Source organism: Perca flavescens, chromosome 5, assembly GCF_004354835.1.
Source record: "Perca flavescens isolate YP-PL-M2 chromosome 5, PFLA_1.0, whole genome shotgun sequence".
Taxonomy (NCBI): domain Eukaryota; kingdom Metazoa; phylum Chordata; class Actinopteri; order Perciformes; family Percidae; genus Perca; species Perca flavescens.
The window spans coordinates 27,005,134-27,220,144 of NC_041335.1; the positions used below are offsets into that span (position 1 = coordinate 27,005,134).

The 215,011-nt window shown below is 39.6% G+C and overlaps 16 protein-coding genes and 1 long non-coding RNA gene across 28 annotated transcripts; 12 read left to right on the forward strand and 5 right to left on the reverse strand.

The window, feature by feature from the left end:
• Positions 1-5,208: 5,208 nt before the first annotated feature.
• On the forward strand, positions 5,209-35,641 carry jak2b (Janus kinase 2b). Of its 2 annotated transcripts, none has more exons than XM_028577693.1 (24): positions 5,209-5,448; positions 14,651-14,887; positions 15,418-15,541; positions 15,649-15,766; positions 18,116-18,261; positions 18,821-19,112; positions 22,165-22,284; positions 22,521-22,678; positions 23,210-23,321; positions 23,561-23,747; positions 23,843-23,967; positions 24,185-24,319; positions 24,827-24,914; positions 26,596-26,723; positions 26,894-27,032; positions 27,412-27,563; positions 28,975-29,125; positions 29,506-29,642; positions 30,410-30,599; positions 31,316-31,440; positions 31,538-31,710; positions 31,999-32,116; positions 33,081-33,194; positions 34,465-35,641. In XM_028577693.1, exons 2-24 carry the CDS (start codon positions 14,665-14,667, stop codon positions 34,570-34,572), a joined length of 3,363 nt encoding a protein of 1,120 aa, XP_028433494.1. In that variant the 5' UTR covers positions 5,209-5,448; positions 14,651-14,664; the 3' UTR covers positions 34,573-35,641. The 2 variants fall into 2 exon arrangements, with proteins under 2 accessions (XP_028433494.1, XP_028433493.1); XM_028577692.1 differs by lacking the exon at positions 5,209-5,448 and adding an exon at positions 11,897-12,439.
• A 7,478-nt stretch (positions 35,642-43,119) lies between these two features.
• On the forward strand, positions 43,120-47,074 carry zgc:114041 (monocarboxylate transporter 13). Its single transcript, XM_028579161.1, has 4 exons — positions 43,120-43,318; positions 43,403-43,546; positions 45,540-46,322; positions 46,827-47,074. Exons 1-4 carry the CDS (start codon positions 43,120-43,122, stop codon positions 47,006-47,008), a joined length of 1,308 nt encoding a protein of 435 aa, XP_028434962.1. The 3' UTR covers positions 47,009-47,074.
• Positions 47,075-56,127: 9,053 nt separating this feature from the next.
• Positions 56,128-76,728, reverse strand: gldc (glycine dehydrogenase (decarboxylating)). The gene is made up of 25 exons (XM_028577694.1): positions 76,251-76,728; positions 75,995-76,073; positions 71,930-72,065; positions 71,341-71,505; positions 71,036-71,113; positions 70,653-70,800; positions 69,987-70,183; positions 69,735-69,831; positions 69,442-69,547; positions 68,945-69,084; positions 68,275-68,355; positions 67,769-67,866; positions 66,868-66,952; positions 66,717-66,758; positions 66,284-66,426; positions 65,370-65,445; positions 63,022-63,147; positions 62,256-62,405; positions 61,307-61,419; positions 61,067-61,208; positions 60,242-60,353; positions 59,152-59,247; positions 58,400-58,572; positions 58,096-58,176; positions 56,128-56,647 (listed from the first exon to the last, which is right to left on the reverse strand). The coding sequence occupies exons 1-25, from the start codon at positions 76,536-76,538 to the stop codon at positions 56,507-56,509; spliced, it is 3,093 nt and encodes a 1,030-aa protein (XP_028433495.1). The 5' UTR covers positions 76,539-76,728; the 3' UTR covers positions 56,128-56,506.
• Positions 76,729-79,536: 2,808 nt separating this feature from the next.
• On the forward strand, positions 79,537-84,147 carry mboat4 (membrane bound O-acyltransferase domain containing 4). The gene is made up of 3 exons (XM_028579163.1): positions 79,537-79,616; positions 82,289-82,513; positions 82,934-84,147. Exons 1-3 carry the CDS (start codon positions 79,537-79,539, stop codon positions 83,850-83,852), a joined length of 1,224 nt encoding a protein of 407 aa, XP_028434964.1. The 3' UTR covers positions 83,853-84,147.
• Positions 84,148-84,860: 713 nt separating this feature from the next.
• coq2 (coenzyme Q2 4-hydroxybenzoate polyprenyltransferase) lies at positions 84,861-90,515 on the reverse strand. 6 transcript variants are annotated; one of them, XM_028577725.1, is made up of 9 exons: positions 90,498-90,515; positions 89,813-89,855; positions 89,150-89,501; positions 88,303-88,469; positions 87,926-88,047; positions 86,178-86,263; positions 85,951-86,084; positions 85,541-85,729; positions 84,861-85,289 (listed from the first exon to the last, which is right to left on the reverse strand). In XM_028577725.1, the coding sequence occupies exons 3-9, from the start codon at positions 89,475-89,477 to the stop codon at positions 85,134-85,136; spliced, it is 1,182 nt and encodes a 393-aa protein (XP_028433526.1). In that variant the 5' UTR covers positions 89,478-89,501; positions 89,813-89,855; positions 90,498-90,515; the 3' UTR covers positions 84,861-85,133. The 6 variants fall into 6 exon arrangements, with proteins under 6 accessions (XP_028433526.1, XP_028433521.1, XP_028433523.1 ...); XM_028577720.1 differs by lacking the exon at positions 90,498-90,515 and adding an exon at positions 90,134-90,307 and having other exon boundaries at positions 89,150-89,379; XM_028577722.1 differs by lacking the exon at positions 90,498-90,515 and adding an exon at positions 90,134-90,306.
• A 1,226-nt stretch (positions 90,516-91,741) lies between these two features.
• Positions 91,742-103,015, forward strand: LOC114555356 (zinc finger protein 462). The gene is made up of 9 exons (XM_028577685.1): positions 91,742-96,856; positions 96,947-97,236; positions 97,625-97,743; positions 98,463-98,597; positions 98,739-98,982; positions 99,188-99,330; positions 99,432-99,655; positions 100,372-101,551; positions 102,787-103,015. Exons 1-9 carry the CDS (start codon positions 91,742-91,744, stop codon positions 102,927-102,929), a joined length of 7,593 nt encoding a protein of 2,530 aa, XP_028433486.1. The 3' UTR covers positions 102,930-103,015.
• Positions 103,016-103,811: 796 nt separating this feature from the next.
• Positions 103,812-110,101, forward strand: LOC114555366 (major facilitator superfamily domain-containing protein 10). Of its 3 annotated transcripts, none has more exons than XM_028577707.1 (13): positions 103,812-103,943; positions 105,010-105,194; positions 105,514-105,610; positions 105,742-105,845; positions 106,033-106,191; positions 106,465-106,656; positions 107,647-107,749; positions 107,860-107,971; positions 108,051-108,159; positions 108,258-108,348; positions 109,158-109,205; positions 109,304-109,393; positions 109,526-110,101. In XM_028577707.1, exons 1-13 carry the CDS (start codon positions 103,907-103,909, stop codon positions 109,627-109,629), a joined length of 1,431 nt encoding a protein of 476 aa, XP_028433508.1. In that variant the 5' UTR covers positions 103,812-103,906; the 3' UTR covers positions 109,630-110,101. The 3 variants fall into 3 exon arrangements, with proteins under 3 accessions (XP_028433508.1, XP_028433509.1, XP_028433507.1); XM_028577708.1 differs by lacking the exon at positions 103,812-103,943 and adding an exon at positions 103,951-104,073; XM_028577706.1 differs by lacking the exon at positions 103,812-103,943 and adding an exon at positions 104,081-104,294.
• A 2,033-nt stretch (positions 110,102-112,134) lies between these two features.
• Positions 112,135-113,632, forward strand: LOC114555384 (uncharacterized). Its single transcript, XR_003692563.1, has 3 exons — positions 112,135-112,553; positions 112,758-112,833; positions 113,442-113,632. It is a non-coding gene; the product is annotated as an uncharacterized LOC114555384 (long non-coding RNA).
• Positions 113,633-113,761: 129 nt separating this feature from the next.
• Positions 113,762-120,454, forward strand: LOC114556252 (selenocysteine insertion sequence-binding protein 2). Its single transcript, XM_028579164.1, has 13 exons — positions 113,762-113,842; positions 113,937-114,031; positions 114,250-114,390; positions 114,510-114,599; positions 114,799-114,891; positions 114,981-115,110; positions 116,225-116,391; positions 116,587-116,719; positions 116,833-117,016; positions 117,163-117,383; positions 119,087-119,241; positions 119,383-119,584; positions 119,735-120,454. Exons 2-13 carry the CDS (start codon positions 114,026-114,028, stop codon positions 119,860-119,862), a joined length of 1,650 nt encoding a protein of 549 aa, XP_028434965.1. The 5' UTR covers positions 113,762-113,842; positions 113,937-114,025; the 3' UTR covers positions 119,863-120,454.
• Positions 120,455-123,372: 2,918 nt separating this feature from the next.
• On the reverse strand, positions 123,373-131,094 carry prlrb (prolactin receptor b). The gene is made up of 9 exons (XM_028577705.1): positions 130,973-131,094; positions 128,953-129,117; positions 128,345-128,477; positions 127,544-127,713; positions 125,902-126,068; positions 124,969-125,110; positions 124,742-124,838; positions 124,337-124,406; positions 123,373-124,234 (listed from the first exon to the last, which is right to left on the reverse strand). The coding sequence occupies exons 1-9, from the start codon at positions 130,974-130,976 to the stop codon at positions 123,572-123,574; spliced, it is 1,611 nt and encodes a 536-aa protein (XP_028433506.1). The 5' UTR covers positions 130,977-131,094; the 3' UTR covers positions 123,373-123,571.
• A 932-nt stretch (positions 131,095-132,026) lies between these two features.
• On the forward strand, positions 132,027-145,857 carry malt1 (MALT paracaspase 1). 2 transcript variants are annotated; one of them, XM_028577695.1, is made up of 17 exons: positions 132,027-132,329; positions 133,491-133,657; positions 134,069-134,190; positions 135,037-135,184; positions 135,434-135,612; positions 135,793-135,889; positions 135,995-136,042; positions 137,525-137,548; positions 137,658-137,702; positions 139,820-140,023; positions 140,149-140,326; positions 141,045-141,116; positions 141,217-141,344; positions 141,790-141,939; positions 143,545-143,702; positions 143,968-144,093; positions 144,861-145,857. In XM_028577695.1, exons 1-17 carry the CDS (start codon positions 132,181-132,183, stop codon positions 145,347-145,349), a joined length of 2,484 nt encoding a protein of 827 aa, XP_028433496.1. In that variant the 5' UTR covers positions 132,027-132,180; the 3' UTR covers positions 145,350-145,857. The 2 variants fall into 2 exon arrangements, with proteins under 2 accessions (XP_028433496.1, XP_028433497.1); XM_028577696.1 differs by lacking the exon at positions 135,995-136,042.
• Positions 145,858-147,381: 1,524 nt separating this feature from the next.
• On the forward strand, positions 147,382-159,853 carry emb (embigin). Of its 2 annotated transcripts, none has more exons than XM_028577729.1 (9): positions 147,382-147,474; positions 154,045-154,125; positions 156,551-156,734; positions 157,174-157,256; positions 157,447-157,583; positions 157,731-157,892; positions 158,556-158,673; positions 158,758-158,788; positions 158,898-159,853. In XM_028577729.1, exons 1-9 carry the CDS (start codon positions 147,405-147,407, stop codon positions 158,956-158,958), a joined length of 927 nt encoding a protein of 308 aa, XP_028433530.1. In that variant the 5' UTR covers positions 147,382-147,404; the 3' UTR covers positions 158,959-159,853. The 2 variants fall into 2 exon arrangements, with proteins under 2 accessions (XP_028433530.1, XP_028433531.1); XM_028577730.1 differs by having other exon boundaries at positions 157,737-157,892.
• Positions 159,854-160,005: 152 nt separating this feature from the next.
• On the reverse strand, positions 160,006-164,586 carry mrps30 (mitochondrial ribosomal protein S30). The gene is made up of 5 exons (XM_028577717.1): positions 163,896-164,586; positions 162,949-163,094; positions 162,562-162,667; positions 161,470-161,646; positions 160,006-160,524 (listed from the first exon to the last, which is right to left on the reverse strand). The coding sequence occupies exons 1-5, from the start codon at positions 164,512-164,514 to the stop codon at positions 160,265-160,267; spliced, it is 1,308 nt and encodes a 435-aa protein (XP_028433518.1). The 5' UTR covers positions 164,515-164,586; the 3' UTR covers positions 160,006-160,264.
• Positions 164,587-165,260: 674 nt separating this feature from the next.
• On the forward strand, positions 165,261-168,293 carry hint2 (histidine triad nucleotide binding protein 2). Its single transcript, XM_028577737.1, has 5 exons — positions 165,261-165,529; positions 165,733-165,870; positions 165,982-166,086; positions 167,812-167,884; positions 167,984-168,293. The coding sequence occupies exons 1-5, from the start codon at positions 165,443-165,445 to the stop codon at positions 168,073-168,075; spliced, it is 495 nt and encodes a 164-aa protein (XP_028433538.1). The 5' UTR covers positions 165,261-165,442; the 3' UTR covers positions 168,076-168,293.
• A 5,660-nt stretch (positions 168,294-173,953) lies between these two features.
• LOC114555382 (long-chain-fatty-acid--CoA ligase ACSBG2) lies at positions 173,954-184,712 on the forward strand. The gene is made up of 12 exons (XM_028577739.1): positions 173,954-174,477; positions 175,660-175,748; positions 176,353-176,473; positions 176,577-176,657; positions 176,886-177,035; positions 179,000-179,167; positions 179,249-179,430; positions 180,540-180,773; positions 181,544-181,761; positions 182,587-182,726; positions 182,809-183,052; positions 183,865-184,712. Exons 1-12 carry the CDS (start codon positions 174,154-174,156, stop codon positions 183,954-183,956), a joined length of 2,043 nt encoding a protein of 680 aa, XP_028433540.1. The 5' UTR covers positions 173,954-174,153; the 3' UTR covers positions 183,957-184,712.
• Positions 184,713-186,178: 1,466 nt separating this feature from the next.
• LOC114555378 (flavin reductase (NADPH)) lies at positions 186,179-210,713 on the reverse strand. 2 transcript variants are annotated; one of them, XM_028577734.1, is made up of 6 exons: positions 210,642-210,713; positions 210,145-210,224; positions 190,279-190,422; positions 188,678-188,879; positions 187,725-187,889; positions 186,179-186,635 (listed from the first exon to the last, which is right to left on the reverse strand). In XM_028577734.1, the coding sequence occupies exons 3-6, from the start codon at positions 190,411-190,413 to the stop codon at positions 186,490-186,492; spliced, it is 648 nt and encodes a 215-aa protein (XP_028433535.1). In that variant the 5' UTR covers positions 190,414-190,422; positions 210,145-210,224; positions 210,642-210,713; the 3' UTR covers positions 186,179-186,489. The 2 variants fall into 2 exon arrangements, with proteins under 2 accessions (XP_028433535.1, XP_028433534.1); XM_028577733.1 differs by lacking the exons at positions 210,145-210,224; positions 210,642-210,713 and adding an exon at positions 192,824-192,920.
• Positions 194,995-207,443, forward strand: ppef2a (protein phosphatase with EF-hand domain 2a). Its single transcript, XM_028579165.1, has 16 exons — positions 194,995-195,046; positions 196,085-196,212; positions 196,312-196,366; positions 196,457-196,632; positions 197,399-197,513; positions 197,675-197,721; positions 198,660-198,826; positions 198,917-198,953; positions 200,247-200,396; positions 200,490-200,819; positions 203,507-203,692; positions 203,780-203,922; positions 204,738-204,844; positions 205,370-205,536; positions 205,696-205,783; positions 206,292-207,443. Exons 1-16 carry the CDS (start codon positions 194,995-194,997, stop codon positions 206,543-206,545), a joined length of 2,202 nt encoding a protein of 733 aa, XP_028434966.1. The 3' UTR covers positions 206,546-207,443.
• Positions 210,714-215,011: the final 4,298 nt, after the last annotated feature.

Sequence of the window (215,011 nt, forward strand, 5' to 3'; positions counted from 1 at the left end):
GCACCAACGGTCTAATACAGCCCATACAATGATATATTAAAGGAATACAATTAACGGCATAGTTTGACATTTTGCAAAATATCTTGCTGTGAGTGAAATGAGAAGATCAATACTACGCTTGTGTTTGTGCATTAAGCAGATTGCATTAGGCAATTAGCTTGTTTAGCATAAAGACTGGAAGCAGGGTGGAAAAGCTAAAAACCACAACTTGTTGGCAAGGAAATGACCAAGTGTATTTCCCAAAATGTTAAACAATCAAATCAAAGGCATTAGTTCTGACTGTCCAACAACAGATCCATAGAGGATAAGATATGATCAACAAAGGGGTACACACAAATTAAACCCAGCAACTTTATGAAAAAAGGGAGGAAATATGCAGCTTAAGACAGCAAGCCATATTGTCATTTTTCAGATAACACTATCAGAATATGATTTGATTGAGTTATTGAAGTATTAATCTTGTTATTGAAATATAAATTCTTAAATTATCAGATAATGATGCAAAACACAACATTAACAATCAAAAGTTAAAAGCGAAATTGAATAATAATCTAAATGAGTGACAACTTTTCTGCTGCTCTCTCTCCAAACTCTTCTCCCCTTCCTCCTAACTTCCCTTTCTGCCACAGCCCCACCCTTGTTTTGTCTATTTACTATTTTTCTCAGTTCCCAACTTGTTCTTCTTCCTCTATCTGCCTCTCTTGCTTTCGTTTCCTTCTTCCCCTGCCTGCCTTCCGCCCCCTATGTCTCATTTTTCTACCTCCATCTCCTATCTCTGCCGAGGGCAACCCATCTGGGTTGCTGTTTTAGATGCACTAGAGGTACAGACTCTCCTGTTCCTGCATGTGTGTGTGTGTGTGTGTGTGTGTGTGTGTGTGTGTGTGTAGGCATGCATAAGTGCTGTCACCTAATCACCTGAGGACATCCTAAAGACATCCCGGGTGTGTTTGTGTGTGTGTGTGTGTGTGTGTGTGTGTGTGTGTGCGTGCGTGCGTGCATGCGTGCGTGCGTGCGTGCATGTGTGCGTGCGTGCGTGCGTGTGTCTGTGACACCTGAATGCCCCAGGACTCTCCTAATGCCTTTATTCACCAAGGGATACAACTGTTTGCCTTGCAGCAGCTATTAATCTATCTTTCAATCCAGCTGTCTATCTAGCTATTAAGGGAAATATTGATGTTACAAACAATGCTGTAACATATGTATATTGGCTGTGACCGATTCAATCTCATTTAATTTGTTACAGACATTTATGCCCTTCTCAGGATGAATTGAAATGTACTCTTGTGATCCCCTGACTTTCAATCTAGCACAATTATCTGGTCACAATTTTGAATCTGTACAATACTTTGGTTTATGACCAAAGCCTGCATATATCTAAAATATATATATATATATATATATATATATATATATATATATATATATATATATATATATATATATATATATATAGTACAGGCCAAAAGTTTGGACACACCTTCTCATTCAATCCATTTCCTTTATTTTCCTGACTATTTACATTGTAGATTCTCACTGAAGGCATAAAAACTATGAATGAACACGTGGAATTATGTACTTAACAAAAAAGTGTGAAATAATTGAAATCATGTCTTATATTCTAGTTTCTTCAAAGTAGCCACCCTTTGCTCTGATTACTACTTTGCACACTCTTGTCATTCTCTTGATGAGCTTCAAGAGGTAGTCACCTGAAATGGTTTTCCAACAGTCTTGAAGGAGTTCCCAGAGATGCTCGGCACTTGTTGGCCCTTTTGCCTTCACTCTGCGGTCAAGCTCACCCCAAACCATCTCGATTGGGTTCAGGTCCGGTGACTGTGGAGGCCAGGTCATCTGGCGCAGCACTCCATCACTCTCCTTTTTGGTCAAATAGCCCTTACACAACCTGGAGGTGTGTTTGGGGGCATTGTCCTGTGGAAATATAAATGATGGTCCAACTAAATGCAAACCGGATGGGATGGGATGGCATGTCGCTGCAGGATGCTGTGGTAGCCATGATGATCAGTATGCCTTCAATTTTGAATAAATCCTCAACAGTGTTACCAGCAAAGCACCCCCACACCATCACACCTCCTCCTCCATGCTTCACGGTGGGAACCAGGCATGTAGAATCCATCCGTTCATGTTTTCTGCGTCGCACAAAGACACAGCTGGAACCAAAGATCTCAAATTTGTCTAATGTCCATTCCTTGTGTTTCTTGGCCCCAACAAATCTCTTCTGCTTGTTGCCTCTCCTTAGCAGTGGTTTCCTAGCAGCTATTTGACCATGAAGGCCTGATTCGCGCAGTCTCCTCTTAACAGTTGTTCTAGAGATGTGTCTGCTGCTAGAACTCTGTGTGGCATTCATCTGGTCTCTAATCTGAGCTGCTGTTAACTTGCGATTTCTGAGGCTGGTGACTTGGATGAACTTATCCTCAGCAGCAGAGGTGACTCTTGGTCTTCCTTTCCTCCTCATGTGAGCCAGTTTCGTTGTAGCGCTTGATAGTTTTTGCAACTGCACTTGGTGAAACATTCAAAGTTTTCGCAATTTTCCGGACTGACTGACCTTCATCTGTTAAAGTAATGATGGCCACTCGTTTCTCTTTACTTAGCCGATTGGTTCTTGCCATAATATGAATTCTGACAGTTGTCCAATAGGGCTGCCAGCTGTGTATCAACCTGACTTCTGCACAACACAACTGATGGTCCCAACCCCATTAATTCCACTAATTAACCCTGACAAGGCACAACTGTGAAGTGAAAACCATTTTAGCTGACTACCTCAAGCTCATTGAGAGAACACCAAGGGTTTGCAGCGCTATCAAAAAAATTACTTTGAGGAATCTAAAATATAAGACATGTTTTCAGTTATTTCACACTTTTTTGTTAAGTACATAATTTCACGTGTTCATTCATAGTTTTGATGCCTTTAGTGAGAATCTACAATGTAAATAGTCATGAAAATAAAGAAAACGCATTGAATGAGAAGGTGTGTCCAAACTTTTGGCCTGTACTGTATATATATATATTTTTTTTCTATCCTAGGTGCAGTCGGAAGAGATGTGTTTTTAGCCTTTGTCGGAAGATGTGTAGGGTTTCGGCCATCCTGTTGTCGATAGGGAGCTCATTAAACCATTTAGGAGCCAGGACAGCAAACAGTTTGGTTTTCGTTGAGTGATTAGTTGTCCCGCGCTGTGAGGGGGCAGCAAGCAGGTTGACTGATGCAGAGCGGAGTATGCGGGTTGGGGTATAGGGTTTGACCATATCTTGGATGTAAGCTGGGGCTGATCTTTGTGGCCCTGTATGCAAGTACTAGTGTCTTGAAGTGGATGCAGGCAGCAATTGGTAACCAGTGAAGAGAGTAGAAGAGCGGTGTAGTGTGAGAGGTTGAAGACAAGTTGAGCTGATGCGTTCTGAATGAGCTGCAGGGGCCGGATGTCACATGCATGCAGGCTAGCCAGGAGGGAGTTGCAGTAGTCTAGACGTGAGAGGACTAGAGCCTGAACCAGAACCTGAGTTGCCGTCTGCGTTAAGGGGACGTATCCTTCTGATGTTATGCAGCATGTATCTACACGATCGGGTAGTTGCAGCAACGTTGGCAGTGAAGGAGTTGGTCGTCAAGTGTCACACCCAGGTTTCTACCAGTCTGGGTGGGGACTACCACAGAGTTGTTAATTGTTATAGTCAGGTCCTAGAAGAGCCCTTCCCTGGAAGGAAAAGGACCTCAGTCTTGTCAAGGTTGAGTTTCTGATGGTGTGTGGACATCCAAGAAGATATGTCAGTCAGACAGGCTGAGATACGTGCTGCTACTTGCATTTCAGACTACGGAAAGGAAATAATTAGTTGAGTGTCATCTGCGTAGCTGTGATAAGAAAAGCCGGGCGAGTGAATGACGAGAGTTGGTGTGCAGAGAAAAGAGGAGGGGACCCAGGACTGATCCCTGAGGAACCCCAGTTTTGAGTGGGCAAGGTTCTGAGATAGATCCTATCCAAGTTATCCGGTAGGTTCGGTCTGCCAGGTAAGCTATGAGCAAAGAGAGCGCAGAGCCTGAGACACCCAGATCGTTGAGTGTCGAAATGAGGATCTGGTGGTTCACCGTGTCAAAGGCAGAAAGTTCCAGAAGGATGACAACAGAAGAGAAAGAGGCTGCTCTAACGATGTGAAGCTGCTCAGTGACAGCAAGGATGGAAGTTTCTGTTGAGTGGCCAGCCTTGAAGCCAGACTGGTGGGGATGGCACGCTCAATAGTTTTGGATAGAAATAGAAGAAGGGGAAAGGGGTCTGTAGTTAGTTACTTCAGACAAGTTGAGTGTTGGTTTTTTGAGTAGTGGGGTCACTCTTGCCTCTTTGAGGGCATCGGGGAAACGAGAGAGATGAGATGGGTGAGGAAAGGAAGAGGGTTAGGAGCCCTTTTCCTGACCCTGGACCGGTACAGGTCCTGGATGGAGGGAAGGTCAGTTCCAATGATCCTCTCTGCTTCCCTAATTGTCCGTTGCAGTCCGGCCCTGTCCCGTTTGGTGGCTGACCCAAACCAGACAATGATGGAGGTGCAGATGACAGACTGAATGATGGCTGAGTAGAAAGTGGTCAGATTAAAATTACTTAGCTGTTGCGGGAAGTATAACCTCTGCTGGGCCTTTTTCTGGACAGAGTCAATGTGGGGAGACCATTTTAGGTCCTGTGAGATGCTGGATCCCAGGAACCTAAAGGAATCCACAGTGGCCACTGTGTTGTTCTGGATGGTGGGGGAGGGGGACTTCTCCTGAAGTCCTCTGTCATCTCCACAGTCTTCATGGGGTTTAACTTCAGGTGATTCTGACTGCATCATTGGACCAGCTGTTCCACTTCCTGTCTGTAAGCAGACTCATCACCATCCTGGATCAAACCAATGACAGTTTCCTAAGATTAGGAGTGAATGAAGGTTTGCTGTTGTTGTATGTGCAGAAGGCAGTGGCGGTTTTTGGCACGGGCGAACCGGGCAGCCGCGGCAACTTACACGAAAAAAGAAAAAATCCTCTGCGCCGCAAAGCGGTTTTCTGTTAGCCTATGTACCATTTCACTGTGTGGGGAATTGGCAAATCGGCGCCCCCCTTGCAGCTGCAGGCGCCCTGCTTTCACCCCCTACTTTCACAATGAAATGGACTAGTCCGTAATGGTGCGGGCGCGAAAGATAAACACACGGTGACAGGAGAAGAACTGGGAAGTACACAGAGACGGAGCTAGACGAGTCTAAACCTTTCTTTAAATGTCAATGGTCTAAATGCGAAAATGAAACAAAGTTACCCAAGCGGCTCAAATAAAAGAAAAAAAAGCGAAAAGACATTATTTCGGCAATAGCAGGACCTTCATCAGCTCCCGTGGCTGATGGTAGTGGTGCTGGTGTTAGCGGCAGTGGCAGTGAGGAGAGACTCAGGAGGAGAGGGACAGAGATGAGGGAGTGAGAGTAGAACCTGTGGTAAGCACAACTTCCCTTAAAACACTTAACCCCTTGATAAAACTGAGCCAAAAACTGAGTGGTGGACAAACTGTTGATGACAACACTACAACAATAAAAGACGTAGGCATGCTTTACTGTATGATTGCATTAGTAGCCTATAAACGTCGCACATCATGCAAACATTCTTAACGAGAACTGTAGCTTTTCTATCTGCATTGGCATACAAAAACTCATTATAGACCTCTTCAAATTAAAGCACAGGGCCTCTTGAAATGATAAATAAAAAATAAAAAAAAAAAAATATATATATATATATAATACTTTTTTGAAGTATTTAATATGTCACTCTCACTGATTCTTGCTTACTCGTTACATGGCGTTGGTAGTTTTAAGGAGTAGGAGTTGCTATTGAGAATGAGGACATACGTCACGATTTGGGAGGTGTCCGAGCCGGTCTGAGCGGTCTGAGCCTTTTATATATGTCAATGGTCTGAGCCAAGGGGGTAAGCTTCGCTTCAGAACTCGAAACTCCGATGGCGCCATTTTGTTGCTACAAAGGTATCACCTCTTGTTAGCATTCCACTGACCGCCATTTTTTTTTTTACATCACTTGACTGCGAATAACTTTACATCTGAAGCGTTTAAAGACTCTATTTGTCCATTGTTTATTTCTAAAGAAACACGACAATGTATAAAAGGTTCCATTACGTCGTACCTCACATTATGGTTCCGTAGCAGACGTTTTTGTAAAAATAAGCTAACGATTGTGTCATAACCAAGTGACTTATTGTCGCACAGTAGAGGAATTACCGTATAGTACAGGAGAAGCTTGCAGGCAGTTTCGACTTACATTAGCTGTTTAGGTTTAATTACTAATGTTAACTAGCATGTTAGTTAGCAATAATTAGCCTGTGCTTATGTTATCTCCTTACATATACCTACACTCTCCGTCTCTGTAAGAATGGAAATGATTGAGATTTCTCTTGGCACAGCTACCAGAAGACTTACAACTTTCAGACACGTTACTCACGTCACATTTACGTTGTCTCTGTCATTTGGAGGCTGCGCAGTAAAGCAAGAGATCACCGGAAAAGTGCTTCTAATAGCCTTCACTGGTCTCCGTCCAGAGCAACGGGGTCTATTGGTCCATTATATATATGTCAATGGTCTGAGCCCGTCCACCATTTTGGGATCCTACACTATTGGTTGCCAGGAGCAACAGTGTCAGAGCGACACAGACACGGAGCAGGAAAGACGGCTCAAGGAATTATCATTAAGGCGTTTTGTTCTCTTAATACATCCATGGTTTGAACAGAGAAATTACAGGAAAATTAAGAAGGCAGCAAAAGAAAAGGGCCCTTACAGAGACAAACTGATAGAAACAACAATCTCTGAAACTGGTCCAGTATATTAGCTAGCTAGCTAATCAGTTAGTGTCCACTAAAAGTTCAGTTTTTGCCGCTGACAGACTCAGATTATTATTCTAAGTGTCTGACAACATTATGGAAAGGATCCCTACAGAGAGCCATTTTAATTAAAGAGTACGATCCTTTTAGTTTAACATGAAACAGCCCCGAAATCACCATCACCAAACCACCAGACTCCATGTAAATAATCAAGACTTTTATCAACGTAAAACACACTTCATTCAAAGTGGACAGAAACTAAATAAAACTATCAAAAGCCGTCTTGGTTCATCTTTCCACTGTTCCAACAATCACCACTCTGGTTTGGTTGAAATAAATCCTTAATTCACCCATTTACATGTGGAGATATGCTGGCTCTATACACGCTGGCTCTATACACGCTAAAAGTCCTGATTATTTACATGGAGTCTGGTGGAAATATGCTTGCTCTATACATGCTAAAAGTACTGACTATTTACATGGAGTCCGGTGGAGTTTGGTGATGGTGATTTCAGGGCTGTTTCATGTTAAACTAAAAGGATCTTACTCTTTAACTAAAGGGTCTATCTCTGTAGGGATCCTTTCCAGTCAGTGTGGTGTCTCTGTGCTGGACCAGAGAAAGGTCCTTTCTTCTAATTGCAACCACCCAAGAAATCTGACGTCTCCTTGTCACATCGGAGACATGCTACTCCTTCATGCTTTTTCCATTCTCGTTTGGCTCTCTGTGAAGGCAGTCGCATTTTCTCCATCTCCTCCCGTTGCCCACCCTGCTTTGCTCTCTCTCTTTGACTCTGTGTACTTCTAGAGTCTCTCTCCCGGCACTGCTCCTAAACTACGAATTATGAATTTGATCAACAGGTCTCTCAGCGCAATTGACACCATCTTCTCAATGAGAAGCTCGGGTTCGGGAGAACCTGACTGCCCTGCCGGAACGTTCGCAGCTGGCTACACGATGGACGCATGGGAGAGGTGGCGGGTCGTGTGTCTGGCGGTTCTTTCCGTGGAGGACATTGAAGATATCTACCTATTTGGAACCATGATAACAGGTCTTTTGCTGATTGGCTCAGGCACTGCCCTGGTTTATTGAGAAATTAAGAAGAAGACGGGAACCGAGCAAAATACCAGGCTGCCCGTCATGGTTGAAGCTGTGGGTAGAGCTGTCGGAACTCAAATTGTGACTTTGACCACCATGAGCCACACACCATGGGCCAAAAATTGGATACCATCTTGGAGAGACTGTCAGCTCTGGATAGACCGGACAACATCTTGGGGAAACTCACGGTTTTGGCAAGGAAATTTGATCGATACGGAGACCAGAGGGGACATTTCAGAGAAGTCGAGAGTGACTAACTGCGGCTCCTGGCCCTAAGACAAAACAAATTCCAATCTTATCTTTTTCGGCTCCCTGAACCAGCGCTGGCCTTGGCCGAGGCCGGTGTTGAATAATCACCTCCTCCTGGAGCACTGCAGCGAGGCACACTCTTGCGTTCCCTACCCGATTCCCACAGACACCTGTTGATTGTTGACTCGGACTGGGTCCTGTTTCAAGGCTGACTCCATGGCAACCGGCTGTGTATCGCAATGACAATCGTGCGGACTGAGAAAACCAGATTACGGGGGCTAGACGTAGCTTGACCACTCAGGCCTACATACACACAAACTCTTACATATTATATATATTATATACACTTATATACAGATATGCAATCACCCCCCACCCCCAATCCAGCGCCTTCACCGCTTCTACCCCCAGTGAGGCGGGCGGGTCTGTGACCAGCGCCTTTGTTTGGCTGCAGGACCAGATGTCTGCTTGCCTGTGCTGGACTACCTACCTTTGTATGTACCTTGTAAAGCGCTTTGTTGGTTTCTTATCTGTGAAATGCGCTCTATAAATAAAATTGGATTGGATTGGATGTTGGGAAACAAAAAAAATGTAACACATGGTTCCTATGGTTTCCACGACAATCGTGTGAGACACTGGAGCATTTCTTTTTTTTTTACAAAGCAGTGTTTTCCAGGCATTTAATAATAGTGAGGAATTGCAACAACCTCCCCTGCTACCAACACAAACAATGAACGGTTCTGGCGGGTAGCCTCCCAAAATGGCGGAAGGGGGCGGGGCACTGTGTAGTGACATCATCTCCACATTCTCAATACACATTCAGGGGAGAGCAAAGACGGGTGATCTTATGTGGTGGGCCGGTCTGGGCCAAAATGCCATGTGAGATTTTTGGTCCCAGTTCGTCCCTGTCAGTCACTGTGGCTCAAGCAGAGAGGAGCTTTTCCAAACTAAAGTTGATCAAGTCATACCTGAGGTCACCATGTCCCAGGAACGGATCACTGGCCTTGCCGCCATCAATATCAATCACTCAATAGGGGAGCCCTGGGTGTAATTCAATGTAGAACCGCCCCTGGCAGAAGGTCTTGGTTTGCACACAGTTGTCCTCACAAAAATTGATGTAAGATGTTACAGTGTCAGTGAGGTCATTGAGGTCTGTAGCTGCAGCTTCAAAAACGCTCCAGTCGGTGCAGTCAAAGCAAGCCTGCAACTCCAGCTTTGATTCCCTTGTCCATTTCAATGAAAAGCGTATGTCATGTATCATTTTTACAAAGTAGTTGAGAAAGAGGGTTGCTATAGGGAGGAGGGAAGAAGTGGACTGGGGGAATCTAGGAGGTTAGAGAAGATAGAAAAAAGTTTTTTGGGGTTGGAGAAAGAGGATTCAATTTTGGTTTTATAAAAGAACTTTTGCTGCAGAAACAGAGGCAGTGAAGGAGGAAAGAAGAGACTGATAAGTAAGCAGATCATCTGGGTGTTTAGATTTCCGCCATTTCCTTTCCGCTGCCCGTATAGTTGATCTTTTAGCATGCACTGAGTCAGACAACCACGGGGCTGAAGAGGACTTGCGAGCCTGCCATGAAGTAAGAGGACAGAGAGAGAGAGTAGGATAGAGTAGAGAGGAGAGTGTCTGTGGCGAAGTTGGGATGCATGAGTAAGAAAGAGTCAGATGTAGGGAGGGTTGATAAAGTAGATGACGCCAGAGAAGAAGGAGAGAGTGATCGAATGTTACAGCAGACAAGTATAGTGTCTCTTGAGATATGGTTGGGATATGAGCTTGGGATAGTGGGAGCGAGTAAGAGATGAAGAAATGGTCTGAGGTAGGCCTATGGAGTGGAGTAACAGTGATGTTGGATGTAGAGCAGTTTCTGGTAAATATCAGATCTAGGCGGTTGCCAGCTTTGTGAGTGGGTGATGAATATTGCAAAAAAGGAATCCAGAATCTACTCACAGGCCCGAGAATTTCAAAATGAAATCAATAAACTGAAACAATGAACTGCCATCACTGTTAAAAATGCAAAGTGACAAATTTAAGGAAACACAAGCAATATCACAATCTACAGCCCAAACGTATTATAATAAAGTTGAATCAATACCCCTCTGACAAATGTAACATCATTAGCTTCACTAAAGTAGCCTATCTGTTCCAAAGCTATTGCACTACATTGCATTTCACATTAAAGGTGTTTATCATGTTGTGTTATGGCTGCTTCCTTTTAAAACTGTGCTGTAATATGTGCAACTAGTGGTTAATTTTAGTTTCGGTGGATGTTTATTAGGTTGTGTAGGTTGCGGTTTGTCGATTCATAAGCCAAGGTAGTGATTTAGATGCTGCCTTCATGGACTCCTCATAACCTCCAAATTCCTAGACTCAATGTTGTATAATAATGCACAAACACAATAAATCAAACTGCGTGCAAATTTATACCATATGTGAGAGCCAGAAAAAGTACTCTGAAGTGGGAAAAACAACTCATGGCTATTCTGATAACTTCTGACAACCTCAAACTAGGCAGTTCTTGGGTATAAATTTAGTGTTTAGAGAATTTGCTTCCAAGTAACAGGTTATAAAATCATAACCCATTTTGTGGCCTACTTTTATAGAAATCAGAATCAGTTTTGTTGGCTATGTGTAGCCTACACGGACCAGGAACAACAGTTCAGAACAGGAAAGATAGACACGGACATAGCCTACAGTTAAAAATAAGGACAACAAAGATGACATATAACTAGGCTATAAACAAGCATAAACATAAATATTATGTATGTAGAGTCTTCTAACCAGACCTACATTAGGCCAATGCGGCGCAACAAAGGGAGAACTGGCTCGGACGTGTGTTCTGGGCTGCCAATAATGTCCATACTTTAAAAAAATGTCAGTGCGGTGACCCATTTATTTAATGATGGTGCATGCTCACCATAGCACAGGTATATTTCAGTTCATTCAGTTTTATTTCAGATAAGTTTTGTTCTGCTTTCCAACTAAACACTAATAAAACAATACCACTGACAAGCCATGCTGACAAGTAAAAAACTGTTTGCTTTCCCCTTTGCCACACACCTATGTACCTCTGGCTGTTGATTACCTATATGCTTTCCAGGAACAATGCTCCACCCAGTGATCAAACACAAAACTGCATATATATTCATGTCACCAACATAAATAAACAAAAAACACAGTTTAATTATGGCTCCAACAATGTTCTAAATACATACACTGTCCATATGCACGTTAAACTGTTAATGTAAACTGTAAAAAAGAATACAATAGTGCAAAGAGTGCTGGAATAAATAATGAATGGCCATGTATTAGATAGATAGATAGATAGATAGATAGATAGATAGATAGATAGAAAAAGAAAACAAATGCTTACAGTGAAGCCAGGGATAAGGGTTTGGGACCATGGGACAAAAAGCACTATCACCAGAAGCATCAGGTCTTATGGGAAATGTGGTTTGAATTTTGAGAAGCACTATCACCAGCAATGATAGATTAGAGTACTTGTTACAGCAGCTTAGAGAAAAAAGACAAAGATAAAAAGAAAAATATACAACATACAATACTTCACATAATAATAATAAGGAAATAAACCTATACAATACGTATCGACAATATACTATTAATTTGTTGTTGATTTTGGAACACTCATTGGCATTTTGTCTGTCGGTAATTCTGATATTTCAGACAGCACCTGAAGGCAGCATTAGTATGGTGGGAGAGGCTGGTTTGTTGACTGACTTGGGGTTTTGGCTGCGCACGCAGTAGCTGCCACTGATAAATTAGCTAGCTTGTCAGAGTTAAAGGCATTCAGTAAAAGATGTCAATAATGTAACTATCGCTGTAGCCACAGTTTCTGGCTCAAGAAGATGATTGCCTGCAGACGAATTCCGTGTTATCGGACCAATTTGTAACCTAGCACGACGTGGTTTTAGCTAGCATTAGCTTAAGTTATTAGATTGACAAGATAAATTACACGTCTAAAGTTCCTCCGGAGTACGATGGGTAACGCTAGGCTGACCAGAGGTAGTTTATGTAGCAGGTTAGCCAGCTGAGTGTGACATGGAAATAAGAATATTTCCAGATGGATTTCTGCCATAAAATAAATTGCTTATTTTGGCCTGTAGTCTGAGTACTGCTTTTAAAGAACCAGCAGTGAAGCAGCAGTGTCTGGCCGTAGCTGTCAAACTCTTGCTCGTCCTGGCTGCAGCGCTGGCCTAGGAAGCTAGCAGCAAGCTAACTAGCTGTACGCCTGGCTCATCTACCAAAGTAAGTGTTTACACTTATTAATAATTCGTTGGTATCTTATGTCTGGTTTATTTAAGGACACAAACATAAACCTCTAACATCAGTTGGTTAAGTTGCTAAAAAACATTTGCATAACGTTACTTGCTTGTTTGTATGGTAGCTAACTCATACAGAGGCAACGTTAGCTAGGTCTGTAAGGCGCCTAGCATTAGCTAAGTTAATCTGTTGAAGCTGACGGCAGCACGCAAGATCACGGCCTTGATAAGTTTGTTCTTCAGCTAAGTTTCAGATATTTGACTGCATATGTAGAGTTTAACTGTCAGTTTGGGATTTGCAATTTTACATAGCAACCTTTTAAGTGAGAACTGAATTTCCCATAACAACAAACAGCGTCCAGAAACTATTGCATGTTCCCCTTTAGTTACATTATTCAGTCTTGTAATTGCCCAGGACTAAAATGCACTATATATATTTTGTGGTCATGAAAGTCAAAATAATATGCATTGTGGAGCTTCATTAGAGACATATTGTGTAAAAAGTTAAGAGAATACCAAACACGCTACACAGTCATAGATGCTATATCCTTTTTTTCAATTTCTGTAGAAAATGTCATTATGTCAAATAGACAGCTGAATATTTAAGTGTAACTCTAATTTGTTACAGTATAAGTGCTGAATCGATTAGACCATTCAAGGAGTAACGTTAGTCGATTGGCAGAACATTTACAGACAACAATTTTGATCTGAATTTATATATATATATAATTTATATAGTTTAAGTCACTTAACTACAATGCTGACTTTTCAGTATTTTCAGTTCCTCAAATGCAGGGATTTGCTGCGTTTCTCTGTTTTATTTTGTTGTGAATTCAAGCTCTCTTTTTGGATTGTTGCACTGTCCTTGGGCTCCTTGGGATTTAGGGAAATTGTGATGGATATTTGTCACTGTTTTTCTGATATTTTATAGACCACCATTAAGGCTGAATCAAGTAAATATTTGATCATGAAAATAATCATATTTATCACCCGTGGCTTTTTTTTGCTTTAAGTTGTTTTACAACTTTGAATCAAGATGGATGCAATTTTAAAATGAAAAAATCCACAAATTGATCTAAATTTAGCCTAGTATGAACATTAAACACAGCGTAATTAATGTTTTGAGTTTCACCACCCTTTTTAAGTCAATATTTGGAGGCACCTTTGGCAGCGATTATAGCCGCAGCTTTGCACAGCTGGACACTGCAATTTGTTTTTGTTTTACCAGTCTGTCATAAGGGTGTAACTGATCAAGTACCTGGACAACAATTGTTTTACAAAGTTTCTCACATCACAGCCATAGAAACATGTACTCCTTCAGAGTTGCCATAGACCTGTTGGGGTCATTTTTGCACAAGTACTCAATTTTTTAGTTCTCCCTCTCTTGATTTGTACTTTTCAGTAACATTGTCACAGAATGGTTGTGAATATTCCTTTTTATAATTGATGTAATTTTTACTTTCACATGCGTGAAGTATTTTCTTTTTTTTTGTGGAAAAAAAGAGTAGGTAAATTGCCTCCAGTGTGATTAAGTGGTGTATAACATCCTTCCTGAGGCAAAATAGCCTTGGGAAGGAACTTGTTTTGGTGGAACGTGTACATTCAAAGGTTGTTTTAGTCATGCATTAGAAACTCAGATTTGACAGATAGTTTAGCTAGCTGTCTGGATTTACCCGGCGGAGATCGGAGGAGCATTTAACTATAGTCCTCAAAAATCGACCTAAGTTAAGAATGCCAACGCAAAGAAAGCGGAAGGTGAGGGACATCTGGCCGAAAATGAGGGACATCTGGCGGATCCTCCGGTGGCACCGGAACAATCCTGTAAATGAAACATCGTTGATATAGACTAATTTAAACCAAAGTAGTTGATGAAAAATATTATAAATTTTAAACTAGATAAACTCGTTTAAAAAATGTGATGCAAAAAAATCTCAGTACTCCATTTACAATGAAACATCTTTGTATTTCATAAATCACTGAGAGTCACCCTATGTTTGAATTAGATTTACATAGTTTTTTGCCAGACAATGGTTCCTCTGCCCTGCAGCTTTATGTAATGCTGGAATTTTAAGTTTATGCAACAATTGAGATCATGTAACCTAGCTAATCACGATGATAAATACATCACACTTTACTAGAAAAACAAAAGATGCCATTATTCTTTTGCTGCTGACATTTTGCATTCATCTGATTGAAGGTCAGGTGTTGTTGATGGCCTCCCTGCCAGCCATGGATACTGTGACTGACACATGCCCTGCAGTGCACCAAAATGGGAACGCCCATCGGGAATCTCCAGACACAAGGCCAGCCGCTGCTGTTATGAAGCTTCATTTCTACCACAGCAGCCAAGGAGCGGCCGACTGCAGCTTCCTCAGCTACCCACCTGGGGACTATGTGGCTGAGGAGCTTTGTATAGATGCAGCTAAGGCATGCAGTGAGTAGCCATGCATTCCTGCAAAATACAGCCCCATTCATTTGTTTTTGCTGTAACCTAGGGCATAGGTCACTGAGATAAGGTCATCAAGAGGCTATAGTGAAACCCATCAGCTAAACAATTGTTTGTTAGTTCAATAGTCAATAAACTGAGTAAAGTACTTGAGGCAAAAAAAGTATGATGCAACTAATACACAGAGCAGGGCTATGCAGGGGGAGGCTAGACTAACCTGCATGTTGTTGGAATCGCATGTTGTGTTTGATGATAAACACAACTGACATTTTAGACAATCTCTATTGACCTTTTGGTCACCTGTGTTGGTACTAGAAACAGAAAGTTTTCTAGTGTTTGTCCTAAAGCAAAATCTATTATGTACTCTGAATTTCCCCTTAATTTACAGTTTCTACATTTATATAAATAAACAAAGAACATTGATTTGGATAAAGCTAGTAACATACAATAAAGCTAACCTGTACTGGAGTGCAAGTTTACAGAACATAATGTAGTTTCTCATTCTTTGACTGCGTTAGGTATATCACCTCTGTACTGCAACCTTTTTGCTCTCTTTCGAGAGCGAGACCGCTTGTGGTTTTCACCCAACCACATCTTCCAGATTGACGAACTGGCTTCTGAAGATGTGTTCTTCAGAATAAGGTAGCATACGTTATGTTGTGTCTGTTTGCCTCTTAAGTATGTCTTCCAGATTGAAATTTTAAAATCCTTGTGACTTAATGCATTTTCTTTACAACCGTTTACAACAGGTACTACTTCCCTGGCTGGTACAGTGGTGGGGCATCCCGAGCATATCGATTTGGGGCCGCCAAGGGGTCAGAAAGCCCTGTCCTTGATGACTTTGTAATGTCTTACCTCTTTTCTCAGGTGAGCACTTCAGCATACAGCCATCCTCTTAATTACATAAACTAGTTTAAAATTAGTTCTTTGTGTGGATCAGTTTAAAGTTTTGTCCGTAAGATTTGAGTTAGGTTTTTTCTAGCAGCATCTAGCTGATTTAGGAAAATAATCTTAATTGTGTTTTTTTTTTTTTTTTTTTTTTTTAAACCAATCTTGCGATTTGAAAAGCAATATTTTCTTTATCTGCTGTATTATTTAATAAAGACAAAAAATAAATCCTTGTATTGTATGACCAACACAATATTTGATAGATTAAGCAAACTGTTTATTCCTGTAGGCCAGGCCTGTATGTTATCATATTGATGAAATTAGGTGATATATTATTTATTTATAAACTACTTCAATCACAGTGACTGACTTGTTAAATGTCCAGCCTTGTAAACCTGACATTATTACCATGATAACATAAAGCACTGACAAATAAGCCTGATGTAAACACTAATATCAAAGTCCGTAACAAATCACACAAACTAAAGTGCAGATTGCAGAAATGCACTTTTTAAACACTGTCTGTGAACTTTACTGGACAGTTTTTAAATATGTGTATGTGCACATTGAGTATGGCACTGCCAGCCATAGTGATCCTACGGCTTGATCACGTCAGTTGTAGCAGCGGAAAAATGCCTTTTTTCAGCTCCGTCACGTTGTATCGCTTATCCTTGTCACTGTACTGAGGTGCATCATATCATCATTTCATATTTTTCTTTGAACTCAAAGTTGAACGGTCTTCTTTCTCTGTCTGTTGGTCTGCTATTATAAGTCAGCAAGAATGAAATATAGGTGCCCGTTTAACATACCGTTTCCTTGCATCTTTCCTTGTAGAAAGTTCCCAATTTCCAAGTACAATGGAACGCAGCATAATCGGCAGTGACAAGCTCCACCTGGGCAGACGGGGAGACCAACCCGTGCTGACTGACTTAAAAAGCGTCACTAACTAATTAGGAAGGGAAAGTCGCCACAGACACTGAGATTCTATTACTTGGCAAAGCAGCAAATCCAAGTGCTTTCATCAGTCTGTATGCTTAATCACCATTGTTTTAAGTCACTCGTTGATCGATAGGAACTTAACAGACAATTAACTAGATGGGAATCGTATGGACTACAACATTAACAATAAAATTAAAAAGCAGCAGCCCAGTATTTTACATTAGGCGTCAGAAAACAAGCAGCTCATATCCTTAACAAGTGCAGGGACATCAGTTTGTTAGATTGCTAGTTAGGTCACATCTTCAAATGTTAGTTTTTTTTCAAAAGCATTGCCCAAGGATCCTAATAAAGATAGAGAGGTAACAAACTATGAAAACCTCATGTTTGTCCATGGATGTCTTTGGTGAGAAGGTGCTTAAAAACAAGGCTGCACATGCAAGCATGTGGCACAAACAAGAGAACTGACATGTTTAGCGTGTACAGTTATAGCCCTCATGTGAGAGTGAACTCAGGTAACTCTTTGGGAGCAATTTTGCAACTTGCATGCAAAGATACGCACCTCAGTGTGCACAAAACCTGAATGAGAGAACAAAATTAAATTCCCACTCACTGTTTTTTGTTTGTGCTTCAAGGCTTTTTTCGAGCTTGACAGATCACAGCAGGCTCAGAGCGGAGAAATTGTCCAAAGTTAGTGGGGTTAGTTGGGGCCCGTTACGCATTTTTGCCTCAGGGCAACCAACAGCTTAATCGGGTGGGTGCCACATTGGTTCACAGTACTACTACTTTAGTGGGACATTTGAGTGGAGTACATTTTCAATGTTGCCGTCTCTCTGCTGTTTTCCTTTTGACCAGAAAAGAGTTGTAATCACAGTCAAGTCAAAGTATTTTTCCACTCAGCATTAGCTATACAGTAGGAGAAATGTGCATTAGAGACTTTATCAGATGGATCATCAGAGCCCTGCATTCCCTCAGCCAAGAAATGACATGTATAAACCACATTGCAGTAGAAACAATGTGTGTAGTATAGGTGAGTCCAGGTATCTTGAGCCAGTATGGAGCTGAACCCTGAGTTAACTGAAGGATTATGTGGAATGCCTGTGGAAATCTGCTCTTGTGGCTCGGGACAAGCCTGATTAGAAAAGGAGAAGGGAAACACTACTGCAGGGGTCATTTTGAGGGTGTAGTGCATTGTGTCTTTGCAGCTATTAAGCCATTACACATGCTTGCATTCACTCCGGACTGATGATGTGTTTTGCTTGCAAAGGAAAGTTTGTTTCTGCATTCACCAGTTGGAGGTTAAATAATAGAACAACAAATGCAAATCCAAAGCCAGGAGAATGCAAGTACAATGATAAATGATAGAATTTTACTCTGTGTGTGTGTGCGCAGTGGAGGAATGACTTTGTCAATGGCTTAGTGAAGATCCCCAACTCCCATGAGACTCAGGAAGAGTGCCTCGGTATGGCTGTACTCGATATGACAAGGACAGCCAAGGAGAGACAGATATCACCGCTGGATATCTACCACACAATAAGGTACTATTGAAAAACAAAGACTGCTTTTGATCTGACACCTGCTCAGATATTAAAAAAATTCCTTTACAAAATAAGCCAAACTTCTTGAACATATTGGTTTCTCTTTTCTTAACAAAAACAGCTTTACATGAACTTAAAATAGTCTGAAATTAGCAAAGTTATGCTTCAAAGCAGGAAAAATCTGTCAGAGAATAAGTAAACAAAACTAAGAATCTGACGACCACATTCAATGACAAATTTTGGAGAAATGTTTTGATTCTCTGTGATACAAACATTTTCTTTTATTACAGTACTTTTTAAGCTAAAAAAAATTTAGATTTGGGGATCAAATCCTAGACTTGCGTAGTGTTAGTCGAAGCCTAAAGGTATTTTTATTTGACACGAAAATGTCTTGTTGAATGTTTCAGACAACACCTTATTATGAGCACAAGACAGCATCAAAATTATAAGAACTACATTTTTCATTAATAACTTTTTTAAATGCATGAGATACAGAATTTTGTTTAAATAGGATTTATGCTGATACATAAAAAAATGTTTCTCTCATGCTTACTTTTAGCTACAAGTCCTTCTTGCCAAAGGACATGAGAGCTTGGATCCAGGACTGCAACTTCTTGACACGCAAACGAATCCGATTTCGCTTTAAGCGCTTCATCCAACAGTTCAGTCAGTGTCGGACCACAGCGCGCGACCTCAAGCTCAAGTACCTCATCAGCATGGAGTCCCTGGAGAAGGCCTTCTACACAGAGACATTCCAGGTCAGGGAACTGTCCAGCGGACAGCTCATTATCCTGGTGGCAGCGGACAGTGGCATCCAGTGGTGTCGAGAGAAACTGAAAGATTCTGACCAGGTTGGTATCATGAGTGCTGTCAGTAAGCGTTGTTCTTTTATGCGATATGTTGGACATGCAGCTGACTTTTAAATGAGTGGCGGCCTTCCCAGATCACCAACGTAAAAGGTAACAAATGGATGTCACTGCACAGGTCCTCAAGACACTAAAATGTCAGCCAAAACAATATGAAATTAAAAACATGATACAAAAGCAAATAGCAAAGTAAGAGCTAAAGGGAGGTGGAGACAATAAAGAGAAATACAGAATTGTGTGACCAAGTTTTGGCAGTATTTCAGAATTAATAATAATTTATTTGATATAGCACCTTTTACAGACAGTCACAAAGTGCTTCACACAATGAACAAGCAAAAACAAATACAATACCAATGAAGGTAAAGATTAAAAGAATTAAAAAAACCAAATTACAAACATGAGACAAAAGCGAGTTGAAACAAGTGTCTTCAGATGCTTTTTAAGGGCGTCAACCAAGACTGCAGAACGCAAGTTATTAGGATAGAATCGGAGCCAGCAATCAAGCTGTGATGATATATAACCATGAATGATCATCTCAAGTTCTGATTGCGAAACAACGGCTCTTTTGAGCAGTACTGACACTTAGTTAGTCTCTTCCGGATTAAAAGAAATATTCAGCTGGATGTCATCAGCATAAAAATGATACCAGATATTTTCAAATTTCCTAATTATATGGCCTAGGGGAAGCATGTATACAACGTAAATCAAATCAGACCTAACACAGAGCCCTGATGCACCCCAAAAGAAAGGACAGTAGTTTCAGAGAAATAGGGACCAAGTGACACAAAAAAACTTCTATCTGAAAGCGAAGAGGAGAACCAGTCCAGATACCAACCCAGTTGGGTACTGCCCACAGTATCGAAAGCTGCGCTAAGGTCCAGCGGCACCAAAACAGAACATTTCCCGCATCCAAAGACATCATTAACTCATTGGACGCTCTAAGAAGAGCGGTTTCTGTAGAGTGTTTCTGACAGAAGCCAGATTGAAATTTGTCTAGGATGTTGTGTGTGGCCAAGACAGCAGAGAGCTGCTTGGCATCAACTTGTTCTAAAATTTGGGAAATAAAAGGTATCTTGGAAATAGGCCTATAGTTTGCGAGAGTTGATGGATCCAGATTGGTTTTCTTCAATAATGGTTGAACAACTGCATGTTTAAAATATGATGGGACACAACCAGTTTGTAGAGAGCTATTGATTATAGAGCGCAGACAAGTACATACAAAGAAAAATAGAAAGTCACTGCAGTCCTTATTTGAAAACACGGCACTTCAGGAGGAGGATTGACAATGTTGTTGACAGTGTCAAAAAGAATTTTGGGGTTACACTTGCTGGAAGAAATTAGGTTAGAAAAGTCCTCGCCTCCTTAACCATATTATAATTTTCAGATAATATTTCTTTGTTATAGATTCTGTGAACATGAAGCTTGGTGGCTTTCCACTGTCGTTCAGCCCTCCAAACCTATACGCCAAAAACAGCGAGTGGAGTCATTTAACCATGGGGATGAGTTGACAGAGGGAACAAGTCTCATTTTACTTGGAGCCACTTTATCCAAAACTGATGAGCAATATGTGTTGAAGGAGTGGACCAGACAATTAATGTCAGCATGAGGAGAAAACCCTGCACTAGTCAAAAGCTACAGAAAACCTTTCAGCTGAGAAGTGATTTAAGACGCGAGAACGGCTTATACGTTTACTGGGCCGTAAATCTAAATTAAAAGAAAAAATGAAAATGCAGTCATGGTCAGTAACATGCAGCTCCTAGCAAATAGAGTCAAGATTAAGACCAAGTGTAAAAACAAGGTCCAAAGTATGACCCCTAACATGTGTAGGACCAGACACATGTTGGATAAAGTTAAAAGACTCCGTGACATTAAGAAAATCCGCAACAAAGGTGCAAGATATGTCATCGATGTGAATATTAAAATCACCAACCATAACCACTTTTTCCCAATATTGGAGGACAAAAGCTCTCTGAATTCAGACATAAAAGATTTAAGATTTATTTATTTTGATTAGGACAATGCACATTAATCAACATTTCTGTAAATGTGCCAGTGTTAGCCAGTCAGCTAATTTTCAACTGTAGTCCTAGTTGCATGCTGAACTGCTGAACTGTTTGAACCAGGGGGCCGGTAAATTAAAACACAATAAAACGGATTTGAACTACCAACTTTGGTCACCTGTAGTTCAAATTATGAAAAGGGAAAAAAAAAAGTACACAGGCTATGTAAATTGTAATTCAGGAATATGTTATCCAATTCAACAGTATGTTTATCTTAGTGTGTATTTAAAAGCGTTGTGGCAATACAGACAATACTTGTTAGTAGGCAAAACTTTGCGTTGCTTTTGTGTAAACAAATAACATACAGTAAAGAACGTGGGCTCCAACTAAACTGACGCACCAGATGGTTTGTTATACTGAACCATCTGAGAAGCCGTCATTGGAAACTCTTTGGGAAAGGGCGGGCACTTTCAAAAAAATACCTGACAGGTGATTGGATAAACCATCTGTCTATTCATTTGCCGTTGTTGTTTTGAACAAACGTTCGTGGTAGTCACACACACCTAAACCACACCCGTATCTGCCAGTACCTCCTCACCGGACGCTGATTGGTTCGGTTCACTGCTGTCCAGACGCAAACGTATAACTTGAAGCCTGGCAAGATGGATTTTTGTGTGATAGGTGATCTTGTGATTCTCGCATGATCTTGTGATATAGCGAGAATCCAGCTGCCATTCAAGGTAAGGCTTCATGGTGCATTCAGGTGCTGCTCGTTAACTCATGGTGCATTCAGGGGCCCCTGGTAAAATCATGGTGCGTTCCGGTGCACCTCGTAATGATGTTGTCTTATACAAAAGGAATGATCCCAGTCACTTTCACACACAGGCATAAACCTTTTTAATTAAACACTGGTGTTGGATTGTTACTTTGTATCTCCTGATACCCAAACCCCAGGTATTGGTATCATGACTTAAAAAAGTTGGATTAGTGCATCCCTAATATAACTAAAAAAATTGTTTGTTATGTTGTTCATCCAGGAGCTGCAGACCTTGTGTGACTTCCCTGATGTCACCGACATCAGCATCAAACAGGCCAGCAGGGAGGGTGCTACAGAGAGTCGGGTGGTCACCATCAACAAACAAGATGGCAAGAATCTGGTAATTTCTCTTTAGTCTGTTGTAAACAGGTAAAGACACGTTTTGACCACAGCCAGTTTCAGTGACCATAATTTGCTATCTCAGAAAGGGCTGTAAAAGTAGAAAAAATGTAGCAGTTATAGGCAGAGATTTAGAAGCTTTGGTTTGCTACCTGCTTTCAATGCAACATGAAATATAACCTGGAAAATGGTGGAAGTTTAAACATCATGTCTAAAAGTGTTTTTGTACATTTTCAGGAGCTGGAGTTCCCCAGCCTGTCTGAAGCCCTCTCCTTTGTGTCCCTCATTGATGGCTACTATCGACTGACATCAGATGCACATCACTACCTTTGTAAAGAAGTGGCTCCTCCTAGGCTTGTGGAGGCTATTGCTTCCCATTGCCATGGCCCCATCTCGTAAGTGAACAATAAGAAAGCTTAATTTTAGAAACCGCATTAGCAGGGCTGTCCCTTTTTTTTTTTTTTTTTTTTTATTTTGAACACCACCTAATCCAATAATTAACTATGGATAGGAATGACTTGTTATGCTAATTTGTGGTGCTTTCACTGCCTCATTTATCTGACAAGCTAGCAGATAACTCCTCATCTGCATCTGGGCTAGACACAAAAATAAGTGTAAATTTGCACAGCTGCAAATAATATTTATATTTTACATTATTCACACTCCTGCTCCTACTTTCCATGTTTACAGTTGAACTGCACTGGACCTGTCTCTGTTGGCTGCAGTGAAAATTGCCCCTTTATGATGCAAAATTCTTAACCGACAGAATATTGTACATCATCTATATATTTCAAACTTCCTAACAAAATGTACATGCATTCCTCAGGTGTTTGGTATTTACTGTATGACATAAGGTAATACTGTTTTTCTTTGCAGAGATGAAGGTCAGCCTGCTGTGACTGTTCTGCATCTTGTTTTTGTTGCAGAATGGAGTTTGCCATTAACCGGCTTCAGAGGTGTGGGAACAAGCGAGGGTTGTACATTTTGAGATGTAGCCCTAAAGACTTCAACAAGTATTTTCTGACTTTCCCTGTTGAGGTAGGTAACACTCACCTGTGGTAGTAATAACTTGTACACAGTACAGTAATGCGTTTTTTAAAAAGCTACTTGTTTTACTCCCCAACCCAAGTGTTTTCATTGTAGAATTGAATCCACCTGAATTGGTGTCTCACTCAAAATCAGACTAGGAAATGGTTGTTTTATTGCTGTCGATTCCATGACTGAAACACAATTATATTATTTCCACCATCTGCCCTCCTCTGTGTCTGCTACTGTAGGTGTATGCTGCTGTAGAATACAAGCACTGCCAGATAACCAGGTCTGCCAGCGGGGAGTTTAACCTTAGTGGAACCAAAAGAAACTTCAGCAGCTTGCAGGAGCTTCTCAGCTGCTACCAAAAGGAAACCGTGCGCTCTGACAGCGTTCTTTTCCAATTCAGCAAGTGCTGTCCACCTAAATCCAAAGGTAAAACTAACAGACTCTGGATTTATCAAACTATAAATCTCATTCTTGAAAGTTTGGTTGTCTACAAGATTGTTTTCTTTGCTCTCCACCAACAGAAAAGTCCTGCCTCCTCGTGTGCAGGAGCAACAAGGGCTCTGAAGTGCCTCTATCTCCATCTCTACATCGACACAACATCAGTCAGATGGTGTTTCACAAGATCAGGAAAGAAGATCTGGAATTTGTAAGCTTAGTTTGCATGTCCAGGACTGTCATATGCCTGTATTTACTCATCTGTCCAACGATTCATTACATAAAAATGTATAAGAATTCCCCATTATTGTGTTGTAGCACTAAATTACTATTCCACTATCCTATTCTGTGCTTTTTACTAACTCATCATGCTCTGATTTTGATTACGACAATCGCCTGTTAAGGGTCATTAATGGTCTTCCTTTCAGATGGAGAGTCTAGGCCAAGGGACATTTACCAAGATCTTCAAAGGGGTCCGCAAGGAGCTGGGAGATTATGGACTTGTGCACCAAACCGAAGTTGTCATGAAAGTTCTGGACGAAGCCCACAGGAACTACTCTGAGGTTTGTGGCTTTTAAAGCTGTGTAAATCGTTTTGTTTGCAGGGACATATGGTTTTTACAGCCATAAATTGGTAATTGGTAAAAAAAAAAAAAAAACTGCAAAAAGTAAAATATATTTACTGTTGGAGCAAATTTACTTACAGTGCTTTTAGGCTGAGAAATAACCAACTGCCAACAATTCCAACAATTCAGGCAGTGGCTGACAATTTATTGTACTTTGGCAGGTTTCTAGCCCTTTTTCTGGATGTTCGGCAGCTTTCTTGTAGTTTTAATACAAATTCTCTCTCCTGTAATTAAAAATGAAAATGATTGTTAATTGTTGGTGGTGGTGGTGTACCTTTTTGTCTATTGTGGAAACAAGTTATTTGGTTTTCTATATTCTGTTCAGTTCAATTTTATTTGTATATCACGTTTAAAAACAACCATAGTTGAGCAAAGTGCTTAACAAGCTCAAAAACCCAAAATAATAATATGCACAAACAATACACTGTCTTCTCTTGTCCGACAGTCTTTCTTTGAAGCTGCCAGCATGATGAGCCAGTTGTCCCATAAGCACCTGATCCTTAACTATGGTGTGTGTGTCTGCGGAGAAGAAAGTAAGTCCGTCTCTAAGACCCACTCTCAACTTGTCCTGCTATGAGCAATACTGTATGTCTTTAATTCTTCTTACAGTGAGAAGAAAAAAGAGAATGTTCTAATACCAATTTGTTAGACAGAAGTTATGAGTTTGTCATTATCGCTTTATAATGTCTACCATTCTGCCCTATAGTCTTGACCAGAGTCTATTAGGTCGAGGCTCATAGCAGTGATTAAACCTTAAAACATTTTCTGCTGCTACTGTAGGCATCTATTTAGGCTGTCACGCTTGTGGTGGTTTTGCTTTCTGACTTTATTATCAGAATTGGCATGGATTCTTGGAAATTTCTATATTGTTTGTAGAGAAAGGTCCAGAAATGCAAGTTTTGAGATTTCCTTTCTCTACAAACAATATAGATTTCCAAGAATCCATGCCAATAGTGTATTATCTGTACTTGACCCGTAGAGATTCACTAAAGTTTCAGTTAAATTACAATACAACATTTTAGAGCTGTGTAGCCTTCAGAGTAAACGCCATAGTGTTAATTTTACAGTGAGAAATGCATTGTAGAGGATTCAAAGGTGTCCTCTTGGCTGACAATAGACAAATGTAAATATAATCAACCAAGCATACCACAACATTTTTCTATCCTTTCTCACAAGTGAAACAATGTTGCTAAAAGTCACTGAAACAAAAAACCCAATAATTGAGGTATGTTAAGTGATGGTAGGTACACCAAATTTAATAAATACTTAAAAAGAAAGTGATGCTTAATATTAGTGATGGATTGTGCAATAATGATATTCTTGTCATTTTGAGAAAGACGTCTAATTACTACTCTCTCACATAACATTATGTAGGTATACATGAAATTGATATGCTTTACCTCTTAGCATTCTGTCCCTTTTTTTTTTTTTTAAAGGGATGGGGGACAGGGGATGTTCAGGAATGTACATCAGCAGTCCCTATATCATCTAAAAAGTTGGGACCTGAAGGTTAATTTGAGATGCAGCTCAGTTACGCTTCATTTTTAGAAATAAATTGTAAAAGTGTATAAGGGCTTAGCACAGTATGATGAAAGTATATGATGGCCATTCCCATGCTCGCTTAGGTCTCATAAGTTGTTCCAACCAATTCTGACCACTCGACAAGAGATGAAAATGGTAAAAAAAAATGCTGTGATTTGGTATCAAAAACTATTTGGAGATGTCTGTAAGAATTGCATTTTTGCGGGGATTGGATGGCGAGCACTTCTGCTCAGAAAACCCTCTTATTTTCATTATACATAGGAAAGCCATACATCCTCTAAATGCCCTGTATATCTAGTTTCTGGTTGTAAAGTGTCATGGGGCTTTGATTATCCCAGAGGTCACAGTAGGTCATTTTGAACTGTGATGTCATGTTTCAAAACATGGTCTCACTACAATGAAATGGCTACTTTGGGACTAACACATTAATATTACACAAAATAAATACAAATTGGGTTCATTCATTATCCTTCAGATATCTTGAGGTGAGAGTTCAAAGGATGTTTTTGAAAATGGCCATGCAAGGTTTTTTTGTTATTTAAGTTTTTTTTGTTTTTTTTGTTTGAACTGTTATTTAGCCCCCTTCACAAAGTATTTTAAGAGGTTAAGAATTCTGTTTTAATCGCTTAAATTACCTTTTAACATCAGCTGGGAAAAAAAATTCTTTCTCAGATATCATGGTGCAGGAGTATGTGAAGTTTGGTTCGCTGGACACCTACTTGAAGAAGAACAAGAACTCAATAAATATCCTATGGAAGCTGGAGGTGGCTAAGCAGCTTGCCTGGGCCATGAACTTCCTGGTAGGAATCTGTGTGTAGTGCCTAGTAATTTAAAGTATTGATGAATATCCATTTATGTGCTGCTTGCATTTAATTTGGGACACAAATCGTAATACAAAACGGAAACTGTAAGAAGAGTGATAGGAAAAAATAAAATAAAAAAATGAATCCCTCTATTTCTGAACCTGCAGGAGGAAAAGCATCTTGTCCACGGGAATGTATGTGCGAAAAATGTTCTTCTTATCAGAGAGGACGACCGGCGGGCTGGGAACCCCCCCTTCATCAAACTGAGTGACCCTGGCATCAGCATCACGGTCTTACCCAAAGAAAGTAAGTTATGTCTATACACGTCTTGACTGTAATACACCTCTTTAATCAGCAGGGGTCGGCTGTATAACAAGGTTATGATTGCAATGAGATGGTCCCTTCTTAAATCCATGTTGCATCGGGTTACTTCATTTTGTGTTTAATTATAGAAAACGCTGATAAAATAAGGTAATGCCACTGGGATGCTATTAAAATAAAGAAAAGAGTTGTTACACAGGAATGGATTCTTTTTTTTTTTTTTTTTTATTATTATTATTGCTAGCTGCAAAATGATGCAATTAGATCATAAAATCCAACTGTTTTGCCTGACATTGTTGGTGGTTTAATTGAAAATCAAGAATTTACTAACAGTGGTGGGTTAAATGTTTTTGTTTGTGATCAGTCCTGATTGAGAGGATCCCTTGGGTGTCCCCTGAGTGTGTTGAGGACCCTGACAACCTGAGCATGGCTGCAGACAAGTGGAGCTTTGGCACCACACTGTGGGAGATCTGCAGTGGTGGGGAGAAACCTTTAGCAACACTGGACAACTCTAAGGTAGGGCTGGGTGGTGTGACCTAAAATATACACTGGACCAAGCCGGTATACGTTTAACAAATAATGGTTACAATTAGGGATGCACCAAACCCAGATTTTTGGGGTTCTGCCGAATACCGAACCTACTGGTTAAGATTCTGCTGAATACCGAACCTACTGGTTAAGATTCTGCCGAATACCGAACCTACTGGTTAAGATTCTGCTGAATACCGAACCCTACTCCCATTCTTAACACAGTAAACACATTAATGAAGTAAACAACGTCCACAGCAGTGCATTTTTCATTGTATTTTAAGTGTAAAAAATAAAAAAGAATAGGCAACATTATGCCTGGCACACAAGTGGGAAAAACTATTTTTGACAAGGCCTATGTTTACCCTATCTCAAGATCCAACCAATATCCAAAATATTAGCCTTTTAGATTTACAATCCCATAAAGTAGGCTGCCCCCACGCTCTATTGACATTGTAGGAAAGTACATCGCTATCGCCAGATGAGTGACAATTGCAAACTTTCGCTAACCAGTGTATGATGAAGGCATGTTGGGTGGGTGGAATTAGAAAGCTACCGTTGGCTAACGAGCAGCAGCCGGCTGTTCGGTCGCTCCACTCCCGCTGTAGGAAGACTCATTTCCAGAGAGAACGCTGACAGCACGGGAGAGGCACGGTCTGGTTAACACAAGTTTTTAGCTGTGACTGTCCTTCCTTTGCCGTACCTGAAGTTGCTGCATTTTGGCTGCTGTCTGGAGATTCCTTCATGCACAACTCGTATTCTTTCGGATGTTTCATACGCAAATGTCTTAACAGCAGCAATGTTGTGTATAGTTTAGGATCCTCGTCACCACGAGACAAATCGGCATTGCAAATTGAACATGTAGCTTGACTTGAATCGCCTTCTTTTGACTGAAAGTACTACCAAACAACACTTTTTCTGCTCACAAGTTCCATTTTCACTTTCCCACAGCTTACTGCCGTTGCTAGGTTGCTACAGCATTCCGTCTAGCTCCAACTACGTCATTACGTCAACCACGTAACTCTACAAAGAGTAGTGAAGTAACAAGAGAGTTCAGTCCAAGATAGCGGAGCTGCAGCTCTGTCATGGGTGCGTGTCAGTTTTGTTTGCAATGGAACGTTCTATTGAGTTTCGCCTCTTGTTTCTTCTATACTCTTTGGCAAGAGCAGAAACTCAACACAACGTTCGTCTCTTTTTTTTTTCGAGTTACGCCTCTCGTTACTTCTCTTTGGTACCGTTCGGTTCGGTTGAAAAAAATTCTGACATTCGGCAGTACCCAAACTCTGTCAAAAAGCCCAAAGTTCGGCCGAATTCCGAACCGAACTCTGGGTTTGGTGCATCCCTAGTTACAATACTGTATATACTGTGCATATCATGGTATAATAATTTTGTCTCGCAGAAAACCCTGTTCTACAATGACCACCACCAGCTTCCTGCACCAAAGTGGACCGAACTAGCTAATCTGATTACCAGCTGCATGGACTACGAGCCCACATTCAGGCCCACATTTCGTGCCGTTATCCGTGACCTCCACAGCCTCTTCACACCAGGTTGGTGTGTTCGCCCCTACTGGTGTCAGGACAGAGAATCTAGGTCACTCCACGGTAGAATTTCAAATGTCTTCAGACACACACCCCCCTGCCCAAACACATTTATTAGAGTATCTTCAGAAATAAAAAAATAAAAATAAAAAGGGAGTCGCAGCTCCAGTCTTTATTAGGTTGTCATTAGCTGCTTATTGTAATGAGGTGTAGGGATAGTGTTCAAGGAGTTCTTTAGCATTTCATCTCTGGGTGATTAGTGCAGAGATTGGTCCAAGACACGATTAGCCTAGACACGATTAGCCTAGCTTGTAGATGTTGATTCACTTAATTTCTAAATTGTCCATTTGGCTCTTGAGTGTACATGATTTTTGTCTTTGTGTCCCCAGACTACGAGTTGATCGTGGACAGTGACATCCTGCCAAACAGGACCGTGGGCTCCGGTTGGTCCACTGGGGGCTTTGAGATGCAGGAGCCGGCTCAGTTTGAAGAGAGACACCTCATATTCCTACAACAGCTAGGGAAGGTATGAAGAAGTGTGGAAACTCTGCTTTTAAGAGCAAATCAACCCATGTTAATACACTTAGACTTGTGACTCCTTTATCTCCTCTTGCAACAAGTCTTTGTTAGGGATTTGTTGTCATTACTTTTATTCTTGAATGAGGGCTACATGATTCTGGGAGAACTGAGAATAATGATTCATCACTCTGAATTGGGATTTTCTAACAGAAAAAAAGAACCTGATATGGTGCTTCCATTGCTAGCTCATTTTCATTTGATATTATAGGTCTTAATACATTTTTAGCGTGCATTTCCTCAGAAGGGATTGAACCCTAAACCCAGGCAGAGTTTGTGCCATGTTGAATTTATTAATTTTTTTTAAGGCAAATGTTGGTTTTCAGTTACGTTAGGTTAATCATATTCTTCATACAAGGGGTATTATGGCTGTTATATCTATCTTTTGAGTGGATTACCATACGATTAGTTTATAGTAAACAATTACCTTAGATGCTAACATTTTCTTTGTCTGTTCCTCATGTCACATCATTTTTTGGCTAGTTATGTAGCTAGCAATTTGTCAGCCATTTACTAATTTTCAATTTAAGTAACCTAAGCCCATAAGTACACGTATCACAACTTCACTTCACGACTGGTGTGCTTTAATTTCAATGTACTTGCATTGAACTGGTACCTCGCTGTGTGTGCATTTCACAAAGTAAGAAACGGAGTGAAATATAAAATCGAACTATGAGTAAAAAATGATGGTTAATTTAAGTCGGTTTTCTCTTTAAGGGAAACTTTGGCAGTGTGGAGATGTGTCGATATGACCCGCTTCAGGACAACACTGGAGAGGTCGTGGCTGTGAAGAAACTCCAGCACAGCACTGCAGAGCACATACGAGACTTTGAGCGAGAAATTGAGATCCTGAAATCTCTGCAGCATGAGAACATCGTCAAGTACAAAGGCGTTTGCTACAGTGCAGGTACAGTTGACTTGTAATTAGAACCTTCATTCTTCTAATATTCCAGAGCTGAAAACTGTTTTTGGGAGGACAATTTGAAAATTAGCTGCTCACATCCTAATCACTTTTTATCCTTACACTTACAATACACTACATTAGCATGCCTATATACTGTATATGTTTTGTTTGTTTTTTGTTTTGTTTTTCACCAGTTTCACTGACTAGCAAAACTTTAGTTGACCAATTCTCACCAAACTCTGTTATAACGTCAGTGCATTTACTGTAACTCTACTTACTATAAACCAACCTTATTGAACAATGAATGCAGTTGGCCTTATCTATGAGCCACTGACTAGGATTCTTAGTGTCTATCACATAAATAGAATTCATATATGAAACCCCAAATATAGTTAGTACGTTCTACACAGGTCCTCACCAAATAGATATTGCTTTTGTTGTAGTATTACCAATTTGCATAACATGATTTAGATTCTTTCTTTTTTTTGGTTGTTAATGGACATCTATGAAATATAGCCATTGTATCCATCCCAACTTAATGATAAACAAGCTATATCAAACAACTATTATTTTGTTAATACTCGGTATCAGCCTTATTATTGGTAAATGAGGACAGTACACTTTGAGTTGTCAATCAATCAGTGACATTTTTTGCAAGTTCAAGCCTTTGTGGCTGCTAGGTCCTCTGGATGACACAGTTTCTTTTTGGCTTCTCACAGGAAGACGAAATCTCTGTCTCGTCATGGAGTATCTGCCCTTTGGAAGTCTGCGAGATTACCTCATGAAAAACAAGGAGAGGATCGACCACAAGAAGCTTGCGCATTACATGTCACAGATTTGCAAGGTACTTCCATTTGTTCAGTTTTGTCCCAATGCTCCGTAGAGCTGCTGACCTCTGTAGCTACAGATACAAAAATATGTTGTTTTCTCTGTGTTCACAGGGTATGGAGTACCTGTCAAGTAAGCGTTATATCCACAGAGACCTGGCAACACGAAATATCCTCGTGGAGAGTGAGCTGAGAGTTAAGATTGGAGATTTTGGCCTCACCAAAGTTCTGCCTCAGGATAAAGAGTACTACATGGTCAAAGAGCCAGGGGAGAGTCCCATATTCTGGTCAGACTCTACACTTTTTTTTTTTTTTTTTTTTTTTTGCACCCTCCTCATGATGCTGTACAGAGTGCTTCTACTGAAGCGATTTTTACTTCTAAATCAGCTTTTTGTAAGGGTTTTCGTTGTCGCTAACACATAATTCATATGGTTTAATCCAAGTTAGTTTGTGATAATCGTTTTGGAATCAAAACGATGCTCTTTGTCCTAGTGTTGAAGTCAACTTGTAAATTCACAACCTTCTCTAGATGAGCAGAACAGGGACAGACAATCACACAGTGTGCTATTTTGTAGGTATGCCCCTGAGTCGTTGACTGAGAGCAAGTTCTCTGTGGCGTCAGATGTCTGGAGCTTTGGAGTGGTCCTTTATGAGCTCTTCACCCACAGCGACAAGAACTCCAGCCCTCCTGCAGTAAGTGCTAACACTCACACGCATGCACTGGCTTTTTCACTTCCTGTTCAACCTGATTTGTGGTCTCTGCTTTATTAACTAACTGAAGAAAAGGTGTGCAGATATACAAGACTTTCCCAGTCATTTACTGTGCAAAGATTGTTTTAATAGCAAAAAAATAGGATTGACAAATGCAGCAGCTAATTCTTCAGAAGGACCTAATGATAATATGGTTCTCTCTATTTTTAATTGTTACAATAAACAACACAAAAAAACTACTGATTCAAGCAAGTGCCTCACTGTTAGCGATGTATACTGTGTGCTTATTAGAAAATAGTCTAACTGATGCGGTACAGTGGCCTAAGGGCTAAGATGCATACCATATAAAATGCAATGTCTGTATCCAGCCAGCCAGGTTTGATTTTTGTTGAATGTCATGCCCTTTTTTCCCCTCCTTTCCTGTCTGCCTCTCAACTTGTACTATGAATTAAAGCTTACAAATGAATTGAATAGGAATATAGTGTAACTGAGTGGAATGGCTCACTAAAGACAGATACATGGAAGCTGCTTCTCTGTCTGATTCAGTTCCTCAAGGTGGTTACATGACCACATTCAAATGAGTCCAGTGTGATTTGTGCATAGTGTTGACACAATTAAACAGAATTTCATTTTTGGGAAATTAATTAAATGTACACGCTTTTCCACGCTACACCTGACAAAGTAGAGACCGTGACTCCCTTACTGAGGTCATACTGTAGTTTGCCAAGTTGACACTAATACAATTTTTCCTCCCCTGGTTGCTCCACGTTTTGCTTTGTGTTTGTCTCAATAATAACTTAATAATAGTTTATTGCTCAAGTTGTTAGGACATCAATTGGTCTACATTTACCCGTATAATTTGTATTCTCTGTAAAGATCTTATTTTCTGTAAATCAAATAAATCTTTAAATCTGTTTTTGTCCCGGCTGTCACCATTCTCCTCCAGGTTTTTATGTCCATGATGGGAAATGACAAGCAGGGACAGCTGATCGTCTATCACCTCATTGAGCTCCTCAAATCGGGCAGCAGGCTGCCTCAACCTCTGGGGTGTCCCACAGAGGTAGGAACATGTACTGCTGTTTTCTCTCTGACTGGATCAACTTGTCACATACATGTACTAGTACTAGTACTACTACTACTACTACTACTACTACTACTACTACATGCATATATTTACTTACACAAACACACTTTCACCTGTATGTCAATGCATACTCAGTCATGTACAGTACATGGACACATGCGTAAACATTTAAAAGCCTAAACCAGGATGGGGGCTGCCAGTTAGCTTTAGTTAGATGCCCTGTGTACATTACATTTGTTGCATTGCTTTTCCCTATGTAAAAATGGTTATCTTTAAACTGACACATAGATGTATAAACGTGATAGGCAAATCTTATGCAAACAATTAGTATTTTACGATTGGCAATGGCCAATGCAGCGCCTTGCCGGATGACTGTGTGCAAAACTTGAATCAGGTTCAACGTCTTTGCCAAATTTATTTGACTGTAAAGCAGCTGCAGCTCAACCTATTTGGCGAACATTACCATTTTGCCAGAAATTCTCAAGATTTTTAAACTATTACCGGTCGTTGGAGCAGCCCAATAGCTGAATGTTTAAGGCGCCAAATAACCACAAGGTCCACAATTCAACTCCCAACCAGGAGACCTTTGTCGCATGTTAGTACTTCTCTTTCCCCACATTCCCTGTCTCTTTCACACTGTCTTGTCAAAAAATCTAGGGCTAGGTATCTTTCGATCCGGTGCCAATTTCGATACCTCAGTTTCAATACAGATTCCTAACGATACTTTTTTCGATACCATGTGTTTTAAAATCCATTTCAACATCAACAAAAATACATTAAACACAAAGCTTTTTTTTTCCAACTTAATTGTGAATCAAAACAGTTACCAGAATTTTTACATTTTGATAACACTGCTCACTCAGAGTAACATTAATAAAGTTGCCTTGCCTTACAAGCTCAGCCTGTCAGTCATTCATCAGGGCAGAGAAACCACCGTTGTGCCTGCTTGCTTAAAGGAAGTGTAACGTCAACAGCACCGCGACCGCTTTCGGCTCGCCATTAATATCACATCGCAGCAAACGCTGTCTGTGTGAAGGTTAGAAAAACTGTAAAAACACTTGAAACCCCTTTATCGGCATTGCTGTGACTTCAACAAAACTACAGAGCCGACGACGTAGTTTACTCGGTCCGCACCTCTCCATGTAGGTGTGTATGTGTCTGCTCTCTGTCAGTATGCAGAGAGGACGGAGCTCATCTCAGAAATTCATCCACAAATAATAATCTTTCTTCCTGTTCGTTCTCTCAGATACATGAGATCATGGAGGAGTGCTGGGACGACGACCCCGGCTTGCGTCCTTCTTTCAAGGAGCTCGCCCTGCGCATCGACCTGTTCAGGGACAGTAAGGAGTTTTAGACAGAAACATTACCCAAAGTGGTCCTTCTCCTGCTGAGCGCCAGTGTGTGGCAAAGCAACTTGTGACTGGAAGAGTGGTGTTTGGAAACAAGGACCAGCATAAAGTGAAGGTGCCTTTAGGCAAGGCACTAAACTCCCATTTATATAGTGGAGTGGCATAGTGGCTAGCAGCAGAATGGAAATGGAGACTTTGATGCAAAGAACTGTTTAGGTGATGTTGGTTCTGTCCAAAATGCGTGCGAGAGAGTGTGCGTGCGTGCCTCAGTGAGAGAGTGTGTGTTGTGTCTATATAAACGGCTAGCAGGGCTAGCTCTCGCCATCCCCTTTTCCCTTCACCTGAAGATAAATTATCTAATATAGCTGATTGTTTTCTATGTAAATGTGTATATACTTACAGTATATTTGTGTACATATGTCCAGAATTCTTTTTATAATTTTATAAAAAAGAAAATATGGTAAAATACTATATTTGAACTGCTACATGATGTCCGTATAAATGAAGTACATACTAAGGTGATTTTAAAAACCTGTTATTGTTTTATGTTTTCATTGTGAGTGGTGGTGTGAAAATTAAAGAACAATTTAATTAGTGCCAGAGCCCCGACAATGTCGGTCAGCAAAGGTCCTATTGAAATTGGAAGGCATTCCGCATATGTATCACCTCTAGACTTCAACAAAAACCTCTTGGAGCCATCTCCTAAACCCAACAGGAAGTCAGCCATATTGAATTTGCTGTGCAATGTTTGGACATTTTTGACAATTTCCAGGGGTTGCACATAACGTCCTTCTCTTACAGATTTAACAGGACTGATTTCAAAATTGTTCAGTACAATCTAAAGACCTTGGCAACACTGCAAAGATTGAGTTTTCAATTTATATCTGTTAAGCAAATTCTTGTTTTTGCTTTGAAACTCATTTGAGCTCATTATTATATTATCATTATTATACAGTATAAATAAATGTGCTATTGAAACAGCACACTGTGTACTGTGTGACACCAAAACCTAACTAAGTACATTTTATCAAGTACTGTACTCAAGTACAAATTTGAGGTATTGAGAATTTCCATTTTCTGCTACTTTATAGTTCTACTCCACTACATCTCAGAGCAAAATATTGTACGTTTTACTCCACTACATTATCTGACTGCTTTAGTTACTTTACAGATTACAGTTTTTCATCCCCTTTCCTGTCCAGTGAAAACCATGTATCTCCAGGTGTGTTGATTTTGAATGTTTGTGATAAACTGAGGCATGAGGTGTTCATTTATGCGTTGAGAAAATTCTCATACTTCTGAAGTATTTGAAAAAACCCTGGGGGCTGTTTTTCTGACATGGATAGTCGACTTTTAAGAAATACGTGGTTTTCACAGGATGGCAACGCCACAAATATATGATTATCTCAAACAATAGGATGCATTTATGTAGATTAACTACCCAACAGTATAAAGGAGTTAAATTGGCAGAACTTTCAACATCTACAGCGGTAAAATACAACCTACACAATATAAGTGCATTTTGCTGATAATACTTAAATACTTTTGCTTAACTTGGGTTGTGAATGCAGGACTTTTACTTTCACAGGATGGTATTAGTATTTCACTTCAGTAAAGGATGTGAATACTTCCACCACTTCCAAAACTCAAAAACAAAATACTGTTGAAATTACATAAATCACAAAGAACAAAATATACAGAATTTGTCTTAATTAGAAGCCCATTTTCTTCAATTCTGAAGCAGGATGATGATAAAGACTAGAGAATGTAGTGTGTATAGATAAGTATGTCTATCAGTGCCTTGCAAAAGTATTCACCCTCCTTGGCTTTTTACCTATTTTGTTACATTACAACCTTTAGTTCAATGTTTCTTTAATCTGAATTGTATGTGATGGATCAGAACACAATAATCTAAGCTGGTGAAGTGAAATGAGAAAAATATATACATAAAACTATTTTTTAGTAATAAAAAACTGAGAATTGGCATGTGTTTGTATTCACCCCCTTTGTTGTGAAGCCCATAAAACCTCCAGAAGTCACATAACTAGTGAAATGATGTCCACCTGTGTGCAATCTAAGTGTCACGTGATCTGTCATTACATATACACACCTTTTTTGAAAGGCCCCAAAGGCTGCAACACCTAAGCAAGAGCATGAAGACCAAGGAACTCTCCAAACAAGTAAGGGACAATGTTGTTGAGAAGTACAAGTCAGGGTTCGGTTAGAAAAAAATATCCAAATCTTTGATGTTCCCCAGGAGCACCATCGAATCTATCATAACCAAATGGAAAGAACATGGCACAACAGCAAACCTGCCAAGAGACAGCCGCCCACCAAAACTCACAGACCGGGAAAGGGGGGCATTAATCAGAGATGCAGCACAGAGACCTAAAGTAGCCCTGGAGGAGCTGCAGAGTTCCACAGCAGAGACTGGATTACCTGTACATAGGACGACAATAAGCCGTACGCTCCATAGAGATGGGCTTTATGGCAGAGTGGCCAGAAGAAAGCCATTCTTTTCAGCAAAAACAAAATGGCACGTTTTGAGTTTGCGAAAAGGCATGTGGGAGACTCCCAAAATGTATGGCGGAGGGTGCTCTGGTCTGATGAGACTAAAGTTGAACTGTTAAGTCATCAAAGAAAACGCTATGTCTGGCGCAAACCCAACCCAACACATCACATCACCCAAAGAACACCATCCACACAGTGAAAAGTGGTGGTGGCAGCATCATGCTGTGGGGATGATTTTCAGCAGCGGGGACTGGGAAACTGGTCAGAGTTGAGGGAAAGCTGGACGGAGCCAAATACAGGGAGAAAAACATGAGGGCCCTGGGTAAAAAAAAGTAACCCACCGTAATAATTCAAAATTAATTAAATGTGCAGTAAACAATGCTGCGCGAAGATTGAACTCAACTGCCAAACAAATACAAACTTATGGAACTATTTTTGTGTCTTTAATTCTAAGCAAAACTTCTTAGAACAGAAACCGAAATCACTAACTCAAACAAAAAAGTGTCACCTCAAAAGGTAAAACTTGCAAACAAAACATTTGTGTAGTCGTAAACTATTGGTCTTTTTTTTGTTTGATAGTATGTCCATTTGTTTAAATGAAAATTGATTTTTCTCCTTACCACTGCCGACGCTTCCCTCTGGGCTCCCGTAGCTCAGAACGGGCTCAGCCCTCCCCCGCGCATTTGCCATAGAGATACACAAACATCATGGCAGGGACTAACATTAATTATAATACATAAGTATTTGATACCTCAATTTTAATACCTCTAGCTCTGAGTGGTGATGACTTCATGAGCTTCTTTAATGATAAAATTACAACAATTAGAGATAAAATTCATCACCTTTTGCCCTCAACTTCTAATGGTTCACCTTTCAACGCAGGACTGCTAGAAAGAACGACTAGACCTGACATTTACTTAGACCGTTTTTATCCTATAGACCTTCAACAACTAATGGTAAAGGTATCTTCAGCAAAGCCATCTACCTGTCTCTTAGACCCCATCCCAACGAGATTACTCAAAGAAGCATTACCCGTGGTTAACACCTCTCTATTAGATATGATCAATATGTCTCTATTAACAGGTTATGTACCGCAGTCATTTAAAGTAGCTGTGATAAGACCTCTTCTGAAAAAACCCACCCTCGATCCTGAGGTCTTAGCAAACTATAGACCTATATCTAACCTTCCCTTTCTCTCCAAGATCCTTGAGAAAGTAGTTGCTAATCAGTTATGTGATTTTCTCCATAGCAACAGCTTATTTGAAGACTTTCAATCAGGATTTAGAAAGCATCATAGCACAGAGACGGCACTGGTGAAAATAACTAACAACGTTCTAACTGCTGCAGACAAAGGACTTGTCTCCATACTTGTTTTATTAGATCTTAGTGCTGCATTTGACACTATTGACCATACAATCCTGTTACAGAGATTGGAACACTTAGTCGGAATTAAAGGAATTGCACTAAGCTGGTTTAAGTCTTATTTTTCTGATCAATCTCAATTTGTTAATGTTAATGATAAATCCTCTAAGTACGCGAGGGTTATGCATGGCGTTCCACAGGGCTCGGTGCTTGGACCAGTTTTGTTCTCCTTGTATATGCTTCCTCTTGGTAATATCATTAGGAAACACTCAATTAACATCACTGCTATGCGGACAACACCCAATTATACTTGTCAATCAAACCAGACGAAACAAGTCAGTTAGCTACACTTCAAGCATGTATTAAAGATATAAAATCCTGGATGACCTATAATTTTCTGATGTTAAACTGTAACAAAACTGAAGCTATTGTGCTGGGCCCTAAACACCTCTGAACTTCATTATCTACAGATATAGCTACTCTGGATGGTGTTGTCCTGGCCTCCAGCACTACTGTCAGAAATCTAGGGAGTTATTTTTGATCAGGATATATCCTTTAACGGCCATCTAAAACAATCATCGAGAACAGCCTTTTTTCATCTTCGTAACATTGCCAAAATTAGGAATATCCTGTCTCAAAACGATGCAGAAAAACTGGTCCATGCATTCGTTACTTCCAGGCTGAACTATTGTAACTCTCTACTGTCAGGTTGTTCAAATAAGTCCCTTAAGACTCTCCAGCTGATCCAGAATGCTGCAGCACGTGTTCTGATGAGAACTAAGAAAAGAGATCATATTTCTCCTGTTTTAGCTTCTCTGCATTGGCTTCCTGTAAAATACAGGATTGACTTTACAGTCCTTCTCCTGACCTACAAAGCCCTAAATGGTCAAGCACCATCCTATCTAGAACAGCTCTTAGTACCTTATTGTCCCACTAGAGCCCTCCGCTCCCAGAATGCAGAGTTACTTGTGGTTCCTAGAGTCTCCAAAAGTAGAATGGGAGCCAGAGCCTTCAGAAGATTTAATAATAATGTAATAACTTATTTCACCAGTAAATTGCTGTTGAACGACAAACAACCACCAGATGAGAGGAGTATTTTACAATTACTGTGAATGCACCACGAGGCTACCAGTTTTAAGTGAACGCACCGTCTGTTTAATTCCGACAACTATCGCTACAGCTTCTGCGCTGCAGAGCAGACTGTTACGTCCGGTGTTGGAATCCTCTACAGTGAAATACAGTCACACTTTACACTGTTTGACGTTAGCTGTCAGCATTTTAACGTGTTTAATCCAGCTGCTAGCTAAAGGTAGGCTAAAGTTACCTGCTGTCAAGTGTAGTGTAAAGTGAGGCACCAAAATTTTCGTTCTTATTCGGTCTCGTTACTACCGTTTAGGTCGGCACGTTTCGTTACCCCACCCTACTTCCCAGAGTCAATATAGTGTGCAGTAACTTCTAAATAATTTTGATTGACTCCCTGACGTCCAGTGATCACCGGTTGATGAGACGGCGTTTGCATGTGCACTTTGCTTTCAATAACAGGTCGGCGAGTAGCCCTCTCCAAAATAGTGCTTTGCCTGAGCCCACTAGCATCAACCTGAGTCACGTTAACGTACTATGCTTAGCTCGTAGGTGGTAGCTCAAGCTTGACGCGCTTCGGTGATATTTTAATTCGGCTTTACACAATGTGCATATGGCTTTCGACTTGTCTACGAGCCGTCCTTTTTTTAAATCGGGGATTTGTTTTTAGGCCATATCGCCCAGCCCGAGTTTAAGGTTAAAAAACACTATGAACGTTTCCCTACTGCTGACCTGCTTGCAAATGCAACAGAAGACATGTTATTAGTTATTAGGACAGCCAGTCTTTGTCATAACTAGGAAAGATGAACAGATGGAACATTCTTGTCTAATGTATATATGCAAAATACAATAGGGTTATCGCACCTGGCTCTACTTTACAGGTACTCTCCCCTGCACCATCTCTAGGCCTTCAGCGTCACTCTCCTTTCTCTCTCTCCTATGAGGCACCTCTCCTAGGGCATGGGTCTGAGGTGAGTGGTTTCTACGTGTTATATTCTTGGCTGTAAATGTAGCTATCATTACTGAGTTTGTTTTTATGCTATGCTATAATAAAGCACATAACTATAAAGATGAACCATAATCATTGTATATTTACGTGTTCACCTCTAGATAGAATACATTATATGCACAGCTTCTACATTGTACAATTTGACCAATAACCTAGCATTGTGTATGATCTATTGTATTATCAGACTAATAGCAACCACAACAATTTGTAGTTGGCTGAATCCTAATTTGTCGTAATAGACCATATACTGACCTACCTGGGACAGCATCATAAGCCGCTTTCCGACCGGAGGGATTTTTGCAGTTCTTAGAACATAACATTCCTAGAACCCTTTTTTTTTTTTTTCTCATGTTCCGACTGGACCAATTTGGGGATTTTTAAGTTCCTCTGACCGCAGTTCCACTAATTCTTTTGGCTCCTACTTCAGGGCAGAGACTTTTCGCTGTTCCCTTTTCCGCATAGGAACCTAGGTCAACGAGGGTCGGGTTTCCGGTACAGGCAGACCAACAACGGGACAATTTTAACAATTTTTGCCATCTTATTCATCACAAAATTAACTTCTGACAGCGTTTTAGGCAAGAAATGAACTGTTTAGATTTCAAATATAGGCAGTCTTGCAAAAATCAATGCCAGCCAGCAGGCGCCTGCCGGGGCCGCTAACAATTTCATAACCGGATTACCCGGGAACCGCTTGTTGTACCGATGCATATGGTGAGTTTGTGAGATATTTAGAGTGTAATGGGTGTGCAGAGATTTATGCAGAATGCAAATATGATAACATTTCATGTAAGTTCAATGTTAATTTTCTCGCAAACCATTTGTTACAGCAACTGGCGCTAATATCATTGGAAAGCTTAGATTCTGGTTGAGGTGGTTGTGCCAGACTCACGCCTTTGGCTGAGTCTCTATCTGTCAGAGGGAGAACAGGAGTGCGGTTGTGAAGAAGTCGGTAATTTCATGGCGCAGATTAACACTTGCATGCATATATCTATGTCACATTCTCATTAGGGGCTGAGCCCCCCCCCCCCCTAAAGGTCTGAACCTAGAATTGCCCCTGCTGCTACTTCATACTTGTACTGCACTACACCTCTTGAGGGAAATGTTGTAATGTTTACTGCACTACATTTACTGTCTGGTCTGGTCACCCTAAACAAACGTGTAGTGACCATGCTTGCAACGTGCATCAAAGACAATATAATCACTTTATGATGATTACTTACACTTTATTAATCTTGTAGGAATCCGCTGTTAAGAGTGGTTTGTGTGTCCTCCAAAGTCTCTTAACGTTAGCTGCAGTGAACGTCAGGGTAAGCAGGCACTGAGCTGTCAGTAAAACTACTCCAATAACTAATTAGCCAATGGGGACAAACGACGCACCCCTGTGAGACCCGCCCACGCGAGAGGTTTGAGTTGGAAATGCAAACGAGAAAGCTGGGAGCGCAAATGGAAACGTGATAGAGAGAGAGAACAAAAGACTGATCATATTGAGAAAGAAGCAGGGGGAACTGTAAACAAAAGGAAATGCATACTATCAAACAAATAAAAGACCAATAGTTTACGGCAAGTTTTAAGTTTTACCTTTTTGAGATGACAATTTCTTTAGTTTTGAGTTCTTGGTTTTGGTTCAATACTTAATTAATTAATGACACAAAAATAATCTCTAAGCTGTAGCCTACTGTAGCTGCAACGCCAATGTTGAGGACGCGAGTTGGATCGTGGCAGAAACAAAGGTGAGCTTGAAATTTCATTTTTCTATTTTGTTTTAAACTTGCTGAGTAATATAAGAGGCTACATTGTCATTAATACGTTTGTGTTTAGTTAACTGTTTGTTTTTTGATTAAACTGCTAAAAAGCCTTGTACAACAATATAGGCCACAGAAACATCAGTAATTCAGTCAGTTACCCTACTTAAATTGTTCCCTTGTGTTTTCTTGTTAGCCAAGGTTTTGAGGCTGTACTTTGTGATGCTGTTGTACTGGTGTTTGAACTATCTTATACAATTTTTTGTATAAGAAACAAAAGCATTAGAAAATTCCACAAAAATTGGAGTTATTATTGCTGAACTTGTTTGTTTGATTGCACGGCCAGTGTTAGATTTTCCAGTGGGGGAGTTACTAAGTACAATTTTGAGGACATTATTTAACTACTTCCTTTTTATGATACATCTTTAGAGGGAAATCTTGCACTTTTTACCAGTTCCTCTACCCTGGTATTACGGAGTTATTTGCTGATAATTCTTTACATTTTTTACATTGTGCTATTGGTACCTTTTTTTCTTTTTTTTTTTTTTTTTTTTAAGTAAAAATATCTGAGTACTTCTTTTGTCACTGGCATTCCAATTTCACAAAATGCTACAGAAATTAAATCCAATTTAAAGATGGACAACACAACTTTTTTTTTTTTTTTTATTAAATTCAGATCCAATTTTTTATTCTGTTTGACACAGTTACTTACAGCTGCTAGTTCAGGTATCTATGTGAATTTTGCATGGTCATTTTCATGAGCCTTGCCTACCCTGGAGCTTTATCACTTTGTTGCATGACAACCATTCAGTGCAGGCAGGGGAGCAGCCTGCAGAGTAGCAGTGAAGATGAAGTCCAGCAGGACACCTCCGGACGGGGGGTACGGCTGGGTGGTGGTCATGTCGGCCTTTTTCATCATGGGTCTCACTGCTGCCGTCCTCAAGAACTTTGGCCTCTTCTTCCTGGACATCCAGAGTCATTTTGGAGTTCTGACCAGCACCACCTCATTGGTCACCTCTACTACAATCGCCATTTTTCACCTGGGAGGTAAATATATGGTTTTCAGCTTGAAGTTCTTAGTTGTTTTTAACTCAAGATTGTTTTATTTAGTGTTTTCATTATCTCTTTCAGCTCCAGTGGCCAGTGTGCTGACCTTACAGTTTTCTCAGCGAGTGGTCATCATAGTCGGAGGTCTGCTGTCTGCCTCCGGGATGTTGCTGGCGTCTCTGGACCTCAGTCTGCCCTGGCTCTACCTCACCATGGGCATCCTGCAAGGTAACACTCTCGGGACATTGTGTAAACCCCAGGAAGCATCGATGCTCTTTTCACTGACTTGTTTACTTGTAAAATACCCTTTTCTCATCTGGTGGTTGTTTGTCGTTCAGCAGGAATTTACTGGTGAAATAAGTTATTATTACATTATGAAATCTTTAATTTTGACCATGGCCTTTACTTGTTTGGTCAGATTTAGTCTGAGGAATACCACATTAAAATGGCCGCCTAATTAGACACTTGTGGTGCTTTAAAGGGATAGTTCAGATTTGTGGGGTTGTATGAGGTACTTAGGTACTATCCATAGTCTGTGTATCCATAGTCTGTGTATAACCTTCTTTAGATGGTGGTCGACATGCCCCCAGTTTGAAGAAACAGAGAGGACAGGCACGGAAGCTAAGAAATGTACTGCTGTGGATGGTGGCAGCAGCTTAATGAATTTTAGTCACCTAAAAAAACATTTTTAGTTTAATTGAACACTGTATTTAGAATATATTTATCGCTTTACCTTGCTGTCAGACAGTCCTGTTTGAGTTTATGTGGGGAGGAACTGAAATCTTTTATTTATATTCTCGTCAAAGCCACCAGACTCCATTGACGAAGAAAGCAATTTTACCTCACAAGACACCAAAACAGAGCTGTCTGACGGTAAGCTAAAGTTGTAAAAATATTCTAAATATAGCATACACTTTAACTGATATTGATTTCTTCAGGTGGGCCTTCTTAGGTGGAAAAAAAATTTTTTTTGCTTCATTCACAGTAGTACATTGGGTAACTTCCATGTGGGGGCTCCTGCCTCCTTCTCCAAACTGGGGGCGTGCCGACCGACAGCTATTTATGAATAAGTACCTCATACAACCCCTCTTCAAAAAATCCGAACTATCCTTTTAACCTTTAACTGCAATAGTATGCAACTTTGGGGTCAGGACCCCTCAAAAGGGGTTTCAGGAGTGCTCAGAAGTTCAAATAAATCATTAAGGTGCTTTTTGGAAAGGAAAACAATAGAAAAAAAAGGTCCAAGGCCATCTTCTTGCAAACACATTAAGAAGCCTTTATTTAAATGGCTGTGCCATATCGAAATCTCAGTACATTGAAAATAGAACTGGGTAGCAACCCAAGCATAGCGGCACAAACTGCCTTCTCCAGAGTGTGAAGAAGGCCACTTGTGCCGCTATACGCGTAAAGGTATTTGGTGTATTTTTGCAAACTTGTAAATAAAGGAAGGGGTATTGTATGGTCTGTAGGGGGCAAAATAAACCATATTGAGTGATTCAGGTATTTTCCCTCTAATAGTCAGGACAGTGAGCTAGAAGGCAGTGATCAGTGAATCATTTTTCAGAGGCAGTTGTATAGCTTTCACCAGCCAAGACACAGAAAACCATATATCGTTGGCACTAATACAGTAGATGATTTATTACAGAAGGAGAGGAAAGAAAATTTTGGTTCAATAAATGTTTTGTTTTTTAGTTGTTTTTTTTTAAATGCAGAAATATTTCATAAGGAGACAAGGGACTATATGCATGGCTAATACAGCTCCTCTAATGCATATCAGAAAATTAATCAGCAACTATTTTATGAATTGTTAGTTTCATTTCTTTTTTAGCATAAATGCTTAGATTGCGTTGCTTCCAGCCTCGTGAAATGATATATCAATTGAACTGAAAATATTTAGGGTTTGGACTGTTGGACTGATACAATAAGAAATTTGATGACGACTTGGTCTCTGGGAAAGGTGTGACAGGAATTCTTTTCTGAGAGTTTATAGACAAAACAATTAAGCGATTTTAATTGAGAAAATAATAACTGACAATGAAAATAATTGTTAGTTGCAGCCCTAATGCATATGTTGCTTGTTCACACTAAATATTAATTCTTCTACAGAAATGGTGGGTAGGTGGTTTGAAGGTGACGACTTGTTTGGTTAATACATTATCAGAGGACCTCAATCATCCAAAAAGAAATTAGATGGTTAAAGGTTTCCATCTTCTGTTTCCAGGAACAGGCATTTGCCTCTCGTGGATCCCTGCCAACAGCATACTGAGCCACTACTTTGTACGGTGGCGTCCCATCGCCTACGCCATTGCCAGCTCTGGGGAGTGTGTCTTCGCCATCTTGTTCAGCCCCTTTTTCCAGTGGCTAATTGAGTTGTACGGCTGGCAGGGTGCCTTGCTTATCATCGGAGGCCTTCAGCTCAACCTGTGCGTCTGCGGTGCTCTCATGAGACCCCTGGAGGCAAACCAGAGCCCGTTACAAAATACCAAATACAATCTAGAAGGCAATGCTGCTGTGCTCCCACCAAAGAGGAAGGTTATCTTCCAGTTCTCCCTGATGAGAAAACCTGAACTACTCCTCTACATCCTGTTTGCCATCTTCGCAGCGGCAGGGTTTTTCATCCCACCTCTCTTTCTAGTGCCCTTCGCAAACAGTTTAGGGACGGATAAGTACTGGCCAGCTTTCACCCTATCTATCCTGGCATTAGCAGACCTGGTGGGGAGGCTGCTCTGCGGGTGGATGGCCAATATGAAGCTGGTGAGGAACCTGCAGCTGCTTACCATCATGGTCACTCTGCTCGGGGTAGTGCTCCTGCTGCTGCCCATAAGTAACAACTACTGGACCCTCCTGGCCTTTGCCTCGCTCTACGGCTTCCTGTTTGGCTGCGTGGTGGCCATTCACGTCACCTCCATCGTGGACATTGTGACCCTGGATGGATTCGACAGCGGACTGGGCCTTTTTATGCTTTTCAGGAGCATCAGTGGTTTCATCGGTCCACCTGCTGCAGGTGAACAGTCCGTGTTTAGATTGTCAGGTAGAAAAGAAAATGTGGCAGACAGAATATGCAGCTACAGCTGAATGAGTTAATGTTGTCATGCAAGCTAGACCTGCCAGTGTTCATTGTAAGTAGTCTTTTTAGCTCCAAGGGCAATGAGAAAAACGGACCTTATTCTTCATTGAGTGACTGTGATTTGTCACCTGTATATCTTATAGCATTGCTAGCGGTGTGAAATTATGATGGGCGGTGTCGCTCTGGAATATCGCACCATAAGAAATTCATTAAAAAGAAGTCGGGAGTATAGTGTGCCATAATAAATCATAGCATGGTATGCCATTAAAAAAATATATATATAAAATTCATAGTTCAGTATGCCATAACAATTCGATAAAAGTAGTTATAGTATGTCAGATTTTATAATAAATTGATAAAGTATGTCATACTGTTCATTTATTCATCATCCCTGGCACACTGTGATCTTCTTTTTTTTGTTCTTTTGTGTTTCTTGTGCAGGCTGGCTGATGGACCAGACAAACGACTACAGCGCTGCCTTCTACCTCTCAGGCGTCTGCTTCATATTAGCAGCAGTGTTTGTTGCCCTGGTCGACCACCTTGTTCAGAGGAGAACACTAATGGAGGCTGAAGTTCATCAGGCGATCATCCATGACGACTCAGAAGCAGGACGAGTCAAGTGAGACTCTGTTTCATGAGGATGTTTACCTTTTTATGAGCCTGGTTTATGTCATTAACTGTGTCAGTCCCATCAGAATCTCAACAATCAGTAGCACTGGTCCTTTTATATAATCCATCATAAATCTTGAAGACCACTATTCAAATCAGATAAATCTTTATTATCAAAAAATTAGTGTGATACATCCTTATATGAAGCTAATAAGAGACTTCGAGGGGATGATAAATGGAAGTAGCCTAGGACTGAAAGGGTGCAGAATTTTTTATTTTTTTTTTAATACCTTGAAACAGCGTTTAGGTATTTTTATTTTTTTTTAAATTGTGATTCTATGTAAAAACAAACAGAGAAATTGAGTTGACACGTATTAGTGTTAAAAGGAAAATGCTGGTGATATTCTTTATTTTACTGTCAGTAAATCCCATTAAAAAGACATGAGAAACTAACAATGTGTTAGTTCGTCTCGCAATACTGACCCACTTTCTTACTGTTACTCAAACAGGAGTAAAAGGACAGTGTGGCTTATTGATGTTTTTTAACAATTTTAACAATGGAGCTCTTTGACAGAAAATTAAGATGCATCAGGTAATATTTGTTTTATGATTGTTTGTTTTGGTCTTTCATGTGATGTGTTGACAATAAGAAATGTATAGAATATCTTAGGAGATTCTTTTAACTGCATTGCCATGTGACGGGGCGAATAGCTACCGTCATGGTAGCGATGCGCTACCTATTTCATCTCTCAAAGACTGAGTGCAAAGGTTGCCTGTATATGTTTGTCTAGTATGTCAATATGTTCTGTTAATTATCACACTGTTTTCAAATCATCTGTTAGCCTAGCCATTCATCAGATCCCCCACAGCACATGTGTCAAACTCAAGGCCCACGGGCCAAATCCGGCCCCTCGTAGATTTTGATCCGGCCCGCATATCAATTTAGGTTTACAAAACGTTTCAGCCCACCTACCTTTTTTTTCTTCTTCACTTTTTTCGAGCTTTTTTTTGTTACTTTATGCGACGATTTTGGCCCTTGTGGCCCGGGTGGGAGGGATCAGCCACAATCTTTCCAGCACGCTTCAGAGTCCTGGTGGAATACAGGTCTACGGACCTATTAGCTCTGTAGGCAAACTGCAGTGGGTCCAGGAGGGGGTTGGTGATGTCTTTTGGTGCTTTTCCATTACATGGTACCTACTCGCCTCGCCTCGCCTCGACTCGCTGTGCGTCCGTTTTCCATTGCAGATTTTAGTATCGCCTCAGCGTGGCTGGTCGTCATAGCGACTGCCGGGGGCGTGGCTTAGTAGCTTGCTTTTCCCATTGACCTATCCCCGCATATCCCCAACGCATTTCCTGGTTCTCCGTCTCCGTAAACAACATGATTTCAAAGAGATAGTTAACGTTTACTGCTCCAGATTTCCCACCGTGGTCACATATATATGACTCTAGAGTCGCTACTCGCTTTGTTTCTCTCACATATATATGACTCTAGAGTCGCTACTCGCTGCGGAGCGTCACTCTCTCACTTCTCACTAGCTCCCCACACACACACATACGGCGACTCGACACACACACACATCACACATGCACACACCAGCGCACCAGTATAACCATCAGGCCACTTGTATGCTACGGAGAAAGCTCTGCGTGGAGCCTCCGGCAGCAAAAAAACACCGCTGGCTAAACTATTTAAAAATGCCGTGTCTCGCTAGCAATGCAGTGATCAGTGACGCTTCTTTCCGACCAATCAGCAGCCTGCAGGGTTTCACGTCACCTTCTCGGCTCGCCTCAGCCTGCTTGGAACATCGACTTAGCAGGTATTAAAAAAGGTCCTGTTAGCAGGTACCAGGTACTTTTTTTTCGTAATGGAAAACCAAAAAAGGCGAGTAGAGTCGAGGCGAGGAGAGTAGGTACCATGTAATGGAAAAGCGCCATTTGAGGTGTGAAAGTGGGACCTCTAAGGTGGGCAATGGTGAATGGGCCCAGGCCCCTGCTGAGGTAGGGGAGGAGGAGCTGATGCACTGTAGCTGGAGCTGTTGGGAGGTGTTGTGGGGGATGGTTACAGGACTGTCCCTTTTGTCTTTCAAAGCGGCTGAAGAACTCATTCAGGTCGTTGGCTAGGCGTCGGTCGTTGATGGAGTGGGGGGCTTTAGGCTTGTAGATAGTGATCTGCCGGAGTCCTTTCCAGACAGATGAAGAGTCGTTGGCTGAGAACCAGTGTTGGAGCATCTCAGAGTACCGTCGTTTAGCCTCTTTCAACGCCTTGCTAAACTTGTAAACTCTTCGCCTCTTTAAATCTGTCTTTGTCCCCACTCCTGAAGGCCTCTTCCTTATCCAACCTTAACCTTCTGACTTTGGCTGTGAACCAGGGAACACAGCAGTCCTCACAGAAGGTGATGTATGACATCACAGCCTCTGTGTACTCATCCAGACTTTTGGTAGCAGTCCTGAACAGGTCCCAGTCAGAGTCCAAACACGTCTGGAGATCCTCCACAGCCTCACTGGTCCACTTCCTCGATGTCCTCACTACAGGTTTGCAGAGCTTTTTAGTTTCTGCCTGTACACGGGGATCAGGTGGACCATGGTGTGGTCAGAGTGTCCCAGTGCAGCACGAGGGACAGCGTGATAAGCATCCCTGACTGTGGTGTAACAGTGATCCAGAATGTTCTCCTCTCTGGTCGGGCATTTAATATGCTGTCTGTATTTAGGGAGTAGCTAAATGAGTCACGTTGGCCTGCGGCGGGCTGTAAACACCGACCAGAATGAATGAAGCAAACTCACGGGGTGAATAAAAGGGCTTACAGTTTATGATGAAAGATTCCAGGTCAGGAGAACAGTGTTGCTGGGTCACTGTCACGTCGTTGCACCAACCACTGTTGAACAGATTCCTCCACCTTTTAGTTTTGCTGGAGAATTCCGTGACTCTGTCCGCTCTGTAGAGTTGGAAGCCTGGCAGCTGCAGCGCAGAGTCCGGTATTAATCCACAAAGCCACGTCTCCGTGAAGCACAAAACAGTAGATGAAGAAAAGTCCCGTTTTCGACTCATGTCAATTTACTTTATTTACTTGAAAGTCTTTAATCTTGTTAATTTTTATATTATTATTCTTGCCTTATTGACCTTAATTGGGGTAAATAAAAAATCCCATCTTTTCAACCTGATCTCTGACTTCTGAGTGTTTACACCTGCTCACGACTTCTCATCCACATCTTATCCTCAACATGCCAGAACAGAAAGAAGGTTAAAAAAAAAAAAATCGTACTAGGAATATTCATTTATTTTTTTTTTGTCCTTACAGTTTTTCTCAATCGCTAAAACACTTAAACCCATTGGCTGAACAAAGTTCTCAGTTGCCTGAACTCATTTAGCTATTGTGCAGTCTGCTGTCAATACCTTAAACCATTTCACATGGTAAAACACAATTTGCAGATCTCACTTAGACTTTTCAGCAAAACCTAAACACATTGTCCTTCTCAAAACACATTCTGCACTCTAATGCACATGTCATCCATACTGGTAAACACAAGTGGCAACAATCCAATACAAATAGAGAACACGTCATTGATTGAACACAACCACTCAAAATTGATTTCACCGGTTTCAAATGATGTGACAGATTTTGATTGGTTGCCGGTTCATATCAACAAAGAACAAGAATTGTTTGTGAGATGCAGGGTACAGTACTGTAAAAATAGGGGTACATAGAGGAGGAAGAACAACAAATTGCAAAGAGCAAAAACAGAGTAGTAATTTCTGATACATTTTGAGCTACTATGATAGAACATGTTTTTGTTCATCAAAAGACAATGATGGAAAAATATGATTTGTTTTGAGATTAACAATGTACTTCTCCCTGAGAACTATATGTTTTGAACAATGTGTTATCTATTTGTTGGTGTATTGTTTACTGACTGCTTGATGGTGTATATCATTTTGATCACTTTGTTTATGATTTGAGAGCAGTGTTTGATTTTGAACACAGGTAGAACTGTTTTGAGGCAAAAGTTTCATTTTGCGAGAGGAGTCAGAGGTTTTGTAAGTAGTGCTTGAAGATGAGGTTTTGTATTTAATGTTTTCATAAAATGGAGCAAGGTTTCAGAAATTGTGTTTTAGCAAAAACTGTAATAGAGCCTGTTGACTTTCTATGAAGTTGTCAGCGGTGCAGGGTGATCCATTTGGATAGAATATTTAAAAATAAGACTCATTTTATTTTATTATTTATTATTATATTTTTCCTACTTGAAAAACGCCATTTCCTAAGGAAATTGAACAGATTCTATCCAAGTTGAATGAAATGCTTTAGGCTACTTCTGTATCTTTTTAAATTACTTTGTTTTAACCGTAAACGTTTCTCTTTATGGTATCTTTTTTACGTTACCAGTTCTTGTTGCAATTAAAACTACAAGATGAAAAAAAATCACTGCACAGATGTTTTAAACGCATGCCTTACGTCTTGAATTAATTTTCATCAATATCATTTGCCTTATCTGCCTTTTACTTTGCCAAAGCTAAATGCATATCTCAAATGGCTCTCAACTCTCATGAGCTGCCCACTGCAATAAAAGTGTGGTTACACTTTACTTGAAGGTATATACATGAAGTGTCATAAACATTATAAACAAGTCAAATGTTTGACATAACTCTTCTTTTAGTAAGTGTCATTCAGTTTTTGTCATGACAAATTTATGGTTAGGGTTTATGTGTCATCTGGTGGTGAGTTGGGTCAGAGGGTGGGGGAAGACTCTGGACAGACCTGGTAAGCCCAAACGTGTAGTGCGGGTAAATTGGGAACGTCTGGAGGAGGCCCCTGTCCAACAGACTTTCAACTCACACCTCCGGCGGAGCTTTTCGTGCATCCCTGTGGAGGCTGGGGGCATTGAACCCGAGTGGACAATGTTCAAAGTTTCCATTGCTGAAGCTGCGGCGAGGAGCTGTGGTCTTAGGGTCTTAGGTGCCTCAAGGGGCGGTAACCCACGAACACCGGGGTGGACACCGGTGGTCAGGGAAGCCGTCCGACTGAAGAAGGAGTCTTTCCGGGATATGTTATCCCGGAGGACTCGGAGGCAGTTGCAGGGTACCGAAGGGCCCGAAGGGCTGCAGCCTCTGCCGTGAAAGAGGCAAAGCAGCGGGTGTGGGAGAAGTTTGGAGAAGACATGGAGAAGGACTTTCGGTCGGCACCAAAGTGCTTCTGGAAAACTGTTCGCCGCCACCTCAGGAGGGGAAGGGGAACCATCCAAGCTGTGTACAGTAAGGATGGGACACTGTTGACCTCAACTGAGGAGGTAATAGGGCGGTGGAAGGAGCACTTTGAGGAACTCCTGAATCCGACTAATACGCCTTCTATGTTAGAGGCAGAGCTGGAGGATAATGGGGGATTGTCGTCGATTTCCCAGGCGGAAGTCACTGATGTAGTCAAACAACTACACAGTGGCAAAGCCCCTGGGATTGATGAGATCCGTCCAGAAATGCTCAAGGCTCTGGGTGTGGAGGGGCTGTCCTGGTTGACACGCCTTTTCAACATTGCGTGGAAGTCTGGGACGGTGCCAAAGGAGTGGCAGACTGGGGTGGTGGTTCCCTTTTAAAAAGGGGGACCAGAGGGTGTGTGCCAATTATAGGGGTATCACACTTCTCAGCCTCCCTGGTAAAGTCTACTCCAAGGTGCTGGAAAGGAGGGTTCGCCAATAGTCGAACCTCGGGTTGAGGAGGAACAATGCGGATTCCGTCCTGGTCGTGGAACAACGGACCAGCTCTTCACTCGCAAGGATCCTGGAGGGAGCCTGGGAGTATGCCCAACCGGGTCTACATGTGTTTTGTGGATTTGGAGAAGGCGTATGACCGGGTCCCCGGGAGATACTGTGGGAGGTGCTGCGGGAGTATTGGGTGAGGGGGTCTCTTCTCAGGGCCATCCAATCTCTGTACAACCAAAGCGAGAGCTGTGTCCGGGTTCTCGTAGTAAGTCGGACTCGTTTCAGGTGAGGGTTGGCCTCCGCCAGGGCTGCGCTTTGTCACCAATCCTGTTTGTAGTATTTATGGACAGGATATCGAGGCGTAGTCGGGGTGGGGAGGGGTTGCAGTTTGGTGGGCTGGGGATCTCATCGCTGCTCTTTGCAGATGATGTGGTCCTGATGGCATCATCGGCCTGCGACCTTCAGCACTCACTGGATCGGTTCGCAACCGAGTGTGAAGCGGTTGGGATGAGGATCAGCACCTCTAAATCTGAGGCCATGGTTCTCAGCAGGAAACCGATGGAATGCCTTCTCCAGGTAGGGAATGAGTCCTTACCCCAAGTGAAGGAGTTCAAGTACCTTGGGGTTGTGTTCGCGAGTGAGGGGACAATGGAGCGGGAGATTGGTCGGAGAATCGGCGCAGCGGGTGCAGTATTGCATTCAATCTATCGCACCGTTGTTTAAAAGAGAGCTTAGCCAGAAGGCAAAGCTCTCGATCTACCGGTCAGTTTTCGTTCCTACCCTCACCTATGGTCATGAAGGCTGGGTCATGACCGAAAGAACGAGATCCAGGGTACAAGCGGCTGAAATGGGTTTCCTCAGGAGGGTGGCTGGCGTCTCCCTTAGAGATAGGGTGAGAAGCTCAGTCATCCGTGAGGAGCTCGGAGAGAGCCGCTGCTCCTTTGCGCCGAAAGGAGCCAGTTGAGGTGGTTCGGGCATCTGGTAAGGATGCCCCTGGGCGCCCCCTAGGGAGGTGTTCCAGGCACGCCCAGCTGGGAGGAGGCCTCGGGAAGACCCAGGACTAGGTGGAGGGATTATATCTCCAACCTGGCCTGGGAACGCCTCGGGATCCCCCAGTCGGAGCTGGTTAATGTTGCTCGGGAAAGGGAAGTTTGGGGTCCCCTGCTGGAGCTGCTCCCCCCGCGACCCGACACCGGATAAGCGGACGAAGATGGATGGATGGATGGACTGTGTCATGTGTTCGTGACAGTGTCATGTCACTCTTATGTATATACCTTCAAGTAAAGTGTTACCAAAAGTTTTACAAAAAGTCATAGTATAGTATTCCATTAAAAAAAATGTCACGTAGAAAAGCTTTTTTGCACACCTCTTTTGTCGTGCAGGTGCGTAGAATATGATCAAAAGCAGCAGATCAGGAGCTAACCAAACTATTTAAGGTTATGGTTGAGGTGAATGTGTGATTTTACCTGATGAAGGTCTAAGACCGAAACGTATTTTCTAAATAAATAAATGTCAAGTCATATAGTATTTCATAAAGTCATAGCATAGTATGTCACAAAAAAGTAAAAAAAAAAGTCATAGTGTAGTTTGTCCATAAAATGTTATAAAAAGCCAAAGTCTAGCATTTCATAAAAAATGTCAGTCATAGAATAGTATTTCATAAATTTAATTAAAAAAAAGTCATAAAAAAGTAATGTCATAGTATATGTCTTTAAAAAGTCATGGTATACCATTTCACAAATATGTAAGAAAAAAAAGTCATAGCATATTTCATAGTCATAGTATGTCACAAAAAAGTTTAAAAAAAAGTCCTAGTGTAGTCTGTCATAAGTCATAATATAGTATTTCATAAATATAAAAAAGTCCAAGTATAGTATGTCATACAAAATCATAGTATAATATGTGATTAATAGTCATAGTATGTCCTTAAAATGTCATAAAAAGTCATGGTATAGCATGACATAAAACAGTCATAGGATAGTATTTCATAAAAAATTTCAAAAAGTCATTATTTCATAACTGTCATAAAAAAGTCGTAGTATAGTATGTCATGAATAGTCATAGTATAGTATTTCATTAAAATGTCAAAGATTCATAGTATAGAATGACATAAAAAGGCTGAGGTCCTTTGGTGTGTGCAGGACTCTGTTAAAAACATTCTAGATTAGGACTCTTTGGTTGCATCTGCAATCTTTTATGCAGTAGCCTGCTGGGGAGCTAGGAGCACAGAGAGATACAGGAAAAGGCTAAACAGACTGGTGAAGAGGGCTAGCTCTGTTCTGGTCTGCCCTCTGGACACCATAGAGGAGAGGAGGATGTTAGCCAGGCTGGCATCAATCATGGGCTACACCTCTCACCAGCCCTACATGAGACAGTGAGTTCCCCGAGCAGCTCCTTCAGCAGCAGACTGCTGCACCCTCAGTACAAGAAGGAGTGCTACCGCAGGTCCTTCATTCCAGCAGCAGTCAGACTCTTTAATGCAACATCATAATGTAGCACTGCAAGCTGTTTCTGCAATATGAGCCATCACTGGACAATATGCGGCACTACGCTTTATTTATCTGTCGCCTCCAACTGTGCAATATTTCGTCTTTATTCATCCACATATCGGTGTTTATATACACTCTTTATAGAAGCTTTAGTGTGTAACTAGATTTCTTACTATTATAACAAATTTTATTTTTTACCATTTCTTATAATGTATATTTTTTTCCTGTCACCTCCGTGCAATATTTCATTTTATTCATCCACACCTTACTCATCTATATATGTTTATATACTGTCTGTTTATAGCTGTGTAAATATTCTTGATTTATTACCATTATAATGTATTTCTTTTCCATTTCTTATACATAATGTATTTTTTTCTTTTGAGCTGCTGTAGCACAGGAATTTCCCCAGGGTGGGATTAATAAAGTCTCTCTTCTCTTTTCCACCTCTTGTGATCAATGTTGTTAGTAGTGTTCCATCAGCCACCACTGGATGGCAGTGTTGACTAAAATAAAAAAAACTTTAAACCTGTCATGCTGTTTTACTGTAGTACAATTTACCTGACTTCATATAAAACACATACAGTTTAAGACAAACATTTATTACAGAATTATTTTTCTACAGAAAAAAACAACAACTTTAGATTAGAAAAGTATTAATTTTAAATTAAGACTATCACCTACTTGGTCAACAAATGTCACAAAACATGAAAACATTTTCATACAACAGATGCAAAATAACAAAAGCCTACAATAAACTACCTCACGTTTTTGAAGAAAAAAAAAAAAAGTCAAAACTATTTTACACAACAAAATTGAGGCACCAAGGGCATTTTTATAGATGTTGGGAGTCTAGACATTAACTGTACTCAACTTAAAATGCAGTATTTCAGAGTTCCTCAGTGACCTCAGTGTCAAAGGGTGCAATTATTTTGCCACCTAAAAAAAAAAAAAAAAAAAAGCAAAAGGTTGCACTTTTGGTCCATTGGAACAGTTTGAATAGGGAAAAAACCTGTGACCCCTGTGAAGAGTGTGCGATCAGAGATGAAGCCCGGTCCCAATGTCCACCTCAGACTTGAACATTCATTTGTAACAAGTCAGCTCAGGGGCGGTTACATCAACAACTGCTTAAGAGCTCTCTTGCAAACTTTTTGAGCCCCAACTTAATACACTTCTGCTTAAGGAAATGTACCCACAATTCATAGGGAACCAATGTTAAAAACAGGGATGACCAGGGAAAGTCTAAAATCATCTAATATAGAGGCAGTTATTCCGTTAGAAAGTGAGCAACAGGTTTTAGAGCTCAGGCAGACATTGGGACTGGACCACAGGGAGCATCTATGAGGAAGCTCTCTTCTCCTCGTACGGAGACTCGTAGGCCTCCATTGGCGGGCAGGTGCACACCAGGTGCTGGTCGCCGTAGATGTCGTCGATCCTGGAGATGCTCGGCCAGAATTTGGTCTCTGGCCTAATGAAGGGCTGAAAAGTGAGAATAAAGTCTTTTAATGGGGGTTATTATGCTATGCAGATATTACATAGTGATTTTCTGGAAGGCATTAAAACAGGGTTAAATTAAGTTGTTTTTTTTAAAGTAACAAAATCCAAAATAGTTCTGAAGTACACTGTAATAATTGGAATTTGAAGAACTTCTTAATCGGATTTAAAAAAAAAGGCTTAGTGCTTGTTTACCCATATTACAAAAACCAAAAATTTCAATTTACAATTATATAAAAACTGAGAAAAGCAGCAAATCCTAACATCTAAGGACCTGGAAGGAGCCATTGCTGCTTGAAAAGTAAAGCAAACTATTAAGTGATTATCAAAATAAATTGCAGATTTATTTTCTGTCAATTTTCTGTGATTGGTTTTGAGATATCTGTCTAAGATTTTCTCCACCCCATTTATTCAATTAAAAATGCATTTCTGTCTCCCAGTACTTTTGTACTTCCCCAGCTTAACGCTTATGGTGATTTTCTGTGATTTGTTGACAATAAAAAAAAAATTATAAAAATTGCTTAACCTTTAAGTTGGAAAGATTAACATGAAACTAATAAAATAACAAGGAGTAGAGAAAATTGATGCAGGCATAGAGGTACACACACACACACACACACACACACACACACACACACACACACACACACACACACCCCCTAGAAATCTAGACGCACCCTAGTGGCAGCAAATTTAATTTGCAGCCACGGGGGCCTATAGGCACTCTCCGTGCGAGCTGGAAAAACCAAACTCTAGTCAGGCCAATCACATCATGTATAGAGTCGGTGGGCGGGCTTATGGCTGCTGCTGCTGCTGGGAACAGCGGTGTTCTGGAAGACTTGCCGGGGATTTCCACCAGATGCGGAACGGCTCCGAAACGGCTGCGGAGTCATTAGGTTTTCATTAAAGTCAATGTGTGCATTTCCACCGGTTGCATAACGGCTGCATTCCGACTTTGTTCAGAAAAGAACAAAGAGCGGCACAGAAATTATTCTTAAAAAAAGTAGTGTGTTCGGAGTTTTGCCGACCGGATACGACAAAAGTTTAATCTACCAACTAGCCCACCTACCTTCTTCGTTGCTCTGCCTGGTTGTAGCGCTATCCTATTGCATGCAGAGGGAATTTGAAAGACAACCGTTTATCCCGCCCCTCGGATTGAGCTCCGTCAATGGTGAGTTCCCAGACCCAACAGCTTGATGTGGGTCTGGCTAGTCAGGCTAACACTAGAGAACTTTTCCGCTTCAGTCCCCCTACAGGTTGTCTCATTGGAACTACAGCTACCCGATCTGGCAAACTTGCATAATGTAATGGACAATTCCGCTTCCAACCTGTAGGGGGACCGAAGCGGGAAAAGTTCTCTAGTGTTGCTTTAATACACACTCCCTGCTGCAACTTTTCAGTAGTGCTAAAGACTGAAGGATGAGGACACTCACCAAGGGGAAAGCAGCGTGCTCCCTGGAGTATGGTCTGTCCCAGTTGGAGGATGAGATGCAGGCCAGAGAGTGAGGGGCCATCTGCAAACACACATGCAGAGCTTCATATAAGCTGCTCTTTTCACATTTATCTGTGTTTTTTGCCCCCAACTGTGCCTGGAAGGGTTAGGGTTAAGGTTAGGGTTAGGGTTAGGTGCCTTGAAGGCAGCGGTCACAGCGCTGCCTGGAAGGAGCAGTTGGGGGCAAAAAACACCATCAAGCTCTTTTCACCTTATACAAATCAAGCTGCCAGTAGCGTGCCTACCTTGAGCGGGTTGATGCGGGAGTCCATCCTTCCCTCCTCGATGTCTGCGATCTCCTGTCGGATACCTAGCAGGGCGTCGCAGAACCGGTCCATCTCGGCCTTGTCCTCCGACTCTGTGGGCTCGATCATGAGGGTACCAGCCACCGGCCACGACATGGTGGGTGCATGGAAACCTGGACTCCAGCACAAAAATCAAAATAAGAAACAATTCTATTGGTTATAATAAACTAATTTCTAAATTTGTGGGGGTTCAAGAAAATGTATGATCCTGTCTAGAAAAATGCACCAACAGTTGCAGAGCGCTTCTACCAAATACGGGTGTGTGGGGAGGGGATCAATACAGCTTAGTGTTGCAATATTTTCCGTGGCAATACTGTACACGCCAAGTATCTATTATTATATATGTGTTGGTCAGTTTGTCTGCTTGACAATCCCATTTTGCAGCAACAACATTGAAGTGAAATGAACAAACAGAAATTCATCTTTTTAGATAAAACAGATGACGACAAAGTTTCCTTTTGGGGACATAATTTGAAATTGGGGAAAAATCTGAAGGTGGAAAAAAGGTAATAAATTGCAATATATCACAGAATATTGCACTATGTTTAAAATCACAATAATATTGTATTGTGACATAAGGATCGTGATGAGATCGTATCGTTAGGCCTATGGTCATTCCCACCCTACCAAATACTGTAGCATATACAGCATATTTTGTATCACAATTAAAGAGGAATGTAAATAAAAACTACCGTAATCCTGCAGCCTCTTGGCCACATCAACAGCCTCAATGTTAGCAGTCTTCTTGAATGGCCTCACATCCAGAATGAACTCGTGGGCTACAAATCCTGTTCAGATCAACACAAGAACATGAAGGGAGAGCATTTTAATATTTGACACAAGCTTTTTGTCTTTGAAAAATTGACTGCGGACATGTTTGGAAGTGTAGAGAGTAACCCGTATTTTCCGGAGGCGTCGCGAACAATCGCTGCCATTCAAGTCAATGCATGATATTCCACGAGTGGTGCCACGGCGCGTCCCTGAAGCGGCTCTCCGCTCAAGATAGACGCGCCAGGTGTATTTTCACACAAGCCGTTCAGACAGCCGGACAGGAAGTGAAACAGCGAAACTATTAGGGCTGTGCTCGATTAAAGAAATTCTTAGTCGACTAACACTCATTCAATTGTATCGACTAATCGATTAGTTGATTTAATCGACAGATCTGTAAATCTGAGTTTCTCCGCAAAGAGTCATGCAAAAGCACCACTTTCATTCTTGTGTTTACTAGAGATGTGCTTGTACGTTTCTTGGAAATAAGTCATTCAGCATGAAGAAAGCATCAAACATGACTAATCAACTAAAGAAATCTAAGTTGACTAAGACCAAAACGACCGATTAGTCAACTAATCGACTAAGAGGGAGCAGCCCTAGAAACTATCCAGTCAATTTACCAAAAGACACCCCCCCCAATAACGTTTGTCTCCTCTACAACACCACGGACAATGAGAGATTCATCTTGGAGGTTGAAAAACATAATACGACATCAATCTTTTTTTTTTTTTTTTTAAGGACAACACCAGAAAGAGAAGGCATGGAGTTTTACTCCAGGAGTGCTTGGAGTGGAAGGTAGATACTAGCTTAAACACATGATTGTTCTGTAAAGTACTTGTATAAACTAAATCTGCGAGTTGGGCAACAAGACGCTCCGCTGCTAAGACCTCCCGGTGTGGTATGGCGCGTGGCGGAGGACGGAACATAACCGGAACGCAGCAGAGACGCGACAGTGGAGAATCCGAGTAAATCAGCATAAATTAATAGAAATGAATGCTTTCACAGCCGTACCTTTCCTGCCCCTGAATAGGACCTTATAGTGACCCTCCAGCCTCTTGGCCATGTAGTTGGCATTGAGGATGGCCACCTCTGTAGCGTGACGCAGTCCTTTGGCTCCCATCATCTATAACACAGAACACAGGAGTGATATTAGCAGTCATTTTCACTGATTAAATGAAGGCTTTCATTCAAAATTAAAAAAACTTCCAATGGACATATTTATGTAAGTAACACTCAGAATTAACTTCCTCAGTCATCCAGGTCACACAATATCTAAAAAGTACAAAAGTAAAGCCAAATGGATTTTAGCGTTTTAGTCTTCAAAACTAGTGGTGCCAATAAGAGAAGGCCAGCTGCTTCACTTAAAAGTTCAAAATGTGCACATTGTCAGCAAAAGGTGTTCTAAGCGACACATTCAATAAAATAACTAGATGTTGACAGCACCATCCTGACATTCCTTTTATCTCCAACTTTAGTTCATGTCACTCGGACATGAAACTCACATGATGCCCAGCTGACTTTAACGACACTTACCTCTGTATGTGATATGTGAAGAAATGATTGGTAACAGGAAATAATTAAGACAAAAGAGCCGTGGTATTTCTAGAGAACAAACAAAACTTATCAAAAGTATTTTTACAAATTGGAGATGGGTATTCCCATTTTTTTTTTTTCCTTGTTTCCAAATATTTCTCCACCCTGCTGTCTGTGTGCTTTTGCTACAGGTTTACTTTATGTCTTGGGTCCTTCATGCTCTTTGGAACCAAATTTGTGAAACATTTTGTGACGTCTTGTCAGGATCACAAAACAAGAACATCACTGATGATCTGTGCTGACCTTGATGTAAGCCCAGGAGATTGGCAGGATGGCGCTGGAGCCCCAGGGAGCGGCGCTGATGGTGCCCAGCGAGTTGCTGGTGTTGCCCGAATGCATGGGAACCACCGGATGGCTGGGCAGGAAGGGGGCGAGGTGGGCCTTCCTGATGAAGAGCAGATTGATTGTGATATATTGTTAAATTCAAGGGTCTTGGATACTGTCCCCTTCAGGTCCAATAATATTACCAATATTCTGACTTACACTCCAATCGGCCCCATGCCAGGTCCTCCCCCACCATGAGGGATGCAGAAGGTCTTGTGCAGGTTGAGATGAGACACGTCAGAGCCATAATCTCCAGGGCGACACAGACCCACCTGGAATAGAAGAACAAGGAATGGCCAGAATGTGACTATTCACCCATAATGGTTACCATTTCTACTTTTAAACCAGATCGCCGATTAGGACAGAAAAAAAAAAAAAAAAAAAAAAACTACTACCATCATTTGGCCAATGGTAATTTCACACCATATAAGACTGAAAATTTGGAGTGAAGAATGCCTAACCTTGACTTTACTGACTGATGCAATCTACAGCTTAAATCAAGGCTCTTACAGCAGGAAAATATGTGTGCAACAGATAATATTCCAATTATTTTAACTAGATGAGGACATTATAGTTTAGATCAGAACCCTGACATGAAAGCCAGTTGAGATTATTTTAGTTGTAGCTTTACTAAGTATTGGGAATTTTAAATAAAAACATGACATGTACAGCATACAGCAGAGTATTAAGTGTCCATATCTTGCACAACTCTGAGAAGCAATAACACAAAACACAAGCAAACATCTTAAGTAATCTTATAAAAAAATATTTGAATATCTAAAGTAACCTCAGATTCTTCTTTTAATTTGCTCTGCCAAATCATTTAAGAGTTGTGTGACTGGGAGCGAGAAGGGGCTGGGTCTGTAGGTCTGTCAGTGATTGGTGGAGGTGATAATGCGGTAAAAACCATCACCTGCATATTACAGAGACCAAAGGTTATTCAATTACAGCATGATAACACACACACACACACACACACATATATATTGCATAAACCTTTCTCCTATTAGCCTACAGTTTTCACAAGTAATTGTTTACTTATGTAACATTTTAACATCACAGAACAGAAACCTTTTGTAATTTTGCACTGCCGTTTTTTTCCTCTCACCTGGGCGTTCATGTTGGCGCCATCCAGGTACACCTGGCCTCCGTTCTTGTGAATGAGATCACATACGTCTCTGATCTGCTCCTCAAACACGCCAAAGGTGGAAGGGTAGGTGACCATCATGGCTGCCAGACTCGCCTTGTGTTTATCCACCTGAAAGAGGGCAGGATTCAGGAGACAACATCATTATTACTAAAATTACATTATGGAGTGTTGGGGATTTACACCCAAATTTGACCTGGAACATAAAGTCACAGCAACACCTCTTGGTGATTTAGTATCTTTACTTTAATTCAAAGCTGCCGTGTTCTTTTATGAACTCTTATAGTGATCCGCGGTGATAGCGAGCACTCCAACGCAAAAGACTGGATTTAAAATTTCATCCTGGCCATTTACGGACAAGTGTGACTGGTGCTCCTTATTGATTTAAAAACACAAACAAATACTTTCATATTGTATATCCCTACTCGTAAAGGGGTACTCCAGCTATTTAGCACTACACTATTAAAGTTAAAGACCGATTTTCTTAAAAGAATGATCAAAATAAGCAGATAAAAAGGAGCAGTGGCTGGGATAATCTGACTAATATGGGTCGAGGTCTAAAAACACTGGATCCTACAAATAAATGTCTTTCAAAAGCCAAATTCGTAACAGACTCTGGTAAAGGTAAAGATATTCTCAGACTTGACAAAGCTCCTTTTACAACATTACACAGCAGCTCTGATCCTATTATGTAAAACCAGTGGAATGCACACAGTCTGGCTCTCACCAGCGCATTGAGGTGTGCCATGTCAATGTTGCCATCCTTGTCCACCTCCACCACCTGCACCTTCATGCCAGCCATCTGAGCGCTCGCTGGGTTGGTGCCGTGGGCTGACTTGGGAATGAGACAGACCTGGAGGTGAAAGGAAAGATATCAATGTAGCAGGACAGAGAGAGGGGCATGCTCCATTTAATGCAACTATATGAACCATTTTGAAATGCCATTTGATAATAGAATCCCAATCTGTACATCATTTGGGAAAAACATGGTAGTTGCCAAGAAAAAAAAAGAAAATCATCCTGTACAGCCTATGTCCTATTTTGTCTCTAATTGTTCTCCAACTGTGTTCATCATTCTGAAAGTAGAACAGAAAATGTTGAGGACTCATTTTCACTTCTGCCACCTAAAAAAGAAGCAAAAATTGTCTACCGTTACTATTTTTAAGTTACATAACATAGATAGGGTAGGAATTTGGCGTAAACAGCATTAATGATCTTGAAACCTATGTTTAATAGAGTGAAAAGAATCAATGGCAATATTTCGCCATTAATATAACTTTTTCGCCATTGATTGGCCAGTCCAGTAAGAGAGACTGAGGAGAAATGACCCAAAGTTGAAGTTAAAAACCTAAAAGATTCAGGGCTTTTGAGAAAGCATTCGGGACTGGAGCACCAGAAGCCACCCCATTGCTCCGCCCCTGCTTTGACCAATGATATTCCAGTATCCATTCAGGCTATGACTGCAGAATGACCTCTCATTATCCAAGAACAGCAGAACAGAACATCCTCATGTTAAGACTACAATAATCTCCATGAGTGAGCTTGAATCTTATGTGGCTTTGAACAGAACGGAGACCTAAAGAAGTCATGAACATACATTTTAAAGTCAAAATATATTAAGTTAAAAATCAAAAACAGTTTAAGTGGTGGTCTGGCCTTAGTAAATACTAGAATAAACTGTACAATATTTATATTTTAAATGTCTTCATACAAAAGGAGTAGGGCTATTAATGTTTTAGTCAGTGTGGGGGAATGTAACGGGCCAGCACCCACCACTGGCACCAATGAGTAACCTGCCAGCAGGTCACTAATTGATTTTATCCCTTATTAGGGCGACACCTCGGACATTTTGTAACACAAAAGGAAACTGGGAGACTTAGACCTGTGGGTGGGGAAACATTGACAAATGACTGACTGGAAAAGCACTGCAGAGCATGGCACACCAGTGACCTGCAGTTCTCAAAGTCTTAAAAAAATCTCCAAATATGGAATCTTGAAAGCAGGTAGCCTTTAGTGGGGTCAGAGTGTTTTCAGCCCCTTTGTTTGCACAAATGGTTGTCAGTTTGGACCTTGACTGTTTCAAGGTATCAGGCCACTATCTAAAAGATGTACTTATGAGGGAGCCATTAAAAAACAAAGGCCAATTTACAGCACAGGAAAAATACTTTAGTCAGCCAGTCATTAATCTCTGGGGGTGTCTTATCTCGCCTTGTCCTCGAGCTGCTGCCAATCAGCACATCAGGAATGAATTTCCATAAAGGAATTTCTAACCATAATACCTGCAACATGATCATCTGAAAAGTGACCTATTGTAAACTGGAAACAATAAAACAGAAACTCGTGCCGATAGGGTTTATGTACTTCTGCTCTTTAAATCAACCTCTGTAATTAGGTATTTAGTCAACATACTCAAAAGGAACTACTGTTGAAAAACTATTCTTTGATATCAGCGCCGTAACTGTGAGCATTAAGATGGACCATATGTCTAAGAATAGCAAAGAAATTATTGCTTTTAGAAGTGCTTTAATCTTCTTGAACAGGTTTATTTTGAATCAGTTTGTACACCAGCTCAGGCTTCATACATTTGTATTACTCTTGAGTTTCAGGAGCCTCTTTTAAAATTGGGAAATACACTTATTTGAGTTAGATGATTAGACCGATACCACTCTCATGTCTGTGCATCAAATGTGAAGCTACAGCCAAGAGACTTTTAGCTTAGCATTAAGATTGGCAAACCTGGCCCTATCCAAAGGAAATAAAATCCACCTACAAGCACCTCTAAAGCTCACAGATTAACAAGTTATTTCTAAGAAGTTGTTTGTTTAATCTTTATGCTGAGATAATAAAATCAGCTGCTAGCTGCACAAACATAAGAGTGGTATCTATCTTCTCAACCCTTAGCAAAAACCAAGTATTTCCCAAAATATTATTCCCAAATAGTATATTTTTTCTCTAAATTGCTGTGGGACACTGCATATGTCATATATAAATCCAACTTGTGTTATTTAATCTTTTCAACTTCCAGATTACATAGATTTTCGGTATGACTGCAGTCTAATTAGGCAGCACACTTACACTTCTTGAGCTCTCTCCCTTTGAGTTCAGGTAGGCTTTTATGGCAGCCAGGCCAGCGTATTCTCCCTGAGCACCACTGAAACACAAGGCAAACACACCATGGTCATGTAACTCACACACTCTCACACACACACAAAAGGTCAAAGACCAGTCTACAGACATTACCAAAAGGGGAGAGACAGATGGGATGAAAAGCTAGCTGCAAGGCCAATGTCTCCAGGCCAATGTAGCATTATGTGCTACTCATAAACCCTCTGCTGCTGATAAAGTGGTGATAGACAGTAGAGGTGGGCGTGTGCTTTATCAGCTGAAATATGAAGCATGTAGTTCCTAACATTTGACTACTGGATACTGACTAAAGTTTAAAACCAGCTTCAAAGTCCCAGACACAAAGGGAAAGAGCTCACACCTGTTCTCGTTTCCACTTATCTACCATCAGTCGGAGTACCATCTCAAGCTAAGTACACATGCATAGTAATAATAACTAAGACAGATATAAAGATCCATTTTACCAAAAGGATAACAGGATGTTAAAATATTGAGTAAATGGTGACATATCTGTAAATTATGCATCAATTAAGTCACATATTACAGGTATACAGACAACCATAACAGTTGACCTTCTACAGGATGAATCTTTTTTTTTTTTTTTTTTTTAATTGTGAAGTTATTTTCATTATTTATAGAAGGGGCAAATGTACATTTTTTGTGTTTTTGGCAGGAAAATGCCTTAAATTTCTCTGGAGAACTGCCTGGAAAGGGAAAGTTAAATTAAGCATCTCTTTACTTTTGTGAACAATGGGAAAAAATGTTTCAGAAATAGACATCAGAGACTAATGCTTGATGGGTTGGTGTTGTGTCCACCTTGATACTGGTATATGCAGATTTGTGCTGCAACAAACGGTGAATCTCACCTGTTTGGCTGGAAGGAGATGTTATCGTAGCCTGTCACCTCACAGAGGTCCCTCTCCAGCTGCCTGAAAAGCTTCTGGTAGCCTTCAGCTTGATCCAGAGGCACAAAGGGGTGGATGTTGGCAAACTCCCTCCAGGTGATTGGCTAAAGAAGAGATAGGACAGCAGTGAGCCAGAAAGAATGCAACTTTCCAAAACAACTTCATGTTTAGCTTCAATGTCCACTCTCAAAAAGCAGTTTAAATAGATCCGATGATTACAAATAAACCACCTCCATTACAACGGAGCAGCTCCATTCGCTAAGGAAGACCACAAGATATGGCTAAAAGCTTTGGGAAACACCAAGAGGGTGGACCATGCAATGAGAATCCGAGAACTTCACATAAGTTTTGAAAATATCCAATTTGTTCTGAAGATGCATCTTGAATTACTCACCATGAGCTCTGAAGAACTGTTAAGCTTCATGGTGCAGGACCCCTAAAGAAGAAAACAGCATCAGCACCATCACATAACTCACATATGGCATGGTATTCAGATTTGCAAACAACTGAAATTCATATCTTGTTTGGCTGCAGGTAGTACTAACCAGTGGTATCATGCTGTGCACTAGGGAGATGTCCTTGTTCTCCAGGCGCTTCATGTATCGCACAATGTTGGTTTCAGAGTGGTAACTGGAGACAAAGATTAACCAGAAGTAGAGTTAATTGGCATATTGTTTCCAACATTTGGTAGGTCACTAAATTAAAGCAAAATTAACACCAGTAACCTGCTTACTAAGTGCATTAGTAGGAAGTTTGCGCAAGTATTATGTCAGAGTAAAAGGACGACTTAAGACATTAGAAGCCCTGATAGACGGATTTAATGACACTAATAAAAAGATTATGTTTCACCTTTAGCAGCCAAGAAAAAATCCCTTTTAGCCACTGAGGCTGTCATTGTTGAAAACCCATTTCCATTTCTACTGCAGAAATAATGTGTTGCAATGCTCGAAACACATTAAAGCTATGCTTACGCAGGAACAGCACATTCTTTATTTTAAATAATAAAATCAAGCCAGATCTTGGAAGAAAAAAAAAAGTAACACCAGCTGCCTGTTTATTAAGAGAAGAAGGGGCCAATTACATGAAAATGGAAATGTTTTTGGACTATTACATCATATACTGATTTCCGCATGCAGCCAAGAGTACTTAAAATGCTTTGAAGAAAATCAAACAAACCTGTTTCTAATGCCACAAATAAAACATGTAACACCAGTAGCTTCATGTCAGACAAATAGAGAAAAGTCTGAGCACCACATTTTCGTCAGTTATGTAATGTTGTGATTTAACATCAGAGGCAAGTGCAACCATTCAATGAATATGGAAAATCAGATTCTGATATTTGTAGCCCAACATGTCATTAAGACATAATTGCAGTGCAATTTGTTATCATTGTCATCGTGCTACCATTGTGTGCTATAGGGTTGCAATTTAACTGAGAATACCAACCTGTTAAAGACCTGGTGCGTGAGGTACTTGCTTGTCCTCTTGAATGGACTTCCCATGATCCCCTTCACCCGCTCACCCATCTTCTCAGCAATCAGCTCCTAAAAAAATAAATAAAATAAAAATAAAATTTAGTATTTCTGGGGCGGCCTCTAGCTCACCCAGTAAGAGTGTTCGCTCCATGTTGGCTGAATACTGCAGCTGCCCGGGTTCAAATCCAACCTGTGGCCCTTTGCTGCGTGTCATCCCCACCTCTCTCTCCCCTTTCATGTCTATCCACTGTTACTATAATAAAAAAGGGAAAAGCCCCAAAAAAAGAATCTTTTTAAAAAAAAAAAAAAAAAAAAAACATTTAGCATTTCAAAATTAAAAGCAGGTGGAGTTTTACTTTAAAGCTACTAATAGAAAATAAATACAAACTATGCAATCCTGATGCGGACACAGATGAAGCTGAACTGATTTAAATGACAACAGATAACATAAATCATGAGTGAAAACCTTCAACATACAGCTGAAGATTCACAGCCAAAGACCCAGAGCAAGTCATCCAAGTCCCTCTCAGTCACCATCTCATCCAGAGACACACCCAACTGCAGAGAGAAGGAGGGATGAAAACAATTAAAAATGCCTCGGACACTCAAGACTCGGTCTTAAAATGGAATGTTCATCTATTATGAGCATATTAAAGTTAGAAAGCAATGAAAACATTTCATTATCTGTATACAATTATAGTAAGTGCACAGCACTAGATGAAATAAATTAGATTTTACCTAAATAAAGTCTCTGATAGATAGATAGATAGATAGATATAGGTCTATTACTTATTCTAGGAAAGAGCTCTTCATTAATTGACAAAACCCTTTGACACTTGTTTATTGTATTGTAATATTCTGGCGCCATGTGTCACTGTTTGTAGTGCATCATGAAACACTGTAATGCTGCCGTTATGGATGTTGATGCTGGTGATTTTGTGGTGTTTTTGATGGTGTCATCATGCTGTAGTTGGTGGTGACATTTTATGTTGCTATATCACTTTGTGAAGTTACCCTGCGTTGCTAAAGCTATGGCAAAACATTGGTTGTAAATGCTGTCCAAAGAATGTTCCACCCCAAAGATCCATTTCTTTGGGAAACAGTAAACAAACAGTGCACTGCTTTTTTCAGACCATAACGTTCTCACCACTCCTTCAGTGTAGATTCTTAGGTTTATCTGCCTCTGCGCGGCTCTCTCAACAATGTCTTTGGCTGCCACGCTACAGTTAATCTTTAGAGTGTCGAAGAACATCTCACTGTGCAGCCGGTGTCCTGCTCGCTTCAGACCTGAAACAAAGTGTGCGGTATGAAAGTTTTCTTTAGATGCATAAATAACTGAATAAAAGGTGTGTTTATCTATTGATGCAAGTTAGAACTGGACAAGAAAATGTTCTGCATTTTCCCCAATATGCATGATGTAATGCAATAATGACGTATTGGTCTCTGCTCAGTCCTTCATTGGATTATTCTTCCACAGTGTGTCTGATGTAGTCAATGTCAACAAACCTTGAAATTATGAAAATGAAGCATGCACTTGTGTTGCAAATACATGTCCCCAAATGGCAGAGATGACTACGTCCAGCAGTTGTGGTGCTGCATCAATAACAGCTTGATTTCAAATTGAAAAACAAAACAAATATTTACCTTCAGCAAGGATCAGAGCAGCATTGTGCGTCCTCTCAGCGATGTGTTTGAGTCCCTGAGGACCATGATACAGTGCGAACATAGCTGCCATGTTGGCCAGCAGAGCCTAGGAGTCAGAGGTTGAACAGGGATGAAAAACATAAAAAAAAAGATTAAAAAAAATTTAATCTTGATTGCCAGCAACTAAAACTAAATACACACACATTAATTCACACTCACACATTTGTTTATTTATAAAGTGGAAATGATTTAAAAAAACAAACAAAAAAAACAAACTGCGAGTCTGGTTATACCTGTGCCGTGCAGATGTTGCTGGTTGCTTTGTCTCTGCGAATGTGCTGCTCTCTGGTCTGCAAGGCAAGCCGATACACCTCCTTACCAGCTGCATCCCTGAAATGTGAATGTACTTTTATGATTTAAAATGTTCCAAAAGGAAGCTTTTGAGTTTCCTCCATTCGTTTTGATATGAAACCCCCATCATTTTCTAATATGTACACAAAACTTCCCTCCAAGTTATTATGACAGATGGGTGTCTTTTTCCTCACCTGGTGACTCCAACCATTCTGCCAGGCATCATCCGGATCAGGTTGTCTTTAACAGCGAAGAAGGCAGCATGGGGACCCCCGTAGCAAAGAGGAACCCCAAACCTCTGGGAGCTGCCCAGTGCGATATCGACGCCAAACTCCCCAGGAGGGCGCAGCACACAGAGGGCCAACAGATCTGTAGCACAGCAAGCCAGGGCCTAGAAATGGAGAGAACCAGGGTATAACCATGTCAATGGACATAGTTCCGCTTCAGTCATTAAAAAGAAAACTATTCCGACTAATCTGTAGCAGCTGGTTTGCAGTTATGACACATATACGACAAAGATGAGCACTTCCTGTGGCACAACCAAATCTTGTTGTTATGCACATCCCACCCCTCCTTTAAAGCTCTACAAAGCCAGTTATTCGCTATACTAGTGTCATCAGTATAAAACTTTAAGCCAAGCTGCTGTGAAAAGTGGAATCTGATCTGAATCTTCCTTGATACACCTTGAGAAAGAAATTTGGAAACCGGACATGGACAAAGTGAAAGTTGCAAACTTTCACTGTAAGATCTTGTGCCTTTTTTTTTTTTTTTTTTAATATAAAGTAAACACTAAATTGCAGAGTAGCCTGAAAGCAGGTCTGTTATGCTTTTACTTGTTTTTGTGGTGAAAGCTCTCTTACCCCTCCCTTGTGCGCCCAGTCCACGAGGGCTGTGAAGTCTTCCACCTTGCCATCAGTGTCCGGATACTGGAAGAGAACACCGCTCACATCATTCCCACTGAAGTCCATCTCATGAGGAAGCTTCAGCACGGTTTTCACCCCGATGTAGCTGCAACATTACAGTGAAAACTTAGAGGGGTACTAAGAACTATAGGTACACATAATGGTTTTAAAAAAAAAAAAAAAAAAAAAAAAAAATTAATTATATTATTATATTATATAATTATAATTAATTAATTAATTAATTAATTAATACAATAAGAGGTTTTGTTTTTCTGTTAACCCTATTGATTTCTTTATATGGAGATTCTGTGTGTGGGGGTGTGTGTGTGTGTGATACATACTTGGCTCTGGTCTGCACTACAGCAATGGTCTGGGGATGGCAGCGTGGGTCAATGTAGAAGTTTCTTCTTTTGTTCTGTCTGTAAGGAGTAAAAACAAATAACTGGTCAGATATGCATGCAAGCTTAGTTTCTTATTGTGGCCAAGATGCAACTTATTCCCAAAGTGTAAAAGTTATTATCTTAAATTCATACGATTTGATTCCATTTCGCAACACAATCTGAGTAGTAAAGATTGTTCTCCACACGACCGCAAAGATTGTTCTCCACGTGACCGTGTGTGAGACGTGCGATCAGTCTGTAAATACCTGTGGCAGAGCTGCATGGCCTCGGCCGCAGCCGTTCCCTCGTCAAGCAGGGAGGCGTTAGCCATAGGCATGCCGGTGAGGTCACAGATCATGGTCTGGTAGTTAAGGAGCGACTCCAGGCGACCCTGAGAGACCTCGGGCTGGTAGGGCGTGTATTGTGTCACCCTGAGAACAAGACAGACACAATGAAACAACAGAGTGAGTTTGGGCATGAGGACAATAGCACAAAGTTGGTGGCATTCAAGGAACCGAGAAGGAACAGTGGAATGCATTGTATGTCTCTACAAAGTCCCAACCCCCGGATTTTGGAGAGGAAAAAAAAAAAAAAAAAAAAAAAAATGGATGGCTGATTTAGATCATTTTTTTCAGCAGAACACCAGATCTCACATGAGTCACAAGCATAGACCATTAAAAACCGGTCACAAGGCTTCCTATTAAGGGGATGCTATTCTGCAGCACAGCAATTAAGCTTTAAATGAGTAACCAGACTAGATGAATAAACATCATTAGTTATAGAGGAAACGAGCTCCCTGCCCTTTCAAATTTCCTTAAGGTTTCTAATAAGGGAGGGTCACCTGAGGACACTCACCAGCCTGAATTCTCCAGGAGATTACGCTGGATGGGCGGTGGTACCAAGCAGCTGTAGTAGCCCATGCCGATGTAGGACCTCCACACTTTATTCTTTGATGCAATCTTCTGTAGAGTGTCCAGAATCTCACTCTCACCTGTAAAATATTTAAGTTGTGATTATAATTAGATTTTTTGTCTTTGCTTTATTGGACATGACACTACATGGTTGGATGACATAACAATAGAATGCAAAAAAACCAAAGAGATTTATCTACTGATTTTTCTATACCTACTGCTTATCAGACAGCAATACTAGTACAAAGCAATATTGGATTTACAGGATTTTTGACTTAATGAAGTAACTTGATTTTTTCCCCAGGTACTACGCGCATTTCTTCAAATTCACTGGATTCTCTGGTTATATATTATGTGTTTCTTAATTAAATATCCAGGAACTTTTCTACATCACAATATAATGTATTTCCCAATATACAAGAATACATTTTATCCAAATCACCCACCCCTACAATGGTGCACCACAATTAAGTTACAGTTTCTTTGTCAACGTAATTACTAAAGTCTGTGTTTAAGTGATATAAAATTACATTTATTAAGCAGCGTCTGACCTCATGTTATTTTCTTTCTTATACATAAAACTACACTACAAAGTTTGCATTCCTGAAATGAATAACATGTCACACAAAACATGCCAAACAGTCTAGTGAACAGCACGTTGTCTCTCATGTGAGCAACTGTCTGACTGTATAACTTATACGATAAAATGAGATCAAAATAGGTTTTATTGTAGGTAGGAGGGTTCTTTGATAATGTGTGGCAGCTCTAACGTATTGCATGCCACAAACAGTATAAAACAACTCCTCCCTTAATATTTAAAAAAAAAGTCAAAGTATATGCTATAAACAAAAAAAAATAACAAAAAGGATAAGAAAACAATGCACATACAAGACATGTTTTGTCCATCTCAGGAGCAAACCCCAAGACACGGACTACCCATGGTTTCTTTCCCGATGGACAGTTATTTTGCCTCATTCGCCGGTGCAGTAAGGAAGCTCTGCCAGTGCACAACCAACCACTGAGATTCCTCTGGCCTAACTAGCTGCCTAGCAACTCCAAGGAATGGACAATACTGCCCGTCTGAACCGAGAGCCCCAACTACTCCTGCTATTGAAAAAGAAAGACACCTCTAAGTCTTTGGTGGTGAGAGGGACTGTAGCCAGTGTACAAGTAGATATTTACAGCTTCTTCCAAAGGCTAAACGCTGCACATTCACATTCTGGAGGTGGTGAATCTGCCAAATTCAGTAGAGAAAATAATTCAGTGATTAAGGATTATCAACAGATTCAGGATGAGTCGTTAACGTGCGTGCGCGTGCGTGCGTGTGTGTGTGTGTTTCAGTAGAGAGGACTGCTTTCCCATGGTCCCAGTTCTACGGGGCAGCAAAAAAAAGCCTGATTCAGAACCATCCAGGACGTCTATTGTTGGGGAGAGAATCCCTCGCTGGCTTTGCAAAATGAAGCCCTTCAAAAGCTGAACAAGCAAAAAAACAGCACTGCCTCCAGTTTGTTCCTTCAGCATGGCTTGTTGCATTATGATACCTAACAGAGTCAGAGGAGGTGCTGACACAAGGGCGGATCAGAGGTGATATGGAAACTACCTGAGGATTTGTAACTTTGGTATTTTTACAAATCTTTTCTAAATGTCGGATTTTCCAGTGGATCTCTGGTGTTCAAGTGGACTGTCTCAGGCAAATAGTCTCACATTGCAAGACCTACGTATGTCCAAAGTGCCGTGTCAGCACTGGAGTATGGTCTGGCTACACCCACTATTTATTCTTGGATAGGGAAAAAAAAAAACCCGCTCTGGCTTGTTTGTATTTCTTTAAACTAATCACGGCGCTAAGCCGCGCTAGCGGAGATAGAGATTTTCAGGCTTTATCCCAGCAATGTACATCTGTTGAGCCAGACTACAGGCAAATTATTTCTACTGTCAAATCAATGACTCAAGTTAATGGTTGCACAGTCACGCAATATAGAGTCATGTCAGCATTCCATCGTACATAATCCAACACAAGGTTACAAATATGTAAGAAAGTCTATACTAGTGTTGGATTATAACTCAATATTATAATTTATTGATTTTAAGTGGTATTGTATTGTGACATGATTATATTTCGAGCTGAAACATCCATTAGTCAATCAACGTTAAATTAATCACCAACTATTTTGATAATTGTATGTAATTTTGTCTGGCAAGAAAACCCAAACGTTGCCAACTTTCAGCTCCTCACTCGTTAAATTTGATGTTTTTTATAAATCAAAATACCTTTTGAGTTTAGGGCCATTATTCAGACAAAACAAGCTATTTTAATCCCCATTCTGGGCTTTAGAAAATAGGGACAGGCATTTTTCTCTATTTGTTTATACCCCCAAACTTTTTTTTATTTTTTTTATTTTACCAGGGAAATTAGTCACATTGAGATTACAATCTTTTATACAAGTGAGCCCAGGCCAAGAAGGCAGCACATAGAGGATACAGTTTAACAGACATCAAGTAACAGACAGGGATGGACAGCAATAATAAATAAAAACAGAAAAATCACATTTTAAAAACAAGCGCAGACATGTTTATATATTTGATTTAGGTAGGACTTGAATTCATTATGTGAAATAAAAACCTGCAGTTTTAGCTGATTTTGCAATTCATTCCATGAAGTTGGAGCACTGTAACTAAAAGCAGTTTTCCCAAACTGTTTTAGTTTGTGGAACATCATACAGTATCTACTTGATTTTAGATTGTATTCAGATTTACTAGGTGCAAATGGTTCATGAATTACAAATGGTTCATGAATTACAAATAGTTCATGAATTACTTGAAAACATACTTGGCAGAGTAACTGATAATGAAAATAATGGTTGGTTGAAGTACTTATTATTTTGTTGCGTTTTACAAAATTCTGCTGATTTCAAGCCAACTGTGATTAAAAATGGAAAAAATTAAGCAACATTTTTTTTTAAGTTGTATCTTGTGTAATACAATGGAACAGATTTCATCGCATTGATTGTTTTGAATGTGATATTGCATATATTTAGGATATCATGAGATGTACTGATACCATTAAAGTTCTTAGTTTTGCTGAGATGTTGGTTTCATCCATGCTGCCAATCACTGTATTATTTTCATTTTGCACCTCAGCACACTTAAAATAATCACATCATAAAAACACATTAAGCCCTCCTCCAAGAAGGAATCCATTTACATTTGGAAACATACTATTATGTTGTCAGTCATCATTTATTCATCTTTTACCAGGGCTGACAGACATAAAAGCAGCTGTTTTTACAGATGGGTTATATGCTATCTGCTATGCCAATTTACTTGAATTAACTGCCTAATCTCTTCCATTGTTTACTGTAAATCTAATCCCGCCTCATTTCTGTCTTTAGCTTGTGTTTTTACTAAAGGAAATACGACAACACAAACTCGTTTAACAGGAAGACTGCATGGGGCTGACACATAGCCTTCTGCATAGGGCGAAAGAAAGAAAAGAAAAAAAAAAAAACACATCCAGGCAAATCTCCATGCAAAAGTCACCTTATTAGGAAGCCCATCGGCTGTGATGTAACGTGAACGCTGTAACCAGATTGAACTGGACTTGGGACCGGATCTCAAGGCTAAACTTTACACTCCAGTTGCCATCCTATGAGCATCGGCTTCCCAACAGGAGATTGGTGCCGCTCGCCGAGTTTCGCAAAAACAACTCCAAATATGTTCAAAGGAAGACTTAACAGGGAAGAGCGCTTCGCGGCACACAATAGAGGTGCAACCTACATTCCAGCCACTCACTTGGCTTCATTCAACTGCCAGTTTAATGTGGGAAAACCTCATCATGCAAAAATAGCTGGAGACGAGAGAGACGGTTATACATTCATTTTGATATAAAGTATTTTAAATCGGTTTAGGCACAATTGCATCGAGGTTGATCATGCAGTCTTTTGCCACATGGAAGTCACATAAAGATGGCATTATATCAATAACACATATATTCAAATGAAGATAAACTTACATATTGGGTCATCCATTTTCATACTCCGCTGGATACGGATGGAGGATGGAACGGTGTTTTCGATCAACTGGTCGATAGACTGCGAGAAAAAAAAAAAGCATTTTAATAAACAAAAGCGCGCAAAAACATGGCTGGGAATACCGAATAATATCAATATACTGCTCATAGCATAGGTTATCATGTTGAAATTTGGTTTAATAAAATGGAAAGCGTGTTGTGTCTAATTTTAGAGGGGGCGGGCGTGAGTAAATCTTACCTCGAGTCCCAAAGCATCCAGCATTTCTCTCTTCTCCCTCTCACCTGGACCAATGTGCCTCTCTGCAAAATCATCGTGTCTGGGTAATATTCTTTCTATCTGTCTGGAGGAGACGGCTGCAGACGTCCTCAGACCCCGGGCTGCTGTTGGTAGGGATGCACCGCTGTTTCGGATCCTGCACTGAAGTTTCCAAACCACGCGGCTCTTGTCAGTTAGATGCCTGCACGGTGCGCTGGGATTCACCGACTTGGCCAAGAAGATCCCCCAGGACTTGGCGCAGCTCTGCATCTCTAAATCACTTAGCAAGACAAGTCTGCAGAAACCGGTTTAGTCTTTTTTTTCCTCCCCTCGCACGGAAGAGTTTTTCCCCCCACTGAGACTGTTGCGATCCCTGCAGCAGACTCTGCGAACTCCTTCAAACTGCAGTTTATACAACTGCACAGTTGCACAAGAGCGGACCAATCAGAGTGGAGACGCTGTGTGACGCAGTGACGAGCCCCGGTCAAACAGCTGCTAAACTTTCTCACGTGCCCACCGTCCACTGTCCAGAGGAGGGAAAAAGTATCACAGACATATTCCAGGAGCAAGACACAATTTTAAAGTCCACAGTGAGCCCTCACAGACTTTAGTTCAGGTCAAGGTGTGCTGAGTGTGAGAGCAAGAGGCTGAAACGCTGCAGGAGAAATGGGACAAGACACTATTAGGTAAATTTACCAAATGGCCAATAAAGTGACATTCCTATTTTATAAACCAAACAGTGATGTGTGATATGAAAACATACACTTTATGCTTTAGGCTACATTGTAAAGCCGCTTAAGGCAAATATGTGATTTATGATGTCGGGCTGTATAAATACTGTAAAACTGACTTCAGCTGACTTTGAGATTGTTTATGTAAATAATGTTATCATGGCAATAATGTCAGATTTCCCCAAGTCAAGAGCAACCGGTATAGACACTCATGTATTCCAACCGCCATTTCACTCCTGAACTCAGGTATAGCCAGGGCTGCAGGTGGTGAGGGTATGCCTGGGTCCTGATGTCAGATGATGATGATGATGATGATGATGATGATGATGATGATGATGATGATGATGATATTGTAGAAAAGGCTAAACTAGTTGCTAGCTATTTATGGGTTTAACTTTTTATTTCTATGGTATTTGTGTGTGTGTGTGTGTGTGTGTGTGTGTGTGTGTGTGTGTGTGTGTGTGTGTGTATTATGTATAGAGGGCATTAGGGTCCGTTTAAGTCTTATGATTGTACTGGATTAGATTTGTATGGATTTGTTGGAGTTTTATTTGTGATGGTATTTGTTGCTCAGATTTTTATTAGTGATGGTGGTGTTTATAGAGTATTTATTTATCTGGATTGTGTTGCACTAGCACTTTATGATGGAATAAGTGGCACCTTAATAATGGATTATAGGACCTCAACCACTTTAAATTAGGTGATTAATGTATTCCATGTGCTCTACTTAATGTGGATTTTCTTTTGTTGTGCCGTGTGTCTGATTGTCTTACATGTGTGCCTTGCTGCACCACAAATTGCCCCAAAAACTGAAGTTATTGTTTTTGGTCCTTCAAAATCCAAAACTGCCATCCCTGCCAACCTTGGTCCCCTTGCCCCCTATGTTAAACCCCATGCACGTAACTTGGGTGTCATTTTAAACTCCCATCTTAACCTGGAGAAACAAATATCTTCTGTTGTAAAGACCAGTTTTTACCAACTAAGAATAATTTCTAAATTCAAGTCTGTTCTGTCATACAATGATCTGGAAAAAGTCATCCATGCCTTCATAACCTCCCGCTTAGACTATTGTAACTCTCTCTCTACTTTGGTCTCCCTCTGACTCTGGTTGCACAGCTTCAGATGGTCCAAAATGCAGCGGCTAGGCTGCTCACGAATACAAAAAAGCGTGAACACATTACACCTGTCCTAGCCTCCTTGCAAGTCTATAAGAGGAAACCACAGAGATTGGACCTATGAGGGCTCTTAATTTACGTTAAAGGATAAATCCACCTGGAAAAAAACGTGTGCCTTGCTCACATTCAGCATTTGAAATGCATCTTGGGTGATGTGATTGCAAGAACGCAGCTCTAAATACAGATTTAACCACCAAAGATGCATTTAAATGTAGGATGAATACATTGGGATCTACTTAAAGGTACTCTAAGTGATGTCACACGTTTTTTAGGCTACAACATTTTTTGTCACATACAGCAAACCTCTCAGTCCCCTGAACACACTGTAAAAAAACGCGGTCTCTGTAGACACCCCAGGGTCCACAAACGGCAACAAAAACAAAGTTTCAGTGTTCCAGCGTTCAGCCAATAACTGACAAGAACGATTTGGGGTGGGGGTTGGGGGATTAGTTCACTGAAGCACGGAAGGGAGGGGGAGGGGACGGGATGAGGAGAAGGGAAGGGCAAACTAGTCTCGTTTTGTTTGAAAATACTTTGAACGTCAACAAGAATAACGTCACCTAACATCGCTCAGAACACCTTTAAAGCAACATCCAGATTCAAAAAAATATATATTGAAAGGCTATAGGGGGAACGGAAATGCATCAATAGATGCACCGAGGGGCCAGGCCAACACTGTTTATATAGTTTTCATTGTTCTGTAAAGTCTGTACCGAGGTAAAGAAGCCACTTAAATAGTTTTTCTACCAGATGTAACCAAATAAAAAGCTGCATTTGTTCCATTTACAATGCTGTAGTTCTCCCGCATCATGGTACCAGATGTGGCCTGCAATAACGGTATCAGTAAAAGGAGCATCCCCATAAGGCTCAGTTATTCACAAGCAAGGATGGGGCGAGGTTCGCCACTTTGTGAACAACTGCGTGAACTAGTAGTCCAACAGTAAAAAATTTTTAAAAAAAGTACAATTGCAAGGAATTTAGGGATTTCATTATCTACAGTCCATAATATCATCAAAATATTCAGAGAACCTGGAGAAATCTCTGCACGTATACCCGGCAAAGCCAAAAACCAACATTGAATGCCCGTGGCCTCAGGCAGCACTTCATTAAAAACTATATAAAGGATATTACCACGTGGGCATAGGAACATTTCGGAAAAAATATTGTCAGTTAACACCATTCGTGGCTACATCTACAAGTGCAAGTTAAAACGATACCGTGCAAAGCGAAAGCCATATATTAACAACACCCAGAATTGCCGCCAGCTTCTCTGGGCTCGAGCTCATCCTAGATCGACTGACGCAAAGTGGAAAAGTGTGCTGTGGTCTGACAAGTCCAAATTTCAAATCGTTTTTGGAAATCATGGACGTCATGTCCTCCGGGCCAAAGAGGAAAAGGATCATCAACACTGTTATCGGCGCAAAGGTCAAAAGCCAGCATCTGTGATGGTATGGGTGTGTGTTAGTGCACATGGCATGGGTATGAATACACCATTAATGCTGAAAGGTAAATACAGGTTTTGGAGCAACACATGCTGCCATCCAAGCAACGTCTTTTTCAGGGATGTCCCTGCTTATTTCAGCAAGACAATTCCAAGCCACATTCTGCACGTTACAAAATAGTAAAAGAGGGCTGGTACTAGACTGGTCCAGACCTGTCTCCCATTTCTAAATGTGTGACACATTATGAATTGCAAAATTTGACAACGGAGACCCGGGGCTGGTGAGCAACTGAAGTCGTACATCAAGCAATGGGAAAGAATTCCATGTACAAAGCTTCAACAATTAGTGTCCTCAGTTCCCAAACGTTTATTGAATGTTGTTAAAAGAAAAGGTGATGTAACACAGTGGTAAACGTGCCCCCGTCCCAGCTTTTTTGGAAGGTGTTGCAGGCATCAAATTCAAAATGAGTGAATATTTATTAAAAAACCAATGAAGTTTATCAGTAATCTGTTTTTATTTACGTTTTACACAATTTAATGTATTTAACACCACTGTGGTCAGTGGTGGACTAACATTTGACAGTCATGCACATTGGAATTTGGGTTTGTAAGATTTGATAAGAAATTGTGCAGTGTTGGCATTTCATCACTGATCAGGAAACACTGAATGACTTAAGTACACAAAGCTAGGCAGGCGACCACACAACAAGAAAACTGATGTTTTATTGTCACCTTTTCTCCTCTCTGGGAGTTTGTTTTGTCTTTTAGTACTAGTACTGCACACCCGTCTCTGCATTTGGGTCCACAATTCTCTGAACCCTGCTAACCGATCGTGACAACCTTTCCCAAAATACATGCAATATAATAATAAACTTTATTAATACAGCCCTTTTCACAACAAAGTGTTGTGTAACATATTTCCTGACAGGTCAGACCTGCAGTGCTTACCTTTGAAAATGCCTTAATAAGGGCAGCTCAAAACATCCTACTGCACCCTATTGTACAAAATGCAGTAAAACATATAATTACAACAGTAGTCTTGTATTGACAGGAAGACAGTAAACATTATTCAGTGTGAGACACCTTCAAATAGTCAGAAATATAGGTCAGTATGAAAGTGCCTCCTAAAATGCTTTCTAAAGGTTTGACTTTTTCCAAGGTTGTGTCAAACGAGGTCAGACATCTCTTGTGCAAAGTTCCGTGGGCAGGAACATAATTTAGCTACACACAGTATAATACTGAAATAAATAATAAATGCATAATAATGAATACTCAGACTTTTAGGGAAAGTTGTCAGAAATGTGGGGTAAGAAATTCTACAGGTGACACAGGAGCTGGTCCTTGACCTCCATTTTTATCTTTGACTTTTCTATCTCTTACTTTGTTTACACTAATTGTTTGTTGTTTTTCGTGGAAGTCTTGAATATGAAAAGCAAAATATAGCTGACTAAAATTACATATGCACATATGTAATTGCCTGGTTGACAATTGGTCAACCAGGCCTATAATACAAATTAAGATTAAGATTGTGTGACAGTTTATGAGAAATATTAACCAAACACACAATAGAATAACAGTGAAAACAGACTTCCTGGGTTGATACTGTTTTTGTTTGATTAATGGGGGGTGGTTTTTGGTTGCTACACTTGCTAAAATATGGACTAACTAAAAAGCCTCTGTATCCCACGGTACTGATAATGTTAAACAAAAAGAAAAGCTATTATCAGTACTGTGTGATAATGGTAAACAAAAGGGATTGCTTTAATGCAGGCCAAAGGTGGAATGGCAAAGACAGTCAGATGGGGTAAAACAAGTATTTCACCTGTTTAATAAGACAATCAGCAGCAAACGTCAGCAGCTTCGGTCTTCCGTCAGTGATCCTCAGACGCCGATATGGGTTTGATGAGCTGGTTGTTGGAACAACATCAGTTTCTAATGCACCAATGTTTTTCACTTCCATTCGCATTTTTGTTTTATTTTCTTGCTAAACGGGGATATCTGTCCTTGACATACAGGTAGGAAATTACAAACCAATTTGATTTTTATTATATATTAAACTGCATTTTAAAAGCAACGTGTCGAGTAATAACAGTAATTAATTATTTATTCTAATATATTTGAATTTTGATTTAAGTAAGTTCATGGTTTGATTTGTAAAGCAAATGAAATATGAAGTCATTAGTCCAACTGGAACATAAGGCAATAGCAGAACCAGTCTAATAAATGTATTCATACTTGTTAGTATTTCATTTATTGGATTGTATTTTAGACTTAAGTTAGACTTAGACTAGTAAAAGCAATGTGGTAAATATTGGTTTTTAAATATCCTTTTTAAATAAATTGATTTGGCAAACCGTAAATAATTCAGTAGAAATAAGTCAGTACCACAATAAGTTGTCAATAGACATGCAACTAACGATAATTGTTTTTTTATCAATTCATCTGCAGAACATTTCCTGATTAATCATTTGGTCTATAACCTGTCAGAAAATAGTGACAAATCCTTGCTGACGTGTTCAAATGTTTTTTTGACGACCAACAGTCCAAAACCAGAAATATTCAGTTTACAATTATATTAAACAGAGAAAAGCAGCAAATCATCACATTGGAGAAGCTGAACCAGAACCACTCTTTGGCATTTTTCCGATTGTCAACATGAATTTCCATCTACAGGTACCTGTTTGTTTCTGTTGGAGGATGCATCCTGGCAGTCATCACTATGGGCATCTACAGCTTGCTTCTGTTCACCTCTACCTTTGTCTTTATTCTGCTCGTGTGCTCTGTGGATCCAACCTGTGTCCACGCCTGGGTGTTTGGTATCCAGATGTTGTGGCAAACCTTCTGGCACCTGCTTATACAGTACAGGGAATACTACTTGCAAGAGCCTGTCAGCATCAGGTACTAATCTTAAATCAGTTCATTGGTATGTAAACTGATACTTTCATGCTTTGCTAGCGTCCAACATCAAATATGAATTATTGTATTTAAAGGATAAGTCTGGTGATATGCTGTATTTTTCTTATTGTCAACTAACCCCATGAAAAGCCTAAAACCCATAAACCCAATAAATAGATAAATGCATATAAAAACAACATGACTGACCATTTTAAACCCACTTAAAAGCAAAAATTACTATTTCTGTCAATCAAGTGCTAAAACATTTCCTGAAAATGTACTTTAAGAATGAAATAATTTATCTTCCACCACAGAACTATTATGCTTTTGGTAAAAACATGAAATGCAAAAAGATAATTAAACATTTATAAAATGACTCGTGTAATCAAATTAACAACTCTTCCACTTTCAGATTGTTTTTAGCAGTGTCCTCTTTGATGCTGTGTCCATGGACCTCCAGGAGAAACAAGTCCTGCTAACATTTAAAGTGTTGACCATAAGGAAGGCTTGTGTGATGCTTCTTCCGCTTATCAGCTACAGCCTCAATTTCACCACAATGCTTGGTGGGCCTTTGTGCTCCTACAGCCAATTTTTGACCTTAATGGCAGGGATCAGCCTCAAACCTTCACCTAATCCACTGATTGTAGTCTTCCTTAAGTTGATGCAGGTGTTATTGCTGGAGTGGGTAAGGTATTGTCTTGTCCATTTTCTCAAACATAACACCTATGATCCCTCCAACTCTATCAATCTCTATGGCGTCCTTTGGGTTTGGGGTCTGGCGGCAGTTTTGAGGATCCAATATTATTCTCACTGGAGGATCAGTGAAAGCCTCAATAACGCAGCTGGGTTTGGCTACTGGGACAATGCACCAGGAGACTCCCCAGACTGGAGCAGACTATGCGATGGAGATTTCTGGACCATCGAAGCGTTGAGTCGTATGTCAGAGTTTGCCCGTCGATGGAACACCACAACAGCTTTGTGGCTGCGTAGACTGGTTTACATAAGGTGCAAACGTTTCCCATTGTTTATGACTTTTAGTTTCTCAGTGTTGTGGCATGGCTGCCATTTAGGTCACTTTGTGGGATTTTTGACCTGGGCAGCAACAGTGAAAGCAGATTATCATATACACAGGCACTTGTGCCCAAAACCTTCATCAACATGGAGGAAAATATACACTTGTTTAAGCTGGATAAACACTCAAATGATTGTTGCTTGTATTGTTATAGCAGTAGAATTAAGAAATAAGTCTGGTTTGAGACTTTTGTCTATAACATACATAGGTCTGTTTCCACTTTTCAATATAATTCTTCCTTTTATCTTATTAAAATTCAACACAATTTAGTAATTTAGTCATCTAAGCCCATTTTTTGTGTTGTTATATACTGTTTGGTTGAGTTGGGTGGAAAAATGATAAAGTGTTTAAAAAAAGCTACATTAATAACACCATAGCAATGGGTAATTTTAATTAAATAATTCCTTGTCTTGAGTAGTCTTAGAAGATGTAACTAAAATTCATACTTTATTTCTATGTTTCATCCACTATTGCTAAATTAACCAGATTTCAGGAGTAAAAGCAACAATATTTAAAATTTGGGGCAGGGTGGTTCTCTGCTAGCATAAACTGAAGATCACTTCTGTCATTTAAACCTACATTAAATGATATGTTTTTATTTATTGGCCTTGAAATAAATGACTCAGTGTCATGTGAGGGCAGCTCTAGCATAACAGAAATCTGCAGATCTGTGCAGCTTTTAGCTGCTTTCCTCACATTGTTTTCACATTGCGCAACCTGCACATATACTGAATGACTGAGTGTGACTACTCCCAGAAAAAAACATTCATAAAATAATTGGCAGTGGTTCCCATTAAACAAGTATTCCCTATCTGCCTTGCATGAAAGGACAGAGAGCTGAAGTAATCCAGTGACTCATAAAGAAATGAAAACCCAGATCTCTTTCTCAATAGTTGGTGGATAAGTCCTGTTTCTATGCTGTTTTGCTGCACCTTTTCATATTTATCTTTAGTTGATATTGATGTTTTTATACTGATCTTGCTATTGTTTTCTTCGTTTTTTTTACTTTGTAAAGTGCCTTTGAGTACCTTTTAAAGCGCTATAATGTATAATTATTATTATTATAAAATGTAACTACACGACCAGTAAATACTTCCTAAGGAGGCCATTGTTTGTCTGCTCCCTAGTAGTAAAAATTGCTTAATTCAGCTTTGAGTTGTATTTAGCAACAACAACTCATTAAAATTTCCCCAATTATGCATGTTTATTGTGACTCATTTTGTGTGTATGTATGTAGCCACTAGAGGTCTACTAGTAGCACTTGAACATGGAAGTGAATTATATTTGTATGTACCAGGAGGTATTTTATTTATCAATTTACAACAATATCGATTAAAAGTGATTTTTGACATCTGTAAAATATGTTTTATGAGCAAAGAAATGTATCCAATGACTTTATTGTGAGGGTTAAAATCACAGTGTATAGTACTTTTTTTTTGCTCGCTCATAGACCTTTGTTTAGAGGGACAATCCCAAAAGATACTATCCAACGTTGTAATATGTAATGTACTGTAGATGTAGTGAAAATAATACTGGTTCTGATTATTTCACTTATCTGTCTGCTTCCTCAGTCTGCAGTAAGGACTCTCTTCTTTCTTTCCACAAATTGCCAGCAACAATACCTAAAAATAACAGCAGTCCAACATTTCGGTTTGAGACAAATTTCTTCCAGCAGTCCTCTGGTTTGTTTATGTCCAATGTGTAAATCTAAAAGAGGAGAGAAAAAGGTCACATTTTATTTGGAAAACTCATGTGTGATATCAACTTTCAGTTACGATAATAACTAAGAAGACCTGTTATTGAATTAAAACGATAGATGGTGTTAATTTACATATTTAAATTACCAATTCACTCAGTTGAATATTATCTCACTATGGAATGAAACTCTATACTATATGCACTGTAATAATTAACTATTTCGCAGCAAGCATTCAATTGTACAACACCATGTTCCTCACCTGATGCGTAAGGTGAATGGCCACTGTGGACAGTACAGCATAGTATGGGAGAGTCTGTTCAGCATTGATTCCAGCTACAACCAGTCCTGACATCATGGCCACTGTGAAGCCACTCAGCCAAAGTTTGGTTTGCTCCTGGAACCTGAGTGCAGTAGATTTGACTCCTACCTTGATGTCATCCTCCTTATCCTAGTTATCAAAGAAAGAACAGCATGAGCTCAGTCTCCAATCAATATTATCCTACTTTATGTAAGGCATTAAGATTATGCTCTTCCCCAGAGTGATTGGAGTCAATGGTCCATGATAAAAATAAGTGAAGTTATGGTTTAAACATGAGTGAACTATTTATTTACTAAATGTAATAATTTAAGTGCTTTATAGGAAACATGAATAAGAATTGTGTACTTTACCTGATGTGCATATATTGTGTCATATATCAGTGTCCACATAACTCCTGAAAAATACAGCGGGAGGCATATGGACCAATCACAGAAGCCTTTGACAGCGGACCAGCCGAGCAGTGCTCCCCAGTTGAAAGTGAGGCCTAAACAGAAGGAACATGAGACCAGCTTTAGCGTTGCTGTTAGGGAAAGTGTCAGCTTTAGATACAGAACATCCACGGGAGAATCTTACATACCCAACACAACCTGTGGCCAATATGTGATCCTCTTCATCAGCGGGTAGGAGATGACAAGAGATAATGAAGCAGCGCCCAAAGCTATGCTGAGAAGAACATTATGAAAACTGTGAGTCTAACAGAGTCAAGCCATTAAATAAACAACTTTGTATTTGGGTCATGTTTTGTCTGCATTTCTAGCATACATTCCTGGCTGTTGTACATTAAAGCTCCCATGTTATGCTAATTTTCAGGTTCATAATTGTATTTTAAGGTTGTACCAGAATAGGTTTACATGGTTTAATTTTCAAAAAATTAAAAAATATTTTTGTTGTACTGCACAGCTCTCTCTCACTGCTGCAGCTCCTCTTTTCACCCCGTGTTCAGGTCTCTGTTTTAGCTACAGAGTAAGACATCTTTTCTTCTGTACTATCTTTGATTGCACTCACACATGCGCAGTAGCTCAGATCGTAGATCATGTCAGTTAGCTCCATAGACAGTAAAAGAAAGGCTGTTTCTCCAACTTTGGTCAGTTACAAGGCAGGATTAGCTGGGAGACTTCTTCTAAATGAGGGCGCACATGTAAGTAGTTCTTTTGTAGATTATGGTGAACTTGTGTGTGTTGTAGCAGTGCTTTGCCATTGAGAACGAGGTAGCATGCTAACGCTAGCATTCTACCTCGTTCTCAATGGCAAAGCTCTGCGGTTAGCCAGCTCGTTTCGGCTAGTGTAGTAAGTAGAAAGCCGATTTTGACCAGCTCACCAGGAGACTGAAGGCAGGACACATTCAAAAACCCGTATCTCACTCAAAACAGCATGGATGGATTTTTTTCAAAGTTTGTATGTGTGTGGAAGCACCAGAGACACAAAATAACACCCCAAATCCCAGAAAAAGTGATTTTTTCATAATATGGGCACTTTAACACACTGCAAGTAACACATCTATTTAAAGGCAGCCGGTGAACAGTTTGATCAAGTGTTTTTGAAAAGTTATTAAGTCTGACTTAAAACAAGAGTTAAGTGACCATGTGGACATTGAAAGTGATGTTCGCTGTAATCAGTCCTCCTGTTCATACTGAAAATGAAAGTGGTTGGAAACTAAATTCACAGGTCTCCTTTTGTGCAAAAATATATTTAAAGGTTTATCTGAAGTTAATATGAGGCTTCATATGTTAGACAATTTAAGTGAGTATCATTTAAGTTACAGTTTTTTCTGGACAGTGTTTTCCCGCTGAACTGTAGTGAAGGGATGGTAACAAAAATGAACTTTCACTGACTATAACGGAGTATAACTTTGGAAGATGTCCACTTTATTTGTCTTACTGACCCTAAGACTTTTAAATGTTGTTTTTTTTTGCAGAAAACTATGACTGGATTTTGTCTCACATCACTTATATTGAAAGTGCATTAAGAAGGGATCCCTTCATGGCGAGTATGAACAGAGAGAATAATTACAGCAAGCAAAATGTCTTTCAATGTTCATACGGGCACCTGATTATTGTTTTAAGACAGACTTGAAAAAATGTGAACCAATCCTTCTAGTACCATTATTGCACTTATGTGTTTTGGAATGGGTGACTTCAGGGGGTATTAAACTCTAATACATGGCAACATTACCTATGCTTTGACTATGGGACAGCACAAAAAATAAAGTCTAAATACAGTGTTTTTTGTCGGACCTACACACTTGCTTCTTTGCTCCATCTCCTCTGTTGTTCTTTTTAAACAATCACAATACAGATCTAATTAAAACATGAGATCACTGGCTACCTGTAATAGTTGAGACACAACAGAACCCCAAGTGACAGAGAAAGCTGCCCTCCTAAGAACACCAGTGCCTGCATCTGAGAAATCTCTCCTGATGCAATGGGTCGAGTGGCCGTCCTGGACACCTGCACAAAATATCCATCACTTTCAAACAATGAGTCATCATCATTGGAATATATATACCTCTTTCCTAGAAAGTAAAAACAGCAGAAAATGAGATTACTAAGAAATATATAGTTGCTTAAAATGGAGCTGACAAGCTCTATTAGCATAAAATAAAAACTAAAGCTGTATAAGCGTTATCATAATAAGTTTGATCAAAAGCCACCTATTTCTCTCAGCTAATGTGTCAATGGCTAAATATTAATATATTAATATACCTTTTTGTCAATGTCTTTATCCCACATGTCGTTGATGGTGCAGCCCGCTCCTCTCATCAGCAGAGCACCTGTACCAAACAGGGTGAGAATGCCTAGATGAGGGAGACATCCAGGGTCAGCAGCCAGCGCAATGCTCCATGTACACGGGATGTAGAGCAGCCATGTCCCTACAACATACAAACCACAAGTCAAGAGAACTATATAAAAGATTAGCATCTGAAAGTCTAAGCAGGAAAATGTGACTTATGTTAAGGACCCCTAAAACAAGGCATTTTACCCACACGTGTTTTGTTTTGTTTTAGATTTGTGCACATATCATGATATTGCTTTGTATTTTTCCACTGACATTATTGTTGTTTTGCTGATGTTATTTTCCTCGCTATTGTTTTGCCATCCACATTAACTTGTACAGCACTTTGGTCAACTCCAGTTGTATGCTAATCAGAAGGTCGAGGATTTGATCCCTGGCCCCTACAGTCTACATGTCGAAGTGTCTTTGGGCAAGATACTAAACCCCAAAGTTTGTGTTCAAACTTTTAATAATACTAGCAGTTTTACTCTAAATTAGTCTTTTTTTAAGGTTAACCAGACATTTTGGTTTAACTCCACACTGGAGAAGTAGAGAGATATTGTAGATCTAATATTACATTTTGTTAAGTTTATTTGCACAGTAACATCTCACTTTAAGTTTAGACAAAATTATAGTCTATATATTATTATATAAGTAGGAATGCATTAATATGGTATTTTGAAGCTGATCCAAATATATCTGATAGCAAATATCAACTTAAATCTTAAAAAACATACACAGAAAGACATGGTTTAAATTAAAAATGATTATACCAACCAATAGGTTTGTCCAGCCTCATCAATCGCAGGTATGGCTGGACAGGCGCTGGTGCTGAATTCACAATTGTAGCAGCTGATAAACTGAACGATCTTCTCCCATATTGCTGTGTTTGGTGTAGTCTGAGGGACGGGCAGATAGCACTCTGGCTGTAAAACACTCTTCCCAACACACTGGGAACTGAGCGGAGACTCACTTCTCTTGTGATCCCTCCTTCCGTTTGAAGGAAGCTGTTAGACGAGGAGTAAAGACAGGGGTAAGAAACTCCATGGTGAATCCTCCTCAGGGCACTCAGAGTTAACCTGCTGGTCAGCTTGGCTGGGAGCATGGTGTTTCTCTGAGGTCAGATTATCTTTTTTGGACACACAAATAAACACACACACACACACACAAACAATGGTTTGTCAATGGCTTTTCACAGAGGACGATTTTTCTGTTGCAACAGGCATTTCTTTTGTGATAGAGTGAATGAGCTGCACGAAGAAACTGAAATGTTCACGTGTCAGAGAGCTGTGCAGCTTTTAGCGGTTTGTGTGCGTGTAACTGCAGCATTAAGTATTATATATATATAAATTATATTTGTTTATTTGTTCTGTATTTATTGTTTATTTCATATCAATGTTTAATATACTTATGTATGCACCAACAACCAAAAAGTGTTACTTTGCAATAAATCCCTTTCTCTTTCTGGTTATATTAGCAGTTGCTGATAAAAGTAATTTAGGCAGTAAGTAGATAAAATCATACTAAAAAAGGCACACACTATTACTGTCATGCATTTTATTCTGAATGTATAAAGAGTATTAGCCACAACCCAACTATACTAATAACTCTAGCTATCTAGCACTAGCTAGTTCAAACGATTTGGTTCAGCGCTAACGTGTCTTTAACAGAATATAGTGTAAGGTAACGGTGATACAAACTTACACTGTAGGTTAGCTACAGTATATACTATATACAATGCTAATTTTAAAGGAAACTAACCACTACACAGATGGCTATGCAGTCGCTGCTCTGTTAGCTCTTCTCCACTCCACTCGGTCATTGACATATATAAAAGCACTCGGTACGCTTTCCTGTTATGGTCCGCCATTCATTGCTCCGGGGAAACAACGTCAGTACACGGAACCAATGTGGCAGGGAAGGGCACGGAACCAATGCACGGAACATCTCTGGTTCAGAAAATCATACTAGAGATCGAAGATAACACGGGCACAATGATATATAGCTATAACTTCTTTTTCAGTTAATAACTTCCATAGTCCTCTAAAATCTTTTGTTGTCAATATACTAACGTTACGTTACATGTTATCAAATGTTTTGCTAACAAATTGGTGCACATGCTTACCACTAGGGTGCTGTAATCAATATCAAAGTAGCAAAAAAGTATTATTTGATAGTTTTGTTTATGACTTTCACACGTAACCTACATTATGTCGCATGGAACGATATGAAACCTATAGGACATGTCACAAATTGATAGGATTTTTAAAAGGGGATACAAGACAAGCCAATATTTATTTATTTATGCAATGTAATTTAACAAGTACTTCCGGTTAAATATGTCTGTGATTTCACAATAAAGGCACGGTTGTTTGGTGTTTTAATATGAGATGCACCAATAATGAAATAATACAATTAAGTTCAATATTAAAAATAATACCACCCTTTGGGTAAATAAAAAAATAAATTAACATCAAAATAGATTATTTTACATTTTATTTATTTTAGATTTGCACATGTACATGTGCCGTGTGTCTATGAAATTGAATGGCTGGTAAATTTAATTAATGTTTCTTTAGTTACATTAGTCTTTTCTAGTGCATTAAGTGAAGTTGTGTGAGCTTTTTTTTTTTTTGCACAGCTCCAATACTGAATTTTATTGTGAAGTTTAAGGTATTTTCGACGGAAATTAAGTAAATCGATTGAAGTTTTGTTATCGGAGCGGAAGCACAAGCCAGTGAGAGTTGTAGTCGCGGGAAAAATGGCGGAAAATTGTGGTTTCTTCACGTTATCGTTACCAGCGATTCAAAACGTTGCATTTTAAGCCTCATCCATTGCCTGCATGCATGAGTAAGTTATATTATTTGTGTGCATAGATTATATTAGTAAGTTGTATATGTCCAGTTTTTCCTTCAAATTTGTTGTTGAAAGAGTTCGACTCAGTTTTATCTGTAAAGGGACTGGACTCGCATGTTACGTCCCCTTCCTTTCCTGTTGAGCATTCCTGACCGAGGTCCTTGTTTCTACTGCCATCGCTGTACTGCTGATCAGTTTTTCCTTTTAATGTTTTAGGAGCGCGCAGTGGATCTCTTGTCAATGTTTTTTAAAATCCCTGTTAAACCTCGACAGTACACTTAACTTTAACACTGATAACAGTAATAGTCAAATATATGTTGCTGGTTTTGTACCTTGAGAAATGCAATAATTAATACTTTTTATTCTGTAGGTGTGTCACAGCTCTGGGTTTAGAGAGGAATGCAAGATGCAAAAAGGTATTTATCCCAGTCAATTTTCTGACAATGTTTCAATGTAGTGCATGAAATCAAGTTGAGTATTCAACATTATCTGTTATTTACACCCTTAGATTCAATGAACGTTTCCGCCTCTGGCCCCACGATAAAGAATGAAGTTCTCACTCAAGAGTCCCAAATCAAGTCTTTCAGGTGTAGTCACTGTACACTCCTCTTCAAATCTAAGGTCTACCTTTTTGAACACCTCCACCAGGTGCATGGCTTTGAAGTAGCTTCTGCACTCCGAGATGCTGGTTTAAAATGCCCTGGGTCTAACAAAGCCAACACTGAAAACCATTGCAACAGTTCAGGACATCCTTTTGAATGCCAGCACTGTGATTTTACAGCTTGTAGCCTGGACGTTTTAAACGAACATGAGAAACAATGTAACAAAAATGTTGAAGATCGGAACGTAATAGGAAATCAAATTATTTCTGAAAGCCCAGAGACCAACATAAATGTCATTTCAACAAACCAGCACAGTGAAATTGCAGGAGCAAAAGAGATTTCCTCAATTTTTTCAGTTATGTCTACCTCAAAATCTAAATACACACTTAACTCCTCAAAAGATCTGAAGACATACAAGAGGCCCTTGCAAACCATAACAAAGTACTTTGCAGCAGCATCTGGATCAAACGGGAAGTTAGCTGATGACACAACGCTTCTAGACAGCACCAAAGGAACCATACTTTTGCAAGAATCTCCCTCAAGCCCTGGCCCAAACAGTAGCGGTGTCTTTAAAGTCACTGCCAAACACAACATGATTGATACTGGTGTTTCTCATCGTTTTTTGCTAAATGATCACTTGTTCAATTCTGACATGAGACCACCAAAGCCCAAGGAACAATCCATTGAAACAGTTGCTGACAATGTTGGCAAAAGGACCAACAAAGAAAGTTCAAAATATCCTCCTGCTAAAAAAGCAAAGTCAGACAAAAAAGAGACAAAGCTCCCAGAGGACGCAAACACAAGAAAACCACAATCATCAAGCAACGCAGAGTTTTCATTTGAAGTTAGCGAAGATGAAGGCGTCAATGCCAATGGAAATGGAAACTCGGAAAGCTCAAAGGTTTATTTTTGTAAGCACTGTGACTACAGTGATATGGAAATCCCATGCATGTCTACTCATTATCAGAACAACCACCCTTATGTAAGATATAACGCTGCTTACATTCAGGATCCAAGTGATGAGAGTGCTACCTTTCGTTGCCTGCAGTGTCCAGTTGAATTTGTAAGTGTAGCTTTCCTCAAGAGACACTACGCTGAAAATCATCCAGAGGCCCCAAATGTATTCACGATACTATCACGTGAACTTAGTTTGGTTTTCAAATGTTTTGTTTGTCCGTTTACTACCAATGTATTGAAGGCTTTGAAAGAACATTACAAGGAAAATCATCCAACACATAAAGTGGATAATTCCTTGATGTACTGCAGATATTCTGTGATTGGATGCCAAAAGGGATCATCTCAGTCGAATACGAATGAAAAACCACCCAGTCCAGCAAAACAAGGAGGTATTTCTCCTGAGAGTGCCTTCACACCATGTAAGGAAGTCCAGAATGCACCCTCGCCCCAACATCCCACCTCCCCGGCAGCAAACGTGGCCTTGTATCAGTGCAATAACTGCAAGTTTAGTCATAAGTCAGTTGTTGTCATGCATGTCCACTACCAAAAAAATCACCCAGGTGAAGAAGTCACAATAGACAAAATCAAACAGTCAGCTTGTGTCACATCGCATAGAACCTCACAGGTTATTCCAGTCAAGTCTCCAAACTCTGTGAAAATAACAGAAACATCTGCACCTCAAAGGAACATCTCCGATTTTTTTAAGAAAACAAAAGAAAAAGGTGAGCTGTCACAGTGGAAGCAAGCAACAGAAGCTTCTAAGACTCATTCAGAGTCTCCTAAAACTAAGAAAGTGGAATCTGCAGGGGACCGAAGTAAAAGGAAGAAGTTGCCTACCAAATGCAATAGGGAAGTGTCTATTAGAAATGACAGTTTATCCTGCAGTTCACCAGATACATTGTTTTACTGTCAGTTTTGCAGTTATTCAAGTACCAAAATCAAAAGCGTGATTGGTCATCATAATGCAAAACATGCTATGCACGCACTAACCGGTACTAAAGAGATCTTAATGTATAGTGCGGAGGTGCAGAAAAAGAAACTTCAAAGTGAAGCTGAGGCCTCAGCAAGTCCCACGTCTTCTGATTCTAAAACTAATAAACATGCTGATCTATATAGTGAAAAAGAACTTCAACGTGAAGAGGATAAGGCAGCAAATGCTTTGGTGACGAAGTGTAATGCTTATGCATGTGCAGAAAACTTGTTTTACTGTCAAAAGTGCAACTACGGAAATCCAGCTGTAATTGGAGTAGTGAGCCATCAAAACCAAGTTCACAGAGACCTTCCTTACAGCAGGGAATGTATTATTGAACATACAGCTTTGATTCGTGATGAAATTGAAAGATCTAAAACTCAACCAAAGGAGTTGTCCTTTTCTACGCGTCTACCTCTTCCTTTTATGAATGAGGGCGATGAAGATATGCTTTTCTGCCACTTTTGCAACTATAGACAGAGGACTATGGACTACATATTGCGGCATTACAGCAAAAAACATCGTGGATTTGTTGTTAATGGCGAACACATCTCTTTGTATACCTCTATGGTTCATGAGAAGACACAGAAATTGCACCTACATACAACTGGAAAAAAACAAAATGTCAACCATGCATCCCTAGGGGGAAAAGGAAATGAAAAAACAAATAAGCTTGGCAAATCCTTCTTTGCGTCAGCATCACCCTCAATGACAGCCTCACAAGCACAGAGGATCCTTCAGTGCTATAGATGCCCATACAGAACTCCATATGTAAATGTTTTGAAGAGGCATCTATGGAAAATCCACAAGACAAATAGATCAGTCACAGAGGTTTTAAGAATGTGTTTCAAACAAGGAACTTTAAAGGCAGGGTATCACTGTGACACGTGTGTTTTTTCTCACAAACAAGCAGCCGCAGTCTATGAACACTACCAGGCACAACACCCAGGACGTAGACCAAGCCTTGAGTACGTGACTGCTCGGTTGTACGCCGGCGCCGATACAGGTCCTCCTGGAAAGAAGAAACCTCAAATCAAGCACACCGTTGGTATCCGTGATAGCGATGGCACTGATGGCAGCTTGCCCACTCAAAGAACTGGACAAAATGAAACCAAGACCTATTCGTGCAGAGCATGTTCATTTAAAGGTAGCTCAATGTCAGCCATCACACGCCACTACCATGTTGTTCATCCGTGGTCTGTGAAAGAAGACGGCTCTGTCCTGAATGTCATCAAGAGGAAGAGACCAAGTGCAAACAGGCAGGTGGAAGACCACAATGATATGCCAGGGTCATTTGAATCCTACCAAGAGCCCCTGGAATTTGACATGTCACCTGGTTCTCCTAAAGCAACCGCGTCCTCCACAATGCTCTGGTGCCCTTTCTGTCCTGCAAGGTTTCACAACCAGCACGGTCTCAACGTCCACTGTGGAATTAAACACCATGAAGCCATAACTGAAAATTCACATAAACAGCAAGAGCAGGTCCAAACGCGCCTGCATGTCTTTAAGTGTCCACATTGTACCTACATCAATACCCGTTATCAAGGAGTTCTCACTCACTGCCAGATGAAGCATCCTGCCCTCGCATCCAGGGTGGACAGTCATCCCATGGATGAAGCCCATTTAGACAACGCGGGTGACTGTTTGAAAACAAATAGTCCTGGTGGCAGTTTGAGACATGGTGGCTACATGTGTGAAACCTGCCCAAAAATCTGTGCAACGCAGGAGAAGCTGAAAAAGCACTGCAAGAAGGACCATACTGAGACTGTGGCAAAAACTGTGCCAAACACACTGAAACCAGCGCCTAAACCATCGGCTGTGAGTACAATGAAACAACATAAGACCCTAAGCAAAAGGGGATCCGTATCGCAGGCTTCCTTTTTAAGTAAGAAAACCTATGCAGCAGTTGCGTGCCAGCACTGCTCTTATAAGTGCACCACAAAAATTGCGCTTGGTCGACACTTGCAGGTTCACCACAAGACTGCATCCGTTTCAATGGTTAAGGATAGTGTATACAAATGTGTCCTGTGTTGTAATTCCTATTTTAAGAAAAAACGACTTGGAAGCCATTATATTAAGACACATGGAAAGGACAGCTTCTTAAAATACTATGCACCAGTATACAAGCAGGCCCATGAGAAGCAAGGCATGGTATGTAAATCTAGCATGACGACAGTGGAAAACGACACATTACTAGTCTACAGGTGTCCAAGTTGTCCCTATATCAATGCAAGCTACCATGGCATACTCACTCACTGCCAAATGAGGCATCCAGACGTCATAGCCAGGGCAGATCATCTTCAAACAGAGGAAATAATTGTAACCAACATGGTTAAGTGTTCAATTGGAAAATCTTCTAATGCACGAGGCTACATGTGTAAAATATGTCCACTAATTTATGCATCATTGAAGAAACTGAAAATCCACTGTGACAGGGACCATGATCGGGCTCAGGCAGCCGCTTCGGAACATTCAGCTGACATTGAAACTGAGAAGCAACCTGATCACAGCTGTCAGGGCTCAGCATTGGAGGCTTCAAAAAGCAAAACCTCAGCAGTGAGCGCCACAAAAATCGGAGTCGGAAACCAGTTGGGCACTCCAGACCCACTTTCAGTACAGAACAAGCAAACGCTGTACAAGTGCCACATTTGTACCTATAAGGGATTCTTCCGCAGATATCTGCAAAGTCACTACAAAAAGTCTCACAAATTGGACCCACTTGCCATTTACAAGCTGCTAGAGAAGTACAACAAACGCAGACCCAGCAAACCGCCTGAAGTTGAATCTGAGGAAAGTGCACCCATCAAATGCAAGAAGTGTCCAGAGTTGATGTTTGACTCTTCTCAGCTTCTTGCTGCCCACTACAGTATTTTTCACAGCTCAGATAGCATATTGGACTTCACTATGTTATCACAAGGATTAAGGAAGGGAAGTACAGGTCTTTACAGGTGTATCCACTGCAACAAACAAATGAATGGAATCAGAAAGCTGTGGTATCACCTGGATTGCCACAGAGAGAGTGAGAAAAAGAGGACAAAGGCTGCAAAGACAACAACATCACTTGTCATTACGACCGCACCAGAGGCCAACTTCATCAAAGTAAGTTGACTCTGCCAATAGTGTAAACTTTTGATAATTTGCTACATGATTTTGCTACTTTGTTAACTATTGCTGTCTTTCATATTCCAGGACTGTGGGCAAGATGAACTTCTCACGTTGGAAACTGTGGAGGAACTGGCCCAGTGGAATGTGACACAAGTAGAGACCTTAACTTTGCCACCAAGTCCTCTGTCGTCCCCTTCGAAACCCACTGATGTAGAGCAACCACAGCTGGAATCGAGAGAAGACAAACACCCTTGCAAACGGTGTAGACGGACATTCATGTCCCTGAGAGGTTTGCGTTCGCATGAGCGCAGCCATGCAGCCGTGGCAGCCATCAAGAAGCTGAACAGTCTGCCTACCTCAGTATTAAAGCACAAGTAAGAAGAAACTTTGGTGATTTAGATTTGGGTATTAGGGCCAAAAGTAAAATGTTGAGTCAGTCAGCATTTAGCAGTGGCAAAAATTTGGTCCATCATTGCTTAATACTGTTCTTTACGATACACGCCATTCAAAACAGAAGTCCCAAATTTGTTTATGTAAAAAACTTTTATAATTGCTATTTGGGCTTACACATACATAAATGAGAGCTAATTAATACTTTAAAAGTATATTTAATACAGTATTATTAGTACAATTGGGTATTAAGTTAAACATACATTACACAATTTGATGTCCTTTTTGTCCAGAACCACCAATTTGTATTTAGTTAGTAATGAGCTATCAGTGTTCTGACTGAATGTTTTGTTTTTGTCATCATCTCAACAGCATCAACAAATACGTCCTGTACAAAGCTGGGACAATAAAGCCTTTCCGATGTAGCTTCTGTTCCTATCGGACGACCGTCATGGGCCTGTGGAGGAGTCATTTTATGAAAACACATCAAGGTAAGTGACTTGTATATAACACACTATTACCTAACATTCAATAAATTGGTAATAATATGATGTTACTATGATGCATTTTTTAGCTGCTGACATATCTGATCACCAATAATATATTGGAAGTGTCAGCAATACAAGGACATCCTGGCATACATTGTTTTTAAAATAAGCTGTTACTGGTATACACTTCACCAATATTCTATCAATGAGGGTAGGCTAAATATTACAAACACCTCTAATACAGTTCAACTTTACCACAAACTACATCCTCCAAAATGACCACACAGTGGAGCCATGCCTCTTAAACACTAAACATTCTAACCTTTTTTGAAGGTAGGATTTATTGCAGGGTTGTTGTATTGGACTATATTGATTTTAGCCAGGTGGATCTAATAAACTGTCAACTAAGTGTAGATTGAACCTGTTCCCAGGCATTATTTCTGCTCACTGATCAAAATCAGGAGGATTTCCTAATACCGACATCCAGCCAAATATTGTTGAATATGGACTGTTGCAGTCATATTCTTCTTTAATAGACACCTTTCCCACTCTGAATGGTTTTCTCTTTTGAAGAATTGCCAGCTTACAAAAAGAACAGTTTACATATTCTCTGTTGTGCCAACTATAATGCTTTACCCAAGTTTTGGCTTAGCACTTTGTATTGTGATATTGCAAATTTTTCTGTCTTTCCTCCCATGTTCGAACCATTGCTGAATGTTCAGATGTCATTTCGGATCATGGTGAGACTGACAACCAAGATGAGGAGAGTGCTCAGAGGGCCGACAAGGAGCTCTTCAGCTCATCAGAGGATTTAAACAATTGGCCTGAACCTGATGAAGAACTTGAAATAACTGAAAGCAAGTCCTTCCCATTATGTTCTATATATTGTAATGTATTTAACTGTCAAAATATATATTTAATACACACTTTTGCAATAAGGTCAAGCAGAGAATTGTACTTTTTGTAAACAAATGTGTAATTGGTTGTACTTTTGACAGAATCGCTGTACTTGGAGCCCCCAGATGTGCAGCGACAGTTGAACCACTATAACTTGATGGCACAGGCTGATGCCCCGTCTCAATCTAATTTGCAAGAAACCAAGTTAACTGACAGGAGATTTCTTCGATGTGAGTTATGCAATTTCAGTACTGAACACCTGTCTAGTATGCGACGACACTACCTAAATCGCCATGGAAAGAAGATCCTCAGGTGTAAGGACTGCGACTTTTTCACCGGTTTAAGGTAAGTTACAACCACCATTATTATACAACCAGTATTTTTCTCTGCATAAAATTGGGAATGTTTTTTCAATGTAAGAACTACTGTAAATATCTTATTTTTCTACTTTTAACTAACTTTTAATTAATCCACCTATTTATTATTGTTATGCAAAATGCAAAAGTTGTCTCCAAACACCTGCCTCTTGTTTCTCTTGCCTTTTTATTAGGAAAACCCTGGAAATGCACATGGAGACAGGTCACTCTACATGCCAGTCAGAACCCACTCATCAGAAAGACCTCCGCTGCCCTTTCTGCCTCTACCAGACCAAGAACAAGAATAACATGATCGATCACATCGTCTTGCATCGCGGTAAATACTCGACAAGATTTGGTGTTCCCCACCTACTCGTATCCTCACCTGTCCTATTATGTTCAGTGTTTTTGTTTATTTATTTATTTATTTTTTTTCAGAGGAACGTGTTGTGCCAATAGAGGTGCGTCGCTCGAAGCTGTCGCGTTACCTTCAAGGCATCGTCTTCCGCTGTCACAAATGCACTTTCACAAGCGGAAGTGCTGACAACCTGCGTTTGCACATGACGAGGCATGATGACATCAAACCCTACAAGTGTCGGCTGTGCTACTTCGACTGCACTCGGCTGAGCGACTTGGAGGCACACCTGAGCGATAAGCATCAGGTAAGGATTTGTTACTAAACCCCTCTATGCATCACTGGAATTCCTTTGTGTTTGACGGAATTGTAAATTATCCACTTTCAATGTACTTGAATTTGGAAAAAGTAAAAGGGAATCACAGACACCTTCTTTATTTCACATCAGAAGCCGTTATAAAAATGCATTTTAGAGAATAAAAGTTATTCACTGAACTCTTAAGGGGTTCAAAGAGTATTGCAGGGGTTGACACCGGAGCCCCTATTCAACCAAACACAAGTTGTTGCTGCTGCAAGGTTTGTGTCTGCATGTCCAGCATTGCAAATCTTGTCAAGTCAATTTTATTTATATGGCCTAATAACGTTTCACCATCTTTACAATCTCCCCAGCATATGCCACCCTCTGCCCCTTAGACCCTAAAATTGAATGAGGATAAACTCTCTAAAATTAAACTTTTAAAGGGGAAAAAAAAAATATATGAAATCTCAGGAAGAACAACTGGGGAGGGCTCCCACTCCTGGGGTAGGTAGAAAGACCACAATGGTTCCTGTTCATCTGAAAGCACTACCTTCAGAGCAGGGACTAGTGGTGGTTCCTCTGGTTGAAGCACAGGTTCCTGGTTTAAAGAAATGGTTCCTTGGTCCATGGAAACGTTTCCTGCGCTGGAAATGGGCTGTATGGGTTCTTGTACATTTGTAGTTTGATTTTTTTTTTTTTTTTTTTTTTTTTTTTCTTTTGTGCAGGTTGTGAGGAATCATGAGCTTGTGGGTCAAGTCAGCCTTGAACAGCTACAAGCAAGGGTTGATAGGATGCCGGTAGAGGAACCTTCGTCTAACTTGGAGCACCACTACAATGTCAGTGAGGATGTAGAAACGGAAGAGTTTGTCACCGACGGTGATGAAGTTCCACGTGAGACACAAGCTCAGAACCCGGCAGAAAATAACATGGGGGAGAAAATTACGCTACAGAGCAAGGAAGCATATCAGAAGAAAAGCCAGGACAGAAGGAAAGAAGAAAGCCCTGCCAAGAGCTCGGTGGTGGACCTACAGTATGAAAACACAAAACCAAACGCTTCTGTCCAAGAGAAGCATGAGCCAGAACCACAAGAACAAGATGTTGTGGTCTTGCCAGCACAACCAGATATTGAGGACAGCAGCATAACGTTCACACAACAAAAGGTGGAGGCAGCAGAGAAGAGCTCACCAACATTTGGTAAAATAGCTGAAAAGGTACAGGCCCACAAGCTACATAATAAAAATGTGGAGCATAAAACGTCCAACATCGAGGCTAGGGTAGAAGACGATATACTTCGTAATATCCGACTGCTGGATGAGGATGGCAGGATCAACAACACACTCAAGAAGGCAGATCAGGATAGAATGGTTAAGACAGAGGACATTGAGACTGAGGTTGTAGATCATGTTCAAAATGAGATGATATTACTGGATGAAAAGGGCAGCATCACTTTGGCCCACAACCCAAAAAATCAAGTTAATACGGACGTAATTTCAGCCTTTGCAAAGAAAGAACATATACAAGCAAATAACAGCAGGGCTCAAGAAAGTTTAACAGTTAAAAGGCATTTGCTAACCCCTCCGCCCACCAGTGAACTACATATGATAGGGCATAAGGAGAGATTAGGTGTCTCATTTACAAACTGCAAAAAAGAACAACCACACAATCTGATAATCAGTAAGGAGGTAAGAGACCCATATCAAGAAATGCCTGTACTTGAGAATGAATATCTCAAAGAAGAAATGCGGCCTCGTGGTTGTTGCAAGATGGAAGATCAGATTAATCATCTAAAGCGAAATCAGGACAAAGAAGATGAGATGATCACTGAAGACGATGAAAACAAATGCCCAAATCAGAAACATGAAGGTGACGCGATGAAGGAAGCTGGGAATCTACATGTGCCCAAAGGTAAGATACTAAATTGATCCCAATTAGTCTAAATAAATGCACAGCAAAGGGCAACAGGTCCAGCACCTGCACCCATTGTTTTCGCCTGCACTCCAGTGATTGACATAATGTACAAAATGAAAAATAAAAAGTTACAATACTTGGAGCCCAATATGATGTCATCAGATTGCTTGTTTTGTCTGACCAACAGTCCAAAGATATTTTGTTTACAATAATGTTAAAAAGAGAAAACCATCAAATGATCCCAGTGGAAAAACAGGATAGTTGCTTAGATAGTGTCTGAAACAATGAATTTATTATCAAAATAGTTGCAGAATAATTTACTGTTGATCGATTAATCTACTTATCTTTTTAAGATCCAGCATCAACTCCCGAGAAAAGCAGCACTTTAGGCACATTTGCTCCTGGTATCAATCAACATACTGCCTAACCTACCAGAACGACTTCTTATGTCTGTGTCTAGTGTATGATACAAGAGTTGTTTGACATGCCTTAAATGATAGAATCTAATTGTATGTAGTATCTTTTAGACATATAAAACAAAAGACTGCATTCCTGCATACAGTAAACGCGTCGACCGTCGAGCCATTCATTTCATAAGTCTTGTTGTAAATGTGCTTACATTTAACTAGGGAATTAGATTATTTTGATTTTTGGCATCAACATTTTTTTTATTTCACAGGACCACTAAACACTAGTGGCCTCACCATGTAGAAAGCATGAAGGACAGTATGTGAGTAAACATGGTTACAACATAATCAGTATCCCCTTTTTGATCATTTTGATCAATGCCAGTCATCAGTCAAGCTTTTAAGCAAAAATGTGAAACATTCGCAGGTTTCAGTTTTTTTTTTTCTTTGCTTTTCTCCATTTGATATTGTGGTAAATTTAATGTGTGTGTTTTTTGTTTTTGTTTAAGATAATATTTTTGGGGCTTTTCCGCCTTTAATTTTGATAGGACAGCTAGGCGAGAGAGAGAGGGGGGAGACATGCATGAAATCGTCACAGGTCGGATTCAAACCCTGGACCTCTGCGTCGAGGCATAAACCTCTCCGTATATGTGCGCCCGCTCTACCCACTTGAGCCAACCCAGCCACACGTAAATTGAATATGTTTGAGCCCAAAACAAGCAGTTTGAAAATGTCATCTAGAAATTGTGATTGGCATTTCTTAATATTTTCGGAAATTTGATAGACTAAACAATTAAGGCTGAGCTAATGTCTCTTGTTCTCCAGGTGCACTCACAGTCATGGATGGAGCTGGTGAAGTCCTGTGCCCAGCAGCTACTGAAGACAAACTGTTTACCTGTGAGTTTTGTGGACGAAACCTCATGAACGGCTCTGAACTGCAGCGTCACATCATGCGACATGGAATATAACGTTTTTCTTTATGTTATGGATGGATTTTTGGTGTGCGATGGGAAGCTAGATTTGACTTTTGAATAAACCATCCTCTACTCTCTAACTGTACTCTGTAAATCTGGATAACCTGGATACAAACTAATTTTTCATGTTTTGTAGATTTTAAACCTTTTCTAATAAAACTTTTTTATTGTACAGCTGCTATGTAGGATTTAATTTGTTGTGTTCAGCAAATACAACTTTAGAGCCAAGATGGTTGATCTTATTTAGATGATTTCTTTGTTTAAATATCATGTATATTCATGGATAACTAATGCAAAGATCCTCTTTTTTTCTATTCATGTTTTGTAAAAGGAGATGTTAATCATTCATACTGTAAAACATGCAAAAAAAACTTTACACTGAACTCTTGTTATATACATACATTATATATAAACTACCAAGCCCTAAACCATCCTCAAAACCACTGTATGTGGAAATGCTTCTGCTGCCTTCAGGTACTGTTGGGTATTTGAATACAAATTGTTGTGTACTTCGCCAGTGTTTATATCTACGTTCGCCAGTGAGCGAGTAAACCGTTTCACTAGTACAAAAAATAAAGGTATTTGTTTTTTATTCCATGTAAAATAAAGAACTTTCTATTTACTTTTAATCTTTTTAATATATATAATTTACTTTAAATGTAAATAAACTGAAAGTGTGATTGAAACAATGTGTCTTTTCCTGTAATCATTCTGCTGGTGAGACAGTTGCACTGTTTTCAAACAGTGAGCAACTGCAAAGAACACAACTTATTTTATCACAATTTTAATGAAGTCATCGCTACTGTAGAACTAATGTTTGTAATAAATGTGTGAGCACAGTGTTTCAGTTTACGAAGATCACCTGAAGGCAGCATTTTCGTCTCAATGTGCTGGTGGTTACGACACATCTTGTCATCCAAATGTAAGAGGACACCGCTTCCTGGTGTGGACGTATTTATAACAATGGACAGATGAGAGAGAGAGGGAGAGAAAGTATGCTCGAGTCGGGTAAGTCCTCGGTGTGATCTGTTCTGATTTCTTTAACCTACGAGTCTGCGGATGTAGTGTATATTCAGTGTCCAAGAAGAGGTGATGCTGATAATAAGTAGCCTACTCTGCGGAGGGAACTAGCTAACTTGTAAGAAATGTTTTTATTTATTAGATCAACAGTTTTAGGGCTGATTTCAGTAATTAAAAAGAAAAGAAAAGTGCATGTCAGTGCATTTACTGAGGAGTTAATACACGCAGGGACCAACCTTGATCTGAGCATTTGTTCCAGTTGTTTCCTCCTTCCTCCTTGTGCTACACCTTTTTTACTCTCTTTCCTGATGGCTTATAAAAATAAGATGGAGACTGTAGGTGATTGCAACTTCACTGGCATAACTTTACATCTACTTTTGTAAACTACTCATGTTAATGTTTGTATTAAGATCTGCTCATTCATCTGCAGATTAGCCTACTAACACGCTGTCTGTAGTAATGCTTAATCAAAACGAATCCTAGGGCTTGTTATATTTTTCTAGAAAGTAACTTGAATGACATGTAACTGGAAATTCATAGGAAGTTTACTGGAAATAACTTTATGTGGTGCTAATTATAGAGAAAATTAAAACACTTCCAGTTAATTCCAATAAATAACCTTTAGTGCACAACACGCACAAATGTCAACGTGTCTCCAATCTAGCATACAATTGAAGATATATGGAGAATAAAGTTTCTTATAGGCCTATAATTTAAATATAATATTATGTACAAATACTAGCTTAACTCCAATACAGTCCAAATTATGTCCTTAAATGTCATATAATTTGTTCCTAATAAAAAAAAATATTAAAACATATTTGTTCAGGAAACTTGCAAGGAAATAATTAGAAAAATGACAGACCTGTTAAATTTACCTGTTTGTTATAATTGTGGTGTTTCCCCAAGGGTTTACTTGTTCCTGTTCTTTGAGATTAGAAGTCAGGCTTCTAATGGCATGTTTAATACACTGTAAACATAATGTACTATTATTTTATTTCCATGCCAGTGCTGCCCTTCTAACAAATACTGTATGTGTTTTATTTACGAGCAGGAACAGAAGAGACACATTATTCAGTCTCAGGAATGTCAGCTGTAAACAAATCTGCAGAGGATGGCAGCACCTTCTCGTCGAAGGTCATCAACATTGTGTTTGTCACGCTGCTGTTGGACCTGCTCGGATTTACACTGATTCTACCTCTACTGCCTTCGATTTTGGACCATTATGCACAAACAGGGGTTAGTTTTTTTTTTAAGATGATTCAATCAGCCTTACTTCCTCATTTGAGTTACATTGTACATCCCTTTCACCAGTGGAACCAGTGTTTAGCTATAGTTTCCAAAAGTAGAAACAGATTTTAATGTGTAAAAAAAAAAATCAATGGTGTGTTTTGAACAGATGATGTGCAGAATTTGAATGCTCTTTTGAACAAAGGAGGCTTTGTGTAAGGAATCTGTTCCATAAAAATTGCTGACTCATGCTGAATGGCCCTCTTCACTAGTGTTTGTGTTGTCCCTGTGTGATGTTGTATTTTCAGTGTTTTGTCTTGTTGGACAGGATGGTGTATACCAGTCTCTGCAGAGTGTCGTGGACTGGTTCAGGGAGGCCGTGGGGATTCCGATGGAAAAGAAATACAACAGTGTTCTGTTTGGAGGTACAGTAGCCTACACTGAATTGATTTCAGATTCAATATAGCATATGTGGAGCTCGACTTTTCGTGATAGTATGACCCATTCAAACTTTATTAATGCAAAGAAACTGAATTCATTTCTCTTCTTCTTTCAGGTCTGATCGGGTCACTGTTTTCTCTGCTGCAGTTCCTGTCGTCACCTGTAACTGGGGCTTTGTCAGACCACTATGGCAGGCGGCCCTTGCTCATTCTTACCACAGTGAGAAAAATGCTATGTTATACCACTTTTTCATGACTTTAAAATATAAACCTCAGTATCCTTTCACATTAGAAGCCACTAGAGTCATTCACTTGGGACAGTTCATACTCCACTTGTGTAAGAATTCCTGCAACTTTGACCATCAGCCCCGTTTCATTCACGTCTAATTGGGTGCCTTGTGTTCCAGTTAGGGCTGATGTCCTCCTATGCGGTCTGGGCTGTTTCCCAGAGTTTCAGCATGTTCCTTTTGTTTCGAGTAATTGGGGGCATTTGTAAGGGCAACGTCAGCCTCTGCACTGCTGTCATGGCAGACTTGCCTTGCCCGAAAGCACGGAACAGAGGAATGGTAGGCACAGACTTTCTTTTGCCGTAACAGGAAATGTGTTGTTAAAATGTGTCATCTAAAAACACCATAATGTGATTGAATGTATGCTAATAAAATGTATGTAAAACAATATAATGTATAATAAGAGGCTCTGCTAGTATCTTTTATTAGGGCTCTGACCATCTAATTTCTTTGTTGTACACAGTGTTGCCGGTCACCCAGTTAAAGTCTTTGTAATTGTAAGTCGCACCTGATAAGATTTAAAAAATTAGACTTTAATTTTCTCATCACCAGGCTATGATCGGCATTGCCTTCTCCCTGGGCTTCACCGTGGGACCTTTGATGGGTGCCTATTTTGCCCTCAGCTCCAGAACAACAGGAAATGTCTTCTACCAAACTCCAGCTCTGCTCGCCTTGGCCTTCAGTGCTGCTGATCTGCTCTTTATTTGGGTCATGCTGCCAGAGACACTCACAAAGGATGTCAAGGTTTGTTATGGAAACATTCACACTGCCAACTGACAAACTGAATGACATACAGTTTTACTTTAAGGGTCAGACATTTTTGTGATGCATGTTGTGCGAGAGTTACATGAGAAGATTGAGACCACTCTCATTTCTGTACCTTGTTGTCTGTGCCTTGTTGCTGAAATGTGCTATACAAATAAAGCTGCCTTACCTGTATTTACTGTACCTGTACTAGTTTAGCTAGCTTAGCTTAGCTTAGCATAAATGCTGGAAACGGGGATAAACAGCTTACCTGGTTAATAGAATAGGCCTAATAGTGACTCTAAAGCTCACTAATACTTTGTTTGTTTAACGAAGTGTATAAACGACACATTGCTGTTTCATGTCCGGTTATGTGCCATACTACTTCTTGGCTGGCAGCAGTAACTTTTTGACAAAGACTCCAGGAAGTAATTAGTAATTACACCTTTGATGGGCTGAAGCTGGGTGTAGCTATGCTGGGAATTACCTGATGTCACCAACCTTTATGAGCTAAGAACAATAACAGTATAGTAATACAAGTAAGTAATACAAAGCTAAGAGAAGAGTAAGGGAGTTGTCAATCAAGTACATTCTGTACATGCCCATACAGAAGAGGTCTATCAGGCAACATAAGTGAAAACACCAGTTTGGGTGGACTATTGGAGTATGGGAGCTTTAAAACATGTAATATAAATATGTTTATAAAGAAAAGTATATACAGATGTGTATACAATTAACTATATACATTGTTTTTTTATTCTATTTCATTTTATTCTATGTTATATATGTGTGTATCGTGAAGGGGCTACAACTTACATTTTCATTTCATGTAATGTTTAAAACATCATCATCACCTAATATATGTAAGACTCATCGTGGTTATGGTTTTCACCACATGGTAAAGTTAAATACCAGTTTGTTTTCCTTAGTAGCTGAAAAAAGTTCTTTTCTCTTTGACAGATTCAAATACATTTTCTTGTTTCATCCTAGGCTTCATCTTCAGAGTTTGGGGACTCCAGGGACCTTTTGAACCCAATATCTTTGTTCCATTTTTCAGCTCTTACCAGGACAAAAGATCCACCTCCAAAAGAAAGTGGGTACTGCACATACTGGATTACACCCATTTGACCAATTTACATATATATAAAAAGCATGAAGGAACTTTGGCCCACTGATAGATAGAAGGTGAAAATGTCTTTCCAGGAATGCAGAAGCTTCGAGCGTTGGGCTTGGTTTATTTCTGCTATCTCTTCCTGTTCTCTGGTCTGGAGTTCACGCTGAGTTTTCTGACTCATCAACGCTTCCACTTTACAAGGTATGACCTCAAAGATAAAGCTGTGTGCTCTATCGGTTACAACGCTATGATTTTTTTACAAACATTTTTCTCTCACTAGTATGCAGCAGGGAAAGATGTTCTTCTTCATTGGTGTCATCATGGCTTCAATCCAGGGGGGTTATGCTCGCAGAATCAAACCTGGTCAGCATATCAGGGCTGTTCAAGTGGTAGGAGTGCCTTCTGTTTACATGACAAAAACATGTACCATAAAATACTCTTAATCTTAAACTTCTCTAACTAACTGTGTTTCTCTTTTTTTTTTTAGGCAATAATATTATTAATCCCAGCATTTATTCTCATCGGGCTCTCATGGAATATAACAATGCTTTACGTTGGCTTGGCGTTATACTCATTTGGTGAGCTCATTTTAATATTGAATGTCATGTTAAGACAATGTAAACCTTTTATCGTACCCAGGACTGTGCAAAATAAGTGAAACATATTTAATAAACATTGGCATAATGCATATGAGTACAGTTACAACAGGAATTGAGATTTTAAAAAAGGCCAGTAAAAATGATAATACCAAATCTTTAAGACTTTGCAAGTACACTGTCAAAATGTGATTTGTGTATTTAGTATCAACAATGGAAATAGGATCCTACAAATCTTGTTTTACAAACCCCCTTTAGGAACCAAGGGGAACTCCCAAAGCTGATGCATATGAGTCCATTAGGGTAAAACAAAACAATAAATGGTTAAACTGCATAGTGCTTGTACCAAACCTTTTTTAAATATTCTAAATGAATTGATACATTTCATGACTTTTTAAAACATAAAAAATTAACCCTGCATAAGTCATTTGGTAAAATAATGATATTTGTGGAGAAAAATGTGTGACTGGAGCAGAAAATCTGGAAAATAGTAGAAGAACCATTAAAGAGTAAATTAAAACCAGATAAAATCAACAAATAAAGTGTATCCATAAGGTGTACATAGACCATAATGGCCAAAGACAAAATTGCAAAATATGGTTAAATATATGCTTTATGTATTTGTTTTATTATGTATATATGTTAACTACTCTAAACACCACATTCACACAGTTTGTATGCAGCAGGATAATATCCACAAAGAATGAAAATGTAAAACAGCACATATAACTACATCTAAAGGATAAATGCAATGCAATGTTTAAATTTGATGTCATTTATTTTTGTTACAGCAGCTGCAATAGTAGTTCCATGCCTGTCAACGCTTGTTTCTGACCATGGTAAGCCTCTTTATTAATTCATATTTATGGAAACTCACAAAACATTTAGATTAGACTATAATGTGCACACTGATTATCTGCTGTGGATGTTCTTCCAGGGTCAGCCAATCAGAAGGGCACAGTGATGGGGATACTGCGTAGTTTGGGCGCTCTGGCCAGAGCACTGGGACCAGTCTTGTCATCCTCTGGTAAGGAAGACAGATGGCAGTAATAGCACCTAATATCTTAAATTTGACATATTTGATGTACTGTGTGTGAATAATTTTGCTTGGTAAAACACTCTCCTTGCAGTGTACTCATATTAACTGCTTTCTTCACAGTTTACTGGATAGCTGGAGCTCAGATCTGTTTTCTCCTCACATCAGCCTCTTTCATTATTCCTCTGGCTCTCCTGAGAACAGCCAAGAGGCTAAAGGAGGAGTGAGAGACACAAAGTCTTGACAGAGACTCTTGATTGCAGAGACATTTAAATGTCTGCAAGAGTTTAAATGACTGTTATGATTTATTTGTTTACATCTGCTGGGAGAACAAGCACTGTCATCTTACTTTGACACAAACAAAAATAATGAGATGTATACTTTCTGCGCTGTTTGCCAAGGATCACAAATTCATTGAACAAAATAATGCGAGAAGATGATGCACAAGGCAAAACCAAGGTACATTACAGTACAAATAGGAAATGAGGGGACATGCCTTTTTAATGTGCCATAGGCTATTGTGAAATGTATGGGTTACAAATAAAATGTATGCTTGTGAATTATATATATCGTTTTATAATGCAGTATTCTATTAAGCACTCAGATTTTCTATTGTACAAAGTAGCATTTTATTTTAGCTAACTTTGAAAATGTGGATATTGTATTTTCTTGTTAAAAAAGAATAAACGAGCAAGTCAACATCTGTGTACGGAAGTTAATTATTCTTTTACTAAAGATTGTACAATAAACAACAAACTATAGTTCAGTGGTAGAAAGTAACCAAGTACATTTACTCAAGTACACTGCTGAGGTACTTTAATTTAGTATTTCCATGTTATGCTGATTAATACTTTCACTCTACTACATACATTTTACTCCACAACATGTAGCTTATTTTGCAGGTGAACATGTCACATAAAAACATGTGATCCAACTAAAAGGTGTATTTTTATAGATTAATCTACCCAACAGTATAGAAATTAGTACCTCCTCCACAACCACCTGCACATTAAAATACTCCTTGCATGTTAATGCAGACATAATATCAAAATATTGTGCATAAATTATGCTTATTCTTTTGACACATTGAATGCAATTGCTAACTATAACTTTAATGAAATCTTGCAATGCAAAAATAATTGTCTTATTGAATGTGATTAACTGGGGAAGTGTCATGGTGATATCTGTTGGTTAAAACGTCACCTGGAGTGTCTTGCAAAATGTATGAAATTTTACAATATACATCTTTTAAGGCCGTTTTCTAAAAATGGGTTTTTCTCATACTCTGAGCCAGAAATCTCCACTTCAGTAGCACTTAAAAAAGAATGAAAAAAAGAATTTTAAACTTGGCTTTATCCAATGTTCAGATTTATCTTTAAATGCAATGCATATTTAAATAAGATAATGAATCATTTGCATATTTAACCATAACATTTCAGATGTATGTACTCAACTGAGGAAGATATAGGCTAGATATGGTGATATCTGTAGTTAAAATACTTTCCTATTCACCTGTATTGTCTAAGCCAGAAGATGTCGCTATAAGCTAACTTCCCTGCACACAATGTAAACATCAGCTGTTTCAATCAGGCTCAACTACAGCTAGCTAGCTGCTACTGCTATCAAACATTGCTTTAGCCTGCATAGCCAACACACTGTTCCGGTAGGTATACACATGTAACAGCGTTGTAATAGTTTGACAACACATGGAAGATTGAGTGAAAATGTGACTGCATTTAGGAAAACCTGAAGATGGACAAGGTAGGTAACAAAAAATAACGAAACTGTTCTTTTGTAGCAAGCTAGCCAGTAACGTTAACGTTACCTTAACGCCTAAAAGCACGCTGATGCATGTCACGTTAGCTGCTAACTTTTAGCTAACTTTAGCTGTTGTGAATGTGGAGATGATACGTGTAAGTTAACAGATGTTTTGACCACAACAATAAGCTGTTGTTTATGACGTTTTGTAAAACATTACGTTTTGACAGGCTACCCAAATAGTTACGACTATGTATGTAACGTTAGCTGTTTTAAATTAGAGCTAAGGGCTAAATAGTTTAATCCCCAACAACCAGAACAAAAGTTAAGCCTAACACATTTCGTCTGAGTGAAGTGTGAGTCTTTAACGTGGATAAAACTAGCTAGCTGTTTATTTACTAAACCGTTAAAAATACAAGTGCAATCATTAGAAAAAAAATAAGAATGAAAGAAATGGGACACTCTGGCAAGCTATCTGAAGCTTTTGTATAGGGGCCCAGACACTAAGCAGATAGTAAACGTATAAATTATAATAACACATTGTCTAGATTAAAACCAAAACAAATAAAAGTGCATGCATTTTACAGTGACATTTTCAACCTACAGAAAACCCTAAGAGCTAACTGCTAAATGGTCCCAAGATTTATTCCATCAGTCAAGCATTACTTAAATAGGGACAATACAAAAAGTAGAGACATTTAGAGATAGAATAGAGACAAACTAGTTTAGAAGTCCCCAACCGTTTAGGGTATTCAAGCTTGAACATATTTTAGTAGTAATTGCTGTTTTAAGCTCTATTCAGACAAATACATTTTTTTGTATAGTATAATCAATTTGATTTGATACAGTACACCATAAAGTGATCATGTAGTTTTAAAATAAGTGTGGCAATACATGGCTTAATTTGTACTCCAGACAAAGGTCGTATTCCAGCAGACTGTTGATGACAAACAATCTTTACTTTCCCCAGGAGAGCAAACTGTCATCTGCTGTTCAGTCTTTTGACTATAAACAACAGAGGAGACAGCGAAAGGAGCCTGCTGAGCCACACACAGCCTCATCACCACGTCTGATGTTACCAAATCCTTATGTGTCCGAGCAGAGTTTAAGAGGGTAGAAGGATGATTGATTACAGATTTGTTTATCTTGATAAAAGTAATCAATCATTTGGCCTGATATCAAGCCCCTCATTTGTGTTTCTAATTTCTAAACTTTGTGAAGGAACCGGTCGCCAGGTCTGACCACAAAGCAGAATCCATCAAATACATATGAAGTGCCAGCAGGAAAAGGAGATGTGTCAAGGAGTCGTGGCTACAGCAGCAGTCGTTGTGTTAGAGACACCAGTGATGACTTCCTGCAGAGAGACAGGTCCAAATGGGATCCACAAGGAAAGGTTGGTTTCATTGTTAAGCACCAACTTGGAACAAAGGAAAAAAATCCCACACTTGCTTTGTTGTTCCAAGTTGATGATATTTTCCAACGCACCTGCACATAATTTTTTTGGGATGTGTGAGTTGTTTCTTAAAAAAAATGTAAGCACCAGAAAAATAGATGAAACAAACTTTCTTCATGAAAATCATTTAATTCATCTCCACAGACATCAAAAGGCAACAATGGCTCTCTGGCCAAAGGCAGGGTTATGGGCAAGAGCTCACTGGATGCACAGAAAAAAGGTATCTATCACACATGGCATTGCTTTTTTTTCTTCATTTAGGTTTAATTCATTTCTATCAAATACTAATCTGTTCCCATAGTGACATGACAAAGGTACATAATATGATTTGGGAAAGGAAAACCGTTTTAAATTACATAAATAAATGGACAAAAAAAACTAAGACTAAAAATAAACAAAACACTCCGGACAGCACCCTTCAAATTCTCTAATTACTGTTCCATTGTTATACAACAGCCTTCTTCTACAATATTCTACATTCTTAATATATATTCCAGACCTGGTTAAATTTCCTTCTGGTATCGTTTACTCTGGCTATCATGCTTTTAAAAGAAGCCGTCTCAGTAATCGTCCTGAGCCACTCTATGTATTCTAGTCTATGTGGACTCTTACAATTCTGTAAAATAAGTCTAGCTGCTGTAATAAATCCTGCTTGTGCTAGTCCACACTCTGCTTTGGTAACCCACAGCACATCAACTCATGGATCCTTCTTCCCTGAACATCAGCGTACACCTAAGTTCTCTCACTTGAATCAGTAAAGTTACTTTGTAGCATTCTTTATGGTAAATACTTTTGCTCTAGCTTTTGCTTACTATAATTGCACCACAGGTTTTAGAGGTGCCAGATCTGCCCCGGACTCTGCAGGGAAGCCAAAACCAGCACTGACCGACTTTGTCCCATTTGAAGTGAAGATGACTGATTTCCCAGAGTTAGCTGGTGGTTCGCTGGGCAAACCGGGCTCTCCTCATGTTCAGAGAGAGTGCTGGGGTCCAACTCAAACACAAACCTCGGCATCTTCCTGGAAGGTGAGCTCAGTGAAATATCAGATGTGATATTGTATCAGATGTGATACAGTTTGCGGGGAATATTTCACTTACATAGTCACTCATACATTTGGTGCTAATGTCATTTTTTTATTGAACAGTCTGTCAGAAGAGTATGCCAAACACAGCCTGACCCACAGCAAATTACCAATACTGCTAAGCCAGATTCCTCTGCTGCTTCACCAGGTAGGTGAAAGTCCCTTCAGTCAGCCTTTCAGTGACTATACAAGGCAGTGTCAATCATATTTCAGGTTAGTTATCTATTTATTTTTATGAACAGGTCAGCTGGTGGGGACTTCCTGGGCTAATGTTGCCTCTCAGCCTCCAAAGAAACCTGTCTCTAAAGAAAGAACAATCCGCAGCAATCACATGCAGGTTAAATGACACGTTTGATTTAGACTTTGAGCATTATATAGGGTATTGCAGGTCTTGAAAAATCTTAAAAAGCATTGGATATAGTTGGGCCTTAGAATGTACCAAAAAGTCTTAAACTATAAGATGTTTTTTACCTGAAAATTGGCTGTTTGGTGTGTTCCAGCTCTGCCAGCCGTTAAAACATGGTTTTCTGTCCCTTCATTTTTGCGTCTCGTCAGATGGAGGAAATGGCTGCACAGCAGGAAGAGGGAACTCCAGGGAAGAAAAAACGGAAGAAAAAGAAGAAGAAGGTTAAAGGTGAAGATGCAGAAGCTGAGTCTGAAGAGCCAGCAATGTATCAGGAGCCTCCAAAATTTGAGGTTAATAAAAATTGTCATTCAATTGAAACGCAAACCCCATTTCTAAGCATTTTTATGGGGAAAATTTTTTTGTAAGTGTTGATTGGAAAATAATTTTTGTTGCCATTTTGTCTCCTCAGGATGAGGAGGAGTTTCCAGGCTTGACTCCTGCTCTGACTAGGACTGATAGATTAATGACAAGCAGCTATGCAGCCACACTATGCAATGAGGTACATAACGTAAGTTATTTTATTCTCCCAGATGTTTTCACATCATAATTATAACACTGTAATTTCTTGTTGTTGCTAAAATACAACAATGGGTAAAAAAAGAAGAAGCACATTTCAACATGTGGGGGCATTGAGAGTGTCATTAAGATTGATAGGACTTTTTTTTTTTTTTTTTTTTTTTTTTTTTTTTTTTTTCCAGGAAAACCAAAGAGCGCATCAGTCTACCAACCAAACCAAAGAAAAATCACCCGCAGCAAAAACTCAGCCCACAGAGACGGCTAAGAAAGGACCGGTTTGTATTTTTCTCTTACATTCAAATTGTGTTTTTGATATTAGCATGGAGAAAACGGTAGAAATTGTTCTTGGTCTCCTGATTTCTAGAAAGCTGAAAAGGTGTCTGGGAAGAAAAGCCAAGTTCCTGTTAAACTGGACATTGGAAACATGTTGGCCGCCCTAGAAAAGAAGCAATCTCAAAAAGCCAAACAGGACGCCAAACCAGTCATTCTCTCAGGTGGGGTATGGTACAACTGATACAGTGGCTTCCTAATTTCTTTGATAACAATTATTTTAAGTAGTGCTGTCAAACGATTAAAATATTAATCGCGATTAATCGCATTAATGTCATAGTTAACTCGCAATTAATCGCACATTTTTATCTATTCTAAATGTCCCTTGATTTCTTTTTGTCCCATTATTTTTTTCTCATTTTAATGCTCTTATCAACATGATACGATACTCTTAAAACAGTGCCTGAACTTATATATATATTTATATTATATATATATATATATATATATATATATATATATATATATATATATATATATATATATATATATATATATATATATATAAAAAAATCTTTTAAAAAAGAAGCCCCTTGTTCAATTGTAATTTATTGTAATAAAAAGTTGATCTAAAAAAAAAGGACCACAAAATGTCAAACAACCACCGGTAAAAGGGTATTTTACAATAACTTTGAATGCACCACGAGGCTGGCGAATCTCTGTCTGTGTTTTTCAGACAACGGCAGCTACAGTCTGGTGTTAGAAGCCTCTCCAGTGAAATACAGTCACACTTTACACCGTTTAGCTGTCAGCATTTTAACAGTGTTTACTACAGCTGCTAGCTGAGAAGCTGTCATTGGAAACAGTTTGGAAACGTATAAACTCTTTAAAAAAAAAAAAAAAGCCACGTCTATCAAACTCTGCCTGAAGCCAGTCTGGAGAGGAAAGATAAAGAAAAGATAAAGAAAAGACTTCAGTGACGTTCTTTGCTCCTCTTTCAATGAAGAAATACTCTCCCATTCTGATATAACTGATGCTATTGCAGAATCTACGCTAACCTTTTTAGGAACCACCATTGTTTCACTACTATCACATACACCATACCACGCCCGTAGCTGCCAGTAGCTCCTCACTGGACGCCAATAGGCTGGCTGATTCTGGTCCGCAGACAAATGCATTACTTTAAGCCTGACAAAAAAGATTTTCATGTGATATGTGATCTCGTGATTCTGGCATGATCTTGTGATATTGCGAGAATCCAGCTGCTGTGCAACGTAAATGAAAAGCTACCACAGAATGATTCTTATTTTTAACTTATTTAAAATTATGTATTTGTAGTTGGTGGAGGACTACCTGTTGTCCAGAAGCAACCTTCATTTCAGAAGAAGCTGTCCAGGCAGCAGGATAAAATTGCACACAATCCCCTGGACTCCACCAGCCCTTTGGTGAAGAAAGGCAAGCAGAGAGAGGTGCCCAAAGCCAAGAAACCCACTCCTCTCAAGAAGGTAAGTCCTCCTGTTTACAAAAAAAAACACCGATGCAAATTTGTATCAAATTCTTGTATTAAAAAGTAAAAGACACACACACACACACACACACACACACACACACACACACACACACACACGTAACGACTACATATTGTAAGAATGTTTTTTAGCAGTGCTGCATTTGTTAGTTTATGTCTGTCTCATCCACAGGTCATTTTGAAAGAAAGGGAGGAGAGGAAACAAAGACGTTTGCTGGAGGAGAGAGGACTACTGCCCGAAAATGACTTCCAACCTGCTAATGATGCTGCTGCAGAAGAAGAGCAGTGTGACACAAATGCCACAGGTCAGATCAAGCATGTGAAACAATGGAACATACATCCTAGCCCTACTTTAAGTAAGTAGATTAACTAAATGGTTGATTATAGTTAACGTTTTATCGTTTATGTGCATCTGTAGCCTCAGATGAGGTTGGGAGTCCTTCAGAAGAACTTGATGGTCCGTCAGAGTTTAACGGAACAAACCAGATGGTGAAAGAGGGGGATGAAGAGGCCGACAAAGATGAGAACGTAGAGCAACAAACCACCTCACCTGTGCCCTGTACAGCCAGTCGACCCAAAATCCACAGCAGAAAGTTCCGAGAGTAAGTTTATATAGACAGTCGCAAGTTGGAATATCTGTTGGTTGTCTCTCTTACCATAAATAAGGAAACATTTAATCTCAAAGAACTGAATCACTTTTTTTCTCACATCTTTGTTAATTAGAAATGTGTGTCGTTGTGCATGTCAGCTATTGCAGTCAGATGCTGAGCAAAGACGTGGATGAGTGTGTGACAGATCTGCTGAAGGAGCTGGTTCGTTTCCAGGACCGCTTGTACCAGAAGGACCCCATGAAGGCCCGTATGAAAAGACGCATTGTGATGGGGCTCAGAGAGGTCCTGAAGCACCTCAAACTCAGGAAGGTCAAGTGTGTTGTCTTCTCACCCAACTGTGAACGCATCCAGTCCAAAGGTACAGTGTCCTTGTGAGAGCTTCACTGTGTGTGACACAAGGACGTTTTCAGGAACTTATTTTATGGAGAATTGTCAGTATTTTCTCTTCATCTTCTCTTATCTCATTAACACAGTTTTGTTCTTGTTCTGTGGATAAGTGGTCCAATGCAGAGGAGATGTCTAATGTGGTTCAATGGAGATAATGAGAGCAAACCTTGGTTTTAGTGTTTGTTTTTCTTCTTTAAAATCAAGTAATGGGGATTTTTTTTCTAGCCCTGTAATTTAATTAATAATAATAATAATGTTCAGAAGTCCAATCACCATCTTGTCATTCAGAGATGAATCCACCACAGAAGAGCTAGAAAATCTAGTTTCTCCATTAGAAAATGTTGTGCAGGTCCAGAGGTGTCAAGTAACGAAGTACAAATACTTTGTTACCTTACTTAAGTAGAAATTTTGGGTATCTATACTTTACTGGAGTAATTATTTTACAGCATACTTTTTACTTCTACTCCTTACATTTTCACGGAATTATCTGTACTTTCTACTCCTTACATTTTAAAAATAGCCTCGTTACTCATATTTCAGTTCGGCTTGTTTTCATTCCGGCTCGTCATCGTTAAAAAAAAAACACACACAAACAACCCTATCCAAATCGCTCCATCCGGAGAGAGTGAATTTGATTGTGGTTGGATGAGAAGTATAAACATAGTCATTCCAACACCCTATTGGTTTGTACGCGATCCATCAAACCTGCACAGACCCGGTACTAATACGCCACCGGTGCTTTAACGACCGTTATCTACCGGACCGAATAGGAACGCTGATTTCGGTGGGTCAGTGTAACGCTTATCAGTTCAATTTTCTAAGCACAAATGGACATTTGGAAACACAGAAAAATGGGTTCCAATATCCAATTTTTAATTTTTGTCCATCTTGACAAATAAAAAATTGGATCTTTAAACTGTTTTTCCAATTTTCTATTTTTATTCATAGGATCAGAAATTTAGAAAATTACTAAATTGCGTCTGGGCTCCAATTATTCAATACTGCAATGGTATTCTCTCCCTCGTTCCACCTAGCCCCCCCCCTCGAATCAGTTGCAAGCACCACTGACCCCAAAGTCTATCAGTTTTTTGTTTTTTTTTGGTCCATATGCAGTTAATGACCTGCATATTCCGCAAAGTAGAGGAAGAGAATACCCTAGTATCTATACTTCTACTTGAGGAATGAATGTGAATACTTTTGACACCTCTGTGCAGGTCAGACTTTTATTCTTGGTTAATTTCAGTTGTATTTCTGAAGACCGTTGACTGAGACTGTGTCTACATCAGCCCAGCTAAATTTGAAAACTAGGGCTACAGCTAAGGATTCTTTTTCTGATCTGAATCTGTGATCAATTGATTAATTATTTAGTCTATTAAATGTCAAATCTTTTAAATTGTGTTCAGTTGTATCCATCCCCCCAATGGAATTTTAGAACAGGTGAATTTTTTGGGTGAAAATAGCCACTTAGTGTGGACACATGGCCAAAACAGGGGGGATTTTCAGATTTATCCGGCTAAATGTGTACAAAGTCTGACCATGGCAGTTTTAACAAGACATTGTGTCATACGCGTTTACAAATTTAAACCTGGGAGCAACAACGTACATACAGTATGTGCACTTAGAGTTCTTAAATCTGTGATACTGAGATTCATGGACAAATGTCACCTTTCGCAGGAGGCCTGGATGAGGCTCTTTACACCATCATTGACACTTGTCGTGAACAGGGGGTGCCATTCGTGTTTGCCCTATCCAGGAAAGCTTTGGGTCGCTGCGTCAACAAGGCAGTGCCTGTCAGCCTGGTGGGCATCTTCAACTATGACGGTGCACAGGTCGGGTTTATGTTCAGCAACAATACATACTAATCACTAACAAGACAGTTGTTCTTAAAATGAGCTTTACTTTTATTACAATCAGCATATCAATAAAAAATATTTCAAACAAGCTGAGAACTTTGTCTTTTTTATCCACAGGACATCTATCATAAGATGATCGAGTTGTCGTCTGAGGCCAGGAAAGCCTATGAGGTGATGGTGTCGAGCCTGGAGCAGACAGGCCAGGTGGAGGCAGAGGCAGAGGAGTCCGTGGACATTGAGGAAGAGCTGCAGATCAGCAGCCTGGCTGAGGAGGCTGAGCCCGGTCCTGACGCCACACAGCCAGAGGAACCAGAGTACAGTAAGTTATTGTCCTGACCCAATATTTGCCATACCCGCTCTTTATATGAATTGGTCTGACGAGGTAAAACCAAGTGAAAGCTGTGAAACGATAACCTATTTCACCATTCAAAGTAAAATATAAAAATCTTTTTTGTATTTCTTCTTCAAGTAAAAATTTGGAAGAACATGTTGGAGAAGGATTGCAACCACACATTTCTGAACTTTGAGAAGCAGCTGAGCTCCCTGCGCTTGGATAATGTATGCACTGAAAACACTGATGAAGATGAGAAGAGTTGACGGTGGCAAACCCCTCTGTGCCTGCACAAAATGACTCACTCGACAAAAAAATGCCCCACTCGTTCTGATCACCAGCTTAGAAGAAACTAAAATGGACTAAATCCCACATGCAGAAAAAGAGCAATGCAAGCTGTTTGCTGCAGTGGTTCTCCACCTGAGGATTTTGTCAGGAAATTAATTATGTTGCTAGTTTGCAATGAATTATGAATTCCTTTATTTTCTATTTGGAAAGCTAAAGTAATATATGTGTTTTTTGAGTTCAAGATAAAGTGTGTGTGTGGGTGATAAAACTGTAGAGGTGTAATCACTGACTTATTAGGACCAAACCACTCACTTAAAGAAATCTCACAATATGAACCTTTGACCATGTTGTCTGTAAACATGACTAGAGGGTGTATATGGGTTAATGTACTAAATGTGTGTGTAGAATGTCAACCAGTTACACAGTAATAAGAAATTACCACTATCAGTGGGGATTTATGCCCTGGAGACCCTTTGGTGGATTTTGTTTATCAATTTGGTTCAGTTTAAAGGTCCCATGGCATGAACATTTCACTTTATGAGGTTTTTTAACATTAATATGAGTTTCCCCAGCCTGCCTATGGTCCCCCAGTGGCTAGAAATGGCGATATGTGTAAACCGAGCCCTGGGTATCCTGCTCCACCTTTGAGAAAATGTAAGCTCAGATGGGCCGATCTGGAATCTTCCCTATATGTCATAAGGGGAAAGGTTACCTCCCCTGTCTCTGCTTTGCCCGCCCAGAGAATTTGGCCCACCCGTGAGAAAGAGAGAGACATCATGGCTTGCAAACGAGCGAGGCATGGCAGTTGGCAGTTGGCCCCTCCTCCTCCTCATTAGCATTTAAAGCTACAGACGCAGAAATGGCACGTCCTAAGGAAAGCTCATTGTGGGACTGGCTCTAGTGGCTGTAATTCTGCACCAAGGCTGAATTTTGGGAAAGAGACTTCAGATATAGTATTAGGGGACCACTAAGGCCTATATAAAAGCATTCAAAAAGCAGCATGTCATAGGACCTTTTTAAAGTATTTTTCATGTGTGAAAGGAAATGAAGGGAGAGAGAAGGTGGATGACATGCAACAAAAGTCCCAAGCTAAACTCAAACTGCAGAGGTTCCAATTACATGGTCAGTATCTAAGATGTGATCAAATAAGAGCCAATAAGATTTTGAGCTTGTGAAATGATGATTGTATACCACTTTTGATGGAAAAAAAACTGCATGAGAAATTCAAGTTTGTAAAGATTGGTTGTCGGACAAAAATGTAAAAAACTCAAAGTTCCCACACTGTGCGTGACACTTCTTATTTTGAACAAAGTGTCTCAACACACATATACTGTATATTATCTTTATAGTATACTGTTTTTGCAGTTAGTATACAAAAAACATACTAAAACAATTTATACTAACAAGAAATATATTATTTCTTTACTACCACTATTTACATTTTAGGTTTCCCTTCTGTATTCCATTGCATTGTTGGAGTATTGGTGGGAATTTGTAACTTCAGTGTTTTACTTACACATTCTCAACATCTTAACTACAATCTTACCTATATATTCACAAACCGTTTTCATGGCTTACAAAGGATCAATTATTTCTGAACATCATTTCATAAGCTCAAAATCTCATTGATCCTCATTTGAGCCCAAGGTCTTAAACCCCTAGGCCCCCACGACATGTCTAGTGTTGAGTTTAGAGTTGACAATGAAGCTATGCTCTTTATCTAAAAAATGAAATCATTTTTTACAAGTGTGTTTTTTTTCCCCCGATTGCACTATATAGTAGAGCCTGGGCGTTGTATTTATTTTTGTAAGTACTACACAGAGATTAGGTGTAAATGGTAGCATTTGATTTTCTTTTAATAGGAAGAAGAGCAAATAATGTTAACAAACATTTCCTGTTGTTGACTATCTTTAAAAGTTAAGTGAGTTTTTTCACAGTCAAAAAGTCTCTACACCACCTAAATTTCACATAAATCTTACAACAAAAGTTTGACATTTTGGGAAATGTGCTTATTCACTTTCTGGAGAGTTAGATGAGAAGATGATAGCCTTACATTAACCATACACTTTACTGACCTCTTTTGTATCACTTGTCTGTCAAAGCCCTTTGTAAACTTGGTTTTTAAAGGTGCTATATAAATAATGTGCTATATAAAGTTATTGTTATGATATACAGAAATGTGATAGGTATCAATTTTTTCATCTCATTTCCCTACCAGAAAGTGAATAAGCATATTTCTCATACTTTAAACTGTTTCTTTAAATGCTCTACTATTAAATGGTTGAATAAGCTCTGTGGTAGTGAGAGAACTAACTGTGAAACAATGGGAATTTAAAACTGCACAATGATTTGAAACAAAGGAAGTAAGATGAAAACTAATGTTGTAAAGATATATTTTCTGATTTTGCTCTTTTATAAATCCTTGAATATAAACTCTGAATGAAAGAGGGAATATACAGATGTCCTAGGAGAATGGAGATTTAAATATTTTTATGCATTAATAGTCAGATAGTTGTTGCATGTTAAATAGGAAATTAAAATCAGAGGACAGTCTGTAGTTGATTATTTTTCTTTCCTCAATATCATATGTAAAGTGTAATTTGCATAAAGAGGACAAATGCAGTGTTTACTTTGAGTGTGGGTAATTAATAAAGAGGAAGAGAAGTGGACAGAGTACGCTTCCCTGAGGTATCCCAGTATCACAGAGATATGTTTAGATAAACAAAGAAACAAGGAAATAAAAAAAGAATTGGATATTTTTGTAATTTAATGATTAACATTTGTCAATATATATTAAACTAAATAATTGAATTCTGACCTGAATAAAGAATCTTGAAAAATATTTTAGTTGTATCTAAAACTCAGTTTACGCCAACATTTTGCTTATTTGGGTGAAAGCAAAGAAGAAACATCTTCCATGAGAACTTTTAAAACCATAGTTCAAATATATACCAGAAAAAAACAAAATCTTTTGTCTTTAAACTGAGGCAGCAAAAATGAACTGCACAATGCAAAATGTTCAGTCTCAAAGTAAAAAAATATACACAATTTATTAGTTGTTTCAAAGTCCTTACTTGAATACATTTTTAAAAATCAATTAAGAAATGAAGATTTTCAAAAAGGATATATCCTGTGTAACATTTTGGATGAAACTCAGTATGTCAAATGAGTTATAGGAACAATCATTCTTTGAAAATCAGTTGCATTTTTTAGTGTCTTTCAGACTTAATAAACTGTTTGGTTGATTAGACTGTGAAGTCCGTTTTCTTCCAGTTAAATCTTCAGTTTAACTGGATCAAATGTAAGCACAATCTTATGAGCAAGTATGACCATATTTGCTTGTTGCTTACATTATAATGTCACTTCATTTAAAATTGTACTTATTTTAGTATTGGACAGATTGGAATTCTTACATGATGATGGTGCTAGATGATATTATTTAGAAATATTAACTTTATTATTGAATATATGTCGAAAATGTCACAACAAGTACAAGATATCAAAATATTTAACTCAAAACCAAAAATGTCAACCTCATGTCAAGTTATGCAGATTCATCCTATGGAGAACATAAATGTCTGTATTAAATGTCATGACAATCCATCACATGGACATGAGACATTCAACTTGATATCACAAGAACTGCCCTCCACTGGACACCAAAATGACAGCGTACGAAGTAAAACTCTACATTGAAGGTGGTGCAGGTGTGGTATCTACATATCCATTATCGATGAGTTCTGTGCACACATGAGGTTTTATTGGATTCTGAAGGGGACAGTCTGTGAAGTGGTTTCCCTTCTCTCTACAGGAAGTGTTAGGTGATGCATTTTGTTTCTGCAGGAAGACCACATTGTCATTTTCCACCTTTTTCACCCTGCTGTACTCCTTTGGTATGTGTTCCCGTTCCTGAAGATCCATGTAGCCAGAGCTCTTAAATGGGACGTTTTCTATATTGAAGATGAGAACATTTGCACCGTTGACCTCTTCCACTGTGCTGTAGTCCACCTGTTTCACATCCACCCCCTGTATGTTTTCCACATGTCTCTGAATATCCACATAACTGCTCTTTGTAAAGGCTTTGATGGTGTTATCTTGTTCATTATTTCTTTCCTCAGACTTCTCCCAGTCATTTTGGTTGGAGGTTGACTCCTTACGGTGGATTTCCAAGTCTAAGTGGAAGGCAGCAGGAATAATCAAGCTTTTCTTCCTTTTTTGAGAATTGGTGGGAAGCCCATCATCATTTTCAGTCACAATTAGGTACTCTTCAATCTGGTCCTTCCAGGCCACCATAGGAGGAAAGCTCTGGTTGACGATCAGTGCATTGTCAATGTCTTCTGATCCCCCACTCTGGAAGTTATTTAGAATTTAGACATTATGACCTCACCATTGTTATCAAGTCTGAAGTAACATTTTGGATAAGTCTGAAATGCAATGCAGATTCAATGTTACCTTGAGAAGTTGAGCATCAACTCCTCTTATCTTTGGACCAGGAACAGGGGGCAGAACACACCGCTTCACACTGGAGAACAAAAGAAAGTGACTCAAATTATCCTCATCATTTTGACTTGTATAAAGAAGAATTGGTAACACCTTACTTGAAGTTTTCTACATAAGAGTGAAATGACAGTGTCATGAATACATGACACTGTCATGACACAGTCATGACACATGAACCCTAACCATAACTTGTCATGTCAAAACTGAATGACACTTACTAAAAGAAGCGTTATAACCATTTATGACTTGTTTATGTTTTATGACACGTCCATGACAGTGTCATGTCACTCTTATGTAGATACCTTCAAGTAAAGTGTAACCGAAGAATTATACATCTTTTTTGCCGGAGATACATACAATTTCCTCTTCGTGATCAAGATACACACTGCTGTTATAAATGGAATTGCAGAGAGGATAGAAACCAATATCCAAACTGGTCCCTCATTCCGAAGATCTAAATAAAAAAAAAAAAAAAAAAACATTTTCATTGATTATTAGTACTTTAACAGTTGCTACTGTTCTCCGAATTTTGTAAAAATATCTTGCCATAAAAAAAAGATTTGCAAAGAATTTCTGAGACTTACAGTTAGGGATTTTCACCCAGGTATTGTTGCTCCACTTGCTCCAGGAGCCATGGTCTAGTTTGCAGCGCACCTGCACCGTGTACACCACCCCAGGGCTGACGTCGTATAGGCTGAAATGAGTTTGTGTACCTGACATGTACTCCTAGAGGTAACAAAACATTAACCAAACGTTCACCTTGTACCCAGGCTAAGATCACATTTGGGTCAAACAGTAATTACAAATACATTTTTTTTACCTTGAATAACAGTACACTAAACTACTACTGAATTGTCATATTCTTACTGCAAAAAGAAAAAGTATACCCAGAAAATGTTTGTATAGCACATACTGTATACTGTTAGTCTGTAGTATGGAATCGGGTCAAAGCAGTTGAAACTCCTGTTGACAGTCCTGAAGGCAGCTCTTTTATTGCCCTTTACTGGTTGACTACATAACAGTTTTAATGTTTACCTGACCTTAATAGATGGTAGTTTAATTTATTCCTGTTTGGATGGCTGCAATTCATACGAAAGCGAGATTTCTCTCTGCTGCAGCTGATCTTAGCCTCCAATCCCTTTCTTCTAAAAAGATTTTACAGTCTGTTTTAAAATCTTGCTGATTACCTCCACAGAAAAATTAGGTCTGTCCCCAAACTTATGAACTCATTAGGGACCAGATGGCAGCCTCAGACCCTTTACCTGGACTGTTTAAAAGTCGGAAGTGCCTTTGCTATACTTATTATGAGACTAATAAGCAGATCACAGATTGTACCTTTCATAGGCACTTCTGTCACAATGTTACACAATGTGAAGCAGTCATCCATTGAGAACAACCTTTGTTTTTGAAACTGAAAAGGGGGGAAAAAAAAACTGTGCTCTTTGACCCCACTGTGGAGATACTGTTAATGTGCAAATTATTTTGTAGGAATTCAGTTTGTAACATGTCAAACTCACCTTCCACTTGTTGCTGTTTTCTTGGTGGACTCTTAGTTCATATTTAATGGTAACCCAGCCAGACTTGGTGTCCGTGTTAGAGGGAGGCTCCCATCTGACATGGAGATATGAACTGTACTCCCTCTTCTCCACCAGCAGCGTTACATTTTCAGGAGGATCAGGCTTCACTGTCGAGACAGAACAACACCCTGAGGTGTTTTGTGCTAAATGCTAACATCGGCATGCTAATATGCCCACAATGGCAATGTTAACATGCTGGTGTTTGGCAGGTATCATGTTTATCTTGTTAAACATCTTAGTTTAGCATATTAGCATGCTAACATTAGCTAAACAGCACTGCTGTAAAAACAAAGTATTGCTGAAGCTGATAAGAATGTCATTCATTTTGCAGGTATCTGGACAAATTAAAATTTTGACTTGATAATGGCAACAGCTGAAAGGTCAGCTGATCACCACATTGATTACAATTTCTTCCTGAGGGGGACATTATATGTACCAAATTAATAGCAATCCATCCCATATTTGTTGAGATCTTACAGTGGATAAGTGAAAATTGGCCATTTGGTGGCACCAGAGGAGAGGTCAGGGGGTCACCAAAGTCATATTGATTCATATCTGGGAATCATGCATGGCTGAGCAAAATTTCACGTCAATCCATTCAATAGCAGCTGTTGAGATATATCAGTCTAGAACAAAGTGCTGGACCGACCAACAAACCAACACTGCCATGTGAAGTAGGTCCTAAAGTGTCTTTACAGGGTTACATAAATCTGAAATAAGTAAAGTACGTTTAGATCCCTGGGACAAAATCTAAGGCAGTGGAGTTACTATTTTCTTACCTGGGACAGGACTCACATGTATTGTCAGTAAAGTGCACGGAGATCACATGCACAACTACCTGCACAACCAAACCAAATCTGTGAAATTTAATACGAGACTGTAAACAAGTTTTGCACTGGGCACAAACCAGTTCCGCCTCATTTTGTTCAGGCTTTCCTTAGTGCCTCGCGACAGTCACTCAGTACTTTTCTATTCCTTACTGAGCTGAAGAAGGCTGCACAGCCAATACAACTGTGCCAAGCATTAGCTGAATCAGTACAAATAATTTCCTGCTGTGTGCGGTCTTCTATTCTCTAATGAATAAGATAAGTTAAAAGTTCACTATTGTATCACTCCTTAAAAAACTGTTAAGATAAGCAAATTAAGCTATTTTTGAATATTATTAATAATTTGTAAAGATCTGTTTTATCAGTGTTTGGAAAATCCTAATTATAGCCACTGTGGTTCAATGTTGTAAAACAACAATCCATGAAGTGTAGGGGAGATCACTACTTTTTATAACTTAGATATTGTACAGTTAGTGGTACAGTGCAGAGCCAAACCCACAAGAATTGTATTCTAGATATTTGTGGAAAAAACCTCAAAATTAGTTTAGAGGATATTTAAAATATACAAATGTTCGCTTTAAAGAAATTCTTCTTTAGTCACTGTCTTTGTTATTCTTTATTTTAGTTTTCTTACTTGCCTTCATTGTCTTCATTGAAACACAGATGGAATTGTGTGTGTATCTTTACTTTTACTTTTATTTTAGATTTTCTTTCCGAATCAGAACTCAGTATGTCGGCGGAGTAACAAAACTTACCGATTTCCATTACGTCCATCTTAAAGGTGTCGGAGGTGGCATTCCCAAGAGCATTGGAGGCCATTACTGTCAGGTAGTAGTCTACCCAGATGGAGGTGTGGTTCTTGTCAAAGAAACAGGAGTTCCTCCCTGCCGACCGGTAGTCCGGACACTCGTACGTTCCCTCCAGTCTGTATGTGGAAAGAAATCAAGACCTTTGCTGACAAGTGAACACTACTCGGGGCATTTTGCTTACACAGATGTATGACACAATCCGCATTGTAAAAATGTGCTGTGGCCCGTAAATATATGTTGACATTCACTAAACAAGTGCAGGCCTTGACCATGGACTGTATAGGGCTTGACTAATACTCAGAAAAGAGTCAGGTATGTGATGACCACATAGTTTCCACACTGACCACTGCAACATGATCCCAAATGTCATACTCAGATTTTCGTTTAGCATTTTTCCTTCAGGCCAGGGCGAGTGAGGGTCACACAAAAATTTGTGCTCAGTTGACTGAGCACAAGTGTGATCAAGAGAGCCGGTAGTTTTCCACTTGCCTGTCTACGAAACTACCCAACTGACAACACAACATCAGAAGCTTTACCTTCACTTGCCCTCAGTGTGGGGTGATACACTTATCTGAGACTTAATGGGGCATCTGGTGGCCTAGTGCTTAAGACACTAACAATGCACTCATTGAAACCCTGTTTCGATTCTTTGTTGTGTGCCATTCCTCTTTTTCCTGTATCTCTACGGTGAGAAGAAATTCTCAAAATGAAAATTAAATTTAAAACAAAACTTATAATTGGTCTGACCTTTCTCTCTCGTAATACAGGCGGTGTGTGGTGGGCAGCCCTCCATCGGAGCCTGGTTCCCACCAGCAGGTAAACGTCTCCTTCTCAGGGGACCTGCAGCCAAGCAGGACTGGTTTCCCTGGCGGAGACATGCCTGGCAACACATGTGACAAACAAACATCAGCTCCTAATTCTCAATGTAGAACTTATATAATAAAAAAGGGAAGTTTGGCATGATTTGAAGGTCAAGTTAAAGGACAAAAAAATTCCATGCAAAATCTTCACACTTACCTAATATCTAGCCATGCTAGATAGATAGTTTTGGTTTATTTGCCCAGGTTTTGAAATATGCATCTAAGATTTCTTTGTCCACACCAGTTCATGAAAGTTAATTAAAAAAAAAAAAAAAATGTCTTTGAGCAGTGATGTAAATATAATTTTTCAATTATGTTAGCACTGAAGAAATCTAAGAGGCAGATCTCTAGACAAATAAAACCAAAACTATCTGCATGTCTAGGTCTATATACCACTAGAGGTATGTGTTTTTATTTTCTTCATTTTTAGCGAATTGAACCTTTAAACAACAAGTTATAAGTAATAGATAATGTCATTTAAGCCTTTCAACTTACTGTTGGACTCTACAGCTGCAGACAGCAGCAAAAGCAGTGCCACCCTAACACCTCTCCTCATCCTGGGACAAATTGTCACAACGTGTGCACTGAAAAAAGGACGTGACATCATCAGCTTGTGGTAAATCAGGTAATCCATGGTTTGGCTGCGTGTCTTGTTTTGACCTAAAACAAGGAAAATGGAGGGAAAACAATAAGGACAACCTATAAGTGTTTGTACATGTTGTAGCCGACACATACGGCAGTTTACGTGCTGATGAAACATTATATACTATATAAACAAGGGCTAATTAACATGAAAGGTATAATTTGATTGACAGCCAACACCTTTTCATCCGAGAAGGGATGTGCAACATTACCCAAAAAGGGTTATAAATTAACAAAGACAGATTAAAGGTGAGGTTGGTTTTAAAAAGAAACTGGGTTTACCAGGTGGTATTTTGTTAAATCTGTAAAAACAAACCTTAAATCTTCAGTTCAGGAATATAGATAAATTTCATAAATGTTCATTGCCAGGTATAAAAACTTCATCACATTTAGTTTTATTTAGTTATCTCACTCACTAGTGTTGCTCTCTGAAATCTCCCAAAATGGACTTTAGACCATTTTTATGTACTTCCTTATCTTTTTTTTTTAGCTTTATTAAAGTTTTACAGGTTACAAAGTATAGGCTACATTAAACATACAGTAGGCTACGTGTCACAACAATCAAAAATAAACAATACAACAATTACTAAATTTAACTGATGAAACAAGATGTGCAAATTGAGCTAATCCCAGGGAGCTCAGATCATTCAGATCCACTGACTCAGATAATGATCAAACACACAGTGCACAGACTTCTTAAACACCATCATACATGTGACAACACACTCTAAACTATAAAGCTCAAAATCAGGTTTTTGGACTTGTCTGAAATGTATTCGAGGTTGACTGAATGGTTCAGACTACCTGCTATTTGAGCAACGTTGAATTGCTCTATGCAATTAGTTACATGAAGAGGTGGGAGAAAGCTTCCTCCAGCCTGTAATTTATTGGATGCCACCAAGGGGGTTACACCTTTTCACTTATTTTTTTCTTGTTTTTCTACAGTAACCTCAGTAACAACAAGCTCAGTTTCATGCTGTGACAGTTGCTCAGACAAATTTTACCAGGTTGCTTAAGATACTCGGCTTTACAGTCAGACTAAGCTGTGTCTGTGTAATACTATTTCAAAAGTACTATCATATTATATATTCAATTATACTTAACAGTCATTCTTAAAATGAACTAAATCGCATTTCAAAATGGTTGAAGCTTAATAGATTTTAAATTTAATACAAGAAAAAATAATCTTTCATTTGTAGTGAGTAAATACATTACAATCTCTTAGGAAACAAGCTGAATTGCAAATCATGATTTGTACCAAAGACATGCTGAAATTCTGAATCATTATGTAACTATTATTTTGTGTTGTAGGCTACCATTAATATGTTACTGCAATATAGCTTGAGTGAGTACACAACATACCACAGATATTATGAAATCTTATAACAACATCATCATTAATCAAACAGCAGAAAAGCAATTGATGCCTGTAATAATCTCCTTTGATCCTGACTCGTTTCCTTTTCTATTAGGTTTTTTTTGTTATGGTGGACAAAATAATAAAACATTACACTACAATCCAATTTTACATTCATATGGCCTCAGAGAAATTGGTTACATTATGGCTAAACACCCCTTTTAATAGTAACCTATAGCATATTATACGCTGAATTACTAAAGGGTAGTAAGCCTGTTTAATTCGTATTATTACACGTTTTTGCATTTTATTGCACATAGGTGTTTATGTTTTCTACTCCGTGTACACAGATAGCCTACCTGCCAGCACCCACACATACAATAATACTCAAACAAAAACGTCATTACAAATTACTAAACATAACTATTTTATACCAACAAGTGCAAGGACTGTTAAAAAAAAAAATCTAAGTATGAGACACAAATAAATATTATTACAGCTCTAAAGTTTACTCACCCATTCAGGACGGTTGTCGACCATCGCTACATTTAACTGATGTTGACACAACAACAGGGGAGAAAGTAGTCTTCTTCGGCCATGATAGTACCAGACTATCTTTACACCTGACTACCAGCTTGTCTGACACCTCAGGTATGACAGGATGTAAGGAAGAGAGGTGTCCTATGCCTGAGTCATGATGAAGGGGAGGGGTTTGTTGTCGTCACCACTTGCCCACCTGAGTACAGCCAGATATCGCACCCGGAGCAAGATGTCTCTCTTCTGCCTGATTGATTGAATACACTGTTTAACAAATGTGCTTACACACGTATGCAGATTCTTCTACGGAGCCCCGGTCTCAGATGAGAATTAAAGAATCATGCCTAAATCCATGCGCACAGTTTGCAAATCTGTATGGCGGCAGTTCTGCAAGCCGTCTCGAGCTAGCTACTATTTAGAAAAGGTTAGCTCCGCTAGATTAGCTATATATAAATAAAAAAAAAATAGGATTAGTCAGAGACAGCTGCCTGTTACTAGAAACGTTTATCTTCTAGTAACGTTAACTGAAAGTGCAAACTGGTATCTACCAGTGCAATAGGAGTGACATGCAAACGCTAGGTGGCATAAACTAGTTAAGCAGCGAAATAAAATTGGCATAAATTATGCCACAGTTAGAAGTGACTCGTGTTCATCGTGTTTAGCTAATTACTGAAAGGAGGTCAAATTTATCTTGAACTCTGAATCCTCAACATGTGCGTGTAGATTCTCTTGGGGAGCATTTTAGCCAACCTGCAAATTATAATACAATTTTTTCCAAAAAAATTGTAAACGTTTAGGGCATTATCTTGACGCATACACAATCTTTGGCACCGTTCTCTAAATCCACTTCTTTCCTAGGATGGCAAAGGCATAGGGGAGTCATGACCCGCCCTCTCCCTTTGATGGCTAGCATTCACGGTTGGTTAGGTTTAGGGTTAGAATGTCAGGGTAAACCAATCAGAGGTAGAGTAAAGGAAATAGGGCGGGACATGCCTTCGCCATCCTGGGAAATAAATCCTCGCTCACCGGCAGCAGTGGGGAGACTACGTGGGGGGAAAACCCAAGACCGTGCAGAAGTAGGTGTGTCTGTAACTTTTAACAAATCTTCCAGGAAGTCAAATTTTTGTCTTGAAGTTAAGTGTTGTCCAGTGTAACCGGGAAACGCGTTGATAAACTTGCTGGCCGTCATGTCGGATTCTTTGGACCGGTCCACCAAGATCAACTTGTTGAAAGAGCCGGTTGTGAAGAAGCTCTGTGAGGTGTTGGAAAAATCCAGCAATAGAGGATGGCGAAAACTTGGAGAGATAGTCGGCAATGACAGACGTATTAAAGTCAGGTAGGCTGAAATTGAGAATTCAGACTGTAACCTGTATAAAATCACAATGATGTTGCTAAAATAGTGTGTCTGACATCCAGCACTGTATTTTATGTTACGACATGTGAAATGCTTTCTTGTGATGTATAGATAGTATCCTAGATAATAGCAGTAAGACCGTACTCTATTTGAATACAGTACATGTTAGAATTAAAGTGCCCAATAATTCTCTACCTAGATAATGTTACGGTTACACACTCTATATGTTCCGGATTGTGTTTGCATCCTTGAAAAGATACAAAGAACATTGTAATGATGATGATAATAATAATACTTTATGTGTCCACCTACTGTGTACGGTATAAAAAGATTATTTAGAGGGTCTTAAAAAGACACATGAATTAGTGATACAATTAATGCAATGTTCAAGTAAATTAGTCTTCACTGCCTTGTCCTGACATAAAATGAGATGCTGTGCTTCCAGGATTATGCAGTTTAGTAACACAAGCAACAGACTGTATGCATTATAGGTTTATTGTCACATATATAATTGACAAGCTGGGAGAGAGAAAGTTTACACACAAGAACAAAATTAAACAAAAAGGATGTGTACAGATGTAAACAATCCTTTTTAATAACATCAGAAAAATAATGGGTTACACTTTACTTGAAGGTATCTACATAAAAGTGACATGACACTGTCATGAACGTGTCATAAACATTATAAACAAGTCAGCTTGGTTTAAATCAATTTAGGATTAAAAACAATTCCCAGTCCTGTGTTTTGAATTGTTGTGCTAAGGCTAATACCCTATAGTTGACATTTAGATCATAATTGTATCTTCAGTCATGATTACAATATTTTAAAAAAACTAGCACTGAAATCACAAATAAATCCATAAAATCATCACCATATTGCTTTGACATTATCATACTATCACCTAGATACTATATAATTGCTGTCCAGCTCTTGCCTGTATATAATAACCATATGTTTATGTTTGATTATCTTTTGTGAAGTTGGCTGTCTAGATTTGTATCCTCCTGTAAATTTACGTAAATATGTTGAGAGCTACTAACAACCTGAGTCAAATTCCCTGAATGTCTTGACATAATTGGCCAATAAAGTTGATTCTGATATCTGTTAATGGCGTGCTGTCAACCTCCCGCATCGTTGTCCAGCTCAAACGACATGGAGATGTGCTCTCTGAAGGTGTTGGAGCTGGAGGGAAGCCCAAGCCGCATGTTGCTGAGGCTGATGGGAGAACGAGGCTGCACCACAGGTCAACTGGTTGACTACCTCCAAACTCTTGGCAACTCAGAAGCCCTGCAGTGTCTGAAACCATCAGGTACAGTAAAAAAAACACCTCCAAGCTTGTTGTTATGTCAGGTATCCAAAGCAGGTATATCATTGTTCTCTGTGCTGTATGCTTTAGTTTAAAAGGTAATGTATCACTCACTTTATGGTGTTGACACTTAATTACGTTGCCAGCTAGATTACATTGTAACACTAAACAAGCTTATCATTCAAGCAGGGTTCAATCAGTTTGGGTTTTTAAAAGAGGAAACGTGTTTATGTTTACTCAAGAACTGTAATATTGTAAGGTGGTAAGTACAGTGACACTGCATTTACACTTTTTAACCCACTTGGGTAATTTTGATATGAAACATTAAATGTCATCTTTGCTACAGATATGTAACCTGTCTATAATCAGGGTGACATATTGTAAATTCAAAGTGAAAATCTGCTCAATGTACAGCCCTTCAGATCCTCATTCAGCCCCAGTCAGTGGCTCTCATATCTGGCCACAATCTTCGCCTGAGCTGCCACGCTGTGGGCAAATCTCCAGTACAGTACCAGTGGTTCAAGACCAAGGAAGAGGTGAGTTTTCATCACAGGACATCAGTATCCCTGAAAAGTATGGTCTGGCACAGGACTTGAAGGAAATTTACAGGTAAAATAAACTGCAGTTAAAGTGCCATCTTAACAGGTCTGGGCTTGAAATCTTCTTCACCACTACTTCTCCATTTTCCTGACTCAGATGCCCAAACACAAAACAATGACTACTCATGACTCCATGTTGCAGCTATATTAGTGCAGCTTAATTAACTTAACGATCCATTTTTCTGTTGTACTTAATTGACTACTAAAAGAAGCTGATAGAAAGATCAAAAACATGATACTGGTCCATAATGTTGACATAAATTGCATACTGTAGGTTTTGCATTGAAACACCCTGTGCAAATATTTAATTTCCTTTCGGACATTCAGCTTGTCCACTATCCACATCATAAAGGAACTAAAATAACCTAAATATTAGAAAAGATCAATATAGAGTCTTTTAGCTTTCCAGGATGTTTACCTGTATTTCACGGCCATGTAAAATGCATAAACTCTTAGCTGCAAAACTATTCTGATTCTCATCCATCTTCCATTCCTGCAGGTGTCTAATCAGGCTCTTAAACAGCACAATACTTGCATTACAAATGTGCTACATTTTATATGTTGGCCCACATACATTTATAGTATTTACATACACCCACATATGCTTGGACAAAATAACTTTTTAAGAGTTATTAGAGTCAGCAAAGGAGAGTGAATATGAAGTGGGAGGGTAAGGAGGGGAGATTTCAGTTTGCAGATGCGGATCGCTCTTTCTCTTCTGGGCTGTAATAATGTTACGCTTTGCATGTTGGTAAATGTGATTCACATTTTCCACAACCTCAGGTGCCAAACAGCTTCTCGCCAGACCTGGTGATAAGTCCAGTCCAACTGAAGGATGCTGGCTTTTACATCTGCAGGGTCAACTGTGGAGATACTTTTGAATTCAGCCAGTGGGCTCAGGTGGACGTCCTGAATGTCACCATGTCTTGCGGTAAGATATTGTAGGTGGTGTATTCTAACTCCTGCTTTGTGTGCTGTGTTTATAAATGCATTGTTGATGTTTTTTCTCTTTTCATTTGAGTACTTTTGTTGTTTTGGAACATATTTTGGAAGTGTCTGCATTGGTTGAAGGACAGGACAAATGACTCCTGTGGGAATTTAACCCCTAATTTTAGTACTATTCCAAATGAGAATGTAGTAGATAATATGCTAATGACGTTTCCTCTCCGTCCACCACCAGGGCAGAGTTATCATTCCTTAGAGGGTCGGCTGAAGTTGGTGATCCAGCCCCAGTCCCAGCGGCTAAATGTTGGGGAAACCCTGCAGCTGGAGTGTGGAGCCGTGGGACGGCCGATCCCTCGATACCAGTGGCACAGAAATGGAGTTCCGGTCCCCAGCGCCACAAAGAGGAAACTCACGGTGAGGAGAGGTTGTTATAGAAGATGTATGACTCTATATTACTGTTTCAAAAATTCAACTTTGTTGGGAGGCTATTTTCTCTGTTTATAGTTGTCAGACGTTACAAGGCGCGGACATCTTACTTGTTTTCTTACTTTTTTAGGGAACAAGGCTTAATAAAAAGGTGTGTGTGTATTTCAGATTCCTCACTTGATGCAGGATCAGCACGGCCGGTATCGTTGTGAGATCAGCAGCAGCACCGAGAGAATGTGGACCAATGAAGTGGACGTTGTTATCGGTATGTCACTTCAATACATTCTTCGACACTATAATTACAGTCCAATAAAACCAGCTTTATTGTCGTAATGTCTAAGTGAATATTTGCTCTGCTCTTGACTGAAAGCACCGAGGATATCTGTCCAGATTTCAGTGGCAACGGAGTGCTCTGAAGGTAGAGTTGAAAGCACTGGTGCATGTTAAGTGACAGTAGGGTAGCAACTACCAGGCTTTAGCTGCATGCAAATGTTAATCAGAACTCCTATAACTGCATGTGGGTCATGGTTCGGATTATTACACACATAAGCAATTACCAGCACAAGGTTCACATGGTTTGATCTCTAGGTTTCACGTGCATGAGTTTTGTTTTAACTAATGGCATTGATTTCAATTAATTGTAAGTTAAGAATGGCAGTATTCTATATTTGTCTTATTGTAAACAAATCCCATGAAAAGACCAAAACCACCAAGGAATTTATCCTACTAATGGGATCCTGTAGTATTGGCTGTGTTTTTAAAGCCAGATATAGCTCATTCCTTTGTGTCATAGTGCTCCATTGTTGTCTGAAGCACTGACATTATTTTTTGGGGCATTTTCAGCCTTTATTTTGATAGGACAGCAGAAGACATGAAAGGGGAGAGAGAGGGGGGAATGATATACAGCAAAGGGCCGCAGGTCAGAGTCGAACCTGGGACTGCTGCATCGAGGAGTAAACCTCTATATATGGGCGCCCGCTCTACCAACTGAGCTGTCTGGGTGCCCAACACTGACATTATTAACCATAAAAAATCAGGCTGTAGTTTATGTTGCTACTGCTGTAAATGCTCACTAGAACACTTAATATGTATTAATCCACAGCTGAAAATAGTCCCCAACAAATGCTCTTATTGCTTCTGTTGGAGTAACAGTTTGCTAAAAACTACAGTGCCCAGCTGTTTTAGGTTGTTTTATTACTGAGCCTTTTAATAAAAAAAAGTAAATTAGTGACCTGAAAATTACTGTCTTCAGTAGGCACCAGTGGACTTATGTACAGAAGTGAGAGACAGATTAATGCACTGTGAGTTTTGTTGTATTCATGGGATTCTTTGACAATAAGAAAACCACAGAATAACACCAGCACTAATCTTTAAATTTAATATTACTAGTTCAGTGCCCGTTCAAAACGTGCATATTCGGAACGGGATGTTTGCTTGGCCTGTGGTATTGCTGCTTGCAGCTTTCTCGAGAACCGTTCATCCAAAAAACTACAAACTCGACACTGCACTTCCTTGGGTCCAGAACAATACACCTGCCCTGACATACTGTAGTTACGTCACATACCCAAGTCGTGGCTACTCACGGTCAAAAACACCGGTGAAATACAATCTGGTTCACAGTAAAAAACATCAAGAGTAGACTTTACAATTAGGCAAGGTAAGCAACTACTCCGGGGCCCAAGGTAAAAGGGCCCCAAACAGCTAGATTGATTTATTATTATGTTTAGATATGAAAAAATATTGATTATGTACCCCAAAATGACTTATTGATGATTGACTGTAAGGCTTACCTTCTCTTTGACTAATAATTTTTCCCTGAATCAAAAGAATATTTTTATAACACCAACCTAAAAATGCTAATCTGATATGATGGTAATGTATTTGTATTTTTGATTCCTAGATGATGTTTACGCTATTGGAGGAGGTAAGAGTAATCATATTCATTAAGTATTTATACATCTATACTTATTCAAACACATTTTCCTCACACAGAACTTGCTCTATGATGCTTTTGTTCTGAAATGTAATTTTAGGTTCCAGTGAATTGTTCCTAAATAGTATTCCAGAACAACTTTATGGTAAGTGTCTTTCAACACATTTCTTTATGCAAGTGTTAGTGAATTGTTAAAATGTGATCACCACATTCTCTGCTGTATTTTAGTTATGAATATAGCTGATGCACAGTTCCTCTACAGTGCCATTTTAAAATATTCTTGTTAATCAGTGTGCCGTATCGGCACTAAGCCTGCCATCATCTACCGAGCCCGCTCAGACAGTGTTATTTTTTTACTATATTCTATAAAGGAAGCAAAGATTACTAGCCAATCAGAGGCAGAGTATGACGGGTTTATGCGACATGCGGATAGGGAAAAACTCAATCAAACTACCATAAAATAACAAGCTGTGGCTGTGAAAGAGGCCATTTGACATGCAAATTGTAACTCTATTGCACACTTATTGCTAGTGTGCTATTGATTAAGCTACCGTGTGCCAATGGTGGCACATGCGCCTAAGTTGCTGACCCCTGCTCTATAGTATAAGATAGTATATTTACTATTTATTCTCTTTACTTATATTTATTTATAGTTTTTTTATCTGTGTATTGTGCTTTTCCCTTATCCCTTGGTACTGCAACAGTGGGAATTTCCCCATTGTGGGATTAATAAAAGATTTTGAATCTTGAAAAAAAAAAAAAAAAAAGGATCAACTGTGTTGTTCATGATGTCTGAAACTTATCTGACATCAGTTCCTCTCTCCACATAAACACCCAAATAAAGATGTGAAACTTGTAACATATGATAGCAGCTACACAGGTAGATAAGAATAACACTTTACAGCCAGCAACAACAACAAAGTCCAAAAACACTACAGAATTATACCTCTAAAAATATCACCAGAGTTTAATCAACAACTTTCTGACACACTGTCACCAGAAAAGAAAAATAACAAGCAGACACATAACATGCCATCAAACAGCTATTAATATCATTGTTTTAGGTAATCCTGTCCCACTTACCCCCTGCTTCTATTTCTTTGTAATTGTGATTTATATCATCACAGCCTGAATTACTGGTGTAATGTTCAGATTTTTATAGTTCTTAAAGGGGCATTTTGTTCTTGCTGCAACATATAAAGTACAGCATGTATGTCATAAAAAGTAGGACATAGAGTAAAAGCAAGACAAATAAATACACACGACGAAAAAAATGTATTAAATTGACAAGAATCTGCATTGAGCCACATTGAGATGAATCCATGTGGCAGGAAGAAAAATCCAAACTAACTGCATCGGCAGGGTTCACTGGTAAATCCTCAACAACACTGACTGACTGTGTTGTGTACAGTTGATTCAATATCCCTGACAGCTGCAAAAAAAAAAAAAAACAGACATCCATGAGCTTCAACAGATGCTGCTGGCCAATTGTCTTATAAGCCAACAAGCGAAAAGAAAAAAACAATGCCATCATTACATAGTTTGTCCTTAGATCTTGCTTAGTACATATCTTATAATAACCCAATTTTAAAGATCGGTATCAGAAATATTTGCTTATGTTATGTTTTTATGGCAAAAATATATATATTTGCCAATGTATTTATTGATGTTTTAAACTCAAGATATTTTGCTGCCTGACACGTCTGTTGTGTGGAAATACTTTCTATCAAATTGGAGTGCTGTCCTAGTAGCTTTATTTATGATTATTCACTTTTAGGATCCAGCACCCAGCCTTCAAAGCTTTCAAAGTATCTACGTGAGTTGAGCGCATCCAGTCTCAAAAAGGCTGTAGTTTCTGTCATTTTGTCCACCTCCTGTTCTTTAGCAGGCTTTATTAGACAGGTAGTGAAAAGTTGGCAACCAGAAAATCTAACGCGTAACTGAGTGCCTTTTTTTTCTGCAATTTGTATTGTTCTTGTTTCAGATGTATGTATTCTGGAGAAAACTTTAAAATGTAAAGTTCTCGGGGATCATTGTATTAAAGCCATAATATTGTTAAGAACATTTGTCAGTTGAATTTATACACTTTGCAGCAGACTGGACTTGACCACTATTGCAGTAAACACTGCCATCTTGACAGTTATTTGAAATGTATGGTTCACTTGTCAGTTCTAAAAGATGGTTTATTGATGCATATGAGTTGGTTTCCCTCTCATAGTTTTATAGAGTGATTTTCTCCCTCTCCCTGTGTTCTCCTCCCAGCGACTGACAAAGTGGCCCTGCTGATCGGCAATCTGTCTTACCAGAACCACCCGCAGCTCAAAGCTCCCATGGTGGACGTGTACGACCTCACCAACCTCCTGCGACAGCTAAACTTCCAGGTGGTTTCACTGCTGGACCTCACAGAGCAAGAGATGAGAAACGCTGTCGACGAGTTCCTGTTGCTGCTTCACAAAGGAGTCTATGGTATGTTGGGAAATACACTACACACCTGTGGATGGCTATAAATAGTAGATCCAGAAATACTCACTTCCCAAAACATGGATTGTGTTGTTGTTTGAGGTGATTAAAATACACACTTCCCTCTTTAGGTCTGCTGTACTACGCTGGTCACGGATATGAGAACTACGGAAACAGTTTCATGGTGCCGGTAGACGCACCAAACCCGTACCGGTCAGCCAACTGTTTATGTGTGCAGAGCATCCTAAAACTGATGCAGGAGAAGGAGACGGGCCTCAATGTTTTTCTGCTGGACATGTGCAGGAAGAGGTAAGTCAACGGCTCATTCCTTTAAGTTTATTACATTTAACTGGTATTTGAACTGTTACTTGTATAAATCAGTTCTACACTGCACCCAAAATAAGACTATGTATTAATATTACTACCACAAGGGTAAAAAACACACTATAAGAATGCATAAGAGTTGGTACAGCAGGAATAATTTGGCATGAGGTACTTCCATAATATGTACTGTATTTCTCAAAGTAATTTCCCTACGCTCTTAAAACCTGATTAATTGATAAATCGTTTGGTAAAAAATGTCACAAACTAGTAAAAGATGAGCCAAAAGTGCTTGTTTTGTCCAACTAAGGGTCCAGAAATACTGTTAACCCAAACATATTCCATTTATTATCATGGAAGACTAAGAAAAAACAGCAACTATTGATATATTTGATATGTTAGAACAGGTTAACTGTTCTTCATTTTCTGTCCCTCATCTAAAACGATTAATTGACTAATCATTTGAGCTCTAGTTTTGATACCTAGATGAAGTTGAATCACATTTTTTAAAGATTTGTTTTGCATTTTGCCTTTATTGGATAGATGATAGTACACAGATAACTAGGAATAAAGAAATGGGGGGAGAGAGACGGGTATGACAACAAAGGTCCTCGGCCGCAATGGAACCGCCTGACGTATTAGGCTACCGAACACCCCTTTACCTTAGTTTTAAAAGCATGTACATCGTTTTTGTGTGTAATTCCAGGAATATTCATGATGACAGCGCTCCAAACATTGTCCTAAGGGTTACGGCCAACATTGTCTTTGGATACGCTACGTGAGTTTAATCCATCAATTGTCGTTCAAAATGAAATATATACACTTTTTGTTTTCAAAAAAATATATAAAATGTGTTTTCTTCATTTTGGGCTGTTTAGGTGCCAGGATGCCGAGGCCTTCGAGCTGAGTTCCAGCGGCTTCACCAACGGCGTGTTTGTCAAGTTTTTAAAGAAGCGGCTGCTAGACGATGAGAAGATCACCGTGGTGCTGGACAGAGTAGCTGAGGGTGAGATAGAAACACAATATATGATAACATCCATATGTAGCCCTGAAAGAAATACTGATATAAATAATAATAAAAAAACTGATTTGTGTCATACGTGCAAAAGTAACATTTACTGTCGTCTTGAGTTCTTAAAATGAATTTGTGATTGAGAAGGTTACCATGACAAATTCATTGATAATTTTTCAGTTTGGTTATGAAATGTGATTGTTTTACAGTTGTTGGATGTGTTTCAGTTTATTTTTAGAAGGCTAATACAGTTAATTAAATGTAGCTTGCTCTGCATTATTGATGTCAAAATTGTATCAGCTTGTGGGCTAATTTCCTTTTTAAATGCAGGGTAAGTGAAGGTTGCTGTAAGATGCACTTACTATCAAACAACGTTTAGGATGCGGACAGGATATGTCTTTAACATTATCACATTTGATTTATCATTCTTCGTCTCCAGACATGGGTCAGTTTGACGCTACGAAGGGGAAGCAGGCTCTAGAGATCCGCAGTAGTCTGTCGGAGAGGAGAGCTCTGAGCGATCCTATCCAGCCCGGCGACAGCGCTGATCTTGCTCACGCTCGCAGCCTCCAGTGGGCAAAGACTCACGGTGAGTTTATAACACAATCTTAAATTGGAAGTATTTGTTTTGCACTTGTTGTCAGTGTGCTGGAAAGCCCCCATTTGTTCACTGCTGCTCAGTACTGCTCAGTCGACTGTTGGCTGTTGATACTGCTTATACTGTACACACCTGCACACATGGGGGCTTCTCGAGACAACCACACTGTTGTTGGAAACAAGGTTGGAAAAGTGAGAAATACCTGATGATAACATTATCACCTCTTTCATCAGCTAATAAATATTTGCTTATGGAGCACAGAAGCCAGCGATAAAAAAAAAAAAGACCTTGTAGATCACCACACTGCCAGTAGATTGTTCCCTGTAACTGTGGTTCCCAATCGTTTTGGCTTGTGACCCCATTTAATTAAGTAATGTCAACTTGTAACCCTCTTATCACAAACATAACAGTTCCAACTAAAGCTAATTTTTCCTTCTAAGATTATTTAATTTGAGGGATTTTTAGAGACACCGTGTTGGTGAAAGTATCAAGCATTTCACGAGAAAATGTTGAGAAAAGTCACAAATAACAGACATATCTTCGTGTTATTTTCTTTCGTATTCCTTTAACCATCTTGTGACGCCTAGGCATGGGCCGGTATACGATTCTGACAGTATGATAACCTTTAGCAAAATTATCACGGTTTCACGGTATTGCGTTATTGCAATTACAGCTTTTTAATGCATTATTTTTTTAAATATCTGGGTAAAAAACTAAATTTGTTTTTCCATTGACCACAATATATTTTATTTTTAAACACACTGCACACTGGCTGGGAGAGGGATTACTAAACTGCAGTTTCTCTCCTTGACCACTCATAAAAAACAGCTCATACCTTATGAACGGTATGACAGAAAATGTTAGTGGTTTTAAAAACCTTGACTTTTTTAAACCGCGGTATACCTTGAAACCGGTAACCGGCCCATGCCTAGTGACTCCTCAGATTTACCTTGGGGCCCCTTAGGGGGATCCCGACCCTCAGGTTGGGAATTGCTGCTGTATAAAGGCCGTTTTATGGTCCTGCAGAGGCTCCACGCAGAGCTTTCGGCGTAGTGGCCTGGTGTTTATACTTGTGCGCTGGTGTGTGCGTCGAGCCGGCATGTGTGTGTGGGGTAGAGGGAGAAGTGAGAGAGTGACGGTGATTAGCTTCAGTGCGAGTATTGACTCTAGAGTCATAGTGAGAGAAACAAAGTGTCTCCCCTGTGCTTTCTGACCAAGGTGAGACCTCTTTAGCAGGAAAAGTTAACCCTCTCCTTGATTTAATGTTGTTTATGGGGAATGAGAACCAGGAAATGAGTCGGGGGGGAAATGGAACGCTACCAAGCCACGGCCGAGCGGCGAGCGGCGAGCGGCATGCGTCGCTCCGACGTGTAGTTACATTTTTCAAGAGGTGCACGTCAGGCTACGGCGTAGTTTCAGAGACTATTTTTTCCTCCTTTTTCTGGTGACTTTTTGTCTGAAACAAGAGCATGTTTCTTTTTTAACATTAAATGACACCAAATGAGAACTTCGGAATAGAGCACAGAAACCAGTTTTTGAAATCAATCACATGTAAATAACTTGAAATGATTTTTGTTTTTTTGTATGTTATTCCAGAGCTTCCTGAGAGTATGTGTCTCAACTTTGACTGCGGGGCTCAGATCAAGTTGGGCTTCGCTGCAGAGTTCTCCAACGTGCTCGTCATTTACACTCACATCATTAAGAAGCCCGAGGACATGTCCCTCTGCCAGGCTCACGTCACCGACTTCTCACAGGTCAGCATGTTGTCATGAACATTGGTCATCAAGAAAGGGACAGGAACCATTTCCCTACAGGAACCTTTTAGGGAAATTGGATAATTAAATCAGCATTTGATTAGAATTAATTTTTTTCACTTCAGACTTTAAGGGGAGCAGCAGACAACTGTATTATTAACAAAGCAAAGCCACAAATTGCATGGACCGTAAATGCAAATGTGTGTTTGTGTATATGTGTTTGTGCATACTGTACAATGCCACCTGCTTTTGTTCATCACTGTAGGACCTTGATGTGGATCCTAAAGAGATGAACAGAGAGACTCCAGAAGAGACAGGCATCTACCTTCTGTCCAGCAACCTGCCGCAGCACTGTCTTTACACTAGAGTCAGCTCACTGCAGAAACTCAGGGTAAAAACATTGTGAAATTATTTTCTAAAATCTCTCACATTTCAGCAAATATTTTCATGGACAAAAAAGTCATTATAACAACAAACTCACTTAAGCAAAATCTTAAGTTTGTTATTAACAAGACTAAAGGCCTTTTTATAGTTGTGCGTCGAATCGACGGCGCAGGGTCCGGCGTAGACGCAGACCCCTCTGCGTCTACGCCGGACCCTGCGCCGTAGCCTGACGTGCACCTCTTAACAAACGTAACTACACGTCACGGCGACGCACGTCGCTCGGCCGTGGCTTGGTAGCGTTGCATTTCCCCCTAGTCATTTTCTGGTTCTCCTTCTCCATAAACAACATGAAATCAAGGAGAGGGTGAACTTTTCCCACCAAGGGCCGGAAAACACAGGGGAGACACTTTGTTTCTGTCATTATGACTCTAGAGTCGCTACTTGCTCCGATAGCTGGCACTCTCTCACTTCTCCCTCTACCACACACTCCCCACACACACACACATGTGGCTCGACGCACACACTAGCGCACAAGTATAAACATCAGGCCACTTACATAGGCTACGGCGAGAGCTCTGCGTGGAGCCTCCGCACAACTGTATGCTTGACCTGCTGTTGGTGGTAAATGAAAAATCAGGGGATCACCAAAATCACAAGGATTAATGGATATCTGTATCAAATGTCATGGCAAACCTCATAGTGGTTATTGAGACATTTTTACTAAAAAACAAAAATATGACTATTAATACTACTATTTCTCCTCTAATGCAACAGGAAGAGCTGGTCTTCACCGTGTGCCTTCAGGGCACCTTCACCGCCATGGATGACGAATCCGTCCACTGGACCAAAAGCATCAACATTGGCAAGCCGCTGATCGCACGACTGGACCTGAACCGGGCCATGCGGCGAAATAGCTGCATGCAGACATGCGGGATGCCCCACAGCCCGTCCCACAGCCCCTGTCACAGCCCTGGGCCCGAACACCACCTCCACCTCCATTACGGGTCGCACCAGGCCCAGGACTACAGCCGCCTGTCACCACAGCACCACTACCTGGACGTCTACGAGCGTGTTCAGGGTGCAGTGGGAGGCTGTGGGGATTCCTTCTATGACCTCAGCAAGTCTCACTATGAACCTGCGTATGACTCAGCTGCTGGGCTTTCAAGCTCACCAGGCCGGCTCAGCATCCCTATAGAGACCACTGACGACATCAACGAGCTGCAGACGGTGTTCATCAACAGTCTGCAGCTTCAGCAGCCGTGAAAATGTCTAACGTTGTATCTGGAATACTGCTGCTCTTTCTGTTACATGTTGTGACTTAAGAAATTATTTTTTTTATATTATATTCTTCCACTTAAAAGCATTATTTGCCTCGACAAACTGAATTCACACATACATTTTTAGAAGAATGAAAAAGTATACCTCAGTAAACTGGGATAATGTCTGCAATCATGTTTGGCGGAGGTGTCAATTTACCAATAATTCACCAAAGAAAAGCAAAGATACTGGATGCTAACAGTCAAGATCACAGTTCTGATTTTTCTTCAGAGCTGGAAATGTAGCTCATACAAACATTTGTTTATAAGAATATAAGCCAAATGTGCACATTTGATCTAAAAAACAATCTGCAGTCAGAGGAAAGTGAGGCTGGAGGAGCTCCCTCTGCTGTACAGTTAGAATACATATCTAAGACCATCAGCAGAATTTTTGTAATATAATTAACAAGACGAGAGAAAAAAACGATTAAATAATTTCACCCACTTTCCACAAAGCTATTCTTCTTCTGTTTTTCTATCATGTAGCTGTCCCCCCTCAGGATGGCAGTAGATGGCCTCTCTATTACTTCTCCACCAGCTACTCTTCTCAACTCGCTGGACCTGCTTACAGTACCTAATGTCAGCAGCGCCTCTTATATCCTTGTTTGTACCTTCTGCTCCTTACTATGAAACTGTGAAATATTCCGAAAAGAGTTCCACTCAGTGAGTTTCCTGTCGGGATTTAAGGCACTATTCGCTATCCCCCACAAGTTCATGTTGCTGCTTTTAGATTGTCCACTGCACACTTGAGTGGCATTTTAACTGAGGTTTGAGGTCCATATCTGAATGTAAAATAAGAGTACAGCAAAAGTATCTTTAGGTCACTATGAAACCCCGTGGGCCGGGAAGCACAGACATAACGTGCTGCTCCCCAGTCCTAATGTATATTAATTTCTACATGTGACAATGTTGGACATGCAGTATTAATCGCCTTACATAAAAAAAAAATGTCTGTGCCAGGATGTCCCACACAGTGACAAAACCAGCCAATCACTGCATAATACAGCATAAGCAGAAAACTAGCTAACACCTTTTTTGCGTTGCAGTAATTATTCTCATGAGGTCAGTATTAGAGGAACAACGTATTAATAAACTCGAGGAAAGAGAATAAGAAGAAGTTGACAAATAATGTTAAGACAGAATGGAAATTAGTAATGAAATGAATTAATGTGGAAAGAATAGAGAATGGTACAAAAACGGTATGAGCACACCTAGTCTAGTGAAGAAATTGATTACAAATAACCTTAATCGAAAGAGCGTGTGAGATGTAGTGAGAACCGTGTGTGATTGTGTTCATATGAATGGTGCAATTGACACTTTTTTAGCCTATGCATCCAGGACCCAATACATGAGGGTGTTAAACTCAGTGTTATTATAAATATTGCTTATAGGGGTTGTTTCTTGGGGTGGAAAGGGGTCTGGAGTATCCTACGAAACAGATACATATAAGTAGATGTGAGATTACTTTTGATAAAATCTGCCTAAGAAAATGATCTCTTTTAAAATCTACTCTATATACATAGAGTACATTATCTAAAATCTACTTAAACAGAATTTCTGGTTTAAGAGTATGCTCTAAAAAAAATGCAATCAGTTACAGTAAAAGTAGTTAGTTTCCACTCCTGGCTGATTTAATGAGGGCTGGCAGGTCATGTCCTCTCACATAACACAATCTTGCAGAATGCTCTTCAGTAGCAACATAATAGCACAACATCTTGTATGACACAAAGCAATTTTTAGCTTCAAAACAACAGGAGTGTTAATTTCAGCGTGTTCTGCCCATGTATTACCGTGCAGGACAGTACACTGCACCCCAGCATCGAGCTATGAACCCTGTCTGAATAATGGATGGAGTCGGCCACCCACAGGCTGCAGAGTGATATCATGGCTGCGTCACTTGTGCAGCTGAGGAAGGAGGGGTGGGTGGTGGTTTTTAGATGATGCAGCAGGCAGAGGAAGTAGAGAACAAGTAAGAAACAGAGAGAACAGAGGGAAAATAATCATGTCATCTTCCTGGGAGCAGCTCTTTTTTCAGATCCTCCTTCTCGTCTTCTGCAGACACATCAATACAAGTAAATGATTATTTGGGTTTAATTTTGACTGTGTGTGGTTGTGTTAAAACCTTGTTCGGCCAATCAATGGTCTGTAACCTTGTGAAAAGTAGAAGAAAAAATCATAGGACTTCCACACCATCATGTACTACTGTATCTACCATATTTTGGCTTGAAGATGCCGATAGTCAGTGTATATAATGTCAGGGTGGAAAATACTCTTGAGACAGCATTTACATTATCACGGGACACTGAAACTCTACATTAAAACCAAAAGCAATTAATTATTTAAGGATTAAAAAATAAATACCCTGATGCAAAAGAAAAAGTCTAATATTTTACACTGTAGCTGTCATCAGGGGTATTATAGAGATTATTATTTAGGCAAACTGATAATTCAATTTAAAGCATTATGTTTTATATTCCCTATACATTTACATTTGGCTGTGGCTGTGCAGTTTGCCTTGATGTTGGTGATCACAAGAGTTGTTTTTCTTTTTGTGGAGTATGGTTAATAGGTTCATTTTCTACATTAGCCATTGCCCTTGAGATATGAGGTATATATTTATTTTAGTTTTTGTTTGTTTTAGCTTGTCTATATTTTTCTTCATCATTATGACAACAGTAACTTTGAGCTGTGTCTCTTTGCATGAAAATATAATAATAATAATAATAATAATAATAATACATATCAAGTACACAGAATCACTAAACATCTAGTGCAACCTAGCAATCACCTAGCTGTGGCCATAGTAATCATGACGGGAACAAAGCTGGAAGTATAAGATTGCCAAATGCGGCATAAGGGGGTAGGTTGGGGTAGCGGATGGGTCAAACACAGGACTTTCACCTAGGAGACCAGGGTTTGTGCTCCAAAAAAGAAAATGGGGAGTTTTTTTCAACTTTACAGAACAAACAGAACTAGTTTAGTTTAGTTTAGTTTAGTTTATTTGTTTATTTGAGCAGTTATCATTCTGCTCAAAGGGAGTGGGCAGAAGCAAAAGAGCTTATAAGCGCCCCCCATAAAATAATACAATAAAATTTCTCATTTCACAATAGTACAAAAAAACACAACGAAACAATATCAAACAAACAATATAACAATAAAAACAAATACAAAACAGAACAAAAATGGATTATATACATTTCCAATGGTAGAAATACTCCTAATGGCTAATCATTTCTTCTTCTTTATACTTGTCGAAAATCTTTTGTTTGTGTCTATATTTAAAAAGGTTGATATTTGGACATTGTTTCATTTCCATCTCCAACTTATTCCACAAATGCACCCCATTAATTGTAAGGTTAAAAATTTTCAAAGTTGTACTATGTTTCTGCGTCCTAAAGTTGAAATCATCACGTAATTCATAACCACCAGTACGTTCTTGGAACCTTCCTTGTATTTTGCTTGATAACAATTTGTGCCTTGCTTTATATAGCATCTGTATCGATTGGAACTCAACAATGTCATAAAACTTAATGATCTTAGATTTTAAAAATAATGAGTTTGTGGGGTCCAAAAACCCCATCCATCCATCCATCTTCGTCCGCTTATCCGGTGTCGGGTTGCGGGGGGAGCAGCTCCAGCAGGGGACCCCAAACTTCCCTTTCCCGAGCAACATTAACCAGCTCCGACTGGGGGATCCCGAGGCGTTCCCAGGCCAGGTTGGAGATATAATCCCTCCACCTAGTCCTGGGTCTTCCCCGAGGCCTCCTCCCAGCTGGACGTGCCTGGAACACCTCCCTAGGGAGGCGCCCAGGGGGCATCCTTACCAGATGCCCGAACCACCTCAACTGGCTCCTTTCGACGCAAAGGAGCAGCGGCTCTACTCCGAGCTCCTCACGGATGACTGAGCTTCTCACCCTATCTCTAAGGGAGACGCCAGCCACCCTCCTGAGGAAACCCATTTCGCCGCTTGTACCCTGGATCTCGTTCTTTCGGTCATGACCCAGCCTTCATGACCATAGGTGAGGGTAGGAACGAAAACTGACCGGTAGATCGAGAGCTTTGCCTTCTGGCTCAGCTCTCTTTTTCGCCACAACGGTGCGATAGATTGAATGCAATACCGCACCCGCTGCGCCCGATTCTCCGACCAATCTCCCGCTCCATTGTCCCCTCACTCGCGAACACAACCCCAAGGTACTTGAACTCCTTCACTTGGGGTAAGGACTCATTCCCTACCTGGAGAAGGCATTCCATCGGTTTCCTGCTGAGAACCATGGCCTCAGATTTAGAGGTGCTGATCCTCATCCCAACCGCTTCACACTCGGTTGCGAACCGATCCAGTGAGTGCTGAAGGTCGCAGGCTGATGATGCCATCAGGACCACATCATCTGCAAAGAGCAGTGATGAGATCCCCAGCCCACCAAACTGCAACCCCTCCCCACCCCGACTACGCCTCGATATCCTGTCCATAAATATTACAAACAGGATTGGTGACAAAGCGCAGCCCTGGCGGAGGCCAACCCTCACCTGAAACGAGTCCGACTTACTACCGAGAACCCGGACACAGCTCTCACTTTGGTCATACAGAGATTGGATGGCTCTGAGTAGAGACCCCTTCACCCCATACTCCCGCAGCACCTCCCACAGTATCTCCCGGGGGACCCGGTCATACGCCTTCTCCAAATCTACAAAACACATGTAGACCGGTTGGGCATACTCCCAGGCTCCCTCCAGGATCCTTGCGAGAGTGAAGAGCTGGTCCGTTGTTCCACGACCAGGACGGAATCCGCATTGTTCCTCCTCAACCCGAGGTTCGACTATCGGCCGAACCCTCCTTTCCAGCACCTTGGAGTAGACTTTACCAGGGAGGCTGAGAAGTGTGATACCCCTATAATTGGCACACACCCTCTGGTCCCCCTTTTTAAAAAGGGGAACCACCACCCCAGTCTGCCACTCCTTTGGCACCGTCCCAGACTTCCACGCAATGTTGAAAAGGCGTGTCAACCAGGACAGCCCCCTCCACACCCAGAGCCTTGAGCATTTCTGGACGGATCTCATCAATCCCCGGGCTTTGCCACTGTGTAGTTGTTTGACTACATCAGTGACTTCCGCCTGGGAAATCGACGACAATCCCCCATTATCCTCCAGCTCTGCCTCTAAGATAGAGGGCGATTAGTCGGATTCAGGAGTTCCTCAAAGTGCTCCTTCCACCGCCCCTATTACCTCCTCAGTTGAGGTCAACAGTGTCCCATCCTTACTGTACACAGCTTGGATGGTTCCCCTTTCCCCTCCTGAGGTGGCGAACAGTTTTCCAGAAGCACTTTGGTGCTGACCGAAAAGTCCTTCTCCATGTCTTCTCCAAACTTCTCCCACACCCGCTGCTTTGCCTCTTTCACGGCAGAGGCTGCAGCCCCCTTCGGGCCCTTCGGTACCCTGCAACTGCCTCCGAGTCCTCCGGGATAACATATCCCGGAAAGACTCCTTCTTCAGTCGGACGGCTTCCCTGACCACCGGTGTCCACCACGGTGTTCGTGGGTTACCGCCCCTTGAGGCACCTAAGACCCTAAGACCACAGCTCCTCGCCGCAGCTTCAGCAATGGAAACTTTGAACATTGTCCACCCGGGTTCAATGCCCCCAGCCTCCACAGGGATGCACGAAAAGCTCCGCCCGGAGGTGTGAGTTGAAAGTCTGTTGGACAGGGGCCTCCTCCAGACGTTCCCAATTTACCCGCACTACACGTTTGGGCTTACCAGGTCTGTCCAGAGTCTTCCCCCACCCTCTGACCCAACTCACCACCAGATGGTGATCAGTTGACAGCTCTGCCCCTCTCTTCACCCGAAAGTGTCCAAAACATACGGCCTCAGATCAGATGAAACGATTATAAAATCGATCATTGACCTTCGGCCTAGGGTGCTCTGGTACCAGGTACACTTATGAGCATCCCTATGTTCGAACATGGTGTTTGTTATAGACAATCCATGACTAGCACAGAAGTCCAACAACAAACAACCACTCTGGTTTAGATCAGGAGGCCGTTCCTCCCAATCACGCCTCTCCAGGTGTCTCCATCATTGCCCACGTGTGCGTTGAAGTCCCCAGCAGAACAATGGAGTCCCCACTGGAGCCCCATGCAGGACTCCAGTCAAGGTCTCCAAGAAGGCCGAATACTCCGAACTCCTGTTTGGTGCATATGCACAAACAACAGTCAGAGTTTCCCCCCACAACCCGCAGGCGTGGGAGGCGACCCTCTCGCCCACCGGGTAAACTCCAACACAGCGGCGCTCAGCTGGGGGCTTGTGAGTATCCCACACCCGCCCAGCGCCTCACACCCTGGGCAACTCCGGAGAAGAAAAGAGTCCAACCCCTATCCAGGAGTATGGTTCCAGAACCAAGACTGTGCGTAGAGGTAAGCCCCACCAGATCTAACCGGTAGCGCTCCACCTCCCGCACCAGTTCCGGCTCCTTCCCCACAGAGAGGGCGTTCCACGTCCCCAGAGCCAGCGTCTGCCGCCCGGGTCTGGTCCGTCGAGGCCCCTGACCTTCACTGCCACCCATGTGGCATTGCACCCGACCCCAACGGTTCCTCCCACAGGTGGTGGGCCCATGGGATGGAGAGGGAGTTGCCACGTAGCTTGTTCGGGCTGTGCCCGGCCGGGCTCCGTGGCAAACCCGCCACCAGGCGCTCGCCGATGAGCCCGCCCGTCTGGGCCTGGCTCCAGGCGGGGCCCCGGCTTCCTCCGGCAGGGTCACTCCATCTCTGCTTAGCTTTTTTCATTGGGGTTTTTGAACCATTCTTTGTCTGGCCCCTCACCTGAGACCACTTTGCCTTGGGAGACCCTACCAGGAGCACAAAGCTCCAGACAACACAGCCCTCAGGTTCACAGAGACACACAAACCTCTCCACCACGATAAGGTGATGGTTCACGGAGTCCAAAAACCCAACTTTATGAATTAGTCGAATAGCTCTTTTTTGCACCATTACTATTGGTTTTAATGTGCTTTTATAAGTACTACCCCATACCACAGAACAAACTAGATTACATGCATAACCGGGCGTGAACTAATGTACAAATGTATTGATTTTAACCCAAACCACAATCTTTTTGTCAACTTAACTAAGTAGTTTTGTTGCCTAAACCTAACCAAACTGTGACAGTCTCACAATGTTAATGACATGTTTCAAACTGTGACCATTACATTTAGATAGGAGAACAAAAAACGCTCCTGTGGTTCGTATTTCCCGCCATAGACGGTACCACCCTAGCTACCACTGCAAACACCATGGAAACCTTTAAGCAACGCATTAGTAATTACATTAGTAACCACTGAAACCACAGAGAACACCGTAGCAGACTCCTAGCAACACCCTAGCTGTCACTCAAATAACCACACAACAACCATATCACGACTCTAACAAAAAATTTTGCAAGATGCAAAACATGTTTAAGTAAAGTTGTCTTTGATTTAGCCCTTCCAGATACAGCCACAATGTAGTTATTACGATAAAAGCAACTCCAGCAACTCCTTTGTAACCAACATGAACACCCTAGCAACCACCTAGTGAAACCAAAGCCAGTCTACGGAAAGCCTTTTCACTCCCTTTTCAGCCACCTTGTACCGAATTTGGTTGCAGTTCCACCAGAGTTCCACTGGGGGTGATCACAGGCGAGTGCAAAATGACTGGGACTCTATGGAGCTAGACGGCTAAATTTGTCTCTTTCGCCTGATTGTCGTTGAGAAATCTTAGATTTGATTGTAGTTTTTGCAAGTTCAACATGGATTATAGGTTGAAAGTTGAATGAACAAGTACTTATGTCCTTTTGATTTCTTACAGGTTGAGTCGTTATGCCCATAACATGCTAGCATTCTGCTAATGAATGAACTGATTGGTCAGTGAAGGACCAATTACGATCAGAGATCCCGCTTGACGGCATCAGAAACAGAACCAGAATGTCAGAGTGAATATTTCGGCGTGGTCTTTAAAACATTAGCAAACCTCTTTCTAGCATGTGTATTGTCAGGGAGAGCCTAACCTGTCAGCTGTGTTGTCGATGCCTCGAGAGAACAAAGGAAGCGACTCAGAGCTTGCCGTAAAGCAGTATCTCTGGCCATACGATGTGTATGACGTCGTTGACATTTTAAAAGGCTTTTTAGAACAAAAAAGCCACTTTAAAAAAATGTAACACACACCAGTGTGTATTTTCTTAGCCTCCCCTTTCGAATGCAACATTGAAATTACTAGACAAAGAATTATATCCTGAGAAAAGTGGATTTTGAGGGGTATAGCTCCATAGACCTCCATTCATTCTGCACTTGCCTGTGACGCCCCAAGTGGACCTCTGGTGGAACTGAAACCATTTCAGAAGCCAGAAGTATCAAGAGAGTGAAACTTCTTCCCTTATTAGAAATTCTTTGGCAAAACCCTGACCATCACTTTAAACAACAACCGCAATGCCTTTGCAACGATCAATAATATTCTAGCGACCATTTAGCAATACCATACCAACAATTTAGCAACACCCAAGTAAAGAACTTTTTGTTTATTTGTTTGCATAAAATGTAGCCTGTTCTTACTATAAATACTGTCAATTAGTGGTACATTTTAAGTCGTGTTTGTTTAAATAATTATTTGTTTTCCTGTCAGAGACACCTGGTCCTACGCCCCCGCCACTGGTTTCCATCAGCAGTCCCCTGCCAACGGATGTAAGGAGTGTTGTTCTTAAAGGTACATTTAAAACAAAATTAGCTGTAAAACATGGTATTGTGGCAGAGATGTGGTTTTTTGTTGTTGTTTTGGGTTATGAAATCCTTCCACAACTGACAATGAGTTCAGTAAAAGTGTTACACATTCTAGAAAAAAGCAAAATCTGCCCTGGCTTAAAGAACAAGTATGGAATCTAAGAGGGGTCATACACTGAAAACCACAGTTAAGTCAGGGTTAGCCCATCACAGGAGAACTTTTCAACAGTTACGTAATAAAGTTGTAAATTAATTGAGAAAGGCAAAAGCAACGTTTTTCATTGATATTATAAATGATTCTAAAGGGAACAGTAGCCAAACCTGGGAAAATATCAATAGAGCTTTAAAGAAGAACACCAAAAAAAGAGATAAAGAGTTTGAATTACAAGTACAGGGAACCTTAATTAAAGACAAAGACCAAATTTCTTCTATGTTTAATAGTTATTTTATAGATTCAGTTCAAGATTTGGCACAAGGCTTTGGTCCAAGAGGAAAGGTCATTACACCATCAAATGATAATCTTCCACTGTTTAGCATCTCCGAAGTGCCAGAATCTTCCATAACTAAAATCTTAGGCAAGTTTAAGAACTCTAAGGCTAAAGATGTTTTTGATTGTGATTGTGCATTTCTGAAGAAGTATAAAAGCATCCTCTGTACTCCAATTGCTCATCTGGTAAATCTATCCATTAAACAAAGTTTTTTTTTCCTATGCCTGGAAATCAGCAGTAATAACCTCTGTCTTTAAAGCTGGATATGCAACTAATATAACCAACTATAGACCTATTAGTATCCTCCCTGTTGTCTCCAAACTAGTTGCTAGCCTATTTAAATCAAGGCTATTTTCCACTGCGCCCTATGTTTGGATTCAGGAAACATCATGCCACAGAAACAGCTACTTGTTACTTTATTGAGCAAATAAAATCCAGCCTTGACAATGGAGTGGTTGTTGGGGCTGTTTTCCTCGATTTTAAGAAGGCGTTTGATACAGTGAATCATAATGTTTTGTTATCCAAACTGTCAAAGATTAATTTCTCTCCCAATGCTCTGACATGGATGGAGTCTTATTTAAATTCTAGACAGCAGTGCACCAGGATTAATGATAGATGCTCCTCTTTTGATAACTGCACTACTGGAGTCCCTCAGGGATCTATTTTAGGACCAATTTTATGTAGTTTATATATTAATGACCTGCCTTTGATTTGCCCTGAAGTCCACATCCAAATATATGCAGACGATACAGTTACCCATGCAAAAAGTAGAGAACAAGCTGCAGCAAAACTTAATGCAGTTCTAAACAAAGTATCAGACTGGTTAACTCTCAGTTGTCTTACTCTTAATGTAAGCAAAACAGTGGGCATGTATTTCTCTATCAAGAGGAATGTTACACAACATCAGTACCATCAGCTGACCATCTGTATTATGGGAGAGGTGATACATATTGTTGATCATTTCAAGTATCTGGGCATAATTTTTGATTCTAACTTAAGTTTTAAAGGTCCGATGACATGGTGCTCTTTGGATGCTTTTATATAGACCTTAGTGGTCCCCCTAATACTTACACCTATCACCATTTCAAGCATATTGGGGACCATAGGCAGGCTGGGGGAACGCATATTAATGTTAAAAAACCTCATAAAGTGAAATTTTCATGCCATGGGACCTTTAAAAAAAATACATAAAAAAGATGTCCAATTGTGTCAGAGCTAGTTTAGCTAATTTTAGACATATAAGGCACCAGTTACCAATAGACGCAGCTAAACTGTTTTTGCATTCAATGATCTTCTCACATTTATCTTACTGTTCTACAAGCTGGTCCCAGGCAGGAGGGACTACGCTAAAACCCTTATGTACCCTTTACAAACAAGCTGTGAAAGTTCTTGACAAAAAAACAAGAAACATGTGCCTGATGTATAAATTGACCCATGATCTTGCACCACCCCCACTCAAGCAATGTGTTTCATTTTGCAGAGATAATGTAAGGGTCTCCAGGGCTTCTGTAAGAGGTGACTGTTACACTCAATTTAGGAAGACTAAATTTGGTCAATCAGTTTTTCATTTACTGTAGTAGAAAAGTGGAACTTAATTCCACTTCACATTATAGATTGTGCAAGTCTCAGCAGTTTTTAAAATGTCCTTAAAGACTTGGCTGAAGGCGAATCAACTATGTGATCATTGATCTTTTTATAACATATAATGTATATTTTGTATACTGGTTTATACGTGATGTAATGCTTGTTATATGTTGTTTGTTGTTAAGTTTAATAGTATTGTCTATATTGTCCTTTTATCTCCCTTGCCCAGGGACCACAGATGTAAATTAGCTGTATAGCTAAGTCTGGTACAGGGCCTTAACTGTGCATGGTCCCTGACAAATAAACGAATAAAAAATGTTTTTAAAACTCTCCACGCAGGTGAAAGTCACACAGAGAGTGTTGAACTGTTGAACCCTGTCAATCTGACACTGGAGTGTACCTGGACAGGTAATCAGAACAAACTACCAAACATAACTGGGTTTTGGGGAAAAGATGGGGATGAAGTTGAGAACAGCCGTCTCACAGTGCAGTTGGAGAACGATCAGTATAATCTCAAACGAGCGTAAGTACATGTAAATTATTTCCTCCATTAATTGGCTGATAACTCAAATCCATGCATGTGTACATAGTGATTTACAAAAATATTAAATAACGTGCATATACAAATGTATTTTTTTAATGTACAGCAGTTTGAGAACTCAAGTTGTATGTCTCAAAACTGGCTTTTATCGGTTTATATAATAACTAATATATATATATAATATATATATAACTAATTATTTTATTTAAATACAAAAAAACTTTATTTAATTAATATGAAAGTAAAGCACTTTGAATTGCTGCCACTGGTTGTTTTGTGATTTTTTAAATCATATTAACACATTTTATTGCAGAATAGTCATGTTTTGATGATATAATGACATATTATCTACAGACTCTTTAAAATAACATTCATCCTAAATTTAACATGATATATTTTTGTATCTATTTTTGCTTCACAGGTTCAGCATCGTCAGTGAAAAAAACCTCGGAAATTACTCATGCATGTTTGAAAGTGAGGCAAAAATAGACTTTGTTTTGGCAGGTAAAGATCACATCACTTCATGAGTTGTATATATATTATGCTGCATCCAGCCAGCATATGTTATGTTATCAGCTTGTTAAGTCCCTGCTTTTTAAAAATGAATATTAGTATTTACACAGTAGTATTTGTTTAAAGGGTACTCTAAAAAGTGCTTTTTTAAATTATGCTTTCTTTCCTTGTTGTCCATCAGCTCCACACATGCATGAGGTGCGAGATAAACCAATAGTGAGCTATGTGGGGGACTCTGTGGTGATTCATTGTAAAATGGAAGAAACCCAACCAAAGCCCATCACCTGGAACTGGTACAAAGCAAATGGTACCGACAAGGTGGATGAGATAATCAGAGCCTTCTTGTGTATGGTTTTAAGTGAGATTTTTGTCGTTGAGATTGTGAAAGCCAACACCTGATGAAAAATACAATACATTTACAATGTAAACTCATTTATGACCTCATTGGACTGTTATTTGTTCCAGGAGCAGATATTCACTGCTGCACAGCCTCTTCGGTATGAAATCAAAAACGATGAGAGGAAGACCAAACTGGTAGTGTACAACCTGACGGAGGCTGACCGAGGCTTGTATTACTGCGGTGCGGTGTACGCCATCAACACCACGATGGGCCTCGTGGAACTGAAGGTCAGATGTGGGAAGTACATTTACTCAAATACTGTGCCTAAGTACAATTATGAGTATCTGTAGTTTATGTTAATTTCTACTTCTACCCCAGTACTTTTTTTAAGATAAATATTGGGTTTCTACTCCACTAAATTTATCTACTTATCTACTTATCTACTACTTATTTTACCTTAAAAAAAAAACAACTAAATGTAGTCAAATATTTAACCAGTGGTTCTCAACCATTTTGGCTTGGGACCTATTTAACAAACACAGTGTCTACTATGGGTCACTTTTTATGTTTTAAAACATAAAAAAATTTTTTTTTCCCATTCTCAGCTGGTTTTGCTCAACAGTTTGAAATCCAAAGACACAAAACTCCAATATTTCACAACAAAACAAAGATGTTTTTCCTTCTTTTCTACTGTGTTAATCATCGCATGACCGCTCCGATTTATCTTGTGAACTTTTGGAGGGAGCTTGAACCCAGGGTTGGGAACCACCTAGACTTAAGTGTATTTAAAGTAGATAAAACTAACTCCACCTCATATACCTCATACAATAAAATGCTACTAATGCAGTGATGCATCGATATTAACAATATTTTACTTGTAATGGAGTATTTATTCATTCTTGTACTGTCTTAAGTGAAAAATCTCAACACTTCTTCCCCTACTGCTAAAGGTCATCAACTTTACGGAGCCTCTGAAGCCTTTCATAGCCATCGTGATCGAGGTGATCGTTCTGGTCGTCGCCATTATGTTCTACGAGAGATATCAGTCTAAGAAAAACTACACAGCAGGTATTCAGACAGCATACGGATCTTCTTATGTTTGTGTGTACTGCATGTTGTATTTTAACTTGAAATCATCTGCCTTATTCTCAGGAAATGGGATGAATGACCAAACAAACACAGTGTAAGTACTATGGTTATAGTGCTAATTTCTCTAAAGATACTTTTTGGAAGTTTATTCATGTTTATATTTGTAGCTTTTCATGATGTACATTTTTTTATTCCCTCATCAGGACACAGGGAGAAAATAATGAACCAGAGGAAGGTTCTTCAATGAGACAGCGGAAAGTTTAAAGACTGCAAATTCAACAGATCCTATATTCTTTCAAATCTGTTGTTTGCTTGTTTTAGGATGTGAATTATAGAGCTGTAAAGCAATATCTCAGCAACTATTTGAGTATGTTCACCAAACAATGTGCAATAAAACCACCACTTAATAATCATTCCTTTAATTCATACACAAGTAGCCTTTTTTAGATTAAAATTTTAACTTTATTACACTGGAAGATGTGTTTATTTTTTTTATTTTTTATTGACAGTGTTGTTGTGACAGCTAAAAGAGCAAAGCATTTTTTTCTTCTGTTTGAACCCTATATGCACCCACTTCCTGTGGAAAAACTGCCATGCATTGCATCACTATGCCTTTGAAACCTCTTTCTCAAAAAGGAAGTGGGTTTACTTCTTTTGAGCAACAAATTCTACTTCTGTTAAGTATGTATTATGGTTTGTGAGCAAACACTTACTATTTATACTGTGCTAGCAATTACTTTTTGTCACTTTCTAGTTTGTGCTTGCAGTAATGTGTGCCTAAAATGCTTTACATTACCATAATAATGTGTATATCAAGATGTATCATCCTATATAAAGATGCTAGTGTGTTTTTCATTTTAATGTATTAGAAGATGGTCAGAAAGGTAATATTTCCCCTAATCATTGCTTTAACTGTCTTTAGTTGTCAGCCTGCACTTAACCTATAAGGTGTACCAGGGTATTCGTAAACATATACAAGTCACTGCCTGGAATAACTATCAAGCCTTTGTGTTAGCGGATATGGAGACAGAGCTTACTTAAAGGGGAACGCCACTGGGTTTTCTGTTTACAGGTCTTATGTGAAAATAATTGTATAAATATTGTTAAAGCTCCAGACAAGGGAAAAACAATATGAAGAATAAAAGTTGATATCTCTGGTTCTGCTGCATCGATTTTTGTCCTTTTTTTTAAGTCCAATGTTACAGGAAAGCAATGTTGTATAGCATTAGTCGTACTCTTTTAAAGAAAAGTGGGTGCATGAGTAAAAAGATGTAGAAAGAGTAGTAAGCACTGACAAACACACACACAAGATTTTCAATTTGAAAAGCATGATTTTACTTTGCATAAATACAGTCTGCACAATAATACTCTGTGTGTGCAGTCATTTTTCAGTATATTGTTCAGTTTTTCTTTTAATCCTAAACCAGTTTAACAGCAGCTTTTTTGAAAATTACATTTTATACAATCTGACAAACTTTTCCATGTCCGCCATTTTGAGCTCTTTTGATTTCTTGCATCTTTCAATGCCTTGGACAACACCGACTCAAGCATTTTTCAAAAACAGAAACTTCTACGGCTGGTTCACGAGGAACTGAACCAGAAGCTTGACCACATCGTCGTTCAGACCCACCACCGCTCCGTCCTGCACGCTCTCGTACAGTCGCAGGCTCTCTGTGCCCCACAGAAGGTTTTTCCTGGGGTTGTTGGCGTCTGTCTCCACGGAGAGGGCCACTGTGTTGAGCTGGTAGCAGAAGAAGGAGAAGAACTGTCCGTCTGTGATCACAGCCTGGGACACGAAAGGCCTGGTGACGTCCTCGTGGTTCCAGAAACCTGCAGAGGTGAGAAGAAAGTATGAACACTGATTCATCCATTCAGTTAAAGTCCCCTTTAAAGCAGTGCTTTTTTTTTTGCTCGCAGGTTTCACTATAGAGCTCCCCCTACAGCTTCGGAATAGATATTTGGCAACACTGTGTAAAAACATGCATGGTCAGTCTGCCGTCTCTTCTTTCTCTGTTCCTCAGACAATGCTTTCCTAGCTTTCTGCTTCTTATTTTGCTGGCTCAGCCATGACGATAGTGTGAAAAACTCCATCTCTACCTTGTTGTTGCTAGCCGGTTCCTGGATGGGGGAGTGTATGTGTGTAGTGCCTAAAGCAATTCGTTACATCGCGAGACCTGATATAACGCGATACTTCACCGACGCTGAGGCCGGTGGCTCACCTGCCAAAAGTTGCAAGGGTGGTTTTTCCGCTAACAACCGCTAGGAGGAAGCAAGACGACCACCATTCAACCCGAAAAAAGTCATATAACCATTCCAATGATTCCGAAGCTGTTCAGTGAAGGTAAATTAAGCACAAAAAAAAGAAAACTGCATAGTTCTCCTTTAAAAGAGTTAAAATATAAACAAATGTAGAAAGGCAGTGTTTCTGCCACTACAACAATACAGTCAGATAACTAAACGTGTATATAAAAAGTTAAGAAATGGCATTATCTGTTCTTTCCTTACACTACTACTTACTCATGATGATGACTTTAAAGTCAAACGAAAAGCTTCAAAGAGCAAATATGTCTCAAAGGCTTATTTGATGGCCCTACTTTACTTCACCAGTCTCCATGTTGTAAACTTGGATTTTAAATACATGTAGGATAGAGTGTTTTTGGCCTCAGTACAAGGACAAAAAAGGAATATAAATCTATAATCAACAACCACTAAAATTGATATACTGTATCAAAAGCTGTGTGCATCTGACGTCTCTTTCCTGTGTTGATAACTCACCCTGATACATGGCCTGAGCTCCCGTCCAGGCAAAGAGGCTGGCGAGTCCATTGGCTCTGAGGAAGACCTCCACCTGATCAGACTGCTGCTGCCGAGCCATCCGGTCTCTGTGGTACCGGTCGGGCACCAGGTGGAACTGGGTGTGACCGTAGCATGCCGGGTCTGGTAACTTGGCACCTGTTGATGAGATCAAGAGGACATGTTTAATGTAAACCAAGCACAGCTGAAGAGAAGGGATTTATGGAGAAAAAAATAAATAAATCATGCTTCTCTTTTGTCTTCTCTGTCTATTCTCCATCTCTGATTGATACTAAATCATGAATACTGTTTCATGTAACCGACTAGGATGAACCCACTTTGCCAGAAAAAGGTCGTAATTTAAGCAGAACTAATCAGCAGGTTAAGTCAATTTTCAAGCAAAAAACGCTAAAAACTGGATGGATTCACTTTCTCAAATGTAAGAAGTTGTTGCTTTTTCTTGTCTAACATTACAGTAAATTGAGTATGTTTAGGTAGTTTTTTTAGAAAAAAGAATTCTGATACTATCAACTTAGACTCTGGGACATGTGATGCCCATTTTTAATGCTTTTCTGCTGTTTTATTTAATCAAGAAAACAATCGGCAGATTCATTGATAATGAAAATCATCGTTAGTTGCAGCTAGAACATTTTTTATTTTCTGCTGCTGTATATTAAGGAATGTGTTATTGAGCTATGGAGACAGGATAACACTAGGAACACACAGTATACAAGAAAACAAAAAAGTCCAAGGCTACAGTTGTATGTATTATTACACAATATTAGAGTGGAAATGCTAAGAGCAAAAACAAGAAAAACAACCATCTCATAGACTAAGACTCGGAGCCAATGACAGTGATGCAGTTTAGACTTTTTGTATTTGAATGACACCGAACAGATGAATGTTGGGGCCCCCCAGTGGCAGCAAGAGGTAACTGAATGAGAATTTGACTCCTATTCCACAACATAACCAGCATACCACGTGCTCAATTTATGTTCTTTGGGCTACTACTCCAAAAATCACGTAATCTGGATAAGGTAAGAGCAAGTGGCTGTGACTACCGTCTTATGTTACCTGTAAAGATGTTGTTGTCATACTGTCTTCTGAACAGGGGCATCAGGTTGGGAGCAAATGTGACCTCTGGAACTTCAGCTGCATAAGAGGCCTCCAGCGAGGTGAACTAAGATAAATTAAAACATCGGAGAGTGATTAGAACAAAAATGACATGAATGATGTATCTGATACAGAAGTGTGTCAGGTTCAAGTTTTGTAACATTTTATAACATCGTTCAGTGTCTGTATGTTTGTTTAAATGATTTGTGTCCTTCAATGGTGTGCAATGATTTGCTTTGAGATTATTTGGTAGTATGGCCAGGTATGAAATCCCGACAGAGGTATTTAAATATATAAAACACCATTCTTTTAAATACATAAACTCTGCAGTCAGAGAATAATGTCTACCTGTGGCAGTTGTTGAGTTATCCTGATCTGACTGACTGGTTTGTCATCGATCTGAAACCTGGTTGGCTCTTGCCGGCCTCTCCGGTGCCCCTTTGGGATGATTCTCTGCCCTCTCCTCCAGTAAAAGTTGACCTGGGGATCAATATCTAATAGAGAAAGACAGAAAATATGACTCAAAGTTTAAACAGTCATGCTTGTGGAAAAAAACATGTATGAATATACAGTAATACTGCTATTGGGATCTGAAAATAGATACTGTGAAGGAATGTGTCCCAACCCTCAATACATTTTTTTGTAACAAAACCCTGTCCTAGATTTACATTAACTGTCTTTGTTATGCTAAAGACACAGTTCATGTTAAATGAAATATGGCTGCAACTAATTATCATTTGCATTATAGTTTAATTCATTTTTTGATGAATTGTTTACCCTTGTAAAAGAAAAATAGCTTTTTTGTCTGACCAACAGTCCAAAACCCAAAAGATATTCAATTTACAATATTACAAAACTAAGAAAAGCAGCAAATCCTCACATTTGACAAGCTTGACCAGCAAATGTTTGGCATTTTTGCTTTATAAATTACTTAAACGATTAATATATTAGCAAGTTGTTGTCATGTTACTTTCTTTTGATAGACTAGCAGATGAATGCTTCAGCACCAAAGTCAAATGATGCGAGTTAATATGTTATCCAAACCAAAAGCAATCATGTCACATATTTGGTGTAGAGATGTTGAGTCAAAAAAAAACAAATTTCTATTTGATCAGTACAAATAATGATACAACATTGTTAACTGGTCCATATATCAAACTAACCAACCACATTCACAATATTACTCCAAATGTAGTTTTAGTAGACACAAAGGCCTTGAAATTATTGTTTAAAAGTGGATTGCTAAACCGCTAAATTCTCCACAGTTTGACTGGTGCCAAATCAGTGATCCATACCCAGACTGGAGAGGGGGAGCAGTGGGTTGTATTTGGCCAGACTGTAGGTGAGTCCAGACACTAGGTTTCTCAGAAAAGGTCCAACCATCTGCTCCTGCTCTCTGTACAGGAAAGGTTTGCGTTTCTTCATGTGCCAGTGCTCCTGTAAAATCACACGAGTAACCAAGGAGCGGATGTCCGCGATCGCATCAATGTCAACCCCCGGTACGGTGGTTTGAGCTGCGGCTGGCAGCGAGCTCTCCTCCTCCTCCTCCACCCCGGTCCTCTTCTCCGGGTCCAGGGCGAATCTCTCCGGCAGGCCCGGTATATATGCGGTCTTGGTAAAGTGCTGGTACCATCTGTCTGCGTTCCGTGCAAAAGTCTGAGGGTACACCACAAATTTCTTCCGCTGGATGCGAGTGATGAGGGAGAGCTTCTCCTCCATGGGAGAGGCACATATCTTCCGTACATGTTCCTCAACCTGTCGCCCCCGGGCAGATTTGCTTTTAGCCGTGAGAGAGGGGACGATGGGGGGATACGTGGGCTCCTTAACCGCAGCCTTGGTGTGGGCAAGCTTTTGGTTTCTGAACGGCGGTAGGTTTTTGGGGAACAGCAAGGGCAGGCGTGTGCGGGCCGCCATGTTTCTTGTATGACCTCTTCTTCTGTTGACATTTAACGTTAGACTAGCTAGCAGTCTCCTACAACAGCGCCCCCTAATTCACAAAAAGTCATCATATGGAATCATATTCGACAACAGTGTTTTAGTTGGCTAAAGATCAATATATTGAACTGAGAAACGCAAAATTAAGTATTCTAGTTTATGGCAGTATTATATGATTTATGTGTATATAATGTTAGCATCATAATCAGCCTCAGAGAACGTTGATGTTCTTGAAGCGACCCCTGTACCATAAACAAATGCCTCCTTTCGACGCACTATAAAATGTCGTAAATTTGATATTAACACAACATTATGATGTAAATAATAATACAAAAAGTTAAATGTACACTACTAGGTGTATAAATTGGAGACGGTGAGCAATTAAGTCATGTCTAACAAATGATGGGGGAACTTTTTGGCCAGTAAATTACGTTATACTTGAGTTTTGCACCTGAGTTGCATTTTAATGCCAACATTGATAATCAAATTACCCCTTTATTAATTGATTTATGTTAAAACAACTTCATACTTCCCTAGATGCGTGTCAATTCTCAGTAGCCTAGCTAACTGTAAATGAAGACAATTGTCGTATTCAAGGCGTGATTCAGATCAGGCTAAATAAACGTTACAAATGAGTACGTGAAGGCAACAGCAACGTAGCCTCTATGCGTAGCCTACGCCAACAAAAAAAATAATTGGGGTTGGTTGGGTAAGCCAATCAGAAACCGAGTAAGGAAGAGTAGGGCGGGACATGCCTTCGCTATCCTACAAAAATAAATACTCGCGTACAGTGAAGTGCAGCGAGTTTTCTATTTTGTGAACAAGCCTTTGACTGTGTAACGTTAGTATTGTGTTAAAAAACGAATTAACCTAAAATATTTAATTCGGAAACACTTTAATCGCCGGTATGTTGTTTCGTCAGATTTTAAGGACACATTTAATCCGGACCAGAACGGCTCACCTCAAGCGGTTGCACCGTGTTTGTCAAGCTGAGGTAGCTGCTCCAAAAATAAAGCGTTTCATTCTCATAAACATTTTCTTTTCGTTAACTGCAGCTGTGCATTTTGACAACCAGCCTGGTGGCACCAAATGTTTGGCTTATTGTGTGCCCCTCATAAGTTTTTTTGTTTGTACAGTACTGTATGTATGCTATCCGAGTTTTTAAATGTCTCTGTGATCCGTCTCTCTGACCCGTAGAGACCACTGTGCTCCAAAAATGACGAGGTGAGGCTGGCAGAGGAGGCAAGCAAGAAGTATGGCTCCCCAGCTCCAACCATCTTCTCCAAAGTGATTGACAAAAGCATCCCTGCTGATATCATTTATGAAGATGAGAAGGTAAACAACCAACCTCTTCAAAACATGTTATTTCATTTGGCCTACTCCATGCGGAGATTAATCAACATGTGATTGTTGAAGTCAAGTTTTTTTGTTTTTTGTGTTTATCAGTGTTTGGCATTCAGGGATATCAGCCCACAGGCCCCTGTTCACTTCCTGGTTATTCCAAGGGTCCCTATTCCCAGAATTAGTGAGGCCAAAGCTGATGATGCAGAGGTAAGTTCATCTATCCATTTTCTCATACCTGCCGATCCTGTTCAGGGTTTGGGAGGTGAGAGATTGGGTGAACGCCATGACAACCACATTCACATACGTACACTGGTGGGCACCCAAACAGCACACCCATATGTGATTGTTGCACATCATTCCATTATTTGTTGCTGCTGTTCTGAGAAGGTTTTCTAAAAGATTTAAGGAGCCCGGATGCATGGATTTGCTTCCATATCAGCCACAAGAGTGTTAGTGAGGTCAGACACTGATGTTGGCAGATAAGGTCTGTCCAAATAACGTCAAAGGTGTTGGGCGGAGTCGATGTCAGGGCTCTGTAGAGGCCAGTCAAGTTCTTACACCAAACTAAGAAAAGCATCTCTTCATGAACTTTGTCGCCCCAAAGTTAGAAGCACACCATAATCTAAAATATACTTGCATGTAACAGCATTTCATTTCCCTTAATTGAAACTAAGGGGCCTTGCCCAAGCAATTAAGAATATAGCCCCAGACCAGAAGTTAACAAACATTATGTGACCCGTGTGTAACCGTAATGCAACAAACACTGGGGGGGGGGACATGCTCATTCCACACAGCAAGCTCCCAGCTAACCCCCATGACCAGTTGTTGGGCATATAAAATCTATTTGTTGTCACTGTTACCATATGCATCCTTCAGGACATATTTACACAAAGCAAAGGAACAGGGTAGCATCTTGTTTTACATTACATTATTAGTTTGGAATTTAAAATAAACCAACAGCAGCTTATGTTTTCTGAGAGGAGTTGATTTTATTGGAGTGCACATACATGATAATATTTTGTACATTTAAGAATACAAATCCTGCATATTGTATATGTGTCCCCGCGTGCTTTAAAACCACCTCCATCGTGCCGGTGCCAAAACACTCCACTGCAACAAATAACCAATAACACCTCTTTTCTCTGCAAATCTCACAATTTGAAACTGCTTCTGAAAACGGGCAAATCTCAACGAGCTCCTCCTCATTTGGCTCTAGTCTCTCTCTTTGTCACGCCCCAACAAATACATAGGCTACACAACTGACCTGAGATCAGGTAGTCTTCTGAATGTAGGTCGCGCGGCTCTCTGCTATTCCATTACAAAATTCACTTCTGAAACTTTTTTATGCGAGAAATCAACTATGTAAAGCTCAAATATGGGCCGTTTTACGAAAATTGATGGCTAAGTGCCGGCCTGCTGTGAGCTAGATTGAGAGATTGAGATTCTGCTTTTTTGCACTTCTGGTTAGACACAAACTGCATTTCGTTGTCTTTGTACTTGTACTCTGCACAATGACAATAAAGTTGAATTTAATCTAATCTAATCTAATCTAATCTAATGTGTCCTGGACTGTGTTGTTTTAGTAGTTAAAAACAACATGCATGACTGCAGTCCAAAATGTAAGTGTAGGCTATTTTATTTATGTAGCTCATTTTATTTAAGGTAAATTCAATATGCTTTACATTTAAAATATACACACCAAGAAGCGATTAAGGTTAAAACCAGTATTTCGATGATATAGCCTGACCACTGGTCCGGTCAGATCCGACGTGGGACCTTTGCCAAAACATTTCCTCCATGTCCAGTCACACCCAAAATTGTAATAATTGGAAAGACAATTAAAATAAATAATAATAATGTGCACAAGTGCAATGCAAATCATGTCTTCAGCTCTTTTTTTTTTTTTTTTTTTTTTTTTTTTCCAACTTTCAGCTCTTAGGACATTTGTTGGTTGTTGCCAAAAATGTTGCAAAGCATGAATCTCTAAATGAAGGATACAGAGTGGGTAAGTTACAGTAATGGGCTTATAGACATAATATGTGAAAATACAGGCTGTTTATTAACTTGCATTTTAAATTTTGGGTATGTTTTCTGCCCTCTGCAGTGATCAACGATGGAAAGCACGGTGCTCAGTCAGTTTACCACCTTCACATCCACGTCCTGGGAGGAAGACAGATGACATGGCCACCAGGCTAATGGTTTCATGAGTCTGTTAGTATGTTCAGGCTTCTTTTATGCATTTAATCCCAAGAGCATGGCATGATATCTGATGAGTTTAGTTCATATTTTCATCCAATCATTCTGTACAAAAACTCAATTCATCATGAAAAAATGTAAATATGTTGATGTAAAAAATTAAGACATTATGTTTGATATGGCTGCAAATAAAGACAGTATGTCTTATATGGAAAGTTGAAAACTCAGTTCTTTAATCAGACATTGTCTAGCATCTGCAGTTAGTAACAAGTCGTGGACTTTTTGTGAACCATCAAATTCAATGTAAAACAACACATATTTATAATCTAAAGCAAGAGGTTGTTGCAACAAATCGAAAAGGGAAACCTAATCTCAAAATACCTTTTGACATTTACCGAATCAATAATTGATTAAAAAAAAACTTAAATGAGACAAACTATAAATGTCAACTCAAATGATCAAACCTAGAATAACCGTTTGAACAATGATACACATAATAAACACGTTGAAGTATAGATGTATACCAAAGAACTTTAAAATAAGGTGGAATACACTTTTTATTTAGAGTAGTAATTCTCTGATGTATTTTAATATAAAAATGGCTGTAGTTCTCACTAAAAAACATTTTTAAACTGAGAACCCTGTTTTAAAGCACACGATTTAATATTAATATTTAATTGCTGGCACTGATTAATCTCCTCACTAACCATTCACAACCTCCACAGATGACATGTGTCCAGATATTGGCAGCGAGGGTTAGACAGATGTGGGGTGATTAAGTGACCTTGGTGTCCGCGAGCAAAGTAACCGTGGGCCATTTGAGAATGGGGAGGGTTGAACTTTTATCTATATTTACTTATTAAACAATGTCACCTCCTTGAACGCAGCTATCAGACAGACAGACAGACATGTGTAGCTCAGTAGAAAAGAGGAAACAAGGGCTGTATTAATGACACGTAACAAGAATACAGAGCTTGATTTTTGGACATTTTAAACTGCTGCCATCAAGTAGAAATCATCGTCCATTACCGACTTCCCTTGTGCACTTTAAACCAATCACAAATAATTAGGCGTAGATTGAGAAGTGGAAGAATTAAAAGAGTTTTAAAGAAATTTTAGACAGTGAAAGCTTTCCAACACAATATCAGGAAAAAAAACCCTAATATTTAATTCAGTTTAGTGCATTTTGCCAACATCTTGACACTTCTTTTTTTGATTTGTCACTCTGGTAGAAAAAGTCTCACACTGAGTCACCCATGTATTGTCCAAGTGTTGAATAACTCTTTTTATGGTTCGAAGTCTTATCTCTCCTCGTAAACCTGAGATAACTTATCTGGGTTTATCATTATTTTTGCTGACAGGCCTCGTCCTCTGATAAAGACTTGTTTTCATCAGTCGATCTGGGATAATAACAGTCTCAATACCCTGGACAAGCTTCATACTGTTACATGTGTTGGACTGCCAGCACCAACAGTTGTCTTCTAGTATAATTAATATAAACAAAGCAGGTTTCTACCAGCTGCAGACCGTTTTTGTGTGTCAAGTTTCAGGTCTTTTTAACCTCGAGGAGCCACAAGCTTTGCTCAAGCTTGTTGGTGGATCTTTAACTGGTCGACACGGCCTTGGCTGCAGGTGTTGATTGCGCAAGTCATGAAAGCTCTGGTCAGAGGCGTGAGTGCAGAAGAAGTCGGTATGCATTCATGCAAGTCCACTAAAGGATGACATTTCCTCCAGGGGGTAACAGTCGAGCACTTGTGCCGGGGGAGAAGGTTGATCTAAGTCTGTCCTACACCTGACAGCTACTGTCAATCAGCTGTGACCAAGAAGAAGGTAGGAAAAGTGTGTGAAAAGACTTGTGTAAGGTGTCTTATGTTGTCATAAGTTGCTTGACTGCATGAAGATTTATCATCAAGATGCACATAGAAATCTTTGTTTTTCTGACATGTTACAGCTCTTTTTCTGCTTCAGTTGATTGATTGTTTTATAATTTACATTTCAGAACACAAGAAATGACCTTCACAATTTAATTAGATTTTTATACTTGAAGATTCAGAAGTAACGTTTCCTTTCTGGGTAATGTACAATGTACAAATCCAAGTCATTCACGTGACTTAAATCTACTTTTGTGCACTACAGGGCACTTAAATTGATATTTGCATAATGTAGAGCAAAGGCTTTGCCATTGCCACTTCATATTGCCACATTGTAGTTTTGTAAGTCGTATGAACTTTGGTCCAGAAAAAAATGGACCAAAGTTACCTTAAAAACTAGAGGTCAGACTAAGATTCTGCTGGGCTGACAGATCTTTATCTAATATTATTTTATTAAAAATGTATCATGGTTTATGTTAGAGTGAATGTGTTGCTTATTCGCAGTGGTGGGAAGTAACTAAGTACATTTACTGAAGTACAGTAAGTACAATTTTGAGATACTTTTACTTGAGTATTTAAATTGAATGCTTCTTTGTACTACATTTTAGGGGGAAATATTGTGCTTTTTACTCTGCTACATTTATCTGACAGCTTAAGTTACTTTACAGATTAAGATATTACGAACATAACATATGATTAATATACAGTATAAAATACCACAATCTGTAACATTAAAATTAAACTTTTAAAACATTAGTAATAATATTCCATAATAACAATAATAATATAACTGGACGGGATCATTCTGCCCAACAAGTTGTTTTACTTAAATACTTTAAGTACATTTTGCTGTTAATACTTTTATACTTAAGTGAAATCTTGCAGGACTTTTACTTGCAACAGAGTATTTCTACTGAGCAGTACTAAATCAGAAAGGTAAAGGTATGAGTACGTCCAGAGCCCGTCTACAGATAGCCTGTTCACTCCCTATTAAACCCCATTGTACCGAATTTGGTTGCAGTTCCACCAGAGAGCCACTGGTGGTGATCGCATACGAGTGCAAAACGAATGGGAGTCTATGGAGCTAGACGGCTAAATTTCTCTTTCGCCTGATGGTCGTTGAGAAATCTCAGATTTGATTGTAGTTTTTGCAAGTTCAACATGGATTATAGCTCGAAAGTTGAATGAACGAGTACTTTTGGCCTTTCGATTTCTTACAGGTTGAGTCGTTCCCCATAACATGCTAGCATTCTGCTAAATGCTGATTATTCAATGAAGGACTGATTTACGACCAGAGATTCCACTTGATGGCGAAGCGGAACCAGAATGTCAGAGTGAATATTTTGCCGTGGTCTTTAAAACATTAGCAAACCTAAAAAAACCTTAAAAAAATCGAACACCCAGCAGTGTGTATTTTCTTAGCCTCCCCTTTCGAATGCAACATTCAAATTACTAGACAAAGAATTATATCCTGAGAAAAGTGGATTTTGAGGGGTATAGCTCCATAGACCTCCATTCATTCTGCACTCGCCCGTAACCGCCCTCATATGGAATCAGAGTGAAACTGAAACCAGTTCAGAAGCCAGAAGTATCCAGAAAGTTCTCCCCTTATTAGAAATTCTCTGGTATGTCTTAGTTAAGTGAAGCCCAACTTGTGACCATAAGACACAGTAGTAGAATCTTTTACACACTAGATGGCATTATTTCACTGTCTGCAGTACATACATCAGAGAGTCGAGAAAGCCCTCACAGAGACATGCTCTTGTCGTTTTGACAATTAAATTTGATCTAATTCCTTAAACTTTGGTTAGTTACTTTGTTAACTTAAATCAAATAGTGATGACTGAGTTGCTTCAAGTGTGATTATATGGGTTAAAGAGTATTAATGGTGAACACATGTAGATGCCCCAATGCTTTCTGGCACAATATTCAAAGTTTGGACATTGATTGCGTTGGGTTTGACATGTTGCAATGGCTTTGGTAAATGTCACTCTTGTATAAATTACAGAGCGGTGCCGTTTCAAAATAGATCATTTTATCTGCGTGGAGGATAACTAAAGTGTTTTTAATGCTAATTTTACTTCATGTCCATTTAAGATAGTTTTCTCTGTTATTCCAGCAAATACAAGATGAATGTAGAAGAGGATTTGGTTAGGAGCGATGGGGTTGCAGTCATGGATGGTAAAACTGAGAGGTATGTAAAATAATGCACGTACCAAAGTGACAAATCATGTAGATTTGATCTTCTTAGGATCATTTGATTTTAAACTATGTATCTATAATGATGTTTTTCCACAGCATGTCTACCCAAAAGGCACAAACTGTGTCAGACTCCACAAACTTAAAGACCCACTCCACTCTCATACATAACGGAGGAGTCACCAAAGCTGTGCTCAATTCAACATCTGAGCTGGAGAAAGCCACTGAAGGACTTTCACTAGGTAAGAAGTCTAGGATAGGCTGAGTGCTGAGCACAGTGGTTCCCAAAGACTCCAAGACAAATCTGAGTGTTTGTGAGATTAACAAGATAAGAAATAATATATATATATATATATATATATATATATATATATATATATATATATATATATATATATATATATATATATATTGCTCTCACAAATTCAGTTGTTTTTTCTTGTCTTTTATTGTGAAATTCAATGAGAAGATAGCATCACTAGTTAAACACATACATATCGAAACATGCAACCTGTGAAAAAGGGTCGTAAATAGACATTATATTGCTTTAAAAGGTCGAAAGCCAAACAAAGCCACTAACCGCTGCATGAAGGGCAGAGTTTGCAAGATATGCAGGGTATTAAATTGGCAGGAAGTAAACAAAGCAAAAAGAACATTTCAAAAGCTCTTTGCAACAATAAAATACAAACAAATAAAATTAGATGTAGATAAGATGTATTGATTGTTACATAAAGCAACGTTTTAAAATGGTTTTGAAGAAAATATTTGAGGGACTAAACTGATTCAACAGTTTCCCCAGGCAGATTTTTTTCCCACCCGTTCAAGTTTCCTTTGAACTTTAGTGTTGATTATGGAGCAGAAAAGAACTTATTTCTGGAGGAGCTGCAGGTGTGCTGTAGCATCAAATGACCACCAAAAACAACATTCCATAACCTTTTTGTTCTTAGCCTCTTTTTTTTTTTTTTTTTTTTTTACTTAATTAGCCTTTTTGTTCTCACTTCAAAGACCATTATTTCTTACTCATTGTCAAAAGGTGTTCTTTGTTTTTTTTGTAGTCTGAGAAGGTCTCAAACAATCACAACATTTTAGGTCACTGACATTTAAAGGGAAGTATTTCTGTGTGTCAAATAAGCAACGTGTACTCGTGGATAATATAACCAAGGAAAATAAGAGGGGAAAATAGGATTATACTGGGTTTTACATGGGGACGAATATGGATAACATGTTAAGAAGGAAGAGTATGCTATTTAAAAATAAGATCTGAAGCAGTGTAATGGTGCTTCTGAAACGCCTTGTCGGCATTTTGAGATGCAGTAAAGAGACTATTGAATAAAAATCACATGATTCACTGTGTCAAATGATGAACCAAGATCTTTAATCAACTGACAGAAATGTGTGACCTTTATGAAAACAGTTGCAGTTCTATGAAGTTGTTTAAAACCAGAGTGAAGTTTGGAAAGACTTCACCTTTAAATGCTTACAGCCAAAGAGCTGTAGCAATAGATAAAAATAAAAAATACTAACAATGCTAAAGTGTTGAGAACATGGTGTAGGAGTTTCATAGGAACTTCTTTCACTTTTTGCAGAATAGAAAATAAAAACGATGCAATAGGAAGGAACAAAAGAATCAATACCATTTTGCTAATGCCCAAAAATAAGAAGACATGGTGATGGCAGAAAAATAAAATAACATTACGTAAAATTAAAAAAAAGAATTTAAAAGGAAATAATAGAAAGGAACTTTTTGAAAACAAAGTGTTTTTGTTTCTGTGTTATTGATGCTTTCAATTTAGTAACTCATTTCTACTGCATTACTTCCTGTAACCAAAACTGATTAGTAGGTAGACAACATTCCTGCACAACCTGCAAAACATGCTGCTCTGACTCATCTGGTGTAAGAGACCCAAAGGGGAAGTCCAGAGATTTCTGCAGTCCTCTCACACACCTGACTCTTCTTCTAAAGCTTGCTGTGTCACGGTGTGGTGCCGGTGAATTTGACTTGTTGTTAATGGCGGCTAAACGCGGCTGTCCCTGTTATGCTAACACAGAAGAGCCCAAAGCAGTTCCCCTTTCAACGGCAACTGCACCAACAACTCTGGCCCCAGCTGACCAGCTATGGAGCACCAGCAGAGACAAGGCAGTAAGGCTGAGGATGGAAGGCTCGGGGCCGGCCTCAGAGACTCCTGTGACTATCCATCAGATGTTCCTGGAGACGTTGGGAAAGTACGGGGATCATCCAGCCTTGGTTTCCAAAAAAGGGGGTCAGTGGGTGACCCTGACATGGAAGCAATACTATGAGCAGTGCCGAGCAGCAGCTAAAAGTTTCCTCAAGGTTGGTCTGTTTATATTGTTATATTGTACAAAAGCTATTACTACAGTGCAGTCAGGACATATTTGGGCAGTGGTACATTTGTTTGGTATGTTGGCTCTCTTCTCCAACACAATTTATTTCGATTGAAACATCAACCCTCCTGTTCTCCTTAAATTTACTAACACCCCTTATCGTTGGGGTCAATTAGACCCAAGCAATTGAAACCTCCAGAAAATGATTGTAATTCAAATGATCACCTAATTTTGTGTCAGGTACTTTATGTCTTTTTGTTGACTACCTAAATAACCCTTTAGATAAAACATAACCCCTCCAACCCCTTTATACATCAAGAATACCCAAATATGCAAATTCCCATTAAATCACTGATTGACCCAACATTTTACAGAATGATTATCTTCTTACAGCCATACATTTAGCCACAGTCACATGGAGGCCTGGATTGTATTGAGAGGGTAATTGCTGGACCCGCTTGTTCCATACACCGTGTATCGCTAAGGAAAACAAGAGGGTTAACTGTGTCAAGTTTGCTTTTAGCTTTAATTTAATGGTGTTTACATCCGTTTTGGGTCAAAAATGTAAGAATTGTAACCTCTTTTTATAGAAACTGCAGTCCTCTGAAATTAAGGAACATAAACTAGGCAAGGCTAATACATTAATTGTATATAAAACCAAAAACTAATCTTGACAAAAAAAATTATAAAAAATAAAAAAAACTGTGGGCCTACGGATAAAAACAAATCATCAAATACAAATCCTGCACCCAATATGAACATGACCACCGTTAAAGCTTAAAGTCAGTACTTAAGTAAGCTTAAGTCATAGTTGCTGTTCTTCTATATTTATAAGCTAAACTAGTGTAGCAGAAGTGATTGATTCAATAGAGTAGTGGAATTTATGGGACATGTCATGCACATGAACCATTGCAAGACTTGGCTTCACAAAACCTACGATTCCCTGTTTGCACCAGTTTTAAGCAGTACCTCAGAATTTCCCCCCTCTCTCACTGTATTGTCTGTGGAAGGGGCTGCTGAAAATTAACACCTGGGTGTGAGAAATTCACAGCTTGTGTTACGTGTCCTGTTTCATCGACATGTCCGTATCCCACGACGAGTGGTTTTTGATTTCATTAAAGATACATGCCCTTTTAAAAAAACAACAAAACAAGAACTTGTCTTCTTTTAGTTAGGGCTGGAGCGTTACCATGGTGTGGGGATTCTAGGATTCAACTCCCCCGAGTGGTTCATCTCAGACGTCGGCTGCATCTTTGCCGGGTAAGATCACATTTAGTGAACTGAGGTTGATAAAAGCATATCTGTCCATGCTTATCTCGAAGTCCATCTCTGTGTCTATAACCACACCTGTTTGGGTCGTACCATTTAAAGTCTCAGGAAACCTAATGTGGGTGTTAAGCTTGTAACCACCCATTGTCCTCCGATACATGAGCAGGCCCTGACTGCCCATCGGGAACATTATTTTATATCTATGAATGGGACTACTGTGGGAATTCCAGGTGGCCTAGCCAGTTGATTGGACCTGCGTGACTATACTTTACACAGCCTCATGAAACTATACAACCACAAACTATAGAGACATAGGGCATTCAGAGGGCATATGTCTTCCACCTTTCATACAAGAAATGCAGCACAGAGTGCTTTTCACTAAGGACATTTCATTAAATAAATAGACATATAATGAACATAAAAACAGGACAATAATGTAATTTATTAATGGAAAAACACTAAGTTATGAAAAGTGTAATTATTTGTGATACAACCTGTAGGCAAATGAGCATATCCACAGTGAATAGTGCAAGGAAATGTGCGCATTCAATAGTTTTTTTTTTTTTTTTTTTTCTTTATCTGATTTGTCTCATAGGGGTCTGGGAACAGGAATTTACACAACCAACACGCCCGAAGCTTGTCAGTATGTGGCTGCCAGCAGTGAGGCCAACATCCTAGTTGTAGAGAACCAGAAACAGCTTGAAAAAATCCTACAGGTCAGAAGCTTTGTAACCGCACTGGCCCTTAGAGTGCCTGTTTTCAAAGATACAAAAAAAATCAGCCCCTACATGCCTAAGTTTAATTTGCCTTTCCCAACAGGTTAAAGATCAACTCCCTCATCTGAAAGCCATTGTCCAGTATAAAGGCGAGCTGCAGCAGAAAGCACCATTCCTGTATACAGTATGTTCACTCAGCAAACATATTGATGAAACCGAACAATAAATATAATACCATACTGTGTGTGATGCCCACAGTGTTGTTATCTTTCTTACTTGTGATATAAGAACTGTAATTAGATAAATGTGACGGAACTCAACTGTATTAAACTTCACTATGCTGCTGCAGTTTGCAGTTCAGGGTGGATTTTGACACACTTCTCTTTTTAACATAATCTCTGTATTTGTGCAGTGGGCAGAGTTTATGAAGCTGGGAGAGGAAGTGCCCGACGAGCAGCTGAATGCTGTGATTGACAGTCTTCGGGCCAATGAGTGCTGCACTCTCATCTTTACCTCTGGAACCACTGGCAACCCTAAAGGAGTCATGTTGAGCCATGACAACGTAAGTTATCTAGACAAGATACTATCCTTTTCTTAGCTTGTATTGTTTTGACATGAATACAATGTTCCTAAACCAGAATTTTGGGAGATATAACAGCATTTTAATGAATTAATGAAAAGAAGAAGAGGTCCCAACATAGAGCCCTGGAACTCCAGAAACTGGCACAACATACATTGTATGCTAACACATCAAATTCTATGAGAAAGGTAGCACCCAGACCGGACACTTTTGTTACAAAAATCAGTTTACTACCCCCCTTTTAAAGGTGCAATATGTAATACTGACAGCTAGTGTTTAAATTAGTTAGTGCAGTACAAATTCAAAATTTTGGAGAGAGTTGTCTCCCCCGCCCCCTCCTCCCCAGACTCAAAGTTCAGGGAGGTTGCCAGGCTGAGACCGCAGCATCCACAACAATGTTGCTAGATGCTTGTCTCACATAGCAAGACATTACTCGTACTTAGCATGGCGGCGTTAGCCAGGACCAGTCAGGATCACTTTACTGGCTATGTCTCAATTGTTTTTGCAAGTAACCAACTTGGGTACTCTAGCTATATAATTCAACGAGTACACGCAGGGCTTAATTTGAGCCGGAACACAGCAGAACATGTTCCGGCACCTCCGACGTTGGATCCGGAACCTTTTTTGTTGGATCCGGCACTTCCCGTGTTACCAGGAAAAATTAATCGCCTAAATGAAAAAAATAAACTACTGTTTGTGTAGTGTTCAATGTTGTCATCTGTCTTGCTAGTCTTTATTCCCCATTGAAGTTCCACAAAAATGTTGTGTTTGCATTTTCGATGCGTTTTGAGGTGAATTATCAGGGTAAGACGGAGGGCGGGGAGGCACTTCAACAGTGCGGCGCTGCACTTCTAGTGACACAAGCATTTGTGCTGGTTGAGATTGCTGTTATAGCCTCGTTTCAGTCAAGGGAAAAATGTCAAAAAGACAACAAAGTTTGCTTAACTTGTTCAAATACGCTGGCCAGTCCGATCCCAAACAAAAATTTAAATTTTGGTTAATTTAATAGTCCGATGGATAATTGCTGCTTGTGAAAACGATTGTTGCAGTGTATTATTTTTATTTATTTTTTTTTACATTTTGCACCAATGCAGTGCGTGTTCTGAAATACAAATAAACATTGGCCTGATGTATACACACAGCGTTGTTTATCTTTCAATTACATCTCCAATATTTTCCCGGGGTTGGTAACGTCTCTGGTCACACAACTGTTAGAAACATGCCTTTTTTTTTTTTTTTTTTTTTTTTTTTTAGGTCGGGTAGAATATATCTTGGTTGAGCCTGTTCGTTTGTTTGCTGCTTTCATGGCTGTCCAAACATTACAGCTGTAGCGCGCTGGGTTTACACTTTTACAGGTATATCTGGCAACCCGGCCTGCCTGTCAAACTGGACAACACAGGCCAAAACACAAACCGAAATTCCGCCACAGAACAGAAATTTCAAAAGAAGAAAATACTGGCATTAGCATTGTTGTCAGAAAAGATAGTATTTCAACTTGGCATGTTTCCTTAATATCTGATGACGCATTGGGGTCAATTTTGGATTTATTACAGTAAATATATTACATATTGGACCTTTTAAGTTTTTTTCTTTCAAATGAGGCACAGTTATTGATCCAAACCCTTTCACTGCCATATTTGGAGCGGCCTCCTCTACACTGCTTGCTTGATGACTGATTCTCCTAAAATGGATAAAAAAGACTGCACAACCCTTTTATAAACATTGGCTGGTAGATAACAAGACACACCTCAAACTCGAACAGCTAAACCAACCAACTTTTGGCTCTAACAGAAAGTTCTGGCAACCTTTTCAGCTCCTTTTTAATGCACGTGTGGGACGGATCTAGGCTGAAGCTGAGGATGTTGGTGTGGGGTTTGGTGCTGATTCAAGACAAATATTTTAATAAGAAAACTCTGATGACTCCTTTGCTATTTTCTAACGTGCAGCTGACATGGACAGCCTACACGGCATGTTCCATGGTAAATGTTAAATACGCTGAGGAGGTGATGGTCAGTTATCTACCACTCAGCCACGTGGCAGCCCAGCTGTGTGACATATGGATGGCGACTAGGCTTGCCATGACCATCTACTTTGCAGAGCCAGACGCCCTCAAGGTGAGGATGCCTACTGTTGTATAAACATGGAATTAATAATGAAGGTTTCCTGTTTTGACTATTCCTCAATCATTTTACCAGGGCTCCTTAGTAAACACACTGAAAGAGGCTCGTCCAACTTGTTTTCTGGGGGTTCCTCGTGTGTGGGAGAAGATGCAGGAGAAGATGAAAGCTATTGGTGCCAAGGCAACCCCAATGAGGAGGACAGTGGCGGGCTGGGCCAAGTCCATAGGCCTGCAATACAACTACAGCGTCATGAACGGGTGAGACAGCAGTAAGGATCCTATACTAGAATTTAGCAAGAACACGTCAAAGGCCATTTGTTAACAACAATACCCTTTTTAAACATGTGTTGATATGGGATATTACACATTTTCTGTGTATGATTGTTACAGTCTGTTCAAGGCACCTTGCTGTAGTGGTGGAAGAAGTACTTTTACTTGAGTATAAGTAGCAATACCGCTTTGTTACATTCAAGATTTCACTTAAAGTGCTCATATTATGCTTTTTGCCTTTTTCTCTTTCCTGTATTGTGTTATATATCTTTTTGTGCACGTAATAGGTTTACAAAGTGAAAAAGCCCAAAGTCCACCCCAAAGGGACTTACCATCTTCCAGAGAAAACACTGTTCACAAACTGCTCCAAACAGCTCTATTGTAGTCCCGCCTTTACTTCCGTGACAAACGTACATCACTTTATAACACACGTTATAATGTTCACCTAGCTGCTATCGTGGCACTCCCTCATACTCTGCAACTGACTAGCTAGCTGTGCTGACCTAGGTCCTGCGCATGTGCGACTCCCAACAAAGATGGAACAGAAGTGAGATGCCTCACTCTGTAGCTAAAACAGAGAGCTCAACACACAGGGTGAAAAGAGAAGCTGCAGCAATGTGCAGTACAACAAAAATATGGTGTTTTTTGAAAACCTATTCTGGTACATCCTCTAAATACAATTATGAAACTGAAAATGAGCATAATATGAGCACTTTAAATAAAAGAACAAAAGTATTAACAGTTTAATGTATCAAAATAAAAGCACATGTTGGGGAGAATTATTACTATATCATATTATTGGAATACTATTACTGATGCTTTAACTTGTAAGCAGCATTTAAATGTTATGATGAATGTGTAGCACATTTTAACTGCTTTATGTACTGTTGGATAGTTTCATTTATAATACAGTATCATATTTTATAAATTGACATTGTGTTTGTAAAATCTTTATATGTAGCTTAACTCCAGCTGTCAGAGAAATATAGTGGACAAAATGTCCCTTTGGTTCATAATTTTATCATCACAATTTTAACCTCAAAAATATTACTGTTTGATAAAGTTGATAAAGTTTGACTTTATCTTTTGGATTACAGGGAGAATCGGGTGCCGTGGGGATTCATGCTGGCTAATAATCTGGTCTTTAAGAAGGTCCGGGAATCGCTGGGCTTAGACCGCTGCAAATACTGCTTCACAGGTGCTGCCCCCATCACCAAAGAAACTCTGGAGTACTTCATGAGCCTGAACATCCCTTTGTTGGAGTTATACGGCATGAGTGAAAGCGCCGGCCCACACACCATCTCTGATAACCAGAGTTACCACATCACAAGGTCAGCAGCAAATCATTATGGAACGTGTCAACTATGATTAAAAGGTGGTGTTGATATGGATGTAATAATACTACAAGTTGCTGTGACAACCAGTTTGTATTTTTTTTTCCTAGTGAACATTAGTTATAGGTGAACTCAACAGATTTTACACATTTCTTTTTAGAAGTTAGGTCACTTGAGCCAGCGTTGGTTGGTGTTTTACACTACAAGTTTGAAAATAAAAAAAATTGTCAGTGCGGCGTTCTTAAAGAAGTGATCTTAACAAACCTCTGCTGCCCGCTCCTCATCTCTGCTGCTTGTAGCATAAAACATCAAAATCTTAAACCAAACTTTTAGCGGCATAGTTGCATTATGGGTAATGTAGGTGCCAAGTTTTGACAAAGAAGAAAAGTGTATGGAATGAAAAAAAGACAATATCTCTGGTTCTGCTGCAGTTTGTGGTGTTTGTCCCAGTTTTGTTCCCATAATGAAATCTAACAATTTTCTTTTAATCCTGTTTTATAAAGCACTTTGGGCTTTACCTTTGCATGAACAATGCTATACAAATACAATTATTATTAAATTATTATAACCTTTCTTGAGGGGTTGCAAGCAGACATTCATTTGTTTTTCACAAATTAGCCCGGTTTAAATATTTCTACCTGAAAATGTTTTTCATATTTTACTGATTTTTCTGTGTACTAAACTTCAAAGTAGGGGTGCAGTTGTCGTGCAACTTTTGATCACATCAGGTCTATTGTTTTTGCTGACTTGTTGATTTGTCTCTACAGCTGTGGAAAGTTGATGCCAGGCTGCAAGACTAAGCTGGAGAACCCAGATGAGGACGGGAGTGGAGAGGTATGTTTCTGGGGTCGGCACGTCTTTATGGGCTACCTGAACATGCCAGACAAAACAGCCGAGGCTCTCGACCAGGACGGCTGGCTGCACTCTGGAGATCTGGGAAGGCATGACCAGAACGACTTCCTGTACATCACAGGAAGGATCAAGGGTAGGTTGTGGTCCCATAAGTTGGAAACCACAGGACTACAATACCTTTGTGTATGGAAAGTAGTTAAAACAATCTTGACCTCCAACAGCTACAAGAGTATAATGCTGTTTATGCATTGATCTGCATACTAATAATATCATAAATAATTAATATATCAGTCACAGGGGAAATTTTTCTGCAGAACAAATAGTTTTACTTCTGATACTTTTAGTACATTTTGATGAACATACTTCTGTACTTTTACTTTAATAAGATTTTGAATGCAAGACTGATGCTAAACAACACTTTACAACACTCTTCTTCCACTGTTAGTTGTTCTTTATTTTTATATATTTTTATATTTGCACATAAAATCCAATAAAAAAACAACACAATGCATTGGAGTCTGAACATCGGCAAACAGGTAATCTTGCTTTGCCAGACCATCCACACACTGCGGAGCGGAGGAGGGTCTGGCTAGTCCACGCAGCATTCCGGAATAGGAGAAAAAAATACTCTGGTTTATTAGCATTTATTTAAACCAATCACAATCATAATATGCGGCGCCTAGCTCCGCACGGACCTGCTGTAAAGTAGTTGTGGGAGAGAAAACTCCGATTGGACAGATAGTCTAGCTAGCTGTCTCAATTTACCCTGCAGAGATCTGTCGGACCAGTCAACCGTAGTCCTCATAAATCCACCAGAGTTTAAAATTCCAACTAAAAAGGAAAATACATGCATCCGGCGGAATTTCCTGCGGCGCTGGAGTAATCCCGGAAGTGGAACGTCAAGGAAATAGACTAGCAAACAGGTGACAGACTGATTAAACTGTCTCGTTTCGCACAGAACTGATCATCACTGCTGGTGGAGAGAACATCCCTCCTGTGCCCATCGAGGATGCAGTGAAGGCCGAGGTGCCCATCATCAGCAACGCCATGCTGATAGGAGACAAGCTCAAGTTCCTCTCCATGCTGCTCACGCTCAAAGTAACCGGGCCTCCGTTCCTGCACAGTCACAGCTATTGAATAATGAAAACAAACACAATTACCCTTCCCTCTGTGTCAACAGTGTGTCGTGGACGACAACGGCGAGCCCACAGACGAACTGAGCCACGAGGCTTTGAGCTTCTGCCAGCAGCACGACGTGACAGCAACCACGGTGTCAGAGATCATAGCAAATAAGGAGCTAGCTATCTACAAAGCCATTCAGGAGGGCATGGAGCGTGCTAATGCCAGAGCAACGTCCAATGCCCAGAAGATCCAGAAGTGGGTCATACTGGAGCGAGACTTCTCTGTCACTGGAGGAGAACTGGGTGAGTTATTTTGTTTTCTTGCTTTTGGTAATGTCAAATGTCCACACCAAACACTATTATTAAAGTGCTCATATTATGCTCATTTTCAGGGTCATAACTGTATTTAGCGGTTGTATCAGAATAGGTTTACATGGTTTAATTTTCAAAAAACACCATATTTTTGTTGAACTGCACATTTCTGCAGCTCCTCTTTTCACCCTGTGTGTTGAGCTCTCTGTTTTAGCTACAGAGTGAGGCATCTCACTTTCCATCTTTGTTGGAGTTGAGTCGCACATACGGAGTACCTAGGTAAGGACTACTACCCATTCAGAAGCAGAGTATGAGGGCGTGCCATGCTAGCAGCTAGGTGAGCATTATAACGTGTGCTTCAAAGTGATGCACGTTTGTCACGGAAATAAAGGCTGGACTACAATAGAGCTGTTTGGAGCAGTTTGTGAACAGTTTTCTCTGGAAGATGGTGAGGCCCTTTGGGGTGGACTTTGGGCCTTTTCACTTTGTAAACCTATAACGTGCACAAAAAAGATATATAACAAAATAAAGGAAAGGGAAAAATCAAAAAAGCATAATATGAGCACTTTAAGGAAGTATTCACTACTGATGTCAATCAAGTTTAATTAGCTTCTAGATCTAGATCATGTTTTAATCAGACAAGTCTTGTGACTGTGCCACATGCCATAACAACATTTCAGTAAATTTTGATCGATTTAAAAATACTTCTATAGCTGCAGTGGATCAAATGTTGTTGCTCAGCCTAAAAGGAATCTTTAGCTTGAGAGTGAGATAACATTCATCTGCTTTTCTTGTCTGTGCAGGACCCACCATGAAACTGAGGAGGCCCATTGTGGTGAAGATGTACCAGGAGAAAATAAATGAATTGTATGCAGTGGCCACAGAAACCCAGTAAACTACTGCACACAGATTAGATAATACTGAAGAGGCTTGGGGCATGTTTACGAATATTGTATTTTGCCCAGACGTCATGTTGAAAAATATATACAACTATTTTCACCTGAATGTTAAAATTGCAAGAGGTTTATAATTTTAGAGGAAAAATAATCTTGATTCTGATTATGTTGTATTTAACGGAATAGAGGTTTGTGCTGCTATGTTATAAAATGTTTCTGTTGACTATTCAAAGTTAATATTAAAGCTGTTTCACAGCAGCTGTGCATGTTTTGTAAATAAAGCATCCAAATCAGAGCCAAGTCTTGCCATTTACTGAATGGTAGGTGAATTGCACACTAAAACACTGAACGTTGTCAGTCATCATTTTTACAGTTTTTGAAGGAAAGTTTGTGAATCCACTGTGGCCTAAAAGATGAAACTCTCTTGTCTTGGTCATAAGCATAGTGGCATGTATTTTATTTGTTCAGCAGCAGTATCTAAATATTTGTACAGCATTAATTGCCAGTTCCCATGTCTCATGTTGTAAAATAATCCCCATCTGGCAAAGCTGCAGATATTTCTTATATATTTATAATAAGATAATAATATCAAGTTAGTTTAATAATTTCTACAATCACATGTGCAAAGTGTAAAAAGAAATCTATATTAATTTGTGCTTCTCCATGTACAGTTTGACAAATATTAAAAATGTTTATGTTTTGATAGATATTCCATGATTGTCAATAAAATAAAAGTAAGGGATTTGGATGAATTGACCAAACATTGTTTAGAAATGTGTTGTTTTTTTAATCAATACTTGTTTATGTATAGTGAATATGTGCAGTGTTTATCGGAGGGATCTTAACTACTGCTATGCTACGTTTTAATTTTAAAATATGATACAGCATGGTGCAACACAAGAGAGAGACAGCAAATCTTCACATTTGAGAAGCTGGAATCCGTGATTATTTGAAAAATCTTTTCAATCGTTAAGCAAAATTAAATACCTGCAAAACTGATCACATCAGCCTTCGCTATACTTTCTTTTTAGTGCTAGCAAATCTTAGCATCCTAACATGCTATACTAAGATGGTGAACATCAACATCTTAGCACATTTATGTTTATCTTAACTGTTTTTTGAAAATTAAACCATATAAACCAATTTTGGTACAACCTCTAAATACAATTATGAACCTGAAAATGAGCATAATATGAGCACTTTAATACGTTTATTTTACAGAACTGATACAGTACATATTTGGATTATATAAAGTACTCATGTGAACACATGGTGAAATATAGTAGCTGTAAGTAAAAAAAACATATGCATTCATCCCAGTGATGTACGTACATCCATTGAGCCAGACTACATGACCTTTACCCATGTTGGAATTGCTAGTCATAAAACTTGCTAGGCCACATTCAAACTGAAACACAAGCACTGAACTGCCCAGGAGTTTGTGTAATTATAGCTGAATGTTTTCTGCAACAACAAAGCACTCTCTGTCTTGTTAGTTGGAATGCTGTTCAACAGCATTCCAACTATTGTTATTCGGTTCTTTATATACTTCTTCTTCTTATTATTAATATTCCGTACGTTTTTTGGCTCTCCGTAACTTCTGCATACTTTCAGCTATTTAAACCATTCAACTTTTCAAATGTTCAGCTCTTTCAGCTAATGATGGGACTTCTTCAACTTTTTTTCTACTATTTTTTTTTTTTTTAAATTTTAAGCTTTTAAGCTTTTTAACACTTTTTTTTTTAACATTGAAGTGAATGAGAGCAGCCTTCAACTCCTTAAAATCTTCTTCCACTCCCAAAATTTTCAGCTCCTTCATACTTTCACCTACAGACGCCAAACAAACTTTAAAATGTTCACAAAATATTCAGCTATCAGGCTATATCTTTTCAGTTTGATATCTTTAACAGTTTTTGTTAAAAAGCTGTTTAAGTTTAGTGATCATTTCAGGAAATGTTATCGATTAAACAGAGTGTGTATTGCGTGAGCTAGGTGGATGATGTCATAGCTAGAGGGTGAAACTTCGAATATATTATCTTTGTCCCTTCTCAATAAATTGTTCTCACGCCCACAATATCTACTTGTCATACACAATCGTAGGTAAAAAAAAAAAAACGTAGGTATTTTTGACTAGTCTCAGCCAATCTGCTCTGTGATACGCCTTTTACTTTAGGCTGGTTGAGCTCCCAAATGACAAGAGGTCCATATCTTTCTCCATATGCATGTTTGTGCAATGCTGCCCTCATGTGGCTGAAGTTACGAACGTCAATCACATGTGTAAGTGCACTGAACTTTCATGTAGTGTAAAACACCAACATAATGGTCAACTTATTAATAAAAACAGTAAGGTTGCTGACTGTAAAAAATAAAATAAAAAAAACTTCCATTTACCTCAGTTGCATTAGGATGGAGGCAAACATCTCAAACGTCCATATCTCAAAACCTCGACAATTTCAAAAGATATCACACGAGATTGGTGTTTTTTGGCTGAACCGACCCTTCATTAATGCCATTATTGGCGTCTTTTTTTTCTCATCTGGTAGTAATGGCGACTCCCTTCTTGACCCAGGCATTGCTGTTGAGTAGAGAGAGCATGAAGCGAGCCACGTCTCCTCTTCCCACTGCATTACCACCGCTGTTGGGCACAAAGTATCCCTCATGGGTCAGAAACTCCTGAGCTGTAGAGGACACAAAGATTAAAAACTGGGAGTCAGAGGCCGTTACAAGAACACCATTTTTATTTGGTCCTTCAGGCAGTCTAAGGCACACAACAGTGTAGCCGAGGCGGATACATGCTGAAACCTCAGGGAAGGTATAGAATTTACAAAAAGTGAGGCCCATTCATTTGCATAAACGTTGCATTAAGTAGTAAGAGTGCATGCTAATAAGTAATGAGATAAGCATGAAGTGTTTCAAAATGGATCCTGAGGCAGAAGGGCTTCTTAAACATTTCACTGAATGAAGCTCTGCTGTTCTTGGTGGCTCTGCCGCGAAGCTGACTGCCTCGTATGCTTTTTTTTTTTTTTTTTTTTTTTTTTTTTACATTACATTTATTTAATTTATTTTAAAATGTTATACAATTGAACTGCAGTGTTTAGGTTGTTTTAGTCTAGTTTGCTTGTGTCCTACTGGCAGAAGCTAGATGTTTTTCAACAGTTTATTCGTTACTTTTAGCTAACTACTTCAACTGTTTATTATTTGTAACTTTTAGCTAATTATTTCAACAGTTTATTCTCTGATTTTAGCAAAGTATTTCAACTGTTTGTCCACTTTTAGCTAGCTATTTAAATGGTTATCCATTACTTTAAGCTAATTATTTCAACTGTTTATCTGTTACTTTCAGCTAACTATTTCAACTGTTTGTCCACTACTTTTAGCTAACTATTGCAAGTGTTTAACCGTTACTTTTAGCTAACTATTTCAACTGTTTATCTGTTACTTTTAGCTAACTATTTCAACTGTTTATCCATTACTTTTAGCTAACTATTTCAACTGTTTATCCGTTATTTTTAGCTAACTATTTCAACTGTTTATCCATTACTTTTAGCTAACTATTTCAACTGTTTGTCCACTACTTTTAGCTAACTATTTCAACTGTTTGTCCACTACTTTTAGCTAACTATTTCAAGTGTTTATCTATTACTTTTAGCTAACTATTTCAACCGTTTATCCGTTGCCTCGTATGCTTTTTAAATAATCACACAGTTCTCGAGTCTGGTTTTAGGTTTGTTTCTGCCCCCTTTTGGCCACTGCTTGTCTGCTTTTACCTGAGGCCGGCAGGTTCTTTAGACCAGGTGGGCGAACCACAGTCCAGTTGATGTCCTCAGACGTCTCCAGAAGCTTTTCCATCTCATGCATGTTGTTGAGGACGCCTCGGATTATTGGCAACAGGAGGAACCGGATGACATAAGGTGACTGCCTTGTAGAGTTAGCTACAAAAAAAAAAAAAAAAAAACACAGAATTTATCCTCCCAAATCTCACCCATTCCAACAAAAATGAGCTTGGAAAAAACCTTTTATTATAATAAAAATCCTTTAATGTAAAGACCCATTTTCTGTGACACATTTTTACACAGAATTAGAACTCCACTTTGTCTCAATTCTAAAGTGATGGTTTCAGATGTTCGAATGTATTAAACCACTTACACAGAAGTAACAGCAAATCCTGAAAAACACCTAAAATAATGTTTTTTCCATAATTATAAGACATTAATTTAACAATTTAAAAAGCTTTAATTGTAGCACTTTACGCTTGAAATTCAGAATTAGAAATTATATTTATACATATGTTTTGCTTTTCCAGTGAATATCAACCAATAAACAGACTTGTACGAACTTCCATTTATGCCAATATCAAATAAGACAAAAAGTCAGCGGACGTGCTAGCAGCTCTGTGAGGCTCTAGATTCTTTCTAGATGTTTGATCTAATTCGGAGCAATAAAATAAGGAGGAACTATAACAGCCTCAATACACCACAAGGCCAAACATTCACAAATTAGTTGAATAAGTAGCTATAAATGTTTGATTGAATGCCACACACTCACACTTGACATCTGAAAGTTGTGGTACGTTATTTTAAGAAGGTTAAACAGAAGCCTCACGAAGAATAAAAAACAGTGTATGAACACAAGACAACTCCTTAAACATCAATCAGGTGGACTTTTCTCATAATAAAATCACAACCACAGAAGGCACTATCATGTGTGCTGCTGCACTTACGCCCAGTGAACCATGAGGTCATGGTGATGATCCTGTTGACCCCGGACTCCTGCATGGCGCTGATCACACTGTTCATGGACAGTGTGTAGCCCGTCACCACCGAGAAGAAGGAGACCGGGAAGCCGAGGCAGGACATGATCACATCCTGTCCTTTGAAGTGAGTCTTCAGGCTGTCTGCTGAGAAAATATCAGCTTCCACCATCTGAAAGCAGCAGACAGCGGAACACATATACTGATTAATGAGGTGAATTTAACTTCATATCATAGACTGTTAGTCTATGCTTCATATTTTGTTAACACATAATCAGAAGCAGTGCTTGATCAGGAACTTATTTGTTGAGTTGAGATCACATACAAGCACTTTCTATCAATTTAGGGCTGTAGACTGAGCCATTTCATTTATTGCAACAGATGGTGCATTTCAAATTATATATATACTGTACAGTATATATTATTGATGCTTTAATGTGAAGAATGAATGGTTAGTCTGTCTTTCAATACTTTCTGATTTTTCTACCGCTGTCTGTGGCACTCATTGGTTTCTAGTGATGACTAAACCAAATAAATCTTTAAAAACAGGTTACACATATAAAAGTTTAAAAAAAAAAAAAAAGAAAAGCTAAAACAGCTGGGCTCTTTAGTTCTTCTCCACTTTAATCTTAATTGACCAAATATTTGCAACATTCAATAATAACTGGAAAGAAGTTCACAGTTCATTCACATTTTTCCATGAACCATGCAATCCTGTTGATGGATATATTTGAAGCTTTGTCTTGTATCATGTGCATTTTTCTTCCAGTTGTGCTACTTGTATCTTCAAGATAAGTGTCGGTTTTTCCATTAAGATGATGTCCAGCCATTCCTGCTATGTCAAGGGGCACTTCCTTTCCCCCAGTTCCCTTTATAGTAGCTTTTTTACTGGCTTTTAATACAAACATCTCTACCATGCAACACATAGGCATTCTAATATTTGTTGTAGGACTTTCCATACAATTTCCAAAAACGCAGCGTAAATAGTGCATGTGTTGGGGCCTTTTTTCAGCTGCAGATTAATACATTTTGTACTCGAGTGAGTATTTACAGCAGTAGGATGGAGTATGTTGGATTGACTTAATACAGTGCCACTGTTATTCATACTGAAGGAAAGCGTCACTCAGTGCAACAATGCAGCTCATTTAAGTGTTTTTGTTAGACATCAATGACAAGACAAAGCTCTATGGCACAGAGGAATCAGATTTAGCAGGTGATACTTGTTAATATAGTCAATTGTTGCTTTTGGTCTTTTCATGGGATTTGTTGACAATAAGAAAAATATGAATTAACACCAGGCTTATCTTCACAGTGTTGCATTAAAGTCCACATTGTTATTTGCGCTGCTGTGTGCACAGCATCACATCCAGATGTTAAACGTTTGTGGCTTCTGTTCAGAAGCATGAAAAGTACTTAAGGTTTTACCTTATATAATACGACCCTCATTTGGACACAATAAAACATTTAGCATGTGACATCACACTGGGTGAACTTTGAACATGCAATGAGCAGCGACACTAAAAAGACATGCAGCACAACACACGACTAACACAAACCCAGTGTCACGTTACCTTGAGATTATCATGACGCAAGCTGAGTTTTCCCGGGTTCCTGACGATGGCGGTGACTGTGTGACCCTGCTGTAGCGCCTGGTTGACCAGATACTGTCCAGTCTGCCCAGTGGCTCCCAGCACGGCGATCTTCATCTTCAGACTCTGAGAAACACACACAGAGCTCAGACAGGGCTGAAGCTTATCAATGGACGATGTGTTAGATGCTCTGACCTCTTAACTACCTACGGGGAGATTCCCTCCCTGTTTGGCAAGTCCAAGTGTAAAAAACTGATTATTATGGTGCAATAAAGCAATTATCTCTGAGGAATGTAGGTTTGTCAGCTGATAGATTTTGTGTTTAATAGATAACGAGGTAACATAATGCACAATGACGACAATCTGTGGGAGTAGTTTTGCAACACTTTTTGGATTAGGGCGACAACAACCAGAAAAAGTTTGACAATGTTTGCTTGATTTATAATTTGGATGATTATGAAATTGCCAAAATGGTTTCAGATTCTTTAAATAAATCAACTAATCAATAAAATGACATTTCAGAATAAACAAAGTTATTTTAAAGGAACACGCCGACTTATTGGGAATTTAGCTTATTCACCATAACCCCCAGAGTTAGACAAGTCGATACATACCCTTCTCATCTCCGTGCGTGCTGTAACGCTGTCTGGCGGCTCCAGCGGCATCAGGCCAGCACAGAACATGCAGGGTAATGGTTCCAGTAATCCTACTGCTCCCAATAAGTGACAAAATAACGCCAACATGTTCCTATTTACATGTTGTGATTTATAGAGTCACAGCGTGTACAAAAAATAACGTAACATGAGACAGCCGTCTTCTAACTGTAAACAAACCGGGAACTATATTCTCAAGCGGAAGAATATAGTACTTGGGCGGAGTGATATGCTCGCAGCAAGCCTGTCTGAGAATATAGTTCCCGGTTTGTTTACTGTTAGAAGATGGCTGTGTCTCATGTTACGTTGTTTTTTGTACACGCTGTGACTATACAAATCACAACATGTAAATAGGAACATGTTGGCGTTATTTTGTCACTTTTGTCACAATTCGGAGCAGTAGGCTAGTTGGAACCAGTTACCTGCAGGATCTGTGCTAGGCTAAGCTAATGCTGGAGCCGTCAGACAGCGTTACAGCACACACGGAGATGAGAAGGGTATGTATCGACTTGTCTTACTCTGGGGGTTACGTTGAATAAGCTAAATTCCCAATAAGTCGGCGTGTTCCTTTAATATGTTGATGCTGTCCCAGCTCAAGTTGAAAACTTCCGTTTGATGGGGCAAGAAGAACAAACACAGGGTGTCTTTGTTGAATTCAAACTGGGCCGAATGGATTAATTCTGCAGCAGTGGAGGATGACGAGCTTGCTGGTCAGATGTCTCTGAAGATATTAATCAGATACTGTTAACTGAATCTCAAATGATGTTGGTTAGACAAGTATTCGGAAAAGGTATTTCTTGGTTGATGATCCTGTAGCTGCTACGTTCAAAATAATTCTGGTCAACGTTAAGCCACATGATGCACTGTAACAGCAGCTTTGCAAAAACTATTTTCTTTTTTTATTAACCCTAATCCTCACCCTTAGACAATATAGCCTCATGGATACAGTCTTAAGGATAAGTACTACACTGAACCTTTTGTGACCTATAATCTAATCAGAAGTCAAAGTTCACTTTATTGACATTCAAAATCTCTCCTAATAAAATGAAATAGGGGTATTTAATATAGGCTCTATATAGTGACACAAATATATAAATTAACTGTGCTTTTATTAGACATGTTACAACCATAAATTGCAATCTGACTAACCATATAGATATTAAAGAAATATTAGGTATTGTTTTGTGAAGATGAGTTGAGGAATACATATTAAACTGTAATAGAAAACTGTAAACATTAAAGCCTCATTTTTTTCTTTATTATTACTTTCATTTGTATGTGTGTATACGGATGTGTTTATGTGCACATGTGTTTGTAAATGTATGTGTTTATGTGCACACGTGTATGTGAATGTATGTGTGGATGTGTATGCGTAAATATGTGTGTATGTTAATATTTTCTTTTTATCTTCTCGATTATGTGTATTTTTTGGCATATGTATGTATATGTAGCCTATGTATGTTTGAATATATATGCACACTATGAAGGTAACATCTATGCTTTACCTACTTAATTATTTAACGTTACGCATGCAGTGTGTTTTCGGTGAAGGATAACAAGATGTTTAAAATATGAACTGAGCTAACGATATGTATTAACACAATAAAGTATAACAAAAAAGTAATTTGTGTGCTTTTGCACTTGTATTGGCACCTAAAACGCACCAGTTCACAGAAACCGCAAGGGACAACAAGGAAGTAGCTAAAAAGCATGAGGCATGGAATAAAAGGAAAACTGGGATGCTGTTAGAAAAACTAAACAACCGACGGCAATATATTGGCTTTAAAATTCCTCTGAAAGTTTGAATAAGGATTTAAAATGAAATATTTTCCCATGTTGTAATGGTAAAACATAAATAAACATAGCGAACTCACCTCCGCCATGCTTTTAGGCTTTTACTTTTTTACACGTTCTGTGAGGGATGCGTTCAAGAGCTGTGGCGTTGAGGTATGTTTGTAAAGCAACTGTTTTTAAAAGTTATATGCATAGACAGTATATAAGAAGTTTTTATGGATTTCAAATTATGTTTTGATGATACGCAGGATGACATTACATGACCCTTTCAAGTGAATGTCGCAGCGACTGAAAAACTAAAGTTACATGTATGCTAATGGTTAGACATGGATGTATTAGGTTAAAAATAGCCTTCCCCCCCACAACTTGTAATATGTAATATTTGCTATTTTTGTCGGACAAAATAAATATATTAAACCAACTTTGGACTGGTATTTATGTGCATCAATTTTGTTTTTTTATTTTTATTATTATTATTATGTATTTTTTTTTTTAATTTGTAGACCAATATAATATACTTAATTACAAATGATTGGCGATGATGATTGTGTATAGTATCGATAATCGTGTATCTCAGATGTGGATTGAGTTTTATTAAGTGTGTGGGACTCAGTCAGCACTAAGCAAGTGGAATGAAGTCACTTTTTGTGATCGATTATCACTTTTTTTAGGCTATTGAGAGACAGCGCGATCTTCCAAGTGGCACCGGCACCTCACTGCCTTGTACGTGGCAGTTTTTATTGGGTTTAAATTCGCGGAAAACATTTAAGAGGTCAAAAGAAACTAAAGGCCTACTCAAATATTGAAACATGCTCAAATGAATGTTACAAGCAGTATAACTTGTTTTTTGGGAAGGTGTTTTGCTTTTCTTCCAGCCTGCCATGAACAGACCTCTAACATCAGACCACTTCAACTGCTGCAAATTAAACATGGAGGTGTCCTCATTAGGCTCATCATTAGTTAAGATATACAAACACCTGACCACATACAGCACGTGTATTTAAAACAAGACCAAAACCAGATGCATGCATCCATTTTGCCACCTATGTTTCCTCCTGCACTTTGCCATCTTCTTATAATACGACCAGTCTAGTCGCATCAAGTCATTAGCTCAAGTAATCCACTTGTGGCTTGGTGCCTTCATCACGCCAAGGTACTTTAAGCCAAACTAACTTCAGCACAGACCAAGGGAGCTTCATACATGAAGCCTCTGTGGTGAGTTACTTGGTGTTGCTGTCATTCATCCCCCCTACAGTATGATGACCAGTCTGATTGACTTCCTGCAGTTCTTGACCTGATCCTGGTGGACTGGTGGAGGATGAAACAGAGCAAATGGCTGTTTAAATACTCATTGAAACTTAGAGCCAAACAACTTGGGAGCTGGTGACTGGATAGAGGAGGTGACCACGTAAGTAAACTGCTGATTTAAAGATTGCATAGTAGAGTAACCTGTTTTTTTTTGGGGGGGATTTCTACAGCAGTTAGATACATTCAGTAATCCCCAAATGAGCAGATAAAGACATGAAATTAGATGAGATCTTGACTAGATCACAATATAATCTGAAACATCTTTAAATTCCAGTCCTGTTTCAAGGATTACTTAAATTATATTATAGTCCACTTAAAATGCCAGGTTTGCCATGTAGTACAGTTTATATGCTGTGATAAGGAAGATACGATATTGATCAGCACTCTGCTATATCTTTACATGTGACAAAAGCCACCCATCTTGCTTTAAGTATGTCAAAACCAGCAAGAAAGTTATGTGCAAAGACAATATGTTGAAATCTACTGTTTTCAGATTTAAAGGACCAAGCTATTATTGTGTTTTGTACATAGGCATATTTTTTTTGACCTAAAACAACAGATGGACATGTAAAAATGATTTAGTTTGTCCATTTGAACTGCTGCAGGATTGAGGCCAATCACAGAGATGAACCAGCAGATAACAAGATTAAAAGGCTAACCGCCCCCCTAGCTTCAGCGCTCCCGCCGCTGACAAGCCATGTTCCTCTTTCCGCTTTGTGAATGAATGGGTTTGTTATAGGCCAAGACTGTAGCAGAGTTATATATTTTATGTGTATGGAGAGTCTGAAAATGTATGTATAGTGAGACGTGCGACTCCAAAAAGTAATATATCCCTTTAATAAAGCATTTTTGGATTCATTTTGTTGTTAAACAATACAGGTAAAATACAGAGTAGCTTTTAGCTGATGTGATGATTTGTTTGGTGTTCTAAACAGGAACAGTCATGGGATGTGGTGTCACAAAGTCCAACCAGTTCCACAAAAACTCCGGAAAAGGTACCTATGATCCTTCTGACAGCTTCAAACCACAGACTGATACACCTGTTTATCTCTCTTAACCTTCTCCGATATACACAACTCATCACCACAATGTCCCTTGCGTTGTCTACCTTGTTCTGCACTATAATTGTAATCTGCTTATTACATGTGTTGTATGAATGCATCTGTATTTGTTTTTGTCTTTCTGCCCTGCGCACATGCAGCTGTCACAAGTAAGCCACACCCGTCTTATCTTGTGTTGTTGTTTGCCGGATGTTGAATGTGAGCTCAAACCACACTTATCTGGCTCAGGGCTAGCGGATAAAAAATCGAATCAAAATCAAAAATGGGTCGTCACACAAGATTAAAGAGAAAAAAAGACTGTTATAGATATTTACTCAGGTAGAACTGAAGTAAACAAGCTGGAGGCAAAATCCACTAAAAGTACCGCCACATACAGGAAAGAAAAACGTCTTTCACATGCAATTTCTAAAAGGTTTCCAGGAACATATAGAGTTCAAACTATGCCGTGCTTTAAAAAAAGTTTTTTCAATATTGGTCAACTCATGATTCTCCAGTTGCTGATATTTTTTTAAGCACACAAGATTTGTATTTTCTGTAAGGAGTATTGGTATAAAGTATAACGTTTCTAAATTATGCTTATGTAAGCAATAACTGACTCAAACTAACAAACCAATACTCAATAGAGAAAAAAGCACAGAGTCAGATGGGAGTAAATATTATTTCTTAATTTCACCCTCATTTATGGTCTTTTCACCGTTTCTGCATCTTGATATTGTTTACGTCAAAAACGTAAACAATTAATGTTGCTGTATTTTAGTCATAATTTTCTCACTAATTTTAACAGCAAAGGTTTGAAAAGCGATAGCATTATATGATCGTGTCATTTCAGGATGATTCCACTGGAAGTTTCTATTTCCAACGAGGAAAATCCTGCATGGCTGTTGTGTGTGTTTACTGTGAAGAAGTAGATCATCTGATCCACCTGGATCTCTGCAGTGTGTGATCTTTTCTGATCACCTGTTTGTGTTTCAGCTATAAAAGCCGCCGTCCTCATTCAGCAATGGTATCGTCAGTATGTCGCCCGCACAGAGATGAGACGGAAATACACCTGGCACATCTTTCAGTCCATCGAATACTCGGGAGAACAGGCTCAGATAAAGGTGAGAAACTACCAGAGATGACCCAGTCTAGTTCTGTATGTTTGCTGTAGAGTAATTATAAAAGTAACGGCTCAACTTTCACGTCTCCTCTCCGTGTAGCTTTATAACTTCCTTGGCTACCTCATGGACAATTTCACACCTACAAGCAATGAACGTAAGACTTTAAATTTCAACGGACAAACTTTATTGCTCAGGAATGTCCCAAATCTCTGACTTTGAGCGGTTGTCTTGTCCTTCCTTCCAGGGAATTTGATCTCACACATCTTCAGAGATAACGAAGTCTGTCGTGACACAGAGTGGGAGAGGTTATTCTGCTACAAGAAAATAGAAGTGCCAGAGATTTACTCAGGCCCTCATCTCACCTTCCCTCTGACGGTAGAGCAGGCGGTCAGGCTGGTGGAGGCCTTTAGGAACAAGAAAGTAGGTGCACACACAAGGCCTTTACGTTCCAGTCTCTAAACAACATTTGACCTCCCTCACAGCTCATGTTCAGATTCAGTGGTTTTGTATCACTGCAGTAGCCTGGAAATCCAGACCCAAATCCAAAATATTAAGGGTCTGGCAATGAGTAATGAAAATGGCCCAACTCAAGGGGCGGCACCAAGCATGAATTTGAATATCTCACTGTACGCAATTGGATAACACTACGACCAATCACAACCACCAGTGGGTTTTCGCTAAGCCCCATACGCTTAGCTACCAGCGGAGCTAACTGTTAGATTAAACTCTTGCCGTATCCGGTCAGCAAAACAACAAAAAAGTCCTTCTTGCAACTGAACGATTCGAAACGCCGTCTTCTGTTTCTCTTTTGGATAAAAAGCCAAGTCTAACTCATTCATTGTAGCAGCCAAAGCCGTTTCAAACAACTGGTGTTCATCCGTAGCCATCTTGCAATGTTTACTAATGACTTAGCTCACCTCTGAGAATCTTTTTTTACATATCCAAATGAAGCCAATGCTGCTGATTTATCATTTTTAAATTTTTGACATTTTCTATCTGAATTTCTGACTGTCTTGAGGTTTATTGAAAAGCAATCTTTAAATAACATGTATCATTAGTGTATTTTTATTTATTTTTTTAAGACATGAAGGACAAAAAGCACGCATGAATCGCAATATCACAGCCGTTATCAAACACTGAAATATGTGTCTGAAACCTTCTTGCTAACAAGTCTCTCTCCCAGTAGCAGCTGCACTCGCGCTACGTCCTCCAGCTGCTGCTTGAGACGCTGAAACAGATCCGGATGTTACCCAACATCAACCGCATCTCTACCTGCCAAAGCAAAGAAATCACTATTTGTGGTGAGATTCGATCAATTTATCATTTGAGAACTTTTTTTTAGCAAAGAGCCAACAACTCTCAAAAGAAATGTAGACCGTTTGTAGTTATTGTTTTGTTTTATGTGTTTTATTATTATATACAACTGTGTAATGAACTCCGTCAATGTATTTACACCATGCAGGTGACTTGCACGGACAACTAGAAGACCTGCTGCTGATTTTCTACAAGGTCTGGCATTCATCTTCTTAAATCTTAAAATTTCCCAAATGCTAAAATAACTGAAGAAATAACCGAAGATGTTCTTGTTTTTTAGCTTATGAGCTATAATTATTTAAGAGGCATTGATAGACCATAGTTCTCTGATTTTGTTATTTTAATCAAAAAAACTCTATTTCTGTATTTCAGGGCCATGAAGTGAATCAGTAGCACTGTAGTGCTGCGACTTAATCATTTATTTGATTGATTATTTTTTGATGATTTTTTTTTTGCTCAATGGTGTTTTAAGCCCCCAACATCACCTTCCAGGCAAACCTGCGACCGTTGACTTCAAGGCACCTAACCCTAACCCTAACCTTAACCATAACCATAACCATAACCATAACCATAACTATTGCCTAATCCTAGTGCCTTCCAGGCAGCGCTGCCTGGAAGGAGACGTTGGGGGCTTAAAACATCGATCATTTTTTTTCCCATTTAATTGATTGTTTAGTTTATGAAATGTAAAAGAAAAAGAAGTCAAAAGCACTAAGGTGTCTTCAAATTTCTTCTTTTGTCTGACAAAACTCCCAAACTCCACTATTCCATTTTAAATGATGTAAAATGGAAGACATCTGCAAATTCTTACATTTGAGAAGCTAAAATCAAGTTTTCTTTTTAGATTGTTTTCTTGCTTAATCAACTTGAACGACTAACTGATTATTTAAAAGAATGTTGCTGATTAATTATGCGTTGATCAACGTATGAATAAATCAACGTATTGTTTTCCTTCTTAACTTTGGTTTTTGGTTAAAACAAAGCTGTTTAGCTGCTGCATTTTTTTTACTTCTACAAATCAGTTAGCGAGTGAAACAGGATCTGTGCTTTCACTCTGTGTGCTGTGGCCTCTTGTTTGTTCACATTCAGATGACAGAATGGTTTTTTAACACAGCTATTTACCTACTTTACAGAATGACATGCCGTCCATGGAGAAGCCCTATGTGTTTAACGGAGACTTTGTAGACCGAGGCAACGACTCCATCGAGATCCTCCTCATCCTGTTTTCATTCCTGCTCGTCTATCCGAGCGAAGTCCACCTCAACAGAGGAAACCACGAGGACCACATAGTCAACCTCAGGTAAAACTACATCCAACTGGGGGCAGTGAATCTAAAAAAAACAACAACTTAATTTCTAACTCTTATTTTGTGTTTCTCTGGCCAATGTAGGTACGGCTTCACAAAGGAGGTGCTGACTAAATACAAGGTACGTTTATATCACCATGCAAACCTCAAAACACTCCTTTTCTTTTTGTTTACTGCTCGGTATTAACTCCTCATCAACATGTATCAAACTAACCAGCACAGCCAAAATGTGTTCTAATCTCTTCTATCTTTGGAGCAGCAAATTTAAATTGATTTCAGTCACCTCCACCTACACATTCCCAGTTAAGCTTGACGTAGGCTAGCTTCTACGATACTGGTCACTCCTCCTCACAGCTAAGAGGATTTGAGGTAATTAAATCAGATGACACATGGCTCTGTTGGCTTCTGATGAGTCAGAGAGGTCCTAGCGCTGTGGAGATAGGTCTGGCAATGCAAGACTATAGAGAGGTCAAGATACTCGAAAGATGTCCCAAATGTTTTAGATTTACTGTGTAAAGGAAGTTTGAATTCCTGTTACACCATGAGCAGTAATTTCATTGAAAAATTGGTTTACAAACAGGCATCAAATTCACAATCTGAAACAACATCTTTATACTGGAATCAAGACAACTACACCATCAAGAATTGATTTAAAAAAAAAACGAGACAAAATGGATCTTAAGATCTATAGAATACAACAAATAGAAAATACTGGACACGCAATGCAAAATAAGTGATTCTTGTCAACAAAAGAAGTTATGAAAACTTCAATTTTCCGCATAATGTGCTTTCCTTAAATAAATCCCAGTTTGCATATGGGCTTAGTCCTAGTAGTTGTTGTTGACCCCTATTTTATTTTAAATTTAATTCTATTTTATTTCCTACTAGCATGTCTCCCAATAATTCAGATTATAAATCAATATAAAACAGAGAAGGTAAACAGAGAATAAATGCATAGAAAAAAGAGGAACTTGGTCATCTATGAGTAATCAAAAGCTGAATTGTCACGTGGCAAATAAAAGAATATATATTATTATTATTATTAGTGTGGTAGTTTACTTTGTCATCTTTTGTTTTTATTGTATGTCTGTTTATATTATCTCTTTTGCCAGTTTTTGTGCTGCTGTCCTTGTATTTACTTGTTCTGTTACCACTTTATTACACAATAACATTTAAATAATAAAAATAGATAAATATATAAACAAAAAATACAAATTGAAACTTGTTTAAATGAAACAACCAACAAAGAATTACTAACAAGAAAACACTATCAATGAACAAATGCATACCTCAAAAAGAAAAGAGAAAGAGTACAGACTTAAATATAGTCTATAAGATATGCTAATACATGTTGACAACAAACTGAAGAAAAAAGAAGAGGAGGAGGATAAAGAAAATTACTGTTTGTCCTCAGATGCATGGCAAACGGATCCTGAAGCTGCTGCAGGAGATTTTCAGCTGGTTGCCATTAGCGACGGTGATCGACCAGAAGGTGCTGGTACTCCACGGAGGGATCTCCGACACCACAGACCTCAGTGTCCTCGCCCGAGTGGACAGACATAGTGTGAGCTGTCAGACGCAGATATGTTCATTTCAGTTTTTTTTATCAATCATTTAGAAAGTCCCTTACATCTCTGCTCTCCTCTGTTCATCCCAGTACGTCTCAGCGCTGAGGCCTCCGAAGAAGAGAAACCAGAGCTCAGCGGCATCGTCCATCGACATAGATGTGGAGGAGGACGTCTTGTCCCACAACAAGCTCACCCAGCGTCGGACCTCTCTCACGTATCCCAAACCCCTAGCCCGCGACGTCTTCCCAAACCGCTCGCTGCAGGACTTCTCCGGACTGATCAAAGTTAACACAGTGGATGATGTGGAGATCCACAGGAAGAGACCGTCCATTTCCATCCAGGGAATCAACAGACCAGAAAATGAGACGACTCAGGCTGAGTCTGTCAACAGTGAAAATGGCAACGACGAGTGGAAGCAGGTAATGAATGAGTAGTGAGTCACGGTGTTTGCTCAGATACAGTTCTGTTGTATTTGTTTGCTCAAAAGTAGACTGTTCCCACATTTACTTAGTTTAAATCTTTGTTTTTCTCAGCTTCGTAAAGTACCACATCAGTGCCACAAAAGTTATTTCAGTTTTATTATTTGCATGATCAAAACTACAATATTGTAAAATAATAAACCTTATTTAAATTCACAAGGCAGTAAAAATGAGATAAATTAAGCAACATAAAAAAGTACATACTCAGAAAATAATATAAAAAGGCAAAACAGACAAACTATATAAATACTTTCACACATGCACAAAGACTTAAATGTACAGTGGTTTTAGTTACACACAAATAAAATAAAATACATAATGTATGTCAGATTTAGAAAAGAAAATGTCTTTATGCCACACTTTTAAATAGACACTTATCTTCTAAATGTTCTTCTGTCCTCAGGTTTTTCCCAAATATAAATAATCAAAATACTTTCAGTTTTTTGTTGGGCTTGGTTACAGTTTTTGCCACATCTAAGTGCATTTTTTTAATAAATAATTATAAATATCTTCTTAGCCAAGGTGCAGTCAGAAAACATGTGTTTTTAGCCTACGGCCGAAGATGTGTAGACTTTGAGCTGTCCTGATGTCAATGGGGAACTTGTTCCACCATTTAGGATCCAGGACAGCAAACGGTTGGGATTTCATGTGATTAATTGTCCATTGCAGTGAGGGGGCAGAAATCAGACTGGCCTATGCAGAGCGGAGTGGATGGGCTGGGGTCTAAGGTTTAACAGTGTCCTGGATGTGTACTGGGCCTGATCCATTTGCAGCACAGTAGGCTACCCCAAGTAATAATGTCTTGAAGCGGATGCGGTCAGCAACTGGGAACCAATGAAGGGAGCGGAGGAGCGGTGTAGTGTGAGAGAACTTATGTAGGTTGAAGGCCAGTCGAGCTGCTGCATTCTGGATGAGCTGCAGGTGTGGGATGGCACTTGCAGGCAGACCAGCCAGCAGGGAGGTGCAGTAGTCTAGACGTGAGATGACAAGAGCCTGGACCAGAACCTGAGCCGCCTTCTGGCTTAGAAGGGGACGTATCCTTCTGATGTTGTGCAGCATGTATCTACACGATCGGGTTGTTGCAGCAATGTTGAGGGAGAGTTGGTCGTGTCACACCTAGGTTCCTAGCAGTCTGGGTGGGGACTACCACAAAGTTGTCAATTATGATAGTAAGGTGATGGGTGGGAGAGGAAAAGCAAGGTTGAGATTCAAGTGGTGTGTGGACATCCAACAATGAGAAATGCCAGTCAGACAGGCAGGCAGAGCTTTGTGCAGCAACCTGTGTTTCAGACTGGGGAAAAGAGAGAATTAGTGGGGTGTCGCCTGCGTAGCTGTGGTAGAAAAAGTCATGTGGGTGAATAACGGAAACCGTGAGCGTGTGTGTACAGAGAAAGGAGGAGGGGACCCAGGACGGAACAAGGTTCTGACACACATCTTCACCAAGTTACCCGGTAGGTGCAGTCTTTGAGGTAAGATGGGAGCAGAGAGAGAGAGTGCAGGGCCTGAGACACCCAGATCCTGAAGAGTGGAAATAAGGATCCGATGATTCACTGTGTCAAAGGCAGCATAAATTTCATGTTACACTTACACTGTCCTCTTACTAGCTTTTTCCGGAGCTTTCATCTGCATCTTCAACTGAGGAAGACCATTACTGTTTCCACAGTTGTTATATAAGTTTTCACGTATTGCCAATTCCCTTTTATATTTTACTCTTACATACTCTTGTTTTACATGCACTATATAATACATTCAAGCACAGCACAATATTACTAGGGCTGCAACTCCCAATTATATATATATATATACACACACACACACACACACACACACACACACACACACACACCATTATGAATGAAAGTCATGATTCATTATTGGTTTTGCTCTGTGAGTGAGTTTGTTGTTTGTTGTTTATTTGTTGTTCTCAGGTCTTAAGTGAGATATTTAATTAGCGACTTTGTCATGTAGAAAAAAGGTTATTTTGGAGGTTATATCAGAGGTTGTGTCTCGGCTCTGTCCCAGTGGACTAAATCAGTCCTGATAAACACTCCAGCGATCACAACACTCACGTGCTGTGGACTGTTGCTTGCCTCGTCATTAATCCCTCTGCGTGAGTTCACCACCGTCACCACATTAGGGACAGGCTGTAGAAGTCAATGGTCTCATTTGACTCTGTTACTTGGTGCTGGTTCAGGTCCAAACATGCTCAATCGTTACAATTTAGGGTAACCTTGTCAGTGAATTATCTGAATTGTAAAGGGATGCATTTAGGTGTTCGTATACCACTGTAAACATAAGTAACAGCATCTTATGCAGGCCTAGTCATAATTATAAGACATTATTTTATCTATTTAAAAGGCTTTACTTTGCTGACCACCATTTAGGTAATAAAATTACTGTAATCTACTGACTATGGATAAGTACTTCATACAACTCCACTTCAAAAGATCCAAACTATCTCTTTTTGCCATAGTTGATGTTCATATTTCCATTTTCTGAGTACTTTTAAGGACTTCTAATCAATGTTAGTTTAAAAGTTGAGTTGATTATTGTTTTCTTTTGTTAACTGAAAAATCAGAAGGTTTAAAGTTAAATCTCTCCCCCCTGTCTTTCCCGCATGTCCACAGATCCTGGACCTGCTGTGGAGCGACCCGATGAACCAGGACGGCTGCGTACCCAACGAGGTGCGGGGCGGAGGCTGCTACTGGGGCCCCGACGTCACAGAGGACTTCCTGAACAGACACAACCTGCAACTAATCATCCGCTCCCACGAGTGTAAACAGGACGGTTACGAGTTCTGCCACAACCGAAAGGTGAACTCAGACACTGACGGACCACAGACGCTCTAATGTTTTCACAGTTCACTAAAACATGAAACCTTTCTTTTATTTGACTTATAGGTCCTCACTCTGTTCTCTGCCTCCAATTACTACGATGTGGGAAGCAACAGGGGGGCCTACGTGAAGTTGGGTCCAGACCTTGTGCCTTATTTAATTCAGTACCAGGCCAGCAGCATGATCCGAGAGCTTACCGTGAGACAAAGGTACAAAAAAACACAAAATATTCATCTCGACAATGTAAATCATCAGAGCTACAACTAGTCCACCTGTTGATTATTAATGCAATTTATCAGTTAATTGCCTATAAAATGTCAGAAGAAACATGGGAAAATGCCTTTCACACATTCCCAGATCTAAAGGCAACATTTCAAATTGCTTGTTTTGTTCAAAACACCAAAGTGTGCAATGTACAATTATACATAATAGAGTAAATTAGCAAGTCTTTGCACGTGAGAGACTGAAACCAAAAAAAGCAAGAGTTCGACATTTTGGTAAATATGCTTATTTTCTTTTTTACCGAAGGTTGGATGAGAAGATTAATATCTCATGTTTGTTTGTTAAGTATAAAGCTACAGCTAGCACCCTGTTTAGCTTAGCATAAAGACTGGAAACAGGAAAAAAAGCTAGCCTTGCTCTGTACAAAATATAACAACCTATCTTATTCATAATAGATCAAATTCACCTACCAGCCGCTTTAAATCTCATAAATATATAAATATATCTTGTTTGTTTACCTGTGGACAGAGCAAGTCTTCTCAAGTGCTAAGCTAAGCTAACTGTCTGCTGGCTGCAGCTTCATATTTAATGTACAGACATGAAAGTGGTATTAATCTTCTCATGTATTTCTATATAAGAACTATTAGACAAGACAAGGACTTTTAAATGAGAGGGCAACACATTCCCAGACAAAGTTCTGTTTAATAGCAAAGCACAGTTTTTAGACAGCTATTGTGTAAAACAACACCGTTCTGCCTTTCATTCTGTTTATTATCTGTTATATTTGTTATCTTGTCTGCAGTGTCGGACGAACCGAGCGCTCAGCCCTTAAAGTCCTGCGGGAGCAGCTGTTTGCGCACAAATCTGACCTCCTCTGTGCCTTCAAAATGGTCGACAGCAAGAACACAGGTGTGTAGTGTGACTTTTATGAACCTGGCCGTTCAGTTCTCAACGGATCAGGTGTTACTTAATTTTATTACAGATCTCTTGTGTACTTTCCCTTGTAGTTCTCAAAAGACAATGTCTGGCTAGGGAGAAATGTGAGCTCCCAACTTTTAATCCCCATTTTGAAAAAAAAAAAAACTGGGTCCTTACAGCAACACCTGACAGTTTCACAGAAACCTTTATTGTTCTGGGATGTACTTTAATTCATACATGTACAAGTACATAATAAGTAAATAGCAAAGTATGTAAAGACAACACGGTTTCTCAATTTCTGTACTCCAATCTCTCATTTATTAAATAACATATGTTCAAATACTAATATATAAGTAAATATGGGCATTTAATATTCATTTATTGGTTGGGCTTTACTTTGGATGCTTTTGGAGTTGATTTTTCTGGAGCGTTCATCGACCTGATTGGAAGACAATGCAGCACTGGATGAAAATTTGGCTGAAATCGGATAACAGGTAACATTTCCACTTACGTCAGGTCATGTGAGTGTACACGACTGGGCCTGTGCAGTGGAGAGTGTGATGCACCTTGGTCTGCCCTGGAGAATGCTGAGCTATCAGCTGGTCACCAGTAAGACCAGTGATGGCATAATCGACTACCACGAGTGGTTCAACGATCTCGCCATCAAAGGAACCAACACAGATGTGAGTTACCTAGCTGGAGATAGATGGTGGTCATAGAAATACTAGTGTTTGATTCAAAGATATTGTATATACATATCTTTTGCCGAATCAGACACACTCTAACTTAAACACACCTAAATACCGCTTACATGACAATAAAAGCACTTGGTTTTCTTTTAGCACATAGACCAAAGTCTACTTGAGACTTTGTATCGCCACCGCTCCACCTTGGAGACCATCTTCAGAATCGTAGACACCGACAACTCAGGTAAAACAATTTATTCATCACTGAAACAAGTCACATGTACACTGTGAACATCTATACACACCACTGGCTTCTTTATGTTTTCAATAAGCAGCATATGTTGTTGTTCTCTTGCCACTTAAATGGAAAAAGACTTTGTGGTCAACACATTAATGAAATTACTGTACTGACTTACGGAGACAATCCAATGAGAGACAGTGGAGGTGGAGTGGAGTGTGTCAGGGCTGTTTAAAGTGTCTGTTGTGTCCAGATGGAGACACTAAAGACATTCAGACTTTAGTGAGATCAGCCTCCAACTAATCCAACTGTAACATGCATAACAGGCCACATTAGGCTACGGCCTCCTGAATCCTCCCAGTTAAGACAAGGATTAACCTACTGATGGCCTCCCCCATCCCCCAACTGATCACACACACTTTTTCCTCTATCAGCACCTCTGTTTCTATCACTGCATCTCTAATCTCCTCTTTCTACCCTGCGTCTTTAACCCATAACCCTGTCCTCCTCCCAGGCTTCATCACCATGGAGGACTTCCGGCAGACTTGGAAGCTGCTGAGCGTCTACCTAAAGATGGAGATCACGGATGACGCAATCTCTGACCTGGCCGTCGCCATCGACCGCAACCAGGACGGCAGCATCGACATCGACGAGTTCATGGAGGCCTTCCGCCTCACGGACAAGAAGAGCCGGCTGGAGCGAGGACGCAGCATGTTCATGGGGACGGCCACTGACCTCACCAAGCTGGAGGGAGACCTCAACATATGAGCAGAGAGACAGAGAGAGAGAGAGAGAGAAAGAGAGAGAAAGAGAGAGAGAGAGAGAGAGACTGAAAACAGAGAGCAACCTAAGCTCAGACATCACCAGACAGGCAAGAGCATGGGAGGAAGAGGAGATAAAGCCAACGCAAGCTGCTTTTAGTGACGCACATTGAGACGTAGGATGCTGCTGAGCAACAGCTGCGTAAATCACATGGGATTAGAGTGAGGATAGATTTCACATTTTGATGCAGTTTTTTGTGTGTGTGTGTGTGTGTGTGTTGCATTTTGTCTCTTTTATTAATATATAAGACAGAATTGTCAAAAACTATTGCAAAGGCAAAATCCACAAACGGAAACAAAAAGGCATCATATTTAGGCTGCATGATTTTTAAAGGTAAGATATCCTGTGCTTTCCTCAACAATAGTAGAGTAGTGCTACTTTAGACTAATACAAAATGAATGCCTATCCACACTTAGACCCACTAGAAGTGTGTAATGGCGTCTGAATTTGCAGAGACCCTTCCCTCTGCCTGTGTTCTCTCTTTTCTTTTTCTTTTTGAGACTTGGAGAGTTTTGAAAAACCATGGCACTTCTGGGCGTCAACAAAGAGCCTTTGGGCCCCACGTTGGTGTGTGACCCCCAGCCAGTAACACATTCTCATTTTCAACTGCTGCTTTGCCTCTCGGCATCTCATACCGACCAAACCGACGCACAAGTCTAACTGACACGGACACCACTGACTCCAGATGTTTTGAAATGGACGTTTCGGTTGATTGATTTTCATTACGTCAATTCCCATATACGTATATCAATAGGCTCAGTACAAAGACAATAATTATTATTTTTTTGAACCTTTATTTATTCAGGGAAGGTTCACTGAGAGGCAGCCTCTCTTTTGCAGGAACGTCCTGATCACATTCATACCTGGAAGCTGCCAAGTATAACCACAGTCTGATCTGCTGGCCACTGAGCCCTTGAGCAAGGCCCCTAACCGCTCCACTGGAGCGGTTGGAGGTTAGGGGCCTTGCTCAAGGGCACCTCAGTGGTGGTAATGAGGGGAGGGACAAGCACTGCTCTTTCACTTTCCCCACCCAGATTTTATCCTGTCGGTCTGGGGATTGAACCGACACCCTCCCGGTCACAAGCTCGCGTCTCCAACCTTTAGGCCACCACTGCCAAATAATACATTGTATTAATCAAGCAATGTCTCAAAAATATCCAAAAGCAGTTGTAAGTTACATGAAAAAAAACATTAATATATTGCACCAGGAAATCTCCAGTCATATTAGGGCTGCAACTAACAGTTATGTCATAAAAGATTAATCTGCTAATTATTTTTTCAATAACTGTTTGGTCTATATATCATCAGAAAAATGCCTATTACAATTTTCTAGATCAAAAAGTGATGTCATGAATTGTTGTGTTTTGTCCGACCAAAAAACAAAAAATGTTCAATATACTAAATGTTAGGACAAGAGAAAAGAGCAAATATTAATAATTGACAAATTTAAACAAGAGAATGTTTGGATATTCTACTAAAATTTGACTTATATTTAGTTTACAATGATAAAAGAAAAAAAACAGACAAAAGCAGGAGATCCTCACATTTCGATAGCAGGGAACTAAGAATGTTCTTCCTTGAAAGAAATGACAATTGTTTCAGTGTGCAGGTGTTCCTCTTTTCATTTTCCAATTTCCGATAGCCTTGCATACATGTGATGTGCGAATAACTATACTCCTCTTAAAGACTTTAGAGATCACAGAAACTAAACAAAAAATATATGATAAGACTATGAATATTTGTGCAATTCTACATCACTTGCACTAATTAATTGCAACTTTAAATGTTGCTGGTGCCTTAGCAGTAGAAGTGTTTTAACTTCTAGGGATGAAGTTACTGTAAGTGTGCACTGATGATGTTTTGTGTCAGTGCCAACTGCCAACGATGTCCTGGGGTCCCTCCCCATCTCAAGTGGGATTCAAACACTTCCTTTATCCAGAACGGAGAACTCATGCTTTTATTCATTTTACTTTTAGGATGTATTTCTACCTCCAAATTGTTGCTTTGAACAATTGCTGTGTTTTAAAGTGATAGTTTGATATTTTGGGAAATACATTTATTCATTTTCTAGTTAGCTGAGAGGATCATTACCACTCTCATGTCTGTCTGTTCAGTATGAAGCTGGAGCCAGGAGACACTTAGCTTATTTTAGTATTAAGACTGGAAACAGATAGACTGGTTCTGACCAATGGAAACTAAATCCAAATACCAGAACCACTAAAGCTCCACAATTAACACATTTTACCTAACTTGACTTTTGTTTAATCCATACAAAATCTGTGATTTTACAGATGGTGGTAGAAAGATTTCTTTTCACTTGGACAGAGCCAGGCTGTTTCCTTCTGTTTCCAGTCTTTATGCTAAGATAAGCTAACCGGCTGCCGGCTGTAACATCATATTCAATCTGTTATCAGTCTTCTTATCTAATAACTATCAGCAAGAATGCAAATATTAACCAAAACTTGTAACTATATCTTTAAGATACGTAGATAACATGGTGTTTTAGTTCTTTTTTTGTTAAATCTTCTGTTTTCATTGTTAAATAAAGTTTGCACATTGTTTGATATTATTATAACTCAGCCAAAAGAGACATGAGGAAATCTGTGTGCATTTGAGTACCGGTAAATGTTTTTTTGCATGATGACCATGTATAACGTTTACTGTAAATATATCTCACAGTCACATTTGTAGCATTTTTTTTGTGTGTGTGTGTGTGTGTGTGTGTGAATTACAATTTAAAGAAAAATGGTATATTGGGGAAAGTATAATTTATAGATATAACACACACACACACACACACACATATATATATATATATATATATATATATATATATATATATATATATATATATATATATATATATATTCAAACCCTAAAATGTTATACCTAATATAAAACGTAACTGTAATTTGATATAACTAATATCTCAGTGATCGGATCAATAAGATAATTGTTAAAACATGTTATTATTATCCTTCCTAGCTAGTCAAAGTAGTTTTCAGAAACACCAGCAGGGGGCACAAAACACTAGTAGAACTTGTTATAAACCAAGGAAAATAGAAATAACTATAAGCAAAGCCGGAAATTCTTTGCTATAAGTGAATTTATATTTCTAATTTCCTTGTTATACATCAGGAAACACCTGAACCGATCTGAATTATGGATGATGATCAATGATGTGAACGGATGACTGATAATAATAACGTTACACACTGTAATTTAAAAGAATAAGTATTCACAAGAATTGGCTAAGTGTATTAGTTATTAAAGATCAATACAAACCAGTAAACAAGGCTAACTGGGAATTATAATGCCACTGTGAATTTGAGCTGTAGCCAGCAACAGTTAATGGGAATTCTCGGGGTTTTATAACTGCATTATCTCCCTATAAGCCTCTGCGGTCGGGACAGTAGTTTTCCTTTCAAATCGTAAGGTTAATCTTCCAAGTGGGTGGATATTAAAACATGCCCGGAGCGGCCTGCAGTTTAAACGAGATTGGTTTAAAAAGCACACCATAATTTACACACACAGTCATCGTTTACCTGGAGAGGGTTGAGTTACGACTCGTTTTCGGGTAACTCCTGGGTCAACAGGACATCAAAGATTAACGTTAGCCTGTTTCCTGTGGATTTGTGGAGACAGCACCATGAATATTTAGATATAAAAAGCAATAACGTTGGGTCGACATTTTTAGAAATAGTTTTATTCACTGTTTGAAGACGAGACGAGAACCTACCCTTAACTTTAAATCTCTTTCATTATTACCATTGTATATATTGTTTGTTTAACCCGGATAACAAAATGTTTAAAAAAGTTGCTGTATGGGTTTTAGCTAGCTAGCTTCTTTTTCTGCTGGTTGCCTAGTGTTAATTTAGACTGCACTAGACTAGCGGTAGTTCAAGATAAGAGAACTCATAACTTTCTGTAAAACCTGTAAAATATGTATTTTTAACACTTTGCTTTTGTACAAATTAAACAAAAGATACATAAAGTGTTAATGAGTGCGCTTTAGAGGCGCTGGTCTGCTGGCTTTTGTTACCTTAGGTCCAGCCATGCTAGCTTTCCCCCCTGTTTCCAATCTTTATGCTAAGCTAAAATAACTCCAGGCTGTAACGTTACCCTTATTATTTAACAAACAAGCATGAAAGTGGCATCAATCTTCCTCTCATTCTCAACTCTCAGCACAAAGCAAATAAACTTGTAAGAAATACTCAGATCATTTAGTAAAAATAGCATTACCACAACCAATGTAAAAGTACTCTGCAGAAAAACATCTGTGTGAGTTTTAACCTTAGGCTATATAATAACACTGAATTACTGATCCAGTCCTGTGTATTTCACTGGTATAGCTAGTTGATTGTGTGCTTATTTGAACTACTGTTTTATATTTTATAATAAATATTGTATATAATGATCAATTGTTTTGTATGTAAAATTGTAATCTGCAAAGTAACTACCATTGTCAGAAGGATGTAGTGGAGTAAAATTATAAAATAGCATAAAAAACAAGTGTTGCTTTTCAAATCCATTAACCACCACCCCATAGAGACTCACACAGTGGTGACAAGTGGGACAAAAGAAGAAGACCTATTTTTCCATTGTATCTGAGGGGGGGGGGTGCAGCTATTGTGTCTGCAGGTGGTCTTACAGTTGTAAAGCTGCTGGAGCTTTGCCTTAATGAAGACATTTGAATGAAAGATTCTCGGTCAACAGGAGCGTTTCAAAGCACTGGCTGAACAGCTGAAGGCCTATATGGCACTATATAACCACAATATTTTCTGTACATTTCTCCACAGTTAGCTTTAAAGTTACATTATATATATACAAAAATAAGGCTTGTGAACTGACAAAGAACAAATGAGGGGGGGGAAAGGATATATTATTTCATATTCAAAATGTAATTGTTTTTGTGTGCTCAACTACACAAGCAGTTATTTAATATCTTTTTTTTTTTGTACTGAACACTGTGTCTACAGTATTTTAGCTATAATTTAATAACAACTTACAGGGAATACTCCAGGAAATGATCCATCTTGGAACCCATTGTGGATCAGATGACGATATGCAGATATACGAAGAGATTAAGAAATTAATGATTAAGAAATTGATTAAACTGCAAAAATAAACCATTACCACAACTATCAACCAGGAGGCAGCCAGAATTAGCATTCAGTCATAAATTGTTTGATAGAGTTTTTCTTTTTTTTGATGTCGTATTTGCATAAACATTCAATAAATTCAAGTAAAAACCCGCCTTTCACGCAGCAACAAGATATGTTTGTCTCCTTCCCTTTTCCAACCCTTCACTGTTTTGACTCATTTTTCTTCAGACCTACAGCAGACCTACAACAAGCTTAGGCAGGTTTTTAGGGAGAATAGGAGGTCACACGTTTCTGTCATTCATCTCGTATACAATAGGGTGTTAAATGTGTACAGCTGTGGCTACATGTATTTTAACCTATGGCCTCGGGGGAAGTTATGATCACCTTATCTGAACTCTTCTGAAAACTCACATTATATGTTTCTGCCTATGAGATTATCCTTTCAGGGTCTGCAGGCTTCAGCATCTACGCACTCTCTCCTTCAGTCTTTCCAAAATGTAACATATTCACTTTTTGGGGCTTGATCAACCTTCAGAGTAGACACTTTTGTCTGCTGACACTGCAACTCTTCTCTGCTGATTGCTTAATGAATTGTCATGTAAGTGCTTTCTTGTAACCTCTGGAGTCTAGGTTCATTTGTGTCTTTGTTTAGCACATTTTGAACTGTCCTTATCCAACATGAATAGTGTCTTTTTTTATCAGAACAAACTCAGCTATAAGCCGAACTTATCATTTCGTCAATTTAACAAAGTATAAAGCTGCCAGGATTCCAAAAGACTAGAAGAAATGACAGAGAGGACACATTTTTTAGTAATAATCAGTTAAGAATGTTTGAAACCACAACATGTCAATGGCTTTATCATCCCCATGACAAACAATAAGATAGGTTTAGCTACACCTTTATTGATCCCCAGTGGGAGAGGGAGTAAAGGCCTTTTTACAGTCACCGCAGCCAACCTGTCGCATACCCATGTGATGTCAAAATGACGTAGATCTCTCTGGCGTGCCAGGATTTTACTGTATTTTTTTCAGCGGCGCACGACAAAGCGGAAACAGGAAGCATGGACGAGTTTGAGGGCAACTGGATGCCAGGACTCTCAGAGTGACTGCAAGTCTCTCTTGTAAACTTACTGGGTTAAGATTAGTTATTTTATGGTGAATGAAAGGCTTGATCCGACGAAGTAGGTCATTGAATCAAATCGAAACATTGATGTCAATGCTGCTGCCAGTTCTGCTGTTGTTTACCTTTTTCTTCTTGGGACCATCAGTAGTGTTGTGCAGAAGTCAGGTTGATACACAGCCGACAGCTCTATTGGACAACTGTTAGAATTCATATTATGGCAAGAACCAATCAGCTAAGTAAAGAGAAACGAGTGGCCATCATTACTTTAACAAATGTAGGTCAGTCAGTCCGGAAAATTGCTAAAACTTTGAATGTGTCCCCAAGTGCAGTCGCAAAAACCATCAAGCGCTACAACGAAACTGGCTCACATGAGGACCGCCCCAGGAAATGAAGACCAAGAGTCACCTCTGCTGCTGAGGATAAGTTCATCCAAGTCACCAGCCTCAGAAATTGCAAGTTAACAGCAGCTCAGATTAGAGACCAGATGAATGCCACACAGAGTTCTAGCAGCAGACACATCTCTAGAACAACTGTTAAGAGGGGACTGCGCGAATCAGGCCTTCATGGTCAAGTAACTGCTAGGAAACCACTGCTAAGGAGAGGCAACAAGCAGAACAGATTAGTTGGGGCTAAGAAACACAAGGAATGGACAGTAGACCAGTGGAAATCTGTGTTTTGGTCTGATGAGTCCAAATTTGAGATCTTTGGTTCCAACCGCCGTGTCTTTGTGTGACGCAGAAAAGGTGAATGGATGGATTCTACATGCCTGGTTCCCACCGTGAAGCATGGAGGAGGAGGTGTGATGGTGTGGGGGAGCTTTGCTGGTGACACGGTTGGGGATTTATTCAAAATTGAAGGCATATTGAACATAATTCCATATGTGTTCATTCATAGTTTTGATGCCTTCAGTGAGAATCTACAATGTAAATAGTCATGAAAATAAAGGAAACGCATTGAATAAGAAGGTGTGTCCAAACCTTTGGCCTGTACTGTATATATTTATACGCAATTGAATTGAATAACCACTTCTGAATAAATAATGTTGAAATGTAAAGGTCCCATGGCATGAAAATTTCACTTTATGAGGTTTTTTAACATTAATATGAGTTCCCCCAGCCTGCCTATGGTCCACCAGTGGCTTGAAATGGCGATATGTGTAAACCGAGCCCTGGGTATCCTGCTCTGCCTTTGATAAAATGAAAGCTCAGATGGGCCGATCTCGAATCTTGCAAGGTTACTTCCCCTTTCTCTGCTTTGCGCACCCAGAGAATTTGGACCACCCATGAGAGAGAGACGACATGGCTTTCAAACGAGCAAAGTGGCAGTTGGTCAAGGCCATACCTCACCCTCCACCTTTCCCCCCCACATCCTCAATAGCTACAGACAAAAGAAATGGCACATCCTAAGGAAGGCTCATTGTGGGACTGGCTCCAGTGGCTGTAATTCTGCACCAAGGCTGAATTTCGGGAAAGAGACTTCAGATACAGTATTAGGGGACCACTAAGGTCTATATAAAAGCATCCAAAGAGCACCATGTTATGGGACCTTTAAAGCAATAGTTCAACATTTTGGGAAACATATGCTTATTTGTTTTCTGTCAGTTAGTTGTCACTCTCATGTTTGTACAGTAATATAGCTACAGGGAGCAGCCGGTTAGCTTAGCTTAGCATAAAGACTGGAAACAAGAGGGAACAGCTAGCCTGGCTTTGTCCAAAGGTGATGGTTTAATCTGTACGAAAACTAAGAGTAAAAACATTGTGTTGTGTTTTAATGGGGTTTTATGTGGCAAACTATTTCTTGGCCGGGAGCAGTAACTTTGTGGAGTCTCTGCTGGTTGCCTGGCAACAAGTCAATGCTCAAATATTGTTCCCAGTCTTTATCAAGAGGGTAAGCTAGCATCTGGAAAGCGTACCTCCTGTGGGGAGATTCTGAGGCTAACAAGCCATGACCTTCCAGCCACCATTCCATTGACTCCCATTCATTTTGCTGTAACTTTGACAGTGAATAACTTTACATCTGAAGCGTTTAAAGACTCTATTTGTCCATTGTTTATTTCTAAAGAAACATAATAATGTATAAAAGGCTCCATTACCTTGTATCTCACATTATGGCACCGTAGCAGCCGTTTTTGTAAAAATGGCTAACGATTGCGTCATAACCGCGCAACTTTCTGTCGCACTGTAG

What these genes read in the sequence shown, in the direction of transcription:
- gldc (XM_028577694.1), bottom strand. Translation starts at nt 76,538, where the DNA reads ATGCAGAGCTGCGCCAAGTCCTGGGGGATCTTCTTGGCCAAGTCGGTG. An exon ending in CTCCTGGAGAATTCAGGCTG is followed by an intron (nt 71,506 to 71,929) that starts GTGAGTGTCCTC and finishes TCTTGTTCTCAG; the next exon opens with GGTGACACAATACACGCCCT. An exon ending in GCAACATCTGCACGGCACAG is followed by an intron (nt 69,548 to 69,734) that starts GTATAACCAGAC and finishes TCTGACTCCTAG; the next exon opens with GCTCTGCTGGCCAACATGGC.
- zgc:114041 (XM_028579161.1), top strand. Translation starts at nt 43,120, where the DNA reads ATGAAGTCCAGCAGGACACCTCCGGACGGGGGGTACGGCTGGGTGGTG. An exon ending in CGCCATTTTTCACCTGGGAG is followed by an intron (nt 43,319 to 43,402) that starts GTAAATATATGG and finishes TATCTCTTTCAG; the next exon opens with CTCCAGTGGCCAGTGTGCTG. An exon ending in CACCATGGGCATCCTGCAAG is followed by an intron (nt 43,547 to 45,539) that starts GTAACACTCTCG and finishes TTCTGTTTCCAG; the next exon opens with GAACAGGCATTTGCCTCTCG.
- LOC114555382 (XM_028577739.1), top strand. Translation starts at nt 174,154, where the DNA reads ATGGCGGCTAAACGCGGCTGTCCCTGTTATGCTAACACAGAAGAGCCC. An exon ending in CAGAGCCAGACGCCCTCAAG is followed by an intron (nt 179,168 to 179,248) that starts GTGAGGATGCCT and finishes TCATTTTACCAG; the next exon opens with GGCTCCTTAGTAAACACACT. An exon ending in CCATGCTGCTCACGCTCAAA is followed by an intron (nt 182,727 to 182,808) that starts GTAACCGGGCCT and finishes CTGTGTCAACAG; the next exon opens with TGTGTCGTGGACGACAACGG.
- mrps30 (XM_028577717.1), bottom strand. Translation starts at nt 164,514, where the DNA reads ATGGCGGCCCGCACACGCCTGCCCTTGCTGTTCCCCAAAAACCTACCG. An exon ending in GCTCCCCCTCTCCAGTCTGG is followed by an intron (nt 163,095 to 163,895) that starts GTATGGATCACT and finishes TTTCTCTATTAG; the next exon opens with ATATTGATCCCCAGGTCAAC. An exon ending in TGACAACAACATCTTTACAG is followed by an intron (nt 161,647 to 162,561) that starts GTAACATAAGAC and finishes TCTCATCAACAG; the next exon opens with GTGCCAAGTTACCAGACCCG.
- prlrb (XM_028577705.1), bottom strand. An exon ending in TGCAGCTGTAGAGTCCAACA is followed by an intron (nt 128,478 to 128,952) that starts GTAAGTTGAAAG and finishes ATGTGTTGCCAG; the next exon opens with GCATGTCTCCGCCAGGGAAA. An exon ending in CTGGGTGAAAATCCCTAACT is followed by an intron (nt 124,839 to 124,968) that starts GTAAGTCTCAGA and finishes TTTTTTATTTAG; the next exon opens with ATCTTCGGAATGAGGGACCA.
- LOC114555356 (XM_028577685.1), top strand. Translation starts at nt 91,742, where the DNA reads ATGAACGTTTCCGCCTCTGGCCCCACGATAAAGAATGAAGTTCTCACT. An exon ending in GACTTTTTCACCGGTTTAAG is followed by an intron (nt 98,983 to 99,187) that starts GTAAGTTACAAC and finishes CCTTTTTATTAG; the next exon opens with GAAAACCCTGGAAATGCACA. An exon ending in TCACATCGTCTTGCATCGCG is followed by an intron (nt 99,331 to 99,431) that starts GTAAATACTCGA and finishes ATTTTTTTTCAG; the next exon opens with AGGAACGTGTTGTGCCAATA.
- coq2 (XM_028577720.1), bottom strand. Translation starts at nt 90,242, where the DNA reads ATGGCGGACCATAACAGGAAAGCGTACCGAGTGCTTTTATATATGTCA. An exon ending in ATAAAGACATTGACAAAAAG is followed by an intron (nt 88,048 to 88,302) that starts GTATATTAATAT and finishes TATTTTGTGCAG; the next exon opens with GTGTCCAGGACGGCCACTCG. An exon ending in CCATTCACCTTACGCATCAG is followed by an intron (nt 85,290 to 85,540) that starts GTGAGGAACATG and finishes CTCCTCTTTTAG; the next exon opens with ATTTACACATTGGACATAAA.
- hint2 (XM_028577737.1), top strand. Translation starts at nt 165,443, where the DNA reads ATGTTGTTTCGTCAGATTTTAAGGACACATTTAATCCGGACCAGAACG. An exon ending in ACCGTGTTTGTCAAGCTGAG is followed by an intron (nt 165,530 to 165,732) that starts GTAGCTGCTCCA and finishes TCTGACCCGTAG; the next exon opens with AGACCACTGTGCTCCAAAAA. An exon ending in TCATTTATGAAGATGAGAAG is followed by an intron (nt 165,871 to 165,981) that starts GTAAACAACCAA and finishes TGTGTTTATCAG; the next exon opens with TGTTTGGCATTCAGGGATAT.
- jak2b (XM_028577693.1), top strand. Translation starts at nt 14,665, where the DNA reads ATGGCCTCCCTGCCAGCCATGGATACTGTGACTGACACATGCCCTGCA. An exon ending in ACATGTCACAGATTTGCAAG is followed by an intron (nt 31,441 to 31,537) that starts GTACTTCCATTT and finishes CTGTGTTCACAG; the next exon opens with GGTATGGAGTACCTGTCAAG. An exon ending in AGAACTCCAGCCCTCCTGCA is followed by an intron (nt 32,117 to 33,080) that starts GTAAGTGCTAAC and finishes ATTCTCCTCCAG; the next exon opens with GTTTTTATGTCCATGATGGG.
- malt1 (XM_028577695.1), top strand. Translation starts at nt 132,181, where the DNA reads ATGTCGGATTCTTTGGACCGGTCCACCAAGATCAACTTGTTGAAAGAG. An exon ending in ATTGTCTTTGGATACGCTAC is followed by an intron (nt 141,117 to 141,216) that starts GTGAGTTTAATC and finishes TGGGCTGTTTAG; the next exon opens with GTGCCAGGATGCCGAGGCCT. An exon ending in GCTGGACAGAGTAGCTGAGG is followed by an intron (nt 141,345 to 141,789) that starts GTGAGATAGAAA and finishes CTTCGTCTCCAG; the next exon opens with ACATGGGTCAGTTTGACGCT.
- LOC114555378 (XM_028577733.1), bottom strand. An exon ending in TGCGTCATGATAATCTCAAG is followed by an intron (nt 188,880 to 190,278) that starts GTAACGTGACAC and finishes TGCTGCTTTCAG; the next exon opens with ATGGTGGAAGCTGATATTTT. An exon ending in GACCTCATGGTTCACTGGGC is followed by an intron (nt 187,890 to 188,677) that starts GTAAGTGCAGCA and finishes TTTTTTTTGTAG; the next exon opens with CTAACTCTACAAGGCAGTCA.
- mboat4 (XM_028579163.1), top strand. Translation starts at nt 79,537, where the DNA reads ATGGACGTCATGTCCTCCGGGCCAAAGAGGAAAAGGATCATCAACACT. An exon ending in AAGGTCAAAAGCCAGCATCT is followed by an intron (nt 79,617 to 82,288) that starts GTGATGGTATGG and finishes TTCCATCTACAG; the next exon opens with GTACCTGTTTGTTTCTGTTG. An exon ending in CAAGAGCCTGTCAGCATCAG is followed by an intron (nt 82,514 to 82,933) that starts GTACTAATCTTA and finishes GATTGTTTTTAG; the next exon opens with CAGTGTCCTCTTTGATGCTG.
- emb (XM_028577729.1), top strand. Translation starts at nt 147,405, where the DNA reads ATGTCATCTTCCTGGGAGCAGCTCTTTTTTCAGATCCTCCTTCTCGTC. An exon ending in AAGCAAATGGTACCGACAAG is followed by an intron (nt 157,584 to 157,730) that starts GTGGATGAGATA and finishes TATTTGTTCCAG; the next exon opens with GAGCAGATATTCACTGCTGC. An exon ending in TAAGAAAAACTACACAGCAG is followed by an intron (nt 158,674 to 158,757) that starts GTATTCAGACAG and finishes CCTTATTCTCAG; the next exon opens with GAAATGGGATGAATGACCAA.
- LOC114555366 (XM_028577706.1), top strand. Translation starts at nt 104,081, where the DNA reads ATGTTTTTATTTATTAGATCAACAGTTTTAGGGCTGATTTCAGTAATT. An exon ending in CAACGCTTCCACTTTACAAG is followed by an intron (nt 107,972 to 108,050) that starts GTATGACCTCAA and finishes TTCTCTCACTAG; the next exon opens with TATGCAGCAGGGAAAGATGT. An exon ending in AACGCTTGTTTCTGACCATG is followed by an intron (nt 109,206 to 109,303) that starts GTAAGCCTCTTT and finishes ATGTTCTTCCAG; the next exon opens with GGTCAGCCAATCAGAAGGGC.
- LOC114556252 (XM_028579164.1), top strand. An exon ending in TCAACTATGACGGTGCACAG is followed by an intron (nt 119,242 to 119,382) that starts GTCGGGTTTATG and finishes TTTTATCCACAG; the next exon opens with GACATCTATCATAAGATGAT. An exon ending in GCCAGAGGAACCAGAGTACA is followed by an intron (nt 119,585 to 119,734) that starts GTAAGTTATTGT and finishes TTCTTCTTCAAG; the next exon opens with TAAAAATTTGGAAGAACATG.
- ppef2a (XM_028579165.1), top strand. Translation starts at nt 194,995, where the DNA reads ATGGGATGTGGTGTCACAAAGTCCAACCAGTTCCACAAAAACTCCGGA. An exon ending in CACACCTACAAGCAATGAAC is followed by an intron (nt 196,367 to 196,456) that starts GTAAGACTTTAA and finishes CCTTCCTTCCAG; the next exon opens with GGAATTTGATCTCACACATC. An exon ending in GAGCTTACCGTGAGACAAAG is followed by an intron (nt 203,923 to 204,737) that starts GTACAAAAAAAC and finishes TCTTGTCTGCAG; the next exon opens with TGTCGGACGAACCGAGCGCT.